This window comes from Cyanistes caeruleus, chromosome 2, assembly GCF_971803275.1.
Source record: "Cyanistes caeruleus chromosome 2, bCyaCae1.hap1.1, whole genome shotgun sequence".
NCBI classification, from domain to species: domain Eukaryota; kingdom Metazoa; phylum Chordata; class Aves; order Passeriformes; family Paridae; genus Cyanistes; species Cyanistes caeruleus.
This window is the reverse complement of record NC_141702.1, coordinates 83,671,749-83,960,106: the sequence shown is the minus strand read 5'-3', so window position 1 is coordinate 83,960,106 and position 288,358 is coordinate 83,671,749. Positions and strand designations below refer to the sequence as shown.

Sequence of the window (288,358 nt, the reverse complement as noted above, 5' to 3'; positions counted from 1 at the left end):
AGAAATTCTATTGTGCATCACTGGTTTCTCTTGGGCTTTGTTACTATTTCCACACCAAGATTTAGTGGAAATTGACAAGAGCATTTGAAAACCACAGAAGTATGTGGCACAGCAATATCTGGAATATTGGTGATTATAGTTCTTCTCTAAGCAAGCATAATGCTAGCTAACAGTAATAGGATACGCTAATAAAAATTCAAATTAAACCCTCCAAGCACCAAGAACTTACTGTTGGTTGATCTACCAACATAGAAATCAGGTTCAAATCATCAGAAAAGGGTATTTTATGAGCTCTCAACTCTGTTTCCCATAAGTCTTTAAGTAAAAGGTTCCTGAAGTCTTGATTAAAAGGTCCACAGTATGAAAGAAAGCCTGTGCAGAGCAATATATCTCCCACAAGTCTAAAAAAAGGAAGAAAAATCATCAGTAAAAGATGATGCACAAAGTCAATTTCTAATGACTTAGACAACCAGCTTCTGAGACACAAGAAGATTTTAAAAAAAGTTAAGTTTCTAGAGCATTTTTGTGGCTAAACTTATGAGTAGTTTTTATGAAAACAGTCTCCACCCTACAAAACAACAAAGCCCCGATGACCACTATACCTTCTTTCCTAAAGGAAACAAGAAAATGGTTTATTTATTAAAAATATGTCCGAAATACAATATTTACCAAGGATACAAGCCTAGTTCTACTGAAATTCACATCAGAAATGCCCAATTTCCCCATAGGAGATTTATAGTAACATGAGTGCTCTACAGAAGCTGAGCTTATGTTAAGGTTTCACTTCCCCAGTGACATCAGAACAAGGTGCAGTATTAGGGAGGCTGCAAAAGAAGCTGTAATACAGGCATGTAACAGCCCTAGTAATAACTCCTTTGGAAGCTAATTCAAAAATCAGAGGTATTGTTCTTAAGTGAAATACTGGCACACAGCACCCATGTATTCTTACTTATGGGAGGAAAATTCAAATTTCAGGCTAGTTAATTTGATTACATTGATATATTAAGATTTCCAGGAAGAAGATTAAGTACCACAATTAAAGCTACAAAATTGTTTACCAACACTTCAGTTTTCACAAGCATTTTCTTTTTTGTTTGCTGTAGTGGATTTGATACCTTTTAATCTGAGATTTAAATTCCTTGCTTTGCTGAGTCCACCTAACTTTCTCTCCACTGAGTCCATCTATAAGAGCAGAGGCTGCTTGCATTTTTCTTTTGCATGTTTCTGCATCATTCTCTAAGTCCTAAAATAAAAAAAAAAGTCTTACTTAATCACAGAACACAAAAATGTGGAGTTATTTTGTACACTTTTCTTCCTCTTATACTTATTATAACTATTTTATTTATTCAAAACTCATTTTTGAGGACACTTAAGGGTGTCTAATATGTTCCTATTCATGGAAAGAAGGGAACAGGAGAGGATATAGGCCTAAATCTCTTACTTTTATACTTAAATCTCAGCCATGTAATTAAAGGTAGCAGGTAAATGTGTGTTTGCAGCAAATCCTAATTACATGACAATACTGTACAAACATTTTGATAAGACTAAACCACTTATATCTCACCATTTTCTCCTTCATTGCTGCATCAAACTTTGCCTGCACTTTATCCAGTTCAGCTTGTTTTTCATCTAACTCTGCCTGAGCCTTATCTTTTTCTGCATTCGCTATTTTCAGGCGTCCTTCTTGTTTTGCCAGGTTAGCCTGCAAAGGAGAAAAACAAATAAAAGTACAATCACATATAAGGTATTAATATAATCCAATTAACTATTTAAGCCTGCTTAGCTGGTAATCCCAAGACAATGATACATCAAAATAATTTTTGCATAAATATCAAAAACATTTAAGCTGAAAAGCATATCACATATATACTGAAGATAACACTTTTTTTTTAGTTCAATAACAATACAGTACCTAAAGTTCTACTATTTATTGTCAACTTTATTCCTTTCAAAAAAAATTACATTTCAAGAAGCTGGTTAAGGAAATAAGGTTTCTGATCTGTAAACATTGCTTAGAAGAAGAATCACTCAATATTCTTGTTTGACTATATGTTTTGACTATATGTAATTTCCTCTTTTGTTAGTGACTTTTGTAGTGACCAGCAGTCACAATGGGAGATTGGTTCTTCATCATCTAACAATATTGTTTTTACCCTCTAGAAAATGATCCTAAAGAAGTGACTTTTCCTTTTGCTCCTAAAATTATAGGAAATTATGGTGAACACAGGAAATTAATAAAATTTTTTAAAAATAATTCAGATGTACTACTGTTGCTCCTGTAAATAACACTTCTACCAGTGACAAAAATGTGAAAAAATTTTGGGATCGCCATGTGCTCACCCTTCTAAAATTTTGGTTTTTAGTGTGCTATATTTAAGGATTAAATACTCTATTTAGAACAAAAAAATCACTGCCTTTGAGTTTCATAAACCTGAAAAAGAACACCCACACTAAAGTAGAAATTTACTCTTAAAAACGTTCCTATTAAATTAAACTAAATTCAATTACTTGGCAAGAAAACACAAAGCAAGAGAGGATGTATTACCTTAAGAGGCAAGACTTCTCTGTTAACACCATAAAATACCACCATGGCTTGTGTCCAAGAGAGGAGTCCTGCCACGTTGCCACACACCTTTTTACCATGTTGCAGTGTATAGTCTTCCATTTCAAAGTAAGGCTGGACTAATTCTACTGTCTCATCATTGATTGTATCCCTAGCAAAGTTCCGCAGGTTGTTCAAGAACGGGCCACTCATAAGCTTTAAAAAACAACGCACAAGTTATTTACACATTTTAGGTTCAAAGTCTTGTTCATATGTGAAGTTGTTAAAAAGCACTCCTAAAATTCTTCTGTAAACAGAGGTTATTCATATTGCTAATATTGTAAGTGTGCTATTCAGTTGTAACTCCTCCCACACACCTTCTATTATTTTGAAGTTTTAACTAATTACACCCCAGTAACTAGATTTGAAAGTTACTGATGTACTTTCCATCTTCCACATTCTTGTGTTGCATTTTAGAAACATTTAAGAAGCATGGTTTAATAAAAAAAAATCTGACCAAAATAAAGACTCAGAAATATATTTGTAACTTAACTAAATGAAAAAAAAAAAAAAAAAGAGCTTAGGCATTTGTAAATATGATGTAAATTCTGAAAACTGAAATAATTTGGTTTAATTTTTTCTAACAAATGTTAAGCATGCTAAAGACAATTCATGGAATAACTCATCTCCTTTTATTGTATCAATAATTATATCAGAAAAATAAAAGCTTTTGATGATTTTTTTAAACTGTAAAAGCCTAAATAAAAAGCAAGAGCACTATTTGTTACCTGCTGCCATCAGGCCATGTGCTAAGAACAGGACAAGGAAACTAAACCTTCTGCTGCAAAAAGTCTCTAAGGAATTCACCAGTTTCTACAAGTTAGACACAGTGTATAGCTATAGTTTATCTTAAAACAGTATGTTTGCCTTTTAATAAAATTCTGTCATTTTGGGTAAACAGCATCTTAAGTTCTCTGATAAGCTAATAGCTATTTCTGACATTTAAAAAACACTGAAAACTCTACTTACTTTTAATGATTCTCCCCATGATGGCTTGCAGCAAGGCTTTTCTGGATCCATAGTAACTTGATCCAGTCTCTTTTGAAATAGGAGCAGACAACAGTCCATGATCCTCATAATGAGGTGAGGAGGTTTTGCGAGTTTTCTAACAGTAGCGATATCCTCTGGTCTGATGGTCTGTTTGAAGAAAGATAGAATAGAACACCACATCAATACTATTATTCTATTTTCCCATTCAATATCTTGATTTTCATGTTCATTTGTAATACTTTTCTCTGAGGTACATTTATATTAAGTATATTAAAAAAAAGTGAGAATCCTGGCCTAATTAATAAATTTCATAGTTTTGTGAAACTTAAGTAATTTCAATGAATATTAGACAATAATATCTTCCCAATATTAAAGACATAATTCAAAAATTAAATTAAGATACAACAGCCTTGACTTGAATTAGCAGTCGAAGTGTTTAAAGAAAACTTTAAAATTGTATAGGACTTAATTAAGAACTACAAGGCTTAATTAAGAGCAGTCAGCTTGATAAAATGGTATTCCAATTTTTAGTAGTCAAGTTTATTCTGAGATGGATTTGGTTATTTTTCTTCAGTTTAAGCTATTATAGGTATGAGATACCATATAAACTTCATTTTCTAATAGCATCACTGGCACTGGCACTTTTCTTAGTTCAACAACCATTATAAAATTTAAAAAATACTTAAAACTTCAAAATTAACATATATCTGTGTCTAAAAATACAAACATACCACTACCTGTCTGGAAGAAATAGTTACAGGTACATTATAGAAATAATTTTCTAAGTCCACACATTTTGTAAGTAAATTTTGTGACTGTTTTTGAAAGTTTCATTTACCTCATTAACTAAGTGTCAGTGTAAGAGCAAACAATACTCCTTTTTTTGCTTTTTTTACTCAAGAACTTCTTTCACGTAAATTCTGATAACTGGAATGGAAGGTGTCATTGGTTTCTGATTTCAGAGGTTTTTACTGTTTAATTGTTCAGAGCAGAATAATGAAATTATGTACCACAATAATACATCCAAATTTCTGAACCATGATTCTGATTGCCCTGAATCCCCTTTGTTTCCTGTTTCTCTTAAAATTAAAAGCATTAGGGTTTTTGGTGAAGGAAGCTATAGATTTTTATTTGTCTTAAAAACAGGTGTAGCAACTTAAGTTTGAATTAAAAACATTCTGTTGGCACAAGAAGTATTCTCTTGAATTCAGAATAACAGATATTCTAAATGCATCTGTAGCTTTTGGAAAGATCTACACCTTCATAATGATTTAGTATTGGGATTGAAGGAAAAAAAATACTATTAAATAGTCCCTATGTATTTTAGGTAAAATATGTGTGTCTTAAGTATTCATGAGAGACATGGCCAGCAACAGTGAGGAGCTGGTTACAGCAGTCAATACCAAGAAGCATCTGTATGTTGGTGGCTCTGGTCTCTCACAGGTGAGACAAATAATTCTATATTAATAAAAATTGAATTTATTCACTTTCAGAGCTTCTTCTGCTTCTTCTAGTGCTGGTTTAGCTGCCTCCAGTTTTTTCTCTGCTTCCTGTTTTTCTATATCAATTGCATCCACAATCTTTTGTGCTTTATCTTTCACACCCTGGACTTCAAGTTTTATTTTAGTTGCAGCTTCAGCACTTTCTTTGACTTCTTCTAGTACCTGGAATTAATATTAAACACATAAAATCTATAAATCAAAATGATGGAACAAATGAGCACAAGACACCAGATAAAACAGTTATGTAACAGCTATTAAATATAAAAATGTAACCCAAACTACAACTAACTATATATGGTATTATACAACTTTTATTGAATATCATCAATTTTTATTGAATAAAAAAATAATTATTAGAAGTTAAATTTCATCCCTGTTACATATTTCTTTCTTACAAGACTAAAGTCCTCAAAGAATGCAGGCAGCCCCTTAGTCATCACCAGCCAAAATTTGCTCTCCAGTGCATATTAAATATTCACCATCAGAACATTATGGTATCTTTCAGAAAACAGATTGCCTATACTGATCAATTCCCTATTATACCTTTCCAGAGAGTCATTTAGGAAACCAGATTTCTAGCAGACCACCAATTTCATGAGCATACAGATACCTTGTTAATGTAAAAGACAAAATCTGAAGCTGGACTGCAATAAACATTTTTCTAAGGAATTTTGAAACAGGAAAGTTCCATTACCATGTTAACTTTTTCTCTGCTAGTAAGTGAACATATAATCCCAAATTTAATAATGTAAATTAAGCCCAGATTAAAAAAAAAAAAAACTATGGAAAAAAATTAAATCTGACGCTTATCTGAGTGGGTAAGAAACGGGAGAAGAACAAGGAAAGCACGCAACTTCTGTTGCAATCTAAAAGTGCCTTACTTTTAGAAGCAAATGCTGACTCAACACACTACAGAGTGAGTGAAACCTCATTTTAGATGAGGCAAATTTTTGCAAAATATGATAAAATTCTGCAACAGCATTTTATCCACTGAATACTCTAGTGCTATTTAACACTCACTTTATCTGCCTTAATAGATGTCACAGCCAGCTCCTTCTCCTTAATAGCCAAGTCCTTAGAGAGTTTAGCAACAGATTCACTGGCTTCCATCAGCTTGGACAGACCTATTAATTTAAAGATAAAATTCAGAAATATAGAAACTTTTTTTCCTCTAGTTAGATTACACAATCTAGGTCCAGATCTCTCATACATTGTACCTTGTGTTCTCATTCAATTTTATATAAAGGAGAGGAAGTGGGTGTAAGCACCATGGTTGTCTTTACTGTTCAGTTTTCATGGATATAAGTAATTTTGCAAGGCACAAAATTATGATAAATAAACTTATTTCTTCAAAGGAAACAACAACAACAACAACAAAGGAACTATGTCAAGTATACGTTGCATCACAAAGTCATGAGACAATCAGAATTTCTGAATGATGCTTTATTGTGTCATTACATGAAGAAATTACCTAAGGATCCATGACTGCCTTCTAAAAGGGAGTCCCTTCAAGAAAAAAAATTGGGAAGAAGCGGAGTCAAAAGTGGACATGAAGACAACAGCAAAATTATGACCTCCAGCTCCTGCATATTGAGTTTACAATTCCTTGTCCCTGGTGACAGAGAGGGTGAAAAAGCACCTATGTGCAGAGGGGCAGTCCCATCATAACTCTTCTGTGTGCTACAGAAACCACCCATAGAGGCCACTCAGCCTTTCATAGAACCATGGAATCACAGATTATGCTGAATTGGAAGGAACCTATAAGGATGATCTAGTCCAATTCCTGGCCCTGCACAGCACACCCCCAAGAATCCCACCATGTGCCTGAGACAATCCAGAAAGAGATGTGCTTGCTCCCTGTGTGGTTATTACATGTGCAATCTTTCTTATGTGCCCATGGGTCCTTTTTTCTCTTCTCTTCTCTCTTGCTCTTAGACTTGAGCACAGATATTTTGGGCATTCCTGAGTTCCTCATTGCATGCTGAAACCTCTCCAGGCTTTTTCTTCATCGCTGAGTCTTTAAATCCTACAAGTTCCCTGGAAGTAATTCCTCTTATTGTCTTCTCTCCCTAAGCATCTGAGTCAGCACACCCTTGCAGCTACACATTTGATGTGCAATATTTCTCTGTGATGCCTCTCCAATTTTTTGCTACCACATTTCAAACAGAAAAACGTTCTCTCACAGCATAGCTCTTGTTCTGACACAGCTGCCTCATGCTTAGGTTACCGCCATTCTACAGAACCACAGAATCATCTAGGTTGGAAGAAACCCTCAATATTATCTAGTTACACCACTAATCCAGCACCTTCAATCCAGAAGCTATAAAAGGGAAAATGGTACCCTTTGCTGCTTTACTTTTCCCTGCTACAAACCTAGAGTGTGAAGAAGATGGACAGAAAGTAGGAATATGCAGATAAAAAGTAATTGAAAAGTTCAATTATAAACAAGAAACCTTTATAGCTGATTGAGGTCCACACATACTTCCAGGAAGAAATATTACAGCAGTACCAACTGTACAAGTGAAACTAATGAGAATATTTTCTAACTGGCATTTGTATTGCCCATAAGCTGAAACACACGGTTTTCTAAGCATCAATGATATGAAGATGCTGCAGTGGAACATATCAATGCACATGTTCACCTACACACAATCATTTTTTTCAGTAGAACATGCAAGGAACTTGTAATAACATGTCAGAGGCTACGAAAATCTACAGATGAAATTTTATTGACAGTGCTGAAGCTGCTTGTGTTACTACTTCTGAATTATTTTGGAAATGAAAAACCTGCAGAAAGAATACCAAAAAAAACCAAAAACAACCCTGATCTCTCAAATCTTCAAGGTTCTCAGACTTTATCCCCTCTCAAAGTAGATTGAGGATAAGTTCTGATTTCAAGACCTGGCAACAGATCCATAGAGCAAAACATACACAATTTGAAAGTATTGAGGATCACTTGCTCCTCTACAGTTCACTCTAATTCAGTAAAGAGTTTATGAATAAAACAGCCACTTTTCTTCATGTGAATGGTACCAGTTCTATTATTAATCACTGTTAAAGTGCCACATTCTTTACCTTAGTATAAAAAATCTTATCATGTAGAATTCTTTATTCCACTGAATTGGTATGCAATATCTTTTCTGATAAAGGCCAGGTTTCCTAAGGTTCTCAGCTGACTTCATAGATTTACAAAAGCATGTTTAGATGCAAACTGGAGAAGACTGAAAACACTAAAAACTGGTGTTCTGAAACCATTAAATACTAATGCCAAAAGTAAAGCCATTTCAAACAGATATCCAAAATATGTCTGAAGAATATTTCAACCATACTTTTCTGTATTTGAGATCTACAGTTATAAAATGACCCCAAGTAACATCTACTTATTCTACAGCAGAAATACAAAATAAATCATGTGTGAAGCACACAGACTGCATCGTGGAATTTCCATAGACACGTCCAGAAGCAAGTTTTTAACTGTTCAGAATTACGTCTCTCTACACCAGTAAATCAGATGCTACCTCTGTTCATTTTCAGGTTCTACTTTATATTACAAATTCTGACTTGCAAATACTCAAGTTTAATATAATGCTGAGCTGAATGGTTAGGCTGGTAGCTCCTTTGAGGTATTTTTACAAGAGAATCATTGTGAGTTTGCAACAGGGGGAGTGTCTGGTTAAAATCCTCATATACTACCACTTTTGGACTGTGATCCCCTATAAGCGATCACTGAAAAAGAAGTCTAATATTAAAAATATAGATCATTTGAGACCATACATGGAATGTATCTGCTTACCAGTTTGCATACGTTCAGCCTGTTCATTAATGCTATCTAATTTCTCAGTGTAAACCTCTTTGTAGCCATTGATGAAAGAAAGGTAGGATTTAGGTGTTACATAAGCTCGTCTTCGATACCTAAACCAAAGTATATTGGCAACATCAACTTCACACATATTTTTGATATATACAGTGATTTAATTACTTCCAAAAAATGGAAAATTATATAACTCAAGTCTTTATTAATTCAAAATCAGATTTCTCCATGATGCAAACCCCTATATTTTAGTTACATTGTTTTTATCTACATTGACAATATTAATGACTGTTGAATAGTGGGAATGAAGATAAAGAATTTGCAACGTAATAGCAATTCTTTTTCATGGCCTGAGGATATAATGGTATAGCAGATTTATTTTTTATTACCCTTAAAATACATTTATTGATACATATAACACAAGTTCAAGAAACAATGTCAGTAGCAATATTTTTGAGATTTATTATTGCATTCATAGAAAATATTACCTTTGGAAATAATTCTCACAGCTTTCTGAAACAATATCATGAAAGAGACCCATGGTTTGTACTATTTCTGTTTTAACTGATGGAGCACAGACCATATTAAATTCTGAAAGAAAATAGTTGGACACAGCTACAAGAGCTTCCCTGGGCCATCGACTGAACCAATCCATGGTGCACCCTGATATCAGACCAGGAAATTTCAAAGAACGTGCACGGAACTTCTCACCAACCTGAAGAGGGAATTAGTGTTTGTTAGCAATATGATTCTTAAGCAAAGGTCAATGAAAGTGTTTAATTAATATAAACAGCTAAATAGTCTATTTTCTTCTTGATAATTTTCTGCTGAGAACACCCTGAAATTTTTTTCCCCCTCAAGTAAAGGTTTGTAAAATTTCTAACATTCAACACTCATGAAATAGGAAGAAAGAAGTTCATTACAAATATATATGGTTTTAATATTTTGAAACATCAAATAATGTATTTTAATTATCAATAAAATATTGTTTTCCATTTAAAAGACATGATTTCACAAAAATACATTCACTGATGTGTATTAGAAAAGAATATGTGAGAGGAAAAAATTTTGTAAGAAATTATTTATTTTTTAAGTATTGTGCTGTTAAGTTCTCATAGCTGTACTATTACTTTTATTATCTTAGCAATTACAACTAGACTTCTGTAATCTTTTTATGCAACTTGAACTTCCTTAAAAATATAAAACTTTTTCTTACACCACATTGGCAAACTTGGTAATGGAAGAAATACAGATATGTAGAAAAACTTACTGGAGAAAAGCAGAGGACAACATGCAAGTTCTTCTTTGCCCGACTTAAAAAGTACTCATAAAGATTGTCAAAGGTAGGAGGATGCCGAGGCAGCTCTTTTTTCATCACAGGTATTAATGCTTGGGTGATTTCATCCAATTCATCCCGAGCAAATAAATTAGAAATCTTTTTATAAAATAAAAATTTGACAATTAATTCATGGATGTCATTATTATAAAATTTATAAATATTTACCTATTTACCCCTGTATCTCTCTCTCTCTCTCTCTCTCTCTCTCTGCATGTACACAGTTTAGACTAAAATCCACAGGTTTAGACTTATGAAACTACATTGAAAACTAAGAAGTCTAACTCTGGAAGAGTATAGGACTTGACTGGTGATTGAATCATCATTTAATAAAAGGCTACTGAAATACTAACCACAGCTCCTTTTATATTCTCCTGGCTTACACTGAAATAAAGAAACTACATGTACTTATGTAAGAGCACTCCCTATTTAAAAACTTGAAATATTTTAATCATTGTTGATACTACAATGTATTACCAAAATAAAGTAGTGAGAACAAACTCTACAGTACCCTGCCTCTAGATCACATTGCCTTTCAGGCTGAGACCCTTACCTCTCCTGAAGACAGCAGATTATTTACATATTCCAAAAATGATTCCTCTTTTATCTCATTATCAGTGAAAATAAAGGTGATACCTTGTCCTTCCTGTCCAGCTGTTCTATACAATACTTTCAAATCTTCTGACAGATTGGTTACATTGTAGGATCTAGGAGAGATAAGGAACATTACATGTTGATTCAAAACAACTCTGAATACTGCTCTTTTTGGATTATAGTATTTTATAAACGACATTGCAAACATACTTTGTAAACACACATTTTTCTGCAGGAATAGCTAACACCTAATAGCTAACAATAGGTCTACCTTTTTCAAATGAAAATAAATCCAGTGTTGTAAACAAACCAGATAAGAGTGTATTGTTTTCAATATTTTTTCAATGGTGACAAAATGAAAATAAAGAAAAAGAAAAAAAAAGGAGAAAAATATGTGGCCAAGTAAAGAAAAAGCAATACCATTAATGTGATTTATATATTTATTGCATTTCTTACCTGGTTAAAGTGATCTGAAATATTTTATAGCCAGCAATGAAGGAGGCTAACTTTGAAAGGCTTTGTTTTCCGGAACCACCAACTCCAACAAGTAAAGCATTTCCATATGCTGTCCGAATAATTCGGGAAACCTGTAGAGGAAATAATAAAGAAAAATATCAGTAATAAACTTAAATATTAGCTAGAAAAATTAAAGATCTAATATGCTTTATACTTAATTTACTATAATACAATGTAAAAATTATTAAAAGGATACTTGCAGAAGATTTTTCTTCCAAAGAGCACTTGTAAATTCTTCAGAAATTTTGAGTGACTAATGAAGAAGCTGCATAGAAGAATATAGGATGGATCATCTACACCTAGTTAATGTGTACATGCAAGGGGACATTTTGACCTCTAGTTTATTTTGAATACATCATCCTGAATGTGTTTAAAAATATTAATAAAAAGCTTTAGCTAGAAAAACATACTACATTCTTAATTTTAGTAGTCTGAAAGACTTAAACTATTCTTTAATGTGTTGGGGATTAGGTGTCCTTCTTTCAGTTCTGGCTCATCTGTGGAATTTTTACCCATTAGTTGTGGGGAAAATCCCTGACTGCTAGTACTTGGTGGGTGCTTGAGAAACAGAGTTCGGCTGGGCACAGCGGGGAAGAGGGGCTGTAGGAAGGGGAGGGTGGGGGCAATTTTCCTGGCTTCTTCCGCTTCAGAGAAGGACACTTGGCTGAGAGCTGTTGCTGCCGAGAGAAGAGAATTCGCCACCACCCAGACGGAGCTGCTTCTTCTCCCTCTCCCCTCTTCATTGGTGGCCTCGCACGCCGGGACGTGTGGCAGTGCCAGCCACCGCCACGGAACTGCTAATTCACTTCATCCATCGGGCCGGGATCTCTGCTCATTCCTGCCGTTCCAGCCGGCTGTTTGTCAGAGACCTGCAGGAGCACCGGGACTGACTGCCCCAGGGGGTTTGTGAAGCAAAATCTCTCCTCCATCCTTTCCCGTCTCGGCCAAGAAGGCTGTCACGGGGTCCCTGTTTCTGTTTTGTTGTTAATGCTGTAGTTATTGTTGTTTGTGTGCCTCATTATACATACTAGTAAAGAACTGTTATTCCTATCCCCAGATCTCTCTCTGAGAGCCCTTGATTTCAAAATTATTCGGGGGGGGGGGTGGTCTACGTTTCCATTCCAAGGGAGGCTCCGGCCCTCCCTAGCAGACACCTTTCTTCCAAAAGACATGATGTAATCTTCTAATCTATCTACTTTCAACACTTATTTTGTGATAGTTTTCTTACCAAGTCTCCAGACTTAAAAGTTAAATTACAAATTTACTATTCTATTGCTTTTTGACACATCTTCTTTGGGTTTATGATACATTAGTGCACTATTACTTTTAAGATTCTGCATTTTATTTTGGTCCACATGTAAATTATGCACAAAATGCAGAAGATTGGCATCTACATCAAGTCTTTGAAATATATTAATTTTTCCTTTTATAAAATTTTAGATTACTAAACTTTTCCCTCTGAGCCTATTCAGATACATTAAAGAAGTCTAAATATGAAATTATGTGGGTGACTAGATTTATTGTCACTTCAGGTAGAAAGGAGTCCTGATGTCACTAATTTCGTATCAAGGATGTTCTGTCTAAACCTTGCCAATAAAAATGGAGTGTCAGAGGCTTTCAAGGTCTTCTGAAATTCATCTAGCATCATGTGAACCATATTTACAAAGAAATTTATTTATTTCTGTTTAAATGCAAAGCAAACAAACATTTACTTTGAGGTCAACTAGAGACGAATAAAACACCTTCTGTTTTTGTTTCACTGCAACTTCTGTGTGCCTTTCAGTAATCAGATCATGCAGCCAAAGCAATTCCTGAGACAACACTACTTAAACCTGAGACATAAACCTCATACTTTGCCGTTATTTCACCCCCAGGAATCAGATTTTGATTTCAGATTAATTATTTTCTTACATATTCCTTTCTGAGTAGGAAAACAAATGATTGTTAGTTGAGACCTACACACTACCATAAACTCTACCCTACACATTGATTCTATTGCAACCCTAATTTGTATTTCCTTTCATGTCTCTCATTCAATCAGATTCAAGTTGTTTTTGTCTCGTCAGGTACAGACACATTTGAAGTGTTCTCTGAATTCTAAATGATTAAAAAATAATTTTATACAGACAATATAAATGACTTTACTTATGGTCTCACCTTTCCCATTGAGGAAAATCTTCATCTGTCTGAATACATAGACGTTTAAACAGATACTTGAATAAGGAACTTATTATAAAACATGCAAACAGGTAAAATGACTGTAGCTCTTTCCTAGTTCTTGAAAATGACCATGCAAAGATGGCAAAGCAGTTTGGGGTTAAGAATAGCTTTTCACAATGTGCTAAGAATAGCTTGTCCAAATAAAGAACACTGTTATAACAAACAAATAAAAAAGTAGCAATAACAAACCTTAATAAGATGTGTCATTGCATCCTTAAAAAACACCAAATCAAGAAACGACCCTCTAATATTTTCATTGTATTGTGACTGATATGCCCGCAACTTGTTACAAAGGAATTCATAGCTTGGAATCTGAAAAAAAAATCAAAATAAATAGATCTGTAACAACACTAGTAGGACACTTCAGAACTTTAAAACTTCCCTGATATTTCAATGCAAATTTCAGTCTTATGTGCTGGCCACGTGTAATGATATTATCTTGCTAATTCACCATAATTATTGTAGCTCTGTTTAAGCAGAAATTTTTTGCTATGATTGGAAGAAAAAAAAGAAGCAAGGAGAACAGGCAAAAATAGACCACATTTATATGTCATTATTAAGTCTTATCAACAAATCAACATATGATTTATTGCATGCTAACCAGGAAAATCTAGATGTATTTTCACACAAAATGTGGTAGCTATTCAACAAAATTTTCTGTATTGTATGAGTTCAGCAATATAAAACACCTAATAATTAAAGAAAAACTTTGGTGCCTAGTATTTGATGTGTAAACTTAAATACCTCCTCATAAATTTTTGGTGCTTGAAGCTCAACATCTTCTGCTTCTTCACCAGTTGCTTCAGGCTCATCCCGTAAAAAATCTACAAAATATGGTTCAGCTTGGAGAACTTCACTTAAATCTGCCTCCACATATTCCTCAATTGTTTTATCAATAGTTTGTTCAAACCAGACTCTATCTTCAGGTGTATTAAACCTGAAAACCATAAATCAGTAAAAATTTAAAAAAATATTTCTAGTTATTCTCTAGAGAGAAAATAGGTATCTAAATACTAAGAAAATAACTAAATCAAAAAAATAACTTGCAACATTTTAAAGAATAATACATATTAGACAATACATACTACACCGTAGTCACAGAAATGGATTAGGCAACATTCACAAAAATCAAGTGCTTCTATACTATAAAGTACAACAGTCAGTGACATGAAATAGAAACCAAAATGATTTTATTTTCCAACTTTCACCAAGAATAAGACAGTGAAGACCATGTAATTTTTCAGTTAAAAAAGGATGAGAAAGGGTGAATGCTTTTCCAAATAACCATGGCTAAGTGAGCCTTATCATCTTTCAGCTTGCAGTAAAACAGCATATTTTATGGTATCATAATACTGCCTATGAAGCTGCAATTGGACAAGGAATAGGGAAAGGAAGGTAGCATGTGCCACTACAACCTGAAACCATTCTCAACCCCTCTTACACAAAAATCCATAATTAGCAGAGAGGAATACACATTTGGGTTGAGGTGACTAATTAAGTCTGGAAACATATACTAGTGACTACATTTCATTGTGTAAAAAACTTCATCTGCTTCCCTTGGCAGATTCAATCTAATTTATATACAGATCAAACCTTTGACTACTCTGCTTATGATTATTGGTAAAACAATGAAGAATGATACTTAGGAGTAACTGGCAAACATAAAAGACAAGAACTACCTCATCCACAGAAAAAGTTAAGTCAAACTGTAAATGCTGAAGTACAGAAAAAAGTAATTTCTGTATATTTACTTATTTTTCTTTTCAATGATACAACTGAGAGGAATGTAGAACAATGTGAAGAAGCCCAGTGCTGCGAGTTTTCAAATAAGACAAGCTAAACTGAAGAACTGTTATAGAAACAGTGTAGATATTCATTACATCACTATTGCTAGAGGTCTTTAGTAATGACATTATAATATTAACCATTAGGAAATTTAAAATCAGCATGGAAACAGGGAATGCATGACTATATTCTCTCTTCCTCTTTCTAAGATATAATGTATATATATGTACATATACATATCCTCTATGCATTTTTAAATTTACCGCAACAAATTAAGAACATATATGAACACATCAATAAATGCCAATAATATTGCTCACAACTTTAAAGGAGAAAATAATACACTGTATGATTCTGTATGATACTTTTGCCTTAGTAGGGAGTATCTTAGCTTTAAATTAAAATTAAATATTTTCCCCTGTCTCATATCAACAGCACTCTGCTGCATATAAAAATGTATAGACATAAATTTTAGCAAATATGTAAGTTTGTATAATATAGTATAGTTCAGACAGCTAGAAATATCAGCACTGCTAATATTTTGTGGTGGATGGGCTTTCTCTGATCATGGAGAAGTAACTACTTAAGTCAGCAGAAAAGTCTGGCCTTTATTTTTATATTCTTGACAGCTGATGGAGAAGATTTACTTTTACATTTCCTGCATGCATTTCCTGAGTTCAGCTTATGTATTTTAGGAGACTAGAGAAAGTGAGCGAGATTATGGTTCATACAGGATATTGAAACTGGGGATAAAAAAAATCTTCAATGGCTCTTAAGTTTGTTAAGGCACCTTCTGAGGAAGAGATGGGCTCTGCCATCTGACTCAGAGCTCTCATGAAAGAAAATGAGGCATTCTAGAAGATACAGGCAGGGATGATAGACAAAACATTTTGACAATGGTATTTTTTTTTTTGTTTGGAATAGTTTCTAACATTTACATGAAACAGAGGGCAGTTGTTTTATCCACCAGTTTTGGCAGTGTGAAATGCATCTCTAAGTTTTATATATCTTGGATTTTTTTCTGTTTCAACTGAATATATGCTGAAGTCCACATATCAGCATATACTTAGGAGGATATCACTTTGTCCATCTTGTATTTTAAAAAACAGAGATGGAACTCCTTATATTTTTTCTATACCTCTTTACACTGACAAGATAATTGAATAACATGATTAAGGTTGACCCTGCTAGAATCATTATGCATTTGTCTCGCCTGCTACCATGCCAAATCATCTTCACCAGACTGCATTTATGTAGTCAGTATCTTAAAATAGATAAATTCCATTTTAAGGTTTGCAGCTATGTTGAATACAGAAAACATTCTGGTCATGGCAGGTCATACCTTATCACTTTTCAATTCAAAATTTTTAGGTGTAACTAGAAGCAAAAGCACTCTAAAATGCCTTCTGCTGTCCATGACAAAATATTTGTCATTCCTTTTACTTTGTGATAGCTTTATAAAATCAATGAAGTGTAAGAAAATAGACATAACTGTTTTAAAGAGTTAATGTTTAAATTTAATACTGTAAGTCTAAAATATTCATAAAAATCATAAATCCTGTTCCTCAGGGCATCAGAGTAAGAAAAAAATTGTATTAATTATAACTTCTTACGGTAGTAGTGGGTATATGTCATGTCTTTAGCAGCAGCTATAGTGCTACATCTAGAATTTCACAAGAAATTGAAACACAATGAACAATAAAATAATACTGGTCTCCAAGATATACAGGTCATAGCTATATCTGTTTTATGAATATTTTGAAAGAGATTTATAGGAAATGGTCCAATTTTTAGTCATAAGCATGAAATCTCATTTTATTTTTCTCTGTGTGGAGAGCAAAGCAATTTTAAATTATCTTATGTGGATAATTTAGGACACCATAAGGTTCTCTTTTCTAAAGTGGAATCAGCTGAGTGCTGATTTCCCAAAGGGGAAAAAAAATGTAGGTTAAATATATAATATGTAGCTATTTTGATGTTTTCCATTCAGTTACTGGGTTAATCTATCAGTACATACCATGATATTTGTTTGAATAATACCCTAATGCAGACTATACGTAAAATAATGTAAAATTTTTCAAATTGGCCTAGTAAGATTTATAATATTTAGAAATTTTACAGATGTATGAACATAAATTAAATAAATGGCTAAACGTACTAAATATAAAATGCTATAGTTATCATACCTGTCTGCAATTACTCTGGTACATTCATGTTTAAAAAGTCTTAAGATAACAGTGCTGGTGTTGCATTCTTCTGCCTTTATAGTTAACATTCCTTGCCAAATTCTAGAAAGGTCTCGAAGGTTGAAAATATAGTGGAATTTAGATGGTGTGGGTAACATCTTTGCCTAAAGAAAAATATTGTTAGCATTCAAGATCAATAATGCCTAGAAAACAATCAATAATAATAAAATCTATAACTATATAATTAATAACTTTATCATTAATAAATACACTAATCACAATTAAGAAATATAATAATTAACGAATAATAATTAATTCATTATTAATAATTTTAAACAAGAACTTTATAATTAAACTCACTTGACAATTAATAATTAATAAATTATCAATATGTAATTAATGTTTGTCATTAATAATTCATGTATAAGACATACAAGTAACAAAAATACTAATTCTCAAACATACTACTGAAGGAAAACTCTTTATAAGAAGACACCAAGAGTGTCAAATTATTTGAAAGCAGGATCTCTCACTAAATGTAGAACACCAAGACTTACATATAATTTTTTCATATGTTGCTCTGGTTTTATACGTTAAAAATTATAATTTGTAAAGAATTTCACTCTTTATTTTGTAGCTATGGAGATCAAAGCTTTGGGTAACATGAATTAACTTATAAGAATGAATGGACTGATATTTCCATTCATCTGTCTTGTATACTGAAAACTTATATTTTTCAGATTTAATCTCAAAAACAATGTAACCCATCCTCTGTTTTTTTAAATCTTTATTTTTCTTTTCCTATTTTTGAGAGCGTGGGGTGTTTGGATTTGTTTTTTTTTTTTTTTTCTGTTTGCGTTTTTCTTATAGATATGATCTTAGGGAATAGTCACCTAAACTAAACTAATAGTCACTCTATTCAGAGATAAAATTTTCCTTGAATTTATACCTTTGTCCGTTGCCACAATATTCTTCCTGTTGAGACCAATTTTTCCACCATATTACATATTTCAGTGTTGAATTCTCTACAGGGATGAAAGTATCCAGTGGCAATAATACCTGAAAATACAAGATGCAATAAACAATTAATCTCAGCTTGTAGGTTATAATAAGGTAGGTCATGAGCAAGACAAATAGGTGTTTATTTAAAACATTACTTGGTAAAACATAATTTAAAATTACAGATGAAATTATTTTTCTCTGTTGTCTATGGCTTTTCTGAACTGGTACAGAAACCTTGGGCAGTAAGTGAGGGGTTGCTACCATATCCTGTATTGACAGTTACCAGAACTGAGAAATTTAGTAACAGAGAGCATTTCAGACAGTTCAGAGGTGGAATGTTAACCTACACAGAAATAGCAGTGCTCACAGTCTTCCAGGAAATGTAATTACTTTCTTAGTATTTGTGTGTCCAAAATAAGAAATACAACCTTTTGAAGAGTTTCATTTCTCCTCCACAGCACTATTTTTGCTGTACCAGAGGTTCAGTTTTTGTACTGGAAGAACTCTGAATTTGCATGATGAAAGTGAGAAAGAAATCATACTTTTATAAATTTTAAGTCCATTACAAAGAGAAATAAATTGTACTAAAGCAAGAGAAAAAAGTACCAAAAATTTTGTCAATGGATGTGTTGGACGGCAATGTACAATTGAATACACAAAACTGTCTTTTTAAACGCTGGGGAATATCGTTACGGCCTCCTCCAGGATGTATCATTGCTGCTATTATTTGTACATCTACAATTGTAAGGAAGTCTCCAGGTTTATCCAAGCTGTACATTCCTCTCATTTCCATCATCTGACGGACAATTTCATTTGTTATCTGCAAATTTACGTAAGTTGTACAAATTAGAAATGTATGCAAGTAAAGAAGAAAAATACACCATGATAACTTCTTTTTGTAACTACTAATCCATAGAGAAATATTGTTACCTTAATATAAAAGCAGATTAAATTGCCTTCCTTAGTCATATAGAATATCTGGGTTTATGAGATTTCAAATGGCAGGAAAATTGTTTCAGAGCTCTACTGCCATATAATATCAAGAAAATGTGCTTGTATTCTTTTGAAATAAACAAAATTAAAGAAATTAACTGGAGAAAAAATTATTTTGTTCCTTATTTTGCTGCTGGAAATTCAGCTACAGATGTTCCAGCTATGCTTTTCAGCTCACTCTTGGGCCTCCTTTGAAGCAAAACAACTTATTATTTTATGCTTCTTTTGGAAAGATTATTCATGCTTCATTCCACTCCACACCCACAGAATTTGCCCCATAGCAAGTGCTCCAAAGATATTAAGCAAGCTTTATATATGTGCTCACATACCCCACCAAAACCAACATGACATGCAGCATGTCACTAATCACAAACCACTATCCAATCAAAAATATTTGAGCCATGTCTTGGGGCCATAATGCAAGACCTAGTGGAGGCCTTGAATTTTTCATATCCTTTATTTCTCTCTCCAAGGTATTGGTCTTTCTTTTGGCAGAACTTTTTAAATTGGTGCTCTCAGATTAATGTCAATCTTGAAATTGATAATATGCTACCTTAGTACAGTGCTAATTTTTGTTTAGTCTTAAAAAAATAAGGAAGTGGAGGCTGTGTAAAATATGGCATCATTATATTACTTGTCTAAAAATCTAGCGGTCTCCTTTTTTGTGTGTGTCAGTGTACCAAAATCATAAAGCATTTCCAATAATTAACAGTTAATTAAAATATTTAAGAAGTCCACTGATTCACACGTGTACATATATAAAAAGCATAACAATTTTCAAATAAGTAGTAAATATTGAAAATGTTTACCTGATCTCCCCATTCATTGATAAATGGCATATTGATATCATCAATAAAAATAGTCATCTTTCTGCCCCCAGGAGGTCCATAAGTACTTCCAACACGTTTGTCCACATAACTCTCTATTGTCCTCTAAAAAGGTAAAGTTAGTTCTCATTTTATATCTAAAGCTAAAGTATTTAAAAGACATTGTTGAATGTCTGCTACAGCACCCAGCCAATGATTCCCTCTTTTTGTTAGTAGTTTCATCCTTAATTGTAGCATTAAGGAACCCATTTCCCAAGGAACACAACTCCTGTCCTGCAACCAACCTCTGGCTATCAGAGGTTTTTAAAAAGTTTCCAAATCTTGAAATTATTATTTCCTTATCAGTATTGTCATTTCCCAAACTAATATCACTTGTTTAATATTTGCAATACAACTGCAGAGTACATGGAGGCAACCTAGATTCCTTTAACTATGATTTATTTCCCAAGTGCCTTGTGAGGGATGTAATGCAAAATTTTAATATTTTGGTTGCAAGAAAGAGGATGCAATAGAAAAGTAAGATGGATATATAACTGAAACTTCTTCGAAGTTCTACAGCTCTACAGTCTTTCTAAAGATACCTCAATAATAACAGAAAAAAAAACCTTACAAGATGGTACCAGATGTTTTCCTTTGATAAGTAATGTTTTCTCCATAAAACACAAATGTCACCCTATATGAATAGCATGTGCTGTCATAAAGATAAAAGTATTAATAGTATTTTTGAAACAGAAAATAGACACATCTTTTGTCCAATGTTTTTGTCCCATTTTTACAACAGGGTATTGATAAATATTTTAAGATACAGGCCTACAGAGAATATGTGGTTAAGGTGAAGAAGAGAAACTGGTAAGTGATTACATAAGTAATCAATGACTTTGTACCATGTCTAATGAATCCAAAATCACACAACCTTTCAAATAGCCTTAGAATGGTGACTCAAAATTAAAAAAAAAAACAAACAAACAAAAAAACCACCCAAACAATCTTGAATATAACTCTTTCAAGTGATTAGAAGCATTTCACCTGGTTTGTTGCTACATCTCTCCATTGGAAACCAGCAGAGTGAGCTATGTCTTGAGCTAACTCGCTGCTAAGGGAGTCCCTCCTCTGAGGTGCTGCAGGACTGCAGCAGAAAAAAGACACACTACGGTTCTCTCACACACCTTCTGTACCAAGATGAGCAAGACGGGAATTTGTTTCCAAGAATGTTCTAAGGACCCACAATATGCTTAGTAAAGGACATTGGGACAGAGATACTGACTGTTCAATAAGCCTTGCATGCCTGAAAGGATGGCTGCCTTGTTCTGTCTCATTTTAATACAAACCATGACCAGAGTTCTTACACATAAGAATACCTGCTGAGAAAAACTCAGCAGACATTCTGTGACACTGGATTTTTACTATTTTCTTACTAACATTTACATTAGGTTCTTTAAAAAGATGCCAGATTTTGGAATATTCTACAAATAGATTTTTCAATCAAGAAATATTCCAAAATTAATTCTTTTTCCTACCAGAGGCTCATCATCATAAATTCATTGCATTGAATTGGTAATAAAGCAAATTTAACTTACAGAATCACATCCTAGCAACTTAGTAATATCAAATCATACCAGCATTATAACAGCATTATTAAACATCCTTTCAGTCACTTGAAAAAACTATATACAGCATATTTTTCTATTTATATGGATTTTTACCAAGTTACATGGGAAAGAGAAATTTCTACAAAGTTGTCATGCTAGAGGTCTTTAAAGATTGAATTTCTGATGCTGTATTTACTCCTGAACTGAAGAAAAATAAAATTACCTAAAGGTTGAAATCTGTTCTTCATTTAACAAAAATATACTATACTAACTATACTATAAAAACTATATTAACACTGTATACTGAAGAATCAGAAAAACCCAATGTATAATCAAAAAGCTAAAAAGAAAATCAAAGGTCTTTAGCAAAAAATAAAAAGAAGATTCTTAGAATTCCATAATGACAAAACCACACAGCAATCATGAATATAGATATCTCTATGTGAGTGGCTATATTTTACTCTGATCTGCAAAAATTATTTTAATAGAATTTTCTGAAATATTGAAGTGACTTAGACAAAAATGGTCCTTTAGAATTGAATTCAAAATCAGAATTAAGTACCCTTTATATACTTAGCAAGGAAATAGTAGGCAAGATTTTTTAAAAACTGTATTTTTACCTGAAACATAAATGGTTCTGTGGCAGATGAAAAGTTTAGACTTTTTGACAAATGCTCTTCTGGGTCATATCTCTTCATATATCCCTTAATCATGACTGTCTTTGCAGTCCCCTGTTCTCCTATGAGCAAAACAGCCTGTAACAGATATTTAAACCACATAAGTAATATCAAAACTTATGTTTATATATGCATAACAGACTTATTTTTGAGAAAATAATAGTTTTTATGTCTATTTTTAAATGCAACATTTTTCGATAGGATTTTCATGTCTTCATATGCACTGAGACCATATGTGGTATTGTGTTTTTCATCCCACACAGATTCTCCAAGAAATTTCTTTGCAAAGGGAAAGGAAGAAACAAGAATATGCTAGATAGAGGCTTTTGTTCCAATTGCCAAACTTCTTCCAGTTTCCGACACATCAGCTGCAAAAGTCTCTTTTAGTAGCTGATCCTAAGAAGACTTCCTGTAAATTCCTTCCTTTATGTTTTAAAGTTTTGTTCATGCACAAAAATAATTACAGAGGATCCATATTAAGAAAATAAAAATAAAACAATATAATGATGCGCCTAGGAAGCAACGACTAGAGACAATGACTGATGATGATGATTGATGAAGAACAATTGTAACATCCAGTTACTTTTAAGTAGTTTTCTATTTAGTTTATATATAAATGAAATATATACTAAAATATGTAATCTTGTACTTACTTTCTTTTGTTTTGCAATTGTGTTTATCAAAAACTGAGTTCTGGTATTATCAACATTAGGAACCAGAATAGATGCATAGTCTGGGACATGATCTGTTGGATAAACAAATTCCTGAACTCTTTTACTCCAGTGCTCCCAGGCACCTGAAATTACCAAAAAAACCCAAATAAGCAAAAAAAACCCAACAAAAAACAAACCAAACCAAAAAAATTCCGATCATGTTCAATACATTCAATATTTCATTAATACAATAATTTAAAAACAAATAGATCTTATGGGTAGAATACTACAAAATATAAAACCCGATAAATTTTCTCAAATCTGCCTAAAATGCACCTAACAAAAGACACACTTAGTCATGATCTAAGTAATTATTCTATAATTATTATTTATTATTATAAATTATTTAATTAATTATAATTAGTAATTATTCCATGAGTAATTAGTGTATAATCCTACTAAATGTAGACATATTTATTAAACTTATATATACTTATCTAAATAAAAACCCCAAAGAATGTTTACCTAGAAACTAATTATCACACTGCTGATGACAAAATTACAGAACATGACAATATGGATTGCATATGTGTACATTGAATCAATGCTGCTGGCAAAAAACCAATTGGATCTGTATATGAGAAAAATCAATTTCTTCAGAAGAGAACATACTCTCTATCATAACAGAAAGGTTTTTGTGACAATGGTTGTGTGTGCTAGTTAAACTAAAAAATTTGTTCTAGAAAATAGCACACTATTCAAAATATCAAGAATCAAAATATCTCACTATTCTTATAATTCTATAATCTTTCAGATTTATGACTGGTTATTAGAAGTGAGTAATAATTATTAAGCAAAATTAAAATCAGATTTTATTCCTTTAACAAAAACTACCAGATGTAAGAAAATTAAACATAAAATAATATTAAGCTAGACTAAACTAGCTTAAGCATAAATTATCTACAAACTGTAGGCTGGCAAAGTTAATAGAAAAGTAATTTGTAAGAAGCAAATTAAAAAGAAATAATAAAACATTAGCAAAGAGCACTCTATCTCTTGTCTCTGACTTCTCACATTCACAGATGTGCTGGTACTACGCTGTCAAAAAACCTTAACTCATAGGGCTGTATAATAAGGACTAAAGCAGAAACAGAGCTATAAAATGACAGTTTAAAAAACAATATTGGTTCTTTTTCTTACCACGATCACTAACATAAAACTCATACATCGTTTGATTGCTGCCACGAGGGATTTTTGGTAAGTCTAATTTATTATCATGAGCTCTAATGAAGGCTTCAAGTTTATCTCGACTGTCCAGCTCCAGAAGGGCACCTAAACTCCACATTATTGCAAAGTTGAACAATTTATGCAGAAGATTTGTAGCTGATACACCACGTTCTTCCTTCAATGGAATCAAGCCCTCCAGAAGATTAATGGACTGAAAATATTTTAAAATATGCATTTAGAAAATATTATATAATATTTTTTAATTTACCTATATATGCATACACATGTGTTATTTATATGTATTCAAAATTTAAATCAATACAGATTACAAAAAATCCAAACAAAAAATTCAGAAGAAGAAACCAAATAAAATTTATTAAAGATAGCTATATAAAACTAAACAAAGTTTCCAAAATTACTTAGGCAATTTGATCATCAATTATCCTTTCAAATTATGCCTACAAAATAAATGTCATATGTGAGCTAGGGTAACAAAACAGATTTTTAAGGGACTTTATAATATTCAGACTAGGAGAAGCCTAACCATTTCTTTCCATTTTTAAGCATGGAAGAATTTTCAGCATCTATCTGATGTATTTATCTCAATTATGGTACAATTCATGTATATATTACATTAACTTCTATTTTTTCAGTTTTAAAAAATAGATTAAATTATTCTATTATGTGATTGCTTCACTCTGTTTCCAAGGAACTGGAGTCCAGATTCTAGAAAAATAGTAACTTGTTATCTACAATTCTGTAGTGTTGATTATAAATTCGCATGTTTGACTGTCTTAGATAACCCCATTTGTACTCCCCTTCTATGCAAGGCAGTGCACAGCATACTGTTTCAAAATACACCTTTTTAACAGTGAAAGAGATTTTCAGTCAGCTCTTGGCATTAGTACTCTTTATGCATCTCATACTTGGAGTGGGAAGTAATATAGTAACACATACTTCTAATACTTGCCCAGCATCTCATTTGCAACAGTGGCCAAAAGTGGAGAAGAGTAAAAGAAAAAAATCTCTCTTGGCTTGTGGTGCTGCTGGGGTACTACTTCCCGTTGGTACCCTCTCTGGCTTGTGACTTTCTGAACAACACATACTTTTTCTGCTTTTATAATTCCATGTGCTTTTTTCCACCCTGAAAGACTGGTCTTGAGCCTACATAAACTTTTATTCTCTATTACAACCTTTGGCAAGATGTCCCATAGGTCTGCTACTCATGGCATTGAACAGTTTGTTTTCTTCCTGTGTGAACTCCTTCACACTTACCTTCACTGAATTTCATTTGCCATTTTATTACCTACTTATTCAGTCTCATAAAGTCTGTCTACAGTTCTTCATGGTTAGTTGTTTTGTCCTTAACACCCTGAATAATCCAGTATTGTCAATAAATGTCTTCACCAAAAACTTTTCCAAATTGTTTATGAACATTTTGAACAGCACTGATCCCAACAAAGGTGCTGCAGGGTGAATGATAACCTCTGTCCTTCCTAAAAGCTGATAATACAGTCATACATTTCCTATCTTTCAATACATTATTTTATCTAGAAATTAAACTCCTATCTTCTGCTATGACTATTTGGCATCCTGGTAAAGAACAATGTCAAACACGTTTGAGCCTTCATGCAGACTGTATCAATCAGATCTCCTTTAGCTACAAGTTTACTGACTTCTCCAATAGACTCATAAAGCAGGATAAATTTAAAGAAAAGACTGGTGTTGAATATCCTAAGGTAAATGGCATTTGTCTACCTAATGAGGTGGGCCAGAGGATGTTAGAAAGTCAGTGGAAATTACAAGGAGAAAAGCAAAGGTGAGATCATATTTATATTAAACCATTATAAAGCTACTATACATGAATAGGCAACTTAAACTGTGAATGCCAACAAATGGCACATAATCAGGTACATGTACATGTTTGGATGAACATCAAAAAGTGAGCTTTGGAACTCAACTACAAGTCTACCAGATGCAACTTTTTTGTTTTGGTTGTAATTTTTGAAAATGCATGGACTAAACAGAAGCAGCAACTCCTGAATTCTACAACTGCTAAAGAGACATAAGACCCAACAAATCAGGAGGCTAATAAGGTACAGGGTTTCTGCACAGAGACCATTTACGGCAAAGCTGGGATTTTAACGTACAAGTAGGGTAAAAATCTCTGGTCACTGGCTCTTAGATAACACAATCAGGGAGGCCTGCTAAGAGTAATTTAATTTGCCACAGATGTAACAGAAATTTACTAGTGATTTTCATTGACACAAAGAAACATTCAATACAGCTTAAATCAAGAAAATATTTCCCTGATCAAGCAGCATAAATAGAGCACTGACTTGCTGACACTTCCTAACAAGTGCTAATCAAAAATAACAGAAACTTTTGATCACAGGAAAAATCTTCTATGAAGAAAAGCTTAGTTAGTCAGAGGTTTCACAAATAAGAAATACAGAAGAAAAACAGTAACTGTCTCAAAAATGTTGTCCATTACACATCATAAAGCGGTTAGTTCATTTGTTTCTGCTTGTGACTTTAATTATAAAAATACTCTAATTGCATTTGACACTGCACAGTTAAGCTCTCCAGCATTTACTGTGGCTATTGATTGGCAGTAAAATACTTCATAGTCTAGAAAATCTGAAACTCACCCTCTAATGAACAGCAAAAAGATATTGGGTGCAAATTCGGTAATCTAACATTAAACTGGAGTGCTATCTAGAACATTATCTTGCCTAGACTCTTTTCAGGGGCACCACTAAATTTTTTATGAGTGTGTCAAAATAAAAGGTAGATTACATTGACAAATGGAAAGTCTGGAAACTTAGAAACTGCAGATGACAACAGTCTCATAAACTAATCAGCTGGAGATATGCAGCAAAGGACTGTGATTCTTGCAAAATCTGCCAAACACATATTTATATTACTTATAAATCACTGATATAGTTTGGACTCCACTCAAGGTAGAATTCCAACTGATAAGAAAGGAGAGGCAAAAATTACTATATTCACCTTGAAAGAGCTGATGGACAGAATTGCACCTATCACATCTGAAGATTAAAAGAAAAATAGAATTTTTCTCCTCTCTCTGCTGACACTGCTAGTAGAGATACAGTGACCCTTACCACAATATTTAGGTATTAAATGAACCAAAATGAATCCACTAGCTTATTAAACATAGACTTCTGGAAATTTACTGAAGCCTGCAAATCCCAATCATTAGAAGTCTAGCCTAGGTATGAAGTAATACAGAGAAGAAAAATTTTCTTTTGTACATCTTCACACTTCCTCTTATATTGGCCAAGAAACTGATTTTGAGCTTTTCTTTGACAGGAGACAATATTTTCAAATTAAATTTTATGGCTATCAAATGTTCTCCTTGTTATTTCTTCATTTTTACTATTGTCAGTCAATTCATACAGACTCATACAGTATCTCTTTTACCTGCATAATGTAGTTACATTCCAGAAGCTCCATTTTGGGGTTAAGGTTTAGTTTCATATACGTATATGCTGGTTCAAAGATTCTGTCATATAAACTTTGCAAAAGTTCAGCTTCTTGAGAAGTACGTTTTTTCAGCCATGCCTGAAGGAAAAATCCACAATAATATACTGTATAAAATGTACAGCAAGGTATAATAAGGAACAGCCAGCAATAATTATCTTACCTGCAATATTGGTCTCCAGCTGAGGACAGAAGAACTGATGAAGACCATACCCATTCGAGAAACTGTTGCTGGAGAGGCATTCTCAATGTTGTGGACCTCAAATAACAGTTTACATGAAGGAGACATAGGAATTCGATCTCCATTTGCAAGAGTGAGGGTCTTGTTATCATCCAAAACTGAATTTAAATTCTCAATCCAGATTGCATCTACAGGACCATCTAAAACCAGAAACACATTTTCACCTGGAAAAATAATCAAAAGAGAAATAGTTAATATCATATTGCTGAAAAAGCAAGAAAATAAGTGTAGAAAAGATTATTTAGAACTTCAATGTCATATAAAAATTTATTTCATTTATTGTAATTTCTGCCATCTATATGGATGTTCATTACTGAACAAATTGCATACTCAGTTGTCACCCTGAGAATCAGACCTTTTGATATTGTTTTCATAATTTCTAGCCACTTTCCCAGGAAAGTAACTATAAACATGTTTTTAAACATTCCATTAAAAATATACCTTTGATAGACATCTCTCATGGCCAGTGTAGTTAAGAAAGTAATAACCTGATTATCAAATCCCTAGTCATTGTCAAAAGCCTATTAATACTGAAGGAGCAAATAAACCTTATTCTTCTTTCATCTCACTTTGAGCTGCATCTATGTGAATTATTTCATGTCTGACAGTGACAGTTAAGGAAATATTTTTGAAACAATTGGTGGCAAATGAGGACACAAATATACCTTTGTAGTGTTGAATATTTGTTACCTTGGCTGGCTATCAGATAGAAATTGTGCTACTCTGTGCTCCCTCAACAGGACAGAGGGAGAGAATACAGTGAAAATGCTTGTGGGTTGAGATAAAGACCAACTGTCATGGGCAAAAAAAACAACTTGGAAAACATTATTTTATTGCAAACACAGATATGGATGATGGGAAGCATCAAGACTGTCGCCTTGAAAATTAAACCTTCATTTTCATAGTTGTAGCTACTTTCTCAGGAAAGTAACTGTAAACATAGAGGTTTATGCATTCCTTCTAAGAAACGTCCTTTGATGGATGTTTCACATGACCAGTGTGCCTGGGAAGGTGGTAACTTCATTATCCAATCCCTGGTCATTGTCAAGAATCTGTAAATACTGGAGTCAGGAAATAAAGCCACGGGTTTTTGTTCCAACACTGAAGGTAGTAGTGTGAATCATTTTGTATCCTTTAGTGACAAAGACAAATACATAGATGACCTTCACCCCACTTCATTTTATTTCTCCAGATTCAACCTCTTTCTTCACAAATCTAACTCTTCCTTCCTCCTCCTCCTGCGCCAACCCTACTCCAGTAGCACAGGGAGGTTGGGGAATTTAGTATTTTATTGCTAAAATGAGGGTTCTTTGAGCAACTAAACAAGAGACATTGAATATTCACAGTTAATGAAACTCTCTGAAGATAATGAAACCTAAGCTCACTCCTTTGTTCTTAAAATTTGTTAATTATTTTTCTTATACTTTGAAATATAAACATAGACGTAAACACCTAAGTTTTGGCAATTAAATTTTAGAATTGTGGCTTCATTTGAAACACAGAAAATTTCTAATAGAGAAAAAAATATGCATTTCGAATGTAAGAAATTCAACTGTCTCTTAAGATAAACACCCTTCTAGGAAGGTTCCTAGAAGAATTCCCTTTCTTTAATATATTTATTTTTTCAGATACAAGTGAAACATTGTGAGAAGGAATTTCAGTATTCCAATCCTAAAATATTGAAATATAAATATGGGAAATCAATGTATTTAAAACCATGACAATAACATTATTATCAAGATAATGCCATTAGAACAAATTAATCTAATTTATGATTTATCAGCTTCCAAGTAACATATCTACACTGTAGAACTGAAGTGGCAAGAAAAATTTTCTTTTTTTTTAATAGTAGTAGATATATTACTGAAATAATAAATCTTTAAACTGGTGTCCTTTTAAGAAGTGTAATCTCATCTCATATGTTCTCTATAGTTTTCCTCAAGAAGAACATTTGTGAATTCAATAGGCTTTTTTCAATACATCATTCAAGATACATTTTTATGTTACCAAATGGAAAGCATTTACATACCCTTTTTGGTTTTCAGTGTTTTCCTCCACAGAGTAGAAAAGATTCCATCTGTCCAGTCATTAGTTGCAGCATCTAGTTTTCCAAACATTTGAGGAGCAGTAATAGCTTTGGGGTTCATGCGCATTTCCTTATGAGGTTGGCCACATTCTGTGAGTGCTTTCATTAATACTGTTATAACCATCGTTTTTCCAGACCCACTAGGTCCAAGTGTCATCAATCCATGACGTACCAGATTAGTTTCATATAACTATTAACAAAATCAAAATAAAAGATTTCAAAATCAAAATCAAAATAAAAATAAATACATACTTTGGAATTTTTCTTGCACTTAGTAATGGTTAAGATGTATTAGACATTCAAGTTATATGCTCAGGATTGAAATGAGCATGAATTTGCTAAATTTTAGTGTTTTGTGGAAGAGTACACAGCTTCAGTTCCTAATCTTTTTAGTGCTAAGCAAGCTTACAGGTTCACAGAACTAAATTTTACCTAAACTTTTTTAAGCAGCTGGAAATAGTTTTGTGAGATTTGAAAAAAGATCTTCTATATTATTCAAAAGGAAAAATTTATAGTAGCAAAACATTAATGCTACAGAAGTATGATTAATTACTACAGTGCTGAAATACCTAATTATTTGAAACAAACATAGGGACTGCACTTTCTTCAGAACTATGTATGGGTCTAGATTCAGGAGAGTTCTCTACTGAATTTTCTATTTGTCTTTTAATACTAGCATTAGGTTTGCTGTGGAAGTGTTGAAACATAAACTTTGAAGAATTTAAGATATTAGAAAAGCTAAAGCCTTAATTAAAATTAATCCTTGCTAAATATAATTAAAATAGAGAGGCCTTAGTATTAGGAGGTAATCATTAGCTAATAACTAATTGTCTGTCAACATTATGTTTGTTCAGTTGGCCTTGTAATAAGAAACTAAGAATCTTGTAAGGAACTTCAAGAACGTAAGACAATTGCAACCCAGAAACTAAATGGAAACATGAAATTAGGAGCCTGGCCAGGGGTTCATTTGTCACTTTGTATTGAAAAGGTAGAAAGGTCAGAAAGAGGAAGAGATATATTCCTTCCTCCCTTTTGTGACCTCTCCCCATAATAAAGACCACTGACTCATTTCAAGGAACAAACTGTGCATGCTTAATTGCTTTTTCTTAATTAGCACAGGAAGTGGGGAGTGGGTGGTAACAGGGTTATGAATATGTATTTGTATTCAATATCTCGGTAAAAAAGAAGTCTGTATTTGCCTGCCTTCAGGGCCATGTGTATTAAGGGGTGACCCTACACAATGGCCCAGTGCTGCCAATAAACGTACACTCTGTAACCCTAATAGTTTAAAGAGTCTTTGTCCGTCTCAAGTTGGATACTGATACTAGATCATATCCATATTTTGATAAATCCATGTCAGTCTGTCTATGCAAGTATGAATGAACTTAATGGCAGAAAACAGTGGTAGTCTTCCTGGCTACCAAAAACTTTTTAGATGAAGCATATACTGTTCTTCCTCTGTAAGCTGAATAAAGGCTTGTATCAGTCCAGGATGAAGATCTATAGGCACGACAGTGCACATCCCTTGCATTGGTCTTCCTTGGTATGGTGTACACATAACCTTTAGTTTTTCGCATATTTGATGTGCAGGTTCTTGGCTAAGACTGTGGTCAAGCCAATAACACATTGTTCTGACTCCTGATTGTGAAGAATGTTTTAGAAAAAAAAAGTTTTACCTGAACAAGCTTAAGATTCCATGGCGGATGGTTAACCAATCCTGCCTCTTCAACCTGATGAGCTACTGCAGCCTGAAGCTCATCATAGGTACTGCTGTCCAACTGCAACCCCGGGAAAAGATCATTGATAAGACTGAGAAACAAAGGCTCATCTTCATCTATCTGAAATTTAAAAAAAAATATTAAATGTTTAAAGGATGGTTATCCAAAGAGCATTTCCGAATCAAAATTAGTCTCTGTTTTAAAATGAACAAGCAGTAATAACATACTTTCTAGATACAGATGCTTACAGACAGCTAACAGGAGAGCTTGCTACAAAAGTAGCATTTTGAAAATGTCATCCATAAGCCATGTTAAAGGGAAATTTAGAATTGAAGGAGGTTTCCCACTTAGTAGACACTGGGGTCTATTTATAAAACTGATTTGGAAACCACTTGTAATACATATTGGAAAGAACATCCTATCTGGAAAGAAATCTTTAAAAGTCTTAAAAGATTTAGTGGATACTCATTATTCAACTTACTATTGGTACAGTGGTCAGTCTGTCCACAAGTCAGGACACTGAAAGTCACATGCAGATGTAAGCCACTATTAATGTATTTGAACCTTTGCATAACTAACGCTCTTTATAAGTCTAATAAACTCTCTATGTTGTTCAATGATAACATGAAAGTTATCATGTTTCAAATTTTAGAGAAAAGAATGTTTGAGATTTTCTGAACTCATAAAAAACCAATGAAATATCTATTGGGCTTGCCTCTACCTGGTGCTAAAATATTAAATTAGATTCTTACCAGTTTAGAAAGATTCATATCTCTTAACCCTCTCATGACAATACTTAGTTCGCCTTCAGTTGGCCTGGCTCTCTTTTGAGCTCCAAGAGTCCTCAGTACTGAAAGGATATTCCTCAGACCAAAGTCATAATGGACCTAGAAAGTGGAAGAAGGCTTATGCATCAGTAACAAGTTCTCTAGATTTATTTCATCCATATAACAAGCCTTACTTACATATTGTATAGTACAGTTGTCCTGCCTGGAAGAGGTAGCTAAAATAGGAATTGTTGCTGATGTTTAGGAATTATTCTGTTCAAAGAAATGAAGAATAATAAAGTTGTTTTCAGGAAGATGTGTATGTGGAATAAGGTTTTTCTTTCCTAATTTAAATTTAATTAATTTCACCATTTATCATGTCATACAGAAAAAAATTTGTATCTCTGAATAGCAGGGTTCTAAAAAACTAATTGTTCCATTCTAGACCATGTCTTTTCAACTAAGGTATCTTAAAGCACAGACTTCAGAGCAAGGCAGTGCTATGGGGACATGATCATCTTAAATCAAACTAAATGTTTCTCCTGTGGTTTCCAGTTTCCAATTTCCAACTATTTACCCTAGGCCTAGATAATTTTTACAGAAAAATTACATCACTAGGATAATTTTTGTCAGGCTGACATGTTTTAGCAGAGAAGCTCATGCACATGGAACTAACTAAAAAGCAACATTTTTAACAAAAAAATGTGCATATACAACAACATATTAATGAATTAATGTAGTAATTTAGTAAGAAATTTTATAGAGGTATTTGTTTAAATTACATTTAAAGTATTTCATTATTTTGTAAAAGGCATGGAAGTGATGTTTCAGAAACAATCTGCATAATCCAAAAAGTAGATTTTACTATGTAAATACAAAGGGAATACATAACATTACCTGCTTAGTGAGCTGCTCCTCACAAAGTTTATAAAGAACAAAGAATTTCTTAGCCAAGACCACATTATCAATAAATCCATAACTTGCAAGTTTAACCCTTATAATTATCTGAAATACAAATATTGTAGAAATTCCATTAGTTTCTCTCGAAGAGAGGTCAGCAAATGAAAATACATCTTTTCCTTTCAGTTCATCAGGAATTATACCTGTCTATCTGGAACCATCATTGCAACAGTTCTAAACTGAATTTTGAGGTTTTCTGGTAGCTCTTGACGCCCAGCATATCCAGGATTCTAAATAAGAAAACATAATGCATCATTATTATTATTAGCAATAGTCCAAATAGCCTCCTTTTTATTGTTCAATAAAAATAAATGCATGTATAAATACTTAGAGCAGTTTGGAGTTAGAAGCCTTGCCTATCAATTATTGTAATTTTAATCTCCCATTAAGTAATCTTGGATTGCCATCTGCCTTGGAATTAAGAAACGTACACTTTAAAATTTCCTGTCCATGAGATTACACGAAACAGTGCTATGAAGCCTCATGAATCTCATGCCAACAAGACAGCATATTCTGAAAGTTATTATTACAGGAGATCGAAGAATGTTTACATATCCACGTAGGTACCCATTAGTCAAGACCTCCGACCCTGAAAAATATCTTTCTTATATCTCTCTCTTTAAGTGAATGCTCTTTTTCTACCCCCTCCCTTCATTATCTTTCTCATTAATACTGTTAAAGTATTAATACTACTAAACTACTAATATGTTAACATTATTAAAACATTTGTGAATTATTAATGCATTACTATTAACATTATTAAAGATATGTTAGTAAAAGTGTATTAGTGTTTCAGTCTTCTCAGTGAGCACAGAAAATTCTGCAAGTTTGGCAAAACTCTTAGTCTGCATGGTGAACAGCAATACAGCAATGAAGGGACATAATAATGAACCCATTCAATAATATTAAAGTCAAAATGAAGGCATGCCATTCATGAACAATCATATAATTTATTTACTGTGCATTTAATCTAATTCTATAGTGACATTATTTTATTAATAAAACCAGTTATTCACTTTGTCACATAACCTCTATGTAGTATAATTTGTCACTTTTTTGAAATTATTACTACACTCACCATAGTTAGGAAAATTCCAAACTCTGGATTTAAATCTACACAGTCTCCATCAGAAAAAATGAACTGCTTTTTTTTTTCTTTTCTTGCTGTTAAAATAATATAGATTTGTTGTGCTGCTACTGACAAGACAGGCAATTCGATTCTATTGAATTCATCAAAACATCCCCAAGATCCAGACTGTGCAAGACCTAAAACAGGGAAAGAAAAAAATGTTATCTCTTGTCTTTCAAGTATATTTGAGTATCTGGACTAAATTACTTTTCCTACAAGTAATTAAGTCATATTAGTTTTATTTATTGCCCTGTGGTCAAGGAAACCCAGAGAAAGAAAAAGAAAAGATAAATCTAGAAGTACTATATTAATAACAAGAATATTTTTTCTACAGGACTATTTTCACAGTTGCCTAATTTCTGATTGGAAAAGTAACATGTATGCAATAGCACCTAAGAGAATTGTTTTTCCTTTCAGAATGTTTTGTAAAAAGCTTCTAACAGCATTTATTCCCAAATGATACTGAAGTACCTGCAAACCATGTTTTACTTGCATGTATACTGAAAGTTTGCTATTAAATTGTGAACAATTTATGCAAGTCATTCAGGGTTTATTTGTGTTGCACAGTTAAGGCTAAATCGCTTTGAAGACAGTCTGTCATTAATTTTGTCACTCAAAGATTTTCTAAAATTTTAATGATTTTCAAATGGGTAATATGTTTATAAACCCATAGCTTTAGCCACTTCTATGTCTCTTGCTACCCAATACATACAATAACATTACTCTGAAAAATGAGCTGACAGAAATCTTGTGAAGTTCAAGTCCCTTATTTAGACCAGAATAACCCCATGCAGTAGTACAAGCTCTGTGCTGACTGGGTTGCAAAACAGTTTTGCAGAAAACGAACTACTGTTCCATTTAACAACTAATTAAGCATGAATCAAAACTATGCTCTCACTGCAGTGGAAGCCAGCTGACTACTGGGTAAGAGCATAGTCTGCAGGGTGAGGCATATCACTGTTCACCTCTACTCTGCACTTGTGAGATATAAGCTGGAGTACCATGCTCACTTTGGGGTTTCCCAGCAGGTGAGAGACACTGATATATTGGCATGAGTGCACCAAGTGGCTGCTGTGATGGTCAGTGGCTGGAGGGAGGACATGACACTGTGGCAGAGGCTGAGAGAACAGCATTTATTGAGCTTGAAGAGAAAGCAAAGGGAAAAACCTATTATTGTTGACAACTAGTTAATAGGAGGGACTGAGAAATTTGATTCAGTCTTGTTTCAGAGGTGCAGAGGAAGAAGAAAAGACAATGGATGTCTGTTTCAATGTGGAAGATTCTAAGCCAGAGGAAGTATAAAAAATGTGATAATGAGAATGAGTAAAACACTTGAGCAGAGGTGTTGCAGAACATCTATCCCTGGAGACCGTCAAAACCTGACATGAATAAGGTACTGAGTAAGCACCCTGCACCTCCTAAATGATATATGGAAATCTCTTCTATCCTACAAGAAGAAATCTTACCTTTGAAAATCCTGCCCAAACCTCTGAAGTCCATTTGATCAGAGCAATTAAAAACTACTACGTATTTTCCCAGAGCCTTTCCCATGTCTTTCGTTGTTTCTGTTTTACCAGTTCCAGCTGGTCCTGCTGGAGCTCCTCCCATGTTCATTCCCAAAGCTTGTGCTAAAGTTATATAGCACCTACAAATATTAACTGATGTTAATCTATTAAATTATATTAAAGATATAAGTCCATATGTATAAAATACAGATAAGTTATACAATAGATTCTACAGCCCCTACTTCTTCATAAAGCAATTCCATGGATTTCAGTGCAAAATGTTCAGAGAGGTAAAAGGCATAAAATATAGTATTTAAACATTACTTATAAAAGAAAAAAACCAAACCAACAAATCAAGCAAACAACAAAAGAAACAAATCCTAGTGTTAACAACCTAAAAAATTAATGCACATTCCATAAAGGTATTTCTCATTAAATTTTCTGGCAACTATAAAGAGCACATTCTGCTGTATCATATTCTTCAGCATCCTAACCTGTATACATTTAATTATGTTATTGTTGACTAAATCCAAGTGTGAAAGAATAAGGATATATGGATGGCCCCTTCCCCTGTTATGGATAAGAAATAGATAAAATTCTAGAAAAAAAGAATCCTAAGCTTTAACCCTGTTTGGTTTTTTTTAAGTTTTAAAAGGTCTGGACTACAGTTTTTCTTACATGTGAGCCTTAGTTATGATTTTCACTCATGGCAAGGTATGGAAGAGTAATGCTAAAGGAATTAAGCTAAGGGGTATCTTCACTGTCAAGTCAACAGAGTTTGGACACATTCTAACTGAAGTATTTCTGGTTTTAATCCATAATTGGACAGAATTTTATAACTAATTGGTTCCTCAGTTTAGTTTGAATCACTGTAATTTGTTACACCAAACTTGCACTGCAGGAACTTTCTTGCTTTCTATACAATAAGAAGTTCTGAAGTGACAGGAAGCGTTAATCTCTGCTGTTCTACTTCAATCAGTTTTGGGGTAGAGTTTAACAATTTTACATCAAAAATACTCAGTTTATGAGGGCAATACAATTCACTGCAGAAATCTACTGAACTTTCCATACTGTCACAATAGCAGTTCTACCTCTTCTGGAGAAATAAAGGTATTTAGAAAGTCATAGAGGCACATATACCACATAGATATCAAAGTAAATGAGTGTAGGTTGGAAGTTGTTTTTCTTTCTTGAGGGGATCTTTCTGCAAGTGAAGTATCTCTTGGTCTTTTATTTTCTCATTTGGTTAAAAGTGACATCTCAAGAAAGGATTGAATGGAGAAAGAATGTGGACAAGGAAGGAAGAAAAGAAATTCCCAAGAGGAAAAAAGAAATATAGTTCTTTGTTAAACCACATTTGAAACAAAATGACCATTTACTTGCCTGGCTACAGAAGAAGGAAGGTGAGTGCATACAGCTTTTACTTAGACTTTCAAAGAAGCCACAGAATCTTCAGAGAATCTCTTATTATAAAATTTGAAATATTTGACCTAATCTTCTCTTCAGTATACTGCTTAACCATATGTTACTATATAACCTTAAAACAGTAATTTTATTATTAAATGTTCTTTTTAAGACTGGGCAGTGATAAAGGAATTAGTAAGTGTACACATTAGTGGGACCCTATTTTACCTTTTCTCAAAGAGCATATTAAGCAAATGTATGAGAATGTTTTCATGAATGATCTAGCCCACACAGGACTTTACTCAGATTTCATCTCTTTAAAGATACATGTTAAATAAACACTATAGATATTAAAAGTACTCCTTATCTATAATTGCATTTCTAACCTGTCTGTAAGAGGTGTTATAACCAGACGATCAGTGCAACCCAGAAATTCATTTTGGTAAATAAAATCAACATCTGTAATTGCTACGATGACGAGGTCATAATCCTCTTTATAGTAGAATCTAGACTGCTTTAACCATTCAAAATCAGTCGGTGTTTTGATGTTCATTTTTACCTTAAAAGAAATAAAGGTATGTGTTATAATTGAGCATCTACACTTATTGCCTTTACCAACTGTGATAAAATGCCTTTTTGTATGTGAATAATGAGTGATTACTCAGATTAAAGTTCCTTTAAAGTAAGTAAACTTAAATACAATAAGCATGACATAACATGCTCAGATGTATGCTAAACTGATATTAAAAAACACCCTGATGCTTAACCCAATCATCCCAACATCTATGTTATCAAAGAAATTTTAAACTGCTTTGGTAGGGCAGTCCACTTTCCAAGTGAGAAATACAAATAGCACTCTGTTACTCATTGTAACAAAGGGCATGATGAGGGAAGGATGTGACTGAGGCAGAGAAGCAAAATGCTGGATAATCTAAAAAGCCTCTGGAAATATGTGAGGGACAGTGTTGAAGAATGCCCTTCCTCACAGAATAAAGGACTGGTAACAATTTAGCACGGTCTCAAAAATTCAAGTAGAATTGCAACTATTGTCAGATTTTAGTAGGTTTTTTGTTTGCTTGTGTTCTGTGTCTCCTTAGGAATGTGCAGCCATGTGCCAACTGAGATTCTGTAGATCCATGAGAAAATGATGTTACAGTTACAACAACCTCAGCACTCAGCTTCTTAAGTTATGCAAGTAAGAGTAGTACAACTGTTTTTCAGAGGAATGAAATACTTCGTTTTGTCTACCAAAATAAAACTTTATAGAGGACAGGGAAAATTTAAAAATTCTAAGAAAAGTGTAAATACTTGGCAAAAATATTTAGTTGATAGAACTAAATAATGTTATTCTAGTTTAAGCAAAACTGCATTTTTTTTACAGTGGTGAGATTATGGACATCTTTCTCTTATATATGCATACACATGTAACTGTAGCCACCACATGTAAGAGTATTATGATAGAAAATGTATTTAGTTGCCAGAAATCAAAATCTATACTTTACCAAATCATCAAAAATATCACGCTGATGCACATGAATGGTAATAAGTGTTTCAAATTTCACTCTCTCAAACTTGGAAAGATCCTGTGTGGTCTGGCCAATCAATGTATTCAGAATATCCAGAAATCTAGCATTGGTTACATCCATGATTTTTTTGTCATCCTTAGCAGTGCGTAGAGCTTCTTCTCCATCACGTGTCCACAGTATTTGAATTCCCAGTAATCCAACCTAAAAGTGTAATACATGAAAAATATACAAAGGAATCACTTGTTGAACCCTAGCTGTTACAGAAGGCTTAGTTATAACAGGAACAATAAATTATGGTGTAGACAGTTCCAAAATATCACTATATCCAACGTGAATCCATTTCACCAGGACACCATGCCTGAATTAATTTGCTCTGCTGCACAACCTGCTGAGAAAGCATTTTAAAATTTTACAAAAATTTGTCTCATAATGAGATATACTCAAGCTAAGGACTAGTGTCAGTTTCCCTTCTACTCTTTTAGAGGATCCAGTAATACATACCTAAAGTGGATCTGGGGGAAGAAGACCTTCTGAAAATTTTCCATTGTCAATTTGTAACTAATTAAAGAACATTAAGATGCTGTGAATTTTCACTGAACATGGAATGGCTTGCCTTCTAACATTCTGTCATGCCTGGAGTACAGCCTAGAGCACATTGAACTACAAATCATTTTGCTTCCAAATAAAGGTCAAGAGTTGTAAGATATTGTACGTAAGTTACTGTCTCAGATTAGTTTTGATTTACAATAATCACAGCCAAAATTTACAGACAAACACTGTGCCCCTTTATTACTTTTATTACTCGCATTTCTATATTCACAAAGCACCAAGCCCTAAAAATTTTACTCAACATCTTTCAACTTTTCTGGCTCCCTATGCCTGTACTGAGCTAATGGTTACAGAATTTGTGCATTAGAAGATATCCTGATGATTTCAAATGGTGAGCAGATCATAGGCAGAGTCTAAAAAAAGATTGATTTTCGAATGACCAATGAGTCAAAGGAAAACAAAAAATAAATAAAATAAATATTCGGATGTGACTATCTCATGCTATCTATAACAGCAGCTACTGAGCCAGGAAAACGTCAGTTTGAAGAAAACATTTTATTTGTCAGTATTTTGCCTAATTTCTTCTCTCTTCTGTAACACAGATTTTCTTTGTAAAAATTCCTTCACCAAACCCTTCCAAAACAAACAACATTTGGAGCATAAGAACTTCACAAGATATGAGAAATGATCTTTGCAGAAGGTAGTAAAACTACATCAAAATGTCTGACATGAAACAAGGCAGTCTTTATTTGTTTAAGGTAGTGAAAATTTTCAAATAAACACTGCTGAGACAATACTCAATTACATCATAAATTCAGCTTTAGGATAATTCTATTAAGTATTCAAATATATTGATTTTTTTAAAAATAGCAACATACTGGACTGCAAAATTTTTACTAAAAGTTACACCCAGCACTGTACCAGTCCGCAATTAACAGATTCAGAATTAATACAGGATGGGAAGCAGCTCATTAATTTTTAATGAAATTTATGAATTATCAGTAAGATGGATGAGTTTCTAGAATCCTTCAACATAGCCTTGTACTAGGACTGTATTATCATAGTGACAAATACACGAACTATGAGGTAAATCCTGTAAATTATGAGACAAATAATCATCATCATAGCTCTTGCAATCTTAATTTAGGAGAGAAATCGATCTGCACATGCAATTTTACTTGCAGTTGAAAGAGATTCAAAATCCATTACAGAAAATAAAAGCTCTATTTTATATTCTCCAAGAGAACTAAAAAAAAATATAAAAAAACAAACCAAAAAAAATGCTGTATACTGGGTCTCAAAATCAAAGTGGTTTAGGATTACCTTCTAGTGACCAAATCCATCCCCTTGCTTCCTCTATGAAAACTTCCTCATACTAGCGATCCCATGTGCTCTTTACCTTCCACCTGCCCTCAGATACAACCCAGACTGCACACCCACGTCCACATCTCGTATTCTTACCTGTGCTGGGAATTGATTAAGAAAATTCAACAACTGATATCCTGGGTCACTAATTTGGTAAAATGCTGCCCTAATTATGCCATGCAATGACTTCTGCTGCATTTGCAATAAAATCTTCAGCCAAATTTCTACTGGTCCTTTTGCAACCACTGGAGTGTCCAACTGTAAAATTAATGAAAGTAAATGTATAAAGTAGAACATATTTATCAACCTTCTGTTCAAGAATATGAGTTACTATATAGTTATTCAATTTCTATTCACAACAGCTACAGATTTTACTTCAATTAATATCCAAACAACTTCTTTAATGAAGACATATTCTAGTCTTGTTAACAACAATCCTTGAAATATTTATCTTTAATTAACAATAATTCATCTTACTACATCTTATATGTTCAATAATAGAATTATTTATCTATTACTGTTTCCGGAAAAAAAATCATATAATTACTGGAATTTTTTCTCCTTCTCTTGATATGACTGCCAGTATGCGATCATAATCCTTTGGGTGAAACTCTACTTCATTTATGTTGTCAGATATGGAAGTCAGATGTGGCTGTAAGGATAATTCAGGAATCATTCAATATAAATATTTAGCATTAGCAAACAGAAAAAAAAAATCTCAAATAAGGTTATCCAGCAAAATTCATCTGAACCTACAGATGAATTTCTGGCCATTTGTAGGTAACAATTACAGAAATTGTTGCATAGAATTTTATCTCTGTCTACTGTATTTTTACAGTTTTCCAAGATGATCTAGCAGAGATCAACTGGCTTATCTCAATCAACCCTCAGTAACAATCCAGACTAACTGGAAGAACTTTGCAACATGCAAAGCAGGAAAGCCTCACAGGGTTCTTTTATTAGTTTAGTTGGGAAAGAAGCCACCAGCAAATCACTTGATCAAACCATGTTCTAGTGTTCTGAATTCTGAATTCAGAAGATTGTTTTGAATTACAGGTAACAAAATTTCACATTCTGTTAAAGAATGGAGAGCAAGAAAAACAATTTTTTTCAATGAAACTTTATAAAAAAAAATTCGCATCCCATTTTATTAGATACTTCTATGTATTCTAATTTTTTTATATAAGTAGAAAAAAATAAGTTCATACCTGGATTGTATGTGAATCACTTGCTTGTCCAAGAATTTCAACAAGTGCAGGATCAGAAATAAAAAAGAATCTTGGAAACAGCAGTCTTTTCTTCTCTAAATATCTTTAAAATTGAACAAGATGGTTTTTAACTATTTTTTTAACTATTAAACTATTCCAGGTTGTATTTTTTTCTATATAGGGGTGTAAGTAAGACTGAAATACAATAAATGTTTCATACAAATTATTTACAATACAGTAAAGCAGTAAAAGTCAATTCATACCCTGTAAGTGATTTCTGACATACTTCCAACTGTTCATGTAAATGAGGAAGAAGTTGCTCCATAGTATCATCTCCAACACAGCAGGCAACTACATTTGCATTTTCATGAGCTCGTTGCATTATTTTTACCCATGATTTGTCAATATTCTGAAAACGCTTTGCTTCCTATATGTAGGAAAACCAAAGTATAATCTGTTGAAAATTATTGCACAGAAAGCTTTTGGTACACAATATTAGGCAAGCATTGTAAAGTTTACCTGGGGTAACTCTTTTGCAATATCTCCTGCTACAAAAACAGCTTCAAGATAGATCCATAGGTTCTGCACAACCAGCCATTCTTCAATTATGTGTGAAGAGTTGCTTAGTTTATAAACCCAGCTCTGAATTTGCTTTTTAAATGCCGTATTGTATCTAAAAGTGGAGAGGAACATAAACTATTTAATTCTAAATAAAGCTATTATAAAATGATGACTTAAAATGATGAAAAAAAAACCCCAAGCCTAGAACAAACTAACTTGTTTCACATAGAACAAGAACAACATTATGGAAAGATTTTAGCAGCTTGTTTACATTCAAATATATTGAGACGAAAGTTGTCTCAATTGAATGTGCATGGAAGTCTTTCTCATAAGGATGTTTTTCATTAGGCCTTGCAATATTTTGTTTCATTAAAAAATATTTAATTCAAATTTACTGCTAATTCAGCTCAATAATAGTATTGTTACTATCGCAGTGTATTTCTGAAAATGCCATACATGAGCAATGCCAAGTACCTATTGGACAGTAGAGAATCCAGAACCATTAAACTGTCCTCCATCAATATCATAATTTCTGCTGATTCAATTCCCTTTAACAGTAACTCTCCTCTTGATTTGAACTGTGCAAAGCTCAGACTTTGGGCTCCCCAGGTTTCAGCTACTTGAGACAGTTTGGCTTCTATGTCCTTTTCCTTCATAGCAGAAATGCATATATCCTGCAAAGAAAGAACCACTTTTTAGACTCTCCAATCTTGTGAAATTAATTTCCTAATACTGCATATCCAGTCATAGAATATTAAAAAATGCAGATATCACACTACAAATGTTACTCACTCAAATTACTTGTATGGATAACTGAAAAAAGCACTTTTGGAAATGGATGAATATGTATTTTCTGTGGTGTCATATTTTGTTATTTCTGTGTAAAAAGATTTTTGGATCACAACTTCTACAAGGCTGAGGAGGGGTAGTGATTAGACTCCTCATCAGATGAACTCTGACTCTTACCACACTTCAGTTTATAGAAATACAGAATCTAAGAATAGTTTAAGTTTGGAAAGGTCAAGTCCAACATTCTATTCAAATCAGAACTTAATTCAAAATTAAGCAGATCACCTTGGAATGCTTCCATATAAATCAGCTATAGATATAATAAGTTTTTGCATATGTATTTACCATAAGAAACATGGAAACCCCACTGAGTTCTCACAAATTATATGGGGTGTTTTTTTTAAGTTGTGTGATTCAAAACAAGCCATAATAATCTGGAAAAAGTCTTAATATTAAATATTATTAAGCATGAAGTCCTCATCTAAAATTTCAGATTTATCTACAAAACTATAAAGCAACCACAGAGGTAAAAAATCAGGTGACCATTACCATTTAAAGTTTCGTCTGAGGATTCTTGCTTCAAAAAAGCTAAGAAAACCATAAAAAATAATGGTAGGAGGATTGTGAAGAGATTATCTAAAAATAAGGGTCTAGAGATTCCAGCTGCTACCTCTATATTTGTTCACATAGATAAGATCTTCTAAATAAAACACCTATTGTTCTAAACCAGTGTGGTCTGATTGAGAGTCAAGGACTTAAATGAAGTAATTATTTTTAAAGAGTAACCATTCTATAAACAATCACATTATTTTTGCTGACAATATAAAATTAACAAGGAGGGGGAAAACCCTACCTCAATATCTTCTTTATTTTTAAGAATTGGTGCTTCCATGATGTTTCGAAGGCAAAAGGTCTCAGATTCTACATCAAATAGATGTCCTGTTGTTTCAGAAATACGATCCCAGTGTCTTTGCTTCATTGCTTTGTCAGACATCATTTCCAGCAAAGAACAACACTCAATAAAATCCTCAATTCTTTTCTTGAGATCTGAAAATGCTTGCCAGTGGTGGAGGCCTTTAGGTAGTCTACGGCACCTGTATTTAAATTAAAGTGATACAGTAGTAAATGCCCTTCCTGTCACAACAGAATTGTTTAAACAAAAGTTTATAAAGTGGATTGTATTAAGGTCAATATTTTCTAGGTCTACTAGCCTACCTGTTTCAGAAAAACTGATACAAATGCCCTACTTAAAAATCATATTATTTAATAGTCTCAAACACTGATATTTTCCCTGTAAATAAAAAAAATAAAAAATACCATAGTTTCCATTAAAACATAGTTATCTCTTGCTTTAAACTCATCAGAAACTCTTTTTTGGAAAAGAAAAAACAAAGAAAAAAATAGTTAATTAAGTTATTTTTCACATATAAAATCCTTGTACAAGTATAATATTTACTTCAGTTTAATACACATGGCATTTATTACTATACCAATTCAGAGACAGACATAAAAGTGAGATAAATATGACTGCCTCCTCCACTTTTGGTTAGTGGTTCTGAAACCATTTACTAATGAGAACTGTATATTTCTAATGTGGAAAAAAGCCTGAGAACAAATAAATATCTGCCACTTTGACCACACTTTCAAAGAGCCAACACACCAAAAACAGAGCAGGTGACCTACCACAGGAATGCCTTGTTGCATATGGTAAAGTATATCCATATCAGGAAAAACAATAAATCCTTGGTTTTGCATCCTTTATCACTTATTTCTCTACCTCCCATTGGTATGATTTCATATTCCCAGTAATCAAGAACAATACAGCATATGGCTTAGAGCTATGTCAGTGCTGGGTGGTTGTCAGTATGTTCATGTTGGTTAGTTCCCTACTTGATGTCAAACTGGATGTTTAACACTTGCCTGCCTTTCTCTGAGGGAGATAGAATTTTGTGCCCCTTATACTTTTGTGCAAAACTTAAAATCAATGGGCTAATCATCTGTGATAGATTTGCATTTAAGAAACAAAGAGAAACACCTAAGGAAGTTTAGGCTGCTGGAGGCTGATGGGAGTTTTTCTCCTGGCCAATAACTGGCCATTTTTGAGAACTGACAGTAGTTTTGACAATTTAAAGTGAGATCAACCTGTGAACACCACCTCAAGACCTAAGCCCGGGAATTTCTTGCTCTTTTTGGTTTCCAGCTTTGAAAAGTTACAGAATTCCAGCTGGCTCCCGTCCCCTGCCCAGGCCATGCAGCCTGGGTTGGGGCTGGGCTGGGCCTGCTGCGGTCCCCGGGCAGGAGATGGGGCCTGCGGGGCTTCTCCCCAGGCCCAGGCTGGGGCTGGGCTCTGATGTGGCTTCTCAGAAAGCTTCCAGGGTGGCTGAAGCTTTTCCCAGGGGGGCCCCAGCTCTAAGTGCTGTGAGCTGAAACCTGGCACCATGAACACCTGTGGCTTGAGCAAGATTTTAACCCTATTACCACCCAGATGAGACTTGCAAATTTAATCCTTTTTCCAGGAAGAAAGCAAGAGAGAGAGTGATCAACAGGTAAAGAGACAACATAAACTATCAAAGACAGTGAAGAAAGAAATTATGCTTCAGATGAAGAGAGAAATAAGGTGATGCTTTAATAAGCTTAAATGTTCTTTGGCTAAAACTATGGAGATAGACAATAGTGTTCTGAAAAATCTCCTTTAATTCATGCAAAAGTATTTTGAGAGGAATAGAGTATTTCAAAGTGTGGATCTAAGCAAATAGTGAAGTAGTTGTGATCCTATAAAATACTGGAATAAAAAAAAAGAAGTGATAGTTGTTGAAGATTTGTGGCCCTTAAGAAGCAAAGAGAAAACTGTTTCCAGAAATGCTCACAGAGACAGATGAAGAGAACTTCTGCCTTTGAATAACTCATCCTTAAAATGACACCCCTTGACTTATGACCCATAACACACCTCAAAGTGGTGTGAAATGAGAGAAGAGAACTGATAACAGAGTTTTCCAGGCAGCTGGCATCAGAGAAATAGAAAACCATGAGAAAATGGTTTTCTTGTGACAAACTCCATAAATTGACAGATTTTCTCTACAAAAACTGATAAAAAGACTATAGCAAAGTTGAAACTGTTTTAACCACCAAGTTTTTTTGTCTCTTTGTTGTCATGTGAACAAAGAGAATAGTTAAGTAGTGGTGAAAAAGACTTTCTAGAAGTTTTGTTTGAATTTCTTATTCTTGTAGTTTTGTTAATAAACTTCATTTATTCCCTTTAAGTTTTAAGCCTGTTGTGCTCTTCTTCTAATCCATATCTCACAGCAAAAAATGAGTAAGTTTCCTAGTGATTTTTTAGCTAATGCTTTAAAACCACAACATCATCCCAGTTGAAGAACTTAGCTTTCACAAATAAAATTTCAGTCCTCCTAACCTTTTGGTTGGTTTACCAACCAAATTTACCAACCAATGAGCTCAGCACTTCAACTGATTGTATGCACTTCAGTTATCAAAGCTACAGGTAAAAGGCTGCTTAACTAGAAGTATGATGTTATTTTATTCCTTCTTGAATAATCTTATTGTTTATGATAAACCTTATTCATGGAGGTTTTGATAAATGTATCAATGGCTTTGCTGAACTCTATCTTAATAAACTAAATCTTAATGCATTTAACAGCTATTCATACCTTAAACATACCTGGTTTGAAAATCCGTAAGTTCAGTACTGATTTTTTCAATATCTATCTCTGTCCAAAGTATGTCATAGTAACCATTGATAGTACTTATTACAGTATCATATAATCCATACAATTTCTGAAGCAAGCTTAACTCCTTCCTGGGAATAAAGAAGCAATTATGCCAATAATTTCAAACAGCTCTCTGGATATCTCATAATTAAATACATGATATATGAAATAATAATACAAAAAATAGAGGGAGACATTTAGAGTATGTTTCTTAATGTAGAAAAGAATACGTCATCAAAAAAGAATCCACAAAAAAGAGCAGATGGTTGGTGCTAAAAGTATTTGGAGGAAGTTTTGCTTCTGTCTAGTTCCCCAAAATCCTCATTAGTCCAAAAGAAACCTAGGTTATATGCCCTAAGCTGGCTCTGCAGTGCAGAGCAGAGCATGGCAGGAAGAAAAAAACTGTCAATTTACTTAGAAACACTTTCTGAATCTGAACTAAACTCTGATCTAAAACCAAACAGTGAGATCCTCCTCTGGTGTGAATAATCATCAAACATTGAAATGGCCGGCACAAAAACTTTAGAATCTGATCATCATTTGTACAGCTGCTTAAAAAATTCAGACCTTCATAAAAGCTGTAGTTAAATTCTTCTTATATCACAATAGAATGACCTTTCCTTACATTTTCTTCTTCACTTTCTACCATATCTTAATATATAAATGCATGTTTTTAATTTATGTCCAGAACAGGGCATATTGCTTCTTTATATCATATTTATACACAGTAAAATCATCTGGTATCATTCTGTTACAATAATAAATATTATTTTTTTAATTAACAAATTAATAAAAACTTTTACAATTTTATTTATTTATCTATTTATTTTTTATTTATTATATTCAAGGCAATGGAAAACTTGCATATTGTAAAATTTCTGTCTTTGGTGTAAGCCTAAGACTTTTTAACATATTTAGTAACATAATGAAGGTAGCCATATTTCCACAATTACCTGACTTTATGCAAAATGTCATACTCTGTGACAGGCAATCCAAACAACCGTTCACCAGATGAGTACGTGATAAACTTTCTCCACAGCTCATCAAAGTTAGCCTGATTAAGTTGTGTTTCATATAGATCAAATGAAAATATAAGTTTATATGTTTTAACTTAAATTTGTCTAAAAATAAATCATTAAACAGTTTCAAAATTTCATTCAGTCTATTAGAAGTATATATAAAATATCTGAAAATATTTTTGATCTAAACAAATATATAGCTTGAAGAAAAACACCAGAGTGCTAAATAACACAATTACTTTTAAAGTGTAACTGCTGTCCAAAGGATATAATCACCATAGAAAAATGGAAAGGAGAATGATTTTCACAATTAGTATCCAAAAGTACAGAGCATTCTCTTGTTAGAGAGAAAATAAGAAACACAAATAATGTTTCAAAATAAAAAACACACCAAATTTAACCAGAATAATTCAATTTTCAGTACATATTAGATGTATTAGAAAGATTAAGCACCTTCTCCTAGTCACACAGTGCTTTTCACAAACTCAGAATTTACTTTATACAATCTATACAATATGTTAGACTCACAAAATTACTATTCAATTTAGTATAAATTATTAGGACCTACTGTTCAATTTACTAAACTTGCAGGAAAAAGAAGAAGGGTTAAAACTAGAGAAAATACTGCTCCTAGACTTATAAATTAAGGTTCATAACAAATAACAAGTTGAAAGACAATTATCTAATAAAAATGTGATCTTTAAAAGATTAGAAGATAGGCTCATGATTGCATGGTAACCTGGCTTCTTTTCAGATATAATCAAGGTGTCATAATTGACTCTTCCCTTTTCTAGTGCTTTTATCACTTCAAGTTAATAATTTCTGCTCACAAAATATGAAGAGAGAAGAAAGGTTACAGATCAATCAATCAATCCTTCCACATTAGGAAAGAATTGCATGAGAGAAATTACAGATAACATAATATTATATGGAACATCGAAATTACAATTTGGTAAACTTGTTATTATAAGCAAGTGCAGATTTAATGAATTAGCTGCAAATTCAGCAGTTTATTTTCTTACCTGAAAGATCTGCAGCCTCTTACTGGCTTCCTGAGGTGGAATGCTTGGAACCATAGGCCCTTCCTTTCAAATAAGCAGTTAACAAAAAAGTAATATTAATTCCCAGAGTGACAGAAGGCCACTCTATATTTACAGATCATTACAGAAGACATATTTTTGTTAGTCAAACTCCAATCAAGTTATGTAGCTTTGTAATTCAATACTTACAATGGTAAATCTAAGAAGAGGTAACTTTTATGGAATTGAAAATTTCTTACCTTAATTAGACTTAATAAGATTAGTCTCTACCTTTTCATACTTCCTTATTTTGCTGAAAATAACAAAACCCAGACAGTGATCCTTTCGAATGCTAATGTGTGTGCAAAGATACCACAACATGTACTACAGTTTCTAAATTAATTTGTATTTTATAATTACTTCATTACAACTTTCATTACAAGTTGTATCACCAGTGCTTCTTTTCTTTCTTTATAGAGTTATGTGCACTACTACTTCTTCACACTGAAAAGTTTGACCTACGGGTGATGACTACCTAACAACTATGGCACCGAACATCAGTAGCTAAGCAGTATAAAATTCTAGCATGCAACTCCTGCAAAGAAAAAACATTGAAATACTGAGTACAAACAAGCCCTCCCTGCCACTACTAAATTCATTTACCGTTTCATATGCTGTTTCAAAGTGTGATACATCCTCCTGAAAAACTGCAACTGCTTCTAGCAAATCACTCTTAAATTTGGGCTGAACTTCAACCAACTCATCTTGAACTGCAATCTGAAATGGAAAATATTAAAATTAATTAATTCTCTAAGGATCAGGAGCAGATATTTGAGTTAGATATAAATCAAAATTATGAATAAAACATCTTAAATTTTTGAACAGAAATTGATTATTTGAAGCTAAATAGGTTTTTTCCCCTTTTATGGTGCTATATGTTCAATTTTTGAGAGGAAAGGTGGAGGAAAAAACCAAACCACCTCAACCAAAACCATAACAAAATCTAGCATTGGCCTTTAAAAGAATGTGTTTCATTACAAGGAGGTGGTGGAACAAGATCCTATTCTCTTTCTTTTCTCTCCCCAAAAAACCTCAAAACTCAATGTAATAGAGTCATCTTCCTCACAAAGGACTTCACCTTCTCTTTAATAAATTTTATTTTCTTTGATCAATATTTTAAGAGAAATAACCAAGAGCTGCACAAAAATATAAAACATACTCTTGAATCCTTTCCTGAGTGATTAACTTGTGGAACAGGATGTAATTTAATTGATTAATTGATATCTGCATATTTCCATCTAGCCACATCAATTACATAAAATACTCAATAAACCTGGAGTTTTTGAGGGATATAAGGCTGTCCTAAATAATAAAGGTAATAAAAGTGGTGGTGTCCAACCACCACTTAGATGTAAGGGCACTGGCAGATGCGCTTCTTAGAAAAATGTAACTTAAGGGTAATAAACTCCCTGATCAGACAAGAATGACAAAAAGACCTGGAAATGAAAGAGCATTTTCTTGCAGGTTTTATACATATATTTAAAAGCTACAATAGTATTTAACTATAAAAGTTACCTTTAAAAATGAAATTAGAAAATGAACATACTAAGAGAAGATACAGACACTACTGCACAACTGATGTCAAGAGTGAGAAATCAGAGAGGATGGACAATTGTTCTCACACCCTCATTTATAACCTGAAGAAACTCGCATATTTTCCACAAACAGAAAGCAACATAATTTTATATACTCACAGCTTGGTTATTTAATTTATTAAAAGCATATCTCATTGAATCAACACCTTCTGATTCCTCTTTCGTAATTTCCACTTTAAATGCATTTAAAATGCTGTAGGCTTCCTAGATGGAAAAAAACAAAAACAAAAAAACCAACAAAAAAACAACCTTAGGAATATATTTTAAGTTCATTTGAGGAAACATAGATCAAATTTGTAAAAAACATTTCAAAGAGCATATGTTCTTATATTTTAGGCATAACTGTTTGTTGTTTTTTTAATAAGGATGAGGAATGAAGAACTAGGGAACAACAGCAAAAACTATTTCTTCAGACATGTCTTGAATAAAAGACTAGGAAAACAAACAGAAACACCATAGATTTAATATCAGAAAATATAAAATTTTATCATGTCAATGGTATTTTATTCCAATTATCTACCTTCTACCTGAGTACAGATTTTGATGGATTTTCCCGAACTCTGAATAACTGTGCATACTAAGTAACACATCTGTAAATATTTTGCCATATCATCTATAAAACCTTTTTTTGCTAAGTTTGCTGAACTGTCAAATATATGCATATGTATCTGTAATGGAACGAATCTTTCTTATAGTTTGTTCTCATTGGAAATTTTTTTTCATATCTTTTGCTTTATGATCCTCCTCCTACACACACTGCATTATTTAATAGTAAGCTAATTTTCATATTTTATTCATCATTTGCTGGACTCACTCCAGTATGCCCATGTCTGTCTCATAATGGGAAGCCCAGCACTGGACATGGCACTCCAGATAAACCTCATATCCCAGAGCAGAGGGCATCATGTCCCTCAACCTGCTGGCAAAACAACTTGTAAAAGGGACTTTTCTGGCTTATGTTCACTTTGGTGTACTTTCAAAAAATAACTTAGTTTTTTTTACTGCAATGCTGATTTTTACCTAGCCTGCACTGGTGTCTAGGGTTACTCATCCCCTGGAGAAAAAAAATGTAAGGGTGACTTGTTAACATGATTAGCCCTACTGACATTGACAGAACTCATTATATTAAGATAAAAGGAAGTAAATATTTGTGAGATATGTAAAATATAAGTAGTTCGGGAAAGATCATTATCTTAAATATTAATCTCAAAGTGGCAGAAGCACAATAATAATAAAAACGTTAATACTTCATTCTTTTTAAGTACCTTTCATTTATTTACAAAGTTTGCATCATTTCCTACACATGAAAAACCTAGCAAGTAGACAGTGCTGAACTCAGTTCCTCTTGCTTGATTTATTTAACACCTATGAGCATGATTATCGTATCCTGAAGACAGACCAATAACATTTAGTAGATGTGAATATTACTTTAAATGTTTAAATTATTGTTCAAGTTCTTCTATTTGGTGTATGGTTAAGACTTTCTAACATACTTGATACACATGTAGGAAGGCGGCTGTATTCTACAGTTCGCCTCTACATAATTTAATCACAGAACTCATTTTTTTCTTACAAACCACTGCATAAATTGCTAAGACAAAACCCACATTCTTACCATAAAACTAGCAGAAGTGACAACAATTACAAAAACTCCTTTCAAATGTCATAAATCAGTTGTCAAAGAAGAAAATCTCACTATACAGCAAAAAATTTCTCCTTCAAAAGGTGGATGAAAATATAAAGCTAATTTCTTCTATAAAGCTGATTGTTTCAGAGAGTGATAGTAAATACCAAGTACTTATAGAGGTTGTTTTAGCTTCTTTCAGCTTCTTTCTTACAGAAAAAACTAAAAGAATGTTGCCATTTTTTGACAGCATACCATGATGTGTGGATCCATGAATATTCTCTGGCTATATTTCAAGGGGTTAGTTGATCAAGATGTTTGTTTACACACACAGAAAATGTAAGAGGATTAAGGCTAATGAAAAGCAAAAGGAAGCATAGTGCTCCCTTGTCTTGTGTTCTCATCTTTTTTCTACAAGTTGTCTCCTAGATTGTTTCTATATTATTATTTGAAAAATATTTTTATCTGTTTTGTATTAATACAGAATCTATCAAATTATCTGATTCATAATATATAATATAAAAACACCAAAACAATACTTTGTTTCCCATTTTCAGCCTAATTCCTTCAAGACAGTGAACTCATTGTTAGAGTTCAAAGTTCCTTTTATCCTGTGACACTATATGTATTATTAATTATAACAATAATATTTTTCCAATATAAAAAATCATCTTACCTCAATAGGTCCCATAGACATATCTATATCTGATCTCTTTTCTTGAATGGCAGATAAAGCTTCCATTGCTAATCTGACATCATCTAAGTCAGACAGAGGTCGAGACAATTTGCTTATGTGTTCATTTATGAATGACACCAGGTCTAGCAATTTTGTTTTATATTCCTCATTTAAATAACGACAGAGGACCATCTTCCAGGAACTTGCTTCAATTGCTAAAGCTTTTTTCAGTGGTCCTGGTTTAAAAAAACAATAAAATAAAATAAAAAATTACTCAATTCATATCTTAACTTTTTTCTTTAAAAAGCCTGCATCATCACATATGGTTCCTTAACAGCAATTAGAAAACAGCAATTCTATTACAGCATTTTAAAAGTTTCAGAACAATTTCAATTATGATTAAATATATTTCTGTTGTTTTACTGTATATTATGGTATCAGTAAAACATATTGGTAAGCTTACCTAGTGGAGCACATAGAGAAGATGAATAAAGAACAAAATGTCTACTTATTAATGTGGCTTTTCAGAGAACAACTTTGATACACAGTAACCAAATGTATAAAAATCAGTGATATTTAGATGCTTTATACCCATTGAGGAAATGGTATCTTGGGATTTCAAAACTGTGACTTGGAATAGCTCACAGCTAAAACTGTAAGGTGGCACACCATGTTATATGCAATTAATATATAAACACAAACCAATAATGAAGACACAGAAGAGTCAAGAATTCAAATTTATTTTCAGAAAAAAATTGGATTTTATTAGGCAGCATTTTTTACTCTGGTAAAAAAAAAAAAAGCCAAATATACTAACAGCATAAAACATTTCTGCTCACAAAACAAATTTTGTAGCAGTTATAGATTCTCCTTTAATAATGTGTCTATTAACATTAAAGAAATTATTTCTGAAGGCCAGGAATTTTTCAAGAAAATTACCACAGCCTGCCAGAAGTTAAAAATCTGTAAATCATGATAAATCAGTTCCCAAACCTAAACTGAGTCAATGAAACTACCCTCTGTCCCAGATCATAAATGACATTTAATACCTTTATTCTGTAACCTAGAGGACTTGGGTCTCTTTGATGCAGTGGTCACAGATGAGGGAGTACTGTGACCATCAACAAAATCCATGTGCTTTTGGATACACTCTTTCTTACTGCTCTTGGTCACACAATAATAAATAGAATTTTCCAGAGTGGTCTCATTAAGAAGAAACTGCACTCAGGAACTGGATGAGGATGTGCAGTCAGCAGTCTGACATTTTTGATTGTTCATTGAAAGAAATAGGGTTAACACACCACCAAGATCCTGAAATTAACTTCAGTCTTCAAAGCAGACAGTTTCTGCTTCTCTGATGTGCAAAACAAATTTTACAGATTATTTCTTAATCTAATCAAATTAATCTGTCAGAAGAAAAGGACTGCTCATTAAAAATGCAGCCACATCAATATTTGCAACAGAACATATTTACCACTTTTTGCTAGATACCAACCAGAGATTTGGTTCAGAGAAGATGTGTTAGCCTTGCAATAATCCGTGAGGTGGACGGGATAAGTGCCATTGGAATCTTTAGCACAAATACCATAGAACAAACAGCTTAATTCAGAACACAATGTTCTGAGAGCTAGAGATACTAAAAATGGGACTGACTAAGTAGCCATGCCTCCTCCTGAAACAAACATTGAAAGTGAAAAACACATTAATGCTGTAAGTGCTAGTCTTTCACCAGTACCAAAGAAGGTGCTTTATGCTTCCAACACTCTTTATAATCATTGGCTGACCTGGTGGCCAGACAGGAGTACCAAGGATAATCAAATCAGTGTCAATACACATTATTAACTCTTTGGAAAGCTTCCATAACAACTTCACAGTCATGACAGAACTTAGTTTCTACATTTACAAGCAGAGAAGGCAAGGAAAATGGAGGCTTTTTTAAAGTCAGATTTCTTAGAAGGATCTGAGTGAGCCCTGGCTGACAGCCAGTGAGATCTCTTCAGTGATTCCTATTCATATTGAAATACATCTAGATATATTTCAATATATATATATTCATATTTACAAGAATAAACCTGGCTCTCATAGTATCCTTCTGGACAAAGAATACAGCTGGATAAACACATCATGTGAGCAGCTGGCTCACAGGTTGGACACAAAGGATTACAGGGAATGAGGTGACATCAGAGTGGGGACCTGGCACTAGAGAAATTCCGCAAGGCTCCATTTTAGAACTCGTGTTCTTCAATGGTTTCATAAATTACTTGGACATAGAACTGGAAGGAATACTAAGGAAGTTCACAAACTAAGTGGAGCTGTTAACTCCTTTGAAGCCAGAGAGGCCCTGCAGAGAGACCTCGATAAATCAAAGGGCTGGGCAATGAGCAACCCTATCTAGTTCAACAAAGTAAAGTGCTTGATTCTGCACCTGGAATGGGGCAACCCTGGATGTACAGACAGACTGGAGAATGAGATGCTGGAAAGCAGTGGCACAGAAAGGAATCTGGGACTTCTGGTTGACAGAAAGTTGAACATGAGTCAGCAGTGCCCTGGCAGTCAGGATGCCCAAACATGTCCTGGGGTACAGCAGGTACAGTATTACCAGCCACACAAGGGTGGGGATTGTCCAGCTCTGTTCTGGGCTCATCTTGAGCCCTGTGTGCAGTTTCGGTCACCACAAAATAGGAAAGATACTAAACTATTAGAGAGCATCCAAAGGAGAGCAATGAGGATAATGAAGAGCCTTGGGTGGAAGCCGAATGAGAAGAAGCCAAGGTCACTTGTTCTGTTCAGCCTGGGGAAGAGAAAGAAGGGAGACCTCATTGCAGTTGCAATTTTGCTTGTGAGGGGAAGAGGAGGGGCAGGCACTGATGTGTTCTTTGCAGTAACCAGTGACAGGACACAGAGGAATGGCTTGAAGTTGTGTCAGGGGAGGGTTAGGGTGGATATTAGAAAAACATTCTTCACGCAGAAGTGGTTGGACACTGGAACAGGCTCCCCAGGGAAGTGGTCACAGCACCAGCCCGACAGAGTTCAAGAAGTATTTGGACATTATTCTCAGGTACTTGGTGTGATTCTTGGGGATGGTGCTGTGCAGGGTCAGGAGTTGGACTCAATGATCCTTGTGGGTCCCTTTCAACTAGGCGTCTTTTGTGATTCTGTGACTATTTTTCTCATTATCTTACTGTACATACTAAGATAAGAAAACGTCATACCTGTGTGCAATTCAATTGGACCAAGAAGAATAACGGGTTTTAAATTTTTCATCTCTTGCTCAAACATATCGTAGTGAGCTATTTCTTCTTTAATTTCAGACAGAGAGGGATCAGTAGCAAAAAATTCCTGTGTGTAGTTTAAAATGTCAAAAAATCAACAAAGGTCCTTTTCCATAATTTTGGTAAAAGTTGTAATTGTTATTCAGTAATTACTGAAAATGTATACAATTATTATATTTGTTTTTAGCCTTCTGTAGTCTTGCTAGCATAGCAAAATGAATGTCAGTAACACTCAACCTTTTTGGGAAATTCCAACCAAATTAAACAGAGGAACAGATAAACAAGACATATTAAGGACCCACTTGTTTTGTGAAAACAAGTGACAAAACAGGTCAAACATGTGCCCACACTTACAGGAAGACTACCTCATAAGCCAAACTATGTGTGAAACAATCACAATAAAATACAATTTCTAAGTAGTGCCCTGAGCAGAACTCAAGGATAGAAATGTTTTGTGATTCTGCTGCATTTCAGAAATATTACTTAAGACCTGTATTGATTATGCTTACACAGCATGGGCAAGTAATAAATACTGAAAGCTTTATCCCACTTCTACTCTTCTGTCCAAGAGTACCTAGACAGCCATATTGGAAAAGGAAGAATGTAGAAATTAAACATGTGTGTATAAAAATTGCCTTATTATTGAAGCTTTCACTCTAGCAGCATCCTATTCCTTTGTAGTAACTAGATCAAGCTAGTAGCATTAATTTGATTAGACTTAAAATTTTAATTAGACTAACAGCAAATTTTCAGCCCTGTTCATGGAATTGGTAGGGTTCTAACCCTCATAAACTCATCTTGAACTCCACCATTTCATGGTCACTGCAGCTAAGACTGCCCTTGAGCTTCACTTTCCCCACCAGCTTCTCATTGGTGAGAGCAAGGTAGACTATGGCGCCTCTTCTCATTGGCTCTTCAATTATTTGGTCAAAGAAGTATCATCAACACATTCCAGGAACATTCTGGATTGCTTATGCCCTGCTGTGTTGTTCCTCCAGCAGATATCAGAGTGGTTGAAGTCCCCCATGAGGATCAGGGTTTGTGAATGTAAGGCTGATCCTGTCTGTCTACAGAAAGTCTCATCTGCTTGGACTTCCTGGTCAGGCAGCCTGTAGCAGATCCCCACAAAAATGTCACCTGTCCCTGCTCTCCTTTTAATTCTGACCTAGTCTTCCCTGCCTAGCCTTCTTAAACAGCCTGTGTCCTTCCATTCCAACACTCCACTCATAGGTGCAATCTCACCATATCCCGGTGATACCAGTAGCCTTGCAGGTGTGTGCATGTTTCTAACTCCTCTTGTTAATCCCCCTTGCTACCTGTGTCTGCACAGACATGCCTCATATCACACTGGGTTGCTTTCTCGTGGCCAAAAATCCATAATTACATGAACAAAATAAAGCAACTACCAGGTTTTCAGTATCTAGAATGGCACAGAAGCAGGAAAAGGCAAACGAAAACACAAATTTACACAGAAGTAAAATGTTATTACTTCTCCTTAGTAGATATAGTATCATTCTTACAGAAAGATAAAAGAATTTCAGCTATAAATTATTTTTCTCCATATTTTTATCCTTGATTTTTCCAAATGTTTTCTGATTTCAAAAGATAGAATTAATGAAGAATAGTCCTGTAAGTGATCATTGTTAGACTGACCTGAAATTTGGTATCTTTATCTTCTGTCCACAGCACCTTATATTTATCAAACTCTTGCAGAACTTCACTAACTCCTTCTTTTAGAGAATTCCCAGCAGAAGAGAGAAGTACAATTATTTTAGTAATAGCTTCATTTTCTGCAACACCTGCATAAAAATTTTTCAGCTTTCTGACAACCATATCATCAGTTCCTTCTGTAAAATAAAATTATATATCAATCAATGAATTGTTGCAAGTCTGATTAGAATTCTCTCCTAAACCTATGCATACCAAATTGAGCTTCAGTAAGGCTGAATATCCTATCCTAACTTCAGCTAAAGTAGCAGCTGCTAGCTCATGCCAGGAACTATACAGCTAGAGCAAATTCAGTCTAAAATGAAGGTTTTCAAATGGAAAGAAAATAGTCTTCTTCATTCACAAATTTAATTTTCTCCATTTTAATTTAAGCAGAATGTCAAAGGCCTCATAGACATTCAATATTTATTTTTTTTTTTAATTCTTATAATTAAAGTTTTTAAATTGTATATACTGCTTAAAGCAGTGTAATCTTCTTGAACTGTTTTATTAATTGCTGATACTATCAGGGTCAATGTATTGACTCTGATATTCTTCAGATTCTTCAGATCTGATATTCTTCAGCTCTAATTCTGTCATAATAATGCCTGAGCATTTTGAAGCAGACTTCAGCAAATGAAGAAGAAAAATCCACCCTTCCCACTGCATATATTGTTTAATAAGGGGGATTAAAGAGAACTCCAAATTCTCTTTTACTCTGAAGACCTCTTCTGGTCTCTGCTTACTGGAAACAGTCTCAGATTCATCCATCCTTACTAGTGTACTCCATAATCTCATTGCCCTATCCTTAACATATGCCCCCAGGTGTTGCTAGTATCTAGTTAAAGGTTATGAAAATGGTAATTTCCTGATTCTGTATTTTTACACAGCAGAGGAAAAGTCTCTGAATGCCTGATGAGGATTGGCTACTGCCACCCTGCTTGAAGCCCATTATAAGAGGTTAGAATCATATAAGACACGTCAGTAGAAGAATAAAATAACTGCTCTGGACTGTCAGAAAAACTTTCCAAGATGTTACAGACTTTTCAAAGGAATGATAACAAAGATGTAACTGGATTGCATACCACTGGGTCAGCCAAACAGCTAAGAAAACCAGATGATAAAAACATATTTAGGCTTTTATGGTAGCTTGCAAAATGTACGGAGAGATGCTTGGAAATAATATTAGGAAATAAAGTATTTGACTAAAATGGATGTAGGTCTGTCTTCAGTCAAATATTTTTCATTCACAGGAAAAAACATTTGAGGTGTTTTATAATCTAATCTAGGAATATATCCCGCAATTAAAATCTTTCCTGAAATCTGGCTTTTTCTGTATCTCAATATTTCAATGAAATTTAGTAGAAAGTCATGGTTTATGGTTTCAGCTATATCATTATGTGTACATTCCACAATAAGTAGGTAAAAAGATTGATCATCAGCTTACTTTGCCTTAAATTAAGTAGAATATTCAGAATCTAGCAATTTTTCAGTTTTTTGCTTCTTGTTTTTTAGAGTTGTAATACTTACATAAGCCTGAAAATCTATTTCTGAAAAATACAGACAATTAAATCAAAATAAACCCTCAAAATCAATGTAAAACAATCCACAGTAGGCTTTTATGATGAAAACTGAGCTTATCCACAAATATTTATATATGGCATAGTTATTAAAGCAAAAAGTAAAGTAAAAAAGTAAAACAAAACCTAAACAAACCACTTACTTTCCCCTTTTTTGGCTTTTTTTCCTTGTGATCCAAAGCCTGAAGAAGGTGCTTGCTGTGTGCTTGGTTCTGTTTTTAAAATAGACTTTTGCAAATGCCGCTGTCCCCACTGAGCAACTCCGCGACTTACTTCCAATGTTAACTGAATCATGCGATTGATGGCGTGCTGTATATCATCTAAACTGGGAAGAATTACCTATTTAAAACATTTGAAAAATTGTTGAAATAAATGCAACTGACTGTCATTTTTGAGACATGAGTTTTACTCCACTCATAGTGAATTGCAGAGCTTACCCCAGAAGAGAAGTTGGAAAATATAACATTAGCAGGTTTTCTGGCTCAGAATTGCTTCTAAAGAGATGAAATATACTGTAGTGACCTACTATCTAATTATGCAGTCATACTGTGGGTGAAATGGCAATCAAGTATATAAGCAGATAGATTTATTGGCTTTTTCCAGCTATTTTATAAACTCCTACTGCATTTTAAACATCATTTTTATAATGACTTTTATATAATGTGTAGGAAAACATTACAAGCCTTGTTTTTTACACTCTAGAATAACAAATCATTAGAAATCATATTCTATGGTGCAACCACTACTTCCCACCCTTCTCAGGCCTTATGTACGAGCAGCTGCATACAAAAAAGCAATGCTCTTGCAAAATCTTACTAGCATTAGCAAAGTGCTAATTTTACCCAGAATTACTTGATTACGGCCCCGGATTAGCCAAGCATTTGAGGGCTGAAAAGAGAAATGTACTTCCTTTGCAGCAGGAAGAGCTCAATGCTTTATGCTTCTATAAATATCAAAAAGGTAAGTATTCTACACTTTGGCAGAACTTACATATTGTGTACACACACACAATGTGAATGTATAACAAAATGATGATATGAACACCTGTTTAACATCAAAAGAAATATCACCTTCGAGCAGAACCCTTTTTTCATTGTAATTTCAATATAAAACCATTAATCTTTATAAAACATTTGAGAAATTTTGTTACTTTCATAAAATAAAAAATACATATGGCTGACACATATTTATCTTACTTTACAAAAGGAAAACAAACTAATGCTTTAGTTCTTTGCAATTGAGCTGCCTTTTTTCCCCCTGTATGTAGATGTCCACAACTCCTTTTTCTGGTTTTGAATCTTCTATTTCTGCTCAGTGTTCCTCATTCTGGTCATCTAACTTCCCATTTAGGTGGCTAAAGCCAAACTGAGCAAAGTTAATGTTCATTACTGAAATTCAACAAAAGAATTTAGATTACACAAATAAGAGTTAAAATATTATAATAATGATAATGATAATGATAATAGTAATGATAATGATAGTAATAATAATAATAGTAATGCAAGATGAAGAACCTATTCCAGTAATGTAACTACTATATGTGAGGAGAACCGTAATCTTTCTGCAAAGAACATGGATGAACAGATTGCAGTGTAATTGCTAAACCACACAAAGTTAAAAAGCAAGGTTCTGCAAACACCACTGAGACACAGACCAGAGCACTAGGACTGTGAGCACATTTCATCAGTGCTCTCAGCACACTGAGGATGTGAGCAAGTGCTCTCCTTTGGAACAGATGCTGGTCCAGTGGAAGCATGCCCACACCCTGCACTTGGGCAAATGCAGGGATAACTACAAGACAGTGTATCTTACCTTACCTATATGACATAAAACTTACCAGGTTGGGAATATCAAGGTGTATTTCTGCTTTTAGAAAAGGAGTGATGTCCTCAGATTTGCTATAAAATAATTTTGACACATTTCATAAACAATTCATCACAAAATCTCCTCTGTTCATCTGAGAAATATAATTTTGAACTAAATTTTCTGACAAAACACACATGGTGAATTTTCACATGAAACTATGTGCTATTTCCAAAACTTGCAGAAGTTTATTGTTTAAAGAATAAAGAAAATAGCTAGAGCTCCACCATTCTGACAAAGGTTAGCTTGGATCCAGCCATTGCTTTCAGAATTTTTTATCCAGATTATTTTCTGATTCAGGATTTTAGTCTCTTGTGTTCAGAATGTTGGGACTCTGCAAGTTCTTTGAACAGGGCATAAGAAGGTCTCACTGACCATTACATGTAACAACCTATCAAGAGCAAAAGTTTTCCCATTACATTTTAGAAAAGTATTCAATAGAATGGAAAAATTTTCAAAGATGACAGGCTAGTGCAAAATGATTAAAATTATCCTACTCAACTTATTAACCTACTCAAAACTAAAATTAACACCTAAAAACAAAGAGAAAAGTATAATTTTAAATGATGTGGTGTGATATAGTGACCAAATAAGAGAGGATTCAACAATATGATACAGTAGATGAAAATGAAGGAAACCATAAAAATTCCTATTGATTTTGCTAAGGATTTCAATACACTTTTTATGAAAAAGTCCTTAAAAAAAGAAAAAAATAATTCAGACTTTAACAAATATTAATGACAAAACATCATGAACTTCATTTGCTTGAAATAAATTCTCTTAAGACAATTCTAAGTAGACTTCTCAATATACACTATATTGTACTGAAACAATTCTGTCTCTGATGTGTATGCCTGTTTGAGCAGAGAAGAATCTATAGAATCTATAGAAATCATAGGAGACTGTCACTAAAGGACACAAAATGATTCACACTACTACCTTCGGTGTTAGAACAAAAAACCCATGACTTTTTATTTCCTGACTCCAGTATTTATAGATTCTTAACAATGACCAGGGACTGGATAATTAAATTACCACCTTACCAAGCACACTGGTCATGCAAAACGTCCATCAAAAAATGCTTCTCAGAAGGAATGTGATAAACAACTTACGTTTACCAGACTCCCATGGGAAAGTAACTAAAACTATGAAAACATTATCAGGTTTAATTTTCAGGGTGACAGGAGACTGATTTTGTATGGATCTTACCATTATCATGAAGAATTCATAAAAAGTGCATACTTGAAGGAACCTTTCATTTGCAACTTACATTGGAACACTCGTTCTTCTTTTAATACGATCCAAAGACAGTCGGGTTGCTTTCTGGAGGCTGATTAGCAGCCGGCGACTGAAATAGGCAAGTAAGTCCTTACAGTTCTGTAATAAATAAACCATACATTATTTAGCATCATATTCCCAGAGAAACCTGAAAATTATTGCAAAAAGCTTTTAAGTCAAACCTAATTGGTTTTGTCAGAAGGAATTTATGCTGTAAGCATAAATGAAACATGAAAAACACAAAGTGAGCAGTTGGGGGTTATAAGTAAGTAAATAAGAAAAAACAGCATGGAAAAGAGAGTACAGTATGTGAGAAAAAAACTTGTCTTATTGAAATCTGTTTGAAATAAGCTCCTTCAGAAAAGCTTTCCATATTAAAAAAAGAGCAAACACAAAACCAAGCCAGAAAACTAAACCATGAATTATTTAAGAATATTGATGTGCATGTACCCATTTTGAATAAGAGACAAATACAGTAAAATCCAACTGGATTAAGAATATGAAAATATGGCTACATTAAATGATCACTATTAGAAAAACAATGTAACATCATAGTATTATTGCATTTGTGCTTGTAAGTTTGAGAGCCTTTGTTCTGTACTTCTACCTTCCTTCTCTGCTGAACATGAAGAGATTGAATAGATTCTTCATGGAAAAAGCACAGAGATAATCTTTATTGATGAAGTTGGAAGAGAAGGATAGAAAGGATGAAAGATCCTGTCCACCTAAGAAGGAAAGCCTGTGTTATGGCTTAGGTACGTTATTGTCTCCAATTTTTATATTTACCACTCGTGTCAAGAATTTGTTTAATAAAGGTGATAATTGGAATAACATGCAATATATTTGTGAAAATTAAAATCCATCTTACAGGCTCTTTTTAGGCAAGCTATTTTATAATTTGTAAATTTCATTTAATACTGTCCATGTGATGTTTTTCTGTAATATAGATATGCAGCTACCAAAACTCAAGGTCCTGTTTACTAATCCAATTGGTCTAAAAATAATTTCCTTATTTTCACAAAATACCTTTTTAAACTCTTCTTCTTTATCATTGCCCTTGCTATCATCACTTTGAGATCCTTCAGCAAGAGTTTTTTCTTTCTCCTTCTCTTTACCTTCAAATGCTATATGTTTTTCTTTTCCTGTAAATTAAAAAAAATAATAATTGTAATTGCATATATATTCTGCCTTAAAGCATATTGTCCCCACATTAGAGGCTAAACAATATTGATTTTTATTTTTTTAATACCTGGATCACCAAAAATTTGTTTTATTTCATGACACTTTTTCACACCAGGAATGTGGTTAAGGTCTAGCCTATAAGCCTTATCCTAACAAACACTGTGCACTACCAATCTGTTACTGAAGATGCATAGACAGACATTAATATACCAGTGAAAATGGCCAAAAAATCAAAATCCATATAAACAATTTAACAAAAGACAGAGAATTATTTTTGTGTCATCATTTTTTTTTTTGCATGCTATTGAACCTTCTGGAGTATTTACCCTGCCTATGCCTCTGTACCTGGAGAAACCTGAACCCAGAAGGAAAAAAATCCTGTGAAAGAAAAGAGCTCCACTCCTGATTAAGCCTCAAAATACTTTTTTCCTTAAAACATTTTTTTTTCTTCCTCCAAATATAAACTATTTCTCTTGTAACAGTATGGGATCTTCTTAAATCTTTGTATGACATCCCAAAGAAGTGGGAACCAGGGATACAAGAGCCAGAAGCTGACTGTACTACTTTAAACTGAGCAGCCAGCAAAGCACATAATTCTGCTGTGACAGGAAAGTTAAAAATGGAGGGACAGTACCAAATAGCTGACAGAGCTGATAAGAGAGGAACATTGGATTTCACTTAGAGATGGGAGGGATGTGAAGTGGTAGAGTTAGGATGAGTGACTGAAAGAAATGGAACTTTATTGCTCTTCCTCTAGATCAAATACTTTGTTAATCTAAAGGACAGCTTTTAACTCTAGGAACACCACAAAAACTGAATTACCTTCATATTTCATGAGGTAATAGTTTAGTTTAATAGTGGTTAAAGAAGGTAGAACTGTGACACAGATGAAATTGTAGTGGGAGGGAAAAGTCTGAAGCAAATTAGCTAGAACTGATCAGTTTTAATAAAAAGTAGCTAAATCAGAACTTTTTATTTAAATAAGCAACATTAACTACCTTGTGATTCTGAGGGCTTAGGAGATGGAAATTCATAATTCTTTTCAAATAGATCTATTAAATCTTGAACAGCATCTTCAATGTGCATGCTTTTTATGTTCAATAACTCAGCACATTCTTTAGTATAAGCCTGTTAAATAAAAATTTCAAGTCTAAGTATCACTGATTATCTTATTGCTGTTTCTCTTCATGGAGATTCAAAACATTTCCCTAAATATTGTATTAATCACACCAAAATGATTTCAATTAAACATATATATTTATTAAAATATACTTGTATATTTATAAAAACTTACGTTATATTATCACTATATTTTTAATGCCTAAAAAAAATCCTTTTTTGAAATATGGGCACTTTTAGGTGCTCAAAAAAAATTCTGAGTATTGAAACGGAGGTCACAGTCTGAATCTGAAATTATCCAAATACTGTTTCCACTGTCCTTAATAATTTTATTTACTTGCACTGATTTGATAATTAATACATTTTTAGCCTATTTTGGAATAAGAAAGCTTTCAGATTTTCAAATATAGTTGTTAGAAAGTATTTTTTGACCTCTCCTTTAAAACAAATTGGGAAAAATAGGGAAGAAGAAAGGCTATATTTGTCTGAGATTCTTCATACACAAAAAATCTCATCTAAGTACAAAGCACTTAAATAACATTATCTATTAAATACTACAGCTTAAGTATCTCAATTACCAAAGAACCAATGTATCTTCATAAAAAATGTTTTAAGCAAAATAATTTAATTATAAATAAAGTTCTGTATTTCCACATAGAGAATTTTTAAATTTTATTTTCATTTACTAAGGCATTTTTTCTAATGTGCCCTAGGATTTAAGTTGAAAAATGTGAAGTGGCACACACCTCATTGTCAGTCAATAGATCCTCTATTTTGATAGGACCATCTACTGGTAAGCTCACTAAAGAAGTATTTGATATTTCTTTTAATATTAAACCAATCCGCACATCACTTATAATATTAACCTAAAAAGAGAAAATCATGTTAATACCACACACTTCTCTTTAAGGCATAATGTATTCTATTTTAGAGAGCTCTAAGAGCTAAAAAAATGTTTTGCAGAAAAATAAATGCAAGAATGTTAAAGAGTAGAAGATATAAGAAAGTGAATAATGACAAGAGTTATAATAACTTAAGGGTTATTTGCAATGGCTAGACTCTCAAAGAATCCTGGCTGGTTTAACTGCAGTTTTAGGCAGACAGGCAGCAACAAAAGTCAGACCCTAGATCATTCTTGTCCTGCAAGATACAGAGTTTCTAGATTAAATAAAACAGAGTAATAGAACAAGATACATCAATATAATTGGATTCTTGTTCATGATCTTACTCATCACAAGTCTAGCAGCAAGGCAAAGGAGGTGTCTACTGCAAATTGCTTGATGGAGTAATTTTCAGTCCTTCTCCTTCTTTTAGTCAACACAGGCATTTTCTGTGTTTTTGATTCTAAATTGCAGCATTTATACTAATAATTGCATTATTAGTATACGGTCAACTACACTGAATTGTTTTTACCATGGCAAACAGAGCATTGATCATAATTATGATTTTCTGCCATATATAAAAAGAACTCGATACACTGACCAGTGACTAACAATCTCTTACCACAGTAGACACAATTTACAATATTCATAGAGGAGATACTAGTCACAGAGTTTAACCATCAAGCCAGAAGGACAATCTGACTGTCAAGGTAAATTCTTGAGAAAAAATCAAGACAATATTGGTCCTCAAGCATGTTAAATCATATAATCACAGCATATCAAATTTAAAGAGTACTTCAAAGATCATCTGGTCCAACCTTTCTTGGAAAAAGTACAGCTAGACAAGATGGCCCAGCACCCTGTCCAGCTGAGTCACAAAATTGTCCTGGGGGGAATCCACCACTTCCAGTGTGATATAATTTCAGTGGTTGACTGTTCTCATTGCAAAAAATTTTCCTCTTGTGTCAAATTGGAATCTCTCCATGAGTTACATAATTACCCCCCATTTTTCCCACATAAACCATTGTAAGATGGGGGTCCTCATCTTCTTTGCAGTGAAATCTTCAAATATTACATCATGATGTTGAGGTCTCCCCTAAGCCTTCTTTACTCAAGGGTGAACAAAACCATTTCTCTCAACTTTTCCTCATTTGTCAGGCTTTCCAGTCCTTTGATCATCACTGTGGCCCTTCCCTGAACCCTCTTCAAATTTCTTTTGTATAGCAGGGACCAAAACTGAATACAGTTCCAGGTTTGACTTCACCAGTACTGAGCAGACGAGGATGGTGATTTGTTATCTCTGCTGGTTAATGCAACCCAGCATCCTGCTGACTTTTCTTTGCTGGAGCAGCACACTCTTCACTCAAACTGAACTTGTTATCCACAAGGATGCCCAGGTCATTTTTCACAGAGCTGTTCCCTGGTCAGGTAGATCTCAGCCTATGCTGCACTCCTGGATTATGTGCATAATATGTGGATTACATAGGTAAAGTGCAAGACCTTACATTTGTCCTGGTTCAGGTCTTCCTGCAGGGTGGCTCTCCACTTTCCCATTTCCCATTTAGCTTGGTGTCATTGGCAAACTTTGTAAGGGTATGCTTGATCCCATCATCCAGATTAAAAAGCATATTCTCCTTCAATATTCTCCTTCATTATTTTATGGGCTGCACAAAGAGGACATTTTCACAACATGCCTGCTATGAATAGAGTTAATGTTCCAAAGCTCTCTACTCAATAGTTTTTACATGGAAGTATCTTTTACGCAGCTGCACTCATGGACAAGCGCTCAAAGACAGGTATTGACTCTGAAAATAAGAGTTAAAGTCCCAGAATCTGAAGACAGGAAGTGGAAATAGATTCTATTTTAAGGACAGAAGCAAAAATCAAACGTGATGGCAATAATAGGAGAGAATCATTAAGTATATCCCTACTCCAAAAAAAGGAACCTATTTTAAAAATTTCTATGGTATGATACAAAAATAAGTACAGATTACGTTTGAATATGAAAAATAGTGTCCTATAAATAATTTCTATAAGCTTTTAATTTTATTTATATAGTGAGCAGCTGGATTACCCTTCTCAAAAGCTGTCTAAAAATGTGCAGAACTTGATCAGCTTCTTGAAAGAAAGTTTCCAGTGTGACAGATGACCAAGACAACATGGTAAGTCCTTGCCTCAACACACCTTCCATCTAAGCATAAAGATATAATTTAATAGGTTTAAAACAAACAAGCAAACAAATAGAACAGAAAATAATTAAAACAAGTGCTATTATTATTAGAATCACTAACATTGCTTATAAAACAGAGTGATGTGCAAGGGAGGATGTAAATTTCCAACAAAAAGGTAAAAGAAATTTATGCAACAGGAAGGAAGGGGAGGGTAGTGCATACTATAGCCTCAGTATTTTTGTTTCTCACACTTCTGTCCAACTTTGTAGTTATATAAAGTTACACAAACTCTACAACCTTTTGGTGTGACTACTTACAACCAAAATGAGGAGAGTTACTTGGAACAGTCACATACATATACTTTTATATGTCTGGCAAAACCAAATGGTTTGTGGTATAGACATTCTGCATCTCCAATAAAACTTTACCTTTAGTGTAGCGTTCTACACCACTAAAGAAACTCAATTTACAAGGTTAATAATTCTCCCTGAGTGAAATTCCATGTTAAAGCCAGAGATTTGTGGAGATAAACAGACCTCAAGGACTGTATTTTTTGTCCTGCTGGTCTTCTATCTCATAGGCACTAAGATTATTTGATTGTAAAACACATTATTTGAGAAATGTATGTGTTGGAGCCTGGAATACAGAGTGTGTGCCCTTGTTTCTGATATTTAGTTACAAGATCCAGAAAAACACTGAATTTCATATAATATGAAATTCATGAGAATGTTTTCATGGTGATACATGAAAACAAATGTTAGATAGAAAAAGCTAAGAGTAAGTGTATAGATTGGAAAGTTTTTTTAATCACTGGGTGAAAAAGTTAGTTTAGAGAAAAGTTACAGTATAAAGGATGCAAAGAACAAATTTTTAGTCTTAAAGGTCTCAGTAAAATCCATTAAGCTCACAACATGCAGAACCATCTAAATATTTCAGTATTATAAATTAGGTTTTTTAAACTTCTTATGAGGTGTACTGAAGTGCATGCAGCAATACCAACCTTTTCCATTTTTGGTGTCAGCAGATTTACAAACATGTTTGGTGTTCCTTTACGCAAATCTTCAAATAACTGGACAAGACTCTGTTGATTATTAGAAAGGGTAGTATCAAGCAGAGTATTTCAAGCATTTCTTTACTCAAGAAAACAATTTGTCATACAATCAACTAATTGAAAAAGATATTGAAAGCCGCACATTGCTTTCAGCATTTCAAGTATAATTGAAAACAATTAGAAATTTACACAGATATTATGTATCTATGAACATCATTCTTGGGATGTAACAAATTTGTATCATGCTATAGAAGAAGGAATGAAAACCATCTTTGTGCAACACTTTCTTAAGGCACAAAGCCAGAAAAAGAATGATCTTTCTCTAGAAATAAATACAGCTTGAGCTTTAGCGACCGTAACTTGCAATACGCTCTTAAAATTGAGTTTCATATGCTTTAGATAAATCAGGTGTGAACTCAATTTTAAAATATCCTCTTGTCTTATGCTATATGCACACACACACACAGAGAAAAGTCTTGTATGATGTGCCTCATCCCCAAGATACAGGCTCCTTGAAATAACACCATAATGGAGACTACAACAAGTATAACAAAAACAACTTCACTTGCAGGTAACCTGCAAAATTCTTCACATTTCTGTGTCTCACCATATATTCCAAACCAGACTAACTCAAATATTTCTTCTCAAAAACTCTAAAAACCTGCATTTTACTGATTTTCAGACTGTGAAAACTTTTTGTGTAGCTTAAATTATTTCATGACCAAGGTATACTTAGTGTGCCATTTGGTATATGAAGTATATATTCTTATATTTAAGTATCTTAGCAGGACTTAGCAGGGCATTTTCAAATGAGATTTTCTATGTCCACCTGTGCATTTTGTAAATTTACCTTAAACTATCTCTTCCCCAGCTTTAATCTTTAGCTATAGAAAAAAAATTCATGTTTAAACACATATCCTTTTAAATTTTTTGAAACAGAGATCACAATACTTTTCAAGTTTACCTCTAACTTCAACTTGTTTGACTTCAATTTATCTTCCATTACTGCTATCTTGACTGCCTGCTCTGGTACTTCCAGACCCAACTTTATCATACATTTCGTCTCCCGCACAATCTCTAGAATTTGGCCATCAAAATTAACTAGGAGCTTCTCAGTTGTAGGATGGCGCACAAATATTGTGGACTGTAAGGCTAATGTAAAGACATTCTGTTATCAGTTTCTAAGACAAAAAATTGTTTAAATTCTACAAATTATTATGAAAACCAGATTTCTAACATTACAATATAGTGATTAAGTATGTAGGGTTACTTGTGAAATATCTTCATGTAGTTTTCAGTTAAAGAAAATACACAACCAACTTCCATCATATTAACTTTCTGCCTTTCTCTTCATAAACTAAACAAGTCTCAGATCCAGTCTTATTTGTGTCATAATTTTTCTCAGCCCAAGTTAAAAAATTATGAAATTAATTCTCTGAGGACCGGGAAACACAATGCTTGAATATCAAACATTTCTAGGCATTAATACTTGTCCTTAGAGGGACTGGGGCAATACAATCTTATGAATTATTATACCAGAAAAAAAACCAAACCAGAAATAATTATTAAATAGTACACATAGAGAATTTAAATACCAAAGTTATCTGTGTCTTAAATTTGTGTCACTAATGTTTACAGTCATCTGTCAAATAGAGTACCAAATCTGCAATCCTCTGCATCAAAACTAAGTTTCAAGGTCAGTAAGGCACTGAGATTATATTACTGAGCCTGCTAATTGGATCATGACTTTAAGGGTAAATTAGGCTTAAAAGAAGTATCTGATTTGATTTAACTTAGTATTCAACAACAATTTAAAGAAGCAAGTACATATTTAATTACTTACGATATTGCAATTGTGACATTTCCTTCATCCACGCGTTATGATAGACTACCTCAAACTCCACCAATACATATGCAAGTTTGTTGTATGATTGAACAACTGCTTTACCTTCTGGACTTGCCAAGATATCTGAATGCTTCTATTTAAACACAGTACATTCAAATTAAAACTAAATCCCAAACCACCCATACCATTCGGATTTTTCTCAGTTTAACTATTGTCTATACATAGTGTAGGTTAATATTACGAATTATACTGACAGAGCTCTTAAAAACTGTTTAAAATATTTATGATTCAATTTAACAGGGCAATAAAGTAATTAAGCACTTATAAGGAGTAAATACTAAACATTTAACATCAGTAAGAGCAATTACTTTAATATACTGTCATAAATATCTGCATTTCACAGTGAAATGGATACTCAGTTCTACTCAAAACTGAATAACTGCAAATTTATTGGAAAAGCTTCCTTTTTTAATGAGGTGATATTTTTTAATCACAATGATATTTATGCCTGTTTTCCTTGGAACAAATGTAGATGAGCATTATTCACCTCTGAGGGAAACAGAAAAGTGAAAAATTCTCTCCGAAGTTAACTAGGCATGAGACCCTGCATGCTTTGTAGGAGAATCACTCAAATGTTTCAAGAATTCTTCAAGGTTATTATCAACTAAAATAGTCTAGTCTGTTCTATTCCAACACTACATCTTGGATCTACAAAAAGGGTTACTGCGGAGCAGTATAAACATACAAAGAAAAATGTTGTGTAGCATATAACAAGTGACGTAATCATAACTAGAAACTTTATGATCACTCTATTGAAGTAAGACAGTTCACTGTTACATAAAACACCTAATTTTTCAGCACATCTTACATTCAACTTACATGGAAATAGCTGATTGGTTCATTTACCCTTCTGAATAGCTGTCTCACCCACAGTATCTTTCCTGCAATAGGTGGCATGTTTCGAGCAAGAGGAGGGTCATCTTTCTGAGTTTGGTAAAGCTACAGTAAGAACAATATCATTAAACATATGTATTAAAACTCTATTTAAATGCTAAACTGTTTTCTCTGGTACCACAATTTCTTCCTTCTCCCAAACAGATTAAATTTGAGTGGAATCACACAACAGTTCATGGAGAGAAAAATGTATTTCTTCCCTGATTTGGTACACTTCAAAGATGTACATATATCAATGCTGGTACCTCTCCTGTCTCCATTATCTCATGCTGTTTCTCCGCTGTGCTTACTTATGACAGAGTCCTGAGTACACACCACCCCAGGGTTGAGCAGCCAGTATTCAGTATCAAGTCTGACACCTGACTTAGAAGCCATATGCTGTGAAAGCAAGCTTTTGTTTAAGGAAGTGGTGTAAGGAGAACCTTTTTGGGGCTTTTCCTCCTTTGCTTAGGTACTGGCCTCAGGAGAGGCCCAAGCTAGATCAACTGAGAGCTTTTTCCTGAAGAGAAACATCAACACTGTTCTTAGACACACATATCTATTAGCTAACATTTCAGGATTTGGACTTAATTATTCTTGTGAGTCCCTTCTAAATCAGGATAATTTAACATTCTATGATATGCACTTTTCTACTAACTTCTAATCAAAATGCATGTAGATATTTCTGGATAAACAGTCCATGCTTTTATCTGTGACCAACATGAGAAAAAATGTCCCCTGCTCAGTGCATGACTGCATTACAGTAAAAAAAAAGGCCTTAAGTTATAATGTACAAAATTTGCATTGACAAAATATTCAATCACTTTAGAACCAGCATTGCAGTAGGAGCAACTTTTTATTAGAAATAACTTGCTTGGCAAAGATAAAAGACAATCTAGCAATATCTAATAAATAGTTACAACTAGTCAGTAGAATCAACACCCTTTTTGACAGAAGAAAGGAGTATTTGTATCCACCCAACTTTAGGCATGCAAACTCAGGCTGTGACAACACAGACTCTGATGACACAACTCTTCACTAACTAGGTCTTCTTAGCCCTATCCTGTCTCCTGCAGTCCCAGCCAAAGAAATCCAAGCAGCTTCACGGTGATCTTGAGAGAAACTGACCTGGATGAAACCCTCTCAGTAAATGTACATATTTTTCTTTTGCCTGGGAAAATACAGCTAAGGGTGGGCTACATGATTTTTTTAAGCAAGCAATGCTGCTGAAAATCTGTTCATCTAGTTAAGCCAGTAATTAGGGGTTCAGGGATTGATTGTTATATACAGTGTGTAGGTAGGGAAAGGACACTGTAAAGAATGGTTCAGAGGAGATTTGCTAGGCTACAGTTTTAAGTCACGGTTCGGAGGAAAATTTTACTAGTAAGTGCAGAGTTTATCACTATTGGCTCCTTGTGTAAACTTCTATCATTGATCTTAGAAAATGTAAGCATCTCAAAAAAATTTTTCAACAGTCTGTTTTCCAGATTCCCTTTATATTCACTGAAGAAAAATGGTCATTTGGAAGGAATTATTTAAATCCTCAGGACACTTTATAAAACTGACCAGATTAACTCACTTTAGAGTAATTCTTCCTTTCTTTCTTTCTTCCTTGACTATAAGGGGAGTTTGGACATCTAATTCTGATGCAGATGTTTATTTTACAGACAAAGTAAAAGTTTACAGTCAAGTGATATGAGCAGTTCCCAGAACTTAATTCTCATTTATACTTCAGTCAGGATGCACTACAAAAATCAGGAAAAATTACTTTATAACAAACATAAATGCAATTCACCTATAATTTACATGTATTTTATGCTGCCACACCATTTGATAATAGCTACTTATCCATTCAAATTAAGTGTGGAAGCCTCATTTAATAAAAAAATCCAAGAGGTGCATGCATTGTACACAGCCAGTAAAGAACATGCTTCTTTAAATTTCATTGAGGAAGGAATAACAGAAAATATTTTGGTTTCTAAAGTAAAATTGTGATGACAGATTTTTCTTCAAGATCAAGAGTGATTTGGCATATTTTATTGCCAATCCACCAAGGCCATTTTCTGTAACAGGAAAACTAAAGTAGGATAAATTGGGAATTGTGAGAAAATTAGTGAAATAGGCAGAATAAATAAAAATTATTCCTATTGAAATGCTTGATCCAATTTTAATTGATGTTTACAACTTACTGAAAGAAAATCAAATACCTTTTTAGTAGTTTCGAGTTCTGCTACATAATGTTGAAGAATACAACTAACTGTACGTGCTGTTTCTTCTTGAAGGCATGGCATATTCAGATTTTGAAACCTGTGTTAAAAATTAGTAGCCAAAATGACATTTCTAAAATAATAACTGTTTTAATTTATTTTGTGCTATATGAACATTACATACAGTGAAATAAGCAAAAAATCTAGGAAATTCTTTTGAATCTAAAAAACTTTTCTGCTTTGAGGAAGTTTAAACATGTTGAAAATTTCTTCCCTGGTGAGTATTTTGGTTGCTGTCACTTAGTAAGTTTAAGGCTTTTCCTTTAGCATCCTTTTGTGTATAAAAATATACTAATGAAATTAAGAAACAGAATATATTGATTCTCATAAGAAAGATAAAATATATATTTTATCATGATTATGTGGTTCAGAATATCAGTAATGAAAAATTCTTAGTCAGGCCCTTTGTTCTAAAATTTGCTGGACTGTTTAAATTGTGCTAATCAGTAATTTCAAGTTACTTTAAAATATTTTAAAACATAGTTGCCAATACCTTTGAAGTAACTGAAGGGAATTCTGTGAAGACAAAATTTTCCGAAAACAGGTACGCATAAAAGTCTGTAGCTGTGTCTAAAGAACACATAATTCAGTGTGGTTTTTCAGATCAGAGAATAGTATTTTAATGATATTTTCTTAACATAGGAGTTTTTGAAATTTTTACTACTTAAAGCACAAAAAGCACCCTTCATCTGGCCACACTTAATATAATTAATAAATAGCTAGTTTCAGTCAAATAATCTCTAAAATGTCATACAATTCTATGAAATAAACTAATTAGTTGCAGCTTTGTTCTGCCCAAAATCTGACTACATTTCTTCAGGCTAATAAATGGCTTCCACATAGATCATTCTCTCAGGTTTCATAATTTTTTGTCATTTTGACTGCAGAGTGAAAATCATCCATGAGCACTGTTTGATATACTTTACACCTTCCTTTGAAAGAAGGAGAAGGAATGGAAAAAGCCTTTCTCCAGACAAACTCCATACATTTTAGAAGAACAATGTAGCCTACGCACAATTCAAAGTCTCACTGACCATCAGTTTGATACATTCTTTCTTGAGTAAGTTATAATAAGTCATAATATTTCTTACCTCTAAACGTTCAACTTCTGACATGAATTTCAGAAAATCCACATCAAATTCTGTTACTTGTGGATCAAGAGTGTCATATGGTTTCTTTTGAAAAATGTGGTAGATATTTTTGAATTTTACTGCCATAAGATCTATACCTTCAACTGGACACAGAGTCAGTGCATTAAAATTCTGTTCTACAGCTATCATCTCCATTATCTGAAATAAAGATATTATATTCATGCTCATAATTAATTCTTTGTTATTTTCTCTATAAAATAAAATCTGGATAAAATAAAAAAATCAACAGCCACTCCTCTAGCTATTCCATTTAGAAATGTGTTGGTTTTGAGTCAAGTATTTTCAATACTTGAAGCATAGTTAATTCAGTTTTCTACATCAGTTCTCATCACAATTCAACACAAAGTAAAATAATCTTTGTTTTTCATAATGATAAAGAGGGTTTTTTAATGTTTTACTGCTAGATCCAATAGGACAATGCGGAAAAGGAGTTGAAACGTGGCATGTACATACTGATAACAAAAAGGTATCTCAAAGAATAAAAGCACATAAAATAATAAAAGAATAAAATATAAAATAATAAAAGAATAAAAGCACACTAAAATCTCAGTATACATAAGATTAGTATTTATACTGAGTGATGAAGAAGTACATCAAAGACTCACAGAATTCCTACCTTGTGATAATTATCATCTTATCCCTTGTCTGACCTTATTCTGTACCAAGAAGGACCTATTACCTTTTCCACTCAAGAATGTTAGCTTAAAATCCTTTTGATGCGTTACCAAGCTAATGTTAAGACCTTATCAAGCAGCAGAATCATCTGAAGAATTGTGTTTAGCAGTAAACATGAGCTTTTAATGTCATTCAAAAAAAGAAAAGTGTGTTATTTTTCACATAATTTTAAACCTCTTAAAATAATGATCTAAGTCTAGATCAATCAGGTTATTTCTCTCCACACTAAAAGAGATAAATTGACAAGTTGAGGAGGCAACTGTGAGATAATAGCATCAAGCACTGGGATGATTTACTCTGTGGAAGTGCCTAAATTCTCTCAATAGAGAGTAACAGACTCCTTTAAAGGATGATTAAGAGAATGTATGTTGGCAAGCACCTACTTTGTAAACACTTTTTTGGAGAGATGCTTCTTCTTTACCAATAATAGCAACAGCCAATATACTCACTTTTTCTAACCTCCTACAAAAAGCTTCAGATTTTCCAAAAATGTACATTTCTGACACTTCCAATGCCTTTTCTCCTAGATTTTCTGAAGTCTCTTGCTTAGCTTCATGGAAGCATCTCTGATATTCTTTCAACAGACATATGCATTCCTAAAAAGAGAAGGAATAAATACCATATTCATTATGCTATGCTTATGAGAGAAGGACTAGAGTACACAAACTGATTGACATTCCAAAGCCATTAGTCACCACTTAATCTAATTTCAGTCAACAGGCAACAACAACTTCAATACAGTGGTTTTCTTTCAGTGTTGGAAGTGTTTGCAACATATGAACAAACATACAGTAGTACAGTACAGTGAATACACCAGAGAGTGGTGGTGAATGGTGTTGCATCCAGTTGGCAGCCAGTCACTAATGGTGTCCCCAGGGATCAGTGCTGGGCCCAGTTCTGTTTAATATCTTCACTGATGATCTGGATGAAGGGACTGAGTCCACCATCAGTCAATTTGCAGATGTGGGTGTCAGTGTTGATCTGCTGGAGGGTAGGAGGGCTCTGCAGAGCGGCCTGGACAGGCTGGATAAATGGGCCAAATCCAACAATTTGATGTTTAAGTGCTGTGTCCTGCACTTCGGCCACAACAACCCCCTGCAGCACTATAGGCAGGGGACAGAGTGGTCAGATAGTGGCCAGGCAGAAAGGGACCTGGGGGTACTGACTGAGCACGAGGGAGCAGTGTGCTCACATGGCCAAGAAGGCAAATGGTATCCTGGCCTCTATCAGCAATAGTGTGGCAAAAAGGTATTCTTCCCCTCTATTCTACGCCTTTTGGGGAAGATAGCAACTCAGTAATTGAGGTCTGGAGAAGGAGAAGGTAGAAATGAAATTAACGTTGGCAACCAGTATTCCCACAACTACACATATTTTGCCATAGCATATTGCATTTGATTAATTTGTTCTTAATAGGTCACAATCAGATGAAGAAGTGGAAGACTATCTTAACACTGACCTTTCATGGTATGCCAAGGAAATCTGGAATGAAAAGAAACTACTGTAACAAAGTCAGGATCTATTCAAATACCAGATTTTCCATGTTAGAGGAAGATGGTACCATATCAGAGCTGTACCCTCCTTGACAGCCTCTCTTCCTCAAAATGGAAAAATGTGGAATATTAATCCCTTGGTTGCACATAAAGCAAAGATGCCAATTCTAAGGTCAGTGACAGACCACACTGATAAAGATGAAGCCATTGTAAGTTCAACAATGGCCATGGGCTAAGAATTAGGAAAACATTCAAAGCATCATGAAATAGAAAAAAAGCCAAGAGGCATGAAGCACTTAATACATATTTGGACTTCCTTATTATAGCAACAGGTAATCAATAGGTTTGACATGTAAATAATAAAACACTGAAATACAAACATTGATTTTTCCAATGACTACTGGAGTCTCCTGATCCCAGACTCGATTCAAGCCAGCATCTGTAATGTATGCTTTACATGTTGTGACCATTTGGTTTGTAACCTAGAGCAGACAAATGAAAAAAGTTTAACAGTAATTTTAAGCTTAATGGTAAATTTGCCTGTTTCACAAAACCTATTAAAATTCTCATATACATGTGTTAATACTATCAGATTGGGAATAAATTTCACTTGTGGAAATAATAGTGGCTAAAACATACATGCAATATATACAACATACACCCTCTAAAAACTCTGAGAACACTCCCAGAAGTATATGTAAATCCCAGGACATATTTTAGGTCTTATAAGTTCAGCAATACACAAACACAGAATGTGTTCAATCAAAATTCAAGAACAAAAGAATTTATTGAATTCCAACTATTCTTCACTTACACTGTTGTCTCTACACTATGCAGTACTTATTTAAAGACTGGCCTTAAAGGATTTTATATCCTAGCAGTACATCTTTACCTTGATTTCCTGTAGCCATAGAAAGGAGAAAACATTCTTCTACTTCTCAACCATAAAAATCCAAAGTTAGTAATGAGAGAGAGAGAGAGAGAGAGAGAGAGAGAGAGAGAGAGGAGTATGTGCAGATATAGAAGATATATCACAGAGGACAACTGAAACAGATCTAAACAGGTAGAAATTTTTTTTGTCTATTAAATTATATGAACAATTAAAAACAATTCTCCTGATGATGTCATTTGGCTTTTGCCTTTTTTTTTTATATGCTCTCTGTATTCTTCACACATGTATTTGTAACTCTGTCACCTATTGTATTGGTAACTAGTTTTCCAGCACTTTTCCATGGCCTTTCCCTAAGCAGAAAGACAAATTTCAGAGCTCCAAGCCCTGGGAGGTACAAGGCCTCATCTTGTTTCTTGCTGGGAACCAAGGCCAAGAACAACTATCCAAGATACATTCTCATGGACAATGTACAACTAGCGCTGACGGAGCGGCTCCAGAGAAGGGGCTTGACCTGGGGAAAAACTGCATCACCACTTGTCCTCCGTATTGGTGCTTTTTATCAATTATGTTCGTTTCCTATAAACTATAAATGTGTACTCATCCCTGCAGGGGTGGGTTTTTGCAGACATCTTTCCATAACTGCCTCTGAGGGCATTAATTAAAGATTCTCTTTTATATTACCTCCTTACTAAAATTATCTCAATTTTCATTTCCAGACTGAGAAAAAGACAACCCTGACATGAGAGTACAGTAAAGCAGGTCTTAAGTATCCCTAACTGAAAAAAAGACTAGAAACTGCCATACCAAAGACAGCCTCAAACTTTAAGAAAATTACTGATGAAGTTGGAGATAGGACCTCCAGTGTCACTTCCGATGATCATTAAATAGAAACAAATAGTAAATAGGGAAGACATTGGATTAAAATACAGATTTTTCCTTTCTATTTCAAGCATAGCTTCATGTAACCATTTTGCTATTAGCCTCTGTAGTGAAATACTCACTCCCTTAGACCATTAAATAATAGACCGCAGCAACAGTCAATATATAAATGTATAAAGACCCATTATATGACGGGTAATAAATATCTAACGTGATATATAGAAAACAGCCACAGCCATGAATAGATACAGATTCAAAAGAGAACATACTTCTTAATGTCCTAGTTCAAATTGAAATGTAACAACATTTTATGCTGAACCCTGCAGTGTAAGGGAACAAAAAATGTGTGTCTGTGTAATGTGAATTTCCCCTGAATGCTTACTGCACGTGTGTGGTTTAGTAATGAAGGATTCCTTTACTATAAAACCATTATGTAAACCATCTTTGCATGCAGTGAACACCTGCATTCTGCAAAAGACATTGGTATAAACACATAGCCAGTCTTAATTTTCTCCTTAAGGAGGTAAAGTTTATGATCTGAAATTCAATTAACTTTTCCAGTATGACTTGCTCCAGAAAACAGAAACCTTTTATCTTTCACACTTTTTTGGAGGAACAGTCTAGTCCAATTGACAGCCATCTGCCATTAGGTCTTCAAGGCTGAGAATAAAAGAGCCTTTATGGATTCTGTGATTTAGGAAACAACTGATTGGATTAATTCTGATCAGGAGATTAATCAAAAATATAAAAAAATTAACAGTGAGGAACCAAGAACAAACAAAGGTCCCTTCAGAAGAGAAGTCTGTAATCCAAGTTTAATCCTCTCATCATCAATAGAGTTCTCTTCCTTTCCCATGCAGAACCCCACTATTTACTATCACTTTTAAACAAATATGCTACTGATTTAAGCAAAATTAATTTTTTTCATGAAAAGTCACACAATTTTTGTTTAATATACTTACCTTTATAAGCAACGATGTAATTCTCTCAGAAGTATTGTAATATTTTGAAACACGGTGAACCATTTGTACAGCCTTTATCAAGTTTGGTATTCCCTGTGTCATTAATACCTCAAAGCAGAGTTTCAAGAAAAAATTTACTTCCTTTTCTAAGTAACAGTATTTCCATTCTATTGACAACTTCTAAATTATATATTTCCCTAAGTCACATGGATCAGTCTTTAAAATGTCATGGCAGAAGTTTTCTTATGAAAAAAGACTAAGCATGCTCAATAAGATTTCAAACATCAACCAACAAGAACAATAAATGGCTAAGTTTGATCATTGACTAAGAAATCAGATTAAAGATGTTACAAGATAAAATAACTGTAATATCTCATTTTGATGAACAAAACTGAACACTGTTTCAAAATGTAAAAGTTGCATTTTTTGGTGCAATAAAAAGCATTTTTCTGACAGCAATTTTCTGGGATGGATGCTTTTGTTTTCCTTCAGGTAAGGCTGCTAATGTACTTTCATTGTGTTCATATAGTGTTTTGTTCAGACGCTTCAGAAAACTCATAAAATAATTGTCACAATGTTAGTTTCATTAACAAATGCCCAATTCTTTTCAGCATTACAGCAAACATCTAAAGCTTTCATACATTTTGTGAAATCGATGTTCATGTTGTTAAAATCATACTGTGGCATTACAAGTACTCAGTAGCTCAAACACTTCCAAAGTATTTTGGTGGGGAAAAAACCCAAACAAAAGCAAAGGAAAAGGTAAAACATTATAATTCATTAACATTATCAGGGACTTGTAGAAGTTGCAACTCAGAACATCAGGAAATTTTTGTAGTAACCCCTCAATGGAGAAGCCAAGCTCCTGTAATTAACTTCGAGTTGTAAACCCAAACTCATACTGTGAATAGACATAGAAAACATTTGCATTTAGCAAGAGTGTGAAATAAATGCTATATAGCATAAAAACAACCATTTAGGTCCATATTGTTCATCACCAACACTACCGCTGAAACAGAATCAGGGGATGCTGAGTCTATAGGTTTTCTTTTTCAATCCTTGATGAAAAAACCCTGAATACTGAACTGTGTAGAAATGTCTCTGACTCAAAGCCTCGAGTTAAATGTTCAGTTTGAATTTTCATACATTTATCTACTTCATCACAAATGTCACTGTGCGATACTGCATACACTAAATGCCATATTTTATGCACACACCAAATATCATCATAAATCCGCATGTATTCCATTCCTTATTCACTAATATATAAAGGAGTTGTTCATACCAGATACTAAATGCAACTCTACACAGAATAAATGTCTGTTTTAAGCAGGATATATTTAACATGGAATTCATTGTTTTTAAGTTGAATATCATAGAAAATCCTACCTAAATTAACTTGATCTCAGGAACATAATTAAACAGAAATTCATATGCATCCAATTATTCAAGACTAAATAAAGAACTCTAACTATCTTGTATTAGTAAAATTATGAACTCTTCAATGGGTTTGCACCCACTAATGTCTGTCTTTGTTTTTAATTCTAAGAATTTTTTCTTCATAACACCTATGAAGGTGGAAATCATTATGGCCTGGTACCTGGCACCCTCTAGTGATACCTTGAAGAGCTGAAGCTAAACAGCTTAGTGACACTGGTTATCATACTTGCCTCTCATACTATTCCATGCAATATGAGCCCTATGTCATATATTATCCAAGACTTTTGGCTTGCCCTTAGTTACAACTTTGTAGTAGGATCCTAAGCTGCCAGAGATTCAAAAGAAATGCAGCACTTCCTGACAGAGGGAAAGATGCATATACGACCAAAATGTGAAGGACTCAAAAACAAAGGAGAATGAGCACTATTTTTCTAGGGTATTTACTCCTTTCACCCTATTCTCCAACAAGCATTAGGAAAATACACCTGTTATAATAATTCATAGTTATTTTACCAAATAACTAATATCTTGAACTAGAACTGAATGGTGTACAACCAATTGTCTAAATTCTGACTAGCAGGTAGTCTATCTGCAAAAAGAAGCAGATAATACTGTATCCTATACTAAAAAAAAAGTGTTTTTCCCACTTAGGACCTCATAAGGTTTCATTATTTTCTATAAAACTAAAATTTTGGTACTTCGGTTACAGTTAAGTGATCATTGACAAATATGGAATTTCCAGGGGAAGACATATTTGGAAATTTTTGTATTATAAAATATGTAGCTGGTTTAATTGCTCTTAAAAATAATACCAGCAGTAGGACTGATGTATTAGACAATCATATGTATTTATGCTTATTTACTAAATACATATTTCAAAATACTACGTTTTATGAAATATATAATAAAATAATGCTTCAATATTTAGCTTGATAAGCTTTTAGAAAAAAATCAAGAAGATTAGAAATAGAAATTAGAAGAAATTACTTTTAAGTAAATATAAGGAAGGAAAAATTTATTTTGCTCTAGGATTTTCTACGTAAATACCTAAACTGTGCATAAAGAATGGTGAAAGGCATACTTACAACATCAGTTGTATAAAGTGGCTGACAAACTTTTTCAAGTGTGCCTAGGTATTTCACATTATCTTTTGATTCATTTGCTGCATCTGTGATTTTGCCATCTAATTCTTGCCATGTCTAGTGGGAAAAGAGTACTGTGAAAAACATCATATGCAGTGAACTGTTTCTTTGACTTGCACTCACTTGCCAGAAGTAAACTTTGGTAAATTTATTTTTAAGAGGCATTGTCAAAGCAGGCAGTAAAAATTAATTTATTGCATTTATTACACATATTATGTATTTTATGCTCATTTTTATTTGTTTTCCTAAAATGTCTTGTTCTTTGTCTGGATACATTCAGCACACCAGCAACATCTCTAAATTTTCCTCTTTTACTTCTCCTTGGTAAACCTCTTTTAGATGAAATAAAAAAACTAAAAACTAAAAAACAACCCAATAACCCTTATAGCAAATGAACAGCATAAAAAATTAAAAAAATAATTACCTTTAGTATTTTAGAGTGTGCAACCTTCAGAACATTAATAACAGCTTTACAGTTTTGTCCTTTGACCTGTTCGATAATAAAGTTCAATTTAGCAGATGTGTATTTCCAGTTCTCCAGTTCCATCAATGGACCTGAATCCTTAGCTTCTCTCCTTAACTGTTTGCTCTCAATCAGAACCTGCAACCCCATTGGGGAAAAAAAAAAAAAAAAAAGGATTAATCGAATGTCTGCTACAGTGAATAGATAAGTCATTATAGAGAACAAATGCTATTGAGGAAACTCACTTAAAAAGGAACAAGCTTGCAGTTAGTGACACATGAAAATGGTTCACATTTGGAAAACATTTCTAAGTCTGAACTGCACTTAATCATATTCTTAAACTGAAATGAAGGCAATTAATTCATACGTTAAACATGCTGTCATACCCTGGGTGAATATCAGCATATACAGGTAAGTCTTTAACCAGAATCTATGGACTGAAATGCATCAAATGTAATTTCATTTGTCTGGAACTTCAAGAATTAGTTCAATAAAAGTATTAGATATCAGTCATAAAATTATCCATTTGTATGTTGACAAATGTTCAGACAGCTCTTTTTACATTTCTTTTACATTTTTATTCTTGTGAGCTAAACACATTAAATATAGTATGCCTTATGAGTAGCGTATGTCCTTGCCTACACAGATTTATATTTTGACGAAGACTTCTGTCTTTTTCATACAAGTCTCAGACACTAATATCTTGGAAAACTGAGACCTTGCCATGCAAGACTTACACAGGTAAAAATATGCCTTGCTGGGCATGATCAAAACCTTTTAAGAGCAGTATATCCCACCACAAGTGTCAGCAGAAACTTAACAGAATGTACAGTTACGTATGCTCTATATGCTTATGTGGCCCTCACCAGTGTTATTAGTCCTGCAACCCTCCATTCTCTTCTTACTATTTGTGTATTAAGTGTTCAGAAACTCTTATTCTTGCTAGACTGTAAATTCCTAGGCATAAGGACTATCAACTTCATTTCTGCATAGAAGCAGAGCATTTTTCTTAATTTGGGTGGAGAAGCAGCTGAAGCCTTTGGCTAACTTCAGGCAAGTCTCACATATAATTTATAAATATCTATATTCATTCTGAATTGATGTGTTAAAACAACAACTTACATGTTCAATTTGTCTACACCATATCATAAGTACTTCCTCTAGCTGGTGAACTGTGTCATAATTGTCAGCAGCTGCAGTTATTTTATCAAAGGTCTGAAGTTCAGAAAAGTTAATGTAATCTATTTTTTTCAACTCAACTGTTCCTTCAATGCATGCTGCAGCACCTGAGAAAAGTGCAATTACAATATAGAACCAATTAATACTTTAAAATAAATTTCCACCAGTCAAAGCAATTTAAACTTGAAAATATACATCTGCAGTCAGTGTTGTTTTGATATAATACCAATTTACTGTGTTCACATAAAGCAGAAACCAAAATACAGAAATCAAAAAAATATGATTTTAAATGCAGTGATAAAAAAGCAATGCATTTCTTAAGAAAATAATCCACCCATGTATATATTATGCAAGTAATTGATAATTTTATTTTTCCATGCAGAATGTGAAAAGTTCCTTATCCGTGCACTATGGCCTTTAAATAGAAATCCTTAAGTAGAATTCCTCTAGTTTGTTTCCTAAATGCAATGCTTACCTCCTAAAAATGAAATGTATTTCTTAATTGTTTCCACAAAATTCTGCTTATCTTTTGTATCCTCTTTGGACTGACCTAAGCTACCCCAATTACTTGTTGCAAGGATAGCAGGGAGAAAAACTTTTTCTATTACATCTTTAACACCACGCAAGACTCCATCAGTGGCATCCAGAACACCAAAGGAAATTTCCTGCAGTGTAGAAATATAATTGTTATCAGATCAGTAACTTACACTAGAAACAGTATTATATGTTCAATTTATTTTCATAAGAGCACTCAAATAAGACAAACAGAACTTTAATTTAAGGAGAAAAAATCATTACAAAGACACCTACAGTGTATCCCTAGGATCGTACTTTCAATAAAAAAGGGAAGTCAGTAATTATTTAATATAGTTTTAAAAAGCTGTCCGCTTATGCTTTTGTTACATCAGTTATTTATCGATCACACAGAGTTTGGAAATTTTGAAATGGTAGAAAAATGTCCTCTCCCATTAATTAGGTACTCATTAATGAATTGCAAGTAGCAAAAAACTCTCAGAATTTCCTTATCTGAAATTATATTAGAAGCAATTATCTGACTAAATATACATCATTGCTAATCAAGTTAAATTTTTGCCTACTCTCCAAAACAAAACTTTACAAGGTCTAACTATTTCTAATATTCCAGTATTTTTAATATCCTTAAAATAAGCAAGTATTAACATACACAAGTGTAACAAACTTCCTACAACATAAATTTCCTTTCCCTACCCCTTCAGCATTTGGAATTAATTGGGAAAACATCTGATGGAAAAGTAATATTTATGACCAACACTGAGGCCCTCGATAAAGACAGACCTTGTATCTTGCTTCTTACAGTGTTTTTTCTCTTTCACCTCCTTAACTCTCAAAAGGAATGGAATATTTTAATATGAAATATAAAGCATGTAAACTAATAATGGATTTTCTGTCTGAAGAATTTGAAATAATACTAATTACAAGATACATATGTAAAACCATTAGTTATCAATAACAATCCATTAAGCACTGTCCAAATACAAAGAATGTAGCGATGGACAATAATGAAGCCCATACTTATGTAAGAATCTGTAAAACAGAAAATCTCATGCCACATAATTAACACAGGGTAAATATGTATATTGTATTTTATTTATCAAAACATGTAAACCAGAAAGTGGTTTTTGTCTCCTGGTATTTGCAATAAAATCTTTACAGTGTTTTCTTGTAGTTTAGAGATTTTGATCACAATTAAAATGTACTTAGTGGCTTTAATCTCTTGAAAAACGTCAAGGAGGATGACAAATTAATGTTAATTTCTTTAACAAGAATCCTGTAAGATATTCACAAGTATTGCTGAAGCAATACGGTTATTTGTTGCTTATTTAAAATGAGAGCAAAGTAGTTACAAGTAACTTTTGTTACATGACAACAGTGAAAAAAATAATGAAACAAGAAGTATCTGCTTTAAAGCTTTTAGTTTTTAAAATTTATGAGAGAGTACCTCATGTATAGTTTTTTCATTTATGGACGTGTCATTCTTATAGCGAATGAAATATAAGCATAGTCCTTCTATCTTGTCTGGTGTCCTCTCCACATAAAATTGCAAAATTTTACTTCCTTTTTCAACACCTGGAATTACCCGACCACACTCTGAAAAGGAATTTCATAGGTATGACTATTTTTAAAAATGAGGGTATTATAAAATGCTTAAAATCAATATAAAGAAATAAAATATAACATAGATTTAATTTCATTAAATTTAACAAAATTTAACATTTAAAATAATTTATTTGCTTCTTTTGTCAGAGAACAAAAACCAGCATAATTTTAACTATAATTAATCACACTATTAGAAAACTACAACAAACGTATAACATGTATCTTACAAACCAATTTGGGTGCACTGTAATGCACTGAAAAGGGAATTTTCTCAGGCCCACAGTTCTGAAACTATTTGCTGATGACTAAGGTACTTCATTTTCATTTATCCTACTAAAAATGATGTCAGGTCTAAGTGAGAAAATAGAGACTACGAGATGGGCCCAGGTCCTCTGTGGATATATTCCTATGCATTTTGATAGCTCAATATGAATCAGTAACAGAATTATATTTGCAGTAATTAGTGAATCATTAGGGATTTCTGCATTCTAATTATCATGCATGTGAAACCTGAAAAATTTAAAATATTTATCATAAATGCAAATTCAAAGACAAGTTTTACAAAAGTGCTTTTGAATGAACTGTGGACAAAACTCACATATGAAAAAGTATTTCAGGATAACACTTTATAGTCTTTCTTCCAGGAATCGCTAAAATTGAGATTTTTTTTTTTTCCTAAACAATTTGACTTGAAGTAAGCATTTAAAACATGAATCTTCAGACCTCAGAGCAAAAGGTTGCAAAATTCTGAACAAGCAAAAGCAGATTTTATTCTGAGAAACCTCAAACAAAATGAACAACAGAATGCACTGTTACATGTGCCTGTATTATTATTGCTAAACATTTACCTATTCCTCGTGGATCTCCTTCTTGATAGAAAATTTTCAATGATTTTCTTCCTCCCTTGTCAAAAAAGGAATCAAAGGCATCAAACTGTTGAATCAAAGAGTGAATACGTGTTACTTAAAATATTTTTATGTGCTTTCAAGACGTGCAAAAGTAATTTGATCATGCTACTGTTTAAAGTTTTGTTGGCATGCAATGTTTATCCTCAAATATTGTGAGAATATAGGAAGTGTCGAACTGAAGGATTCAGCCATGGTAGCAAAATACCCCATTTCCTCCTCATCAAAATAAAAGGTCGGAAATTTAGCAAGCATGTGTGGAGAGGCATCACCTGTTCAAGGACAAAGGATACACTTCTAGTTGTGGTATATTTCTTATGAGCATGTTTTTTTCCCCAAAAAATAAGCAGATATTAAAGCTGAATCAGAACAGTGATGGGAAAATGAGTGACACCCAAGTGGACATAATTTAAAGCCACTCTTGTGAGAAGACAACATTGCATGAAAATAAAAGAAGTAATAGTAAGCCAGCTCTAGAAGTGCATTTCACTTTTGTTAAGAGCACTAGTGAATAACAAGGGTAAACAGAGAAAAATACATTCAAAAACCCACCCCCAAAATAGTGAAAGAAAAAATTATTAAAGTGCTGAAAGCACAGTGAAAGAAAGCAGGAAAAAATTGACTGCTACAAAAAATATTCCAGCTTGTGAGGCAGAGGACAAACTAACTTTGGGGTTTGTATGATTCTACACAGAAGGTGTGAGCTGTCCCCACAGCTAATGATTCTGCAAAGAGCTGCTGTTTCAAGTCCATGTGGTTCTCACACCCAGTGTTTTAGCATATATGCACGCTAAAACACTTTGAAGGGTGAAACCTAACTCATGGATATCTAAGACATACATATATGGGAATTTATTAAATGACAATTTGTTCAGGGACAATGCTGATGAAGTCCCAAAAGCCTAAACTGCTTATAAATAAACTAAAATTGGGAGCACAAAAATTTTTCAGATGGTGCTGGTAACAGCCAAAAAAAACCCCAAGCCAACTCAAACAAAAATAAACAAACAGAAAAACCCAAACCAAATACAAAAAAAAACACTCTCAAGGACCCAAAATTTCTCAATTTCTCAAGTGTTGGGGCTAGTCAAACTTGGTGTAGAACAGCAGTTTCACATAAAATCAGAATGATTTAAAACTATATATCATTTAGCCAATGTATAAAAGGGATAATACTTAGCACACCTCTATGCTGTGTAAGCAGAAAAAAAAACCACAAATGAGGCTAAGTACATTTTATGACATAAAAATATCAATAAACAAACAAAACACAAACAAATTTGGATTAAGGCTAAATTTTGCTTTTAACTGCAGAATTGAAGTTCTAAGAATTGATTTGTTTTATCAAAGGAGACATCTGGCAGTTTAAATGCCAAGTCAAATCTGTCTTAACAGACAAAAATAATATCAATCAGATGTAACAACAGTCAATAACAACAATGCAATCAGAGAAGTCAAGACATATCTTTTCACAACAGCCATACTGAGTTTTGATAATCTACTAAAAGTACAGTATAACTGTTTTCTTCTGTTTGTTTAATCATTTTGAAACATCATGAAAGACAATACTAAACACACAAAAATAATGAAAGCTTTCAGAAGTTCCACAGGTTTGAGATCTATACAGTTTACAAACCCATTTAAACCAATCTTTTAAACATCCAAACATAAATAAAGCATTCAAAACTGAAATTTCTTAGTGGGTCTTTCAAACATTTTCATAGCATTTAAATGGTGCAAGTTTAATCTTTCTTCCTATTACTAACACGCTAATTTTCAAAATGCTCCCATAAGTTAGGCATTTTTGCAGGATCTTCAACATTTCAATGAGAACTTGTCTAACAAACAAAAGAGATCATAATTGGAACATAATAAAGTCAGGCTGAGATCGATTAAACTGTTTAGAACTGGTAGATATGAAAAGAAATCCATTGGTCAAAATAACAGCATTATTTATATTTACCTTGAGGTAAGAAAGATGAAAAAGCCACAATCAAAAATCTCGGGTAAATTTACAAATCTCCTAGGAAACTTAGCTGTAAGATTTAGTCAGGTATCCTTTTTGAATGTGTGCCTTAGAAATCACATTTTCTGGCAGAAACAATCAAAAAGATTGATAATACTTCCTATCCAAGGGGTAATCTGCTACATATTTTAGCTAATAATTTAAATCAACAGGCATACAGAACAGACTCACCGAAGGGACATCCAATATCATTTCTTCTACAGCTTGTAAGTCTAGGCCTACCCTGGCACTGAGAACTTCAAATATATATTTATATGAAGCATTAACTTTTGCTCTTCGATTTTCTCTTGCTTTTTCATATTGAATCTAAAACATTAAACAAGACTTTCAAGCTAAAAATACACAAAGTAATCACAACAATGACCTTCTACTTAACTTGCAACTAATGCTGAAATCTACTGTCTTGTATTTATGGCTGCAAAATGCCCTAATCTTTAAAAAAACCTTAATTTTCAGTGGCTGACAGAAGAACAAACTGGTAAGTATTATTATAAGATGCAAAGTTAAATCTGAGGATATGTCAAGGAAAACCAAACATTAAGAATAGCAGAGTTAGATTTTAAGATTTTAATGTGACATTAACTGGTTTCCGTGTTCACAATCAAAATTTCAGTTTACTAAATTAGTACAGAAAGGTTAAAACATTCATTTAAAATAAAGAATTTAGGGTGGATAAATATTTGCAGGAACTAAGCTGAGTACAGCTTTGCTACAATGTAAATTATTTAGTTAATATCTCCTGCTTCCAACCTCTATTACTTTAAAATTTTAAAATATTACAAACATGGAAAAAAAGACCCATTTTGCACTAGAAATAATTTAGTAAAAGAACAGAGTCTAAACAAAAATAAAACAAATAAATAAAAAATTTAAAATAATAATTAGTATAAACTGAATTTAATAATCTGATGAAAGAACCAGAAACTTATAACCTTTCTTGCTTTGAAACTTTGCACACTTGGAACTCCACTAGGGCGGTAAAACTTAGACAAACTTTGACTTCCAAAAGAACGAGACCCTTGCGAAGAGGAAAGGCTCTCTATTCGTTGAGCAGGTTGAGAAGATCTGGCTACATCTTCTCCAGTGGCTGAACCTTTTTTAGCATTTTTTGGTACTCCTGCCATTCTAAAATCTGAAATTTGAAAAAAGAAGATTAGGTTTATAACAATCCAGACATTTCAAGTCTCCCTTTTCCAGAAGACAGAAGCATCACAAAACTATCTTTCCAGGTGTATAAATGTAATAGTCTCATCAAGTCCTCTTCCAGTTCTTAGAATGACAGACATTTATATGTGTTTTTATGATAGGTTACAAATGTCAAGACAAAGATTGAGGCATTTTTTAAAGACTATTTTTCATACACATGCATTTTGTGGAGTGAATGCCCCTCTATATAAAAAATATGTTTTAAAATATAAATAATTTCAGTGCGTATTGGATTGCTGAGAAGTAGAAATGGTTTCAGATACAAATTACTTACTTAAATTTTAGTTTCTAAAATATATACCCAAATTCAGCAACTGAGCTTACAAAAAAAGGCACATACACAGGAATTGCTAATCTGCTCAGTGTACCATTACAAAAAGGATCAAGACAACTATCAAGAATTCCTTAGCAGTTCATATGAGGCCTAGAGACAGCCTACCACTGCTGTAAAATTGTTATATACTCTCTTAGATACTATCACCTGATTTGGGAAATAAAAAATGAAAGGTGAGGCTGACATAAAAGAACATCTGGTAGTACAACACTAGCTCCTTATTTTTACCTGTGTAAAAGGTGACAAATTTGCAATGCTCTATGGTTTTAGGCATGCAATCACCTGCTAAACATACCACCAAGGAAACCAAGAAACAAATTTAGGAAAACCACAAAAAAAAAATTATGAAATTTAAATTAATTACATTTATTTCTTTTTCTTCATGTTTCTTTGACTAGCCTGGTCATCTACAAAGTTAGCAGTGGTACTTTCTTCCTTGATTATTCCACTCAAGTGGAATAGGTTGGATGCTAATTTCTTTGCCTTTTAACTGGTTCATTTTAGCTAATACTTTCACCTGAAGCACAAGATGAGAGAGGTGGGGTTCTCGCAGCATTCTTTAAAAAAACCCCAAAGATTGCATTGTATCCTGGCATTGTCCTTGGTCCTCCAAAATCTATACTCAACATACCTGGTAGCTCAGGTGAGATTCTTACACTTTTCAAAAACCTGTATGAGCTCCATCTGCCCCCCTCTCCCAGCTGGAATAAAAACCACGTTTTTATGTCAAAAACTCCTTTCCTTCTCACCAGGATGCTCCAAACCTTCTCTACAGGACCTGTTCATTCAGGGAAAATAGGTCTGGCTTCCAGCATGCATCATCTTAGGAGAGCTGAAGGAGAAAAAAAGATAGGGAAGAAGTGGAAGATTCCCGATCACTAAACATTGGGAATACAGCCTTTCGAATTTTCGAAATGACAGAATTTCGGCTCTCTTCTGAAAATTTGAGCTGCCTTAGCCTGCACTTCAGCTTTGGCAGAGAGATGCAGGCGAAGATCCTCACCGACCTGGCTAGAACTGTGTCTCCCCACAGGGTGGGCAGCGTGGCGCGGTCCCCCGACAGCGCAGCGCCCATGGGCACTCACCTCGCCTGGCGGAGCGGGCGGTCTAGCGCCCGCCGTGGGCAGACTCCTCCCGGTTCGGCGGAGAGGCCGGGGCTGGGGCCGGGGCCGGTAACCGGGAGCCCGTAACCGCTGCGGGGCGGGCTCGGGGCGGCGGCTCCAACGCCCGTCCAAGAGCCGCGGGCGCGGGGCTCAGAGCGTCGGGCGGCCCCTCGTACGGCCGGGCAGAATTCGACCCCACAAAATTCGAACCGTCATTCCACCGTAAAGATCTCGTGTATCTGGGAACCTCCTGCCTGGGCGGTTGGCGTGGTTAAATGTGCCTTGAGTTACTTGAGTAACGCAGACTGAGTTTTGTGCTGCGAAAGTGCTTTGCTCTCGATTATAAAACGTGTGGAATTTTAATTCTTTTTTTTCCATACAATGTATTCAATCCTGGTTTTCATTCTGCGTTTTTGAGAGAAATATTATCCTTCATTCTTAGGCCTGAAATTATATTTCTATGCTAAAGGATAGTGTGTAACTCCAGAGGGTGAAGAGAGGACTGAAAGGAGGCCTACCACTGTGCATAAATATCTAAAGGCCAGGGTAGAGGGGTGGGAGGGGAGTGCCAAGAGGATGTTTCTAGGCTCTTCCCTGTGGTGCCAAGCAATAGGATAAGGGATAAAAGGCAGAAAGTGATGGACAGGACGTTCCTCCTGAATATGAAGAAGTTCTTAATGTGAGGGTGACTGAACCCTGGAACAGATTGCCCAGAGATTGTGGAGTGTCCCTCACTGGAGATATTCAAAAACCATCTGGACACAGTCCATGTACTCTGGAATAACACTGTGTGACAGGGAGATTGGAACAGATCCACTGTGGTCCCTTCCAATCTGCCCAGTTCTATGATTCTTTGACAAATGCTACTTGAAATCTTTTCCTAGCACCTGGACGAAAAAGCAAAAATCAACCTCTGTCAATTATAAACCAAGGCTGCCATGAGGATGATAACAAGGCAAGACCAGGATTCCCAAACAGCCCAACACTGCCAGGACTTACAAAAGCAGCACCATTCCAGTAGAGCGGGATTATTAGTAGTGTCTACTCTGGCACTGGTGTGGTACCCTCGGCCTCCCAGTGGCAGCTGGAGGGATGCATCGTCAGCAGTTGACAGGGAAGTCACCGTAGGGGATCCTCACTTTCATGACATGCTTCAGCTAAGTAATGCCATGGTCAGGGAAGCTCCTTCCCTTTGGTCCTTATGTTGTCCTGAACAAGGGCTCATTACCTGTGCAGCATCAGTTCATACACTGAGGCAAGATATTTCTATTTCTTATTCTAGTTTGCTCCAAGTAGAGAGCTGGGTGGTAACACACAAAGTGCTGGCTCCCCAATAATCAAAACTTGTATTTATAAATTCCAGCAAACAAAGGCATCAGCATTCATTGGTTACAAATTACATAACTTTGCTATTAATTAGTGCTCAATCTTGTAATTGCTAGTTATATCTCTCACTTCTAATGATAGTTAGTCCACAGGTGCAATTCTTCCTTCCATTTGAGTCTTGGGTCTGTTTTGAATAGGTGGTCAATGAGTCAGTGATCATGATTGCCAATTGCTGGGATTACCTTTTTCCCACTTACTGCTCAGTTTTACTGACTTCACTCTTGGTGGCTCTCGTCCAGAGAGCCTATTCATTTTTGGATTGCCTTCTTTTTTCCTTAAAACATTAGATAGCCAAGCAGACGACACTCACAGTGTAGTCGCTTAACCATAACTGTGCAGATATAGCTACTCTCTAACAGAAAAACAAAAATTGAAAAGATTGATTCAGAGCTTGAGGGGCTCTCTATGCGTCAGGGATGAACTGGCAGACCTCGATCCGATCCCAGACTTTAGCAGCGCTACTCGAGCATCCTTGCGAGGGAGAGGCCCGGCCGCTGCAGGGGTGGGATGGGGCGGGGCGGGGCGCAGCGCCGACTTCCCGCCTCCTCCTCTCCCTCCTCCTCCTGCTCTCCACCCTTCTCTGCCAACATGGCGGCCCCCGCGGAACTCAGCGGGCTGACGGACGAGGCAGCCTACGACGCCTGCTCGGAGCCGGATGCCAGCACTAAGGTGGGGTGGGTGGGGGTGACGGGCGCGCCCCGGGGCTGGGCTCCTGCTCCTTCCTGGTCCCCTCATGGCGCCTCACAGGGCGGACGTGCGGGGCATGGGGACAGGCATGGAGCCGGCCCAGGTCCCGGCCCGGCAGCGAAGTGTTTCTGGGCACGACTGTCAGGCAGCCCGGCGGGTTTCGGGGTCGTGGCGAGGGGTGGGCGGGCTGGTCGGGTCGAGCCACTCCCTGTGAACCCCTGAACCCCCCGGGGCACACTTGGCCGGGCCCGCGCCTGTCCTGGCTCTGAGCGAGCGCTCCGGGGCGCTTTAGCCAGTCCCTCCCGGGCGGCACAAAAAACCCCGTCAAAACGCCCCAAACTTTTTCACCTTTTCTTAGAAGAACATTGTAATTGTTTTTTTTTCTTCGTTACCCCTGTCAATTATTCTGCTACTTACTTTTTATCCACTCGGTCGTTCACAAGGCTGTTGGTATATAGTTACTCTGGGGCTTGAAGAAAATATCCTTACAGAGTTGCAGGCTGGTTTTGCTGCCAAGATACAGTCAAGCTTGACAGAAGCTCAATACTTGTACCATGAAGTAATAATGAGCTCAGGAATCTAGGACGCTCAATATTGAATATTCATGTGTCTGTTGTGCTTGTGTGTGAAGTTGGCCATGTATGTTACAGCCTCATAAAAGAGTAATAAATGTAAGGATATCCTTTTTTGATAATATTGAATGATGCCACTCATGTGTTTTATTTGTTTTAAATATTACATTACAAATACATTTATTTAATAAATTTGTACTTGTAGAATTAGGACAAAAGGTTTTATTTACACTTAATGTAGTTCCCTTTGTTACTTCTCAACCTGCTAGTTTTACATTCTTTACTAACTGGCACCTTTGTTAATACCCTTAATTCAATTCTGGCTGATGTATAAAGAATAAACCTTTTTTTCCCTCAGGATTTCATGTTTCAGCAGACAATGTTAAGAGTAAAGGATCCTAAGAAGTCATTGGATTTCTATACAAGGGTACTTGGAATGACGTGAGTAGAATTTGTATACCATGTTAAGTTTGGGCTCTTCTCCTGTTCTTCTGAAAATAATTATATTTTTGGATGTAATTATACTAAGTGGTCTAACGACATAAACAATGCTGGCCCATCAGTTGATGCTCAGTTGAGCAATCTGGCAGTAAGCTGCAGATGCCTGAGCTCAAATGAACTAATATTTGCCTTGACTAGAAATTCCTTTTTTTCTTAAATAGGTCATTAATTATCAGTACAACTTGCTTACTTCCTCCTCACTGAGCCTGCAGCTAACTGGTTGCTTACTTTTATGACTCTGCTTATAGTAAGGAGTCATTGTTAAAAATCTTGAAATTAAGTTTTCTGCTAGTTCTCAGAGGTGGCTTATGATTACCTTCAATCACATGAGAACAAGGCAATAAAGGGTGAAAATAAGGTCTAAGCTCAGTCTTTTGGAGGAGGCTTTTTGGAGGCAGATGCTCTGCAGTAGCCAAACACATTTATGCTGTGGCTTTTTGTGCATTCTTGCCATTTGAGTTATTTCAAAACAAAATACTATGTTTTTAAGCATCTTGAGGTGTGTTCAGACTAAAGTAAAATAAATTACTTCCACTGTAGTGAAAATGTGTGAAAATAAAAATTAAATTTCTTGTAAAAAAAGAAATTAGATTATTTTGCATGCCTGCTTGTTCCAGTTAAATGTCCTACATAAAAACATATGTCTCATGTATTTTTAATTGATTTGTCACATCTGAAAGGGATTTTGTCATTATAGCTAGCTATTGAAACTTTCACTGTACTTCATCTAAAGGTATGTTTGCTGTGTTCTCAAACTTTGGTGCCAGTGAGCTCTCCAGAATGAGTAAGATTGAAAGTAGATCTTTTTATTCCTTGGTGAAATTTTAAATTGGTTAGAGATTTTCATGTGAAAACACAGTCAAGTATCAGTGTGAAAACCTGAAGATGCAAGCCTTTGTACTGACTTTTCTATTCAGTTACTGGTAATTTGGTGTCTAAACATTCGATTTTTTTAAAATTTTGTAGGTTTGTAATGTGTTCTGGAGTGTTTTTATTTGATAGTTTAAAATGTAGCTATTTCAAGGTGTGGATTATAGAAAAGCAAAAATTAATGGAAATAATTCTTCCATAGGGGAAGCATCTTGGTTTATTTGCAAGCTACCTGACTACCCTTTTAACTTACTATTTCAAAATAATTGTTGCCATTTAGACTGCTTCAAAAATTTGACTTTCCTACTATGAAGTTCTCACTCTATTTCCTGGGGTATGAAGATAAAAACAATATCCCAAAAGAGAAAGCTGAGAGAACAACTTGGACCTTTTCTAGAAAAGCTACACTTGAACTGACACAGTAAGTGTTTATGTAAAGAGAGATGACACTTAGCTAACAGTGATTAAACAGTATTGGATAAGTGTAAACCCCATTAATTGAATAAAAATTTTAATGATTACTGTGGAGACATCTTCACTGTCATACATCCTTAAAATATATCTGAGATTGTATACTTGGAAAGGTTAATCTTCCTCTTTCAGAGCTGTTTCAAACTGCTAGGTGAACATTTATATGAAGCAGTACTTGCTGTATTTTATATGCATGCCATCTGGGTAAGTAACTTAGGGAAACCCAATGTGGCTAGACCTTTATTTGGCTCCCCAAAGCATCCTAATAATGGGAGCTATTGCTTTTGGAATCTAATCTAAAGGGGTATTAAGTCAAAATACATGCTTCCTGTAAACAGGACAATTTAGTAATGTGACTAATCGTTATAATTGTACAGAAACAATCTCCCAAATGGTGTCTTAGTTAACTCCAGGCCTCGCTACCCTCACTTGTTGTTCCTCAGGGATGGCAGATACACTGACTTGTGCAGCAAAATCTTTCTAATCTCACTGAGACTGGAGTGTTTCTGACACATTCAAATGTAAACCATAAATAATGGTGAAGGAAGGTGAACATGACTGGATTAGCCCCAACACCATCCCTGGAGACCATGACCGGGGAAGATCTTTGTGTTTAATGAATTTCAGCCAACAGCTGAAATTCTCTGGTTTTTTAGGAGAAAGAACTTACCCTCCCCCAAAGAAACTGAACATTTAGTATTTGTTAATTTTAATGCTTTTCTTCAATATGTAATAATTCTTCTTACAGCAACTGGGGCACTGAAAATGATGACAGTCAGTCTTATCACAATGGCAATTCAGATCCCCGAGGATTTGGTAGGTCTTTAGTCTTGTATTTATAGTTTCTAAGCTTTGAAATAAAATGTACTAACTCTTGGAAAGAAGGAAACTTGCCTTTTGCCTTTTATCTCTCTTCTTTCAACATGTATACTGTGAGAGATGATGAAAATAAATGAGCCAATGTGTTTCAGAATTATGAGCCGTAGTTAAACTATTTATCAAGAATCTAATACTTTGGCAAGCAAACACATGCTAATTGTAACAACTGAGTGAAGATTGTGCCTGTGTATTATATTATCATGGTGTTACAACTGATTTAATTTTGGATTTCTGCTGTATAATCCACTAGTTACTGATTTTCAGGTACAAGAGCAATTCTTTTTTTCTGTAGCACTGAGGATATTATTTATGTGGCTTGATTTGATACTCTGAGTGCTTGTAAGGTCGCTGCTGTGAAATAAATTTCACACTCAGTCCAGCCACTTGACATTTAAAGCTCCTGAACTGATTTGTAAACTCAGTCCTTGTGTCGCACTAGTGTCAGTCTCTGCAAAAACAGCATTAACAATAAACTCCATGTGCTATTAAACAGCAAATACAACAAAATCTTGTTATGGAGCTGTGCTTCAAGGAAGAAAGTACCAATATAACAGTTTGATTGAAAATCTTGTTTTTTTTCTAAATAAAGTTCTTGTCTAAACAACATAAGATACTTCAACTCGAACTTTTGTATTTAAAACGCATTATCAAAAGACAGCTCTTTGAAGAAGAGTAATGTTAATACCCAAAACACTCTTGTTTCTGGAATGTTTTCTTAAATATAGTCATAGCTTATGTGAACTACAGTGTGAAATACTAAACAACTTTTTTTCATAGAACCCTCAGCAATGCTTAAAATGCACTTCACTCTTTTTACCTTCTTGCACAGGACACATTGGAATTGCTGTTCCTGATGTCTATAAAACTTGTAAGAGGCTTGAAGAGCTGGGAGTGAAATTTGTGAAGAAACCAGATGATGGTAAGTCTTGATCAGAAATGCAAGTAATTTTTTTTCCTTGGTTTTAATATAACCTGTCTAGGAGATCTTCCTGGAAAGGTGTGTAATGTGTTGCTAGGAATTGCCACTGCTTAGAGGTTTCTAGAACCAGTTACCCCTGCACCCCCTTATAGAATGGGCAAACTAGCAATAGATCCATCCCACTAACAGTAATTCATCAGTCTGCTATGTACCTTCTGTAAGCAGCCTGACCTTCAGTAAAATTCACATTCTCTGTTGATGTCATAGTTTACATGTCATGTATACATGCCTGCCTAGAGTTGTTACAGAATTTACTGTAACATGTATCAAATTCACATGGCACATCTGCATGGTTCTTGTCTTAGGAAAATAAGTCAGAAAACATAATAGATCCCACCCATTTAAACTGAGTCATTCTTGACTTTTCTGGCTATTTTCATGTAAATCCACCTAACACCTACTATACAACCTACTAGTTACTGTATTTTTAACTATTCTGTTCAGCTTTGGTAGGAATAGCCCCATTAGTCTGTATGATAATTGACTTGCATAATGTATAGCACAAATGTCTAGAGAGTATATAAGCAAAGAATGTCTATGCAAAAATATCCCAAAATGCAGAAGTGGTGAGAAGTCTTGCATTTTTCAGTTGGATTCTCTTTCATAAAAAGAAACCTCTCATGAGATTTTTAGGACTGATGCATTCAAAACCAGACATGTAATACTAGTAATTGGAAAGAGATTTTAACTGATTTTCATCTTATTCACTGTGTTCTCAGCTGAAGCAAAATAAGAAATGTAGCTGAAAACTTAACTTGATTCTTTGGTTTAAGAATAGATCTTTTTATTTCTAGCATTTTAGAGTTTCTGAGCTTTTTTTAATTTGCCCATTTGTTAAACCCTAGAGAGGCTTGAAATGAGAGTTGCTGACTTAGAGCTGTGCAGTAGTAGGAATGAAAGTACATAGAAGAACAAGCTTAGATTATAAATGGAGGGAATCACAAAAAAAAACTCCTGAAACAGACAAGGGTCAGGGGCAGAGAAAAAGCTCTTCTTTAAAATTCAGAAACAAAAATCGTGCAGCAAATTCCAAGGAGGAGAAGGAAGCTTTGGGCTTCACATTATTTGCAGAGCAGGCTGGGAGATCATGCATGGGGTTTATTTTCCTACCTTACTGATCAAACATCTGTTTTCTTAGTTGTTTTTGTGACTAGAATGTATTAAGAGCTAGGCTGGTTCTGTTACAGTAAATAACTTAATGGAGTAACAATAACTACAAGTATGTGGTTAACACTTTAAAGATAGCATGTTAAGCTGTGCTATCCTGATCTACTGTTGAAACAAGCTCTTGGGGATCCTGATTTAATGAGTAATATGTTTTCCAACAGTAAAATTTATAACAATCATGTCCTACATTTCTCTGCTTAATGAAGTGATGCAGAAGTGTACTGTAAACCATGTCAGGGTAAAAATGTTAGGGTAAAATTTCAGTGTAGACTCAGGAATGACAGAAGATGAACAGAGCAGAGAAACACAGAATTTTATACCAGCAAAGCTAGTTCAAGAAAATATATCAAAACATCCCTAGAGCACAAAAATATTTTTCTGAATTTTGAGAACGAACACTTACGGGGGCACATGCAAGAAACTTCAGTCAACAAAAGATGGAATTCCGAAGTGACTTTTTAACTACAGCTTTATTGAGAGTAGGATTGACAGTTTTGCATACAAAGACCTTATGATGATTAAAAACTAATCTGGATGTTTCTAGAATTATCCATCTGAATTTGAACTAATTCTAATGCAAAAGGAAAAATATTTTTCAAAGTAGTTGTATTTGACATTTAGAACCACTCATGTTGTCTTAATTTTATCTTTTCTTTTTTTAATTTTTTTTTTCTAATAGGTAAAATGAAAGGACTTGCATTTGTACAAGATCCTGATGGCTACTGGATTGAAATTTTGAATCCTAACCACATGGTGACTCTCACTTAGTTCTACTGAAGTGTATTGTCTAAGAGAGGCCCACTTTCAGATTCCTGGTGAAAATCTGTAACAGTGTTTGTGAAATCTGGTTAATAGAGAAGAATCAGTCACGTTCAGAGTCTCCTCCAAAACTATCCCCTGGGACCTCACTTAGATTCCTCTTTTCTTGTCCTGTGATGCCACTGCAAATTGTTTCCAGTTAGTAATACGCAATCGTTTTCTGGAAGAGCACTTAAACAGATTCTCTTCTTGAACATTCATTATGTTACTATTTCAATGAACAGCGTCAAAAGGTATGTGACCAGAAACTCACTGCATCTCACACTGATTAGATTTAAACTAACAACAACAAATCCTGTGTTACAACTGATGATCATCAACGAGGATGTGAAAAGAAACTTCAGTGTATTTTTTTATGAAGTCAAAAGATCCTGAGGACTTCATGTCCCATGTTCTATACTAGAAAATAAAAATGTCTGGTGTCCTAGTTTAGGGCAAATCAGGAAGGAAAACTCCAAATGGGGATCTCCACAGGGAAATGCCCCTCTCCACCAACGGGTCCGGGAAAAGGGGAAAAAAAAAAAAAAAAAAATTCAGTGGAGAAAAGTGGAAAAAGCTGTTTATTTAACAGAAATTGAGTAATATTAAATAATAAAACCTCTTGCTGTTCGATGGGATGGTAAGTCTAGGAAGAAAAGTCTTTTTTCATGTGGTGCAGCTCGGCTCGCTCAGGTTCTTATCAGTCCCTCCAGTGCTGGAAAAGTGCCGAGGCCCAGGCCCTGGTGGGCCACAGGCGTGAGCTCCCGGGGTTTGGCTGGGTGTTCAGTCCAGAGCAGGCTTGCACAGATCCAAGAAAATTGGAAAAAAACAAAGGTCCAGGGAACTCCTCTGCCTCAGCTAGCTAAAACTAACTAAAAACCAGAGAGAAGCTCTGTCCCGCTGTCTGTCCGTGCTGCAGACAACACAGTCCAGGAGCGGGGTGTGTGGGAGTGATGTTTTCCTTAACACACTGTGCACTTCTTCTTCCCCCTCTCTTGCTTTCAAAGACAGTCTTAAAGGTGCAGGACTTAATATATAACAGAAACCGGACGATTGGGGATACCAGTATCATAAAGTCACCCCAGGACATTCCACCCCTTATCCCCATATCGTCAACTTATTATCAAAATTAATATATATATATATATATTTTAACCCTACAACACATACATTATATACAGACAAGGGCATTTATTCATAATCTTCACCCAACCATCAGATCTCCCTGAGGTACACATTGTGTTGTTCCATCTTTCCTCATTATCCACCATGTGCAACCCGGTCCTTGAGCAAAAACAACTCCACGAATGGGTTTGTCTGTACTTGAAGTAGAATTGATCCAAACTGTCTTTCCTAACAAACCTCTGAGATGTACTGCTGGGACCTTGTCTCCATCTACTTTATGCAGGGGCTCGGATTGGGCTGGGCCTGCTCGATTGGTGGAACCTCGGGTGTTAACTATCCAGGTGGCCTTTGCTAGATGCTGCTCCCAATTTTTGACAGATCCCCCACCCAACGCTTTCAAGGTAGTCTTTAACAGTCCATTGTACCTCTCCACTTTTCCCGCAGCAGGTGCATGGTAAGGGATATGGTACACCCACTCAATGCCATGTTCCCTAGCCCAGCTGTTTATAAGGCTGTTCTTGAAATGAGTCCCATTGTCTGACTTAATCCTCTCAGGGGTACCATGCCTACAAAGGACCTGCTTTTCAAGTCCCAGGATGGTGTTACGGGCTGTAGCATGAGGCACAGGGTAGGTTTCCAACCATCCAGTGGTGGCTTCTACCATTGTGAGCACGTAGCGCTTGCCTTGGCGGGTTTGGGGCAGTGTGATGTAGTCAATCTGCCAGGCTTCCCCATATCTATATTTGGACCAACGCCCACCATACCATAGCGGCTTCAACCGCTTGCCCTGCTTGATCGTGGCACACGTCTCACAGTCATGGATAACTTGGGAAATACTGTCCATGGTTAGGTCCACCCCTCGGTCTCATGCCCACTTATAGGTGGCATCTCTACCCTGATGGCCTGAGGCGTCATGGGCCCATCGAGCTAGGAACAACTCTCCCTTGTGTTGCCAATCTAAGTCTATCTTTGACACCTCTATCTTTGCAGCCTGATCCACCTGCTCATTGTTTAGGTGCTCTTCATTAGCCCTACTCTTGGGGACATGGGCATCTACATGATGGACCTTCACAGACAGTTTCTCTACCCTGGTGGCGATGTCTTTCCACTCATCAGCAGCCCAGATTGGCTTTCCTCTGCGTTGCCAGTCGGCCCTTTTCCACCTTTCCAGCCATCCCCACAGAGCATTGGCTACCATCCATGAATCCGTGTAGAGGTAGAGCTTTGGCCACTTCTCTCTTTCAGCAATGTCCAGGGCTAGTTGAACAGCTTTGAGTTCAGCAAGTTGGCTTGATCCACCTTCTCCTTCAGTGGCCTCTGCGACCTGTCGTGTGGGGCTCCATACGGCTGCTTTCCACTTCCGGTTCATCCCTACGACGCGACAGGAACCATCAGTAAACAGAGCGTAGCGTGTTTCTTCTGCTGGCAGTTGGTTGTACGGTGGAGCTTCTTCAGCCCATGTCACTTGTTCCTGCTCCTCTTCATCAGTGAGACCAAAGTTTTCACCTTCTGGCCAGTTTGTAATTATCTCCAAAATCCCAGGGCAATTCGGGTTTCCAATATGGGCGCGCTGTGTGATGAGGGCGATCCACTTGCTCCATGTAGCGTCAGTGGCGTGGTGGGTAGCAGGAACCTTTCCTTTAAACATCCACCCCAGCACTGGCAGTCGGGGTGCCAGGAGGAGTTGTGCTTCTGTGCCAATCACTTCTGAGGCGGCTTGAACTCCTTCATAGGCGGCTAAAATTTCCTTCTCTGTGGGAGTGTAGTTGGCTTCGGACCCTCTGTAACTTCGGCTCCAGAATCCCAGTGGTCGGCCTCGAGTCTCCTCAGGCACTTTCTGCCAAAGGCTCCAGGACAGACCGTGGCTCCCGGCTGCAGAGTAGAGCACGTTCTTCACATCTGGTTCTGTTCTGACTGGGCCAAGGGCTACTGCATGAGCGATCTCCTGTTTGATCTGAGTAAAGGCTTGTTGTTGTTCAGGGCCCCACTGGAAAGTGTTCTTTTTGCGGGTGACCAGGTAAAGAGGGCTCACAATCTGGCTGTACTCAGGAATGTGCATCCTCCAAAAACCTATGGCACCTAGGAAAGCTTGCGTTTCCTTCTTGCTAGTGGGTGGAGACATTGCTGTGATCTTATTGACGACCTCAGTGGGAATCTAACGCCATCCATCTTGCCACTTTACCCCCAGGAACTGAATTTCACGAGCTGGTCCCTTAACTTTGCTCTTCTTGATGGCAAAACCGGCTTTCAGGAGAACCTGGATGATTTTCTCTCCTTTCTCAAAGACCTCTTCAGCCGTCTTTCCCCAAACAATGATGTCATCAATGTACTGCAGATGTTCTGGAGCCTCACCCTTTTCCAGGGCAGCCTGGATCAGTCCATGGCAAATGGTGGGGCTGTGCTTCCACCCCTGGGGCAGTCGGTTCCAGGTGTACTGCACTCCCCTCCACGTGAAGGCAAACTGAGGCCTGCATTCTGCTGCCAGGGGAATGGAGAAAAATGCATTGGCAATGTCAATTGTGGCATACCACTTTGCTGCCTTGGACTCCAGCTCGTACTGGAGCTCCAACATATCCGGCACAGCAGCGCTCAGAGGTGGAGTCACTTCATTCAATGCACGATAGTCCACAGTCAATCTCCATTCTCCTTCAGATTTACGCACAGGCCAGATGGGGCTGTTGAAGGGTGAGTGAGTTTTGCTGACCACCCCTTGGCTCTCCAGTTCTCGGATCATCTTGTGGATGGGGATCACAGCATCTCGATTTGTCCTATACTGCCGGCGGTGCACCGTCAAGGTGGCAATTGGTACTCGCTGTTCTTCCACCTTCAGGAGTCCTACTACAGATGGGTTCTCTGACAGTCCAGGCAAAGTGTTCAATTGCTTGATGCTCTTTGTCTCTATAGCTGCTATCCCAAATGCCCACCTAAGCCCCTTTGGGTCCTTAAAATACCCGCTTCGGAGGTAGTCTATGCCTAAAATGCAGGGGGCCTCTGGGCCAGTCACAATGGGGTGCTTCTTCCACTCCTTCCCAGTCAGGCTCACATCAGCTTCCACTAAAGTAAAGTCCTGTGATCCCCCTGTCACACCAGCAATAGAAACAGATTCTGCCCCTACATATCTTGATGGGATTAGGGTACACTGTGCACCAGTGTCAACCAAGGCCTCATATTTTCGTGGTTCTGATGTGCCAGGCCAACGAATCCACACAGTCCAAAAGACACGGTTTTCCCTAGCCTCTACCTGGCTAGAGGTAGGGCCCCTCTAAGCTTGGTTATCATCATACTTGTCAGTTTGACTACAGGCTACTGGAGCAGCTTTCTTTTTGGTGGAGTATTCCCCCTGAGTCTTGCTGTCTTTCAGTTCAAGCATCCGTTTTGCCAGAGCAGCAGTAGATTTTCCATCCCATCTTTTCATGTTTTCTCCACTGTCATGTAGGAAAAACCACAGCTCAGCTCGTAGCTTTTTCTCTCTATCTGGGTAACTTCTGCGTTGAGTACCAGGGCTCCTGGTCTGTACTGCTGAGACTGGAAGAAGGTCTTCCCTGAGTTTCTTGAAATTCTCCTCCATTTTGTCGTGGAAGTTTTGCGTATCTGCTCTCACAGCTGCAATTGTTGCCTGCATGGGGCCATGCACGGTATCTGCATATGCTCGAAGCTTCTTCACCATATCCAGCACAGTCTCTTCCCGGTAATCCTGCTTCATTGTTTCTAAAGCAGAAGCGTATTCTTGTGGCCCAAGTCGAACAAGTTTTCGCCACATCACAGATGTGCATGGCACCAAGTCTGGATTTCTAGTACCTAAGTCACTCACAAAGACAATCTCTACTATTGCCATTTCTCTCAAGCACTGAATCCCTTGTTCTATGGTTTTCCAACGAGTTTGCTGTATATAGAGATCGTCTGCACACAGATATCTTTGTGCCACACTTCTTAGGACCCGTTCCCAGAGACTATAAGGGTCAGCCCCCCTCATCATCTCCTGGTCAATAACCGGGTCGTGTGACAGGGATCCCAGATGCCTCGCTTCAGTGCCATCCAGAACTGTAGCCTCACCTGCAGCATCCCACAGACGGACTAACCAACTAATTATAGATTCATCAGGTCGTCGAGTGTAATCTTTTCTCAGGCCACGAAGGTCCTTCAGGGAGAAAGGTTCACCAGTGCCTTCTGATTTTGTGTCAGTTGCTGGTCTTGAGGGTCCTTCCCCCGCATCACCATTATCATCATCTACTGGCCGATCAGTTTTGGTTTTGAATTTCATGCCTCTCGTGGCAGGAGCAACAGACACTGGCTTAGGCTCACTGTCTGGTTTGGCTGCTGGCTTAGGCTCACTGTCTGGTTTGGCTGCTGGCTTAGGCTCACTGTCTGGTTTAGCCTGAGTCACTGGGGTAGCTGCTGATTTATCTGCCTGCCCTACAGTATCTAGCACCGTGCGATAAGCATACGCTAGGGCCCAGCTTATTGCAATGATATTTTTCTTTTTAGAATCATCACAGCAATTCTCTTCCAGATATTTCCCTACTTCATCTGGGTTCTGAATTTGTTCACGTGAAAATTCCCAGGCTGGGGGATCAGAAAATTCCTTCAGAGTTCGGCCAATTCTCTCCCACTCTCTACACCACTCAGGATTTCCCACACCTGAGTCTACTTCTGGGGCAGGGGTCTCGTTGGCTCTTCTGGATATCTCAGCCCTCATCCTATAGAAGCTGCAGACTATATAGAGGAAGCTTAACAGCTGAGCCAGCTGTACTACCAGGAAAGTGGTATCCTTAACACTCTGGGGAAACTGGGTATTCTCAAAGAGGGACATAACAGATTCAAAGGAGAAGAAGGAAAGAAAAGGCTGAAAAGCCTCATCCCCTGGTCTTCCTCTAACAAACTGGGTGCAGTTACCAATAAATTCCCAAAATGTGCTACTAGGACTGGGAGGCAGGGTCGGGCGAAGAAACCATGAGCCAAACATACCTGACAGAAACTTCAGTAGTTCTATAAACTTCCTATAAATCATTATCACCGAGCCCAGCACAATAACCATTCTAATCCGTGCCCCTCTACTGTGAAAGAGGGCAAAGACAGGTATTAAAACCTCAAAAACTTTTAGGGACCAGGTCCACATGAAGGCCTCCACCCCAAGAGACATTATGTATCCAAACAACATGACTACTGACTGCTTTATCCCAATACAGAATAAATACAACCAACAATCAGTACAGGTTTTTCCACTTTCTCTTGCCCCACGTTCGGGCGCCAAAAACTGTATTTGTCCTAGTTTAGGGCAAATCAGGAAGGAAAACTCCAAATGGGGATCTCCACAGAGAAATGCCCCTCCCCACCAATGGGTCCGGGAAAAGGGAAAAAAAAAAAAAAAAAAAAATTCCGTGGAGAAAAGTGGAAAAAGCTGTTTATTTAACAGAAATTGAGTAATATTAAATAATAAAACCTCTTGCTGTTCGATGGGATGGTAAGTCTAGGAAGAAAAGTCTTTTTTCATGTGGTGCAGCTCGGCTCGCTCAGGTTCTTATCAGTCCCTCCAGTGCTGGAAAAGTGCCGAGGCCCAGGCCCCGGTGGGCCACAGGCGTGAGCTCCCGGGGTTTGGCTGGGTGTTCAGTCCAGAGCAGGTTTGCACAGATCCAAGAAAACTGGAAAAAAACAAAGGTCCAGGGAACTCCTCTGCCTCAGCTAGCTAAAACTAACTAAAAACCAGAGAGAAGCTCTGTCCCGCTGTCTGTCCGTGCTGCAGACAACACAGTCCAGGAGCGGGGTGTGTGGGAGTGATGTTTTCCTTAACACACTGTGCACTTCTTCTTCCCCCTCTCTTGCTTTCAAAGACAGTCTTAAAGGTGCAGGACTTAATATATAACATAAACCGGACGATTGGGGATACCAGTATCATAAAGTCACCCCAGGACATCTGGATAATTTTGACTGGAGTAGCAGCATGCTTACAAAAATCATAATCTTTCTTAGATTATTCCAGGCAAAACTCTTTTAAGGAGCAGCCCTCAACAATCTTGCAAAAGGAAATTTTATAGAGGCAATAAATCTGTACAGCAGAAAGAATTCAGTCTTTCAGCTCAGCTTCTGACTGCTGATTGAGAGCCAAGAGAAGAGGTCTCATAGCTGCTAACTCACAGTGACCCTTGTTGCTTTCAGCACTAGAAAGAACTTGCTCATAATTTTTGTTTCAGTAGAAGCCTGGAGCTATATTTAACTTAAATGCCTTATATATTCTGCCTTAGGAAATTAATGAAAAGGAGTATCTGAAGCAACATTTTACTACTACTAGAGATCTAATCTGCCCACATAAAAAAAAGTTATGGTATGTACCTGCAAGCAGCAGGAAAACATGTAGCATTTCCATGTGTTACATAGATTACTTGATTTTATGCAGTTTCTCATGTTGTAAACAGCACAAATGATAAGTTTTTAAATCCCTTTTTTCTTCCAACAAGGAAAGAAAAATCCTCTGCCTTGTCTTACTCTGGTTTGACTAGCACCTAACTTTTTCAGTTATGTGGCTGTCAAATAATGTGTAGTGTAACCAAAGGCTAACAAATAGTGTAATGGCATTGCAGTTCACTTCTCAATAAAGCATTGGTGAAAACTACAAAAAAATTTAAAGCACGATGTCATGTTGCTTTGTTGCTCATTGTTGAATTCTAGATGACTGAAAGACTTGCTGTTTTGCTTTGAGGATTCTGTTTTGGATCATTGTACTCAGAAGTGAAATTTCCAATGGTCCTTTCCTGCAGGCTCTTCATAGACCTCACTGGTACACCTCTCGTCTGTCTCCTGGACAGTCTTGGGAACCCAGTTGCTGGGTGCTGGCCTGTGCCAAAGGGAGCTGGTCACATGAAAACCGGGTGAGGTGTGATTCTATTGAGAGATGGCCAGTTATTCACGAGTCTTCACGGAAGGAAGAGTGAACACCGTTTATTTCTATCTTTAGCACACCTTTTATAGGGTTTTACAGTGTTCGTGGGCTAAGCAAGTTACTATTGGCTAATACACACAGGTTTACATTTTTTCTCCTGTACACAAGAATATTGTTTTACTTTATTCTCTCTCTTGCAGGAAAGTTTCAAGGACTTTAGTCTTTAATATCACGACTTATTCCGGAGGCTGGTTTGTGCAGACAGGCCTTTCATGCCCACCTTCTGTTAAAATATCACCTACAATTCCCCCTTTCTCTTTTTGGAAAAAACAGGCTGTGGATGTGACTCATTCTACATTTTTGCGAAGACAAGATAACATACAACTTAAAAGCATCATTTCAATTAACACTATAAGTAAAATCTGTCTCCCTTCTAGCACAAGAGATTTCAACCATCCAGTGATAGATACTTCAGCTGGCGACCTAACTTCTAATGGGGTCACCATCTTCTTTCAGGGCACGTAACCCATCTTGTAGTTGTTGTAGTTGCTTATGGATGGAAACTGAATGATCAGTAAGATTCAAGCAGCACATGCCTTCAAACTCCTCACAACCATGTCTTTGTGCTAAGAGCAAAAAGTCAATTGCAGCTTGATGTTGTAATACTACATGATGTACACTACTCACATCAGCTGAAAGTTCACTTAACATTGTGGATGTTAAGTTCAATTCTTTCTTAGTCTAACAAGCGAGCCTTTTTAGAGTTGCTAAGCCTTTAGCAGCAGCTGCTCCTGGAATAAAGAAGGAGGCTGCATATATTATATCACAATTCCAAAAGTCTGGGTTTCTAACATCATTACATTGTAATTCATTTAGGCTTCACTTTGACTATTTGATATATTTTTTTTTTATTTTATACTACATTCTACATTCAGCAATTGGTGTAAACTTGGATGGAACAAAGTAAGTTTCCCAAGATAACAGGATCCTCTATGTGGATTAGCAGGAATTCCATTCCATGCTCTATCTCCACAGATTAGGAATATGGAACTAGGTAATTGCTTTGGTAATCATCCTGTGAGAATAAAAAGCTTTACTCTCAGTGTGAGTAACGAGATCAACTATAGGGTTGACTGTAGCCCAGTGTTGCACCACCCCATTGGAGTGGCTCTCTGTCGGTTGTGGATGCTAACTCTGAAACAGAGAGCACAGTGCCTGTGGAAATTGCAGGCTGCATAGATTTCTCAGTCTTGCCTGGGAATTCATAAGGAGGAATTAAAACAATCCTCAGAGATAGAAAGCAGCCTTGCAGGTGCTGTTTGTCTGTTCCTTGTTTTCTTGCAAGAGAAGGTCGAGGGGTGGTGAACTGACCAATGATGGTGATGTGTTAGTTTACTAACCAATAAGAGTTTTCTGTACTTTTCACGTATCAGTCTATAAAAAAGACCTGAGGTCATAAACCGAGAGAAATTTCTCCATTTCAACTCCACAGGAGAGTCTGTGTCTTTCTTTTTGCTGTTCACAATAGAGCGACAGTTGGGGCTCAAACATTATCCATCCACCTGAGGTATTGGTGGAACCTAACAAGTCCAATTCTTCTGGGGGCCCTATGGTAACATTGAGAACTTCGATAATTTTTGCTTGCCAGCAGGCTTCAAGTTGTCTAGATGTGAGACCAATAGTGCGATTGCACTCTTGCAACATTGCTAATCGATTCAGTCAAGTCTCATTACTAACCAAACCTTTAAATGCTTGAGGATCCCATTCAGGGACTCCTATGAAACAGGTGTGAAAAGGATCTCCAGGTGTGGCTAGGCTCAAACACATTGATTTTTGGCCTGTCAAGTGTGCTAGAGTGATCCATATGTTCTGTCGCTTTTGGATGTTAGCTAGCAGACAGTTAGGACTACACAGCACAATTACCATAAGCAGTTTGTTCCATGCAAATGACCACCATGATTGCAGAATCACAGCTAAGGCTTTAACGTTAAAGGAACTTCCAAATATGCTTACATTAACTCTTGAAGGGGGAATACTTATACTTTATACTAATATAAGAATTACTACACAGGCTAAACTATTTATCTTAAACTATTATCTAACTACTTTTCACACACGTGCTCTGGTCTTCATGCAATCTAAGCGTGAAAGCAATTTGCTGAAAGGGTAAACACAAAACTACAATTTATTTTATATACAGTTAGATGGAGTTTCTACACTCTTTTGATCTTCCATAAAATTCTTACAAACAATGATTTAATGCAATTCAGTCTTGGAACGTCCACTGGTCCTGTGATGTCAGCTGGCAGCTGACTGACTGAAGGCATCGATGTTTAGGTTGTTCTTCAGATCCTTCTAAATCTTAAAACAGAGAGTAACTGAAAAAAAATTGGTAGAGACACAACATCATAATAAGAATATTAAATTTCTGTTGGTAAACTGTGTAGTTTTCAGACACAACTGTGTCCTGACAGGTCCACTTCTGATCTTATTTGGAGTATCAAGGTTGTGTGGTGACTTCTCTGTTCACTGGATCTCATTTGTTCAGAGGCAGACAGTCTGGTCAGATGAACAGGTGACCTTTTTGAACCTGCCAACAAAACACAGACACTTCTTCCCCTGAAGTTAATGAATTACACTAATCAAATGTTTTTAGGGCATCAATTCCCCACATTTAAAAAAAAAATAAAAATGAGATGTATTTCTGTCATACACATCAACATTATCATGAAACTATATACACAATGAATAAAAACCTATAGCAGTTAAAAATCAATCAAATAATAAACACTATTAATAACACATATATATATATGTGTATATATATGTGTGTGTGTATCATATGTGTGTATATATATACATATATACATATGTATATATATATATATACATATATATGTATATAGATATATAGATATATATAAAAAATATATAAAACTACTATTAACCAGTAAAACACTGCAGCAGCATCCCATAGTTGCAAACAAACAGAAAACAAAAAAAAATCAGTGAAGGATTGGATAACCGCCTCTGGAAATGATTCTCCAAGCCCACTTCAAAATTGATCCAGCTGTCGTATTAATAGGGTCAAATTGCTAAGTCAAAAAATGACTCAAAATCTGATTTGGTGCAAAAACATCTGAATCTGTTGGCAAACATTCTGTCTAGGTAAAGTCAAGGCTTGGCCAGGGCCTTAAGGCTTTAAACTGGAAAGATGCCTTTTAACTCATTTTCAAAACAAGGTTCTCAATAGTAGCAGCTATGAAATGCTTGCAGCACAGCAAACTTAAAATACATTTGTACAAAGAAAATTATCAGAAGCCTTAGATAGCAGACCAGTTAAACCATTCAGCAGTTGGTTTAATCTGAAGCCTCTCCCCTGGCAGCTGACACTCAGCAATGATACATTTTCTTGGAATTCTGAAAACACTGAAAAATAATAAAGCTATGAAAAACAAAAACTGCAGAGATTGCAACAACCAATAGAACTCTCAGTGAAATCAAGGGTGTCACAGACTGCATTCACTTCTATCCACATGCAGGTTCATCAGTGTTCTATCACAGCTGTTTTAGTTGTAGTCATCTTCATCTCTCTAGGAAAATAACTATACTTTGCAGTTTAAACAAGTGCCTCTAATAAAACATAAAACAATTTAAATTAAACAATATTTAAACCTAATAAAAATTAATTATGACAAAAGGAAATAACAAAACCTCAAAAGAATATCCAAGTTATAAAACTTAACTTAAAAACACTCAAGCCTAAAAATAATGAAACTTGACTTTTCTTAATTCTATTAACACTTAATGTATATTAGATAAAAACATAACTTAATCTTATTCTGTTATTACAAAAGGGCAACTAAAAGTTTGATATATACCTTTTAAACACAATATAACAATAACATGGATTCACTATAAAGATTATAAAAATGTAACAAATACATCACAATTCTATGTCATTTGTCTTTAAAATAACTCACAATAATTGCAAATGCTGTTAAAAATACTTAATCATAACAGGAATTTGCCTAGTGTATGTTTAAATTGGTTAGGATTTTAAAGTGTAGTTTTTTCTAGAGAAAAACCACAAGACAGGATTTGGCAAGTTGCCATTCAGCTTCTGTAGCACTTTTCAGAAACATCAAGTCCAATTTTTTAACTAAAATCCAAAATCCAAATTAGTATATGTGCTGTTATATATGTTTTATATAACAAAAAGACTCACATTGAAATTACCTTATTAAAATTGTGGAAAAAACAAGCAAATTGGTAATATATGCTTTAACTTAACTTTGTCTTGTATAATAAAGTTCTCTTAGCTATTTATTTTTTAAACCATAAATCTCTTTTGTAGATAACATTAATTGGAAGGTCGTTTTCTTAGTAGCTGTAAATGATACAATATTTTAACATTAGGTTTTAACACTAATTATTGCAAGGTAACTTCTGTTAGTATTCACTTTAAACACTTCTTTAAAAAAAGTGGCTTTTTGAACTTTCAAGGAATCACAGTAATTTCTCTAGTAAAACTCTAAAAACTGCAACTGCAGAAACTCATAATTACTTAAAACACAAAATTAACTCTAAAAGGGTATATAAAAACATTTAAAAAAACCCCAATGAATCATGACTTTTTCACAAACTGGGTACTATCCCAGTGCTTTTTCTTAGAGAGGGAGAAGGGGGAGTTAACTGCCCACTTTGCTGCTGCTCTCTGCTGCTATCTTCACATCCCCCACATACTCTCTCAGAGAGGAAAAATGGAGAGAAAGAAAAAAAAAACTCACAAAGTTAACTTTAATATATGTAGTTCTTTCTCTCAATCTCTCTCATTGTTCGCAGATAGAGGAAAAAGGGCACGATTTTACAAAAACAGGTGATGTTACACAAAAAGCCTCTCAGGGCCAGGTGGTAAAAATGGTGACCATTGCAGCTTATCAACTCTTAATTACAGTGATGAATTTTGAACTAGATACCATATAGTTCACTATTTTTTGTCTATTTTGTCTCTCTTTGAAGCTGTCTGAGCCACCTGTTTCTGCTCAAGTGCTTCTGTAATTGTTCAGCGTGGCCTTGGAGTTTTTTCTGCACTGCCTCTACCCTGGGGGTGCCTTTATTCTCTGCGCACACCTCAGTGCTTTCCCCCATCGATGTGGCAGGAGGTGACTGCTGTGGCAAGTCCGTCTTGGGCTGAGCCATGGCTTCTAAAGCGGTGGCTGCGACCCTGGACTCAGACTTCATATCTTTTAAGGTAGCCAACACAATTTTCCATATCAAACTGAGCGCTACTGCGACTTTACTCTTTTCCGTGATTGCTGTGTCCCATATCAAAGCCCTTATATCCGTCCATTTTTCAACTGCTTGCAGTGGGGGCACCGTTAAGCACCCATGATTTTCAGCCCATACAACGAGCTTTCCCAGGTCCTTTTCCTTGACTGCTTCGCCTCATTTAACAATAATGCTAAGAAGCAGTTTTCTAGCTGCCACAAACTCCACATCCATTTTTTGTGCGGCCACTGGGGGGAGGGGTGCGACCCCTCACTTACTCCTCAACCTTTGGACTCCCCCAACGACCCGACGCCTTTTTCACCGCATTCAGATTGTCTATCCAGTACCGATCCGAGGTAGCGTCTATCTGCACTCAGATCACTCCACCAACCTCGGTCCAAGGCCTTGTCCCACAGTACGTGGACCCGTTGAAGCCCCCCTGCCCGCAGGGTCCCGTTCGAGAGCCAGATATTGAGAGACGGCCAGCTATTCATGAGTCTTCACAGAAGTAAGAGTGAACACCGTTTATTTCTATCTTTAGCACACCTTTTATAGGGTTTTACAGGGTCTGCGGGCTAAGCAAGTTACTATTGGCTAATACACACAGGTTTACATTTTTCTCCTGTACACAAAAATATTGTTTTGCTTTATTCTCTCTCTTGCAGGAAGGTTCCAAGGACTTTAGTCTTTAATATCACGACTTATTCCAGAGGCTGGTTTGTGCAGACAGGCCTTTCACGCTCACCTTCTGTTAAAATATTATCTACATGACTCCAGCTCCTCCTGCTGTGTGCTGGATTCAAATGGTTGAAGGTACCTGGATGAGCCACTGTGTGAGCGGAAAAGCCTCACTATGAAAAGCCAGTGTCTACAAAGGAGACAAAGGAGTCTTGCATCGTTATTTGAATAAAGGGAGAGAGTTCACTGGGGCTGTGAACTGTCTTCAGTTTTCTCTCAAGGTTTCAGAGGGTGCAGCCTCCTTTTATAAACTCCTGGCCACATGTTGCCCTCTTTCTTTCCCCGTTGGCTGTGGTACTAGGAAGGTACAGCCTTCCCTAACTGCCTACCACATTTTTCCTCCTTAAACATGTCATTTTCCCCTAAGTTCAGAAACTTAGGCTTGTGCATGCCCATTTTTCTGTTTCAGGAGTCAAACTGGGCTCTGTAACAAACCTGTGGCTTGAAGTTGGTAGAGACATTCAGGAGTATTTCAAAGACATTAACACCCATACCCTCACCTGTGGAATTGTTCAGAAAGACATTAGCACACATCTTTCCTATTACGTAGTCCAGTGGATAACTATGCAAGTATGAGCGGGCTATGCTGAAGCTTCTCTGCTTAGTAATCAAAATTTACTCTAAGCATGTTGGCTAATCTTGTAGTGACCCTTGGTTTAGAATGTGCGTGACAAAATGGATACATGATAGATTATGAGGTAATAAAGAGGGAAGTGTTGCTATATTTTATGTATTAGTAAAGGCCTGTATGCACAAACCAGCCTTTGAAATAAGTCGTGATATTAAGGGCTGAAATCCTTGAAACTTGCCTGCAGAAGAGAGAGTAAAGCAAAACAATATCCTTGTGTACAAGGATAAGAATGTAAACCTGTGTGTGTTAGCCAATAGTAACTTGCTCTGCCCGCAGACCCTGTAGAACCCTATAAAAGGTGTGTTAATAATAGAAATAAACGGCATTCACAATTACTTCTGTGAAGACTGGTGAACAGCTTGGGGGTCTTTCAACATCTGGCGCTCCAACCAGAGACACCCCTGCGGGCAGAGGGGCTTTGGAGTCAGCGGAGTGGATCTGGGCATTAGACGTCCCGGGCTTGGATCGGCACCGGATAGGCAGCCTGAGCCTGAAACGCTGAGCGGTAGGACGTGGAAAGTCAGGCTGCTGGGGGGGGCCCAGGAAGGCAAGGGCGTGGTAGAAGGGTCGCAACCTTCCCCCTTGCGGGTGGCCGCTAGCATGGATGTGGAATTTGCAGCGGCAGATAAACTGCTTCTCTGCATCCTCGTTAAACGAGGCGAAGCAGCCCAGGAAAAGGACCTGGATATGCTCATTATAGGGGCTAATTGTCATGGGCATTTGCAGTGCTCACACTGCTTTTTTCGGTGCAAGAACGGACTGATATATCGGCTCTGATATGGGAAATGGCAATTACGGAAAAGAGCAAGGACACTGTGTCTCTCGGTTGAACTTGGCAGATTGCAATTAATACCTTAAAAGACAGAAAAGCGAGATATGCTGAGGCTGTGAGCCCCGTAATTCTACCTGCGTCACAGCGGCAGATGCCTTTACCTCCCACTGCTGGACAAGCACTCCTATCTATGCTGCCCATGGAGAGAGAGCGGGAGAGTCAAAGAGAAGAAAATAAAGAAAAAAAAAAAAAAAAAAAAAAAAAAGTTCCACAGCGAACGCTGAAACAACAAACAGAATCTGTTCAGTTATGGCAGGATGTGATACATCCAGAAATATTTGCTTCATTTTTGGAGTCACTTTTAGCATTACAATCTTATTAAAGTCCCATCTTTACCACCCTGGAAGAAAAGAAGCCAAATTTAGATTGGTTTCCACCCGAAGCAGGGGGACATGGGGGAGCACAGAGGTGGGCTCTGTGAGAACAAAGGCACCCTGGGGGCAGAAGCAGCGCAAGAAAAGTTCCAAGGCCACGCTGATAAACTGCAATGATCGCCGTTGTTAGCACTTGGCCTGAGAGACTTTTCGTGTAAAATCGCCTGCTTTTGTAAAATCGTGCCCTTTTTTCCTCTATCGGCAAACAACAAGAGAGATTGAGAGAAAAAACTGCATTTGTTAAAGTTAACTTTGTGAGGTTTTTCTTTTCCTTTCTCTCCGTTTTCCTCGCTGCAAGAGTATGTAGAGAATGTGAAGGAAGATAAGAGCAGAGCTGCAGCAGCAGCAGGGTGGGCAGCTCACCCCCCTGCTCCCTCTCTAAGAAGAAGCACCCAGATAATACCCAGTTTGTTAAAAAGTCATAATTTATTGGGTTTTCAAAATGTTTTTATATGCCATTGTAGAGTTAATTTTGTGTTTTAAGTAATTATGAGTTTATGCAATTGCAGTTTTTAGGATTTTACTAGAGAAATTACTGTGATTCTATGAACGTTTAAGAAAAAAAAAAAAAAAAGATAGAGAAAAAGTGTTTAAACATGGTGTGATTTACAGCTTCTAGGAAAACCTTCCAATTAATGATACCTACAGAAGAGATTTATGGTTTAAAAAATAATTAGTTAAGAGAACTTTACTGTACAAGACAAAGTTAAGTTAAAGTATATATTATCTATTTGCTTGTTTTTTCCACAATTTTAATAAGGTAACTTTAATGTGAGTCCTTTTGTTATATAAAGCACATATAACCGCATATACACCAATTTGGATTTTGGGTTTTAGTTTAAGAATTGGACTTGATGTTTCTGAAAAAATGTAAATGTAGTACTTTTGAAAAGTGCTACAAAGCTGGATGGCAACTTGCCAAATCCTGTGTTGTTGTGGTTTTTCTCTAGAAAAACTGCACTTTCAAATCCTAACCAATTTAAGCATATACTAGGCAAATTCCTGTTATGAATAAGTACTTTTAGTAACATTTGCAGTTATTGTGGGTTATTCTCAAAGCTAGATGACATAGAATTGTGATATATTTGTTACATTCTTATAATCTTTATAGTGAATTCATGTTACTGTTATATTGTGTTTAAAAAGTATATATCAAACTTTTAGTTGCTTTTTGTACTAACAGAAAGGCTTGAATGTTTTTAAGTTAAGTTTTCTAACTTAGATATTCTTTTAAGGTTAAGTTTGTTATTTCCTTTTATCATATATAATTATTGTTAAGTTTAAATATTGTTTAATTTAAATTGTTTTGTGTTTTATTGGAGACACTTGTTTAAACTGCAAAGTATAGTTATTTTCCTAGAGATATGAAGACAGCCACAACTGAAACAGCAGTGACAGAACACTGGTGAACACCTGCTTGTGGATAGAAGGGAATGCAGTCTGTGACACCCTTGACTTCATCGGGAGTTCTATTGGTTGATGCAATCTCTGCAGTTTTGTTTGTTATAGCTTTCTTATTTTTCAGTGTTTCCAGAATTTTAAGTAAGTATCATTGCTGAGGATCAGCTGCCATAGGAGAGGCTTCAGATTAAACCAACTGCTGCATGGTTTAATTGGTCTGGTACCTAAGGCTTCTGATCATTTGATTTGTACAAATGTATTTTAGCAGTTTGCTGTGCTGTAAGCATCTCATAGCTGCTACTATTGAGAACCTTGTTCTAGAAATATGTTAAGAGGCATCTTTCCAGTTTAAAGCCAGGCCCTGGCCAAGCCTTGACTTTACCTGGAGGGAACGTTTGCCATCAGATCCAGATGTTTTCTGTCCCAAATCATTATTTGAGTCACTTTTTGACTCAGCAATTTGACCCTGTTGATACGACAGCTGGATCAGTTTTGAAGTGGGCTTGGAGAATCATTTCCGGAGGTGATTACCCAATCCTTCACTGATTGTTTTGTTTCTGCTTGCTTGCTAACTATGGGATGCTGGTGCAGTGTTTTAGTAATTAATAGTAGTTTTATATTACATATGTTATTAATAATGTTTATGATTTAATTGATTTTTAACCGGTATAAGTTCTTATTAATTGTGTATATGGTTTTGTGTTGCTGTTGATGTTTATAACAGAAGTACATCTCATTTTATTTTTTTTTAAGAAAACGGGGGAAATGGATGCCCTAAAAACATTTGATTAGTGTAATTCATTAACTTCAAGGAGAGAAGTGCCTGTGTTTTGTTGGCAAGTTCAAAAAGGTCACCTGTCCATCTGACCAGACTGTCTGCCTCTGAACACATGAGATCCAGTGAACAGAGAAGTCATCACACGGCCTTGGTACTCCAGACATGGATCAGAAGTGGACCTGTCAGGACACAGTTGTGTCTGAACACTACACAGACAGTTGCCAACAGAACTTTTATGTCATTACTATGATGTTATGTCTCTACCAATTTTTCAGGTATCCTTTGTTTTAAGATTTAGAAGGATCTGAAGAACAACTTGAACATCAAAACCCTCAGTCACCGATCAGCTGCCAGCTGACATCACGGGAGCAGTGAACGTTCCAGGACTGAATCGTGTTAGAGAAATTCTGTAGAAGATCTAAGAAGTGTAGAGACTCCATTTAACTGTATATAAAGCAAATTGTAGTTGTGTGTTTACCCTTTCAGCAAATTGCTTTCACGCTTAGCCTACATATATACCAAAGCACGTGTGTTAAAAATAGTTCTATAATAGGTTAAGATAAAGAGTTTAGCCTGTGTAGTAATTGTTGTTAGGATAAAGCATAAGTATTCCCCCTTCAAGAGCTAGTGTAAGCATCTTTAAAAGTTCATTTAACGATTGGAGTTTTAGCTGTAAGTTTGCAAATATGGTGTCATTTGCATGGAACAAACTGCTTATAGTAATTGTGTTGTGTATAGTCCCAACCAACTGTCTGCTAACTAACATCCAAAAGAGGCAGAACATGTGGGTCTCTGGCACACTGAACTGGCCAAAAGTCAATGTGTCTAAGCCTAGCCACACCTGGAGATCCTTTCGCACCTGTCTCGTAGGAGTCCCTGAATGGGATCCTCCAGCATTTAAAGATTTAATTAGTAATGAGACTCAACTGAATCGATTGGCAATGTTGCAAGAGTGCAATTGCACTGTTGGCTTCACATTAAGACAACCTGAAGCCTGTTGGCAAGCAAAAAATTACCGAAGTTCTCAATGTTACAACCCTCAGAAGAATTAGATTTGTTAAGTTCCACCAATACCTCAGGTGGATGGATAATGTTTGAACCCTTGACAAAAAGTCATTCTAACAAAGTAATGTAGCCCTGAGCTGCAGTCAGCCCTATAGCTGATCTCGTTACTACCACTGAAAGTAAAGCCTTTGTTTGTGGTGCAGTCTCACAGGACAATTACCAAAGCGATTACCTAGTTCCATCTTCCTAATCTGTGGGGATAGGGCATGGAATGGGATTCCTGCTAGTCCACATGGAAGACCCTGTTATCTTGGGAAACATAACCTTGTTCCACCCAAGCTAACACCAATTGTTGAATATAGCTAGCAAAATGAAGAACATCACAAAGTCAAAGCGAAGCCTGAATGAATTAAAGTTTAGCCACCCTAAAAAGGCTCGCTTGTTGGACTAAGGAAGGATTGAATTTGACATCCACAATGTTAAGTGAGCTTTTAGCCGATGTGAGTAGTGTATGTCATGCAATATTATGAAATCGAGCTGCAATGGACCTTTTGCTCTTGGCACAGGGACGTGGTTGTGGGGAGTTTGAAGGCATGTGCTGCTTGGATCTTACTGATCATTCAGCTTCCATCCATAAGCAACTGCAACAGCTACAGGATGAGTTACATGCCCTGGAGGAAGATAGTGACCCCATTGGAAGTTGGCTCGCCAGCTGGGGCAACACCGGATGGTTGAGGTCTCTTGTGCTAGAAGGGGGACGGACTTTACTTATAATGTTAATTGGGATGACAGTCTAAGTGGTATGTTATCTTATCCAAAGCCTGGTTTGTGCAAAAGGAGAAAGGGGGAATTGCTGCTATATTTTATATATTAGTAAAGGCCTGTATGCACAAACCAGCCTTTGAAATAAGTCGTGATATTAAGGGCTGAAATCCTTGAAACTTGCCTGCAGAAGAGAGAGTAAAGCAAAACAATATCCTTGTGTACAAGGATAAGAATGTAAACCTGTGTGTGTTAGCCAATAGTAACTTGCTCTGCCCGCAGACCCTGTAGAACCCTATAAAAGGTGTGTTAATAATAGAAATAAACGGCATTCACAATTACTTCTGTGAAGACTGGTGAACAGCTCGGGGGTCTTTCAACAGGGAAGTAGTAAAAAAACACTGGCATCTACAAACTAGTTACAGGGGTATAATGAAGTGGGCAATATGTGGCTTTGGGTTGTTTTGAAAAAAAAAAGAAGTTACTGCTTCTTCTCATACTAAGAACTAATTTAAACTAGTATTCACAGATAGGAAATCCAAGAATAAACTACTAAAGAAAAACACTTAATGATAAGTCTTTTAACCTGCAACAATACTTAAGTATTTAGACTTAGAAAAACTTTTGAAATTATTTCATGTTCTCACTGATTACAGGCCATTATTTTTACTTCTTCCACGGAAGGATTCGTTTCTGCTAAATAAAGTATGGAACTAAACAGCGTGTAGTGCTTTGCCTCTCGGAGGGCTTAAATGGAGCTTCCTGCAGCGCAGCAGAAGTACCTCTCTTGGTTACGTAACGACAGGCCCACATTCTCCATTCTCGCTGGGAGACGCTCTCCTGACGCAGGAAAGCAGCACACGCACCGAAGAGCAAAAGCTACGCATGCCGCTGCCAAGGAAACACGGATTTGGAACGCAGCCAAGGAGCAGCGGACAAGGAAGGTTTAAACACTACTGTGACTGCTTCACAGTCCTGGTGGCCCGGCAGCGCCGCTGTACCCCAGCCGCCTGCGCTCCATGGGCGGAGCAGGAAATGGGGCGCAGCTGGTGGCGTTCCCGCGGGCGACGGAACTCACTCCTGCGCCACACACAGGCCGTTGCTCCTCGGTGACGTCAGTGCGCCGCCGGGTGACGTATGGACGGCGGCGGGACGGGGGTGGGGAGGAGGCTTCTGCGGTGGCGGGGCCGGTGAGTCCCGCGGGCATGAGGGGTGCGGCGGCCTCGGCCCAGTGGCCGCCTGGGGTCTCGAGGTGCTGCCGTCGGCGGCTCCCGCCGGGCGCAGGCAGGGCAACGCGGGGCGGGCCGAGGGTGCGCCTCCGTATGGGGAAAGCGCCGGGCCCGTTTGGCGGGGAAGCGATTTCACCTGAAGTGCCTTTTTGTGGAGGCGAGAGAGGGGACGGCCGAACGCCTGGCGCCTCCCGAGCTGGGGGTCGGTGGCGGCCCGGGCTATCCCGGGCTCGACCTTGGGCGCCTTGCCGGCTCCGGCCGCCGTCTGTGGTCCGCGCCAGCCTCCTGCCGCCCCTTCGCCCCTGGCTGGCTTCTCAAGGCCCTGCTGTGGCCATCTAATTCGAATTTTCTTTCTGAAAAAATATAAGTTCAGTGTTTTGAAGCTCTCGCGGTCCTCAAATGTTTTCCCTGATGCTTTGGTGTCGTAGTAGTTTAACCACTCTGCAATTTATGCACTACTGTGATTCATTGAAATTACTCTTAGAAGGCATATTTTCAGACTTTAAAATAAACAATTTGATGTTAACTTTTTAGCAATCTGCCGGTGATCCTGCTTGCCCAGCAGTGCTCTTTGTTCATGTTTTTAAAGTGCAGCACACAAACTTTCTTGAAGTCCTGTGCTAGAATCATTGAAGTTTTTATATGTTTTAGGATTTAATTTGAGCCTGCTCACAAAGCAGATGTATTTGATGTGTCTTCTGTTATAAATATGTAAATCTGGTGCTTGAACTATTCTGTTGAGATATTTACTCAAATTTAACAAAGACCCCAAGAATTTTCATGAATGGCTTTCTCATATATTTTTATAACACAGGCCAAACTGATATCATGCATTACTTATAGGAAAGATACTTCAGATTACATTTTGATCCTCAAAATCCAGGAGACTTTCTTCGTCAAAAGCCTGGATCTGATTTGCAGAAGGATTAAGGTGTGGTTACTTTCTAGTTCGTGAGACTACCTAAAAATTTTTTTTCCTACCTTCTCCTTTGTTCTCTTAAGCATATCCCACAAAGAAAATTAGAGTGACCCTTATGAGTGAATTCATAAATCAAGGTATCATCTATTTAGCAAATTAAATACAGTCTATTTTTCCTCCTGGCAGGTTTGATGGGAAGGTTAACAATAATTTATACTTGCTGAGAGAGACGTGTTATGTTGGTTATGTATTTAAGCAAGTCAAACCTCTATATTTCTCTCTTTCTTAACCCTTCAGTTTTGTTTTGGTTTCCTGTTTGAAAAAAGGTTTGCGCAATAGAAAGGTCTGCAACTGCCTTAAATTTTGTAAAAAAAGCAATCACCAAAACCCAGTCAGAACCCCCAAAACTTTAGCTAAGTAAGAACGCTTGGAAAATTTTGTCAGTGTAGGGAATAAAGCATGTGTGATTCAGTTTGTATAGACCTGGTTAATTAGGACACCCGTGTGGGAAAATAGTGTTTTCAGGGATATTAATGCTGTAGCAGAAATGTTAGGATGGAATTTTTTGTCTTATAGTGAATATGGCAAAATGTTACTGTCTTCTATGATGGTTAAAAATATGAATGGTTAAAATTAAATTTTGATGACTCAAAATAGAAATACTGTTTTTGTGTTCTAATGTTTTTAGAAGTTTACCCATTAAATTGAAGGGTTTTTAAAGACTTTATTTCTGCAAAAAGTTGAATTGAGAAGTACACATCTCTCTCACTTTCATCATAATGCTTTGTGCTCATAGTTTCTGATGGTGTGTGTTTCATGCATTGTTCCAGGAGATGGTCTATTTCTTGCTGTGCAGCTGGATGTTGCTGAATAACGTGTCTATGAGCTTGCTGTTCAATCTGTCTGTTGTTCAGAATGGCGAAGAACCCTAATTTCCCAGAAGTGGGGAATCTGCCTACAGGCTATGCTCACTGTAGGTCTTCAGACAGCTTCAGTGGTGAGTGGACCCAACGTGTTTTCTTGAGATTTTAATGTTTTTGTTGTATGCCATTTTAACCAGGTTAATTTTATAAATGTGTTAATAAATAATCTGCACTAAGTATATTGTTCTTAGTACTTGGCTAAACTTATTCTTTTTCTTTTGTGACAGGAAAGCATCTGATTGGAATGTAAAATTTTAGCAGTACAGTACTTAAGTGATGGGAATGTGTTTGCAGATGAGCAGGGCGTAACTTCCCATATACTTTGAGTCAAAACATTTTTTGGTACTAAATTGCTGTCTAGAATGCTGTGGTTGGGTGGTGTGGGTAGTTTCCATTAATGTTACCATCTGCTTTCCTTCTAATCCTTTCACAAAGGGTGGGTTGGAGATGCAACTTGAAAATTCTCTGAATTTAACTTAACCTGAGCTTTCATTTTCTGTATTTAAATAGTCATAAGGGTTGATTATGTGGTTTCTAATTTTGTCTACAAAGTATCAAAAATTGTTTTGTTTTTTTTTTCTCCATTACAATTTTCACTGGGATTCAACTTTGTTATTGTTATTTAGAAATACAAAGGAGCTACTGCAGCTAGGGTTTTGAGAACTGAAGTATTTACACTTTGAATGTTGAAGTATTTACAGAAAATTTCTGTTTCCTGTAACAGAATATCAGTCTCAAAAGTGAAGAGTTCAGAGTATTAAAGCCTGTGACAAAAGCTTTCTGTCATAGAGTCCCGATGTTCTGAGCGGAAGCAGCAGCTTCTTTTCATATTCTTCTTTCTGTTGTTCTTGTTCTGTTGTTGTCTTTCTTTTCCAATACAGGGGGGATTTAATTCATAAATCATCCAATTAGCTAAAAACGCAATTCTAAAACATTCTTCTTACACCAATCTGGTCTTAATTCTAATGTATGAAAGTCATGTCAGTTCTTACTCAAGCTCTATGCATATATTGTATCTGTTTACGCAAATAATTCTATCTGTTCTATCTAGAAATACAAGCAATGTTCTTACTATGTTCTTGTTATGTCTGGACCTAAGTTAATTTTGTAGAAGTTAACACTAGTGAACTTTAGGGCTTTTTACTAGCTAACACAATCTCTTAAGGCACTGAAGATATATTTCTACTTTCTTAAAACTAACACTCCTACTTCAAGTCTGTGGCTTAATATATTTTAGTTTCTCTGAAGGTTTTAATTCAATCCTTTCATTCTTTTCTCTTTCTAAGGAACTCGGGCTTCTATTTCGTGCATTCCAGCAATTTACTATGCTTATTTTTCTTATATTTTATTTTCAATTTCTATTACTTTTTTTTTTTTTAGTTTCATTTGAAGTTCTTTGTGACTGTGTTTCCACAGTATCTTGATTTTGGGTAAAGTGTTTCCATGTGTTAAAATGCAAGTAATAATTAATCCCAAGTACAACTGTTTTGGGCTTTTTTACATATTTTCTGATAGTATCTTTACAGTATTTTATAGTAGAACCTAAAAGTGTATTTCTGTCATGATTTTGACTTGATTTATGTGTTAGATGTGTGAAAGGTATGGCCTTTTCTTTTTTCTTGTGGTACACTGTGACAGCTATAGCTGTCACTGACCATGACAGACAGTTTAGCTCATTAGGGAATTGAGAAAAACAAGCCCCCAGGTATGAAAGTGATTAGCTGAATTCAAACTCAAACAAGGAGACCCCAGCCAATCCCTATGAATCATGGATGGATACATATCATTGATCAAGTGAGCTAGGCGGTACTAAGATCACAGTCGTGTTTGTAAGTGTGGAAATTTGAAGCCCCTATATAAAGGATTGCCCTTCGATAAAGGTTGGGCATTGCTGCGTGATCTTGGTGTGTTCATGTTGCATTCCTGTCTCTATCATCAGCAGCAGTATGCCACCTTTCTTTAGCACTTGAAAAGTGGCTAGTAACTGCAGCAGGGAAGATGTCTCTGGAGATATGGATGGTCATTATCTGAAACAACCAACCTCTTTTTAAAGAAAAGTAAACTGAAGTGTAATGGTAGAAGCCAATATAATACCTAAATTTGCTTTTGGATGCTCTTACCATTGAGACTATAGAAAATCTCTGTTACCAAAATAAACCAAATCCATAAAAAGCTAAAACCTGTTGTGAATGAAGAAAAACAAAAGAATTGCATAGAAGATAGGACTAATGCATTTATCTGTTTTGTACGTTAGTGGGCAATCACGTAATTTTATGACTGAGAGGTATTAACGAGTTTGTTTTCTCATATATATATATATATATAATATGAGGGAATAAGAAGTCATCAAGAAAACTGAGTGTAAGGAATAAGGAAATTGGATTGTACATGGTAAAGCATTTTCTCTGACAGACTTTGTTATTTATTAAAAGTTACCTTGGTTGTTTATTTTCTCCCAGTTCTGAAGAGCTGACTAGAATCCTGCAAAAACAGTTTTTACTTTTCACTGATTCTAGTACTGATTGGAGAGTTAAGACTAAGCTTAACTGCTCACATTGCTTATTTCTATTTTTTGTGTGTGCATTTTAATTCAGATAAAATTGCTTTCTAATAGTAACATGATGTAAAATAATTCAGTTTTTAATTCCCTTTGTTGGAAACTTTGTTTTAAGTAACAGGGTTGACTAACAAGGTGACAATTCTTTGAAATACTTAGCTAGAATTGTTGGTGCCAGCTGTGTTGAGTCTGGTTGAAAATGAACTTTCATAGAAAACCTCCTGATTTAATTTTTCTTGTAATATATGATTACTTAGATTAGTCACATTTTTGTTATTGTAGTTATGCTTGCTATTCTTAATATTTTTGCCCTGTGTAATACTGCTTGTTTTCTTTGTCCTTTAGGCTACCAGTATCACCATCCCTCCAAGATGAGTAACAGCCACCCTCTTCGTCCGTACACGGCTGTGGGGGAGATCGACCATGTTCACATTCTGTCAGAGCATATTGGTGCTCTAATGAACGGGGAAGAATACAGTGACGTTACCTTTATTGTGGAAAAGAAGCGTTTTCCGGCACACAGAGTGATCCTGGCTGCTAGATGTCATTATTTCAGGTGAAGTAAGGCTTTTTGTCAGGCTCACAGGAAATTTTTATGTAGATGAGATAAACATTGTTTCTCTGTGAACTTTTCAGGGTGTAATCATCTGTCCATTGAGTGTGACCTTTTCTGTGTGAATGTTTCCCAGCACATGAGATCGTTGTGTTCAAATAGAAAAAGATAAATACCATGTCACAGTGTTATTCTTTTGACCTTCATTAAATTGGATTTTGAAGGTAGTTTTACAAATTCAAGAGAAAGAGAACTTGAGAACATGAAAGTACTACTGCAAAGCTGTTTTGATTTCTCAGAGTATAAATGGTGTGTTTCTATGGAATATACGCAGCAGGTTTCATTTTGATGAATTGGAATTGAGCAGAGGATTGGCTGACATAGACTAGAATACATATTTTAAAACTAGGAATAATACTAATCAAACTTTTTTTTTTGTAAGAGCTGGTCATTTTTCAATAGAAATACATTTAACATTTCAGTGAATTTTGTCAGAGGGATAAGCTACTAACTAAGTTAAACTCTCTTCCTTATAGAGCATTATTGTATGGAGGAATGAGAGAATCTCAGCCTGAAGCAGAAATTCCTCTTCAGGACACCACTGCAGAAGCATTTACCATGCTGTTGAAATATATTTACACTGGTCGTGCTACATTACGAGATGAGAAAGAAGAGGTTCTTCTTGACTTCCTAAGCCTAGCACATAAATACGGATTTCCAGAACTAGAGGATTCCACGTCTGAGTATCTTTGCACAATACTTAATGTTCAGAATGTCTGTATGACTTTTGATGTTGCCAGTCTTTATTCTCTTCCCAAATTAACTTTTATGTGCTGTATGTTCATGGATAGAAACGCCCAAGAGGTGCTCTCCAGCGAAGGCTTCCTGTCACTTTCTAAGGTATATCTTTTGTTTGCACTTTTTTCCCCCAGGACTGTTAATTTTAATGGCAATGTGATTTTGTGATGAAATACTAATGGGGGAACCAATTAAAAACTTGTGTTAGCTCATAGTTATCTTATACTTGTGAAACTGTGACAATTGGAAATGGTCAAGACAAGCTGAACTGAAAATTTTGGCAATCTGTTCTGAATTTTTTAGGTATTGACCAGTCAATATAGCTAAATATAGTATGTCTGATGGAGTGTTCTAAAAGATGGCATCAGTCAATCTAATTTTAATTTATCTTACTTCATCTGTTCCTGGTATAATGTAATTTGGCTTCTGAATGCTGCAGAGGGCAAGTCAAATATAGACTTAAATAGGACAGGATATGCTTTGTTCTAAGGATTCCTTGATATAGGCTTCATCAGTGATGGGTGAATTTCTGCTGGGCAAATGGAAGCATTCTGGAGCCTACTGTGATTTATGCTGCTGATTGTCATCATGTTCTGAATTTGCAGAATATGATGGTGTGGTAGGGTGTTTGGGGTTTTTCTTGTGGTTTTTTTTTTTTGTTAGATGCATAAATATTTGTGACTGAGTCAGACTGTTCTATGAAGTTGAAGTTTTGCACTTACTCTCAAGGGGTCTTTGGGCTGGACATAATAGTGAGTGTTTTCAAGTAGTGTTCACATGAAGCAGCAGAACACTTTGAGTGATGCTTTAATTGGGTTTTTTTTAAGTGTTTTTTCTTAGGGGGAAAGATGTGAAGGGTGTATTCCTTGAATGACACTGCAGTAAGTTACTCCTTGTATAAGGAGAAAAAATTTTTTTTTCTCTCTTTCTCTGTCATGTTCAGCTTGTTAAGTCTGAACTCTGAGAGCATATTGTCAATAAAGAAACAAGCAAACATCATGCATCAGGAAGTGCACACTTGAAGGTCTTTGGCATAGCCAGTCTTGGTATATATGAGAGATCTTTCTTTTTTCTAGGCAAGCTCCTGCTAGCTTCTGCTAGCTAAGTGAAAATCAAAAAGCTATTTGATTATTTTAGTTCTCATTTTGCAGTCAGTGGGTTTTATACATGAGTAAGAGCCACTGGAGTTTTTACCTGGTGATTCGTAGTTGGTACCAAAAGACAGAGAAAGATTGTGACAGGACAAAAATCCCAAGTAGTTCGAAATGGTTAAAAGAATTGATTCCAAGCAACACTTTTTTCTCATCAGTGCCTTTATAGCGACTTAAGTTTAAAGGAATATTTTGAAGCATACTACCAAGTCCCCAAATTTCTAGTAATATTCCAAAGCAAATTTGAACTACTGAATGTTATTATATTGATTATATTGATGTCAGTTTCTTCTAGTGATTTTGTTTTATTGCCTATTGTTTTGGTCATGGATTCTGTAATTCTTGCATAACTAGAATAAGCTATAATTTCAGGGAATCACCCCTTTAGAGATTATTTTTAATAGCTATAAGTTAAAATAGCCATTCATTTTTTTTGCCTTATTTAAATTTCCCTTGTTTAAAAAAATAAAATTCAATTTAATTTCTGTTTACTTAGGGGATATATTTTTTGTTCTTATTTCTCTTTTCCAGGCTGCTCTTCTAAGTATAGTACTGAGAGACTCATTTGCAGCTCCTGAAAAGGACATTTTCCAAGCTTTGATGAACTGGTGTAAACATAACCCCAAGGAAAACCATGCTGAAATCATGCAAGCAGTACGTTTGCCACTAATGAGTTTAACAGAACTTCTGAATGTTGTAAGACCTTCTGGGTTGTTGTCACCTGACGCCATCCTAGATGCCATTAAGATTCGTTCTGAGAGTCGGGACATGGACCTCAACTACAGGGGCATGTTAAGTAAGCGTGAAGTTCTTTGTTTCCTTCTCATTTAGTGACTGTGGTTATCTGGAGGATATGGTTAATTTGTGCATTGAGTTTTCTTCTATTACTGTGTGTTATAAAAGGTTTGCGGTATGAAACATCATGTTATGTAACTGTTCATGCCATTTTTATTTCTCGATATTAGACATTTATTTTCTTGCTTTGTATCTCAGATATTGTTCAAACATGAATGTAATACTATTTTCCTAGAGGAAGTGGTAATTGAATTGAAAATTTTTTACAAAATAATTGAAAATAAAAATGAATTGGCTGTGAGATATATGATATGTAAGTGGTTTTATGTTGATAGTGACCTGTTTTCTACTTCATAAACATTTTCGTAATTTTTCCACTACTACTTTCGACTTTTCTCTTACTCTTTACATGCTTGTCTAAATAAGTCTCTGAAGTTGTTATAATGGAAGCCTGTAAAGTGTAAGAAGCCTTGTTTGACTTTTTTTCTGTGATATCTGTTAATTCAACAAGAGTATCAAACACTCAAGCTTTAAAAAGATATTGTTAGCCATCTAATGTATGAATTTGACCCACAGAAAAGAAAAGTTAAATGTTCTTTAAGAGTCTGCACTATATGCTCAGTCATGCATGATGAGCCCTGAAAATTACTGCTATCTTAGAATCGCATATTCTCTTTGTTCTCTCTTAGAAGTTATAGTTATTAATATTTAAACATATGAATTTAATATTAGGATATTGTAGAAGTCTTGTCATGCAAGACATTCTCTTGACACTGGAGTAGGTAAATTTAAATAAGTCAAATGGTCTTTTCTGGCTTTTTTTCCTGGATATTTATCTCCACAATAAAATTCTCATACTCACAGCTTTTTGGAGACTGGAATTTCTTTGTTGTTTTAGTACTCATTCAGGATCTTGGAACTTTTTCTATTTGTGAAAATGTTGATGACCATTTACCACTTCAAATTCTGTTCTTAAGATATCAAATTTTTAATACCATGTTAAAATGCTGTTGTCAATCTGCCTGAAAAGTTTGGGGTAGCTTTTCATCATTTGGTTTTTAAATCATATTTTCTAGGATCTCTCCTCAAACAAGACTGTTAAAAATGTCTTTTGAAGAGGCTAGTTTATAAAAAGTATTGTTCTGTAGTTGAAGTTAGGGATAATTATTCACAGTTAGTTTGAAGGAAGCTGTTCCCAGGACACAGGCTTATGGAAATGAAATGGTGAAATGGTGGCATAAGAAACTTGGTTTTCCATGTGAGTTCAAAGCCCAAATAGTCAGAAGTTTCCCATTTCACTTAAGTTCATTTAGCTTTGCAGGGTACTGGAAGCTTGTATAGTTGACAAAGGAACATAAATGGCTTTACTGCAGTATACACCACTCTGCAAATTCAGCATGCATCTTGAACATTTGATACACATCTTGTACATTTTAAGTTTCTTCCATTTGGGGGAAAATAAAACCCAAACCTAAAGCAAACAACAGTTGACAGATGTGACAGAATTTTGTAAAATTATGAAGGGGACTGAGAATATAGGTGCTACATAATAGTAAATTATCACAGCTTTATTACCATCAAATGTGTAGGAGATACCAAATGAAATTGAAGAAGCTAATTTTTTTTAATGCCTCTTTATCTTCTTTCCTTTTTTCTTTTCTTTTCCCCTAGAGGATGTGTTTGTGGCCAAGAAAGGATACTAGCAATAAATCTTTTGTCTAACCTAATAGAGTTTATATTCAGAACATCTAATATTCAGTAGGAGAGTGTAAAATTTAAGCAATTATTTCCTTTTCTTCTTAGTACCGGGGGAGAACATTGCAACAATGAAGTATGGAGCACAAGTTGTTAAAGGGGAGCTGAAGTCTGCTCTATTGGATGGAGATACTCAGAACTACGACCTGGATCATGGATTCTCTCGACACCCAATCAATGATGACTGCCGGTCTGGAATTGAGATTAAACTAGGTCAGCCCTCAATAATCAACCACATACGAATTCTCCTGTGGGACAGAGACAGTCGGTAGGTGCCAAGGTGACATAAAAAGGCAAAGTAATGCATTTTGTGTGGAGATAATGTAGCAGTGCAAACTGTAAATTAAATACTTTATGGAAATAGCATGATCGTGTTGGAGGTGACAATTGCAAAGCTTATTTGGAAACAACCTGATTTTTAAATGCAATTTTGGTTACTTACACACCAGATCATATTTAGAGATGTTAAACTGCCTCAAAGTATTTAAATATTTTTACATATTTGCATTTCAAACATTTAAAGATATTTTTTGTTCCAATTTTTTCAATATATCAAAACTTTTAAGAAATGGGACACTTTGGCAGCAAGACTGGACCTGATCTTAGAGGTCTTTTGCAGCCTAAGTGATTCTGTGATTCTGTAATTCAGAGGTAATAAAATTTATTCAAAATGTGAATTACCAAGTGACTACAGTAGTTACTAGAAGCCACTTTGTGGTTAGACTGCCAAAATATGAATTGTAATAGATACTGTTGCCCGTTGTTACTGACCTACTTTACATTATTATGGAATATATGAAAATTAAAATTAGGCACATTTGAACAATTGAAAAGCTGCTGAAGTAGAAAAATTGCAAGGTTCTTTTTATCTGACAAATTTAATATATTAATTTTGTAGCTTGCCATGACAAAGATCTTGCAGTTTAGTAGACAGCTCAGCAGGTACTAATAAGCTGTTAAAAACAATAAAACATGCTACTTACACATTTATTGTATACCTTATGATCTTTTTGGTAAAGGATTAATTTTATTTTATTTCTAAACTAACAGTTTAGCATTGCAGAACCAGTTGCATTTTGCTTTTTTAGCTAAGCCATGTTATTCTAGAACAGGGTATATAAAAGTTTTAGTTGGAGTGGGGTTTTTTGTAAATTTAAATAAATTTTTAAATATGAGTTAGTTAACTAATAATTCAAAACCAATTTCATTAATTTTAGCTATTTTACTGTTCTAAGGAAATTCTACTTTAGTTTAACTGAAATTTGATTCCCTTCTATTTCTTTTGTAAAGATCAAAAAGTGGATCCTTGAAGGTATACGGACTGCTTCATATAATATTATACTAGTTGTGACAGAAGACCAACCAAATTTATGAAGCAGTTAGCAACTGACTTTATAAAATCTGAAAAAGTATTAGAGATATGTTAATAATGAGTCCTGTATCAATTTTTAGAGAACTTATATAAAAATGCCCCTCATCTGTAGGGCATAAATTTGCACCTGGTAAAACTCAGGGAAAAATGTTCTTGTTGGGACAGCTTTCTAAAAAGTTACCTGTTGCTTGGTGTCCTGTGCAAGTCATCTGAAATTTGTAGAACAAACTGTTACTGCTGGCAGAATATCTGACAATGTGGATCTCTAGAGATTTTTGTCTTCATAAAATACTGAGGGCAGAATGGTTTAAGATCTAGTTTCTGTGTCATGCTGATTTTTTTTTTTTTTTTTTTTTTAAATCATTCTAGTTTCTGTGGAAAATTTGCTATTGGGCTTTCTTTTGCTTCCCTACTGGTATGGTACTGGTATTAGTACTGTCTAGCTTATGCAAGGCCAGGAGTTGGACTTTGATCACCCTAGGAATTTCCTTCTAATTCAGAATAGTCTGATTCTCTGTTCTACGAATTGTCAAACTTTTTTCCCTTGAGTAACTCAGTTATCTTAGATAAATGGAAACAGAGGCATTTGGCTCATCAGTACAAGATACTGACTTTCTGAAGTGAGTTCAGCAGGACAACAAGATGAAGGCTTGAGCACATGAGAACCTGCTGTTGGTAAGGTGTGCAGGTTTAGAAGGGAGAATTTGTTGGCCTCAATACCTGTTCAGTGGAATATAGAGAATACAGGGACAGAATTCTCTTGGAGCTGTGTGCTGAAAGTGCAAAGAGCAGTGGACACAAGCAAGAAATTAAATTCATATTAAATATTAGGAAAACAATTTATAGTTTATAGGGGCAGTTGAACTTGGGAAGAGTGCCCAGAAAGGTGTGCAGAAATTTGCTAGCTAAGATCTTAAGGAACTTTCTCTGAGATTGACCTTGATTTCTGTAGAGATCTATTTCTTTCTACAGTCTTCGTCTAACAATTGCTGTCCACCAAACTGCATATTTTTCATGGGATATATGAATAATGTCTTCTAAAGAGGTGTTTTAACGCCTGTACAGACATGAGCAGGCTTGTACAGCATGATTGCTTTCTTGTTGAACAATTTTTTAAATTACTCTGTTCATTTCAACTGTTTATGTGAAGCTCTAGTCTATTGGATATTCTTAACAGAACCAAATGGAAACTAACACGTGTCTTACACCTCTAGTTCAGGAGTGTTAACAGCTGACTCTTAGCTGTAAAAGTGCTAAGGACAGTAGCTATTCAACCTACTTCTGCAAATAAGATGCTATCCAGCCTTAAGAAACTGGAAAGGATACTATTGTGTATGATAATGGAACTTTATTTTTGAGGTAATATTTCTTTGCTTGGTATCTTAAGAAACCAAAAAGTAGCATGTTGTATATAGGTTACAAATACATGTTCATTAGTAATGATGGTGTGAGAACCTCTAAATTCACAAGGCACATAGGACTGTCAGTAACTTTTGTATACAAACTGCTCAAACTCTAAAACTTTGGGCCTGGTTTGGTCAAGTACACATATGTTAGTAATAGTAATCTTGCTAAAGCATATTGTATTTGTGTGGGTTGTATTACACATCTGATTGGTGTGAATGTGAAAGCTGGTTATGCAATTGATGTTTAAAGACAGCTTTCCAAGGTAGTAACTATTTATTGTTTTAAGGATTTTTAAACAATATCATTTTAAGTACATACTCTTAAGTCCTCAGGAAAATTGGAAATATTAACAAAAGCATTAATTTTAATAATAAATGCTTTTGTAGAACTCCCTAGGAGCAAATCCTCTTTAGAAATCAATGTGAGAGGATGTTAAGTGCTTACATGGTGATGTTAAACTGCCTGTGAATTTTGCAGACTAGTACCTTAGGAGAAAGAAAATACTCTGAAACATATTCAATGACTTGCAGTTCCGCAAGTGAAATTTCTACTTTATTCTAAGTGTTACAGTCATGGATATAATAGGGAATTAGCTGTGACTTTCAAGTTCTGGTTTGGGTTTGCTTTCTTTTAACAGCAAACTATAAAGTAAACATGACTGATAAGCAGGAGGAAGACACAGACTCTGTTAATGGCTTTTTTATTTTTCATGAGGTAATTTTGGAATGTGTAAGGAGGTAGTGACAGGCTTAATGATGTATCATAAAGAACTGAAAGGGTCAGAAGTGAAAAACAACATCAGTTAAAATGATCATAAAATAAATTTGCTTTTTTCAAGTAAGGAGTTTGAATTTGCATTTTTGATCTAGGAAATCGTTTTTAATTTTTTCTTTATTGATTTGCCAATAGAAATAGTACCATATCACCGGTGGTTTAGTTTCATTCCATGGGGAAGGAATACAAATGATAATTTTATGACAAGAGTCAAATGTCTCCTTTTCATTTTTTGAGGCATAGTAGTCTCATCTAATGACTGTAGATTGTGAGTGTGTGTATGTTTTAAATCATTCTGAAAATACATCTTAACTGTGAGAGTTTCTTTTCAAAGCAAGTTTGAAGGTAGGGATCTTTATAAGAACAGTTTTCTTTTCAACACAACTGAAGATCCAGAAGACAGTGTAAAAATGTCAACTTGTATTCTAACCGGTATTTTTTGACAATCCATAGGTCTTATTCCTACTACATTGAGGTGTCCATGGATGAATTGGACTGGATTCGGGTTATCGATCACTCTAAATACCTCTGTCGGTCCTGGCAGAACCTGTATTTTCCTGCCCGTGTCTGCAGGTTAGTTCATCAGTGTAATATACAGTAGCTAACATTAAAGAATGTTGGCACCAGAATAAGTTGCTGGATTTTGCTACTTCATTATGTATTTCTGAAAATGTATGGTATCTTAACTTCCATCAGCTATGCTAAAAATGTAGTTTATCTTAATTTATAGAGCTTTGTAATAGTTTATCTTATTCTTTTCTGATATTAATGTAGTTGATACAATGCAGGTGTCCGGTTTGAAAATTCTATTTTTTCTGTATCTATGTATCTCCTTCTCCTTTCTTTTCTTTCTTTTTTTTTGAGTCATACACACCTTTTTTGCAGCTGATGCAAGGTTTTTTCCCACTCAGTAGTAAAACTCATTCCTTGACTGCCTAAATGTTTATAATGCACTTACTATAGAGCGTGAAAATATATTTTTAAGTATTATATATTTTCTACTGATGCACTGTTTTAAATAGTTATAAAAGGCAGAAAGAGGAGAGTTAGGACTACAGAGCTTTGAGGAATGCCTCTGATGTTCAGTTCTGGGTGCCACAATATAAGAACGATATTAAACTTTTATAGATGATCTAAAGGAGGGCAATGAAGATGATGAAAGGCCTTGAGAGGAAGCCGAATGACAAGCAGCTAAGGCCTGTTCAGCCTGGAGGAGACTGAGAGGAGACCCCATTGCAGTAACACCTTCTTTGTGAGGGGAAGAGGAGGGGCAGGCACTGATCTCTTCTCTGTGGTACCCAGTGACAGGACCTGAGATGATGACCTGGAGCTGTGTCAGGGGAGGGTGGATATTATGAAGAGGTTCTTCACTCAGAGCGTGGTTGTCACACTATATTAAGAATGGTGAAGTAGTACGACATGACTCTCTTTGCTGCATTGTCCAAGAGAGCAAAGTTTATTATTCTTGATCTTCTTTTATAGACAGGTTCAAGAAAGTCTGAGAGGTGAAACTCTCATTGGTCATTAAAGCAACACATCACCATCATTGGTTAAGTGGAACACCACCCCTTGACTGTTCCTTGCAAGTAAATCCTAAACAACACCTGCAAAGATTGTTGTCCTTTACCAAGGACTGTTTGGATTCTTACTCATGCTTTCTCAGGCCAGAGTGAGAAGTCTGTGTGTCTTAGTTTCACATAGACTCTGTTCCCTGCTTACTTTTTGCATTTAGTATCCGCAGGTCCTTGGGTACTGGAACAGGCTCCTCAGGGAAGTGGTCACAGCACCAATCTGACAGTTTTCAAGAGGCATTTGGACAATACTCTTGGGCGTAAGGTGTCACTCTTAGGGACGGTGCTGTTCAGGGCCAGGACAGGGACCTTGATGATCCTTGTGGGTCCCTTCGACATCAGTGTATTCTGACATTCTGCCACTCTGAGAAAATGGCTAGATGGGTTTAAGTGATGTTAAAATTATGATGTTTTTTTAACTGTAGGTATTGGGAATTCTGCAAGAAGCTGATAATCACATTGAAGCAGTCTTATTCAAAAACTGAATTGAGCTCGTTGATAGGGAGGATACAACCTATATATACCAAAGATGCTGTCATAATTTGGTTTTGTGTCATAGACCCTGAGAGGAAATGACCTGTATTTTAATAATTATTCTGTAGACATAAACTTTTTAATTGGCACAGCAACTCTTGGAATCCCCATGGAGAGAAGTGCTTTCTTTTCCCCAAAGTAATCCTGGCTTTTTCTGTAAATCACTATTCCTCATTATCATATCCACAAAATGGTAGGGAATTTCTTGGAGGTGCAACTTATTTGAAGGGCAAGTGGAAGAGCTAAAGAGAATATCATGTGGCAGCATAAGTTTATGAGCACTGAGTGTTAAGGAGCAGTAACCTTAAAGCAAAATATGAGTTCTCAGCTGAGTCACCATAATAATTAAGGAGAGTTTAGGTAAGGTTGTTCAGTAATCTTAATTTACATCAATGAATTGAAGCCTACATTATAGTAAGAATGCATTTGCTAGTCAAAAATGGCTATTATTTACTGTTCTTTTATGTATTTGTTCCCCTGTCCATAGGAAGACGAGGCTATTTAAAAGGTAATTAGAGCTGTAAAATGGCTGACAAATTTTTGAGGGGTTCCACTTTAAACTTTTTATTTAATTACATTAATATAAATAGGTATTACTTGAAGTTGACTATCCTTTGATCAGGAATTTTGATCAAATTCTCTCTAGAAGAGAGGCTTTGAGCAGGAGAGGCTATGTACATATAGATATTAGTATTAGAAATCTTATCTGTCTTTTAATTAATATTCTGTTCAGAAAGAAGTAAGCAAGGACTACTAAGCCTTTCTTTTGTCTCCAATTTCCATGTTTTGTTATTTTAAGTAGTTCTGTTTACTTAAATGAGTTAGTTATATCTAGTATACTAACATACACAAAAGAGAAATCCTAATATATGTGGAGTTTTCTTGTCACCTAAAAAGATGTGTTCTCCAGTCTTGTGAGCACAGATTTAAAATATGAACTAATATGAGATTGTCAGAATGTATTCTTTCAATATTTGATATTCTGTTTCACAGTCATGTTGTACATGCTTATCAATGGGCAGATAAGTTTTAAGCATTTTATAGGCTCTGTTTTGCTCAATGCTGCTTCTGCTGTAAAGTCTGGCTTTAGTGTCAGAAGTCCCAGTGCCAAAATTTTCCTGTTAGTGGACAACAATACAGAGGAGCGGAAGCATCATATTAATATTCTGTCTAATATTAGTTTTGGCATTTTACTCTTTTTGTCTTATTAATGCAGATAATATTTTTGGAAGCAACCACTTAGGGAAGCATGCTTCAACTTTTAAAAAGTTTTGAATGCATTTTTAGTAGATAGTCATGGATTGAGTGCTTTATCAGAAAGGGCTTCAGACAAGTGGTGGTTTGGGTTTTTTTGCTATTAAAAAAAAAATAAATTATTTTAGCTCAAAGTGCTTTATGAGGTCACTGTGTTAGATGTCATTTTAAGGAGCAAGAAAGATTTGAAGAGTAGAATTATTGGCTGGGATTTTTTTGTTTATGTGCATTTTTCCAGAGTGAGGTAGTAGAACATGCCAGATTCTGCACAGGTTGTTGAAGGACAGCCAGCTGTCTGATACACTAGAGCAATTGTTCAAACATAGATTATAAATAGGATATGAGCCCTGTGACATTAGGCAATGTCAGTTGCCTTTTTGAGTTACATTTTGCATAAATAGTAGTTTTAAAAGGTGAGAGCTGTCAATGTCTGAAGTGATACGTTCATCTAAGTTTTAAGAAGCTACTTAAACATTTCTGTGGACATGAAAATTGATGGAGTGTGTCTTTTATTTGGGTTGGGGTTTTTGTCTTTTTGAAAACCTGTAACCTTCCTCTTAATCAAATCTGTCCATGTTCAATTCTACAATCAATGCCTTTTTTACTGGATGAAAACTCTTTAGAGGGAAGATAGGATGCAGGTTAATGTAATCAGCTTCCTGTGGAAGTTAGGAATAAGTGTCAGGTTCATAGTTATTCTATCTTCCTCTGGTAGCAATGAATGTTAAAACTGCTAAAGGTCTTTGAGCAGGTAATGCTCTTCTCTGTTTTATCCTTTCATGTTGGAAAGGTTACAAAATTTTCTTTAGTGACTTCATCTTTTTACTTTGTCCTCAACCACAATATTTGAATAACTGCATTAAAAGCAAGAAAATGAAAAATTTTGAGGTTTCATAATAAGGCAAATGTAGCCACAAGGTGTCACTACAATAAAAGTTTAAAAGTCCTACTTTCTTACTGTTTACAGTCCTTTGATGAAAGTGTTATTCCTGCTGTGTGCTATTTTTGTGTATTAAACTTCCCAGATTTACAAAATCATTCTGGTTTCCTGTTTATGCTATAGAGGGAACAAGTACAGATTTAGTCGATAAAATCAGATGGAAACTTTCGATTAATTTTCCATCTTTAGTCTGACACTGAATGATTCTGTGTTTTGACTGGGGGCGTACTTCCTGACCAGACCAGTTTATAGTCTGAAATCAGTGCTATTTTGTCAGTAATACCAAAATTCAAAAATGTATTAAAAGAGTAAAGAGATCAGTTTTTGTCTGTATTTGCTATTATTGTCTTAGCTCTTTTTGTGATTATAATAATGTGATTTATTGAAGGGAAGTACTAGTTATTACTGCATAAACATTTAGTCCTAAAGTATGTTTCTATTAAGAGAATGGATAGATGCCTTTAGAATCATGCTGGGAAATTATTTAAGCATATTCTTTTTTCTGTTCTTTAAATCTGCTTTTCTGTTTTCTGTTTTTTAAATCTGAAAAATCTTGAGATTTTCTAATACTGGTGTGTTGAATTAATTATTTTTATTATTATTTTTATTATTTTTATTATTATTAATTATTATTTATTAATTAATAAGGGCTCCATGTTTCCCTTAAAGGACTTGGCTGCTATAGAAACTGTGGCATAAGAATTATTTTTACTTTAGAAGGTGTGTTTGTATTTCAAATTTATATATTGGTGCAGAGAAAATTACTTGCCTTTCCTTATATTAAGCATTGATGTTATTGGGTGGTTTTTTTGTTTAGTGCTTCAACAGTTTCTGCTACTAATGATTACACCATTTGTCATCCTCTGCCTGAGTGATGACAAATTAAATTGTAGACCATGTCTTCTGAACATTGAAAAAATGCAAGAAGAGTAAATTTTTCGGTACTAAGGCAGTCCTGTTCAGAATTTAGAAATGTTAGGAGTTGTGCACAATCATTTTGCATGTAATAATAAATAAGAAGATGTGATTTTCAAGTGTAGGCTAGACACTTGAAACATTTTTCTTTAATTCTAGTCTTAATCAGGCAGCCTCAGATTACTGTGCTTTCTACTGGTGGTGCTGCAGTCATTTTATTTTTCTTTCTCTCTGGGAGAGTCATTGAAATTAGCTACAGATTAAGCAGCAGTGTCTCACTTTCAGCCTTACCAGTAAGTCTCTGACAACATTATCTGATATGGATAGCCATTTAGCAGTTTTCCTGAGATTGGTGGAATCTTAGGTGGATAGTAACTTGGCAGGAGACATTCCAAATACAGTTTGATTTAAGCAGATGTTGAAACAAGGGAGGAGTCAACTCTTGAGGAAGATGCAGTTGAAGCATTGTCCCATATACTTGAAATAAACTCAGGGGAAGGCAGTGTCTGCAGATCTAATTTAACACTGGGAGTGTTTTTTATGCGTTGTTTGCCCTTTCACACTAGGGAATGGCGGTGGTCAGAAAAAGCATGGAGACATCCAAAAGAATCTTTTAAATGTTGTTTTAACTTAAAATGAAGCCTTACTGCATCACTAACCTATCTAGAAAATGTAGATTAAGAGTTGCTGGCAAGAGCCTTCTGTCAGTCTGTAAAGTATGTGAAATTTTTTTCATCAGTAAGTCCTTAGTATCCTTATAAAAGGACTTCTTGCTAAGGGAATTACTAAACTTGGGTAACTGAAGCCATCTTTACCTTAGTTACAGCATCTGAGAACTACAAGTAGTTGCACAGGCAACATGTTGGTCAGTTATTTTGTTTGTACTGTTCTTTGGGAAGCATTGACTCTTGTGTAAATATTTTATTTCTAACTGTACAGATATGCTGCTGTTTGTGAGTTTAGGAAGAAATCCCAACCCTGCTGCATAATTCAAATAGCTTTTCTTTATTTCTGGAAAACTGAAATTTTAAAATCTTTTCCAGAATCCAATATTGTAAACGATACAGTAATGATGTAATGTCCAGAAATAAGTAAAAATTATCTTGATTCGTATTACAGCAGCATAGTAATAAATAATAAAAACAATTTTAAAATGTTACTCCAGACTTTTGAGGCTTTTCACTTCACGTTTTCACATGACATTATTTTAAAAAATCAATTTTCATTGCAGGCAGTTTTCTTTTTTGTTTTTGGGGTGGAGAGTAGAGCTCACTCATCGTTCCTTCTTGTAAGATGTAATCATATTTAGGAGTCTTTATTGGTATGTTTCCAATTCTTTAACTTTGAAATGGGAGGAAATGGTTTCCTATAGTCTCCATTTTAGTTAATATCTGCTGCTTGTTTTTCTTTCTATCAATGTCTAAACATCCTTTTTCCTCTTCCAGTAGGTTTTCATTCTGTTTTTTTTCGTTTTGGTTTGGTTTTTTTTGTGTTCGATTTGTTGTTTTGTTTTTTCTTCTGTTCCTAAGAAAGGTGATAGTCTGAGATTTTTCAAAATAGATTATCTACACAGGATCATGAAAGCTGTTGCCTCATCTGAGTTGGAGTGTTTATTGATTTAAAATATCTTTTTCTTTATTTCAGGTTGTATATATGTTTGATCTTAAGCTTACACTTCTAAATTTAGCTCCAAATGTTCTCCTAGTGATGCAAAAGCTCATTGCATCTCTACAGGAATAATCAATAATAATTTTTATCAAGAACTTTATCAAAGCAGCTTTTTTCTTCTCAGATTCTTTCTCCTGCCTGTCATAGCAATTTCAATTATCCTAACCTAAAGAGCCCAACTTGGCTTTGAGGGAAATTAAAAAAGCCAGTGTGCATTTGAGCTGTCAATGACAACCTGCCAGACAACTTATCATCTGAAAATGAGTATTTGTCTGAAAAAGTGTGTGTAGAGGGTCAATGTATGTTGTATAGAAGTACCTGAGAAATAGGGACAGCCTGCCAATCGAGCTTGTTGGATATGAATTATTAAAAAATGTATATTATTTTCTTTTTGCTTTATGATTTGGAAGAAACAATTAACTTTTTAAGAGACCTAAATTACATATTTCTCATGTTTGACATAATAATAAGTAGGCTTTTTGTAGTGTGGTTAGAATTTCCTTAGTCTGAATTTTGAAGTATTCATTTTGAGTATCTTAAACTTGAAATTTTCTTGAGGTCTATTTTCATCATTTCACCTCATAAATGAGATCTGATGTAGATCAAAATTATCAGTAATTACTCATCTTGACAATGATATGTAAAGATACACCTAAATGCTGAATTATCAAATTGTTGATGAAAATTCTACAGCAAACTTTTTTAAAAGTTAAATTTTAAAGTTAATGTTGCATAAGACGAGTGTGTTTAAAAGGCATCATGAGCACTTTTCTTTAAACTCTCTTCTGTGTTTTCTCTTGCACTCCAAGAGCTAGAATTAACTGAAAACTTGGCATGCATATTTACAGAGACAGGCTTTTCCAAGAGGAAATCATGTTTTTTTGGTAAATTTGTAAGAATTCTGGTTTATTTTAGTTTGTTGATCTGTGATGGCCATCTGTTGAAGTTGTTTGATGCCATTGTGTAAGGCATTTCTCTGTATCCCCATTTCTTAGCACATAATGGGTGCTGTTTGCCCATGTGTATCTGAAACACAGCACCACATTTAAAACTGCACATTATGAATATTGAAATTGTTTACATGAACCAAGTAATCCACTTCTGTGTATTTACTTTTCAGTGTCTAAGTTTATAAAGCCATCTGTCAACCAACATTAGGCCAATCTTAGCTGTGGAATAATTGGGATGATAAAAATTTTACAGTAAAGTGAATTTGTCTGTAATTAAACTTGATTCTTAGGTCACAAACCTCAAGTTATCTTCTGAGTAGCAGAAAGGAAAGTGTATGAGTGAAAAAGCCCTAAAGTAAACTTCTCTTCGGTGTAGTTTTTCTCCTCAAAATAAGCTCATGCAGCTTGTCTTAAAGTTAAGATTCTTGGGCTTGGCCTATATTTGCTCTTTCTCATCTTCATTTCAATTGGGATGATGGGAATGATGGTTCCATTTGATGCAGCTTTCAATAGTTTCTAAAAGCAATATTTGTGCTTTATTCCAAAAGAAGATAGAATACAAGCAGTTGAAAATGAAGAGTCAAAGTGAACAATTTATGTTCTATAGTGAATCAGATTTGTAGAAAATAAGAGATGTAGGTATATAAGTCTCTTCAACTGACAGAAATAAGTGAGTGAAGGAAAGAAAACAATGGAAGAGAGATGTATTACTCAGAAAAAATACAATGTTTGGGAAAAACTCTTGGCAAGTGATAAATGTTTTAAGAGAGGGGTTTTTTTTAAGATAGGTTTAATGATAGGAAAACCATAGGAGATTTATGATTTTTAGGCTGCTACTGTACTGGAAGCAGTTACTATTTGTAATGCCTCCTAAAGGAAAGAAAAAATGTTTTTTCTAAAACACCAGATTGTGCATTTGGGTTTTCATTTTTACCACAAAGCAACTTCAACAGCTTTATACTTTGAAGTTTGTTTCTCATTTTTAAGATTGAGACAAATTTTTCTATACTTCACTGCAGATGTAATAAGTATCTTGGAAATTTTAGATACTGCAAGTAACATCTTTAATGATGAATTAAGTAGTAGTTTCATTACTTTTCTTCATTGTCTTTCTCGTTTGTATTGGGCAATAACAGCTGTGATGGAAGGTGTATTAAATATTGATTTCCAAGTCTGTATTTTGTTCAGCTTAATTTCCCTGTCTCTGTTAATGGCAAATTGCAAAGTTAGCTAATCAACTTGCATTTTCATTAACAGTGCAAGCGCCCTGTTGAGTGAGGTAAGTGGGCACCCTCACCGTGTGTCCAGTCTCTGAACTCAAGAGCAGGAGGTGCTGGTCAGGAAGAGGTTGTGAGCACAGACATCCTGTGTGTTCCACCCTCATACTCCTCTGATCCTGCAAATACGTGTTCACAGACAGCTTGGCTGATCATTTATCTAAGGTCTGTCTGACTGGGGTGCTGTCAACTGCTTGCAGGTTGTAGTTGCAGGCAGCGCTTTCCAAAAGCTCATTAACCACTGCATAAAAAAAAAGTAGTTTTATTCATTTAGACCATTCTTTTGCTACTTTGTTTCTTCTAATTCCAGTATTGTGGGATCTGGTGAATGAAAACATTGCATTCACTTTTTGTGACTCTTACTAAGCCTTTTTAAGTGTCAAGTGTAGATTCTTCAATCCTTACTCTTAGCTTCCATCTATTCAGTTTCTCTTATGATTTTCAGTGATATTGGCTGTACCTTCTCTGACTAGTATGTACTCCTTGAAGTGTGGAGACCAGAACTGTATGTGAGCATTTGAGATTTGGGTGCAACAGGCTGTAACAGAGTGACAGAACAGCACTGTTTTGTTCTCAGTACTCTTCCCAATGATGTGCAGTATTTCAGTGATCCCTGCCTGCCATTTGACTACCCCAAAAAGTTTACTTTCATCTGCAGACTTGGAGGCTTCACTAACAAGAACTTAGGCTTATTAGCTTGCAGGCTACTTAGAAACAAGATAATAGATTTCACTACTTCTGTTCTTGATATTAACAGTACTTTGCAAATGAAAACTTTTTTGGCTTTAATACAGTTATGTAAGTAACTGTGTAAGTCACAGGAGAATTCCAGTTTGGTTCAATACTTAGAAGTAAGTAGGTAGTATTCCTTTGAATTTGATGCATGGTTTGCAAAGATTTATTCCCTTATAAACTTTAGACGCTAAAATCAAATGGAGGGGATGGGTTTTTCTGCTTGGTTGGTTAGTTGGTTTGGTTTCTTTTTTTGGGGTTGTTTACCTTCTGCAAAATTTTTGCTCTAAGCCTATCCAGGGAATTTTCTTAAGTTGTACAATATCTATTTTGGGAGAGAGGATAAAAATACATTATTTTTTTTTTTTTTTTTGGAAGTTCTTGACTAGAACTGTAGTCTTAAAAATTAGTGAGACACTTTGAAGTTAAAATAATTTTTTTCTTTCACATCCTCCTATGAAGACTTGAAAGGGGAACTTTTTAATAGTTTTGCAGTTTATTTTAAAGTTACTTGATTCTTCAGATGTGTAGGATTTGTAGTGGAGTATTTTATACTGTTTTTCAATGTGATCTAAGATTATGTATTCAGTTTCCCATTAACTGATCAGGCACCCTTGCTCTTTATATATACCAAACTTAGGATAATACAGTTTAAAAATAACTTCAGTTAAGAAAGCAGTAGCTGAAAAGAGTAATGTTACTGTTTCTTTTTAGAATAGAAAGCTTTTTAGAATAGAAATTATGGGTTTGTGTGTCACATAATTGGACATTTGAAAAATTTAAGAGTAAATTATGAGTATGTAGTATTGAGGCTTACAATCAATCTTAACTGTGCCTTAGGGTGTTTTTGTATAGCAGTTGTGTTCCCTCAGTGCATATTACTAAGCTTTTTATCTGTAAGATTTTGTTCTAATTTTTATTGAGCTTGGCTCTACAGAATTGTCATTACTTTTATTGTAGTATTGGTAGCAGGACAATTTTTTTTTAAATTTTTTTTTTTACCTTTTCTAATGATATTAATGTTTTTGTGTTTTTTGTTTTTTTTTTCAAGAGAATGCTTGATTTTGACTTAATAGCTAGGAAAGCTAAATCTGTATTAAACACTGTATATATATGCATAGACACTCTTCCCATTCAGATATTACTTAATCCTTTTTTTTTTTAAGTGAAGGATTTAACGTGTATTTAGATAAAAACTGATTTTAAAACTTTGATAGATCAAAATAGGGTGAAGGGCTAGAAGACATTTTTGCTGATGATTCCAGCTTGTAATAAATTATAAAGCATATATAACAGCTGTAAAGAGAGATGACTTCCTGTGTCATATTTCATCTTTTCTTCATAGATAAGTGTGTAAGTGAAAGGGAAATTGTTTCAATATAGGAAATCTGTGTTATTTCTTTGGAGTGAAAATGAATGAAATTGAAATAGTTCACTCTTGGGTGAAACTAGAGATTATAAATGTATTTTGTCCTCTTGGTGTGGATTGACATAATGCAGATTAGTAGTAAGAGAATGTTCCTCGTATCATCAACTGTTGTCAGACATGTTCACGAGTACTGAATTATAGTAAAGTGAAAGGGGTTCACAGTACTCAAAGGTAATTCATACAGAAGAGTGTGCAATCCATCTTTTTAGTAGAAGCTACTGTTCACTGCTAGAAGATTTATTTTTTCAGACTCCCTAATCCTTTTTTATTCTTTGTATTATGGAAACTTTGTAATTGCCTGGGCCTTGTCTGCACCATCTATGCATCACCTGATTTCTACATAGATAGCTCAAGGCTCTTTATCATCCTCTGGCATGTGGGCGTGTGTAGGCACCATCACATCAGGCACCTAAGTGGTTTTTCCCATAGGTATCTGGAAGTGCATATAATAATGTTTGAGGTCAACAGGATACTTTGTTTCTACAACATTTTAACAGAATTTTTGGGATCCTTGAATTAAGGAACAGTTTCTTAAGCTGTAATTCTCAAAAGATTCATGTTAGATACAATATCAGTTTGTGTCTAAAATTAATGTAAAAAGGCATTGAGCAGCTGGGGAGTTGACTGAACATTTTTTTTCTGTCCTCTAAGCTCATTTAGTGCAGATTTCTTTCAAAAGTTATTGCTGAAGAATCTTTCAAATCATAGGCTAGGGAAAATTGCATTAAACAATGTATGGAATGTACACTGTCAGCCCAGGTTGGCGCATTTCCTGTATTAATTGACAAATACTGGACCTAAGTTAAAAATGTGATGTGTGTTTTGGGATGATTCTACAATATATTTGTTATGGAAGGTATGGCATCTGAGAGGAAGTGAAGTAGCCTCTCTTTGTCCCCTGAAGTAATCCTGGCTAGCTCTGTTGAGGCGGGGGGTCAGGAAGTCTCTTCATGACCAAGATAAAAGACCAAAGAGCTGCTTCTCCCTCCGGGATAAAGGAGGATATTTATTCTGGCTGGCTTCCAGGAGAGAGAAGAGGCAGAGGATACATTTCCCAGACTCTTTCAAACCTCGGGAGAGGGGCGGGGAGATATATAACACCAACCAATGGAATAATGTTTCAGAGACAGGGAGGGGAGGGGAAAAACACTTCACAGCTGCAGGGAGGGTTTACACAGAAACTAAGTAACCCCCAGAAATGTGCACTAGCACAAGGAAGTAGAATCACGGAATCATTTAGGTTGAAAAAGACCTCTTAGATGGAGTCCAACCATTAACCCAGCACTGCCAAGTCCACCACCAAACCATATCCGTAAGTGCCACATCCACTCATGTCTTTTGAGTAAGTTCAGGGATGATAACTAACCCACTTTGCAGGACAGCCTGTTTAAAGTACTGTTCTAAATACGTTCTTTAGCAACCTGTTGAGTTTTTGAAGGACTCAATTTATAACTTTTTTTTTGTTGATTAACTGATTTCTAAATGTATCTTCTCTATCTATTCTGTTTGAACTTACTTGACAGTTTTTGTCATTTTGTACTGTGAATGACCTGTGTTAGAGCTGTTAAAAAGCAAACTTACCCAATTTATTTAATAACTACATTTGAAAAAGAATGCAGGGGGAAAAGATATATCTTGGGCACTGAAGAACATCTATTTTCCCATTTTATTTTAAGGTAAGCTCAGCGGTACATTATTTTAAGCTGCCATTTTGGTGAAATTCATAATCTAATCTTTATTATGTAGCTTTATGACTTACATTATATGCAACCGTGATGAAATTTTAAAAGTTTAATGTATTTGTTTTCTAATCCTTTACCTAAAATGGAAATGTTTCAGTATGAAAATGTTACAGCCATTATATCAAATTCTTAAGAACATGTGGGAGGAATGACTATTGATCTAACAGATTTAATAGTTCATATTCAAAATCTATGGAATAGAAGTAATATTTTGAATCTAAGTAACTGCTGAGTATAATACTTCAGGCAGAATTTTGAAAGTAGCTGTGAAACTGGAAAATTACCTTCTTTTCTTTTTCAAGCATAACTGCACTTGAATATTTTTGTTTATTTTAGCTGCTAGTGAATTATGTTGGCATAAGGAGCTAAAATATGTATTATTTCATTCAGGTAAGAATTTGGTTTAGCTATTAAAATTAGAAACTGTGTGCAGTTACCATGGAAATTACTTGAAGTCGTTGTAGTACTTTAAAGAAAAGAGGTCGCCAGTGGAGTCACAAACAATGAATGGAGAGTGCTTTTTCCCTGATAGAAAGGGACTGAGTGTTTTAGTGATCTCTGCAGGTTTTTTCCTATTTCTAGTGCCTTTTTATAGAAGAGAAGAGTTGCTTCTGAGGTCCTCTCAACATCTTTTGGTTTGTTTCCTCAGTTTGCTCCTTTTTCTTCTGACTTCTGGCTTTCAGAATCCATCATTGCTGCTTAAGACATTGGCTAGAAGAAATGTCTTCATAGTACTGTGGAGCTTTCCTACCCACCTAGTCTTTTAAAGGAAAATTTTTATGTTTACCTTGTAGTTAATCTTGATTTATGGGTTAAGAAAGTCATGTACTACTAATATGTCAGTTCTTAGTTATCTATAAGCTCTAGCCCAGTTAATACAGTAGTTTCATGAAAGTTGGCTAAAATACTCTTACCCTGAGTAAGCAAAAGTTCCACTAAGATGGAGTAGACTAATGTGTCTCATCTTAATATGCACAACTTGCAAGAGAAGAAATATATATATAGATCATTATCACTCAAGGGCAAGAGTTAACCTTTTTCTGTAGTTTGTTTTCTTGTGCAGGATGTTTTAGGTGTTCATATGTGGTGCTTTAGAGTAAACTTATTCCATAATATTTACAGGCAAATATTTTAAATATTCTGCTTCCAGAGTTATTAGATCTGGAAGGTGCAATGGGTATAAAATAAAATAGTAAATACCAATATGAAGTGCAAAAATGAAGAATTCTTGTCCAAGTATTCTGAAATATGCTTGTGCTTTTCACAAGGCTTGGAGGTACAGCGGATGTGTGGTCTTAAAGTTGAAAATTTTATTCTTTGTAGAATTGTGGTGACACTTAAGTGCTAGAAGAATTGTCATTCATAGTTACTGTAATATTAGCGCTTTAATGAAGAACACTTTATTCCAGGGTCACTGGAGTAATTTTCGTGGCCTGTTTTCTAGAATACAGTTTCTGACAATTTCCAAAAGAACAAACGGAACAAGTGCTTGTTCTCTGGCATGCTAGAAGATGCATTTCTTTTTGACTTTGCTTTCCTCTTTACACCGCTTTCTGTTGAGCAAGTTAAATGTAGGAGTTCACTTGCGCATTAGCAATGTCTTGATGCTTACATTCCTCCTCTATTGCTTTGGAGATTCTTATAGTTAAAAAAATTGTCAGTTCCTTATTTAATCCTTCAAATTCTTTTCCAGGCAAAGGCTAAGTTGTAAGTGGTTTATTGTGGTTCAGAAAACCAGGTGTTAAGACAGCTGGTTTCTTGGCCTAGTGACTAACACAACTGCCATATACTGTGCTGTCACTGCTTCATCTTCCTTTGGAAGACCTTGTTGCAATGGTTCCTGCTGGTCTGCTTCTGCCCTGAGCTCAAAGTTAGCACTGAGGCAGGGATTTTTGATGCTGACTCTCACTTTCCTCTTGAAGGGGAAAGCATCTGGAGCTCTGCTTAACTTCATATCCTTAAACTGGAAGTTGGCAACTCTACAGTATATGGGAAACTCTGCCAGCCTTTTATGGAAAGAAAAACAATTAGCTAAATTAGATGTAGAGAGGAGATCCAAGAATCAAGCTTAAAACTTCTTTTGCTTTATTCCTCACTTTATAGTGGTAGGAGATACAGAAAGTCATCAGTTTTTTTTTTGTTACTGGGTATCTTCCACTGGTTGTGGATGCTTGAGAGCAGGATGATGTCTAATTTGTGAGTGAAGAATAGTACTTGTTCATGTGCACAAGTAATTAAGTAGGAAAACACATTATTGGATTAAAGATGAATATGCTCTTCACCCATAACACAGTACCCTAGTGACTCTCTGCAGGCCAGTCATCAGTGAAGTGGAAAAGCGCTTATGTAATCAGTCCCTGGAGCAGGCTGAGCCTTTCTTTTGCTGAGCTGCTCTTTTCCTTTTCTCTGCCATTTCTGGTAGGGTTTCTGTATTTTCTTACGTCAATCTATTTTCTTCTGTGTTTTTGATGGTCTTAATTCTCTTCTGAGGTAGTGCCAGATAGTAACAGTTTAAAGCTATCTCACATTTGTGCCTTTCCTTTGTTTTTAGTTTACCCTGCATGGCTTAATTCCTTAAACATATTCTTACTTGTAGACAGATGTAGCCAAGACAGCTGGAACTCATCATTAATTTCGCTCAGTAAAATTGAGACCTGGGTCATAGTGCAGGAAGAAGGGAGGGAAGAATAAGGAATAAAAGTTTCATATTTGATGTGGGAAAGGCCTTAATTCCTCACTGGAATCAGCTAGTTTTATTCTGGCAGCATCTTCCTGTCCTGAACTGGGAAGATACTAAAAAAATTTTGGACAGGTAGGTGAATGCTATGGTCAGCCATGATAGAATGTCTTGTAGATACTATATTATTTTAAGGTAAAATGGATCAAATGGTTTCAACAGAATTAGAAGGAATGTTTTGTTGATTTGAAAATGATGAGATATTTGTGCTAAATGAGATTTGGAATTGTTTCAGTAAATTAAATGACATATATGTGGTAGGTACTCAAGATTATTTTTAAAAGTTTTTTTGAGTATATTTGGATAATACACTTGGATTAATACATAAATGCAGGATAATAAAGTACCTGCCAATGTCACTGATTTATTCTCAGAAGTTTCTGTCAGAAAATCAGCCTTATAGTCACTGTATTTAAAGGGTAACAAATGCTGCACTATTTTTTTCTTGATCTAAATATTGTAGCTCTTAAAATAAAAAAGACCTATTTCATCCTATTTAAAGGCAGCTGGCATTCTCCAGACTTTCTTTAAATGTATAAGTCTGATAGAGAGATTACATAAATTCTTAGGAACTATGTAGCTTGTGTGTTTCAGAAGAGCCTGGGCAGAACACAAGAATAGGAGGATAAACTTTAAAAGTAAAGAAAACCTTTCAAACTGAAGATATGAGGCAAAGGGCAAAATAAGCTTATATATGGATGGTAAGATTAGGAGCAAGTGTCATGTCCAAAATACAGAAGTATGGCCATGCAAGACAAGCCTGGAGAATGCTTAGGAAAGCTGAACAAACATGCAACTTATCATTCAGCCCAGAAAGTATGTTTGTTTCTAATAACTGTTGTTTTAAATCTTTGAAACTGCTTCAAGTAGTCTATAACTGTATCTAAAAATTAATGGACTAAATAATCCCAATGCCTATTCTTCGTCCTTCTATATTTTGGCTATGTTCATCCTATAAAACTCCATTCAGCTTTCAGAATGTATTGACTGCTGTCATTGCCTCTTGGGTGGAATAGCTTCTGGCCCATTACTGGAACCTTACTGAAGTAGTGCTTGAGAAGGGAGTGCCAGTTGGGCTAGGCTAGAGTTATGCCAGGGACAGGCCTAGTACATTAACAGTGTGGGCAGTATATCTGCTTCCATTTTCAGATGACCACACAAACAGTGTAGCCAGAGAATAATCTTGAGACTGAATTCTGTGAGAGGTTTTCTTGTGCTTTTGTGCAGAATAGGGGAGAAGCTTGGAGGAAGCAGGCCTAAAATGGGGGCTATCAGGTCTAGTGAGGGCATAATTTTAGTTTGCTTGACCAGACTTTTATTGAGTGTGAAAGCTCTTTGTACGAGGTTCAACTTGTTAAATAATTTGTAGTGTTAAGGTTGTCATTTTTCTGACGCATCAAAAGCATATCAGTGTAAGCTGTTCTATGACACAACAGATTCTGTGATTAGTAATATCTGCGATAGTGTGATACATCTATAGATATATATTTAATAGATATATAATAGATACATCTGTGAGCTGCACAGAAATTTTTGTTTTCCTTTATGATACAGAGTGAAGTAATAAAATATGTCACTGATAATTTCTTTAGGTTTTGTAGAGTGCATTGCTGTTTTTTATACAGGTCATTAAAAATTCCTTTAGCTGTATCATCCTTTTGAAAATTAGGGAAATAAAACTAAAAAACTAAAAATGTTGGCTAATTTGTTTTTTTTCACAGAACAAACTAAGATATCAGAGTTTTATTTTTAGTTCTTGAAGGATTGGGATGCTGTATATTAAAAAGATTAGATGATCATTAGTTGCTGGATTTTTAATAGGATGTAAGATGCATAAGAAAGTGAAGAAAAACATATATTCAGCAATTTCCAAATCAAATATCACTTTGTTTCTGTGGCATATAGGGAGTAAGAAGTGCAATGTCAGTTACTCTTATATAGAATGTTTATCCTGTGGCTCAAGTTGAGATTTATTATTTTTAAATCTTTTATGTTTTGATCTTTTATGGCATTTTGTTAATACCAAGTTGTCTAGCATCTCTGGACTGATTTTAGGATGATGGAATGAGTGATGAACCTGCAGAGATCGAATACCCTCTCAGGGGGATGCTGAAGCAAAAGACTTCCTACATCTACAGAATGAGAAACCGTGAGGTAGCATATTTCAGTGGTAGGATTAATGTTCAGTTAAATACAAGAGGAAGAGGAGAAATAGTGCAAGGGAGGAGTGAGAAATGAAATGGTATCTTTTTAGAAGTCTACCTTATTGCTGCCTACATTGCTCCTTTGGGATTTTTCTGTTGAGTGCAAGAAAACAGAAGGCTCTTCTTGAAAAACCCAAGATGAAATTACTGCCATATTTTTTTTTTTTTTTTCCCTAGTGTAAAAGCTTTATTTAGTTGGGGAGGGTTTATCTCCAGTGTTTTCCTGGCATGGCTAAGTTCAGTTAATTTCAGATGACAAGCTCCAGGGTTTTCTTCCTCTCCTCCCTCACAGCCCCCACATCCCAATATGTGGAAAGTAAAATTTGTTATTGGTTTGCCTTGGGCTCTGGAGACCTCATTAGGAGCCCAAAAAGGGGTTTCTGTCTCTGCTGTTAGACACTTTTCTGTCATCTGCTAACTGAGGCCATTTGCATTTTCACATGGAAAGGAATAAAAGGTCCAGAGGATGAAAACTTATGTTTATGTTGCTAGTCTTTTGTTAAAAATGGTGGTAAGAGATTTAAAAAATGCCGTTCTTTAGGCTCTAGTGTTATAATAAAATTTGCAATGCAGAAGCAAATCAGCTCTGAGAAAAGAATACAAGCAGGAAATCTCAACTTACTTTTTGTTGTGACAGTTTATATGCAGAATGTCCATTTCCTTGATGTTAAGGAAAGGTGCCAGCAAAGCACTACATTTAGTTACAGTTCTAAGGCATTATGTTAACTTTTCAAATGCTTGTTCCTATGAAGATGCTTTAAGAGCACCTCCTGGAAGAAGAAATTGAGGAGTAAACATACAAGACCTACCATATAAATTCAGTGTATTTTCACAGCAAAAGTAAATCTGCTTTTGAGAAGCTATTTATTCTATCCTTAGAGTAATTTCAAGTTTTAACATGAAATGTACACAGTCAGATCTTTCTTTGACTAAGAAACAAAACTGTGCATTTTATGTATTTAAGCCCATGTAGGGTAGTGAATTCAAATTTAAAGCATTCTTACTGATGTAAAATAAATTAGGAGTTCAAGAAAATGGATTTTCTTATATAAGCAGGGGTTCCCATACTATTTTTCTCTGGTGTTGTATCATAAAGTAATGTGTAGTGAATATGGAATTGATTTTGCCTTTAGTGACGCAGTATTTGATGTGTTTTCAGTTGCTGTATAGAGCACCTATACACACATGTGCACACATGTTTATGTGTATATGCATGAAGACACATAAACCTTTTTAAACAGAATGCTAAGGCTATTTTCAGGAAGATTAAATTAATTTCCTTTATAAATATAATGAATAATGGTTTTAATTGTGCATTGTATGGTGGTGTAATACTCCGTTTATATGGGGAATGCAACATTCAGAATTCAAAATGTTACATTGAAATAAGATCACACACACTTGGAGTATTGAAAATCTAGCTAGCTAGTTATCACATGTAATAATATTTTAAAACAATAATACAAAATGTTTTATGGTAAAAGATTCCTTAAAATTGTTTTTTCTATCAAGAGAGCTATGCATATGAAAACTAGAACTTGTTCGTTAAAACAAAGTGAAAAATTCAGAATAAAGTGCTGATATATTTCTTTTCCTGTTTTCTCAATTCTGGACACAACCACAGTCTCTGTGGTCATGTACTCCTTGAAATTAATTCAAAGATCAAAAATGCTTCAGAAAATCCTTTAATTTAGAATAAGTGTTTGACAACCTGAAATAGGAATATTTTCTGTACAGTTTTAAAAGGCAATAACATGGATTTATATGGTCCTAAGATGCCCTTTTGCTTTTTTTTTTGTTTGTTTTTGTTTTGATGCAGGATCCTCCAGCATTTAGTCTTTACTATGTTCAAAATGAAAGCTAAATGGTATAAACTGGTCTAGCAGATACTAGATAGTGGGAAAAGTTCTTGATGGGAATGCAGTTCGTGTTTTAAACTTCCATGATGACAATGATCAGTGCTTTATCATTTGGTGGAATTAAGGTTTTTTATTAGGTTCCAAGAGTCCTGTAGTTTTTAAGCCTTCAGTATATTTATGGTACAACCCTTAAAGGAGTAAGCTGTACTCCCAAAGCTTTTCTCAGCTATGAGTTCATACAGAGATCCTGCTGTGCTCAGCAGAGTTCTCTGGCATTCTGAACAGCAGGCAGAGACTGGTATGGGCAAAGGCTGGTTTTGTATCTGTGGTGTTTTCCAGAAGTTGTGAAACTTTGATACTAATGTACCAGAAAGGCCTGCTTATTGCCAGTGTAGCTTTTCAGAACAGCAAATATTCACCTTTACCTTAAGTAAATAGATTTAGAAAAACCTAACAGACTCTGGTAGTAAAATTAATCTTCCAAAGAGTGTTCACCGACCCTGTATTCTCAACAGGAGCAGCTTACTTCTGGATAATGTAAAGACCTTGAAATAATTATAATAAGAAGTAGAAGTTAAGAAAAATTCTGGTTTATTGGGAGTTTTTAAGTTTTTTATCGAATCTCTGGGTCATACTTCAGCTGGTAAGATGAATCAGAGGTCAATAATTCTCCTGAGCTTGTATATGTAAATTTTAAGCATGCAAAGAAACTGACCGATCTAAGGGCTTTCCAGTGGGCTGTATATTCCTCCAGCATTAGGTGGCTGCTTGGATGTAAGCATTTTAGCTTGCTTTCTTGAAGCAAGTTCAATATTTAGATGCATAAGTTCTTGTTGCCTTTTGAATCCCTTTGAGTTTGCTTTGATCAGAGCCGCTCAGCTCTTGCTTACAGCAGTTGGAATGCACTGTTTGCTCCTGGCTGGGGAGCCTGTCTAGGGACATGTCACACCAGCCAGTGTATCCCGAGTTCTCTTCTTGAGGGTTTGGACTGAAATGTGGTTAAGTCATTAAAATATTTTAAACTCACTTTATTGTGTAACAGTCTTGTCTAGAAAGCATAATTTTGTATGTGATATTTAATGCTTAAGAATGAGCCATTTAAACAACAAGAAATGAACAATGTGGTAAATTGCAATGGCTCCTAGCCTCTGATTATAATTCTAATACTTTCTAATCTAATCTTTACATTTTGTTCAAAAAAGAAAAAAAGCCCATCTGTCTCCAGGGTTTTAATCTTGCTTTGTCATTTCTTTAATGAAAAACTGTATTGGAAGTTAGAAGCTCATAATATTTATATCTTTAACAATGACTTTTAATACAATCCAACTTCACTTTTAATGCTTCAAAATTGCTATAGGCCATTATTAACAGAATATTTACAATTTTGTCATGAAAAGGGATTAGCCAGTCTTAACTATGCTTGTTCTACTGCTAGAATTAAGTTAGTATTTTATTAATCTGCCAGAAAGATACAATTTCCATGAAAGGCATAAAATGGGAGTTTAGGAACCAGCATGTCCTGAATGATTAAATAATAAGGTACCATTTGTTCCGTTTTGTTCCAAACAGCTGAGTTTCAGATTTATTTTTTTAATGAACGTGGGAATAAGTTGGTCTGCATTTGAAAAGTAATACACAGGGTATTCTCTTCTTAGATCACAAATACTAAAGGAAATCTGCACTTAGCATAAGTATCCCAGTGAAAATTTGCAGTTAGGAGAGGTAGGGAATGAGCTTATTGAAAGACCATTGAATTCCTCTGCACTTCTTGCAGAAACCAACATTGTATCTTTGTTCCCAGGTGATGTATGAGTTAATTTGGGATGACATATGCAAAAATAACATTAATCTTAAAATAACTTATGTTAAAAAATATAACAGAAAATACAATATATGATGCCCTTTTTGTGCAGATTAATGGAGACAGGTGATCTTTATATTTCATTATATGCATTAGGTACAATTTATAATGTACAAAATACAGCTTTGCTACATGTGTGAGTATCCAAATCTTGATTTTAACCTACTGAATCATAGGCCTCTTGGAAATATACTTAGGAAGAAGTATACATACACACTGTAGAAGCTGCTTTCCAGCAGTTAAAAATGATCTGTACTTGAAACCAGAGAACATCAATGGAGAGTTATGAAAATGACTTCTGTTTTGTTGTTCATGGAATATCCTGCATAGATATAAATTAAAAGGCATGATTTAGAGAAAGATGAAATGTTACTAGATTTAGCAATAATGATCTTCATAAAGATTATATTTGGAGTGTTTCCGTGAGAAAAGATGCACGTGAGAGATTGTAGTTTAAAAAAACCCCAAAACACTGCAAAACTAGAAGCACCACAAAAGCAAACAATTTTCCTGAACCCTAAAGAACACAGGTGTGCATTAAATCATGCAAAATAGTGTTACAAAAAATTCTTCAGTCAGAATTGTTCCAATTGACTTGAGCATATTTTGCCACTAGAGGGCGCTGTGCAATAGCGAAAATCTTGCCAGTAAAAAAAAATCTCCAATTGCATCTTTCCTTCTTCATACTGAACAGATAAATTATTGATATTCTTCAAATGGCAAATTAATTTACACTTAACTTTCAGACTTTAACTCTAGAAAATAGTTTGAATGACAGTAATGGTTTCATTGCAAGTTATTTAAATTTCTAAGGTTGTAATTTACTCAGTCATGTAATTCCCTATTTGAATCAAAACAAAATGCTGCTTATGTTGGTTTTAGCATTGATTTAAATGCTTATGTAAAAGAAAAAAAAACCAAAAAACAAACCACCCCAAAAAAACCCAAAAAGAAACCCCAAATAACCCAAACAAACTTCAAAAAAATAAATTTAAAAAAAAGCCAAAAGAGCTGTCCGGGTCTTGCATGGAAAGAAAATTTGAAGGTAAATGTAGTTTTGAAGATTTTATTTTTTAAAACTAGAATTTTCTCCATTTATCTATTCTTTTCTTCCTTCTTCTCAGTTTAATAGTTCTTTATAGTTCCTCCTGTGTTTCTTGTCTAGTAGACTTACAGATAGGATTTGAAGCAAGTGCTGATTCTATGTAGAAGTTGTTTCTAAAAAAATCTTGATTTCGAAGTCATAATTACACCCTTTTAAATCTCTATGAGTCTATAAATTGAGCAGAAGTGAATGTAGTGTTGGTGGAAATAATAACATCAATGTAATTGCCAAACAGGGAACTAAAATGTGGAAGTACTTTAATTCCTGTCTCCCACTGCTGATGTTAAAACCTCAGCATTCAAACCCAGAGGTCTCATCAGGAATTTTTTTGCTCTTTGGTACAGACTCAGCTGATAAAGGTGTACAAAAGTACTTTATTGTGCAGTTTTAAAAGGTTTGAATGTACTGAAATTAGCTGCTGGAAAACTGTAAGAGTCTTTGCTTTTCTTGTTTGGGAATTCAATTGCTGACATTGTATGAGTGCTCAGTTGTACAGTATTTTGTTATCAGGAGTCTATAGCTATAGCAGTTGAAAAAAGTGCTCTCCAACCTCATTAAAATGTTGGTCAAAACCTTTGCATAAGGTCTGTTATTTTGGTTTAATTACTGTCAAAGTTATGACAATCAGGACTCTTTCAAATTCCCCTTTACAGAAGCTCCCTTTAGAGTCTTCACTAATAACCTTTCATCTCAGTGAGAAATATCAGTGATGGTATAGCCACGTGGTCTAATTTTCCAGGCGGTCAGAGCACTTCAACAGGCATTTGTTTTTCTTGTCACATTCAGAAATAATATTTAAGCAAGCTTAAGACAGAGTGAGCAATGAAAGGAAGAGTGAATGTTGCCATATGTCTTCCCAAAAGGAGTGGGTACATGATATAAAACTCAGTACAGCCATTATGCTTATGTGTTGAATGCATTTCTTCCTGAACCATGGGCTTTAATTGTACAATCATCTCTGACAACTGCGAAGTCATTTTAGGGTAAATTTTCATACATAGTAATAGAGGTTGTTTGATAAGAAATACGGTGTTGTCACAGTTTGTCAAATAAGCTGTAAATTGTGGTGTAATGTAGTCTTAACATTTCCTGAAGAGATTTTATATTTTAATCAGACCTGAGATGGCATTGCATGAATAATAAAATTGTATCTTTTGTAAAAAACTGGAGTGTTGCTACTAGATTTTGGCAAAGGATAATTTTCTTAGTTAAACATCTCCTTAGCCATGTTCTGTGTGTGTTTCATTGCTTCAGATCCATTTCTGTTGCAATTTGTCATACACTCACATTTTAACAATTTTAGAAACAAATGCATACTTCTTCTGTTTAAAAAAAAAGGAAAAGCAGAATAAATATGTTTCTGCAGAACAGAGATGTTGTGCATAGGATTCTGATACTTAGATTTTACAAACCTTTAAATAATTATATTAAATTTCCTTAGGATTACATGGGTTTGACTGTATAGGAATGTGTACAAATATCTTGAGTAGCTTAAATAGTGGAAAGCATGTAGCATGCTTGTGATGTTCCATCTAGGTCAGTTGCTCTGCAGCTTGGTATGTCCTGGTGGCCTGAGTAAGGTGGTTTTGAAAACATAGCTGTCTTGTTTTTGATAGCCATGTAATTGCATCTGTTCATCTGTTGATGACCCTTTGCCTTCAGATTTATCAGGAAGATGCCAGGTTATTCTGCTTGAAGTACTGATATGGGAATTGAGTGTTTTGGGTGCAGTTCCATATTTTACTTCAGGTGCCTGGTGAGATTTCAAGTATTTATCAAGTCATTTATCTTTCAGGTACCCATGTACACCAGCTTTACCACAGGGCTTCCGGTCATCCACAGCTTCACCACAGGGCTTCTGGTCATCCCCTGCTTCATAGCAAGGCTGTGAGAAGTGCTCAGAGTTGGTGATGTGAATCATGTCCCCTCACTTAATGTCCTGACATGCTCATTGTTAGAATATTTCTTCTTAGCAGTGAGGAAATATTTGTTTTCTACTTCTTTGAAGCAATTTAGTGGACTAATTGGTTCATAAGATGGTTTAGCTGTATGTACAAGCACAATCTGTAGCAAGATATTAGGAAGGTTGAAAAGGATGGAAGATATTTTTCCTCATTCCTGGGTGAGCGTAGTTGCCTTGCTCCATTGTGCTGGCTCTGCTGTATATCTGACCTCTGCATGAACAGTTTCAATTCCCTGACCCCTGACAAGGTAGTTTTCTACCTCCCAATAAGTTAAGTTGATTGAAGTGAATAAGCTCTGTCTGACAAGCACCAGTAGGGTTGTGAGGTGGAACTCCTTGGCCAGAAATTTAAGAAGTGGGAAGCTTGAAATAATAAAATTGGAAATGGAGTGAGACCTCTTCCTTCAGATGGTAGAGAAGTTGTTGGCCTGATCATCATAATACAGCAGTCTAGCAATTTGACAGTTGTCAGATGATTAGGCTCCTGTATTAATTCTGTCTTCGAATTTCTTTTCCCAAGATGAGGGATAGAGAACTCTTTGCTCTTAAATTTAACAGGTGAAAACCATGAGACTTGGAAAAGCTGAGTGCTTCTACTTTTTCTGCACTAAGTATATTACAGAATTATGTGAAAAGTAGAGTAGCCACAGCTGAAATTTCCTTTTCAAGAACTATACCTAAATTATTTCTTTTGTTAGTATAGTAACATGAAATTACCATTAGTTGTTGAAGCATTTATTTCTCTGGTTTTTTTTCTTTCTGTTTTTTCATTTTTAATTGAAACATGAAATGGCTGTCAATGTGCAAATTTATAAAAAGAAAACATTTTGGATTCTTGTGACCTGAGCGATTGTTAATGAGAGAAGGTGTATTTACTCTGTGTTACTTGGTTCAACCTGAAAGATACTTTCCTTTCTTTGACTCCCTTCCCACATAAGCTTTATTGCTGTGACTAATGCTTTAAATAATAGCTGCCTGACTACTTTTTCATATCAGAGCATTACGGCACTAGAGGATCTCCTTTCTTTTTCCCAGGACTACATATTTTCATGGATGACAGGGAAGAATGGACAGGGGTGAAATGTATTTGAGAATGTATTTTCACAAAAAATTTGGTTTAAAGAACAAACCTCAGAATAAAAATTAACAGTTGGGATGCTGTTAAACTGTATCCTGTAGGGTTTTTAGTCAGTTTGCTGTAGTGATCCTTTGTGGCCTCCTGTCTCAGTTCTAGAAGACAGGTGTCTGCTAGGGAGGGCAGGAGCCTCCCTTGGGATGAAAGAATGTAGACCCCCTCCCTCCGAATTATTATAATTTTGAAATAAAGGGGCTTTCAGGCAGAGATCTGGAGATAGGAATAACAGCTCTTTACTAGTATAACCAGGCAAACAAACAAACAATAACTACAGCAATAACAAGAACACAGAACCAGGGACCCCGGGACAGCTTTCTCGGCTGAGACAGGATGGAGGAGACGCTTTGTTTTCACAGTGCCGGTGCTCCTGCAGGAGCTGGAACAGCAGGGATGAGCTGAGATCCTGGGCTGGTGGATGAGGTGTATCAGCAGCTCCGCGGCGGTGCCTGGCACTGCCACACGTCCTGGCAGGACAGGGGGTGTGAGGCCACCAACAAAGAGGGAAGAAGAAGAAGCCGCAGCTCCGTCTGGGTGATGGCGAAATTCCCTTCTCTCTCCCGCAGCAGCTCCACGACCCAGCAAACGAATGTCTTCCCCCCGAAGCAGAAGAAAGCCAGCCAAAAACTGTCCCCACCCTCCTTTCCTGCCCCTTCCCCCTCCCCCCCCCCCCCCCCCGGGCCCGGCCACTCTGTCCTCTGTCGAGCACCCACTAAATATCCACAGTATCCACAGTTAGGTTGTCTCCACAGCTAATGGGTAAAAATTCCACGGGCAGGCCAGAGCAACAAAACAAAAAAACCCAAAAAAAAACCCAAAAAAGGGACACCTAACCCTCAACACCTCCCTTTCTTTTGCTCTTTTGATGAAACTGTGAGGAATGAGATACTTGACTTCCATGGAGTCTTGTTCTTGCCTTTGCAAAACAACCTGAGTAGCCTGTCTTGGAGTGGGAGATGGGCAATTATGTATCAGGAGGTAACACAAAAATTATATAGTGTTTGGGCGGGCAGTGCTCTACTGATAGAAAATTGTTTTTTCCTGTCAGGACTTAGAGGTCAGTATATGCAACGATGTGTGAACGGCACTTAGATTTTTGACTGTTCTAATCAATATTTTTTAGAGGGTATTTTATTAAGGTTTCTAGCAATTGTTATAACCTGTATTGCTTGGTGGTGTGAACAAATTTATAGTATTTCATTTTTACTTGTCTTAAAATATTTTACCTTCCAAATGTACTTTATGTTTTGTTTTCAGATGAAGGGGCACTTAATACAAATGGTCTTACCACTTACTGTCATTGTTTCATTTTGATTCTTAGTAATTCATATGCCTCATACGGGACCAGAGCAGATATAATGGGTTAAAATATCAGTATGTTAAACATGAAATTCACATTTTTATTTCAGGGTGGTGTTATTTCTATACCTTTATTTTGCAGTTTATAGTCAGCGATATAGATAATGTGTCTTATTGTTAATTGGTTTAATGGATAAGTATTTTGATAATAGATGCCCTCAGAAGCATGTGTATTAATTTAAAATACAAAATAATTTTCAACATAAAGGAAATTTAAAAGTGAAATTAAGAAAATCACCTTTCCAAATCTGAACTGTGTTTGAGCATAAATAAATTAAGAAAGAAAAATCAAAACCAGGGTTTCACTGTCGGACACGAAATGATTTACACTGACTTAGCTCGATGTGTGGTGAAAAAAGAAGAGAAGTTTATTTGTTCTTTCAGTATTTATAGGTTTTCAACAACAATCAGAGATTGGATAGTCAGGTTACCACCTTCCTAACCATGCTGGCTGTGAGAGATGTCCATCAAAAGGCATATCTTTAATGGAATGTATAAACACCTATGTTTATAGTTACTTTCCTGGGAAAATAGCTAAAAATTATGAAAAAAATATGGAAAGGCCTGATTCTCAGGGTGACACCAGAGGCTGCTAATTATGCTGCATTTTTGCTTATAACTAGTATTCCCTTCAGATGTCTTTAAAATTAAAGTAGGGCACTGGTTTGGAAAAGGTTGGGTAGGAGTAGACCCAGCAGGCATCTGACTGAACTACTTTCTCCCTCATCCAGCTGATTTTAAAATAGCACAAGAAATTCTTGAATGTTGGTTTTTCCTGTTGGCAGGAGATATCTGTGAAACTTATTGAATGTCCCTTTCACCTGTACTGCTGATGGGGTGGAGAATGAGTATCTGTTGTTTTTATTTGGTCTTGTGTATGTTGTGGTCATCAGAATGAACAAAAGTGTTACACCATATGATAGACATATTGGCTTTAAAGCTCAGTAGTTATTGTTTAATTTTCTGTGTGAATTTTCTTTGCAAAGTTGCAAATCCAGTAATTGGATATTTGGAAAGGCCAAAATCAAGGTGTTATATATAACCTTACTTGGCCTCCTTAAGTTTATATTTATATTAAAGTTTTGCATTTATTGCCATTTCATGTTGAACTCAGTTTACAATTATGAATGTTAAGTGAAGCAACAGGCTTCAGATGTTGGGAAGCCCTATCTGATGGGTGCTTGGGAAAAGCCTGTACTATCTGAGTGTTTGGACGTCCCAACAGAACTACTTGATGGGTGCTTGAGAAAAGCCTGTACTATCTGAGTGTTTGGGCATCCCATCAGAGCTGCAGTCTGCAGAGGGGCTGTGCTCAGTTCAACAGTACAGCATTGAATCATGCAAATTTCCCCAATTATGTCCTTGACGCTTGTTCATGTTTTTCCCTGTAGTTTCATCCTCAAAATAATGCAATAGATTTTCTTCGAGTCAGTGTTACACTAAGTTTAATTTACCAGACTGATTTCTCAGCTCCAACTGTGTGCGTGCATTATTTGCTGACTTGTATTTTATTCTCCTCTGAGGATCCAGGGAATATACATCACATTTAGACAAATGAATTGCTTTCTTCTTGTGATAAACTTAGTTGACCTAGCAGGTTCAAAATCACACTTCAAGCACCAAATTATCCCTTCTAGCTAGGGCAAAATCCTGCCATTTTTTAGTGTTAAATACATTAGAATCTTAAATGCTTTTTTAAATTGATTACATTTTAAAAATATGTTGACATTAAAACATAATAGAGAGTGTGATATTCACTGAATTTTGTGGGTACAAAATTCAAAAAAGCTTCATGTAATATATCAATAAATTAAATTAATATCAGATATAAAGGAAATTAGTTACTAAGAGGAAATTAAATGCTTCGGGATTCATTAATTTAAAACTATAACTTTAAGATTTTGTTAGTTTATTAAAGTATTTTATTAGACATTTTATTTTATTTATTTTATTTTATGCAGATGCCATCCAAGTTTCTAAACCCTACAAGTGATGTACAATTGCCCCACAAGGCCCTTCTAAATTTACCTTCTATTAATTTATATATTAATATAGGCTTTTAGAGAGATTTTTATGGAATTTATAAAATCTACTAATTTCTTTTTATAATTTTAATTTATTCACTTCTACTTATATAAATGTGACTTTAATGTATTTTCACTGTGAATTTCAAATTGTTGCCCACTGACATTTTAGATGGTCTTGTCAAGTAGAAGCTTTTCAGAAAAGCTATAAATGCTTTTAGGATATAAAGGAGGTTGAATCATACTGGTTCAGTTTTGTGCTGATGTTAGCTTAGCTTTGGTTATGCTACTGGAGTTTTTCTGGCTTTTGAGTCACTCATATTTTCATTTTGGAGTTTTCTGTGACAATTTCTGCACATTAAAACAAGAGCTAAGTCCCTATCTTCTAAGTGATGATATAGAACATTCCTTCCATTTAGCTTAGGTATTTTAGAGCCCAGGTTTCATATATGTGTAGAGACACCCACTCTCCTACTGCTTCTAAAAGGAATAAACATTAATAAATGTAGGAGGAAAAGATGGGACAAACTTGTGCTCGTTGAAAGCCAACCAAACATGAGCCAGCCTGTGCACAGGTGACCAAGAAGGCCAGTCCTGGCTTATATCAGCAATAGAGTGGCCAGCAGGATCAGGGCAGTGGTTGTACCCCTGTACCTGGCACTGGTGCGGCCACATCTTGCATCCTGTGTTTAGTTTTGAGCCCTTTACTACAAGGACATTGAGGTGCTGCAGTGTGTCCAGGGAAGGGAACTGGGGTAAGTCCTTTGAGGAGCAACTGCAGGAGCTGGTGTTGTTTAGCCTGGATAAAAGGAGGCTCTGGGGGGGTCCCTATGGATTCACAGAATAAGCTGATTTGGAAGTGGCCCACAAGAATCATCAAAGTCCAACTCCTGGCCCTGCACTGGACACCCCAAGAGTGACACCATGTGCCTGAGTGTTGCAGTCCGCAACCTCAGGATCTTGTCCAGGGAAGCCGCAGGGTTCTGGGGACCAGCATGGAACACCAACGAGATGGGCTCCTGGTTCATGAAACCATTTATTCAGCATGGGAACAAACTCAGATCCAGAACACAGAGCCCCGAACAGAGGCACAGCAGGGGTTTTTGAGGGACAGAATTCTTGAGGGTCTCCACTCTTGAGGGTGGAGTTCAGGGTCAGGGACCACTAGAAACACACTAAGGGAGAAACCCCCCCAGGGACTCAAACCCAGTCAGAACTCCTGGGCCGTCCTTCACAAGGGGTTTGGGGTGGGACAGTGCTTATCTAAAAGTACCTCTCTGTCTGTTCGAGGCATGTCACAACACCTGAGAGCATTGTCCAAATGCTTACTGAACTCTGTCAGGCTGATGCTATGACCACATCTCTAGGGAGCCTGTTCTAGTGCCCATCCATCCTTTGAGTGAAGAACCTTTTTCTAATATCCACCCTCCCCTGACACAACTTCAGGCCCTTCCCACAGGTCCTGGCACTGGGTACTACAGGGAAGAGATTAGTGCCTGCCCCTCTTCTTCCCTTCATGAGGAAGTTGTAACTGCAATGAAGTCTCTTCTCAGTCTCCTCCAGGCTGAACAGACCAAGACCTTAGCCACTCCTCATACGGTTCACCTCAAGGCCCTTCACCATCTTCACAGCCCTTCTTTGGGTGCTCTATAATATCTTTCTTACATTGCAGTGACCAAAACTGCACACAATATTCAAGGTGAGGCCAGGCAACCAGCGACAGGACAAGAGGACCAAGCCTCAAGTGGTGCTGGGGAGGTTTAGATCGGACATCAAGATGAATTTATTAATGGGAATGGTTGTCCAGCATTGGAACAGACCGCCCAGAGAGGTGGTGGAGTCACCATCCCAGTAGTTTTTGAAGAAACAACTGGACATGGCACTTAGTGCCATGGTCTAGTTGACAAGTTGGTATTTCGTCATAGGTTGGGTTTGAGGATCTCAAAGGTCTTTTCCAGCCTAATTGATTCTGTGAACTCAGAGCTCTGCCCTTGAGAGTACTGCATTAGCTTCTTTCTCAGCATAGAAGCAAATGGTTGAAGCACTTGGATCATGTATCTTAGGAAGTGGGATATTGAGAAGTGGAAACACTTGAGGCTGCATGGAGGAAGGTGAATGAGTAACTCAGTGGGGAGTGGGGAATTGGTGTATACATAGCCACTGGATCATGGAATACAAGGAAAAATTTTAGTTGGATACACTAAGGTGTATAGGCATCAAATGTGCAGGAGTCCTTCATGTAAGGATGCAGAATTTCGAGGATTTTTATGTGCAATGCAGAGATTTAACACTTCTGTTCACCTTTATTTGCAGACCAAAGTGGTACAAGGGATAGCAGAAGTTAGTTTTTCACAGCTGTAGACCAAGTCTGTACACAGTTAGTACAATAAAGATATTCACTGATAATTTGTTATGGCTTAAATGAACTTTCATAAAACATTGCATATTGGAAGAACCATTGTGCATCTGTTGAGTGAGAAGAAACTGCAAATAAAGTGACATAACATTGCTAATACTTGTAGTCTTAATTATGCTCTCAACATGAATGACAGGCAAATATGAGTAGTATATTATAAACAGAAAGTTCCATTATTGCCAAAATTCTGTGAAAGAGAAAAGAGAGGTCCACTGGAAAATTAACAGCGTTTTAAATGACAGGTAGTTATTGCTGTTAAATGTGACAGGGAATGAAAACATTGGTTTTCAGTAACCTAGCCAAATTCCTACAATGGTTATTTGGATTTTTTTTTCTCCTTTATTCTTTTTTCTATTTCTATTTTCTATTTTTTTTTCTATTTTCTATTTCTATTTTCTATTATTTCTATTTTCTTTTTTTGGTAGAAATTTGACCTGTCTACTGTATTGAATATCTTTTTCTGGCACAGATTTTATGTGCTGTACACTGTACCACAGTATACTTTGTGGGATGTGGTATGGTATAATGTGGGTGGTGTAAAAAAGCTCTTGCTCAGGATGCACACACATGGTAATGGCCCGGGGCAGCTGCAGAGTTGAATCAGTGGAAGTGTGAGAGAGTGGTATATACCAGTTAAGGATGGAATAAATGGAATAGCCTTCAGTTGCTTTTGCTTAATCCTACAAATAAATTTTAGTGGCTTGTTTTGGTCTTCAACACTCTGCAATATAAATATACCACCATCAAGCCTTTGTAAAGAAGGTGTTGTTTTCCTGCTCTGTGTATAATCATAGAGTGGTTCAAGTTAGAAGGTATCTCAAAGGTCATCTTGTTCCGACCCCCTGCCATGACAGGGACATCTTCCACTAGACCAGGTTGCTCAGTGCTCCATCCAACCTGGCCTTGAACACCTCCAGGGATGGGTATATTATACTAATTCCCTAAAAAATGTTGGTGGTACAGTTACACTGATTCTGCAGTTTTCCCCTGATACGGATATGTTGGTCAAAGGTGTCATTTGGGTTTGGTTTTATTTTTTTCTGTATAGTGACATGGATATAGAAAAGATTTGTTCTTAAATATTACTGTGCTGGCTAGGCTAAAATCCTACAAAGGCTACTCCTTCAGCCCAAAAGTTTTTTTACTTTTCCTTAAATCTTTGTAATTCCTTAGTTCTTTGTAAAAATTCTACTGTAGCATTTCAAAGAAATCTTTTTCATTTGAAATTATTGTTAACAATGTAAATAATGCTGTAATAAGAATTAACTTTACATTTTGAATAATAGGAGTTAGGTTTATTGTATAGCTGACATTAAAAGACCAGAAATGTAAATATGTATAAAGTAGCATGAGATGTGGTGAATTTGCTATTCGTTTCGTGTATTGCAGACCAGTGCTCCGTATGCTGGAATAACCAATCCAGAAAAATGAAGATAAGCCTGTTTAATCAAGTTTGCCCTTTTTCTTGAGGATAGGTTTAAGGGACTTTTGGTTTTGGACTTTTAATTGACATACTTTGAGAATCAAATGTATTGAATGAAAAATATTCTTTCCATGTGATATTCCTGGTTCAGAAACAATGTGGTGAATAGAGAATTTAATTGAAAACAGACTTTGTATCTGCCTCTTACCCCAGAAGGTATCCATATTAGCTTAATAGAAAGCTGATTTAAATATATTTACCAAGTTAGGCATTCACATTTCACATACAAACTTTGTAGCTATTTTCCTTCTCTGAGTCTGGTAGTAGTGCTGATGTGTTCCTTCAATCATTTTTTTAGCCTTCTTTCTCTGATAGGCCAATGTATTTGAGGCATTGCTGGTTTTGCTAAGTCATTAGTGTCTGAGGTTGTTTTAGCACTGTCTTTTATGTCCTCACCAGAACTGACCCCTAGCTGAGGATGGTATGATAAGGAAAGTGATGTATTCGAGGTGATTGCTGTGGAGCCTGATCTCTGGGAGCTAAAAGAAACATACTGAAAGTAGGAATGATAATATGCCATTGAATGAGTTTGAAAACTGATTTGTTTGGTCTGAAAGTATATTAAATATCCCAAGTGTCTTAATACAGAAGGATAAGTTTGACTGGAAAAGAATTGTCTGCCCCCCTGCTTCTTTTCCTACTGTCTTAGAAAAATAATTATCCTATTTAGAAATTATGGTCTGGAGATGAAGTTCTCTGGCTGAAATCTGTAGACTCAGTTTTCTTTGCTCTGATTTTATTCTTGCAACTATATTATCATTAAGATAGTATAGTAATGGGCAGAATAGATTAATCTTTGAGATAAGCAAAACTTCAACTGGTTATGTGGTTTCTTATCATGTCAAAAACAGAGTTTATGTTACTAACAAAAGGGCAGTATTGTAACTAGTGAAGCAATACTCAATCTGCTGCTGATGTATTTTCTACCACCCTTGAAAGGTGATGGGTGACAGGAGCAGCAGCAAAGTTAGAGAAATATACTCAATAGAGTGGTAAAATTAATGTAACTAATTCTCATTTCGTAGGCTTACAATATTTTTTCAAAAGCAAAATTTGTTGATGTTACTTGAAATTGCAAAGTGTCAAAGCTACAAAGCTACACAAATCTAGTGTTCTTGAAGCTTCTTTTTGTCAAGCAACTTATAGGAAAATGGCTTTCAGGTGTTAATTTGTCATTCAATAATTTTCATTTCCAAATATACTTTACTTGGTGTAATTTGCATGTTTTGATTGAGCAATTAATTGAAAAGGAGCTAGTGCTAACTTTGAGATGAAAGATACTTTTCTGAAAATTGAAAGTGTTTGCCATCTCTTATTCATCTGTTAAACAAAAATATCAACAAAATGGGAAAAACAGCAAATAAGTGACTTTTCAGAGTGGTTTTTATTGGTACAATTTTTGTAATTTTAGCTTTATTTTGGTAGGATTTTCTCCTTTACTAAGGTCAACAATGGTGTCACAGTCACTGAAGCTGTGATGATCAGGGAACTGTTGTAATGTCCAGTCTGCAGTGAATGTCTGAAAGTTTTACTTTAGCCTAGATAGTCATCTACATTTTAACTTGGTTGGATGGGTTTTCAACTGTGATGAAATGCAAGAGCTTATTGTTATTTCACAGAGAAACAGCAAGCCACTGGCAGAAAAAGAAGTTTGTATTAAAAATAGAGGTTGATCTATTAGCAGAATAGTAAGGTAAACATGAAACTATTCTAGTTGAACATGCAGTGAAGAGATTTCCTATAAAAGTAAGTATGATCCCAGGCTGAAAATAAGTATGGAACAGTGTCTTGACTTTTATTTCAGTGTTCTTCTCCATAATGACATAAGAAATGGATCCCATGGATCCTTAGCAGTGGGATACAGCTATTTTCGGTCTTTGAAATTCTACTGCTAAACTTTATTAACAGTTCATCTGAAAGGAATGAACATGAGTCCTTGGAGTTAGAAAACTGTTAATGCAGCTTTACAGTTTGAAGAGTCTTTTATCAAAGGAAAGATGTTACATTTAACAATGTGCAGACTTTATTTTTTTCCAGTGAATTAAAGTATATAAGTACAGAGAAAGATCAGTTCTTGCTTTGGGAGTTTGAATGTATCTTTATCTTAGCTAAAAATTACACCCGGGGAAATGGGAGGGGCAGTAGTAGTATCAGCTAGTTGTTAGTAACCTATAGTTAGTGCCTGGCTTTTAATCCTCTTTTGCTGCAAAGTTCAGCAGAGATATCTCCAAGATGTTTTTAAGAGCTGCTGCAGAGTGGGTTATCGGTTATCTCGGTCCCAGTGCAGACCCACCTTCTTTTCTGCAAACCTGAGTGGAAGCCTCTGTCCTCTGCTTTTCCACTCCTGATGATCAGGAGCATGATCAGCAGGATTCCTGATGATCAGGAATGAGCATTGTCCACTCCTGCTGTGAAGTCTCTTTCCTTTTTTGTTTACAGTCTGAGTACTGGTGCTGTGCTTTTTCCACTATAATAAGCTTGGGTGGGAAATGCTTCAGCAGCCCTGCAGGACTCAGCCTGGAAGTGGTTTGAACAGCCTTTTGTGGATTTAAGTTAAATCTGCATGGAAGTACTGCTCTTCCCACACTGAAGTTTCTTCTGGTCACAATTCCAGAATTGCAGTACTAAGACTGACAATATCTGAAATAATATTTTACAATTTTATTATGGGTTTTTAATTTATTTTAAGATTCGTTTATCACATGAAGAAAAATTGAATGTAAAGTAACTGAGCTTGAAATAGGAAGAGCTGGTAATTAATCTGTCTTGTAACATAAGAATGAGCACTATTCCACATGACTACAGTCATCAAAGGATACTATAATAGGTTTGAAAATCAGGCTTACTAAAGCACGTGGCTTTTTTTTCTGAGGTGTATTATTGGATTTTATATCGCCCCTTGCTATTTCTAAGGCTATTCTTGTCAGAAAATATACCTAAAGGAGGAAACATAACAATGTTTTTGCTTCATACTTACAGATTGAACAAACCTGTTACTTTAGCTGCCCCAGAGGAATTTTAAGTGTATCAAATCAGAGTATAAATTTTGGGGGGTACTAAGGTACGGATTTGTCTGACAGGTTTCTGAGTTTTGCATTAAATAGTACAAGGACACCAACATGAAAAATACTGATATGTTACCAGCACCACAGGTTGATGTTACTGAAGTGTAAAAAACACTGTAAAACATTTTTAAATGGGCAACCACTTACGTAAAGTGGGAATGCTGCTCTCAGGGTTCTGTTGCAAAGCATGTAAGACATTATTATTGACACAGCTGATTTTCTTTCTGCTCCCTTACCCTGAGTCTCCAAATTTTGAAATAATGGTAAAATTAACATGCAGTTACTTGCATGAAACAAACAAATGCAATAGATTCTTCCTCCTTTCTTCCCATTTATATTATAAAACAGTTATTTCAAATAAATAAAAGCTGCATGTCATTTTACCTCAACATTGTTACTTTCTGCATACAGAAGAACAAGACAGAAATAAGTGTCTTGCATTTGTTGTGCCTTCCAGAACACAATTTACATTTTGAAAAATAAATTATTTTTAAAATAGTTCTTATCTCAATTTTGTTATTTATATTTAACCTCCATATATGATTTATATGTGGATTTATATATATTTAACCTCCATTTATGATACAGACTTTGAAATACAGGTTTCTATAGGTTTAGGTAGAAAACAACAGATAATTCTTATGAACACTTAGTAGATCAGCTGTCACAATTCTCCTGATTTCAATCAGCAAATTAAAAAAAAAATAAGGTGGGCTTGTTTTTCAGACCTATAGTCCTATCATGATATGTGTTGAACGGTAGTTTCTGTGCATTTCCAGTAAGATAAGCATTAACCTGCAGAGCTTTTCCTGTTGCGTGGGATCTTCTCAAGATGTCAGAAAACTGTTGGATTCCTCTCTCCCTCCCAGAATTAAGGTGTCATTTTTTATATTTTTTTTAGGAGGGTTGCAGCAAAATAGGACAGTCTCACTTAAGGTCTTTTCTCCTCTTCTGCCTTCCAGTGGAGGTCTCTGAGAAGCCCTCACAGGTGTATTTTTAAGGATACTATTGCATCTGATTAAATGAGTGAATAGAGCTCTTGGCATTATGGATTACATTCTGTCTTAACACAGTGAATATTTTATTTAATTTAAACTGTTTCCAAATGCCTTTTTTTTTTTTTTTAAGAAAAAAGGATGAAGAGGTCATGTCATCATGTTTACTTCTTTCTCTGTATGTTCTTGTTTTGTGCTTCATAGAGAATATTATTTAGTAAGGTGTAATTTTCCTCTTCTATTTTGAAGTTTTTTTACATTGATACTGTAGATGGTTTTATGATATGCAAAAGTTAATTCCAAAATTCCTTTATACCTCTCTACAACGCTGTAAGGAGCAATAGTGATGTTAGGGAAGAAGCAGTACTTGTTCTGTTTTTAATAAAATCTCATGCAAATTGGGAAATATAAATAATAAGCTAAACTCTAAATATCAGCTGTTCTTGAAAATTTACAATATGTATTCTTCCAATTTATTGACAGTAATTCTTGTAATTAACAATCAGTAATTGTAAAACCAGGAAGAAAGTTGTTCTGCTGGTACCTGAAATTTATATTTGAATTCCCATTTTATTTCTCTACAGAAATACAGAACTTGCTTTTTACTCCCCAGAAAACAGCTTTTGAGGTAGTAGTTGTAGCTTGTATCTATTAACTTGGAAGACTTACTGATTTTATGAATTCATAGAAAATATGTAATGAGTAACAAACTTGTTCCTTTCCCATCCTTAAAAGAAGCAAAAAGAGGGAGCTGAGGAACTGTGTCATGCAGCACAATTTCAGTTTCCAGAAAAATATTGGAGCAAGTAATTGAACCAAATTGTTTGTAGGCACTCAAAGATAAAGGAATTACTGTCAGCTAAACCGGATTTGTCAAAAACAGATAGTGAATTTAGTTTCCTTCTGCGGCAGGAAAACAGGGCAGGGATAAGAAATAAATCACTGCTTGTTACATTTTGTCATAAGTAAAGCTTTTGACAGTAAAATGGTATTTCCGTATGCAAGCAAGAGGAACACAGTCTACAGGAAAGTATTGTAAAGTGAATATAAAATTTGACTGGCACCTGTTGAAATCATAGTTTAATAGAAAAATGGAATAGAAAGGAAAATGGAATGATAATGTGAAGCGGGACTCTTATGGGGTCTTTCATACAGTCCACGCTACTCTGTATATTAGGAGTGTATTTTTCTTAAATTTGCAGATAGCATGAAACTGTGAGAGAAGATACAGTTATGGAAAAGGAGAAAATTAGAGTTAAGTGTGATCTTGACAAGGTGGATACACAGTCTGAATGAAATAGAATGCAATTTCCTAAAAACAAGGGAAAAAACGTGTACATGTGTAGGGATGGATATATGATTTAGAGAATACAGGTAAGGAGCACTGAATAGTGCTTCAGCACCAGGAAGTTCTGCAATTTTTAGTGAATTCACTATTCCACTATATCCAGCCAAACTGGATATAGGATTGCACTTGCTGGTGCAAAACATATTATTTTAATATATAGACAGGAGTATAACTTGTAATATGAATCAGCATAATTCACTCAGTTCAGTCATACCTGATTTGCTATTTCTGGACTCTTGAGAGAATTACAATTTTATCATTAGAAAAAAGAAAATTCCACTTCAAAAAGTGTGTGAAGAGTCCAGAAGGGAACACCAAGAACCAGCATAGTCTGACCTACGAGAAAAGTTGGACAAACTTGTGACTGGTTTAGAGAAGAAAGGTCTGAAGGGAGGTATGAAAAACCTCTCAAAAGGTTTAAAATTCATAGAAAACTTGGAGAATGGACACTGACCAAAGAATTTGGGAACCTTTGATTTAGATGGTTTTTTTAAATGCAGTTTTTTTCTGTAGTAATATATAAAATGTCTTATTCTTTTTTCTAGCAGAATTGTAACAATTCTAGTAGAATTGTAACAATTGTAACAAATCTGCTGAAATGTATTTTTACCATTGGAACATTATTTCTGACATATCGGACAATCATACAGCCTTTAAAATTGTTGTTGAACATGCTCATGCTTCTCTTCTGATATATGACTATGTGTTGCTGAATAGTCATAGCAAGGCTAACCATCCAATTTCTGTCAGAGTTAGTTGCCTACTCATGAATGTGCAATTGTGTGTGATCTGATGACAAAGGATAACCCAGCCAGACATGGGGAGCTGAAATCATCATGCGGAGTTCAGGTAGAATCCAGACTGCTAACTTAGGTTGTGTGAATAGCCATTTACATAGTGTACTCTATTGGTAAATTGATTTGCTTCAAAGGAGACTGTTTCTGCATAGCAATATAATCTTACCAGAAATAATGGCCTTTAAGTGTTACACAGGACAACTGCTTCAAAGGTTTCAAAAGGGAAGGGAGGGTAAAAATGGAGGTGAAAAACAGCAGCAGAAAGCAAGCTGATTCTGTGTATCATAGCAGATGAAACATTTAGGAAAAGAATGAGTTAATTTATTTATGCTTGGAAATTCCATATTGCTGTATAGTTAAGAATTGTTATAGTAGTCTGGGGATGCATATGATATAATGGCTAAAACTTTTCCCAACTGAAATTAGGTTATAGTATGACTGGTCACATGTCATGTTTCTATTACAAAGAACACAGGTAAAACACCTGTTTTGTTCTTTATGATATTCTGTGGATTCTTCCAGTTTCTGAGGATTTGTTCAAAATAATAACAATATTTTCACTTGTTAGACAGGAGACATAACTGGGAGAGAAGTGTTTTTTACACTGATTTGCAAATAAAAGGATCACACCTATATTTCTGCAGCCTTCTTAAATTTTTTTTAGCATTCAGTGTGCCATAAAGTGACATACTAATTTGATGTTTCTCTTTTCTGGTTCTTTTAGTAGAAGTAATGCATTATCTTTCATTGGAATTTTCTTTTTCCTTATCAAAGTGGTGCTACTCTTTCTTGATTCACACAATCTGTTTTCTACTGCCTCCTCCCTTTCTTCATTTCTTGTTTTCTCATGCTCTGTTTATTTCTCCTCCTGAGGTGTTTTGTTGGTGTGTTGGTTGTTCTTTTTCAAACATGTTATTCCTTGCTTCTATGTTCTGTGTAGTATCTCTTTGATATTTTTTTCTCCTGAAATCAACTTGATAGCAATATTTCAAACTGATAGTACTGTGAAGTTACAAATCTGTGTTAATGAACAAAGGACAAGGCATATTGTGTGGAGTTTACAATCAGAGAAAGAAAAGAAACAAAAATGAATAACTGACTAGAATAAGAACTAACCAGTCCATATTCTTAAAGATGATTCTTCTTGGAAAGTTGATTGAACAGTTAGTAATTTTGACAAGCAAAGTAAAGGGGGTCTTTTGCAATAGGAAGGGCAAATGAAACATGCAGCTTGACAGTAAAGGGACTGTTAAGAAAAAGTGATGTGAAATGGTTGGAAGTACAAGCAGTGTTCAGATATTTTAAAAGGTGAAGGTAAAAATGATGTGTCAAGCTTCAGGTTTAACATTCACTGTCATTTTTAATTTGTTCAACTAAGGACCATGGAAGTACAGAAGAAAATGAGCTTTAAGCAAGGATTGGGCTGTCTGCACTCTTTATCTCAGCTGTGATCTTTCACTCCATCGAAGTTCTTCACAATAAAGAACACTTAAAATTAGGTGCACCACAAATGCTTGTCTTGGACAAATAGCTAACAGATTTTATTTTGCATTCAAGGTTTAGACTGGAACTATATAGGAATGTAACAATTCAATTTTTCTTTCTCATGGACAGAAGTTTAAAAACGGTATGAGCTTTAAAGGCTCTAGAGATAGATATCTCAAATATCCTTTCTTTGAGTGACCTGTTATAACCATTGCATGTCAGAAGTGATGATTAGAATTTGTGGGTTCTGGGCAGGTTCCTGATCAATTGGTTGCTGGTTAATGAGAGAGAAGAAGCATAAGTGCTGAAGTCCAGCTGACTGTGCAAGAGTACACCTGCCTTTTCTCTTTACCTCATTTTCTCTGTAATGAAGGAACCAATTAGTTTAGAGCAATCAATGCTGACCTGTTAGGATCAGGCAGTGTTCTGGCATTGCCAAGGCAATTAAATTCAGCAGAGCAAGGATTATAAAGGAAAAAATAACAAAGGACTTGAAACTTTGAACTGAGTAAGAACTACATTGATACTTTAAGGTTGTCAGAAAAACACCAATCCAATATAGTTAAAAATAATTAAACCATTGACATGTTCTCTTGTGTGTGAGATTGGGAATGCCAACATCATTGTCCTATGTCCTTTAAATCCTGTTTCTGTGACTGGGCATTTCTGCACAGTGTAGTGTAGGTATCTGGAGAAGGCATTTTGCTTCAAAATTTCATATTGGTAGCTGAAAATTTCCCCCATTGTTCTATATTGTATTCTGCACTATTGAATTCATAGGCTATTTATGCTCATAAAATGATTCATTCCAATTGAGGTAGGTAAAAATAAAGCTCAAATCCTTCGTAAATAATTGTACTTTTCATCAATTGTTAATTTTATAGAATTTGTCATATATATTAAGATTTCAATATTAATTTAAATCTCTTGTTGCCTTCTATTGATGTCCTTAAAAGGAAAATTGTTCTCCGTAAGAGTTTCGGCCTTATCAAGAGAAATATATTTGGCAAGTTGTAATTAACTTACATCAAATGCTAGTTTCCTGTAAATTACAGATTCATTGACTGAATGAGTGCATAATAACTGGCAATATTATTGATGTTAAATAAAATATCAGGATCTCCCTTCTGCACATCTTTCCTGTCTGGAAGAGGCTAAAGTATTGTTTTTATAAGGTTCATCCATTCTGAGTCCAGACTAACATTTTAATATTTCTGTTAAAAAAGTAAAATAAACCAGCCAAAAACCTTCAGGCAAACCAAAAATCTTGAAAAAAATAAACAATAGAAGTATAATATCAAAGCAATAATATCAAAATATGATTTATCTTTCCATCTGATAATCTCATTTTTATTTGATAGATGTATGTTTCAGGGAAGAAAGGGGTAACCTGTACTTCTTTTAACTTATGAGAGATTATGAATATATATAAAATTTCTTTAATCATCAACTGAATGTTATCATTTTAACTGTCATCACATGAGCATCCTTTAGTTCACGTGTGCCCTTGAGCAGCTGAGGTGCACAATCCTGTTATTTCAAGCTTTTGAGGCATTTTTATTGGATCTTTGTAATGGAGTATTACATGAAATTAACTTCTTAATTTGAAATCTGAAGCTTCTGAGCTAATAAGTCATGTCAGTTCTATTTGTTAACTGTGGCTTTGTGCTGACTTCTTTTTAGGCATGTTTATATATAGGTACATGCATGTGTATATACATATAAATAAATAAAAAGTTAATATGATCATGTATTCTGTAATAGGTAGGAGGACTGAAAATTTTTCTGAGGCCACTTTCTGATGTGCTGCTTTTTGAAACACTTATTCCCCCTGCAGTAGTCTCCACCAGTTAGTTTTCATATACAATTGTAGAAACTCTTTTTCTTTATGTTTGATTATGTTGACCACAGAGCAAATGTTCTACTTTAAAACAAAATATCAAATGTGGGGAATTCAGACATCATTGTTACATTGGTACATTTCTGCCCTTGGCGTGGGGAGTGTGCTAATGATGGCTAGTGCTAATGACTTCTGTGCTGAATATATCTTTTTATCATCATCTGATACAGAAAAGTTTTGAGATGGTTTTGGCTTTTTTTGCTAATTGCATGCTCATAGTGCATGGGACAGGTTTAATGTTGATTTTCATGTTGAATTTATTATAGAGTAGGAATGCTGTATCAGTTATCAATAGAGTGAGTTCTGTGTACTGTGGAGAATAGTAATGTTCAACAGATCTGGAACAGACAATTTTAAAAAAAGAAGAGCCAAAGAGTATTTCCTCATTTAATGAGGAAAATTGGTCTTGGCTTATCCTGATCTGGTGCAGAGCTTAACTGTGATTGTAGTCAACACACTAACAATAATGTTTATAAAAACAGAAGAAAATTGGTAGGACAATATTTCAAATAATCTGTCTGTTTTAAAAGGGAACGGATATGTTGCTCATGTATGAACTCACTTTCAAAAATGAGTGGTTTAAACTTTAGGTTTTGTGCCAAAACAGGATTGCTTTTTCCAGGCTTTTTATTTGTATGAAGTGTGGTCTTTAGTCCAGACCTTTCATTAAATACAGGTCTGAAATATCTCTTTTTGGAAAGGGACATCATAGTGTAAAATACGAGTAATACCTCTAAAAATGTATTTTTGGTGATGATTTAATATTTCGGAAGTCATGAAGGTTTAACTTTGAGTTCTAATTTAAATGTGTCTCCGGCCTTTAGCTTTAGTATTTTTGATAATATGAGTGACTTAGAGGCTCAGTTTTTTGGTGTAGAGTAGGCTTCACAGACTTCACCAGTGCAAAACAGACGTGGTACATACCAGTTGTAGTAAGGTGCGCCTATAGTGCTGTTCATTTGCAGTCCACTAAAGCAGTCTTCTTCATTTTATTTATTCATTCTATATGTGCTTTTTAGTTTATGTATGTGCACTATTACTGCTTTGAAACAGAAGCTGTAGGTGCAGAACTAAAAGCACAGGGTTTACTTTTTGGAATACTGACATTCTGCAGTAGTAGTGAATTATTGATAATAAAAATGAGCTTTGAATTCTTACTATTTAATATTGACAATGCACACCTAGCAAGGTATTTTCAAAATTATGCTGTACTTGCTCATTGTTTTAGTTTGTTTTTGTTTTTCACAAAACGTGAATATTTTGAAGTCTGAAACTAAATATGTTAAGAGGTGTCACAGTAAAATCAGATGTCATTTGTATAAGGAAAGATTTTGTTACTTTGCGCTATGAGGTTAAATAATACTTTAAAGCAAGTTCCTTTGAAAAAATATGTTGAAATGCGATAGGTATAGAATAATGTGGAGCTGCCTATTTATTAATTTTCGCTTCATTTCCTCCCTTTTTTTTATTTTTTTGGCCACCCTTCCTACTATCTCTGTTTTTTCCCTAGTTTTTTGGGGTTGTTTTGTTGATTATGGTGGGGGTTTTTTGTGGGTTGTTTTTTTGGTTATGGTTGTTGTTTTGGTTTAGTTTTTTGGTTGGTTTTTTTTTTGTTTAAATATCTCTCCTGAAACACAAGAAGATGTCAAGTTTCATAAATTAGTTGATCTTCTCTTAGCATTATGCATTTTGTTAGATGTTTGTTGCTGAAATTGCTTGTCATGTATAGTCGTACATCTTTATATAGGATCTAGTTGCAATGTTTTCATCAAATAGTTCATGTATGGACTTGATCTTTATATATAGAATGGAACCAGACACTGGGCAAATAATATTTAGTATTCCATCTATAAAAAATTATTAGAGATGAAATTTGTTCATGTCCAGTCACTGTACTTCTCATTTACTCAGTTATAGAAAATTAGCAAATAGAGTAGAATCCCTCAGTATGAGAGAGAACTTGAAATGCAGTTTGATAACACAGAAATCATATTTCTGTAGTGTATATGTATAGCAAAATGAAAGCATGATCCTAACATGAGTTAAGTATCCATGTTTTATCTTTAATATGGCTACCATGGATAATAAAGCAGGTGATTTGTAGGGGGGATGCAGGATTCAACTACTGAGATTCTGAGGGTTATTTGTAAGACCTGTATGTGCTTTAATTTATAATGTAAGGTGTAAATCCAGTGGTACTGTAGCATAAAAGTTACCATTGCTTTGTTTCCTTGTGCTTTGATCACTTTTGCTAAGCATGCATGGTCCTGAACTCCTTTCCCTGATTTCAAATCAGCCTATAAACCACTTTTTTGCTAGCATTTTGCTGGCATCTCTTCCCTGAATTGATGTTTAGAATCTGAAAATTGAAGTATTCAGAGTCAACTGTGTCTATTTAGGTAGAAAAAAATGACCTTCTCTGAGCTGGTACTGTAATGTAACGTAAAGAAAATTATCAGAAAGTTTGAGTTTAGTTTAGGATTGATGCAGTTGACTCATTAGAGGTTGTAGGACATCAAGAAAGCTCTTTGATGACATATGTCATAAATGGTTAGGTTATGTATATTTTGATGTATATTACATAGATCAATACCACAGTTACCTGCTAAATATGTAGGCAATAGGGTTTTTAAACATAATTTTATGATGAAATTACACAGGTTAATTATTGATTTCCTCTTAAATCTGGAGACTGTATTCTAAGCACATCAAGATTAATTTTGAATGTATCAAATACACTATTTTAGGATACATGGCATAGTAGAGAGATAGGGTGCCAAGGTGAAGGAAAGATTGTATGAACAGAGAAGTGGAGAGTAAGAGATCTGAAAATTAAGTGTGAAAAATTGACTTTCAACATAGGTAAGGTAAGGTCAGAGAGGCCAGATGAGGAAGGTCAGATGGGGGAACCTTAGTTCTGAAGTTCAAAGGTTCCATGTCCATGAAGGACAGAAAGAAGTCACAGCCTTGTATTCTCTGCAGATTGCTAGTTAATGAAAATATAGCGATAAATAATGTTGATTGCCTCAATTTCTAAACAGATATTTATGTTATTATACTGAGAATAATAATAATATTATGGAGGAAAAAGGTATGATTAGACTGATAATAGTCACCTGACATCAGTTACAGCTAAGAATAAAACAATATATAACAAAGAGCTGCCTCCTGAAACATGTTTTCACTGCATTCATATATAATAAAAAAAAAGGTAATTAACTTACCTTTAGTTACATATCAAAATAATGCAGTACTGAGTTTAAATTATCAGCTTAATAAAGTGAAGCAGAACATTCAGAAAAGTTGAATTGATTTGTTAATGAAGTTTGTCTGTCGAACTGAGATTCATACAACTGTGTGGTAGATTAATTTAAAAGCTAATCTTCAGCAGAGCACTTTGGTGACTTCTGAGGCAAGAATTGGATTATTTAGAGGAAGAAATCTGCTTGAAGAAGATACAGTACAACCTAATGCCTTTCATTGGCCATTTTTCCAATGTAACATTGTAATGTTGTAATTTGATTTTGAATAGGAGAGAGTTGTGTATGCTCATAGCCACTTTGGGTAGGTGTGGGAAGGCCACATACAAGGTAAAAACAATGGAGAGCTCTCAGATATCCTGAGAGTAGCTGTGGTGAACCAAGCACATAAATAGACCAACTTAGCTGATTCCAACACAAATGTGCAGCTGCTGGTTTCTGATGGACTGTATAATTGTTTGAACCAATATCCTAAATCACTAATTTTATTATCACTATCTTACCTGCTGTGCAGTATAGGGAATACCTTTTAATTATTTTTCTTTTTTTCCTGTTCTTTCTATTCTATTTTTTTTTCTATTATTCTGGATCTTTTTTTCTGACTTTTTTGTTCAAGTATAGTGGTCCATTTCTTCATTGAGGAATCACATTCTAAGTGTTAACTGAGTGAATTCAGCAACAGTCAAAAGTAGAAGTCAAAAAAAACCCATCAAACCGAATATTGGCAACTCTGTCAGTGATAGACATCATGTGTTGCATAGGCAGAATTCTTCTTCCAGCTGCTATTGAGGTGAAACCAGAAGCATGATATAGGCTTATAAGGTGGTGTCAAGGATTTTTGAGCTACATCTGAGTGGTTTTAAACATAGTTCCAAACTTAACAGTGGAGGAAAAAGACATCAAGATTTATCTGATTTGAGGTCTAATACAGTACCCTTTTGAGTAATGAAAATATTTCAGAAACAGCTTTAAGCTTAGAAAAGAAGTACTAGATGTCATCTGGATTGAAAAAGGCAGAGGTTTATGAAGAAGAAATAAGGTGGTTACATCAGCAGATCCTAGGTAGATTATTAAATTATTTAAGAATCCTTTATTTTGCCATAAATTTGCTCTAAGCCTATTAATTTGCAACTTCCAGCATTTTCAGTGCAAGTCTTACACTCAGTGAGTTTGTTACTTTTTGAAACAGTTGATGAAACTGCTTTTTGGCACTTTTTAATAGATAAATAGCCAAATAGATGATGGCTTAATGCCATCATGCCATCAATGTCTTTAAGCAGGCATCCAGATAAAGCTGTCTTTCATTCTCAGATAAGAGATTCTTTGTTCATAGTGAATGAAGTTAATACTCTGGTGTTTTTTTGCATGGCCTTAAAGTTTACTTCACTACAGAAGTAGTTATCCTGCAACTGTTCAATTTTTTTGCACAGGCAAGTAGTGACATTTTCATGTCCTTTCAAAGCTCTGTAGAATCTATTATTAAGTATTTAAAAAGCATTACTAAGAAAGATCAAGGCAGATTTGACGTTGCTACTGATAAAAATATACATTATTGTTGTATTAAACATGGGCTTGTTACCTGTACAGTGCTGATCCACACACTGAGGTGAGGTACTTCTATTTTTTATTCCAATTTGTTCCAAGCAGGGATCTGGATAGCAACCCACAAAATGCTGACTCCCTAGTCATCAAAACTTTACACTTTTTATACATTTCAACAAACAAATGAATCAACATTCATTGGTTAGCAGTTACATAATTTTTGCATTAATTAGTACCCAAGCCCTTATTTGTTAATTATATTCCTCACTTCCCATGTTAATTAGTCCATATGCAGTGTTCTTCCTTCCATTTGAGTCTGGGGTCCATTCTGAGGAGGCAGACGGTGCATCATTGGTTGCAATCTCCCACTGGATTAATATCACCTAGAAGTAACCTATGTGCAGGTCACTCAGTGTTAGGGAAATTTTGGGCAGGTGAGAGCTTTACTTTTTACTACACTCTAAAAGAAATAAAGTTTGGAAGAGAAGCCTTACTTTATTTTTCTTGTTGCCATTTATTCTTTTCTTCCATTGCACCCAAAGTGCATTTTAAGATTTTAAGAGTTATGAAATTAGATTTAAAACAGTTTCATATTTTTAGATGCTTAACCACAGGAAGAGAATTTCTTGAGTGGTTATTGTTCCTTGGTTAAAGAAACAGTTGAAGAGATCTGAATTCAGTAGCTCAGTCAATATATTTCTGTTTTCTGCAGGTCTGCTGACAAGTTTTAGCGGTGTATTTCATAAACATATCAAACATAAGTTATTTTCATTTTGTAGGAGAACCAGAGCTACACTTAAACAAAATAATAATATTTTCTTGGGGCTGTGGCACTCAGTGTACCACTCCAGCTTAATGGTAGTGTTTCAGTGAATAAATATCCATTGTAATCAGTTTAATTGGTGCAATACTGCAGAGTGCTGTTCTGAATTAAGCAGTTCTTACTGCTTATTAAATCAGCAAGAGAAATGTGGCACATGTTGTGTGATACCATGTGGTTCTACTCTACAATTAAAACAAACTACAAAAAAAAGTAAGTGGAGAAAAGAGAAGCAGTGAGAACAAGAAATCATTGCAGTAGTTGTCTGTCTTAAATGCTCTGTCTTTAACCATAATTCAGCTATTCTCACATGAACTTGAGTTTCTGGATGTTTTATTATTTGTGTACATATATTGGAAGTCACTACCCTTCTCCTTTGCCATCTCATTGCTGATGAGCTGTGTAGGAGTGTTTGTACAGGTTAATATAGACCACCTACTTGTAATCCAAATTTGTGATCTTCTTTCACATCATCAGACAATTTGATTTTAAAAGAACCAGACCTATGAAGCTTATGAGATTGAATCTGCTGTGCTGAGCTGTGTTTGATGAATAGTCCCATAAATAATATTTTTTTTTCTTTTATTTTTTAGTGCAGTTCAGAGTTACAGTAGCTAAGAGCTGGGTCTTGCATATGGTGGAAAGTATATGTCGTGGCTGGGGTGGTGGTCAGGTGCCACAACCTTCCTAGAGAAGCGTCTTGGGAAACAGACATCCTGGAAGCACAGGCACATCTGCAGCTGCTTCTGCTGTTTCAGCTCTGAGCCCTGAAAAGGGCTGCTGAGTGAATGCAGCTCTTCAGGTGACATGGGAGGAAAGAGACAGAGCCTTCTTATAGAATTCCTCGGGGTGCTTTATTCAGCTCCTTCTTTGACGGGGTGCAGTGACGAAAAGCTAGGGAGTCAGAGCAAACAGGGGTTTATATCAGCTGGGTTTCCAGGGTAGAGGAAAGGGGAAGAACCAATGAGATACACAGAATTTGCATAGGGTACAGGAAACTTTTAACTAGAGTTTCTCCCTCAGGGGGAGAGTGGCAAGCTGGAGGCCTACGGGCCTTTCCTTCCGGGGAGAGTGGCCACACTGCTGACCGCCTTGTCAGCCACAACTCCTCTTTCTTTATTAATTAAAAAAGCCTCCCCAACAGCCTTCTTAAAGAAGTGTAGAAAACATAATCAACACAATAGCAATAACTAAAAAGAACCAAAAGAATCCACAACACATTATAAGGAAAGAGGCAACCCAGTCTCTCTGTCACAAATGTCAAAAAAAGTTTTCAAAACAATTAGGGTCTTTTTCAGTTTGAAGCCTCCTTAATGTCCTCTTTGAGCAACTGATTGCTCCTGGAGATGGCTGTGGTTTGACAGGTTAAATCAGCAGAGGCCCTCAAAGTAAACATAGGTTGTTAGCTTTCCTATTTTTTTTTTTTCTTTTTTTTTCGGGGGGGAAGAGGAGGGGATATCTCCCTGGTTTTTATTTTTCCCCTCCAGTCTTCATTCCCCATTTCCTTGATAAACAAAAAAGGTTAAGGTATAGGTGCTGTTGGGAAGTTTAGGGAAGAGGGAAAGAGACTGAAGAGTGAAGTGTGGGGGAGGTAAGTATAAGGGAAAATGTGAGTTTAGGGAATAATAGGAGGTAAGCGACTGGGGAAATAACAGGGGGAAGCAGCAATGGCTAGGAGGTGCTTAGCCTGTTGGCTTGCATCTTTAAGATGTTTGTTTTGTCTGTGACCTGGTGACTGGGCAATATAGGCTTTGTAGAAGCCATGTTTTGTGGTGTTTCTGTCTCCAGGCAGCTGATGTTTGATCCTGCTGTTCTGTGGTGGATGTGGAGGGAATCTTGTTATTTTGTTGGAGGCAGTGTTTGTCGGTGCTAGGTGTGGTTTGATGCACTTCCCTGGGAGCCATCTTGGGCCAGATGGAGCAGACACACAGGCATTTCCCTTCCCCAGGTTATCAGTGGGAAAGGCCCTGCTATTTGCTGGGTCTCAGGGTCCTTGTTCAGCACTGGCAGCTTTTCATTGAGCTTAGCTCAGGCTGAATTTGAGAAGTGCCGGAGTACAGGGGGATCGACTCTGAAAATGAGCAGTTTAGGAAATTAATCACATAGAGAGCTTTACAGAGTCTCTCAGTGGGAGGCATGGTCTCTGTCCCTCCTCGCTGCTGGTGAAGGACTGGCTTGATGGTGCCATGGATCCTTTCTACTATTGCCTGTGGTATGTTTCACCCCCCACTGATTGAAAAAGGTGCTTAATTTGTGGGAGGTGTAAGCAGTCCCATTGTCAGTTTTTATTTCTTTGGGGACTCCCAGGGTGGCAAATGCCAGAAGATGCTTGATGGTATGTGCTGCATCTTCTCCCACATGGGCTGAAGCAAGCACTGCTCCTGAAAAGGTATCAACAGATGCGTGAATATATTTTGATATTCGGAAAGATGGGAAGTGGGTTACATCTGTTTGCCAGATTTGGCAACTGTTGAGGCCTCTGGGGTTGACCCCAGTGCCTAGGGATGTCAGTTGATAGGATTGGCAGTTTTGGCAGGTGTCCACAATGGCTCTTGCCTGTTCCCATGGCAAGTGAAACATTCTCATGAGCACTGGGATGTTTGATAAAATGCATGGGACATCTTTGCCTAAGTGAGGATGTCCAGCACATTCGCTCTCCCAGCTGTCGTGGCAAGTGCTCTCCTGTTTCCCTCTGTGATGGCACCAGGGAGGTCGGTGTGTGACTTTACATGCATTATATGAAAGGGATGTTTTCTGTGGGAGATGAATCTGTTTGGAAAGCATCTGGCATAAATTTGGTTTGGAGATTTCCTTTAAAAGTGAGTGCTCTGCCCTCATACCTACACCTGCAACATATGCCTAATCAGTAACTACATTTGTAGGTTCCTGAATTTTCTCAAATGCTCTGATGGTGGCCCCTAATTCTGCAAGCTGTGGCAACCCTTCTACCACCTGGTTGTCAGACTCCTGCGTTCTGAGATCCTTCCAAGTCATTACTGACTCGTAGGAGGGCCCTAAGCCGTCAGTAAAAATGGTCAGAGCCTTGAGGGGTGTTTTGCTTTGGAGGAATTTAGAGACTAAATTAAAAGCTGCATTGAATAATTTATATTTAGGATAATGAATTGAAACATTGCCTGGGTAGCTATCTAGAGAGAACTGAAGACTCTTGTGGAATTGGAGCAAATGCTCCAAATCCCCAGCAGTAGCCAATGGTAGGTGAATGCATGTGAACTCACACCCCGCAAGGGAGCAGAGACGAGCTTGGGCCTTCCTTACGAATTCTACCATTAATTCTTGGGTAGCTGTAATTGTTTTGGTCAGCTGCTGATGGGGGAACACCCACTTGAGGATGATTAGGGGGTCTCTCAAGTGTCCCAATGAAAGATAACACCATGAAACTGGGGGGCCTTACCTAAAATGGCCAGGTTGAAGGGCAGGCTGGGTTCATACCGGTGGGCTTGTCAAGAGGACAGGATCTCCTGGACCTTGATGATGGAACCTTGAGCCTTGGGTGTGAGGGTACACAATGAGCCCAGGTCCTCACTGCCTCAGAGAAGATTGACGAGGAGCGCGAGGTCCTCCATTGTTGTCATCAGCAAGGGATGTACCCAGTTGATGGACCTGCAGAGCTGATGGAGGTTCTGCAGGGTCTTCAGGTCATCTCGGATGGTCAGTTGCTGGGGCATGACAGTTTGCTCACATATCCAAAGTCCGAGGTAGGTCCAGGGCCTGGCTCATTGGATCTTGTCCTCCCAGATGTCAAAGCCTGCTCTTTTAATGGCTTTTACAGTTTTCTTTAAAGTCATATCCAGGTAACAGTCAGTGGGAGCACAGATCAAAATATCGTCCATGTAGTGGAGGATGACTGCCTCAGAGAACAGGTTCCTGATGGGGGACAGAATGTGGGCCATGTACTACTGGCATATTGTAGGCAAATTTCTCATCCCTTGTTGGAGGACCAGCCAACAGTACCATTTTAGAGGGGCCTATCTGTTAGGGGAGGGGACAGAGAATGCAAATCTGGGTATGTCTTGGGGATGGAGTGGGATATTAAAGAAGCAGTCTCTAATATCTATGATGGCATGTTTCCAGTCCTGGGGTAACTTAGAGGGTGAGGCCAAGCTGGGCTGCAGGAGACCCATGCCCTCAATGACCTCATTGATCTTTCTGAGGTTGTAGAGAAGCCTCCACCTGTCTTTGCCAGGCTTTTTTAAAACAAAGGGGAGTTCTAAGAGCTATTAATCTCTACAAGGTGGCCCTTGGAGAGTTGCTCCTCCATGACAGCTTCTAAGGCGCACAATTTCTGGTTGGACAGGGGCCACTGGTTGGCCCACACTGGATAATTTTGTTTCCAGGTGAGTTGAGAAATGTTGGTGTTGTGCACTCTACAGCACCCCCAACTAAAAAGCCCTACTAGGGATTTTTAGGGAGGCCCCCCACTGGGACAGTCCCTGCCCCAAAGGGTAATTGGTGCCCTCACCACAAATGGTCAAATGGTCGCCATTTTTCCTTCAGGACCTTCTACAACAATATTTCTCTTGCTTCTAAATGAAACTGCCACACCTCCAATCCCTGAGATCATGCCTGCCACAGGCTGCAGCTCCCAGTTGGAGTGGGCTATGAGGGTAACATCTGCTCCAGTGTCCAGTATACCTGGGTGGCAGATCTTCTTCCCGCTGTAGAAGAGGCCACAGTCGACAATGGGTTTATTTAAGCCCACAATTTCCATCCACATGGCACTAGGGTTGAGGGGAACCTGTTTCAAAGAGTCAGGTGGCAGTAAAAAGGCCTGTGGAATAGGAGTGTGTTGGGATAGGTAGTATGGAGGGTCCATGCCAGACAGACAAAAATTTCATCCCTGGATGTATTGTCTGCACCTCAGGAATCACATAAATTTGCTCTGGTGAGTTGAGCAGGTCACCAATAATTAAAGGACTGTCCCCTGGTCCATATTTCCCAGTTGGTATCTTGTGAATGCATTCATCTGTAAGGTCAATGGACAGTTTGCTTACCTGCTGGTGCTGGGTTCCCCCATGAACCATTCCATATGTGGCGTCTGCTTCAGATGCGCTGGCAACAGCAGAGCACTCGGGGCTGGTGTCTGGTCTCTCATCTGCTCTGGGAAGGTAGGTATAGCAGGGCGGGACAGCTTCTGGTTTTGTCATGACGCGAGGCTGTTCTGATCTCTGTGGGGAGTTTCCTGGATGCCATGGTGTTGTGGTTTTAAACCACTAACTAAGAAAATTACTTACTTCTTGCTGTGAGATATGGATTAGAATAAGAGCAAAACAGGCATACAACTTAAAAGGGAAAAAAAAGAAAGTTTATTGACAAACCACAATAATAAGAACACCAGAATAAACTTCTAGAAAAACCTTTCCATCCCCTATCCACCCACTATTCTCTTGTTCACATGACAACAGAGACAAAAACTCTGGAACTCTGATGGTTAAAACAGTCCCAATTCTTGCTAGTATGTTCACCAGTCTTTATAGAGAAACAGAAGTTTCTTCCTGTTAATTTATGGAGATTCTCACAAGAAAACTATTTTTGTTATAGTTTTCTATTGCCCTAATGTTAGCTGTCCAGAGCTGCTATTATTAGAGTTCACTCCTCCCATTCTCACATCACTCTGAAGTGTGTATGGGCCATGCGTCTAGAGATAGCATTTTTAAGGATAAGTTATTCAAAGGCAAAAAAAAAAGTCTTCTTCATCTGTTTCTGTGAGCTTCACCAGAAAACAGTTTTCTCATGGCCTCTCAGGGCTTCAGATCTCCCAACAGTTTTCTCATGGCCTCTCAAGGCTTTTAATCTCCCAGTACTTCACTATACTATAATTACTCTTTACTCAAATTTACACTTTGAACACTATTCCTCTCTAGATCCTATATCATGAATTAAAGGAGTTCTTTTCAGGACTTCATTGTCCATCTCCATAGTTTTAACAGGGAGATATTTCAGCTTAATTAAAGCATCTTCTTAATTCTCTACCTTTCCTGAAGCTTCTTTTCTTTCTTGTCACTGGTAGTTTATAAAGTCTCTTTTCATGTTGATCTTTCTCTCTCTCTCTCTCTGGATAAAAAGATTAATCCGCAAGTCTCATCTGGGTAATGAAAGAGTTAAAATCTTGCCCAGGCTTTTGTAGATGGTTCGGAGATCTCTGCCCAACAGGAGCTGGAGCCGTCTGCGATGGGAAGTTCCTCATGGCTGCTCTGGAGCGTGTGGTCACTGCTCCAACCCGCTGCAAGCCCAGGGCTTCTCTCTTTCTTCACTGGGCAGTTTCTAGTAAATGTAGTTACAGCAAAACCTGCAGCCGAGCCAGAGATCGGCTCGGCCCGGCCCGGGCCCGAGGAAAACCTTCCCCAGGCCCCTCCATCTCCCGGCCGGGAGACGGGGCAGGCCCGGCCCCATCCCCGCCCGGCCGCATGGCCTGGGCAGGGACGGGAGGCCTGGAGCTCCGCCACTCTCCACAGCCAGAAAAACAAAGAGAACCCAGAGAGCTCTGCTTTTACATTTTAAGGTAGGGTTCACAAGTTGATCCCACTTTTCAATGGCCTAAACTGCTGTCAATTCCCAGCAATGACCGATAATTGGTCAGGAGAAAAGACTCCAAACACTTCCCAGCAACTCCAACTCCCTTAAAGGTAAAGTAACTCCATGACACATGGGTAAGGCAGGCATGGTTCTGGCCATGGATAGTGCTTGCAGAAGTTAATTGGTGTACTTTGCCAGGGACAGTCCTTAAAGAAATGTCCAGTCTCTCCACAATTAAAATATTTTTGATTGTCCTTGGCTACTGCTGCAAATGCCCCAGTCACCCTGTCTACATTCCCCTTAGTCACAGCCTGCGCCACAGTGTTTTCTGATGACATTTCATTTCATTTTTTCTGTTTTAAAGAAATAAAAATTGGAAACCATTAAAAAATAACAAAGCATTTGTAAATTTACTATTCTTACAGATTATTATGTATGGATTACAAAACATATTATCACATTGTGCAAGTGTTACTTATGTTCCAAAGCATATCAGTGTTAATTTGGTTATAACCTTTGAGAAACATTGGTTGATTGGTTGACATACTGCTTACATGTCATTTCAATGTCAAACATTTGCATGTCCTATGTGTTGTATACCAGTATTTTTAGTCACTTGAATGCCCCAGCATAAAATATCTGCATACACATTCTGACACACGTGTGTGACATGTTGTGTTTTTAACTGCTTCACTATTGGTTGTATTTCCAAGGTGAAAATGTTTGTTACTGTCCAGGCTTTGTAGGTGTTCGATGTATTTTTCCTAGTGGAGCTCAATGATTTTTGTCTTGTGTGTTTTGATTTGTCACTGTTGTTTTCAATATTTGCTGTCGTTCCGATTGGGAACGGCTAGAAAGAACGACACAAACTCTCAAGGGAGTTTCAACACGAGAATTCTCTGGTTTATTACTTCAGGCCTGCTTTTTATAGACTGGTACGTGGAAGGTACAGAAAGGAAACTCCTATTGGTTAACAAAGTGCTACATCACCATCATTGGTCAGGGGGGCCCATCACCCCCCTGGCCTTGTCCTGCAAGAGAAAACAAGACTGCAAAACAACACCTGCAAGGCTGTTTAGTGTCCCTGAGAATTGTTTTAATTCCTTCTCATATTTTTTCCCAGGCTACTTTCTCAGGCAGCTTGAGGAGCCATGCGGCCTGTAATTTGTACAGGCACTGTGGTTTAGATTTAGCATCCATAATTTGCAGCAGGGATTTCCTTTGGTATAAAATAGACTTCATTAGACTTTCCTCTCTAAGTGCAGGAAAACTTGTCTTCTGTCAAAAGATAGATACGGTTTTTGTGTTTGTTCTGGCTTAATTCTTTATTTTATATGTTCATTTATGTCCACTGTTCTCCCACATTATTTAATGCTGGCAGTAGATTTTTCTTCCTTGCTTTTTCTATCTTCCTGCCACAGGTCTGTTGATACAGCTGTGTCAGTCTGAAGGATTATTCATTTTAGGGAGTTGTCAATAAAAGGAGTTTAGATGGTGTTGAATAACACTATGTTTCCTTTTCCACTAAAATACAAACACAATGTCTTTTAATGCCCTTGTGTGTTGTGCTGTGCCTCATGCATCTTTGTGGTTGTGATTGGAATGTGAATGTTAGTGGTTCTAAGCAGTTAGAGGAGGTATAAAGAGTGTAATAATTCTAGCACTGGTGTCTCATACCAAATGCTCCACAAAGGAAAACAAAATGCCAATTTCATGAAAGCACATTTTGTGCATATTAGATTTAGTTCTTTGAGTTTGCTGTTGTTATTCTGGGCTGCTTTGATAGTAATGAAGAGTGGATATCAGTGCAAAATACCTGTGAATTTCCATTCCCTCCCCTTTTTTAGTCCTCTGTCTCAGTATTCTCAAGGGAGTGGAATTTGTGCTTAATATATTATAAAGTTTGTCTGTATCTTACTGCTGTTATTTTAATGAAGGATTAAAATTACTCCTAGAGTATGCATATTTTCATGCTTTGACACATAGGACACATCCTGTTATGATGATGTAGGCAGCTGAGCTTTGGTGTTTGTAGTCCTCCAGGGTACCCACAGCAGAATCAGTGGTGTGATGTGCAGCAGCTGTTATCTGAATCATATGTGTCGGCTTTACAACTGTAAAGAGCAGAAGTAAAACATATGTAGTCACAACAGAGCACCAATATTATAATTTCATGTAAAGGAGAAGAATTGCTTTGGGAAAAATGGGAGATGAATGAGAGATGTTGCCGTGTAGGTGCCTAATTAATCCACCCATTTCATATTTCAGTAGTTTAAAATTCTACCAAGATCCAGTAGAACATGCTTTTTCCCTATAGTCAAAACAATTTTCTTGGTAGTAGGGGGAAAAAACCCACCAGCCAGATTTTTCAGATATTCCTGTTGTGAAAATTTCAGGGTCATGTGTAGCTTGACTCTTTGTGGCTAGAGAAGTCTCTGACATGGATGAAACTCTAAGAGCACTTATATATTACAGCATCCATTATTCTCAAAAAAGGCCAGAAAATAAAAGTAAGGGGCAATATTTTCATGTTGCATTCCTGTTTATCTGCTAGGGAAGTTCATTTAAACCTCACAAATTGATCAAGGTTTTTTCTTTAAAGAATGATTCAGGGATTTTTTCTGTCTTGCAGTCTTATCACTTGATCAGTAAAGTCCATCAACAGTGGAGCTTGTCTAGGCATTGAATTGTGATTCTTTCCGTCTGCAATTACACAAAGATTCATAGATAACTTTGTGTCATATGAACCTGCTTTGTTGCTGACAGGAATTTGAACAAATTCCAATTGCTCTGAACAAACAATCAAGAAATTTCCTCTAATGATGCAATTTTATAACACAAAAAAATCTAAGTAGATTAGCTTTAAATGCTAATTATGAAGCAGTTTCTTGTGTTCCTATTAATCTTGTTACTTTGTTTATTCTCTAAGCTCTTTAATGCAAGGAAGTGTAACTGAAGGATGTCAAAGTACATCTCCATTAGTAACACTCTGTTGGTTTGCCTGGTGCATTTTGTCCAAGCAGCACAATTCAATCAATACATTCATTGCCTGGGAGACAAGAGTCTCTATGGCAAGCCAGCTTCCATGTACACTTCAAAATACTCTAAAATTATTCCTCTGTTCAATTGAATTCTGTGCTTCTGAGGCGGGAGGGAGCAGGATCAGTTACCATTGTCAAATTTTGGACATTACCTGTGTGTTAAGGGTTCAAACTCTGGTTGTGAGTTCATAAAAAGAACATCAGCTGGTTCACACAGGCAGATCTGGGGAAACACCTCCTGTTTGCCTGTCAGCCAAGATTCCTGTGATGTTCTTTGCAGGCACTTGGCACAGCTACAGAGTAAGGGCTAAGTTCTGCTTTACTCTTAAAACACAGGTTCATTTTCTTTATGACTAATAAATATTTTCTCCACTTCTGCAACTTTACTTTTCTGCATAGAATAACTTTCAGGATATTTGCTACTGTGTTGATTGATCTGCGAGTTAATATTAATTAAACAATAGCATATAATTCTTTGTGCCGAGTTATGATTATTAAAATAATTTCTAAATTAAATTTGGAGGTTGAGCATTAACACAGTAAATAGCTATGATGGGTCTTTTATTGTTTTAAAAGAAAATACCAGAAAAGATACTGTATATCTTGTCAAATTGATCTGATAAAGAACACAAACCAAAATGATGCTGTTGGTGAATCACCATTAAGTTAGAAATAAAATTATATTATAATATATTTACATATATTATATGTAAATGAAGGACAGACCAGGGATATTGCTGACAATTCATACACTCTGATAGTTAACTGAAATTAGTTAAATTTGTTCAAAGCTTTCTACAAATGTGGGTAACCCATCTCGTGAACTATTTGGTTTAGGTAATTGGTATTTGGTTTAGGTAATTTTCTGGTTTCATGCTCAGCATTTATTGAGAGGTGTACAGTAGTCCTTTAGATATTTTTCAAAATTTATAGGAAGAATTGTTGGATCTCTTCAGAAAATGCAGAATCAGACTGAATCAAGATTAGTGGTTGTTTATGGAAAGTGAAGCCTCCAGGGTAATGCAGCAGGTGAATAGGTTGCAATGTTTGAGAGCAGCTCTATTTGATTTGCAATTGGAGTATAGAAATGTAAGTTATACCACCAGGAATGAAACCCAGAGTAGCTTTGTTTCATAATATTTGAATGAGGGTTTTTTTCATTATTAATAAAAGATACACCAATAGAGATTGATATCCTGTACATCCAGTGTTAGAATTAGAAAGAGTCTTAATAAAATGGAATTAATTTTTGGCTTTTGAAGAAAAGCCTGACTTCTTTTTTGTGCTTGTCCTAGCTGTATGAAATCTTTTACAGTGCTGAAAATTCGCTGGTAAAAGGATGATTATTATTCTCTTGTTGTTATTACTATTATTGTTGTTATTATTATTTAAAACATCCGGAGCACATATTTGCACTAACAGACCATTTCTGAAACAATAGGTCTCTAATTTTGCTTTTCTTGCAAATTAATCCAGAAACATTTTTAACAGATTTCACATCTCTTTAAAGACTTTTTTTTATTCATAAACTGTACTAGAGCCAGCATCCTGACTAGATGCAAACCTGCTATGAAATTGATATTTTTTTTTACTCCTTTTTATTTTTTTTTTAACAGTTACTCAGTTCTTACGGGTCTGCACATTATAGTCTAACTGAATCAATTTTATTTAAGTGCACAGAAGTTGGTCATGTTTAACTTGTGGTGTTTACCTTTCTTTGCTTCCTTATAGGTATATTCGAATTGTTGGGACCCACAATACAGTGAACAAAGTTTTCCATATTGTGGCATTTGAATGCATGTTCACAAACAAATCCTTTACTCTTGAGAAGGGTCTGATAGGTAAGAGATAAAAACCATTTTTCTTTTTCATGAACTGTTGTAAACACTTGTCTTTTAAAGCTGGCCATTACTGCGCTCTACATCTGTTTCCATACAGAAATCTCTAAATTGATTTAAACAGTGTTGTAAGCATAGAATTAGTTGGCTGGTTCTTACAACTTCTATGAAATTCCAGTACTGTGGGTTAATTAATGATGCTGCAGGAATGCTGAAATTGAAATTAACCACTGCTGACAAACCCACTGGTAGCCGAGTCAGTCAGTGCTGGCAATGTGATTTTTCTTTGCATGTCACAGTATGGTTGCTCATGCCTCCCAGTAGGTTAGCCTGAATTCTCTTACAGGAAAAGACTAAACACAGCTATTTATTGTAGTGATGATGGATTTGGACATTTAGGGCATCTTATACAGCCTGGTTACAGCTGCTGAAAGTAAACTCTCATGTATTGATTTCCTCTCCAAAGAGCCATAGAGATGCTTAGCCATGGCAGAACATACTTACTGGCTATGCTGCTATTATACTCAGAACACCACACTGATGGAGCTCTCAGCTCTGGACAGTTTGTATTACACTGGTTTAAGTAAATTTATGTTACTTAAGGTAGAAATCCCCAACAGTTCAATGGTACTGAATGATGAAATGTGTCACAGAAAGACTTAATATTGATTTTTTTTTTAAATGGTTCAAATGGGTTGGTTTCTGTGCTTTCTTCCGTATAAACTCACAGAAGTCAGATCCTGAAGTTAACTGGGGAGAGAGTATTTAGTAGTTGTCTAGGCAGAATTTCCTACAGTGTATTACTTATGGCATAAAATCAAGAATTTCAGCAAAATTTTCAGAGTTCATGCTGGTTTTAAACATATATTTAAATTTTAAATATGTACCTGTGACAGATGGAAGGGAAAACAGTTTTCAAAATAGGATGCAAAGGAAGATTTTTAATAAGACATAGTCACTTTAAATTTTTTTTTGAGAAAACTATAGTATTTAACCATGAAAAACCAAGACCCAATTCCTCCAGCCTGTTCCCTGTGCATTATACAAAGGCAAATCAAAAGCCTTCCTTTTGTTTTAGGTAGTGTGCAAGTAGCATTGCAATTGCTGTTGACTACAAAATAGAATAAGCAGTAAAGAACTGCTTTAAAAGAAAACATCTCCCTTCAGTAAGCTAGTTAGTAGAGAAACAAAGTAGCTCAGATTTGATAAACCTTTTCAGCTAAATTTCATAGTTAGGACTGCCAGCTATGAATTTTTAGAAACTTCATACAAAATCAGTGTGTACGAATATTTGTTCACATTTTATTTCAGGTGATCAAACTTATTTAGTAAATGCTGAATTTGGGACTTAAGTAATTTTTTTTTGAGTGTTAACGGAAAGATTGTTTGATCATAAGTAGGCAAGACAGAGAATCTGTGCATGTTTGTGTAAGTGAACTTAGAAGTGACCCATCTTTCATAGACTCAATTATTTTTTTCTGGTTGAGTGATCAGTCTGGTGAGACAAACTATTTGATCTATTTTAACATTTCTTAAGTTTCAAGGGTAATCTAGGGAATGGAGACTTTATAAGGTTTTATTAAAAATTCTCCCCTTGTGACAGTGTTTTTGTAGAATCTTATAGGTCAGCAGGGTCTGGGCAGTGTAAGTGAGGGTTTCTGGTGTTAATGTTGCTTGTTAATCGAGGGCAGCTTTGCTGTTGTTCAGTGTGAGTCAGTCAAGCTGTTGTATGCATAACTCATTTGAAGCGATCAGCAATAAGGGAAGAGAGGCCTGTAGGTTTTCACAGCTTTTTATGCTTAAGGGATGTTAGTCAATACAATTGATAGAAAATTAAAAGTAAGAATTTGGGGAGTAGTTAATTGAAAGTAGGATGTGGATAGTCTTCCAACTGTCAGTGAGGCACTAGCAGTTGTATACATGACCCTGCAGAGTTTATGTTGAGAGAAATACAAATGGAAAGATTTGGGGACTATTTGGGGCCTGTCCAGCTGTGAAATGGAGCAGGGGCACCTCTGACTGTTCCATCAGAATTTTTGGCCATTACTCCAGTATTGCATATTCAAAAATATTCTCAACAAGTTAAATACAGCAAAAAGGTATTATATCCATTTAATGCTTTTTTTTCATACCTCTGATGAGTAACATAAGGTGCCATATTGTATGACCCTGAGTTCAAGGACCTCTGTCTAAGGTCCACTTGTGTAAAAACTCAGTATGAATACCAGTGTGTTGGCACAGATTTATTTTATTGCTCTGATGAGGATTTGTAATGTTTGTTTCTGTTTCTGAAGTGACCAGATAGGATTAAAGTGAATTGAAAGCAATTAGGAAAAAATAACAAAATATATGAAAGTGCATTAATCAGAGTAGATTGCTTTTAAGCTTAACTGAGTAGAGAAACTTTCATCGTAAACCCTTGAAAAGCAGTTCATTGGGTTCACTGCTTATCCCATATGGTATTAAATACAGTATTAAATTAGGTTAGAACTAACACAGATGCTGTTTCTATACCCTGTTTAATAAAACACTGAAGTATTGGTTAACCCTTGAAGGCCAAAAGGTCCTTTCAGAAAGACTATGTGACCCCTACTTCTACCAAAACAACACTGAAGATAATATGTGAAAGACTTTGTCCTTTGAAAACTCACTCCAAAGAAATGAGGCCTCTGAGGTATTTGGTTAGAGACCAATTATGTGGAGACTTGAGTAATTATTTATTTATTTTTTGTGAAAGACATTCAACTTGATCAACAAATAATAAAAATGAAGTGCTGTTTTGTGATAACAATATAATGTTGTCTTTTTGTGTACAAGGTTTTAATGAAAAATTCTTAACTTGACATATTACAATTAACATTTAATGTGGAAGATTATTTATATAGTTACTTTGTACAATACTGGATGTGTTATCAACATGACTCAGTGGTAGCTGAGTAGGAGTTTTGAAGGAGAAGTAGCAGAAAATACTCTTTATAGCACTGTCTGGTGTTTAAGTATCGTTTTACAGTTTCCTGTCTTGTGAAATGAGGTGATAGAAAGGAATGTAATCATATGAAATTATTTCCCTAACGCAGATGTTAAGGTTGAAATGTTTTTTTCTTTTTGGCATAGTATTATCTTTAAATGTGTAAGTTAACAATTTTACATATTAAATTCATGATATTAACATAACTCTTTCATTTAACAATCATGAAAATATTCTTTGATCTCACAATCATAGTGCTTGCTTATAATGAACTTCTGCTTATGAAATTTTGAATGGTCTTTAGCCATTAATTTTTAATCTAGAATCCAAAACAAAATAATATTTTCACAAATAAGAGGCATACTCCTTTGGAAGCAGTACCTGGTGTCATGCAATGTATTGTAAAATGTTCTAATCTGCCCAGTGGCAAGAAGTTACAACAGCAGTTAAACGACTGCTTCTGTGCAAGGCCTCTTTAGGTTTCTGGGCATTTTTTTCCCACATTAGTAGAGGAAGAAAATCGTCTTTTCTGCCTCAAATGAAAGAACAAATTATAACCTCAGTCCTTTAATCACTACTCAATGCTGAGGGGCATTATGGGGGCTTGGCCAACCATCTGTCTGATTATGAGCCTGGTGAAGGTCATTGGGAGTGCAATGTGTATTGGTTTTCCATGAAGCCGTGTTGGTCTGAAGTCTCAGTCTATCAGACTGTCCTGTAACTTATACATTACACATGAAAGACATAGCAGTGAATAATGACTGAAGAGCAGAAGATGGATGTAAAACAATGGAATGTCCTTGGTCACCCTCTGGGGAATGCTGTTCAGTAATTAGGAACCATCGTGAACCTTCATTTGTATGCTGTTCAATGCCTTAGGAGAACTTGTTTTAAAAGGGATAAAATGATACAAATAAAAATCAATTTGTCTTTTAATCTGGCAGTTATTTAGGAAAAAAAAAACAACAAACCAAACAAAACTGAATGTGTAACAGGGAGAAACCAGTCATACCAGTTTCCTAGTGTGTGCTTCAGCTTTATAAAAGATTGCTTTCTTTCCACAAGGAAGCAGTGAGAGATGCTGGTTTTTGTCTAGTTTAATGTTGGGTCCACACAAAGCTACCATATTTTGTTTTTTCTCTTGAAAAAGGGTTCACATTTTTCCAAAACAATGGAGGCTTACTCTCCATTGGGTATGTCAGCTTTGCTGTAGCTGTAGCTTTAGGAAGTTGTGAAATGCTGAAGACAATTTAAATACTGAAAGGAAAATTTTCCAATTTCTGCAAGAAAGGACAGCCGTATAGTCAGTTTTGAGAGTGATCTGTTCATATAGTTCCAGGTTTTTGGGTTTTTTTATTCTTTTCTGTCTGTTTCCAGTGCCACAAGAAGGGGTACACACTTCCTAAAACAGCTCATGTTTCTGAAAGCCTTTTGTAGACATAATGTTTAATGAAAGAGCCCTGTAGCAGCCAATTAGTAGGCAATGAAAAGTATGTCTGGTTCTAGTGACTTGAATGGTTTTGTTCTATTTTATTGGATTACAAATCATGAGCTGTAGCAAGTATCAAGTGAAAAATCAGCTTTCTCTGAAGTTTCTCTAATACAATTTCTGATAGTTGGACAAAAACACATATTACTGGGGTTTTCTTTAATAGCTAAATATGGCTTGCAGAAAGCTTTTCATTGGAACAGGTGAAAATACTGTTGATACTTTTGTGAAGCTGATATTTTTGAGCTCTTGATTTCTTTGAATAATTCAATTGAAGATTCAAATTAAATTTAGTAATTTCATCACTAAGTTTCAACTCAAGAAAATAGAGTACGTGGAATGAAGGACAGGGCATGTGGCTATACTTTTAATTAACTAAAAAGTCTGTAGATTTCATATTTTTTCTACCATGTAGCAAATACACAAGGGCTAATTCATATATTGAATAAAGATTAGACTTAACAAATTTTTGGCATGTGGAAAGTGAAAGCAAAATGCCTAATACCCTTTTAATTCTTTAATACAATATGATCAAACTCAAGTAATCCTTGCATCCTTAATTCTCTTTTTTTTTTTTTTAGTCTCAGCTTTCTATTTTCCAAACACCCAGGAAGGAAACTTGTCAGCTTAGTAGATGTTCAAGTAGACAAGGAATGCAATTTTATAGCTAAAATCTGAGCAATTTGAAGCTGAACACTTAACAGATGTAATCATGAGAGGAAAATCACTCCTTCGTACTAACTAAAACAAAATTCGTTTCTTATAGTGCAATTTATTGTTTATAATTTCTTCACAATGGTCGTTTTATGTCTTAAGAGAATTCACTAAAATGAGCAGTTTTGTTACGATGACACATAAGCTGAGAACTTTTGACTATTGCCTAGAGTGCAGTATAAATATATTCAACAGTCCATAATGCTTTAAATTGCTGCTTTCCTATAAAGTAAGACTATGTACTACATATCCTATGCTATCTCCCTGTATGTTTATTTTCATAATTCACTTAAGGTTTATTAATGCCTGGCTTTATGAAACAGTAAAACACCCACTTTTTTCTGTTCCTTCCTGTGTTGCAAAAAGTTATTTGAGGATTTTCTTTCATTTCCACGCCCACCAACATTGTAGTGAAGTCACAGTGGATGGACACAAAGCAAAAACTGACCTGTCCAGAATGAGAGATGAAAGGAGGTAGTCTACACTCAGATATGGAAGCCACTTAGCAGCAGCAGCATGAATATTTTTTTTCAGAGTGCTTCAGGGCAAAAAAAAAATTCTTATGAAAAATCAAGTATGCTAAAAAGAAAAAGGATGAAAAACAAGCGTAAGGAGTGATAAATAAATATGACTGAGGCTACAAAACACTTCTGGTATATTTTTATCTTGGAAGATCTCTAAGGACAGTTGAATAGCAGAGCTGTCTTACCTTTAAATATAGTCAGTATTGATGACCCTTAGGCCATGTCTTGAAAATTGCAATCCTTTATAAAAATACTATTGCTAGAATTAAATATACACCTAGTTCTTCAGTGCTCCATACTGCAGTATAAGACAAGGAGACAAGAAAGTAAGTTTTAATAAATGTTTGATGCTGTTGTCCTCTAACCTCAATCATCCTCTCCATTTGTTTGCTTACAGAATGTGTTTGCTTTGCTAACATATATCTTTTCTGTTCCATAAAAGCAAATCAAACTTTACAGCCCAAAAATGTTGTGTGAACAGTAAGGGGAAAAAAAAAAAGCCACAACAATTTTTGTATTTATAATCTATTCTTTTCTCTAACAGTATTGGTTACTGTAAGAGCTGGATAGCTGGTGAAAAAAAAAAAACAAGAAACAAGAAAACAAGACTTGGTTTTAACAGTTTGTATTTGTAAATAAGTGACCAAGATTGAAACAGAAATTCTAATGGGAATGTGAAAAAGGAAGACAACCAAAACAGTTGAAAATACAGCACAGAGCAGTGTCCCCACAAGATGGTACTTTTAATAAATTTATCAAGTGTATATAAAAGATGAACATTCAGAATAGGGAGTAGCAGACCCCCTGCAGAAAAGGAACAGGATGGCACATTCTGAGCACTACAATTACTCAGTCACTTTCTAATTAGCTATTGTAGGGAAGATGACAGAATTATATTAAAAACACACCAAGACAGTTTCTGTACAGTTTTTAATGAGTTTGACTAATTAGGGTGACGTCTTCTTAGGAGGGTCATGGATTAGTGCAGAAATCTAAATGTGAGAAGAGGGAGCAGGATGATGCTCAGAGGGCACGCAGGGAAAATATTGCATGAACTGAGCTGCACTACATTCAATTAATCACTTATATAGCTCTGAGTATGTCTGGAATATGCCATGGAGCCTCAACATGAGCATTGATATTGACTCTTACTCATTTTCTTTTTCACTAAGATTGCAATAGCTTCCTTTTCCTATTAAAAGAAAAAAAAAAAACCAAAACAAAAAAACAAAAAAAAAACCCCAGCTCTATGTAGAAGATGCTGTGAAGCCTATATAAAATGAATACACAAATATGTTCCCTTACTCCCAGGGAAGAGAGGAAGAAAAGGAAGTTTAAGCAAATTTTAATTAAATGCCAGTACTCCTAGTTTGCATTGTTAATCTTTGCTTTATTCGGATTGTTCCCAGTGAAGTAATTCCAATGTCTAGCACCTGCTTACCCATAAGAATCTGGGAATTGTTGAGTGCCCCTTTTCAGTAATAGAGGAATCAGGAGATGTCTGGAATAGTAAAGTGGTGGTTTTAGTAATTTTTTATGAGCAGACCGATCCTAGTACATTTGATAGCGCAGTAGCTTTTCCAGAACTGCTTGCTATTCCACTGCCTTGGATTACTGCTTGGCAATGAGTTTGCAGTTTTTTTCCCCTGTTTTTTAAGGTGTTTTGGTTGGTTAAGGGCTTTCTTAAGATTATGGTTCTAACACCAGTAACAGAGTGAAATCACAGAATTTGTGGAAAAAAAATTATCTCTTTTTTTGCATGCTGAAGACTCATACAGATAGCTCTGAAGTTTCTCATAGCTATGTTTCAGCCATTTTTGGATGTTGTAGTAGAGGGAAGTTTCATCATGAAAACAGGAAGAAAATATTTCAAAATTTCTGAACTTTTGCTGGACAAGGTATTTTTTCCCAGTTGTGTTAAAAGAGGGTTTTCATATCACCAGTACTGAAATCCATCTGTTAATTTAGTAAGCTATTTGGGAATCAATACTATAAAAACTATCTCTACCACTTGTTCATAGTTCATATTAAGTGAATTAAATTTTCTTCTGTTGAGCATATTTTCTTTTTCTTTTTTTTTACAGTTCTTCTCCAGAAATAAAGACCATTGGCATCTGAAGTGTTTTCTGACTGTATGTCTGTCATCTTTGTGTTTTTTATTCACAGTTCCCACTGAAAATGTTGCAACAATTGCAGACTGTGCCAGTGTGATTGAGGGTGTAAGTCGCAGTCGCAATGCCTTATTGAATGGAGACACAAAAAACTATGATTGGGATTCTGGATACACATGCCACCAGCTTGGGAGTGGAGCTATTGTAGTGCAGCTGGCACAGCCCTACATGATTGGATCAATACGGTAAAAGGATTTATTTTTCTCTAAACTGGGGGCCACAGGGGAATTTTTGCTGAGCATTTATTTTCTTTAGAATGCATGACATCTCGAAATTACATTAATTAGGGGGCTAGTTCACTAGTTGTCATTTGGCTTCTTTACTTCAGTATTACAGGCATGTTAAAAATTAAATATGTTAATTATATGTCAAGATACATGAATGCAATTCCAGAAGATACTGTGTTTAGGTATAAAAGAAGCATAACAGCAGTAACAGTCAAATTATAAGATTAAAGTTATATACGTATTTTAAAATAGAATTTAATTGCTGTCTCACTTATGGTTAGGTAGGTACAGTTACTCTTATCCACTTCATTCTGAAAACAATTTTCTTGAAGAAAATCATCATGTCAAGTCAGCTGGGCTTCCTTTTTGATATACAATTAGTGCTAGTTCTGACTTAAACATGGAGGGTGTAATAAAGGTACAGCAACCTGAATATTGATTTACAAGGCTGGATTAGTCAATTTGGTTTGGAGTTCATTGGGCTGTTTCTACTGTAAATGTGCATATACATATGAAGATCAAAATTTTGGCTGATGTAGAGACTTAGAAAATGGATAGGAGAGTGGAATTTTCCACAGGTGAAAGGAAAAATATTCTTGCCAATTTCAGATTCTCTGACTATTAATGTTTTGTGTGTTTGTTTCATAAAGTCATACATACAAAACCTTACCTTAATGCCATCATGGTCTTTGTAAATTTAGACTATGTAGTCAGGGACTTAATTTGTATGCTCTGTGACAGTGAAATAAAGATTTCTGAAGTTCAGAAGTACCAGTGATCAAAGGCTGAAATCCCAGGTGAGTACAGGCTTGCAGCAAGGACCATGTACATTGTAAGTATTTCTAGGAGCTCAGTGCCTTCCCCCTGTTAAGAGCTGCTAAGTGAGATTTGAAAGCTCTTTTATAACTGCCAGTTTCTGGTCTGTGTGGTTTGGTTTTGGCCTGTGGCATTGCTATGATGATTGTAAAACTTTGAAGAAAAAGTTTGACATCAGACATCCAGGCAAATCCCTAACCCAACAAGAGTAGTGTTCTGTGTGTATGCAAGCTGTAGATGTTATGCATAATGCAAGTCTGGCATTGTTCTCATTGTGTGAAACAAGTTGAGTAAGTGTGGTTGGCAACTTCCCACAGTTATTTGAGTTTGATGTTGTTAATATTCTGTTAAATACTGCATCTCAAGTAGAAAACCAAGCAGTACTTAGACTGAAAATGCAATTCCATCATTTTCATAACACTTTAACCTTAAGTAGCAGTTAAGGCTTTGGCCATATAAAAGAGAAGAGTATACTAAATGAAATGCATAGTTTCTCAGTTTCTTTGTCTTCCTGTATTACTGTTTGCTGTTATCCTTCAATTGATGCATTGTACCATCTTTTCCAGTTAGTGAAAAAAACCTGACTTCCCTGTAATAAATGATATGCTGTTGTTTATTCTTGTGCAGAAGATTTTTAATAAGTTTCTTTATTAAATAGTGTGTTAGGTGAATTAAACTTTTGGTTGCCAAGAAATGATAACTGTGTAATCAGCAAGCATGTAGAGCAAACTAAAAAAAATAACCCAAATGTTACATAATTCAAAACTAATAGGCATTTAGTGATTTATGTGATATTGAATTGTACAGCAGCAGGCTCAGAATCTCATCTTTCTTTGTCAGTTTTCCTGCATGTATAGTACAAACAAGATTAATAGCTTGCTTTACAAAAATAACAATAATAAACATCATAGTCTGGGGTATCTTCTGTCAGAGGATACTACCTGCATTTCCTAGAGACAGAAATGCTAGCAGCATGTTGTTTTTCCATTTTTGTGTACTGCCTAGAAGAACACTTGCTTTGAGTTGCAGCCCTATCTATTGCAGGTCATAGGTAGCAAAGGGAAGCTGCTCCTTGGGGTGGGGAAGTGAAGATTCACTCTGTGTCATCTACAACTTGGCAAGGGTCTGGAACAAGTTCTGTATTTTGCAATGCTGAAGATTGTGACGATGGTCTCTGCAGCATCAGGAGATCTATATTTGGTACAGAAATCAAATAATATGAAAACTTAGATGACAGCAGAAAGTCTTAGTATTTAATCTTAATGGAAGCAAGAAAATTTTTTTTGTTAACAGAATGTCTGCCTCAACTGATGGAACTGTATTCGCTGCCTGTTTTCCTGCTGTTTGCTTGTTTGAAAACTCCCTTGATCTCATGCTGCCACCTAAGAGAAAAAAATTCTAGGAGCATTTGCTTTAGGCTGGCAGTACACCATGACTACAGAATTACATGAATTCTACTACCCTCAGAAATTGAGTCATTATGCCCATGGGTTTGGATTTTACGTGAATAATTAGGAATTAAAGTATGTACCTTTTTGTTCAGAAACACAAATGTGCCATTGAATGTATTTATTTCAGAGAGGTTAAATATATAAACCTTTTAAAAAAGATAGTAGCTTCTTTTAGTCTATAGAAATGGGAATATCATTGGAGAGGGCCTCCAAGACATAGTATGTTACCATGGCAACTAAATTCTGAGTATGAAAAAACCCAGAAGAACTATTGTTACTCAAATATGCCTTAGAAATGCATAGAGTTGAATGTTTCAGGAATATATATTGTATGCTTGCTTTCTGCCAAAGTCATTCCAATGTCTAAGAATCTTAGCACCCTTTAGGTTGGAAGGGACTTGAGGAAGAAGATATCTAGCATCATGTTATTTTTCGGAGGGCCAGTTATGAAAAAAGACCATCCTCATGAAGGCTTTATGCACACAAGTCTTGAAAATTTCCAAGGCAGGAAATTCCACAACTTCTCTGGGTAGCCTTTGGTAACCTGCTCTCAGATATTGACAGGTGCTGTTAGGTTCCTCCCCAACCCTAAGCCTCTCCTTAGTCTTAACAAGCCAGCTTCCCCAGTCTCTTGCAGAGGGTGTGTGCTTCACTCATGAACATTTTGATGATCCTCTGCTAGAATTGCTCAGATGTATCAGTGTTCTATTTGGATCCAAAAAGGGATTCAGTATGCCAGGCATGATCTAACAAGTGTCAAGTACAAAACAATAATCTCTTTCCATTGTTTTGTTGGTTCAGTTCCTGTTACTCCAGCTCCGTATGTTTCTAGCCTGGATTGCTGAGAAGGTGCACAGGCAACTAATGGCATCTGTTCAATTTGACTCAGACCATATTAAACCTTAGTTAATATTGAATACTTTTTCATGTATTTCTATATGAATTTGGACCTCTTGGTTTCTGCCCCAAAATTTACTCAGAAATTTTGAAAGACATCTAATGACAATAAGTACTCAATATTATTTTCCAATAGAGAAAACATGGAAAACGTGGAGATTTCAACCCATCCCTTTCGATTCAAATTATCCTATGATCCTATGGGGTATTTTTTAAAACAATTGTTACTAAATATGGTCTTTTAGTTTATGAAATTTAAAAAAAATATTTAGGAGTTTTATTCTTTTGTTAGTTCTCAGAACAGCTTACAAGACATTTGGAACAGAGTAAATATTAAAGTGTTTTTCCACATAGTTGCCTGTCTGGACACAAAATATTCTCCTTTTAGTCCCTGAAAAGGCCCTTATCAGTGGCAAGAAAAACAGTAGTATTTAATTAGGAACAGAAAGACAGCTGCTGGTGTGTGCAACATAGTAAACATAATTATTTTTTTAATGGCTAAAACGTGAATATTACAGCAGATGCCATTTCACAAGAACTTTATGTTGAATTCTCCCTGCATTTATCTGTAGTAGAAATATAGTACTATTATGCTACAGTCTTTAGCTGATTTTTCCTATAAATTAAGAAAAGAAAAAAAAAATATTTGTTACAGCATATGTGGTAGAGATGGAATTCTATGCCATAGTGGTTTTCCTGTTAGAATAAATAGAAATATTTTTTGTCTTTAGGAAAGTGTATTAACTGCTTATCCAACTTTTATCTTACTGAAAATTTAGTGCTAGTGTGAAAATTACAGCTTTTCATCTTCACAATAATCCTTAAATTAACAAACCGTATCATTGAACTTGAATGTGTTTTCTGTTTGCTTATACCATCATCATATGTATCTCTTATGCTTTCTGATTTTCCATATCACTTCCATTTATGAAGCTTTTATTTCTCTGCTGCTCATTTTATGTGCTTGCCTGACTTGAGAGTAAAATCAGGACTCAGAATGAATGCTCATAGGAACACTTAGAAAATATGCCAAAATTTTGTCTCCTTTGTAGGATCTTTATAGGAAGAAAGACTGTTTTCTTTCAGGGCGACTACTGAAACATAAATATCTGCACAAAATTGAAGGGGTTTGTAGACAACCAGAGGCAAAAATACAGCAACAATTGTATAAAAACATCCTTGCATGTGGAAGGATTTTCTTTCTTTCTCTTTCTCATTCAAGATGTGTCACTACCTCATGTTTTAATTTCTGTCTTTTTGGGCTTATTCAAGTAGTTTATGAAAACTGCACTGTCAGATATTTACCTTTATGTTCTCTGTAGTTACTTACAGTACTCCAAAGCAGGTGCTGTCAGGTGCACAAGTAAAATTGGTATTCTGCTAGCACCTTGAGTATATGTAGTTATACAGCTGTCTGAGCTATACAGTGACAATATTTTATACAGAAATCTAAAAATAAAAAGTAAGCACAGACAACAAAAATTATTTTTAGAAATGCAGAACATTCGATCACAGAGAAACACATGACATTTAGGCACATACTGTGTAAAAAAGTACTGCAGCATTTTTTTTTTTGTAACAGTTAGCCAATATAGTAATTTCCTATGCCTGCAATGTGAAGTTTTATTCATATTTGAAAAGCTTTTATTTTATAAAGTGAGGCATTGTGAACATGTGATGTAAACAACATCATATTAAATGATTCACAGGCTTAGACTCCAGATACTCAAAAAAGAAATATGTTTAAATCTCAGTGTTGCAGGGTGTAAGCTGGATAAATCTTCACTCAATTTTTCTTCCTCAATCCTAAGGGCAAGATACACTAATGAGCTAATTTAGCTTTTTATTTTGATATGGAAAGTCCTAAGAACATGGGGAATTTTGCTATAAACAGATGCATTTCCAATGGGTATAGTTCTGACTTCTTAAGTGGAATATTCTCCTTCCTGTCATTTAATATTCATCTTAGCAAAACATAGCTTTGATAAAAAAGTTCAGCATGGTAATTTGCTTATAATATGTTGCAAAGATTGTTGTGCCTGGCATAAGAAGTGGCCTTTGTGCTCCATGTGCACTGGTCGATATTCTAGCTGTCACCTGAAAGTTTTTCACTGTTTATCCAGAAAGGCATTTCAAGCAGAATAAATTTCAAATAAGTTCTACTGTCAGTCTTCATCCTGAGTCTCTCTTAAAAAGCTACTAGAGAAGAAATAACTTACTATTTTCATTCCAAAGTATCAAAGAAACAGAAATCCACATTTAGCATTTCTGCAAAGTTATTTTGGGAAAGATGCTGCTGACTTCAATTCACTCATTGTTTGGTTTATAATAATTCTAAACCATATGATTTTTAAACGTATTTAAGGAGATTAGGTTGATTTGGGAGAAAGCAATTATATATTTTTGAAAGGAACAAATATGTCCTATTAGCCTTTTGCTTTAAAACCAGGCCAGCTGTGTCTTAATTACAGTATTGTTAGTTGAAGTTACAGTCATCAGTGTGTTTTTGATACTCAAACTCTTGATCATAGCTTTGAAAACATGGATCAAGGAAACAGCAATGAGTTACCATGATGAAAAGGATTCTATTAGAAAGCATAATTAGCTACATTTTGATAGACTTTTTGAAGGAAAACAAATTTATGATTTTTTTTCCCTCTTTTTGTCTCTTTTTGTCATTTAGAAGACTTGTTTTAAATATAAATGTTAAATCAATTCAGGACCTGTTGATTATTAGTAGTTACCAAAAAGAGGGTATTTCATCAGTAAACTTCTTTTTTTAAGTAAATGTACTTCATTCAGTGTCTTTGGAGACCTTTCAGCTGTAGAAAAGCAGAATGAGGATAATCAGATGAAGGAGAGGTGCTGAACTTGGGTGGTTAAATTTTGGGGTGTGGGATTTTTTTTTTCAAGTCTGTCATGATGCCACAGACAACTCTTTATTTTTTACTCAGTCAACTGAAATTTTTAACTTGCAAATAGACAGTATTCATATGTGCTAAAACACTGGTTGAAATTTTTAAAATTTAGCTTCTTAAAGCATATTATTTCTGATAATACTAATGAACTAGATTCAGCATCTAGGGAATTTGTTTTCAATCTGCTTGGCCACTAGACCTAAGTCCACTTTTAACACTGGGATTTCAAAAACTGAAAAGAAAGGGTTGGACTAGGTTGCTTCCCTCTGTACTCGGTTTTGGGAGGCTGAACCTTGAGTACTGTGTCCAGTTCTGGGCCAAATATCTCTGACAACAGGGAGATAAATACATTAGATAAATACAAAAATGCCTACATAAAGTAAAGAAGATACAATTGCCAGATGTCAGTTTTGATAATACTTCAGCTAAATGCCATCCCTGATGCTCTAGGTCTTCCTCTCTTTAACAAAAGTATAGAAATCAAAGGCTATTCAATATGACTTAGTGCCCCTCCTAAAGGGATGCATGCTTGTTAGATCTGTTGTCGTTCTTCACTCTTTTTAGAAACTTGTTTAACAATTTATTGCCTTTTTTCCTCTTCTTCTGATGACCCAGAACTGGGAAGACACATTTCCTTCCTCCCTTCCCTTCCCTTCCCTTCCCTTCCCTTCCCTTCCCTTCCCTTCCCTTCCCTTCCCTTCCCTTCCCTTCCCTTCCCTTCCCTTCCCTTCCCTTCCCTTCCCTTCCCTTCCCTTCCCTTCCCTTCCCTTCCCTTCCCTTCCCTTCCCTTCCCTTCCCTTCCCTTCCCTTCCCTTCCCTTCCCTTCCCTTCCCTTCCCTTCCCTTCCCTTCCCTTCCCTTCCCTTCCCTTCCCTTCCCTTCCCTTCCCTTCCCTTCCCTTCCCCCAATTCCGCCCCTTCCTTCCTTCCTTCCTTCCTTCCTTCCTTCCTTCCTTCCTTCCTTCCTTCCTTCCTTCCTTCCTTCCTTCCTTCCTTCCTTCCTTCCTTCCTTCCTTCCTTCCTTCCTTCCTTCCTTCCTTCCTTCCTTCCTTCCTTCCTTCCTTCCTTCCTTCCTTCCTTCCTTCCTTCCTTCCTTCCTTCCTTCCTTCCTTCCTTCCTTCCTTCCTTCCTTCCTTCCTTCCTTCCTTCCTTCCTTCCTTCCTTCCTTCCTTCCTTCCTTCCTTCCTTCCTTCCTTCCTTCCTTCCTTCCTTCCTTCCTTCCTTCCTTCCGCCACTTCCTTCCTTCCTTCCTTCCTTCCGCCACTTCCTTCCTTCCTTCCTTCCTTCCGCCACTTCCTTCCTTCCTTCCTTCCTTCCGCCACTTCCTTCCGCCACTTCCTTCCGCCACTTCCTTCCGCCACTTCCTTCCGCCACTTCCTTCCTTCCGCCACTTCCTTCCTTCCTTCCGCCACTTCCTTCCGCCACTTCCTTCCGCCACTTCCTTCCTTCCGCCACTTCCTTACTTCCTTCCGCCACTTCCTTCCGCCACTTCCTTCCGCCACTTCCTTCCGCCACTTCCTTCCTTCCTTCCGCCACTTCCTTCCTTCCTTCCGCCACTTCCTTCCTTCCTTCCGCCACTTCCTTCCTTCCTTCCGCCACTTCCTTCCTTCCTTCCGCCACTTCCTTCCTTCCTTCCTTCCTTCCTTCCTTCCTTCCTTCCTTCCTTCCTTCCTTCCTTCCTTCCTTCCTTCCTTCCTTCCTTCCTTCCTTCCTTCCTTCCTTCCTTCCTTCCTTCCTTCCTTCCTTCCTTCCTTCCTTCCTTCCTTCCTTCCTTCCTTCCTTCCTTCCGCCACTTCCTTCCGCCACTTCCTTCCGCCACTTCCTTCCGCCACTTCCTTCCTTCCTTCCGCCACTTCCTTCCGCCACTTCCTTCCGCCACTTCCTTCCGCCACTTCCTTCCTTCCGCCACTTCCTTCCTTCCGCCACTTCCTTCCTTCCGCCACTTCCTTCCTTCCTTCCTTCCGCCCCTTCCTTCCTTCCTTCCTTCCTTCCTTCCTTCCTTCCTTCCTTCCTTCCTTCCTTCCTTCCTTCCTTCCTTCCTTCCTTCCTTCCTTCCTTCCTTCCTTCCTTCCTTCCTTCCTTCCTTCCTTCCGCCACTTCCTTCCGCCACTTCCTTCCGCCACTTCCTTCCGCCACTTCCTTCCGCCACTTCCTTCCGCCACTTCCTTCCGCCACTTCCTTCCTTCCTTCCTTCCGCCACTTCCTTCCTTCCTTCCTTCCGCCACTTCCTTCCGCCACTTCCTTCCGCCACTTCCTTCCGCCACTTCCTTCCTTCTGCCCCTTCCTTCCTTCCTTCCTTCCTTCCTTCCTTCCTTCCTTCCTTCCTTCCTTCCTTCCTTCCTTCCTTCCTTCCTTCCTTCCTTCCTTCCTTCCTTCCTTCCTTCCTTCCTTCCTTCCTTCCTTCCTTCCTTCCTTCCTTCCTTCCTTCCTTCCTTCCTTCCTTCCTTCCTTCCGCCACTTCCTTCCTTCCTTCCTTCCTTCCTTCCGCCACTTCCTTCCTTCCTTCCTTCCTTCCTTCCTTCCTTCCTTCCTTCCTTCCTTCCTTCCTTCCTTCCTTCCTTCCTTCCTTCCTTCCTTCCTTCCTTCCTTCCTTCCTTTCTTCCTTCCTTCCTTCCTTCCTTCCTTCCTTCCTTCCTTCCTTCCTTCCTTCCGCCACTTCCTTCCGCCACTTCCTTCCGCCACTTCCTTCCGCCACTTCCTTCCGCCACTTCCTTCCGCCACTTCCTTCCGCCACTTCCTTCCTTCCTTCCGCCACTTCCTTCCTTCCTTCCTTCCGCCACTTCCTTCCTTCCGCCACTTCCTTCCTTCCTTCCTTCCTTCCTTCCTTCCTTCCTTCCTTCCTTCCTTCCTTCCTTCCTTCCTTCCTTCCTTCCTTCCTTCCTTCCTTCCTTCCTTCCTTCCTTCCTTCCTTCCTTCCTTCCTTCCTTCCTTCCTTCCTTCCTTCCTTCCTTCCTTCCTTCCTTCCTTCCTTCCTTCCGCCACTTCCTTCCTTCCTTCCTTCCTTCCTTCCTTCCGCCACTTCCTTCCTTCCTTCCTTCCTTCCTTCCGCCACTTCCTTCCGCCACTTCCTTCCTTCCTTCCGCCACTTCCTTCCTTCCTTCCGCCACTTCCTTCCTTCCTTCCGCCACTTCCTTCCTTCCGCCACTTCCTTCCTTCCGCCACTTCCTTCCTTCCGCCACTTCCTTCCTTCCTTCCTTCCTTCCGCCACTTCCTTCCTTCCGCCACTTCCTTCCTTCCGCCACTTCCTTCCGCCACTTCCTTCCGCCACTTCCTTCCGCCACTTTCTTCCTTCCTTCCGCCACTTCCTTCCACCACTTCCTTCCTTCCTTCCGCCACTTCCTCCCTTCCGCCACTTCCTCCCTCCCTCCCTCCCTCCCTCCCTCCCTCCCTCCCTCCCTCCCTCCCTCCCTCCCTCCCTCCCTCCCTCCCTCCCTCCCTCCCTCCCTCCCTCCCTCCCTCCCCCCCCCTCCCCTCCCCTCCCTCCCTCCCTTCCCTTCCCTTCCCTTCCCTTCCCTTCCCTTCCCTTCCCTTCCCGCACCTTCCCGCACCTTCCCGCACCTTCCCGCACCTTCCCGCACCTTCCCGCACCTTCCCGCACCTTCCCGCACCTTCCCGCACCTTCCCGCACCTTCCCTTCCCGCACCTTCCCGCACCTTCCCTTCCCGCACCTTCCCTTCCCTTCCCTTCCCTTCCCTTCCCTTCCCTTCCCTTCCCTTCCCTTCCCTTCCCTTCCCTTCCCTTCCCTTCCCTTCCCTTCCCTTCCCTTCCCTTCCCTTCCCTTCCCTTCCCTTCCCTTCCCTTCCCTTCCCTTCCCTTCCCTTCCCTTCCCTTCCCTTCCCTTCCCTTCCCTTCCCTTCCCTTCCCTTCCCTTCCCTTCCCTTCCCTTCCCTTCCCTTCCCTTCCCTTCCCTTCCCTTCCCTTCCCTTCCCTTCCCTTCCCTTCCCTTCCCTTCCCTTCCCTTCCTTCTTCCTTCTCTCCCTCCCAGGCTGCATAATCCTTTTAACCACCTAATTATTTTTTTCTGTCCTCTCCTTAACTGACTTTCTGAAACAGATCTTTACATCATGTCTTCAGAAGGGAATGCCATGTAGCAAATAAATTAAAAATCATTGGATTGATGTAATTGATTAATGTTCATAAGTTGGTTATTGTAAGCCTGTAAGTCTATTACTGGCCTCAGGATAAGAATAGAGACACCATAGTTTGAGATGGCAAAACCCGTAAAGACTTTTTTGACTGTTAGAGGTACATTCCAAAAGAAACAGTTACATTTAGAAAGGATTAAGTGGAGAAAAGAAAGGGCTGAAAATTTTAAAGGTTGCTTTGATGTTTGTTTAACTTACCACTCAACAACTTCTTCATACCTAGGTTGCTACTTTGGGACTGTGATGATCGGAGCTATAGCTACTACATTGAGGTTTCAACAAATCAGCAACAGTGGACCATGGTGGTGGATCGCACAAAAATTTCCTGCAAGTAAGTTTAGTTTTTTCCACTCACTGGCGCAAATTAAGAACTGGGAGCTGAGGTTTTTGGTGGGTTTTGTGTTCACTAGTTGACATAGATACTGTGAAAAGAATGATCATTGCATAACCTGTAGATCAATGCAAGACTTTCAAACTGTGAATTTTAAGAATCAGTTTCTTAAGATTGGTACTGGATCTTCAGACAATCAGTTGTATTCTTCATTCATAAAAAAGTCTGCCTACTATACCCTTGGTTTTGTGATTACTAGCAGTTAAACTGTTTTTCTGGAGGTCCCATGTTTATGGTGATCCCTGATGTCAAAACACCCTGCCTTGAGAAATGTAGTAGGAGAGGGAAGAGAGTATACTTGGTGTCCTAGGGTGACTTTATGATGTTTGTATTGCCAGTTGTCTGTTCTGTTTATACTAGATACTATGTTGTGCACCTTTAATACTAGTTCCAAAAACAAAAGAAGAAAAAAACCCGCACAATTTGTTTTCAAAAGCTACACTCGCTCCTCCACATTCTTCTCCTAGACTGTGTTGTCTGCAGTACAGACAAACAGCAAAAAAAGTTCTCCTTTACTTTTAATTAAATTTTTTATCTAGCTAAAGCAAAAAAATTCCCCAAACTATAGTTTTTTCTTTTTCTTAAAACTGTTCAAATGTACTCTAAACTAAAAACAAAAAAAAACCACCAAAAACTCACACCTAAAACCCACCAAGACTAAGACACTACATTCCAGTGACAAAAAATAATCAAAAACTAAATAAGCCAAGCTACTCATCATAAAAAAAACTTTATAAAATTGCCATCTCTTGAAAACAACAAAAAACTTTATTTTTAATATTATTCATTTTTTAAATGCTTATCAACACTTGGCTTATTAAATAAACAATTTTTCCAAGCCAATTAAAAAAAAAACAAACCACACTTACGTTCTAAAAAAACTCCATTCAAAAGTTTCTTCCCAAATTTACCCTAAACCAAAACAAATACACTTGGTAAAGGATTTTGCTAATCAAATGTTTTTCTCCCTTATCAAATTGCATAAATGTACTGTATGACATCTGAAGAGAGTGGGGAGAGTGATGGTAAGAACCAAACCATAATAGAGCACACAGTTGCAAAAGTTTGACCACACAGTTGCAAAAGTCTCTGTTCAAAAGTAGTGTACCTGACTTAAGCACTGAACAATGCTTTTGAAAAGCACCCTTCCAGAGAAAAAGAGTAATCCTTAAGCAGAGATAAAGAAGAGAGAAAAACTTCCATTTTCATTTGAATACTTGAATCAGGAGAAATCAGGCATTAGTACTCTCCACGTGTATACTCTCTCTTGGCTTTACTGCAGTTTCTACTGATAAAATCCATTCCTCAAGTATGGAAGAATAATTTAGTGCTGAGAGCCTTCTTAAACTATGTGATGATGGTTCTAATTCCTGGCAAAGAATGACCTAGAACACTCGTCATGGTACTGCAAAGACAGTCTGCAAATTTATATATTATGTATCCAGAGGTCAGGCATGCTCAGAATTTAGTGATTGTTGATGGGTTGTGGTTTCCTGATTAACCCCAGGGAAGCTCAGAATTACAAAAATCTTACATCTTTCATTTTCCCTGAGTCAGTTTTTTATAAGGTGTGCTTTCCTTCCTTGGACAAAATTCAAGTCATCAGCTTATATGGGGTCAGCCCCCACCCATCTTGTAGTTGTGCCAACCAAAACAAAATTGATTTTACAAGTTCAGAGGCATTCTGAATATTCAGTTTGTCACATTAAGCAAGAGAGTAACTCAGTCCTTTGCAGCAGCACTGCTGACACACGTTTTTCTAAAGTTTGTGTTTCATCTCTTAACAAACAGTGTGATTTCAAATGCTTTACAATGCACTCTAGATATGTTGGTGAAGGAGAATTTGACACGCCCTTTCAGTGCCTGTAAAGGGCAGGGTATTGATGAGCAGAAAACCTGGGTTCTGCCTGCAGGTCTGGAGAATGACTAAATCTTTATTCGTTCTCAAAGACATCTCAGTGTAATAGATAAAACTCGCCTTTTTGTCTGCCTCCAGCAGTGGGAGCACTAAAAGGCTGAAACCACAAAAGGGAGAGAAAGATATATCATGAATCTTTGTGCACGTCTTCCTTTTACATTTTGATATTGAAAGCCTTGTAACAGTGAAAAGGAGCACTTGCTTAAATATACACTGTTCAGGTGAAATTCCTGGTAGACTGCCCAGTTCTAATATATTTCCACCATGTTCAAACCATGGTTTTTTACTTTTTTTGGTATTTTCAAAGCCTTAGCCTTGAGCAAATAAAGGTACATCCCTGAAGTAAAGATAGCTGCCTTCTTTGGGTATACTTCAAAATCTAGATTCAAAACATAGGTACTCTGGAAGTTCTCAAAAAAATGGCTGCAGGAACAATTTTCATGTGGATTAAAGAATTTCATTTTGCCTAACTTCTTGCTCTGACAGATGAGCAGTCAGCTGGCATAATGCCAGTCTTTATTCTTGAAGTCTACAGACTATAGAGTGTCCTAGCACTGTCTGTAACTATCTGCTTTAAACAGATAAAAAGACCTGGTCACGAAGCTTCCAGAGCTCGCTGGCCATCAACTTTCAGGTGATTTCTTTGCATCTGATAGCATTTTTTTATGTTCAATTTATATCTCTTGCCTTTATGATCAGAAATACAGACTGCGGTTTTTTTCAGTCAAAGAAAGCTAAATATGTTTCATTTTATCTTCAGGTATGATTTGCAGAAATGCTGAGGTTACTTCAGCTCAAAAATTACTTGAATTGTAATGGCAGATTGATAACTAAGTATATGTATCATATAAAAAAATACAAAATAATATCTATAATATCAATATTTTTTCTCTAGTAAATATGTTAAATAAATATATAAAATGCTACATAACTGCCAAATGCTACAAATTTTAGGACTGGTCTTTAAAGAACAGAGAACTGTAATTTCATACGGTGTAATTGCATACAGTAGTGGAACACTAATTTTTTTTACTGAAAAATACTGAAACACGGTATGATTTAAAAAACCATACTCTTAGTGCTTAAAAACAGTTGAATGTAGACTGAGAAGATGTCATCATTCAGTGACTCGTGCTCACTTAAAATTGTTGGGTAAATTTAAATATGGTGGTAGAGACTTTTTAATGAAGACAGAAAAATTAAACCAGTCACTGCCAGGAATATGTGAAGAACTAACTTTTTGGATTAGTTTCTGTAATTAAAAATAAAAAAAGCTCAGATTGAAAACCTGGGGATGGCATGCATGAAAACAAACAACTTGTTTTCACTTTAGATAATTTTAACAGCAACAACAAATAGAGCAGAGTTGGATTTTAACCAGAATTTAGAGGTGGTACAGTTTTTCTGGTTTACTGTCATAGTGTAATGGTAAAGATACTCCTGCTGGATGCAAAGGATTTCTTTTTTATCTGTCTGTCCTTCCTCTTAGCATAACATTCATATTTTCAGTCTGCCTCTGAATGCTTTCTGTTACTGATTTACAGGCTCCCCAAGGAAAAGGATCAAACTGAAGCACTGTGCCTGTGTTTGACTCATCATCAGGTTTAGGCAGACAGTTACAATGCCTACATTTGGTAATTTTCATTAACCAGAGTAGAGCAGACAGGGATAGAAGCAACAGTACCCTCATCTCTTTGTACTCTCTCTGTTTTTGAATGCTGCACTCCTCTCTCACTTGGATGAAACAAATCTTTTGCTAATGTGGTCCAATTTTTCAGGTATTTTTTTATCTCTTCCAAATCCTATTTTTTTTTAATGAATATCTGACATCCCAGCCTGAAATGAACTAACACTGTGTTGGTATAAAAATTGTCTTCACTTAGACTCGTGTCTTTGTTTAAGGAAAATAAGTAGGTATGTCCTTCCATGGGAGTCTTATTGCCTGCTTGACTGCAGGTACCTCTCAGAGGAACAGCCAACTTTTACATGTATTCATGTCAGGCTAAAATATTAATTCTTTCTAAAAAGTATGCTCCAAATTACATCTGTTTCTCTTACAAATACTGGAGATGTGAATGCAGTATAAGTGGTTGATAAAGTCTTGAAATCCTGATGTTACACTTTCTGGCATTAGTTCTGTGTTTAATATATTGCAGGAGACTGAAGAAAAATAACTCACGTGCTTTCTAGTGTAGAAAATCAAAGCAGATGTTGTTAAAACTACATGTAAAAACGTGAGAATTTCAAAGGGACCCACATTTGAAGAGACAGAATACTTCAATGAGAAAATTCTCATTACTAGTAATATTCCATATTAATTTTCCTGTCTTCAGAGAATGTGTGGGTAAGAGTTCTTTCTGTATATAAGACTTCTTTTCCTTCACTCTTTGCTGCCTGGCTTTCTGGCTACCTCTTCTCGCAGTGGAGTTAGACTTTTGTGGAAGTCATTCACCTGCTGCCTTGCAAGTATTCTGTGACATCTCCAAATAAATTTTGCTCAGTTGCTGGCACAAAGGGTAGGATGAACCATCTGCCAAACACAGACCTCGACAGACACCTTTGATAATCAGGAAGTGGCAAAAAAAACCTATGAGAAAAAGAATTAAATTATGTTTAAAGAGAATGTATTGGTTTTGGCAGACTACTGAAGCATGAACTTCCCCTTTAAACTATCTTTAGGTTAGTTTAGGTGCTGCTTTAGGTTGTTCTAATGGCATTTGTAATCTAGTATTTTGTGTAAATTAATAATTCAGTGCTCAAAGGCAAGAAGTGACAGGCTACTCCTAACCTTCTCTCAGTTTTAAAAGGCTGAAGAAAAAACTGGGTGTCTGTTATCTTCACAGGGGAAGCTTGTGTACCTTCCCTAAGTGAGAACCAATTAATGCATACTGGTTGTGTAATTGACAATTTTCACATCCTCTGTGGAGGCTATTTTTTTTTTCTTTTCCACAAAAAGCTCTTTTTCTCTACACAGTATGACAGTAATAAAAACCAGTCATGTTCCCTTCTATTTTTAAAAACATTTATAAGTGGACTTGAGCATGTTAGTGTTGAACAATACAGACTTGCACTTGTTAGGAGAATTTGCTAACAGTCTGAAAGTCAAATGAAAATCAGAAGATACCAAAGGCCAGTAGGAGAACCAGACCTCAGAATTAATGACACTTCTCATAAAATAAACCCTGCAAGGACAAATACTTAAGCAGGCTATTGCAGTGCTCACCAGCTCAGTATCATTCTTCAAAGTTTTCTTCTTTGTAGTTATTGTGAAATGGATCTAATCCCTTGGCAGCAGGCATAGTATGTTCTGTCTAATACTGCGATGGAATTTGAGAGACAGTGAATATTTTTTATAGATGGACAGTTCTAAAGCAGTTTGTACCAACTGTCTGTAATGGCTGGTTGATATTTTCTTGTGGCAGGCATTATTTGATTTCCAGGAGGTTTATAACATTACTGCATTATACATATATTTTTAATTCTTTTTCATTCAGAATGTTCTACTGTTATAAATGTGTAAAAGCTTCCAAACTTAATTTCACGTTTCCATTGCTTATTAAGTTTTTATTGTATAATACCTCTTCTAAATTCTCAATTCTCAGTTCAGTTTCCCTCAGATTTTTTTTCTGTAGTTTATATATAAATCTAATCAATACTTACACATGAAACAACCTTTGAGGTGTGGATGCAAGATTCATTATCAAAATGTATTAACTGTCTTATGATTGATTTTTTTCAGTATAATTTTCAACTTTGAGGTTTTTGCTCTTGTCAAATGTTTCACATTTCTACCTTATGACATATTATGTGCATTCTAAGTTTTCATTCACTACTAGATTTTATTTGATAATAATTCACAGGTAAAGAACACCTAGAGAGATCTAGATCATGTGCTTAACAGTCCTAAACCACTTTCCAGATGTACAGAAAAGTGTTTTCCATGTTGTCTGAGGATTTCAAGTGAGAAAATACTTCTGCTCTAAACAATAATAGTGGCAAGCTCAAGCTGGGATTTTTTCCTTGGTATACTTTTATGAAACCAGGTTAATATCTATCATGATATGATTATTTCTTCTGCTGTGGAGATAATATTTGAAGTGTATGAATGTCTTTCCTCATAACAGCATGTGGTACATTATGTACTTATATTTGTAGCTTCTAATATTTAACCACAAGCACGGCAGTTTTTTTATTCCTGCGCTCATCTAATACCTGCACTTCACTGTATGATCACATTTCTAGAATTCCCTTACGTCAGTTTTCATTCATCATTATTCTCCTTAACTGTTTTATTAAACAGGAACTGTTTTCTTGTATAATAAAATGGCTCAGACGTTTCTCAGCTGTTTCCAGCTGCCTGTATGCCTGCAACACATTTTCTCTGTTGCTTCCCATCAGTTTTGCACGCATCTGTTGTCCTGTCACACCTAGAATGAGAAAACAATATTTTTCCTAATTTCTGTGTATTCCTTAATTTTGTCTCATACCTGAGCTCCCAAGTGGCAGGGTGGAACAGGATAAAAGGAACTGCTATTGTACCTCTGATGTCAAGCAGATTATTTTGACCATATTTTGTCCTATTTCACATGAAGTTAATTTCACAGCAAAAGTCTTCTTGTACCTCTCTTCTTCTGTTGAATGGAGTATATTTCAACTATGGTTCATCCTGTTTATTTCACATGAAGCAAATTTCACAGCAACTCTGTGAAATACAGATGCCTGCTCCAGGGTTGCCGAACTCACATTCATAAAATACAACATGAAATATATTCAAGCAAGATGTCTGGGAAATTGCTACACTGCTAAGCTCAATTTCAAGTCTCACTTCACAAGAATAAACTAAGAGTTCTCATTAGTCTGTTCATTATCCCCGTAATAATGCCTACTAGAACAAGTCAGACAGATTTAAAGTGTCATTTTGTGTAATTATTGAGCTTTTAAGCCCTGCACGATAGAGGCATCAAAGTACATCTTTTTCCCTGTGTTTATATGCTCACATTTTTGAAAGATTCTAATAAGGCAAAAGAAGAAAGACTTCAGCTTTACAGTGCTGTCTTATTAAGCAGAAAGAATTAAGATTTCACAGAGAGAAACCAGAGTTTCCATTTCAGAGCACTAGGAGCCTCTCAGCAGTGTAGAATTTCTGCATCTAACATTTAATTTGCTAGCTTCTGTTTTAGGTGATTCTAGCGTCACTGAAGAACAGTCTGGCTTCTTTACAGTTACATTTCTTAACAGCAATTCAGGATCACAAGGTTTTCAAATTGTTGATTTGTCTTTTCTATTTTTCCACTTCTACCTTCACTTCCTTGTGTTTGCTTTTCAGCCACAAATATACACAGATTTTTTTCAGCAAGCCTTCAACAGAGTAACTGCAAAGTAACTTCAAAGGAGCTGCAACCTGCAGTGTCCTATTCTGCCTTAAATGTTTTTTCCCTGTACTTGTTCATTGCAGCTCTGCATGTACCATATTCATTAAAGTTTTGCCTTGCTCCTTTTTGCCCTGGAGCTGCCATGGTCTTGGCTCCTCTTCATCCATATTGCTGTGAGGAGAGTTGTGAAAAAGTAACTTACATCCATTTGGATGTTAGTTCAGTTCTGCTCAGAGAAAATAAGCAGTACTAAATAATACCCACAATATCACTACCTGTTCCTTTTAGGTATTGGGATTTTCCCCCATGCCAGCAAAGACTTGAATGTCTCTTTGGAGACCAGCAAAAATTGTTAAATTAAAAATAGATATATATATATTGCTATTACCATCTAGAAAAAAATAGTTTAAGAAGAAAAGGCAATTCAGTATGCGTAAAATATTTGTAGTATAGTCTTCTATTCAAAATAAAAAAAACAAACAGTCATTTGCTTTCAATAATCATATTGTGGTAGTACATTGGATTGCCTTCACAGTCATAAATTCTCTCTCTTGAAGATGTCTGTGTGTGGGTGGATATACCCACATGTATGTAGATGTACCCCCACATGCACCCTCTCAGCACCTGTATAAATAAATATTACTACAAAAAAAGTTATCCAAATTGTACACGTCTCCTCTGGAACTGGCCCATTTATCTGCCTGAGATAAGAGAGGAATGCCTAATACCTGAACTGTTGTGGCTGTGTCTCTTTACTTTGAAATTCATTGTTGCTTAAGATTACAAACTAATTAATAAGAGATACCCAAATATTCATGATCTAGAATGTAAGGGGTTTTTTTTGTCTGTAGCCCTTTCTTAGAAGCAAAATCATTAAATAATACAGCAACTGTTGACCTCTTATACTGTCAGGAGGCCAGTCACGTGACATGTCAAATCAATAGATTTGCCCTAATTTGGTTGTTAATTTTCAGGATCTAATTTAATCAAAACTCTGAAAAGTACACATTTGTTTATGCTGGTCAAAACAGGTACGGTCTTTAGGGTTACAAATATTTTGCATTGAGATTCATACAGTATGAAGCTATTGATTTTTCCCAGTAATATTTTTATCAGGAGAGATTATAACCTCTATTATGAAACATAAAGTCAATGAATTATTATGTATTTAGGTTCATCCTTTGACTTTTTTGCACTATGTGACATGTGGTCTATTTTTTTTTAGAATAATGGCTTTATCAGTTTGTTTCATATACTTAGAGATGATGCTTCCATTCTGCTCTTTGCTTTTCTATTACACTCAACTCCCACAGTAAGAATTTTTTATTTCTGAATACCAGTATGTTGTGTCCACAGCCGCGGGATCAGGTCCAGAGAATCTACAGTTACGGGGACATGGGACACCAATGAGACGGGCTTCTGCTCATGAAACGATTTATTCAGCATGGGAACAAACTCAGATCCAGAGACAGAGTCCCGAACAGAGGCAGGGTGATGGGTTTTGAGGGACAGAACTAGGGAGGAGTTCAGGGTCAGGGACCACTAGGAACACAGCAAGGGAGAAACCCCAGGGGCTCAAACCCGATCAGAACACCCTGGGCTGCCACCTCACAAGGCGGCTGGGGTGGGGCAACTCTTCCCAGGCTCACAGGGCCCAGCCCCCAAAGCAGAAGTTCAGAATTCACACTAGCTGGGCTTTACAGCCACGCCTCTCACTTTAACAACGCTTATTTGAAACTAAATCTTTGCCTCCCTGAGGCACCTCACACCAGTACAGAACATCATCATATTACCTAATTTAATTCCATTATTTTTCTTCTATACTTGTAAACTAATTTTTCTTTCTTAATAGATTTCATATATTTCACATATATATAAAATCATTCTAACTTTTTCCTGATACCTTGGTTGCTGTGCAAACAAGATTTTCCTGACTTTGTTTTGTGCTCTTTCATCATGAGTCATGTTTTCTTTTTAAAGTTGTATTTGTGAAATTTTACCCAGTTTTTTGTCTGTAAGTTTTGAAGGCAGAGAATTCCCAACTAAATACTAAAATTCAGTTTAACAGACGCTATTCTGAGGTATTTTCATTTTTTCTCTTCAAAAAGCAACAGAAGAAAACTTGTATTTGTTACTTTTGTCTGTCTTGGTTCACTTCACATGTCTAAAATTACTGCAGTCATGAATTCAGGTTCAGGGTTTTTAGTGGGTGAGTTTCCGTCTGAAGTCACAAGGCTTTCCTTTCCAACATTGAGGTTAATAGATAATTCACTGTGGTAGTAGAAAGGGTAAGTGTTTTCCTCCCTTCCATTACCAAACCTCACTATGCTTGTATTGCTTTTGGGAGGAGGCACATGCTGATTTACTTTTTTCACTTTTATTCTTCTTAGAGGCTGTGGTTCAATTTACTGCATTCCTTGGAGGTTTGACATATCAATTAGATATTATCAACAGTAATAGAAGAGTGGTTGCTGTAAATGTGAAGTTTTTACGAGTGGGTCATGAAATTACACCCAGGGGAATGAAGAGACAGGTGTAATATATAGTGTTAGTGTACACACTACAAAGAAACTGATTAATAGGAAGCATGTTTCTGCCTCATGTCTCTAAAAGAGTTGTTTATATATTTGTATATGTTTATATATTTATATATATATGTTTTTAAAAAACTTTTCCAATGATATGAAAAGTTATATAGTAAACTAGTCATAGTTGTAGATTTATGGGGACAAGAAGTCTTCAAAGTTGGAAGTATCCCATTAATTGTAATCTTGGGTATGTTATTGAATTGGATGGCTTTTCATATCTTTGCTACCAGTGTGAACATCAGGAGCAATAACTATTGTTAATAAGTAAACACAAAACACCCAGTTCAACCTCTGGGATTATGCAGACTTGTCACGTGCAGGTGTGCTCTGATGTACACAAAAGAAAGATGAACTCTCAAGTGATTCCAGTTCACAGCCTTCATTTACTCTCAGCTTCCTCTGCCACTGCCAATCTCCAAGGATCTGTGTGTACATACTACATGCACAGTTCTTACTACAACATAGATATTTGGCTTCTGGCATTCTGCCAGTTCCCAGCAAATTGATAATAATTTAAATTTACGTAAAATTTTAAAATATAAACTGAAATATAAATTTCAGGGAGTACAGAAAGGGGACCTATTGAAACTGAAAAAAAAGTGTAAGCAGGCTAAATTATATAAGCTTATGTAAAAATGCTAGCAGTTGCCTACATTGGTATGTGGAGATATTTGAAAATTGATTGCTGCATTTAGATAAAAAGGTAATTATCACATTCGATTTTCCCATTGTTCAATTTGACTATATTTTAATGTTTTCTTCTTGTAATACTTTTTCTAAAAAAAGTAAAATGTCAGCACTGATGTTTTGAAAGCAGGTGTTACTATACGGAGTCTTTCAAGTGGGAAGTTTTATAAAGATGTCAGAAAGCCAGTGTAGACTTCATGAAGTCTATTTCAGGACAGAATATTTTTCTAGTAGGTCTGTTTTGTCAAGCCCACATTTTGTTTCTACAGCAAATCCTGTGCAATACAATATTTATAGCAGTTTAATAAAGGATTCTCATAGAGGACAGATATTTGGATTGGTGCAAGGGACCAAATCATAGAAATTATCCTATAAATAGCTACAAATTTAGTTCATATGCATTCAGAATTATGAAATCCTTTTGGGAAGTATTTTTACAATAAAAACTTCTGAGGGAAATTTTCCCAAAAGGTGTTAATGCTTATGTTTTTACTTGTCAATATAGAAAGCTATTATGTAGCAAACACTGCAACAGGTGACTTAGTATTTATTATTATTCTCATATTTATTCTAGACTCTTGTAATATTTATATGAATCATTTTTATTACCTCTGTTAGTACTTAAAGTCCTTTTTGGCTGTTTGGTGTTTTTTTGCCAAGATGCATAATTAGGTGAGTTTTGCTCTCCATCTCCAAGACCAACAGATAAAAAGTTGTTACTTCCGGCTTGTACCTTCCTTGCATCTTTAGGAGTCCCATGTTTGATAGGCCACCTTTTGAGAAAGTGCTGTCATGGTTACAGCATGGGATGGAAACTCAGTTTTAGTTAAGGTAGACTAGTGGTAGAATTTATCTTAATTTACTTCAATTTATAAACCAAAACATTTATAACCTTTGATTCCTAACAATATTTTCTTTCTTGTGCTTTGTCTTCCCCCCTCAGTAGCTTGGGAGGCTGGATGGCAAGGGGTTGGCCAAGCCAGCTACTCAATCTGACATTTTTATATGTCTGTTTTTCTGAATTCTTTTGTTAAATTACAGCTGTAACAGGGGAAGGGAGTATTACTTCATTGTTTAGTACTGTTATGGTAGAAAACATGGGTTTTATAGGCAATTTATAAGGTAGCTATAGACCTTTTTTATAGCAAAGAGTATCTGTATAACAATTACTTTTATAGCATTTATGGTGTGTGTGCTTCTGTGTTTATTTTATAGGTATTCCACAAGAGAGGCTAGCATTAACAAAGCAGGGGGTGCAACATCACACAGAGCATACTGTGATACTCCTCCAATCTCAGTAAGCTTGCTTATCTGTGCACACAGTTTTTTTATTTGGCAGCATCACATGCTGGTTACAATCTACCTTTTTCCTATCAGTACAGCCATCAGACTAATATCTAGAAAAAGGATGCAATTTTTCTTTCATTGTCTTGTTACCTACTTTTACAAATTCCATTAAAAAATGCATTGCCACAGTTGAAAAATTTGACATCTAAATAAGCTATGAAGTGTTTCATCATTCACTGTAGAATAAGGCATACGTAGACAAATATTAAAAAGCAAAATGGAGTTTACATTTGCTTCCCAGTCTGCTTTGCTTTTATATTCATGGAGTGAGGAACAGCAAAATGCAAGATATATGCCTTCTTGGAAAATGAGGAGACATGACGTTGTCAGGAAGATTAATCCACAAACAGCAGAGGTTTATGCCAAAAAAGGAGACAGAGGAGTCCTTTTACTTTATTCAAATAAAGGGAGAGGCCATGGGGCATTCCCCTGGGATCTTTCAGACTTTTGGAGGACGAAGCCTCCTTTTTATCCTGATTTCCTGACTGCATTTCACTCTCTTTTTCCCCGTTGACTGAGGTACTTGAGAGGTACATACTTCCCAGAATGTCTGATTCCTAAGATTCCCCTCTAACATATAAACCTCCCTCTTAAGTTTTAATTCTTATGGAATTTATGGTGTTTCCCCATTGTCTCTTTTTATCTTTCAATATCAAATTTCATTTATCAGCAAACATACAGTATTTTTGTAAAGGCAAATATCTTTTTTCCACTCATCATTCAGTGGAATCCTTCCCACTGTTTCTTTTATCTCTCAGTGCTGGTTTATTTACCAGCAGACCCACAGCTTGTTTGTAAAGACAAATCCATCATTCTTCTCAATGTGCACATTGAAAATGTACGTGCTTAGCCTGAAGCAAGCCTTGATATGAATATGATATGGTTATTACAGCTTGATGAATGTTAGTTATGTGTAACAGCTTTCTCTTTTGTCTGACATCTTTGGCCTGAACTGAGTTTCAGCTCTGATCAGTGCTGCTTTGGTAAGCCCAGTGTGGTAGAATTCTGTAGTGCCACTGGCTCATTAGAAAACCTGAAAAAAAAATTGTTGGGGGGTTGGGTTTCTTTCTTTTGTACTTACGGAATTTTTTCCCCCATAAGTTGCTAGGAAGCTAACTATTGAGTACTTATGGGTGCTTAAGAAAAACAGAGGAATGGCCAAACTCAGGAGATGGGGGAGGGCATACTTGGAGATTTGGACAGGAAAAAAAAAAAAAAAAATAAGGGCTGAGCAGCTGCTAGGGCTCTCGCTTTGGGTTTTGGAGGAGGACGGGCAAGGTGTTGCGTACTGTGAAAAGAATTCACTGTCACCGCCGGAGCCCAGTCGTGTACTGCCTCGCCCTTTCTGTGGCACTGCTCCGAGCTTTTGCGGCACTGTAGCCCCGCCACCCTCCTGCCTGCCGAGACCTCCCGTGGTTCCAGCTACAGCTCCACAGCTTCTGATATATCTGATACACCCTGGGATTTTTGCTCATTCCTGCCGGCCCAGCTTGCTGTTTCCGTAAGTCCTGCTGGAACACCGGGATCGACTGCCCCAGTGGGGTTTGTGCAGCAAAGCCTCTCTCCCATCCTTTTCCCCCGTGCTGGCCAAGCGCCAGGAGAATCACCGCACCTGCCCTGTCCCCTGGGAGCACCAGCGCCCCTGCTGGCCCGAAACTGCACTGAGAGGAAAGAGCCTGCAGCCGAGAAGTGTCACTGGGTTGCTGGTTCTGTTAATGCCGTAGTTGTTGTTTGTATTATTATACATACTGGTAAAGAACTGTTATTCCTATCCCCGTATATTTTCCTGAGAGCCAGTTAACTTCAAAATTATAATAATTTGGAGGGGGGTGGTTTACATTTTTTCATTTCAAGGGATGTTTCTGCCTTCCTTAGCAGACACCCGTCTTTCAAACCAAGAGAAATATAAACTTCCACTTCTTTATTAACTTGTTTTTTTCTGGAAGAGAGGGAAATAATGAGGAAGAATCACTATTTATGTTCTTTATGTGTAATACATCTTTAGAAAGATAGCAGGTTTTCTTAGAAATAACTAGGAAAATATTCCAAAATATGCTGAAAAAAACCGATTATATTTTATAGCAGGTGAATTGCTATTTTGGAGCTATAGTTTAAGGAATAGCAAGACATTATTTTAATTCATCTGGACATCAGAATTTCTTGCATTCTTCTTGCAATAGCCTAATAAGGAAAAAGACAAGAAGAAATATTTAAGTGGGGTGGATTCTAGTGGTCTTTTTCCTTCGTATGCATGGAGTATGGTGAAGAGATTGTGAGGTGCACAAAGCCATCGGGTTTTCAGCTGTTGCTGTTGGAGAGGTGAAAATTCTTGGGCCAAGAGTCTGTTTATATGTTTAAACAGAGAAAGTGATTTTCATTGCAAGGAGCTCTGAGAGAGGCAGAGTCAGAGAATAAGAGAGCAAAAGATAATTACCTAAATTATGTTCAGGCTATTATAGAAGACGAATATAGTTAAAATGTAATTAAATATGACAGCCTCACAGGATGCAAGCATGGCTTTGGAATGCTAATCATCAATTACCGTGTCTCCTTAGGGGAGTCAGGCAGAACAAGAGAGTTAGAAGTCATGTGGCTGAGGTGAGATGTAGAGTGTTAAATGCTTGTATGACTGTAACAAGGCTAATTTCTTTTTTAAAATGGAGCTGCTAGCCAAACAACTTGGAGTGCTGCATTTCAGCTTGAGGATCCTGGTATAAATCTGAGTAGGCTGCTAGTCCCAGGTCTTCTCTTCGAGATGGAAACCTCATCTTGATGCAGTGATTATTTCTGTTGTGAAAGCAATGACCAGAAATGCTGCAGACTGAGCCAGCTAATCTAAAACAAATCAACCAGCAAGACAGGTGTCAAAGCATAAAAAATATCAACACTGCCTGAATATTTAATAAAGCTAAGTCCTGAAAAAAATATTTGTTATAGGGCCATTAATAAGGTGTACAGAGACATAAAAAGTCCAAAAGACAGCAATGTCATTTTATGAGAGAAGTAAATTCTGACAGCTTCTTTATGATTGGGTCCTAGGTAAAGACAGTAAAAGTATTCCAGCCATTTGAAAGATTTGTTTGTTTGGCATATGGGGAGTAAAGGTGAAGAAATGCTATCCATAACACAGGACTATCTAATCCCAGACTTAAAATGGAGTGCTTTTGATCTGGTTTAATGCTGCTGTTCCTGCTATAGAGTGACTTACGTGTGAATCAATGTGAGAGCAATGTATAAAGTTTGGAGCAAATTTTTGTAAAGAGCATCAAAAGTAATTTTGAGAATTGAAAGAGAAGTTTGTGTGAGGAAAGTGTAAAGTAAGCACATATGCATGCATGGCAGGACTAGATAAATTACATGATTACAAAACAATTTGCAAAATAGAATTTCTGCAGAGAAACTGAAATTATTAAAATAGTGCCATCAGAGATAACTAGTAGTAAAAAAAGAAGGTTAAAAAAGAAATGTGAGGATTACCTATGATGTCTTTAATTGAGGAATACCACTGAAAAATTGTTATGGCTCTATACATTAATAGAATTCTAAGTGAATTTGTTATATCAGCAAAAAATACAAAAAAGAGGTCAGATACGCCTTGATAATGTTCTGTCAGTAATCTCTTTTCTCATAGGGGTATAGTTCCATGCATAAATTATATCTTTGCTGCGTAATTATATTTATACTGTAGAGGTATTGCCTTGCATATATCGACATTTTCAAATATACTGTTGCTGTCAAATCCATGTGTCTTTCTAGTGAAAATTTTCATTGCTTATTTTAAAAATTATTCTTTCCAAATCCATTTGGCTTGTTTTCTATTTTGTTTTTCTCCTTCTTTCTAAGAAAATAAAATGAGACACCTAATTTTCTCATTATGCAATCAAGTATTAATTCTCTAGTGGCAATATTCTTGATTTTTAATAACTCTTCTACAAATTGTCTGTATTTTTGACTTTCATTTTCCAATGAGAAAGGAATAAAATTTATACATACCTGTTATAAATGAGTAGCCAAATTGATTAACAAAAAAAGAATTTATTAAAACAATACAATTGCGAAAAGCAACCATAAGCAAAAATCAGTTCAGCACTGTGCTGGGCAAACAGCCCCAGTTGAGACAGGGAGGGGCTTTCTAGCACTGCTTTACCATGCTTCACAAACTGCAACAGTCCCAAGGTGCTTTTTATGTTTTCAGGTTTTTTGGGGGTCTCTTGGAATGCACTTCTTGCAGACAAATATTCATGCTATTTTGGGTGTATATGTTGAAATCTGGTTGTGTTTCTTGGAAATACACTTGTGCATACGAATATTCATGAGTTATAATCTTATTGGACAGAGGTTTCTTGGAAATATGCTCCTTGCAGACGCATATGCATGTTGGCCTTGCTGCATATCACTATAATCTCTTCAGAGAAGGTTTCCTGGAAATATGCTAGGATTCTTATCAGACAAGATTAAAACTTTAGCATGAATTTATTTATGCTATGTATTACAATACCGAAATAGTAGATATTCTTAGGACTGAATTTACTGAAAGTGCTATCGTACCCTCAAGATTTAATTTTTTTTTCCATTATATTTTAATATTATTAAAGGAGTAATTATAATCCAATCTTAATAATAGCATTGTAGCAGAAAGTAAGGACTTGCAATGCAGTGGGAAATGAACATAGGAACTGCCTGGAGGAGTTGATCTGGAAGTATGTCATCAAAACAATCTTCAGAGACCTTTTTCTCAATCTCTCGTACTATCTTTTGTGCTCTTGAGCTGAATTCCCAAATAGATGCATCAGCTTCCCTAGTATCACATCATAGGACAGACAGTGGCATTTATTGCCACGCTTGGAAATTCTGCACTGAGCTTTTGCAGTATGTGTCTGATCAGTGCTCAGAAAGTAGAAATAAATACAGATTCACATTCTATTCTATGGCCTCTAATTAACGTTTTTTCTTACCATAGAACATAAATTCTACATTAGTGTGTAGGGAGGCACAGGCTCTTAATACCTGCTTTGAGATTTTAAACTCTCTTATTTAGTGCAGCTTTAAATTTTTCCAAATCACTGGAATCACTTTACATCCTTGTTCTCCTTGTATAAAGTTTGTGTGTGTAAATGTCAAAGCATATGCATAATGCAAACTATGGCAATGCTTTGTTATGAGAAGTAGTGCTATGATTATCTCTTTGTCCCAGCCTCTCATGTTTGGGAATTTGTAGTTCAAGGTAACAAGTTCTGTTTGCCCTTGGAGATTGACTGACTGTACTAGTGTAATGTTAGAAGGGATCTCAAGAAGAATAAATCCCCTGTTTAGGGGGGAAACGTTTAAATCATAACAATCTTTCAGGTCTTGAAACAATCAACAAAATGGTCTGTTCCCATTTTATATTTTATTTAGAGCATAAAGAAACAACCTGAACTTTAAAACAGAGGTATAGCTACATAAGGGATATAAATAAACCATAACATTCGGTAGATAACTGCCTACGTCTGAAGCCTGCCACAGACCATACATTTCTGTTGTCATGAATGACTCTAATTATACCCATTACCTCATGGAGTAAGAGCAGTAAACTACTTGAAATTAAGATTTGATTCAGTTTGTAAACTTCTTTAAACAAATATAACCAGACAGCAGTGATAAAAGTAACAGCCAACTAAATTAAGCCAGAAATGTTATGTTTGTGAAAAAAGGATAAGAGTAAAATCAAATGTTGGACAAATAGTCAGCAACCAAGCTGTTCATACTTCCAGGCTTTGGGGTAGTCTGCTGGTAGTGAGTGGTCTTCTGTTCCAGCTTTTATTTGGTCCCACTTTTCTTGCATGAACACTTCTGACAGTATTCAGAACCCATTCTGGAAAACTATCCAGCTTTTATCCATAGACCTAACTTCATTTTATTTCTGAAGCCTTCTGTGATAGAGTCTAGTTTGGCTGAGAAGTTAAATTCTGGAATTTTTTTTTCATGTTTTATGAATAGAAAATAATTTAAGTTTTAATGTGTTAAGTACTAAACTAGTGGAAAACTGGTGTCCAACTGACATAAATGAAAGGGCCAGGAGACCTTCTGCTCCTATTAATAAGCCTTTATTAGAACTGGGACCAGAGGTGGGGGGCTCGGGCTGCGCGCCACCGCCGCTGCTCCCCGTGGTCAACGTCGAGGAGGAGGATCACGCAGGCCTGTCGTCACCCACTGTCGGCAGGACTGGAGCTTCTGTCCTCGCTGGGATCGCCCGGAGGCTCTGTCTCAGGCTAGAACGTCTGGGGATGTCTTCCCTCTCAAGTCCTGCCCAGGTTATGGTGACCAGCTTGCGGGACTGAGATTGGTGCACCCAGTCTCCCCAGGTCCCCGCTGCCTCCACAGTGTGGTCCTCCAGATGTTTCTCGAGGGTTTGTCCAGAGCTGTCTCCACTCCCAGGTGGTAATATGACTTTAATATGCACCCGTGTGCAAGTCTTTATGGGAATGCGGAAGTTCATCCTGGGCAGCAGCGGCCAAACCACCCGACGGGTTGGGAGGGAGTAAGGAATTGGGGTACAAATGTAAAGATAAAACAAGAACTTCTTGACAATGAACTCTTTTGGGACTTACAGCACCAAAACCCCTTAACAAGAATATATAATTTGAACATCAGGATTTTTATTTATAACACAACTAAAACCTCTAGTTCCTGGTATTGTTTTTATTTGTTGTGTTTTATTGTGAGCACAAAGTTATGGTGTCCTTTTCTTGCTGTGTATTAAGTTGCTTGAGGTGTTGTACTTCACTCAGGTGAGTATGAGTGAGGAACAAAGATTGTGCTGGTCCCAATGTACCTGTAGTGTTCTCAGTCTAGCCTTAAAATTATACACGAGCTCCGGAAGAGTGGTCTGTTTTCCTAATTGCCACTGTGTGAGGATGGGGAAGTGCTCACAACCTGAACTACAAATAATGCTTTGTGACATTTGTAACTTTCTGGAAGGACCATGGCCCACACAAAGAAAGCTTTGCTCCTCTTGCTCTACTGCTCCACTTAGTGTGAAAAGTTGGAGGTTTTAAGTGGTTTGGTTTGGTTTGGGTTTTTTTTTCCTACAGTTGTAATTTTCTTTAACCAAGCTCTGGTGATTCCTTGTGAGAAGTTAATAGGAGGATGCATTTACTTTTATATATCTGACCTTTTGTTTATCTGATACAGTCAATATTAATCAAGGATTTTAGACTTTGATCCAGGCCTTTTTTCTTTGAACATTTTCTTAACTTTCAGCAATAGTATGATTGTTGTCCATGCATACAAATTATAGTGATATAAGGTATGTATGAAATTGCAACAGCAGAATCAAGACACTTAAAAATGAGCAAGCAGTGTTGGAAATTCAGGCAATTAAAAGTGTTTCTCCATTTGCCCTGTTAAGTGATAATAGTACATACTGTCACTTGAATGCATTGTGTATGTTTTATTGCAGGCTTTTGTGGTTGTGTTCGATATTTGTATATCTTTCTGAATTTTCTTTGTAGATCTTGGCAAACAATCACTTTCGATAAACAACCTGCATCTTTCATCAGAATAGTTGGAACTCGCAACACAGCTAATGAGGTAAGGAACTTCTAAGAAACTGTATGTTCTTTCATGAATGTACAGCAGCACAGTTTTTCATATCTTGCAGTGAAATTGATAAAGCTTTCTCAAATGTACATACTTCATCTTTTTGCTCTGGCATTCTAGCAAAACACTTGAACAGTGTTATTATCTGTTCCTCGTTTTGACATTTCCACACTGCCATCAAATACTCCTATTGGGTTTGGTTTTAAATTAATCCTTATTTTAATGAAAAATTAAAATACCAATTTAGTGCACTAGAGAAAGGTGTATGGTCTCTGATATATTTTAGATTTATCACCTGTATATTATCCTTTTAATTAATAAAACATTAAAAAATCTCATTATTCATAAGAAAATATTATTAATTTTCATACCTACTATATCAATTGACTAATAGTAGCCAAACCAAGAGATTTTTTTCATTTATACAGAAAAAAATATTTTATCCTAGCCCATCAAGTGCAATATCATCCCATCTTTGTTTACTTGTGCTTCTCTATTTTGTAATCATTGTGTATTATCTCAGATGAAGTCCAGATTTTACTCTTGACTTCAATATAACTTTTCATAATATGTGAATTTAAGAGTATATGTATGTCTTTGTGAGATTAGGACCTAATGTGATGACATCATGAGGCACCAAAACCCACTGTTTATGTGTATAGACCTACCTGTCTGTATCCTGCACAGGCAGCTCAACACCAAACATGGTACTTTAATGCTTTACACTGAGCTTGGGGTAGCACTATTACATTTGGATTAATTAGAATTTGATAGCTCCAGAAGTGACGTTTTCTGATAGTATTTAGCATTTGGGGCTGCTGGTTCCTAAGCACTGGGAGCATCATTCAGTGGCATTGTCTGTGCCCAGTTGTAGTGCAACTACAAACAAAACTGGCAAACAAAAGCAGCACCACCATATCAACATCTCAGCCAGCTGCTGGAAAGTAGCTGATCAACCAACAGAACTGTGAATACAAATTTTTATCTTGTGTTTCTGAGCAGTGTCTCCCATCATGTGTACAGCCTTAATCACTGAGCCCTTAGAATTAGTGTCAGAAGCTACCTATGGGGTAGTACATGTGTGAAGAAGGCTTCTTCCACAACTGATCAGTATTGACAGTCTTGTTTCCTCTCGTGCCAGTGTTTGTAAATTCCTATCTCTTTCATAAAAAAGAACGAGGTGCATTGCATAAACTTAGCAAACCAGGAAACATTGCTTTCAATTTTGAATTCTTAAAGGTAGCTTAAAGCCTTGGAGGGCAATGACCTTTTAGCCATAATTCTAATTTCAAATTGGTTACTATTTCCAAGGAATTTAATATCCTGTGTAATTACTTATATAGAGCACTGCACAACTATAGTGAAGATGAGTATGGACAGAGATGAATACAGCTATTCATGTAGTGTCTCAGTTGAATTATAAACACATGCTATTCTCCTTTGTCTTTTCCTCTTTTGTCTGTAAAATCTGCATCCAACACTAATTTGCTTTTTATTTTTTTAATTATTTCTTCTAACACCTGTAGAGGAGGAACATCTTTGGTGTGCACGTATTACTAAATTACTTTTATATTATATAAATTAATTTTATATTATATAAATTAAACAGAGGGTCTGTGACATCTTGTCATAGATTTTAATTTTCCGAAGAAAGCAGCAAGATATTTTTCATATTTGCAATTTAAATAGTAACAGTGTAACCAAAGTCTTGGTTTGTTCTATAGTCTTGATAGTCTCTTCAGCAAGAATACAAGCAGTATCCAGAATTACTTGCCCACAGCTGGTTGTACAGTATGTCAAACCATTTTCATTTTAAATAAAATATACAGAATATTCAGCAGCATATTCTTATCAAGGAGTGTTACTGTAATAGGTGCAAAATACTCCTTACTTGTTCTACCAACACATACCTTTGAACTTTGAAACACAATCTGTGCATCCCAAAGGGAGGAGTTATTTTTGGAATTTAAAAGAAAAGCCATCAAATGTCTCCATTTTGTGAATTTTCTAATCTTTAAACTCATCTTTTCCTAACCATATTTTCCAAGTTTTGAAAGACATGATGTTCACAAATTTTTTTACCTGGAGTTGGAATAGTTTTTGGTATATTAGAACATGATGGAAGTATCACTTTCTGTTTTCTTGAGCTTACAGACATCCTAATTTTGTAGAGAAAATAATTATTTTTCCTTGTCATCATTCATTTGTCAGACAGGTCACCAGACACTTTATGTAAGTTTTCTCTTGTTACTCTTCTCCAGTATTACTGACCTGGAAAGGACACCTTGTTGCTGATGTGAGAGCTTTATCTTACAAATTACTGGGCCAGTGTATTTGTACTTGGCCCTCCTACTTTGTGTGTCCAACCTCTCTTAAAATATCTGTGAGAATTAGAACATGATGTGGCTCACAGGATGATCCTGATTTGTCATCTTTTTCTTTTGAGAGAAGCACATGAAAGATTGTATGTTTTAGTGATACTGTGGAAATGCTTAATTCTGATATTGGATGAAGCAGCTGGGCTCAACTTCTCTCGGGCTTAGGCTTCTCTCACACACTGTATTCTTTATATGCTGAGGTGGCAGAGTAATAGAGAATAATGTTCCAAATTCACAGGCTTGTCAATGTGCTACATGTTTTGACCATTAAGAATTTAATATGAAACAATCAGTGAAATTTAAAGTTCCGATTTAAGAATTGTGTACTTCTGACTTTGTAGACTAGTATTAGCTAAATTTCAAGGCTATCCACACTATGCTTAAAAAAGCTGTATCGATATGTAAAGTGAGGTTTTAAATGAGAAACATTATTATGGTGGGATACAGTATAAATACAGAAACTTCTGGATTAGAGACCTCCATCACATTCTGTGCTTCCTTTCAAGGAAAGCAGCATCTTACAGAGGTGCACTATGAGAGAATGTTCATTTCTGCAAGGCATTATCCTGAAAAGTGCAGCTGGAAAAATTGCAATAGCTTCTTATTACAAATAAGGTGTTACTTTAAAAACATGGAAGTGATATGAGTACAAAAGGGACTTCTCTAGAAGTGTAGATAAATACAAAAATTGGCTTCTTCAGAATTGTTGTAGATGGAGAGAATACATGCCAGTATGGGAATTAGTCCAGCTTTAGGGAAAAACAGAAGAAATGCACAGGAAAACCATTCTGTGCATGTGTCTACACGTGGGTGGTGGTGCAGATTTGTAATCTGTTCATATGTGTATATGTAAAGGCATAGCAATACATTTTTATGTGAGCATGTGTATAAATAGAAATAGAAGCACATATTGTAAAGTATTTGCATGGAAAAGTTGCACTGAGGGGCACAAGAAAATACAATATGGATTAAAAAAAACCAAGCACTGACTGAGGATTTTTTTTTATTCATTTTATGTATGCTGTCACAATTTGAATTAGCTAGCAACATCCTCAGAAAAGACCTGGGGCTACTGCAGACATGTCAGTGCAGATGTCTGCTCAATGTTCACTTGAGCAGGGATGGTCAAAAAGAATAATAGGATTTTTAGGTTGTATTGAAGAAAAGATAAAAAACATTGTATTCTGTAGTCTTGTATGAATATGTGTATTATTATTAATAATAATAAATATAGTAATAAATATAATAATATAATAATAATGATAATGATGATGATAATGATGATGATAATAATAATAATAATAATAATAATAATAATAATAATAATAATAGCAGCAATAATGTGTAGTATATCTATGTCTTGTGTATATTTGATTTTGCCAATATTGATTTGAAAGGGTCTGGGAAAGTGCAGTGAAGATTATAAGAGATTACCTTTGTTTGTGAGAAGAGCTTTAAAGACATGACTAATAGAAGATATCATAAAAGTATACGAAGTTAAGACAGTACATTTAAAATTCAGGATTTAATATTCATCAAGCTTTTACTTTTAAACTACAATGCATGGGAAAATAGCTCATTTAAAGCAATGTAAGAAAATATTTATGTTTAGTATGTGGCAATGTTGTGCAATTCATAACGAAATCATTTGGAAAGAGGTTTTGTAACAATTTTAAAGAGTTCCTCCCCCTTCTCCTCCCAGGCTCTTCAAGAACAAGTAGAAGTAAATAAATTAGAAAATAAATGGGAAAAAATGCTTAAGCACACAGTCCTCTTAATCTGTGAGACAATCACCTGTACACTGGTCCCAGGTATTGTTTGAATCCCCAGAAAATTATCACTATTTCAAATGGAATATTTCACCTGATGAAGCAGCAGCCACCTTGGACACTCTGAATGCCTTTCTACATACTCCAGGACATGTCTGGAGAGCTGCCATTGTTATTACAGCAGAGGGCAATCTTAAAATAGAATCATGTTGGTAATGATTTAAATTTCATTTCTAGGGTGCATGAACATTCAGCCTCTTCAGGAAGTGATTAGATCATAAAATATGTTTAAGCCAATTAATATAATTGTTGTTATTATCCAATAGCATGTAGTAGGTATTTCTGCTAGCTGGTGAAGAAAAAAAAAAATTAAAAATCCCTATCTGCTTTGAAACCATCTTTCTGATTTTTTGTGCCATATGTAAAGGTTGGTATAATTTAAAAGCCTTCTCTTGCTCCAGTGTTGTCCCTGTCTAATGTTTGTTGCCCATACGTAAATGTTTTTGACCTCATGGTGAAACATTCTCTTTTGACTTTGTTACTGATCTGGCCTGCAGACTTCCATATAGACTTCCATGTAGACTTCATCTTACTTTGATCATGCTTTTGCAAATTGTTTTGCTTTATATTCATTTTTTGTTCTCTCCAGGTGTTTCACTGTGTACATTTTGAGTGCCCAGCACAAAACAGTACCCACAAGGACGAGAGTAGTAAGGAAGTAGCAGCAACAGAGGTGGAGACTGGTGGACAGTAGCTTGTTTCTTTTCCTGTTGGAGGTGCAAGCACCTGGTTCCCTGCATTCCCCTCCTGGATCCACCTCACATCCTGATGTTCATCAACGATAAAGTAGGTTGAAAGGGAGCTTTTGCAGCCCCACTGACATTCTGCAAAATTATTCAGAACCTTCTTGTGCTGGCACCTTTTCTTTCTTTGTGAATGAAGGGGACCATGTCTGAAAGTTTTAAGTACTGAAATGCAAAAGGCTTATTCCCAAGGACATGAAGAGACTATTTCACTCTTACTTGATATGTTCAAATCAGGATGGTCTCCAAGGGGGGAGAAAATAGGTCTTCAATCTTCATCAAGTACCCCACTAACACCCTACCTCTAATCTAACCAAGGCAAGGGAAAAAGGAAGGAAATAAAAGGCAGAGCTACAAATCTAAAATTATTCAAGCAGAATGGAAAACATACAAAATAAGTATTTGTTCCCTGGGGGCTTTTATTAGCAAAAAAAAAAAGTTTATGGAACACAACAGTCCAAAATATATTTTATTTTTTAGGTGATTCTCCATTCATATTACCTTGTAACTAGTAATCTGTTTTCTAAATCATTTTGATTCTGTATTCCACTTAATTTCTTATTTTTGGCTATAGAAAATGTTGTACAGTAGATTAAGGAAGTATCAGACATGTTTACCTGCTGAGATGCAAATTCTCTCATTCATCAATGGGATGACAAGAAAAGTGTTCATGATATCAACAAACTAATTAATGTATCTGTATTAATATTGACCTTAGTTGACTTTTCAGAGTATAAAATTGTAATTTCCTACATTCAAAAGGAAGTTTCTAAATCAAACACCTGTCTTGCAGAAAATTGTATTTTTTCACTCTTGGAGATGATTATTTAAATTTTGTCTGCCTAAGACAACTTGCAACAGAACATCAAAAATGTTCAGTTTAGAAAAGTGAAACTCCATCTGGTCACTGACAAACAGTAGTTCAAATTCCAAAAGAAGAATTCACAGATAATTTACATTTTTCCAATAAGAGTTGTTTTACAATCCGGAGCTAAAAATTCAAAGACTGTCTATGCATTATCATTTCTCATGATCTTCATAAAATGTGATGCTTCTTCACCACATTGTAAAAGATCTGGTTCTTAATTTACAGTCACATAATTTGTTATCCATCTGTAATGTCTGGATTACACTGCCTGCTACTTCACTTATTCTATTTTCACACTGATGATGATGTAGTCTTTTACTCTCCAGATCTACATGACTTTTAGGAAGAACTCCATGTCAGTCTTTCAGTATGGAATAAAGAGATATTGTATTAAGACAAATGCTGATGTAATTGGCAAAATTGATTAGGATGCTTCTTACTCCTCACAAAGTATATTATATTGGAAATGTCAGCAAACCAGTTTTATGAACTTGGAATTTCCTGTGGTGATAAATAACCTTGTCAGAAGAAAACAAAGCTAGTGCAGGATAAGTACGGTTTTCCTTTACATAACCACAATGACAAAATGAGTTATATCAACATAGCAAATTGTATGTTAATTTATCACACTACTTAATTTGAAATAATTTTCCTGTTGGATACTGGTTGTGCTAAACCCAAGAAGAAATATAATCAGTGGTAGCAATGAATCAGAGGATATTTAAAATAAGAGAAGCATCCCTTTTCTTTAAAATGAAATTGATTAGGCTTTATCGATAATATTATAGTTTTTTTCATTGCCAAATTAGTTTTGTTCTGACATTTGCATACAGTTCCCTCCCTTCCCACTGCCATATTCTGACTTGTGAATGTCTGTTGGTGAAGATGGTTGCCCACTGTTCTGTATAAAGGTTGTAATTCATGTGCCACAGCTGCCTTAGACAGTGCAGAGTTCTAAGGCACGATTCTGCTTGTGCCAGCCACTTCCCCCTAGTCTGCTGGGCTGATTACCTTATGGCTTAACAGCCTTTGGAACATGGAAAAATTAAGACCATCTATTGAGGACACCACTGTAATGGTTATGTATAAGTCAAAAAAGCTGTATTTTTTTTCCCTTTAAAAGCAGGAAAACTTCTTCAGTTGCAATCCATGCTGGAACTGCTGAGATGCCTAGAGCATATCTTGCTTTTGGTAGATAAGTCCTTGCATGGCAGTGGTGGTATTTCTTTGCAGTTCCATCAAACAAGTCTGCTTTTCTCAAACTGTGGGTAAGCAAAGGGCATAACTTCCTAGCTGTTACTATTTAGTAGCCACCCTTGTAGAGAATGTAAAAAAAACTAAAATAAAAAAGGTTGTGCCATCTGTTCTGAGCCTAGGCTCTCAGAGAAAGAATGGAATTTTTCCATCTCTAATCTTTGATGTGCACCATTAATTTTTATGATACAAGTAAGTCCTGTAGACTATAACCTATCAAACATCTCTTTGATCTTGTCTCATAACTCACTGTGGAACAGAAATGTCTCTTTATTTCCCATGATATTCACTCTCTCCCAAAAATCTGGATGAACATATCTGAGATTCCCAAAGCAAAAACTCTTGAGGTTCTACAGAGCCTTCAGTTTCCCACCCCCATAAAACAATATAAAGAAAAACCAACTTTGCATTGTCCCTTCATGCAATTTTTTGTATTGAACTTCTCAGTCACAATGGCCTTCTCAGAGTCTTTATTTTATTTAGAGTTGCTCTGAGAACCTGTCATCAAGGTCAGTCCAGTGAGCTTCCAGGCTTTTAAGGCAAGGCCTGCCACAAGCCCTTTTCACTTTCAACCTTTACCCTCTTTATTTAAAGATACAATGTTTACAGAGAGCTGAACTCCACTGGGCCTTCCAATATTGCCCACCAACAAACACCCCTAATACCTGTATTGCCTAGAAGAGGTCTCTTGTCTTAAACATTGTGTCAGCAATGTATTAGTGACAAAGGAGGATACAACGCAGAACTGATTTGTGGTTTTGTGTGCATATTCTCATTCTTTCTAATTATTGTCAGTATTTATTGACTCCCAAGTTTAGATGAAACTTCCTCTGAAGTTTTGTGGAGTTTTTCTTCCCTTTTCTTTTTTATCTTGGCTTTTTCTTTCAGTGAAAGTAAGTTGTACTGTTATGGTGTAGAATCAAGGTTTATCAAAGTGATGAAATGCTGTAATTATTCAGAACTGTGTAATCAGTCTTATCCTATTTAGAAAAAGGTTATTGCAGAACTGACCAGGTACTCGTTGCTTTCTTATCAGAAACTAAAAAATAGATCTGTTGTTTGAGTTTTGAATAATGGAAATATCTGTACTGACAATATTGAGCCATTGATTCTATTTGGTACTTCAGTATCTTTAAATTCCCCAGGTCTCCTTTTCTCAATTTTACTTCCATAGGTTGAATTCAGGCTGAGACTTAACTCATATGGAGCTCAACAAAGTTATTTCTAAAATATTTTTATTTATTTACTTTTTCCAAATGAAAATAAAAGGGATTTTTATTCACAGAAGGTATTATCTGAGGAAATACATTTTTGAAGTGAGCAAACATTGTGCAGCTTACAATTTTTCAAGATACTTTTCAAGCCATTTCCAATCAGCTTTAAAACGAGTTTAAATGGCTGTTAAATGGAATCACAATGAGAGAAGGTGTAATGCAAGTCTTATGTAATAAAAGACAATACAGAGGAGAAATCACTAATTTTGTTAGAATAAGAACTCTTCATTGCAGTTTCCTTCCTTCAGAGCTCCATTTATTTCTTCTTTTCTCCATGAAAATCAGTTTTTCTTATTCATTATGACTATTTATGTAAGAGCTCAGTGCTTTTCAGCATTGCTGAAAAATTCAGTTTAATGTATCTTCATCTTTACTAATGACATCAGAGAATTTTCAGTACCTGACTTGATGAGAGTTGGTTTCCATGAAAGAAAGCAAAAGAAGTCTGTAATTGTTTCAGTCTAATTAAATTTTCAGTACAAAAATTAGATGACAAAATTAATGCCTTTCTTGTCTGATTGTTGTGTCATCATAGTTCTGGTTATAAAGTGATGCCTACTCAGAGATGCTTAATAAAGTATTAGAACTTTGATTTCATAAGCTATAGATTGCATATCTCTATGAAAATACTAATTAGTTTATATTTTGACAGGGGTTAGTCTACTGTCAAATAAACGAATGTATTGGTTATTTTGTTGTTGTGGCTAGATTAGTAAGCAAATGATAGAGGCAGTAAGAGTTAATATATCCAAGAAAAAACAATTAGGCTTGTGCATCATCGTATTCAGTTGCCAGAGGACTAAACTATGCTTCAAAAATAATTATTGATCACAGAGGATGCTTGAGGCCTGGGTTCCATCCCCATTTCTCAGTTAATGGTTCTATTTAGGTTAGAATCATTAGTTCTCTCTGAACTGATTGTTGTTGTCAGTTGTACTAGTTAACTCATATATATGTGGAAGCTCCACAAATGTTTGTTCAGGATACAGAAGCTAAAGGTCCTGAGTCAAGTTTTAGGACTGCTTAAATACTCATATAGATATACATATATTTATATATATATATGTGTGTGTGTGTATACATATACATATAAGTAAATATATACGTGTGTATATATATATATGTATATATATATATATACACACGTATATATATCTGTGTATGTGTGTATATATGTGCATTAAATCGACGTAGTAGGTAATTATTTAGCTTACATTTAGAATATGTTCTAAAGCTCCAAAATTTAAAAAAAAAAATAAATCTGTGCAGGCAGATGTGAAATGCTGCTGTTGTGGTATGGCAGGATGCTGGTTGCTTTTGAAGTGCAAATGTCTAAGAAAGGTACAGGCAGACCAGTCCAAAGTTTTTGTTCAGTTGTTAAATATTGGCAATTTGGCTGTAGTGAGGTGTACACAATATAGAGCAAGTTAAATGCTCATCTCAAACATGGGTGCAGTCTGAGGAACACAGATATTCCTCCTAGCTACCTTGTCTGCCGTGGCTTGTAGTATTTACAGAGAAAACCTTCATTGGACTTCTGTTACCTGCTGAAAAAAACCCCTGCAGTCTTTTTGGCCCTTGTCAAGCTTTTATTTCAAAGCTTTGGATGAGTTAATGACAAAGTGTGGAATCTGGGTCTGTGTTTGAATGTTTACATGAAAAGGTTTAAAATCACTCTGCAACTTTCTTTAGATTAAGAAAGCCCAATTAAAAAGTGCAGCGTAGTATGAGGAAACTACAGGTATCTGTCATATGCCCATGTACTGACTGCCTGTGCAACCACATACCCATCTTATCATGCTGCATGTGTTTAATTACTCCAATATGTCCAGGTGGTGGAAGTAAAGAATGAGCTCCATATACTCATTATCCATTTTCACACAGCCAGTCATTAGATAAGTACTTCTTATACTGTTTCTTGCAGGCCTAATACAATAATAGTAAGTCAGTGTTCTAAAAAAATCATAATAGATTCCTTACATGAACGTAATGGAATTGAAGTTCCAATTACTAAATATTCGAATGAGTGGTAGCATCACCCTGCACAGGTGTACATATGCCATCTCATTGTCTCTTACTACTTTAGGCCCTGGGCTATCACAGAGGAGGAGAGCTGCACTATTGGTACAAGGAACTCTTATTCATCCTTTTTGTACTTATCATCATGGCACATCTATTCTCTTCGTGCAGCTGCTCAATTAAAACAAGTTTCTCATCATTTTCAGAATTGTCCTTTGACTCCTGGAATCTGCCAGATGCATATTAACCACTTCAGTTAATTATATTAAGTGGTCTGAAAAATTTACAAAATTAACATAGGATGGTCTTTAACACCAAATTCTTTGTGTCTAAAAAGTACCAGTTAAGTCCTGAAATACCAAGTTGCAAAAAGAGTAGTTTGGGGGAAAGAAAGACTGGTATGGAATTACGTGGTTGCATCTATGCATGTGTAGCAATGGAAATGTATTTGTTAAGCAAATTGAGTGACTGTTTGCAAAGATGTGTTTCTATACAGCCTATTTTTTGTTAAAAAATGGAATTTTGTTAAGGAATCTATCATTCATCTGAGTGCTAAAAGAGAACATAGGAAGTGAGGCTTTAGTAGTTTTTATGGCAAGAGCAACACAAAGATAAAATTCTTCCAGTCTGAGCTAGTTCTGTTTGGCCCCAATCTTTCCAGCTCTTCCTTTTTCCTACATGCTTTCCCCAACCTGCTTGTTACTCCTTTTCTTTTCCTCCCTACATAGCATCATATTGCTGTTGCTGGGGTGTTCCCTATAATTTTCCTCTGTATTATGATGTATTAAGGAATTATTAAATTTTTTTTTTTTATTTTTTACCTCTATATCTTGTGTTGACTAAAATATCATCATCCCCTTTAATTCACATCAGATTCTAAAGATAACTACCACTAGGCTGTCAAATGCTAGTGAGCAACATTTGAATTTGGCTTTCTATGGATGTGTGAAATACTAGTCCTTTTGAACCTTATACTTCCATGATCTGATTACAGTCTGTTACCCTTAAGAGGAAAATAAGTAAGAAATTTATTGTTGACTTAGGAAGTAGGTCAGGTTTTACACTGGCTTACATAACTTAAGTTTAAATATAAATTTGAAGTATTTCTTTCTCACCGTGGTACACCAAATGTATGCTCAACTTGCTAGTTGTCCATTGTCTAAGGCATTAATTGTACATAAGTGTTCTTTCCTAAGTAAACTGCATCATCAAGAGTGAGCCTTGAAAGAATTCGTAACTTTTCAGTGTCCCTGTGTGAAGGTATTTCAGCTGTCCAGGGATCTGAACATCACACTGACCACATGGACTCATTTTGTGAAGTACAGCATTACTTCACAATTTGGACCCCCTGTCTATTAACCTTATCCAGTCTCTTGTAAAATGTTCTTTCATTTTTGCTTTTCTCAATTTCACTACTGTCTTTGGTTTTCTTTTTTAAGTGAGTGTTAATGTTCAGAGCCAGGCTAAATAGAAGTTTAGCTTTTAGTGAACTTTTCCACTTATTCTCTGTTAGTGGCTCCTCTTTCTTGACAGACAGTAATTTAAATCCACTTTACACTATGTTACCATCCCTTTCTCTGCAGCAATTATAATTGTATCTTGAAATTTTTGTGTATTAAATCCCTTTCCTTCTTTCTCATAGAGTGGTTCTAAACTACCTCAGACTTTGTTGTGAACAGGTAAAAGTTTCGGCTAGAGTTTTTAGCCTTTATCGTAATCTTTGAATGTTCTTTATGTATATGTGTATGTAGCAAAACCAGCCTGCCAGATCCTGACTGCATTTTCAGGAATACTGTCCCAAGCGAGACATGTAATTGGGATGAATTCACAGCCACACCGGCTGTTCAGGCTCTCGCTGATACCTCTATCAAGAAAAGCTTTTCAGGAGGGCAACTTCTGGTATGGAAAGTGCTTCGGCTTTCTCTTTGAAGGGACATGATGATGCCTGCACTAGATGACTTCCACCTCTCCATTATCATGACAAGCATTATAAAACTGCATCATCAGGCCTCCATCCCTGGCTCCAGGATACATGCTGTTGCACTGGACTGTGTTCATCATATGAGAACAAACCCCACATGATGGTGTGTTCTCATGACCTTGGTGTCATTTTATACTGCAGCAGATGTGCATTACCAACCCTTTGGGCTATAATTAGGTTTCAGGTAAAAATGGTGGTTGCAGATTGTGCTGCAATTGGTAACTTTGGGAATTGTCTGGTTTCATAAGTTATCCATTGAACAACCCGACAAACCTTTTTAGTGTTAATTTTCTTTTCACCAGCAGACATGTATATCATCAAACAAGCATTTTTTTGTAACATGGAATTTTTTATGAGCATCCAGAAAAAGAAGCATCCCAATTATTTTCTTAGTAGCAATGTGTGTATTTGTAATGAAAGTTTTAGAATTATTAAACTGCTGAAAGCTATTTTGTGCATGCTCTGGAATTGTGTGAACAATTTGTATTAATAGCTGATAAGCAGAGAGCTGTGGCAAACAAGGAAGGCTGGCTGTGGATTTTGCAGTTTCAAAGAGCAGCAGAGTGCCAGAATGGATGCAGGACCAGACTGCTCAAAGCAAATCATAAAGTGAAACTGTTGTGCTTTGTATTTATTTCTTTGGGGATTCTTCTTCAAAGTATTTAACTTGACAGGAAAATATAGAGTATATTTAAAATAGTAACAATTAGAAATACACCTTTTCAAGAATGAGAGAGGTGTGATTTGAAAAATAAAGTGATCTTTTGTGCTTAACTGCTTGTCTGTAGTTTTCTTAACATAATGTTAGAACCTGTCTGATCCTGCTTACATATTGCATGTGTGAATAGAAGACTTTGGGCAGACCTGTACTGATTTCTCATCACAGCAAGGAAGTTAATAACCTCATCATTGATATATTAACTCATAACGACACAGTCTTAATATCAGCATAGAAAATGGTGGTGATTTTCACTGTGACTTCGAGGTCACTGGGCATCCTCAAAGCTACTGCAAATGTTTGGACCAACAGATGCCGGGTGTTTCTACCAGGATGTGCTGCTACACTCTCTGGATGAAGTGTATGAATGGGTATTTCAATATATTTCACAAAAAAAGTGGACAAATGTTGCTATATATTAGGAACGGTGAGAAGCACAACACTGACTCCCTTAGCTGCATTGTCCAAGAGAGCAAAGTTTATTATTCTTGATCTTCTTTTATAGACAGGTTTGAGAAGGTCCAAGAGGTAAAACTCTTATTGGTCATCACACATCACCATCATTGGTTAAGTGGAGCACCACTCCTTGACTGTTTCCTAAACAACACCTACGAAGATTGTTGTCCTTTACCAAGGATTTGTTTGGATTCTTTCTCATGCTTTCCCAGGTCAGAGTGAGAAGCCTGTGTGTCTTAGTTTCACACAGGCACTGTTCCCTTCTTGCTTTTTGCATTTAGCATCCACATCTCCCCTCTTTTCTTTTAGGGCAGAAAGGCAGTGTTTTTAGTCTCCTGCCAGGCCCTTGCAGGAAAGAAAACAAACACAGCATCAGAGGTTCCTTTAGTAACTTCTTGATTACCAAATGGAACCTTAATTGGACACTGACTTAGAATGGTCAGGGAGATTCTCTGGCACATTCTATTGAATATTTCTTGCATTACCATTAAGTCTTGTTGTTTATTCTTGCAAGGAGTCAGTTAAACCTGGTAAACTGGAGTGATTCTGAATGTGTACAAAAATTTTCAATAATCAGATTCATCTTTGTAGGTATCAATAGCTTTTCTTGTTTTTCTGAGCCATCAGAGAGTGGTCTTTCCACTGGCATCCAGCTATTTTTGGTTTCAATGGCAAATTAGTTGGTTTTGGGGTTTTTTTGGTTTTTTGGGTTTTTTGGTTTGTTTTTTTTGTGTGTGTGTGTGTGTATTTGCAGTTATACTTTTTTTTGCACAAGTGTGAAAATACCAGAGTGAGCTGCATGGGCTTTGCAGCTTGTATGTTTTAGAGAGACTCATTTCAGGATCGGGCCATTGATCACTCAATTGCTAATGATACCTGTAGGATGATAATTTGAATTGAAAACATTAATATCAATGAGAGAATTTGCTTGATGAACTTGATTCCCAAAGATCTACATGATTCCAGTTACCACAAAAACCACAGCTCTTTGTAACTACAAACCAAAGGCATGTGAGATATTACATGAGGTACAATTATATCTTTTTTGAAAATTAATAATTTTTAGCTTAGTGTCCAAATAAATGAAACTCAGGGAAAAGTTCATCACCTGAAGACATTGATCTTGAGCATCATGAGATGTCTTGAACATTGAAACGTCTTCTTTCACTCTTCGAAGGTGAAGGAGTTTTGATGTGACTTCTTTGACCTGCTGATAATAAAACACAGGCATACTTTAAATTTAATAAATTAATTAAACTTTACTGTTGTTAGTCAATCAAAATGTAGATTTGATAATATTTCAAATTTCTAATACAAATATACTTTGTTCAAATTTATCATCCCCTTTATTTTTTATTTTTTTTTCTTCTTCTCTCTGCATAGAAACTGCAAGCAGAGATATCTGGGTTTGTTGGTGATTCAGAAAGAGCTAAAGTCATGGCCAGTGCCCGCCCTGACTGGAAAAGAGTGTCTTACATGACATGATTTTAAAACAAGATTTCTAATAATCATGGTGTAAAAACCAAATGAATCTTTAAACTGTAACTTATCAACAATATCTTGTCAGTAGATCCACATTCTGTAATTAATATATCAATACTTTTTCATTCGTTGCCCCCAGAGGAAGGGGGGTGAAGGCAAACTGCAGTTCCCTAGGCGGAGCCGCCCCATGGGAGTGGGGAACCTGCGCCCATCCCCCACCACGCTGTGTTAATCTTACAGCATCGGCTGCTTGCCGCATGGCGGGAGGAGTGGGGGGAAGGGGAGTTTGGACCAAGAAACCAAGCCGCTACTTTTCAACCCCCGCCTGGCCGCCACCCTGGGCCCCCCCGACACCAGAGCAAGGGGGGAAGGGGGGGTCTCTGCCCGCGGCCGCAGGGAGCACACGGCTAATCGTTAAAATATAGGAAAGGTTAAAGGCATAAAACATTCAGAAAGCAAACTTTTTCACCACAAAACTCATGGGGTGGGACCATGGGGTGAATTTGTTACAGCGTCTTTTGTCTGATTTACTCACAGCTTTGTGACCACGGTGTTCTGTTTAAAAGCAGCATCACCAGAGTTGGTCTTGTGTTTTCAGAAGTCCAGACGGGCTGGAAGCACTGAGGCGCGGTAGATGCCGGACGGGCTGGCACATGGCAGGGGCGCTCTGCTGCTGTTCCTTCTGGTGCCGCTGCTGCCTCTGCCGCCACTCTCGCATTACCATGCCCAGATGGCCACAGCTGTAACTCTTTCAAAGCCTTCTGATACAGTGAGTCTCTTATGGTGTTTACACCCAATTCAGAGAAAGGACGAGTCATTCCTCTGAGGAACTTTGGTTTCCTTTTGCAGGAATACCTTTATCCCGACAGCCCGCAAATGCAATATGCAAACGCAGTGGCTTATCCCGGGAGTCAAGCTCTAGCTTTGCCAAGATTGCCGTTCAGGCCTGCTCACTGGCTGGCCCTCTTTCCGGGGTCACTCAGACCTGTAGCTTTCCAGGAGCTCATGGGGAAAAACTCCTTTCAAAGGAGGAGGATGGGGATTCTAATGTCTTTAAACTCATGGCTGCAGCGAACGTCAAGGGGTCACCAGATGGCTTTCAGCTTGTGGCTGCAACGGACATCACATTGGGGTCACCAGATGTCGCACTATATTAGGAACTGTGAGAAGAACAACGCTGACTCCCTTAGCTGCATTGTCCAAGAGAGCAAAGTTTATTGTTCTTGATCTTCTTTTATAGACAGGTTTGAGAAGGTCCAAGAGGTAAACTCTCATTGGTCATTAAAGCAACACATCACCATCACTGGTTAAGTGGAACACCACTCCTTGACTGTTTCCTAAACAGCACCTGCAGAGATTGTTGTCCTTTACCAAGGATTGTTTGGATTCTTTCTTATGCTTTCTCAGGCCAGACTGAGAAGCCTGTGTGTCTTAGTTTCACACAGGCTCTGTTCCCTTCTTGCTTTTTGCATTTAGCATCCACAGACAAATATTCTGAGACTTGGGATTCTGTTTCCTAAAACCAAACCAAAAAAGGCTTGATTTTTCAGAGGTTTGTAGCTGATAAATCCCTTTGTGTCCATCAGGCTACCATGAAAGGCAGGAACATTGAATGTTTGATTCATGAATACTAGAGCTTAATTTCCTGGCTTATCAGCTTCACATATCAAAGAGAATTTTTGTAAGCCTTTCCCACTTTCAGAACTTCATGCCCTAAAGCAGTGACTGTTTTCCAGTCTCTCTCTGTAACTATGCTACGTTCCTCTACCATGTAATCTTCTAAACATTTTTATGTTGTGCTATTTCCTTCATAAAAGTACATAACCTTTGTTACCTAGCAAGCAGAGATGTGAAACTCAAGAAAAAATGGTACTAAGTTGTAAGATCAAGCTGAGGTACCACAGCAAACCATACAATGCCATAATGTAATTCAGTCTAATTTCTTTTGTGCCTTGATTAGTCATGCAATAGTAAATATGTTTGACAGTTATTGGATTTTGAGAATAAAAAAAAATTTAAGTGTCAGATCCTCCTGTTCATTTTAAGAAGCAGAAGTGTAGATTCTGAAGCATAAGCTGCTACTCAGCTCAGTTATGACGCTGCCCCTGCCGCGGCTCTCTTCGCCCTGGCTAGCTCTTGCTCCCTAGCCGCTGGCAGCGCCGGGAGTGGGGAACGGTCTGGGAGCTCGTTGTCCCGGACCGAACCTTCAGAGCCTGTAAGCCGCCAAGCTCTGCGGTCTCAGGTGCGTCGTGGGTGCCCGATGAAGGCAAGGAGGAGGCTCAGAGTCCCAGGTTCTCTCCAGAAACCAGGTTTTATTCCAGGGTCAGGAGCAGCGGATGGGGGAAGGACTGGAAAGGTCAAGGGTAGGACGGTCTGAGCAAGGAGCGCCTCTGTGCGCTCCAATTTAAGGTGGGGAGGGTACAAACACAGGAACCAATCAGGGCATCTCAGGGGAGGAGTTGGGGGGAGGGTTTACAATGTTGGGGACCAATAGGAATAACACGTGGGAGGGGCGGCAGTCACAATGCCAATGGGGCTTCGAGTGAGGGATAAATGACAGGGAAGGAGCTAGAACAAGAGGTGGGGTTTACATAGATTGATGGGGTTCAGGGGCAGGAACAGGGTGACGGACAAGGAAGGTTCAGGAAAAAGGGGAGGGGTTTACAAAACTGACAAGTGGGTAAAACCATTACAACTCATGGGGGGAACAACATTAAGAACAAACCATTTAAATTAATAATCAGAACAAAATGAACAGGCGGCAACACAGTTACTAAATTTTGACATGTGGAAACACTGAGGCGAGGAAACCTTACTTTTGAAATTATATGTGCATAATAAGGTACAGTCTGAAAGTAAGCCAGAAAGTGATATAATCCAGTCTATGAGAAGAAGCTTATGCTGGAGCCATCTGCATTCCCCTGCCATGTGTCCAAGTTAAAAAGAGTGTCATTGATTTTTACTGTCTTGACAAATCAGAGGCCTCTTGAGTCCTTAGCAAAATTTTCATTGCAGCTCTCAGCAAAATTTTGATTGTGTTCAAGATAATGCAGTTTGTAGTGACTTCTGGATATATTAGACTAGAAGAAAAAACACACAAAAAAAAGCATAGACAGTAGGAAAAGAGGTAGGATGAGAACAAAGTTAAGAAGAAATATTCTTTCTCCTTGCCCTAGTAAGGGTCCAGTTTATCTTTGTGCTTAGGTAAAATTATTAGCAAGGAGGGCTCATGAAGAGAGTACAGACTGAAGTGGAAATACAGCTGCCTTTCCAAGCAGTAGTGGAGTGCAGTCAGCGCTGTCAGTGCTATAGCCTGAGGATTTATTTCAAAGTTGTTTCTTATTCTAAGAGATGGGCTCACTTGTTAATGAGAAGTGGTAATTGAAACACCAATGATACATCATTTTAGTAAGAATGCAAAGACCAGATACAGATCAAATCACAATCATTTTATCTTTACAATACAAAGCAAAATGCACATAAACAGGACATTTTTGTTGCTTATTAATTTCGTATTTTACCCTTGATTAACTGCTGCTTAAATATCCTTGTAGGCTGTATTAATTAAATTAAAACTCCAGGGAAAGTAGACAATGGTTGTCTTATATCACTGTTGGACACAGAATGATTTACACGGACACAGCTCAAGGTGTGGTGAAAGAAGAAGAAAGTTTATTTGTTCTTTCAGTATTTATAGGTTTTCGACCACAACCAGGGATTGGATAGTCAGGTTACCACCTTCCCAACTGCACTGGCCATGAGAGACATCCATCAAAAGGTATATCTTTAATGGAATGTATAAACACCTATGTTTATAGTTACTTTCCTGGGAAAGTGGCTAGAAATTGTGAAAACAATATTGAAAGGCCTGATTCTCAGGGCAACAGCCTTATAGCTCAAGGCAAAAAGAAATAATTGTGTAAAATCTTATTTGAGTCTTATATTTCCATGCTTTGCCGTTGTCTTTCCCTTTTTCTCATCCAATAATATGCTGACCTTCTGAAGCTGGAAAAGTGTGTGGGTTTTGCCTCAAAAGCAAGAACTGAGGTATAGAGATAAAAGCATATCCCACTTAATAGGAGTCTTGTTGCAGCTGAGTCATTAGGAAGTGCCTGGTCTATGCAGTGCCATCTTTAGTCTTGTTTATGAAAGACTGTTCTTAGTTGTCTTCTTTATAAGGTGGTAAACATTAACTTGAAGGTTGATGTTTAAATTTTTCAGTATTTTTCCTTGAAGACTGCATGACTCAGGAAGAGACTGAAATATTCACAAATATTAAAACACCACCCACCCTCCCCAGCAAAAACTCTGATTGCACAGAAGCCCTTCTGGTTTGCAGAGAGGGCACAGGCTGGTTCTTGATGTGTTTGTTCACAGAAACTCATCTGTAGCTCTGTTTGATCAAACACCTCCATGTTTTTAAGATGTGAATGTTCACAGCATGTGTAAGGGAGATAGTGATATTCTTAACACTGAAATACCACCATCTCTGGAATAAAATCAAGTTGGCAAGAAGGAAGTGTTTTTTTAATATTAAAGGTGTATTTGGTTTTCTATCATCTGAACTTTTTTTTGTGAGGGGACATTCTACATTCTATGACAACTGAGTTTCTTTTTGGAAACCTAAATATACTCATTAGATCGCTGGTATTGACCTCTTCAAGGCACTGAATGTATTTTTGAGTTAATTATCTCCTCTACAAAAGCCATCCTGAGTGTTCCCATTGTGTGTCCATTGACGAGAAAATGAAGACAACCCACCCTTCTGTGCACTGTGCAATAGCTTTTACATTTTCACATCTGCGAGGTTGTGTGTGTGTGTTTTTACCTGAGACTTGCTTGTCAGTCCCCAGTTTCAGTCATAGTCCTTCACTCGCACTTGTGGTGTGGTTTTTAGAAGACACAAGCTGCTGCTGGGCACCTGCATGTGCTGTATGTAGATGATGAACCTTCCCCAACCACTGAAGACAGCTATTGAATAGCCAAGGGCTTTGGTCATCCTCAGAATCACAGACTCAATTAGATTGGAAAAGACCTGTGCAATCATTGTATCCAATTTTTGACTGAACACCACCTTGTTAAATAGATGATACCATTTCCAGTCATTTCTTGAACATCTTCAGGCATGATGACTCCATCACCTCTCTGGGTTGTCCATTCCAATGTTGAATCAGCCTTTCTGTGGAGAAATTCCCCCTGATGTCTAACTTGAACTTCCCCTGGTGCAGTCTGAGGTCATGTCCTCTTGTCCTGGCACTGGTTGCCAGGGAGAAGATGCTGATCCCCGCCTGGAGCAATAAGGTCTCCCCTGAGCCTCCTGTTCTGCAAGCTAAAATCCTCACTGAGGTGTAACTGCTCTCCAGTGCATCCTCCCTGATCTACTCTTAGCTACTGCCTTGTGCCTCAGGTACTCTCTGTACTTTGATCTACTCCCTGGAGCTCATGTGTGGGCAAGAGCAGAGACTGAGACACAGCTGTGCTTATTTAATACAAAGACCTCTTTGCCTTGTAGGTGATGCATGATCACACATATTTCTGCACACCTGATGTATGCAAATGGCCACCAGCAAATCAGCTGTGCTCATGCACACGCTTTGTTAATGAAAGATCCCAAATTCGATACAAAGAATTTATGAGCTTTGACAATATGTGCTGTTGTATCTCTAGGTAGTAAGCTTTGTCACAGGTTCCAGGATTGCTGCCTAAAAACCATGTGAAAGTGATTCCAGCAACAATTACTCCTAATTGCCCTTGCCTTGGAGATGCATGAGGCCAAGTCTGAGCTCTGTTCAGATGTATTTGCTTTTTGATAAATAGCCATTTTGCAGCTTGATTTAATGGTTTCATTAGGTGCATGTACAAAGACACCATGCATAAACAAATGTATTTGCACATATTGATGAAGGGTGTGGTAAGAGTATTAGAAATTTGCTTAAGGCACAGCTGAGGCTGCCTGGTACAGTTCTATAAGTGCATTCTATTTACAAGGCAAATTACTAGCAATCCATCATTGCAATGTGTTAAACTGATTCTGCTAAAAGGTCTTGCTTTCCAGCAGTCCAATGAAATGAATGCTTATGATGTGTATTTTAAGAAAGGAGAATGTGGTAGAAATAGATCTATTTCTGTCAGGTGTGTTCTTTATGGTGAATGCTCTGTGCTAAACCTTGCATAAATATCCTTGTTGTTTTAATTCAGATGTGACATTACCACATTTTGTTATCAGCTGCTGGTGAAAATATTTTTGTGCCAAGGTGCTGACATAGTATGATTTTATTGCTACTTACACTACTCGGACTTCAGTGTCACGTAATGGAGGTGATGCTTTATTTTATAGATGTATTTCTAAACTAAAGTTTCACTATTAATAAACAAATAGGCATTTATTGATATAAATGGAACATATGTCACAATGATCCTTTAGCCATGTTCTAAACTATATAGTGTTAGTAGAAGTTTACTGCCAATATATAAACTTATAGTTCTATTTTGATTTATCTGGTTATTAATGGTAATACCAGATGGAAATGGCTAGCTTTGTGAATGGAACAAGGAAAGGATTGTCTGTGGTTTTGATGCTGTCATAGTACTGTCCTGGTTAAAACTTAGTAGGGGAATAAAGAAGCACAGCTTTGCAATTGAAGCTGTTAGAAGAAATGTTGTTTTCTGCACAGACACTGGAGATAACAGTACAGATGTTCAAATATTCCCAGTCAACAGCTTTCCAGTTGATGTGTAACTCTTTTTCCATATGTTTAATGGTCCTGCTTTCTTGTCCTGCTCCCAGCAGCTTTCATCCTTCTGTAACTCCAGTGTGGAGGGCCAGTGATAGTTCTGTTCTCCAGCTCTCAAGTTCAACCTACAGAAAGAGGAATAAAGCATATAATTACTACACAGACATTTTCTTTGTCCATGTTCTCATATAGGCTTGGTACAAATGTTTATTTAAATAGTGGGAAATGCCAGTGATCAGAAGCATTACTCCCAGCTGCAGATGTGGGATAGTATTTGGGCAGAGAACACTGAAAACAGGGTTAGTACTTTAAAAGCCTTGAAAACTAACGTGGGAAAAATTTGGCACAGTTGTGATTTAGTGTTAGCTGCTGATTAGGACAGCCAGCAAGTCCAGTATTCTTACTTTTCTGGAACTAAGAGCAGTAGTATAAGCATTTGTATGTTATCCTGCATATTTCATGAAATCTGAATTCCCCATTAAATTGACCTTTCTTTTTGTTTCAAACTAGACTAGGCCCCATGACTTACAGCAAGAAATCCTGTAATTTTCTAGCATTTTCCAGATTCAGGCTTGAATGATGGTGTGTTTAAGAAGTACTGTTGAAGTCAGAGGCACAAAGAATGTGCCCTTATCTCTGATACATGACTCTGACATCCAAGAAAACATTTAATTTCATATCACACCCTGAAAACAACTATTAAAGTTAAATAGAAAAGCTAAAAGTGTAAATGTGTAGATTAGAAAGTTTTCTTAAGTCACTGGGTGAATAAGTTAAAGTTTGGAGTTTAAATTAGTTTAGAGAACAGAAGACAAGATGGAGGATTTAGGGTGTTGTCTCTTGTCCTTCTTCTTTCTTCTTCATCTTCTTCTTCTAGAGATTTTTGGATAATAGTAGGTGACAGGATAGAGAATGCTGCAGTGCATCACTCAGGTGTTGGGTCATTGGGTCACTAAGAAAAATAATTTACTTGGCATTTGTTAATTTGGTGTCCTAGTTTAGGGCAAATTTGGGAGGAAAACTCCACATGGGGGTTTCCCCAGGAAAAAAAAATTCAAATGACCCCTCCCCTCAACTGGTCCAGGAAAAAAATAATTTCCTTGGAGAAAAGTGGAAAAAGCTGTTTATTTAACAGAAATTGAATAATATTAAACAATAAAACTTCTCACTGTTCAATGGAATGGCAAATCTAGGAAGAAAAGTCCTTTTCATGTGGTGTAGCTCGGCTTGCTCAGGTTCTTATCAGTCCCTCCAGCACTGGAAAGTGCCGAGGCCCAGGCCCCAATGGGCCACAGGTGTGAGCTCCTGGGGTTTGGCTGGGTGTTTTTCAGTCCAAAGCACGTTTGCACAGATCCGGGAAAAAAAAGGGAAAGTTAAAAAAAGGTCCAGGGAACTCCTCTGCCTCAGCTAGCTAAAACTAACTAAAAGCCAGAGAGAAGCTCTGTCCCACTGTCTATCCATGCTGCAGACACCACAGTCCAGCAGCGGGATGTGTGGGAGTGATGTTTTCTTTCAGCACAAATTGCGCACTTCTTCTTCCCCTCCCTTCACTCTCAGAGCCAGTCTTAAAGGTGCAGAACTTATATATATAACATAAACCAGATGATTTGGGATACCAGTATCATAAAGTCACCCCAGGACATTGGGTAAATAGACATATAAAAGACCTTGAAGAAGATCTTTGTTAGCCGTTTTGCACCTTTCTATCTTAGTGCACGTAGCTCCTTGTACCTTGTATGCATTTAATGCAGATAAAAGAAGAATAAACAACCAAATCTGAACAAGAGAAAACTGCCTCTCTCTAATCAGTCTCAGTCCAAGGGGGAAAAGAACCCAACCACGAATGTCCTATTAAGACAAAGTTCCACTGTCCCTTGCACTGGCACACAGCTGTTTGGGTGATGGCCCAGTGTGTGGGGGTTCTAGTACATGACCAGAGTGAATAAAACGTCTGCTCAAAGAGGATGTTGTTTTCCCTTCATTGTTAATGCTGGCAGGCTCAGAAACACAAGTCACAAGTTTACTGATACTCCAGGGCATTTTCTTTCTTGTTTTCCAAGTGTTAACTCTGAACTGCTCCCAGTGGTAGCTGTTTAGGGAAATGACTGTCCCAATAACTTAAATGCTATGATTTCTAAGCTTAACTTTTACACATTTCAGATATTCTCTCAGTGGGATAAGAAAAAAGGAAGCCAGCTTATTATTCCTCTTCAGAAAATAATCCTTTAGCCAGATTTTTGTATATGAAGCATGAAAGGGCCTGGCAGTTCACTTTAGGCTATCGTATGATTCACAGTCAAGGAGATGCTTTGGTAAATATTGCAAGGATTTTTTTCTCTCTGACAGATAGGAGCTGATGAAACTTGAATATTCAGTGCCACAACCGCCAATTGACCTACAGGTAAGGCTGTAACAGTAACAGTTGCACCTGTAACAGTTTCTAAGGTCAAGAGATGACAAAATAATTTAGATCATCTACTCTCCAAGCCTGTGAAATTCTGATGATACAATTGAAAATAACCTGAACTTTGAAGATGGCAGGTACCTATATTAAGTGTATTAAGTATGATATCTAATTGTCTCCACTGATTGCAGTAGTGGGCAGGCCAAATCAACCATGGTGTTGGGCAAGACGTAGATTTATATGCCTTCTGCTAAGACACCACAGAGAATGCTCATGGTTGCCTGAAGCAGTCCTGTATCAAATGTAGTGGTTGACTTCTATTTCATTAAGATGCCTCTGTAATATCTACATCCAAATGAAAAAGTTTTCAACTTGATTACAAGTTTGTATCAAGGTAACTGTGGTACAGTCTCTGTCCCCTAGTATCTCTTGCAGCTCCCTGGTGACGTAAGATCACAATTTTGGTAGTCATCTAACTGATGAAAATATTCTCTGCTAGGTACTGTGCGAAAGTGTTATTTCAAATGTAGTTTAGAAGTCTTGGTTGGCACATATTCTGGCAAGGAAGATAACTAACATATTCTGTTCCCTTGAAAATACTCTAGAAACTATTAGGTAACAGGTATTTTGTAGATTGTTCTTCTGAGAATGTGAAGTAGCAAGTTTCTTTAACATTTTCCTCTTGAGAGAAAATAAAATTGCCCATTGTTTTTTGAGTGATTTTAATCTTAAGGTTGATGGGCAGATCACAACCTTGTTTTTCTCTAGATTAATGGGTATCCTTACCTATCTTTCTCCCCATTGTTTTTCCTTTTCCCTCCACCATCAGAGCCAAACTACTAAAACATAGCAGATGCTGACAAACAGAAAGAACCCCTTCTGCTCTTAATTTATCAAGAAAGTGCTAAAAATTTAGCTTTCTTGTTCATTTTGACAAGCTGACAGTACAATATATCATCACTAGATGGGTGACAATGCTAATCCTGCAGCAGGTTCTCCAGTGAGATTTTTATTGTAAAAATTGACATATATTGTATCAAGGCAATCAAAATACGTTTAGGAAAACAGCAATTTGCTACTTTGTGTAGTTAATTTGTGCAGTTAAGTATTTCTCTGGGTCTTTATCATTGTTGAGACAGAGTTTCTGCTAATCTCAACAGCCTTAAAACGTGGGCTCTAGTAAAGCTGGCAGGTCTTTCATGTCAGTCCCCACTTCTGAAGCTGTTTCGATGTTGACAGATAGGAAGTAGACAGATGTTTGCTTAATGGTTCTTTCCCTGGGGGCTCCTGTCAGAGCTCTTGGCAGGAAAAATGGGGAATTACTTGGAAATTGCTAACTCACTTTCCCAAAGTGATAGACCAGTACATTACAAAACAAATTTGACCAGTCTGTGAATGTATAAACTGCGACCAGAAAGGGAGGGAAGCTATTCCTAGCATAGATGCTGTTGCACATCCCCTGTGTTAATCACATACATGATTAGAGTGATCCTGGACAGAAGACAGGGAACAATTCCTGAGAAAACCTGCAGGGTAGTGGGGAGAGAAAAAATAAGTTTAATTTTTGTTTAAAGTGCATTTTCAGAAACTGTGGTAATCAGCATGGTATAAGATCAGGTAAAGAGAAATTCTAATTATGTCCTCACGTGATGACTTTTTGTCCTGCAATGTGAGGTTGGATTACCTTTTTTCTTCATGGTTCCCATAGTGGTGGGCAGAGGACCAGGCTGCAGGTGGAGGGATCTGAGATGCCTGTACCCCTGTGTACAATCAGATTTTGAAAGTGTCAGATGGCAATATATTACATTGCATATTTTGCTCCATGAATTATGTGCTATGCCCATATGTTGAGATGCTTTTAACTCATGCGCAGACTTTAATTTCATTTTTTCCCCCGGTGGGTTTTATCTGTGACCTGTGCAAGAAACAGGCTAGCCTGAGGAGAATATCTAAGCCTTGCTGATGCCTGCCATATGGTGACTTATCCTGAGATATATTTTTTCTTGATTTCTCTGATATATTCAACATCACAATCCCCATATGGTTATTGCTTCTGTGTATTCCAGTGGGAGTTTATCTTTTGCTTTTCAAAGATTTGCCACAGAGACTATCCTTAGTGGAACAGCACTGTGTGCCTGGCTCATCTAATCATCCTCCCTAGTTAGGGATGCATCAGGGACTCTGTATTAAATTGGGAAAGGCTTTTTAAGTCGAATATCTGAATACTGAAAGCTATACAAACACTGAAGAGCAAACAGAAAACATCAAATATATGAGTGTTTGGTCAGCTTTGACTTCCTACTGCCTACAGCTGACTATGACTTGTTTGTCATGGCAAAGCTTGAGGAAATGCAGTAAAGAGATATCCCCTCCTCCTTAAGTGACCAGAAATATTTTCTTCTATTACAGAAAAATTCAAAACATGCAACATGCTCAAGGATCTTTGCTGAACTATTACAGTAATGTAGGACTGCATTGTAGTTCCACCCATGCATTATCAAAATACAAGAGTATCTTGTTGATACTGGCAAGTCAAATCTATCTAGGTGCTCAGTAGGTTTTTAATGAAAAATTAAACCCCTGTTGTTCATCATAAAACACTTTTCCTGCTGTTTCACCTTACTCTGAAGACTATGACTTTTCATATCATCATACTGGGGGCATGTCCATGGTAGTGGGTAGTGATTCCAGGAAAGAACAAGTGCATTGACCTGCTTACGACTCACCTTGTAGAGGGCAGCATGAGTCAGTGAAGTCAGTAAACCATCCTAAAAAATGCTGAAACAGAGTCCAAAGAAAGGCAGACTCAGTAGGATTTTTCAGGATACAAGCAACATGCTGCTCCTCCTCAATGGTTTCCAGCTGGAACCACAGTGGAAAAATAAACCCAGACCAAAGGAAATGCTGCTTTTTCCAGTTCCCAGTAGACATATCAGTGCACAGCATAGTATGATTTATTCGATTACATGTTTGTCATTCAGACATCTGTTAGATTTTTATATCATTAGCCATAGTAATAAAGGAGTTTCATATAGTGTCTTATTACAATGGTACCAGATGCTGGAAAGCAGCACTGTGAAAGATGTCACTGTGATTTTGAGAGGTACAGTGCATGCATATCATCAAGATTAATTAATGGTTAACAAACAACATTAGTGTGAAAATTTTATTAACCTAACTGCCTTTGTTTTCAAAATAAAAAATATGTAAACAATTATAATATTTTATCCTTCAACCCCCAAGTCCACTCTTCTTCCTTTCTCCCTCCCCTTGTTAGTCAAAATCAGGCAGATGGTGTGTACTGAAAGGCTGTAAATCAAGAGAGATATGGTCTAAGGTCTGTGGCATATGTAGTATTTGTAGGTTATTTCCTATACTCTAGTAGTACTTCACACCTTTAAAGGATCAAGTATATAGAAGCATTAAGATGACAAAAATAGGAATAGTAGAGTAATACAAACAATTTTTTAAAAAAACTCCAGGGTATTTTTCTGAGATTAATGAACTGGTCATAGATATTGATTGCACAGCTACTTCCACCATGTAAGTCTCGACAGACTGGAAGACTCTTCACCCACTTTTCTATACTGGTAGGGTTACATATGTATGAATCTATACATGTGTATGTACAAAAAAATGCAGATGCACAGAGACACATGGACACAGCCACAAGAACTTTCTTTGATCCAGCTCCCCAAGTCTCTCAGCTAACTGGCAAATACATATCAAAGCTCCAATAAGGTAGCTGAACCACATAAATACCATGTCTTACATTTATCCACGGTTTCTACTCTTCTGATTCTGCCTCACACAAGTCACAGTGTTTGGCAGTGTTCCAACATGGTTTGAACTGCTATAAATCTTGGAGGAGTTCTGTAGTGAAGTAAGTGCTGTGTGTTAAACACTCAATCAGAGTTTTAACAAAGAAGGTGCAATATCAGCTGCTTTCCTGAATTGCTTGTATTTATGGGGTTGTTCATCAGTGATAGATAAGGTAATTTTGTGCTGCTGTTATCATTGCCTAGAGATCAAGAACACAATGATTTTTCAGAAATTCTTTCTGCTTTTTTTCCTGTCCCATGTCACCTGGAAAATGAACTCTGCTAAGAACAATCAACAGAGTGGCACAGCCAGTGCAGACTCTGGGCATATTCAAGATGTTGCAGTCTGCAACCTCAGGATCTCGTCCAGGGAAGCAGCAGGATTCTGGGGACCAGCATGAAACACCAATAAGACGGGCTGCTGGTTCATGAAACCATTTATTCAGCATGGGAACAAACTCAGGTCCAGAACAGAGAGCCCCGAACAGAGGCACAGCAGGGGTTTTTGAGGGACAGAACCCCCGAGGGTCTCCACCTTTGAGGGTCGAGTTCAGGGTCAGGGACCAGTAGAAACACACCAAGGGAGAACCTCCCAGGGACTCAAACCCAATCAGAACTCCTGGGCCGCCCTTCACAAGGGGTTTGGGGTGGGACAGTGTCAACTCTTTGTCTCCCCTGAGGCCGCTGCCACATCAAGAGATACTTCTGATCTCAAAATTGCACGAATATCTGGTTTACTCCATTAATTGCCAATTAAACTGTTGCTGAGTTGTTGTCTGGCTGGGTACAGGTACTGTAGCCATAAGCACCACCCACACTTAGGTAGTTAAGATGGGCATGTTAAGTTAAGATTGTAACACTAAACTCTGTGACTGAATCAATATGAGTTCCTATAATGTAGAAGTACAGGAAAAGTTTGGTATGTAAAGGTCCCGTGCAAAAGCAGAAGGAAGTATCAGTGTCCCAGCAGTAGCAAAATTAGGCGTCTGAGAAACAACTTGAAGGCAAACTCTTCCCCAAAGAGCTGGTATTTTCACAAGAAAAAGGGATCTTTAAATAAGCAAGAAACACTGTAAAAACATTCCTAAGCTAATGACTTTAGTGATGTCTGTGGTGAAACCAGCTCCTCATCAATTAGCTGGGTGGGGAGATTTGTTTTATATGAGTGACAGGAGGTCTGTGAAACTAAAATGTTTTAAGAACATTATGAGTATAGCCTTTGTTCCCATTTTGCCCACATGCAATCTTCCATTCCGAAGCTAACAAAAAATCCTTTGTATGAGAAACAAAAACTGGTGTAGATGTGCAATAATGGAGGTCCATTCAATTTAGAATCACTGCTATGTTACGTTTTCTTCTTTTTAATGTGTTTTTAAGGTCACCTCAGTGTATTCTAAAGATTTCTATGTTGCATAATATGGGATTTCTGTCTCAAAGGACTTAAAATTTAATTTCAAATACAAAATGATAGGTAACTTTGCAAAAATATAGACGGGTCTGTGGCAAAATGACGCTGCTGTTTGCTGCACTGGAGCTCTGGGCTAGTTCTACTGTGCCACTCCAGCATGGGCAGGTGCCAGGAGTGGGGAACTGCAGGGGAAAAGTGACCCCACTGCAGAACCTTCAGAGCGCTGGTTCACTTTGAGCTCTGCTAATTCAGGCATTGCCGGTAGTGGTAGAAAGACGGAGGAGACTCTTTTGGTTGAAGTTCCCAGGAACAGGTTTATGGAGGACAGGGGAGGAACACAAGGGTCTGGGCTGTAAGAGTTCAGGACCAAAGAGAGCCCTGAGCACCTCTGTGAAGGAGGTTTTATCTCAGGGGAGGGTACAGTCCAGAGTCCAATGGGGGATACAAGGAAGGCAGGAATATAACATAACAACTAATAAAGTGTTGAGAGGGGGGATGATAGACATGGAAGGGTCTGGAAGAAGAGGTGGAGTTTACAGTGATGGATAGGGGGTAGGGGCAGGGCTAAGGTGATTGATAGGGAACATTCAGGAAAACTAGGAGGGGTTTATATAACGGATAACTGGAACATACTAATGTAATCAATGGGGGAAACCAGGAACATACCAATACACTTTTTAACAACTTCAACAAAATTAAATAAACATACTACAACAGCAAACACTTCAGACAGTGCATTCAAATTTCTTGCACCTGAAAGGAGATGTGAGGTGAAAGTGAGAAAAGAAAGTGAGGTGCAAGTCAGTCTCTTTGCCCAAATAACAAGTGATAAGAAGAGAGGAAATTGTCTCAAGTTGCTCTATGGGACGTTTAGATTAGACATCAGGGAAAATTCCTTCACCAAAAGGGTTGTCAAGCATTGGAACAGGCTGCTCAAGGAAGTGGTGGAGTCACCCTCCCTGGAGGTATTTAAAAGATGTGTAGATGTGGCACTCAGGGACATGGCTTAGTGGTGGACACAGCAGTGCTGGGTTAATGGTGGGAGTCAATGATCTCAGAGGTCCCTTCCAACCTAAATGGTTCTATGATTCTACATGAAAACAAGTTGATTTATTATACCCAGAGAGTGGATTATGGACTTAAAAGGACTTTTCCAAATGTCTATTTTATGAAAATAGAAACCACAGCATAGTGCTGTAGAGGACAGATTTTATTTTCATCATAGTTTTATATTTAGAGAAAGCTGCTAGTATATTCTGTCCCAGGAGGCCTTTCCTCAAATCTTGCTGCAAGTGTCCTACTACATAACAAATTTAACTTGGGATGTCAGGATTTTTTTTTCATTCATACCTTGAGGCAAAAAAGGTTGTAACAGCTGTCTTTCATATTTCACCATGGTACATCTGTGTTTCAATTACTGTTTTGTCTAAATTTCCCTTTAGCAGGATTTAGATTACCAAAACAAGATTTAAGTATTCACTGTCCAAAATGTTCAGCCGAATGTGTTTCTACAAAATAGCACAACTAAATTCAGTCTGGGACATCAGACTTACAATTTAGGTGGGCAGGAAGGAACATCTATGTTAAGGGAAAAAATCTGTGAGAGAGAGAGGAAAAAGCAATATGTGAAACAGGATATCTTAAATGAATAAATCCTAAGCTCTGCACGTTTTTGTCTCTTCCTTTCTGGTTCTTGCTATTGCTCTTTTAGGCAATCACTTTATGGCATGTCTTTGGTGCAAGTGTCCCTTTGGCCCTAGTATGTCAGGAAAGTGGCTATCCTGCAATATAACCAGCAATGATCAATGACAGTGACAAACTGTTATACTGTGAATGAAGTTGGTAAAACATAACCAATAAACTTCACTGAAAGGCTGAGAGGGCTGACAGTCACTAAATTCAGAGGGGCCTTGGACTTTGTGAGAATCTTTTTGCTTGACATGTTCTAATTAATGATTAAAGGAAAAGAGGAGGCTCAGCACATGAAGCAGAGTGGGAGGAAATTGCTAGCATGATTAACAGCTGGTGAAAACATGGATTTTAAATAATTGCACTGTTCTCCATGTTCATGGCCTCTTTTTAATCATTCTATACAGTTCTTTTGATGACATAAAGAGAACAGGCTAACTAACTCACTGGCTAGCCTGAGATCTGTAAGAATCCATCTTGTGGCCTCTGATCAAGAGAAAGCACTTTTCTAATGATTGTAGCAGGGAAGGAGCAAACAAGAATCACTCACTGTCATGTCAGGTCAGGGATTTACAATCCATGGCTATAGGGCAGTTTAAATTTTCTGCAGGATACAAGCTCAAAAATGGTAAATCTGAGCTTCATTTTAATAAGTTCAAGAGTGAAACACAAAACACACTTGCTCTTCTGACTACGAACAGGTCCCTGCAGGCATGTAGAGGATCTTGTACAACTGTAATTTGAATGCAGATGGAAAGTTACAGGCTTTCATTTTTCTGATGTAAATTTATTTTCCAAAACATAGTTTTTATTTTAAACACCCCTCCTGAAATGCCCTTTTTGGTGAATCTTGTCACATACCTCTGCATTCAAATGGGTTTCTTAGTCTGTCAGATGCTACAGACAGGGCAGTGATTTGTCTATGGACTTTATTCATTCTCCTGTGATTATTAATCAGCTAACAAGCATCTCAAAACTTCCTATCAGCCTCAGCAAACCATGACATTTACTTCACCTCTGAAGTGAAACTTTTGAATAAACATGTATCCTCAAAGCTTGTCCAGGAATTTAGGACAGTACTGGAAAATGACATGCAGAAAGAGGAGACAGTGCAGAGAATTGTCAAATTGAAACATAACACTCAAAACCCCATGCTATGTTCAGATATTAAGGCTAAGACTTTTCTACTGTAAATATGGAAGCCTTTTAAAGGTGGAAGGCTCTTCATTCAAAGCATGGCAAGAGAAAAACCTTGCAAGACTGTGGGGAGCAGGCATTTGTGCTCCACAGCAGAGAGAAGCTGGAAAGAAAATGAGCAGTTAGAAGAGTGGAAAGTAAGGAAAATAGGAGGAAAAAAAAGAGATGTAGAGGACTAGAACAAATAAAAAAGGCAGTGCAGATCCTTAAGAAAAATATGGAAGAGGTGTTAAAAAAGAAAACAGCCAATGGAATTTTCCATTAAGAAAACAGTCATTTCCTGGTTCTTTAAAAAAATGTAACCTCAATAATCAAAGTTACTCAGCATCTCAATTTTTGTATCTCAGCCAAAATAAAGAGAAAAATTAGAAGCTGTGACAAAAATCAGGTACAGGAAGCCAAAAATCTGAAAGAAGCTTAGTTATGGAGAAACTGAAATGAAATGAAATGAAATGTGCAAATATGCATTCAATTAAATCAGCTTGAAGGAAATCACACACACCAATGGTGCAAAAATGACAGCCAGGGACTTGGGCATAGAGCTAGAAGTAGAGAAATGTGTAGAGAAAAGCTAGTGCAAACAGTTATTTACTCTTATTTCCCTCCAAAGCATTTTTCTTCTTGAACATTAAATGTCCAAAGCATATCAGATTTATTACAAACTACAGTTAATTAATTTAGCACCCCTGCTAGAGAAACCAGTCCATTTTCCTCTGTGTCAGGTGGCCTCTCCAGTAGCATACTCAGCCTTTGCATGCTGTCTGGCCATTCCCTAGACTCTTGGAAATGTAAGACAGGTGCTACTATAGCTTGAATTTGTTGATCTTATCTGTGTGTAAATAAGTAAAACATCAGAGGCAACAAATGAGCCAAGAATGAAGCTATGCTTGATAAAGTTGTACCTAGGCATCTTTAGAATCTCTTGCAAAATGTATTCAGCTGTCGTGGTTTTAAAGCATTAGCTAAAAAGTCACTAGAAAACTTACTCATTTCTTGCTGTGAGATATGGATTAGAAGAAGAGTAAAACAGGCTTAAAACTTAAAAGGATTAAAGAAAGTTTATTAACAAAACTACAATAAGAAACCAGAATAAAACCTCCAGAAACTGTTTTTCTCTACCACACAACCATTTCCTTGTTTACATGCCAACATAGAGACAAAAAACCCTGGTGGTTAAAATAGTTCCAACTCCGCTATAGTCTTTTCATCAGTCTTTGTAGAGAAAAAGAAGTTCTCTTCTGCTAATCTATGAAGTTTTTTTACAAGAAAATAATTTTCTCATGGTTTTCTATTTCTCTGATGCCAGCTGCCCGGAAACTGTCATCAGTTATTTCCTCTCATTTCACACCACTCTGAGGTGTATTCTTGGGCCATGAAGTCAAGGGGTGTCATTTTAAGGATGAGTTATTCAAAAGCAAAAGTTCTGTTCATCTGTCTCTGTGAGCATCTCAGAAGTTTTCTCTTTGCCTCTTAAGGGCCACAAAGTTTCAACAACTATTACTTCTCTTTTTCTGTTCCAGCATCCCATAGGATCACAACTACTTCACCATTTACTTAAATCCACACTCTATTCCCCTCAAAGTACTCTTTCATGAATTAAAGGAATTTTTCCAGAACATTATTGTCTACCTCCATAGCTTTAACAAAAAAATATTTCAGCTTATTAAGGCATATCCTTATTTCTCTCCCCATCCGAAGCTTAATTATTTTCTTCACTGTCTTTGATAGCTTATGTTGTCTCTTTACCTGTTGATCACTCTCTTCCTCTCTCTCTCTGAAAAAAAAAAAAGGATTAATCTGCAAGTCTCATCTGGGTAATGAAAGGGTTAAAATCTTGCCCAGGTTTTGTAGATGTCTCTGTGTTCTCTGCCAGAGCAGCAGCTGGAGCTGTCTGCGATAGAAGATTTTTCATGGCTGCTCTGGAAAGTGTAATCACTGTCCCAGCCTGATGCAGGTCAATGGCTTTCTCTCTCCTTATTCGGCAGTTTCTGGTGAAACTCAGCAGCGGCAAAAACTGCAGCCGAACCAGGGACCGGCCTGGCCTGGCCCAGCCAGAGCCTGGGGGAAGGCCCCATCTCCCGGCTGGGATCCGCGGCAGGCCCAGCCCAGCCCCAGCTGGGCCGCATGGCCTGGGCAGAGGACAGGGGGTCAGCTGGAGCTCTGTTACCTTTCACAGCCAGAAAACAAAGAGACAAAGAAATTCCTGGGCTTAGGTCTTAAGGTGGTGTTCACAGGTTGATCTCACTTTTCTATGGTCAAAACTACTGTCAGTTCTCAGAAATGGGGCCAGTTATTGGCCAGGAGAAAAACTCCCAAAACCCTCCAGTAGCCTAAACTTCTTTAGTTGTTTCTCTTTGTTTCTTAAATGCTGATCCATCACATCAGCTAAGAATAGAAATGTGGATTCTGAGCTGCTACAGTTGCAGTGTTTGGCAAATTGCAAATCTCAGCCATGTTTGTTCTTCCCATACACATAAATACTATTGGATAAGAGATGGGGAAAAGATCCTATAGTAGAATCTTCCTTGTCAAAGGTAATGGGTGAAACAGTGAGATGAGAAGCCTATACATGTGCTATACAGGGCACACCTGAGACCACAATAAAATGAACACAATGTCTGTGTCCAGTGCAGGGTTGAATTCAGTTGATCCTGGTATCTGGCTGTATCAGAGCTAGGCTGGCTTTTGCTGTCACACTAGCATTCCCTATTCTTCCAGAGAGGCTTCACTACTGGAGCACAGTGCTAGTCTGGATCTGGGTCTGCAGCTGCACTGTGGTTTGAACAAACAAGCCCTGGAACCAGGAGCACAGAGCTTCAGTGCACAGGCAGTGTTTCTGCACAGCATAAACTCAGATCCAGCTTGCACAGGGTTGCTGTGCACAGCTGTACTCGGTGTCACTGCTTGTGGCTCTGGAGGTTGTTCCTGTACACTATTCCTGACTGCCTACCTGGTCTTGCCAGTGTGGCACAGGCACTGAGGGACTTTGAATCTAAGTGGGGGCCCCATGCAACACAGATCAGCTCTGTGATTTCCAAGCCTCTCAGTGGTGTGTCATTGTTCTCCACCTAAGCAATAATATGAATTGTATCAGAGCCACCTTTCCCTGCAGTCATACCAGAGATAAACCACAATATGAATAATCCAACCCCAGAAAATAGTTAGGTGACTGCCATGGTATTAGTTTCTGCAAATTACAGCTCTGCAAGGCTAGGATGAGTGTGGAGGTGCAGAAGAAGAATGACTGCAAAGATGTCTTGAACTGAACATGGAAAAGTGCTTGTCTTCTACACTGTCATGATAAATCAGATACTTGACTATGAGTACTCTCAGGGGAAAAGTAGGATGAGTTTCTTAAATCAGCTGAAATGTATATGCAGGAGAGGCAGCTAAATGAAAAATCCCTCAAAGTGAATCCCGGGTACTCAAATATTTAGAGAGAACCAAAGCAGGTTTAATCTGCCTCCTGGATATAGTCACTTCCCTGGGAGAACATGGAAAACTGTGGGGGATAGCAGTAATCTGAAACATTCCCCTTCTTCGCTAAGAAGGGAAAAGGGAAAATTCCATTTAAATGAATACGTAGCCAACCACTAAAATCAGCTCTCTTTGTGGTTCTAAAGCATTTGAAGGAGAGCTGTATTTTCACTGTGACAGAATTAATAGATTATCCCAATTCCCTAATGGGAAAAGGATAGCCAAACAACAGCATCCCTGCCTCCCCCCGAATTACTTATTTCTTTTTTTTTATCCCTTTGACATCCTGAAGAAAGGACACAAAGGTTTTTGTGCAATTGAGCAAGAGGAAGACAGTGTTTTTAATAGAAGTGACTAATGTATACCCTGGGAATAATGTGAATTTATGCCAAAGGAATTTTATACCTTCCTCTGACTTATCTGGTGGTGGAACCGTGTGTGACCAAGACCATTAAGCACACTGTTCTGGAGTTCTGTGAGAATGGGGCATGAACCTTAATTAACCAGTCTGCTTTAAGGCAGCAGTGCCACATTTCTAAGATGTCTTCCTAAAGCAATACTCAATGAGACATAACCTCTCACTGTTTACTCATATTTGAAAATGAAAACACTGGCTTCAGCTTATCTCACTGGCTTTCTGAGTCTGAATTAGCAATTATAAACTGTGATAAGTTTTCTGGAGGGCTGACAGAGCATAGTATTGTTATAAATCCATATTGTGATATTGGCTTTCACAAGTATTAGGATGAATATTATATGTTACATGCTTTTTGGCTATGTCTGTACTTTTTCTCTTGCTAGCAAGTTTTAAACATACAAGAATTCCAAACATTAGAGCTATGCCCCTCTGCACAAAGCAAGATAACCCCAGAGGGCAATATAGTGGGGCCCAAGCTGTTATCAGCAGAAGGACGAGAAAGCCCAGACTGACCGCTTGCAGACAAAGGAAATCTATCCCAAATAAAATGATGATCAGAAGAAATAAAAATCTATGGAGCATGCTCTAAAAAGGCGGAACCAGGGAGTGACCTTGCAAAATACTCCTTAGAAAAGTTTGAATATGCATTAAACTCTCATAGCAGGAGGAGATAAAAAGGATAGTCCAAAGATATCAGGTGTGTTCCTGGCAATGTGCCAGGGCACCCGGTCTTTTTAACCTTTTGCTTTATTTTCTTTGTCACCTAATTGTTTTTTTTGTTTATATTAAACTTTTTTTATAATTTACTAAGAGAGTGAACCTCATTTTTCACAGTATTATATCAGCTTTCTGCTGTCTTAAACACTAGGTTTGTGTAAGTTGGTGTATGTATATTCTGTTGGCTTGTTTGGGGAGACAAAAGGGAGAAGTCAGATACAGATTCAGAAATTCTTTATTACCATATAAAGAAGGGTAAAGGCATGTTGATTCTTTTGACACATTCTTCTGGTTCCCATGTGCTAACACTGCTGAAGCTAGAATTTTGATTGATATCTCTGTGCCAGTACTTCCTTTCCATGAAGAATCAATTGTTCTACTTAACATGAAGCAATTACCAATATGAGCTCAACATTTTGTGTTTGTGGATAAGGATTCAGAATGAATGTTAATAGAAAAGCTCTGGTTAAAAGTCCCCAGCTTCAGTGATACCCATTTCCTTTCTTATGTTCATGGCAACAAAAAGATGACTCAGGAACTGATAGAAAAATATGATTATTCCTTGCAAAAGCCAAGTATATCTGAGGGCTGGCAGGATTGTACCAGAGATACTAGTTGCAAGATTCCTACCAATCAGTATCTACTTCATCTTGCTGACAAGGCTTTTTGGAGCCTTCAGATTTTCTGGGGAGGTCAGATAAATGTTATTTTCCTAGTCTGTGTGATGGTGATGTAATGAATATAGTTATCAATAAAAATTCGTAAAGACCTAAATAAATATATCTGTAGTTATAATAACATGAGAGAATATAAAATATAGTGTAGCCAAAGATTCCTCCCTAGGTCCAGCCACAAACATCCATTTTAGAGATAACAATTCTAGCTGGCACCGGGATAACGATCCTAGCTGGCCCCCATCAACCTAAACGAATAAGCAGGACACGGGCCATCAGGCTGGACAAAGAGAAAAGCCCAGCCGAGATATTCTTTGGCTCCAACACCAGAGCCAACCACTCCGTCCTGATGGCCCAAACCAGGATGAAATCAAGGAACACCCAAGACCTTTTTACATATGAGGAGACTCTGCCCCACTGTCTATTGATTCAGTTCGCCGGTTCCAGGAAATCCATTCAACTGACTATCAAGACGCTTTGTTAAACAGTGACTGCTCGGAGTTTTGGCCTCAGGGCACAAAACCCCTATAAAAACCCTGGACATTCTACCCTCCGTGTGGGTTTGGGTAAATCTGTACCTCTGGGTATAGACCCCTGTCCACCCAGCGCTGCGCTGATCTATTTTATTGTGGTTTTTTCTCCCGTTTGTGATTGAAATTGTTTTATAATAAATCGCTGTCTATATTAATCATATTTTGCCATTGCATTTATAAAAGTGATGAAGGGAGTCACTAATCATCCCTCCTGGGTAGCCAAGTGCCTTCACAGCAAGGTTCTGTGCACTGGGATCATGGTCAGGATGAAGCAAGTTTCAAATCATCAAGGTTAAGAAGTATAGTAATGTTATAAATGCAAAGGCAATTTCGGGTTATATAAAAGAGAAAATTTATTATCAATCAATAATAAATTCGAACAACGAGAAAAAACCACAATAAAATAAGCAGCGCAGCGCTGGGTGGACAGGGTCTATACGCAAGGTATAGGTGCTCCCAAATCCACACTTGTGAGCCTTTTGGCCTGGGTTTTTATAGGAAGTTTGTGTCCCGAGGCCAAATTCCAAGCAGGCACCCTTTGCTAAGAGGTTCTTAATTGTTCGAAGAATAGATTTCCTGGCACCGGAGAATAGGGTCAATAGACGTTGGGCAGAGGCTCCTCATATGTAAAGAGGTCCAGGATGTCTTTTTGATATCATTTTGGTCCGGGCCATTAGGGTGGAGTGGTGGCACCCATCCTGGAGCCGATGGCTATCTCAGCTGTCTCCTCTTCCTTTGTCTAGTTTTTCCATTTCTCCAACACAGGTGGGCAGGGCGGAGGTGCTCAGGCTCGGCGATATCTCGTCCGGGCCTGTTCTTTTGTTTGTTCGATGGCCCGTGTCCTGTTCATTCTTTCGGGGCTGATGTGCCTGCTTGCGATTGTTATCTGGGTACTTGGCTGCAATCTGTTGCCTCTCGGAGGAGAATCCCGACCAGATCCGGAGAAGGACTTATTCCCATTATATGTTATATTTTTTATGACATCGCAATCACATATATATTTTAATTATATCTTTACGAATTTTTACTCATAGATTAATTTATTACAGTAAGCAATAGGCTAATCACGTTTTTTTAATAGGAAAATCATGTTGTACCCAATCCCATAGCAGTTGTCTCTCCAGCCTGCCTGGAAGCTTCAGCTCCTTATGAAAGCTCTGAAAGAATAAATCATGACTGCCGTCTAATGTGATAGTGACACTGATGTAGGTGTAGATGGACTAGGCTGTCCATCTGAAGCTTCTCTGATTTATACATATTGCCCTTTCCCCCAAATCCCACTCAAGCCCCTTTCTCAGAGTGAAACAAAATCATATTCCAAACTCTTAGAGCAGACAGGCCTCATAGTTGGCCACTTTAGGCCACCAGCTGGAGAGTGTTTCTTGCATGTGTCATGAAGTTACTTTACCTTTAAGGGAGTTGGAGTTGCTGGGAACTGCCTGGAGTCTTTTCTCCTGACCAATTATCGGTCATTGCTGAGAATTAACAGCAGTTTAGGCCATTGAAAAGTAAGATCAACTTGCGAACCCTACCTTAAAGTGTAAAAGCAGAGCTCTCTGGGTTCTCTTTGATTCCTGGCTTGAAGGGTGGCAGAGCTCCAGGCCTCCCGTCCCTGCCCAGGCCATGCGGCCGGGCGGGGACGGGAGCCGGGCCTGCCCCGTCTCCCGGCCTGGAGATGGGGGGGGGCCTGTGAAAAGTTTTCCTTGGGCCTGGGCCGGGCCGAGCCGATCTCTGGCTCGGCTGCAGGTTTTGCTGTAACTAATTCACTAGAAACTGCCGAGTGAAGAAAGAGAGAGGCCCTGGACTTGCAGAGGGCTGGAGCAGCGACTACACTCTCCAGAGCAGCTATGAAGAACTTTCTATCGCAGACGGCTCCAGCTCCTGTTCGGCAGAGATCACCGAACCATCTACAAAAAGCCTGGGCAAGATTTTAACTCTTTCATTACCCAGATGAGACTTGCGGATTAATCTTTTTATCCAGAGAGAGAGAGAGAGAGAGAGAGAGATCAACATGAAAAGAGACTTTATAAACTACCAGTGACAGGAAAGAAAAGAAGCTTCAGGAAAGGTAGAGAATTAAGAAGATGCTTTAATTAAGCTGAAATATCTTTCTGTTAAAACTATGGAGATGGACAATGAAGTCCTGAAAAGAACTCCTTTAATTCATGATACAAGATCTAGAGAGGAATAAAGTGTTCAAAGTGTAAATTTGAGTAAAAAGTAGAGTAATTATGGTATAGTGAAGTGCTAGGAGATTTAAAGCCTTGAGAGGCAATGAGAAAACTGTTGGGAGATTTGAAGCCTTGAGAGGCAATGAGAAAACTGTTTTCTGGTGAAGCTCACAGAAACAGATGAAGAAGACTTTTTTTGCCTTTGAATAACTTATCCTTAAAAATGCTATCTCTAGACTCATAGCCCATACACACTTCAGAGTGATGTGAAAATGAGAAGAGTGAACTCTAATAACAGCAGCTCTGGGCAGCTAACATTAGGGCAATAGAAAACTATAACAAAAATAGTTTTCTTGTGAGAAACTCCATAAATTAACAGGAAGAAACTTTTGTTTCTCTATAAAGACTAGTAAAAAGCTGTAGCAAGAATTAGGACTGTTTTAACCATCAAAGTTCCAAAGTTTTTGTCTCTGTTGTCATGTGAACAAGGGAATAGTGAGTAGATAGGGGATGAAAAAGTTTTTCATGGAAGTTTATTCTGGTGTTCTTATTATTGTAGTTTGTCAATAAAATTTCTTTTTTTTTCCTTTTAAGTTTTATGCCTGTTTTGCTCTTGTTCTAATCCATATCTCACAGCTAGAAATAAGTAATTTTCTTAGTTATTAGTTTAAAACCATGACAGCATGTCAGTCCCTGATACTGACATTATTCAGTCTCATAGAAAATACTTCACAAGTTGCTCTGGGTTTTAATAAGCCACATTTAAGCAATTCACCAGCATCAAAATCCCTGTTATTATTTCAGCTGTGCCTCTGAGGTAAGGTAGGTGGTAAACAGATCCAGTTGGACAGTGGATTTGACTGCAAAAAGTGTGCTTGTTCTTTGGAAATTTTATAGAGTGCTTGTTTGACTTGCCCTTTAGAAAAGCTTTGTTCTATTAGAGCTTCCTCTTTCCTGCCCACAGCTTCATGTTGTCTACTGGAAGCAGCTGACAATGGCATCACGTTCAGTTTTTCCATAAAGAAAATGCTTGATGTTCTGCTTGTCCTTTATGTTTATCTGCAGCCTGCACCCTTACAAATGGTTTTCTGTGGGTACAGAGAAGAGCAACAGAGAGCCCAGCCTGCTGCTGTTGATCTACCTGAACTATCTGCAACAAATTATTTACCCACTGAGTTTGAATCTTGTTTCTTAATAAAGAACAGTTTCTCACCTAGAGCTACTACTCACTGAGTATTTTGTGCAAAGAGATTTTAACAGAGGAACTGTACTTATAGCCATCACTGTATGGCACTGTAATATTTGCAATCTAAATTTATATTGATATGGGCTTATCCCTGAGGTCACATAGCTGTTGGAAAATAGCTCACATCTAATATATTAATCTCTCAAAAACTAATCATTAGTCAATAATATGAGCATGATTTAACTATTCATTCTAAATGCAGAATACTCTTTGCTCTTCAGATGTGTAAGTTACATCAAAACAGCCACATTCACTGTCAGCTGCCATCTGTCAGGTTGTTTTGTAATGTGGAGTTTTGAAAACAATTCTTTTTCTACACTTGTCTTTTAAAAAGCTGTTCTGTAGTGAGAGATGAGAGACATTAATCTAAATCCTTGTTAATAGATCTTGCATGGTAGAAAGACCTTTGTGAGTGGCTACACCCCAACATCGCTCATCAGAGATTAAGACAGTCTTTCTCTGCCAGCTTCTTCATTAATGCTGATACCAACATGGTAGGAAGGCTCAAGGTAGTGGCATTTCCAAAGCTGTTTTCCTAGCATGACAGTACTGCCTTAAAAAAAATACTTTGTTAAAAAAAAATTATTGTTATGTATATAATGCTCTTCCTTGAGGGAAAGATGTTGAAAGCAGCTACAGGTTTTGCTATCTGATCTCTAATTAGAGTGAATTCTTGGAAAAGAAAGGCTTCCAACTGATACTCAGACAGAGATTTCTGAAAGATGGGACTGCTTATCAATAGACACTCCAATTTTTCTGCTGTTGTGAAGTATTTTGAATGTTTTTGGAACATTTGAAAAAAATTCTGTTCTTATTCTCTATTTAGCACAGTTGCATTCATAAGCCTCTGCATAGTATTAATTATAATTATCAAATTAAACAATACTGTACTATGTAGCCACAAAATGTTTGGGAGATGATTCTCTTCCTTAACAGATAAATCCCAGCAAGAAACAGGATGAGTAAAGCACAGTAAAGCTTGCTCTTCGCCTAATAACTACAGGGTGAAAGTGTTCCCAGAAATCCTTAAAGATGGGAGTCCAGGAATAATCTTAATTTGAGGTGCTTTGTGACTAGATTCATAATGATATCACAGTAAAGATTTAGCTGCTTTAAAGGGAAATTTTATTGAGTTTCACTTGTGCATTTACCTACAGGAATCTTGACAAATGGTATCTTTCTTCTCCCTCACCCTGCTGTTCACTTGCACCTTCTGTGGTGGGATGAGTTGGCATTAGGGGCTGGTTTATCAGATGGAGTTTCCACTGAGCCAGTAAAACCACACCCACTACAAACTTTTTCAGGAGACAGCAGTGGTCTGCTCTTCAGAAATATCTGTATTTGAAAAATGAATGAGTTAGAGATAAAAGAGAGTGTGTTAACTCTTCCAAGTAAATTATTTAAACTTGCAACCTGTTTTCTATCTTTTCCATATGAATAACTAATGTACCACAGGCCCTTTTGCATCTTCATGGTAAAAAAAAAAAATCATCTTTTTACAGCTTTATTTCTCTTGTGGGCTTTCCACAGCCAGTATCAGTATTTTGGCTATCAATACTCAGGCCTGTCTCCCTCATCCCTCTCCCCAAAGGGGACAATTCAATTAATGAACATCTAAGTATGAACAAAACAGAGCAGGCCCAGTATTCTCCAGAAAACTGTGTGCTACTGAGAAAGAAAAGCTGAGTCAAAAATAATGTTCTTAACATTTGCAAAGAATTAAATGAGGATTTTTTTTTCCATCTCCCATGTGGATCTTGCACTGGCCCTTACACTGGCGCTTGCTAAAAATCATGGCAAAACTATTCACCCTGGCTGCACAAACTGGGCTTTTATTTTAAAATTGATGCAATACCTGAATAAAATCACCCTGATTTTCAGCAATGCTGAGCAAATGCTCCTCAGATTAATTTCACTGGTAGTTAAGAAATATCAGCACCTCTGAAAATCAGTGCTTAAATTTACAGCTCCTCTATTTGAAAATACCTCCCTGACCCTCCATCTATATAAATGGAAAACTGTGAAGCCAAGGGCACATGGTCATCTGGGCAGTTAATAATGTTCCTTGCTATATAACAAATCAATGAAACTCTTGGGAATGATGGCATCAACTTGGATTTAACAGTTTCATGACAGCATCACTTTTCCAAAAAATATTGGACACACAGCATTAGGGAAAGGTGAGTATTGCCCTTTGCATCTTGGAGGAAGGGAAAAAAAGAAGAGGGGACAATTCCTGATTTCCCTGAACTGGCTTCAGTCATTCCTGAGCAACATAACAGATTTTTAGTGACCTGAAATGGCTGACTCATTCTAGGACAGTCACACAGAGCTCATTATTGCAAGTAGGAACTGATTCTCCTTTCCCTTGTGACCTGCAATTAGCATCTGACTCCTATGTGAAGCATTAATTTTTCTAGCCCTGGAAGTGCCTGTGCATGCACTTGGAGTCTTAATGCATCTGCCCTCATCAGTGGTAGCTTTCTCTTCCACATCCCCTGTGCTGGGTGGCTGTATGGAAGCAAAGCTGTAGTGTTTGTTCTTTTACAGGACTGCTCTCCTGGGCATTCCCACATCTTTATGGCCCCATGTTTTAGGGCCTTCTGCTTCCCCTTATTATTTATTTATTGCATTTAGCTGCTTATTTGGCTGACAGTGCACTTTCTGTCCTTGTATACCTTGTCCCCTCCAATGTTCCACATATATTTTGGAGACAATTTTATTAAAAAATAAAAACAGGTGAGTTAAGTAACAGTTTGTGGAGACAAGACCTCAAAGGAAGAGTTACCTGAGTTACAGTATGACCTTCACACTGCAATAGAAGGTGAGGAAATATTTTGTTTTGTTTCTTTTATTGCAGAATATCCCAAGTAAATGCTGCCTAACTGCTGGGCAAGGGAAGATTGAAAGGAGAGCAACCTACAAACTTCTTAATGCCTTTTGATACCCACATTATGCTGGCTGATATCCACCAGACAGAAGGGATGATATTGTGACCTAATGCAATCATGTATTTAAGTGTTTACTATTTTTTTCTTGGATCCTTAGCAAAATACAGCTAAAATAACCGATTTGGGCATTTTGGATGCCAGGTGTAATTTTGCATTAAAAACTGCTGGGAAAAGTTCTTTTCTCTGTAGAGATGGATCATCTACTATGGCCATCTATTTCTTTCCTTAGTATCAATAATGTGAAGCATGTATTGAGCATTGCTTTGTGAGAAACCCTTTGATATCTTTGTTAAACAGTGTCCTTTGCTATAGGTTTATCTCTAACAACAAATCTGGTGTGTTTTGTACGGACAGAATAAGAGATAAAAACAACTTACTGTATTGAAAGAGACCATTCAAATCGGAAAGGAGAATGCTTGTTACAGGAAAGGTGATTTATCTGTCCCGGGGAGAGGCACCTTGCTCTGATCAGATACCCGGTGAGAGGCACAGGGCTGCACTCCTCGCCCCGAGCCTCCTAAGGCGTTGGGATTCCCCTGAGAGGCGCCAGGGCCATCCCTGGGCTTCACAGCCGGGCTCGGAGCCGCCCCACGCTGCACTTCAGCATCGCCCCCCGTTTTTCTCGTCTCCTCCTCCAGGGCCCGCTCTTCTTCCAGCGGCTGCACCCCAAGCATTTCCCTCGTGTCCGGCCGCGGCCACTCGGAGGGGCTACCCGTGTCCGTGCCCAGCACCTCCGGGCCCCTCCCTCAGCCAGCCCTGGACGGGGAAAGCTGCGCCGGGGCTGCACCCGCGGAGGGGCCGCGATAGCAACGCTGGTGCTGCCCCGGCAGAGGGAGCCGGAGACCGCCAAGCCGAGGAGGCGGAGCCATGGCGCCTCGGGCAGGGTGTTTCTCCCTTTGGGTAGGCTTGGCTTTCCCTCGGCCTGCCAGGGCCTCCCGCGCCGGCGGCAAACCAGGGGTCAAGCCACAGGGGTGTTAAATGTGCCGGTGCGGCTGCCTCCGGGGCCGTGTATCCCTGTGAGGGTAAGGGGCTGCTCGGAATGCCGGAGGTGTCCGCCGCCCGCTCCGCTAGGAGTGATCAATCAGGCTGCTCTACAGCTGTACCTTACAATCTGTAATTAGTATAATTTGATTTGACAGTAATTCCATCCTTGCTATGTTTATTTACAAGAGGTGCCCTGTTATTCGTTCTGTTTCTGTCTATTGTTTTCCTGTATTTTCCAATCGTGGTTCCATGATTTCCTATGCAGTTCTTGGGGGTCTTCTCCCAGGGTGTCAGTTGCTCTGTTGTGCCATGCCCCAGGAGGGTTTGGGTCTGTACAGGAGCTGCTCGTCCCTGCCTCGGTAAAACCACTATAGTCTTACCTGAAATCTCTTATTTCATTATACTATTACAATGAAAGATGCTTTCGGCCTTCCCATCAATTTAGTTTTGTACCTTCCCTCCCCCCCACGCCCCACGTTTTTCCTTTTAAAAACAATGTATTGTATTTACCTTCAGATGCTTGTTTAGTTCAAGGAAAACAGGTAAGTACAGCTTTATTATATCAGTTTCTAGGAGCTAGATACAGGAAACAATCCAGCACAATGAAGTATACAGCACTTTAAATGCCAAAATGTTTTTTACTCACTTTTTCTTGGAGCTGAATCTGAAACCTGTATCAAATCCCACTTGTTCTTCTTGAATGGCCTGTAGGAAAAGCTGCATGTATCAACATAACTTCCAGAACAGCATTTCAAAGATGCTTTGAAATTACTTCCATAACAGTGATCCACAAGATACATCTAACTAGTAGGAAATTGCAGGTGGAAGGGTTCATCATCCATCATGCCGCTTTTTAGAGCTCAAGTGTTTAATTAGGAAACAACTGGGATATTAACTGGAATTCTTTACTGAGCAGATATGCCTACAAAGAGAAGAGAGCTTTTATTTCTTCCTTAATGCATCCTAATTATAGGAGATTATATGAAGGTATCATCTTAATATACAACAACTTGTCAGAGCAACTGTGCAGCAAGTGAGAGATTGTTCTCTTTGGAACCTCACAACTTTCAAAGTCGCATCTCTCTCTACTCCCAGAAATACTCTAGGCCTGCAGTTTACTGGGAGAGAGGCACAATACTTGTTACCTTGTTATCATCCAGAAAAAAAGACCTGAGAAAGTTTGGATCTCACATGATCCAAACTTTCAGTTACCTGGATGTCCAGAGCTCTGATCCCTGCCTCAGACAACACCTAGTTATTTTACCAGTTAATAGTCCCTGGAGTAATGCTCAAAACTGAATGCTGCCTTCTCTCAGGTGCATATTTTAAGTCCTCAGGTGCTCTTTAAAAGCAGATCATTGCCATCAACAGGCGAGAGCTGAGTGAAAGCTGTGGATTAGTAATTTGGGATCTTGATCCCTTATGCCTAGAACCCAATTAGGTGGCTTTGTTTTCCTCTTAAAAAAATAATCAAAGAAATACTGATCTGATCCTCTTTTTCAAGATTTCTTGTAAATATGGATATTTCTGCATACATCTGAATGGTAAGATGATTTTTATTTTTTTTTCAGTGATACAAATGGCTGCTTTGGAAATAGTAAGTTCACTTAAAAATCATGTTTTAATGTCGAAATCATGCTAGTGATGTGAGCATGTGAGCACAATGAAAATTTTAGGATGGAGATTTTAAAACTAATGAAAAAATTATGTAAGCGTACACATTTACCAGATATAGAGACAAAAGTTACTAAAAGAACTTCTAAAGCTAGATTTGCATATATTAACTTTGTAATTGTATGCACAACAGGCAATTACACAAGTGTTAATAAAATAATAGTAATAATGGTTTGTACCAGGTAATTGAAATTTATGAAGCAGTTTTGGTGTCTCTAATAAAGCTGAGATGTCTTCAAGTAGAACTAATGAGTATGATGGAAGTGACTAGCACAAATAAACTTGATTAATGTTGCATTTGTCAAGCAAAGATAGTAAAATATTTTTAAGGTGTCTGAATATTAGTATCCTGATTATATAAATGGGAACCTGAGGTAGGAGTGCAAGTCAGACTTCAATTTGCTTTGCAGCTTAAGTCATAAATAGTTTTCCATCTAAACACCCTTTTCTCCTACTCAATAAAGCCCTGGCTGCTCTTTACAAAAACCATGTAAAGTGCTGGTATGCTTCAGCATTACATTCATGCCTGGGGCATGTTCCCCAAACCTGTGTTGTGTTTAGATACTTGATTTCTTTTCTTATGTTTGCACCATGTTAACTATACCTGTTTGTTACTCTTGAGTTCAAGTGTGTATCCATTATTCTGAAGGAGTAGCCTGATAGCTTTGGGATCAGGGTGTCTCTGTCTATGCCTTCAAAGAACAAAAAAAGAAAATCTCTGAATGTGAAAATGGTTTGGTTTGGGCATAGCCCACTTTTAAAAATACTGGCTATGTGCTTAGGGTTTACATCAATGTTACTTTCTTTATCTTCCATATCCTAGAATGTATTTAGCACTTGATAGCCAGTGCTCTTTAACTCCAAAACAATTCTGTGTGATTTGCAAGTCAGATAAATACCATCCAAATAGAATGGTCCTTCCTTTATGTGTTTTGTGGGGGTTTCACCTGGACAGAAGACCTTTACGCTGGGAAGGGTTTGCTTTTCTTTATGTTCTTGCTTCATTGCAATGTCCATCTCCTAAGAAGTACATTTACTGTAGGATAGGATGAGACAGTAGAAAATGGATTCTTTCAGCTCTCTCGCTGATTACATTACTTTTTTTTGCTGCAAAAAGTTACTGGGTTGCAATGGTATGGATTATTGGTGGTTTGGGAGGATCCAATTAGGAGGAAAAGGGGCAAACTCCAGAAAGAAGGTAGTGAAAGAGGTGCCAAGCGAGTCAAATTGCTGTTGAGATGTGGTGCTGGGAGCTCTGCTATCAGCAGTAAGGACTGCTGGGGGTACAAAGGTCATGAGTCAAAGTAACGTGTATTGGTAGAATTACATATCAGTATTTTGAGAACCAGATAGATGGAATTAGGTTCTATATTTCCCTCCTCTCCCGTTCCTTCCTTGCCTCCAGCTGAGCTGCTAATGGAAATACTGGGGGGAAGGGAAATGGGAAGCAGCAGAAGGATGTTTATTGCTGCTTGGTAGGAATGTAAATTAAGTAACTAATGATGTGCATTGAATAAGTGTGTTTTATTTTTTTTAATTAGCACAGATTGCTACTCACAGCCTGCCTCTGCCCTTCAGCCACACATAAACATGTAAATTTGACCGTTTGCTAGGAAAGCATCACCAAACTGAGTCTTATTTTTGAGCATCTTCCCCTTCTAAAGGAACCAGAAGTTTCTCCAGTCAGGACTAAAATGACAGATCTCCACCAACACTTGTCATGTTTATGACAACAGCACAGTGTGGGAATAATGGGTCTGGTTGTGAAAGCTCTGGGAACCATTCTTCTTTTTGAAAGTAAGAATGTGACATTTTGGAAAATCCATGACAGAAAATGGAATTGTGGTGCTCCTCCACACCCTTTTTTGGAGGAGGGGAGGGGGGGTGGAATTCTGAAATGTCTCTAGGTGTGGGGATGACTGATCTTCATCTCCTCCAAATGAGTTCCTCAGACCAGGAGAGACAGTCTATAGTAAAGGTGCCAGAAAGCTTCACAGATGTAACTTTCTTTAAACTGCATTTCTGGATGGAATTTGAGCTGATTCAAAGTGGAAATGTTCTACATTCTCCTCTAGCAAGAGGAGGTAAGAGGAGAGATTCAGTGTTATTTATTACTGGGCATACTGTATTTGGCAAATGACAGAAAAATGAAGAAAAAGGGTAATGGCCCTAGGTGAGATCAGCTCAGGTCTCTGGTGCTGAAGAACTAAGAGAATAATTGGACTGACACAGGCAGCAAAAATGAGTGATGCTTCATGTCATGCCAGTTGACCTTGGAGTTTAACATAGGACGTTGCCAATTTAACCTAGGAATGAGGAAGAGTGGTTCAGCTCTTTCTGAAAACCAAAGAGACTATCAAAGAACTTTCCATAAATATAGAGCAGCAGTCTGCATTGTACATGGATATAATGCCTATTTCAGCTGCTTTAGGTTTGGTATGGAAAGTGTTGTGACCCAGTCCCAGAGTGCAGCCTTGTCTCTGAGTGTCACACAGCCCTTTACAGCTCAGCTTTCTGATAGCTGCAGGTTCACTCTTATTGTGTAGGATTCTGTTCTTCTCTTGCTAAATAATCCAGTTTGTTTCCACCCTAACTTCACTGGCCACGCTTGAGTCATCCTTGCTGATGTGTAGAGGAAACTGGGGCAGAATCTTAAGACTGGGAGCTGTCTGCTGAAAGCTGCTTTGCTCCATTTGGTACAAAAAATTGCAAAATACAGTACAAAGCCTTGTCTGTGGTCTGCAATGTCTGTCTTCAGGAAATAATAAAGAAGACAGGTGATTGCTTTAAGGCAAAGCTGCAAAAACATTTTCCTTGATTTTTGGTTGGTTTGCGTTAGTGGTTGTTGTTTTTAAAATCTTTCCCTCCACTTCCTTTTTTTATCTTTCCACTCTTGTTTTGCCCTTATGCATGAGCTGACCCTGAAATCTAGGGATTGTCTGCTAGGGTGGTAAATCCAGCTCCTTCCCAAGCCACTCTCTTAATTCTCACTGTCTCTCTGAGGATCACTGAAGCAGAAAGGTGTAAAGAGAAGTACTAGTGGGAAGATGTGAACAGAGGAAGGAATTGCAGTAACAAAGATGCTTTGGCACAAATAGTTATGATCTTTTCCTGCTTGGTTCATTTCTTCCTAAACACCCAGGTCCCTGAACTGTGTATTCTCTGGACAGCATGTCACTTAATTATTCTTCACTGGATGGAAAAAACTATAATTCCAGTAAATTAAAAATAGAGCTGCAAATGGGCTTGGTTTGATCTCTGTGGTGTCTGAGGCAAAGAAATAAGATTAATTCCTGCAATTAGATGTTAGTTGATGTCTGAGCATGCCTGTTCCTAGAAACAGCAAGACCACATACAGCATAACCAGCACCATTATAACAGCATTGCCTTCCCTCTGCGCTCAACAAGTGCAGAATGGGAGGAGGGCAGAATTCACATCTAAATAGGGGGATGCTGTGAAATGAGCAGAAATACGTTATGAGGGAGAGGGAGTGCAGCCACCTCAGATGGTTGTGAACTCGTGGTTAAATGCACAGGGTATTACAGGAGAACTATGGCTTTGTTTGCTAAACCTACATGTGCTTTATTTTTATTTGCTGGTCAAGTCTGCTTGAGAGTCACATCAAAAGAAACTACAAAGGTTTATTACAAAGTGATGAAATATGTAATAAAGAAAATAAGGAAAAGAAAAAAAAAAAAGAAACCCAGGCATTTTCTTTGGCCTTTGGAAAACAATATACTAACAATTTTGATTAAATGGAATAAGAGGTCATTGAATCTGCTCTTTTACCTACTGTGTGTAACAGCTTCAGCTACATCCATTTCAATAATGAAATTCTGTTCCTATGCTGCCTGTGCCTTAGATATATAAAACACCATGCCACTGTATATATTTCATTTTGTTTCCATTTTACAATACAGTAAAAATCTTTTTTACAACTAGACTAGATGCTAACCTTGGATACTGAAGTGCTGAATAGAATAATAAATCCTGTGCAACACTAGCTTGACTTTCATTTAAGAGTCTGGAAAAGGTTTATAAATATCAAATAATCTTTCCAGCATGTCCATTACAACTGGACAATATTACCACTGCTCTGCAGCTAATATTATTTTGTATCATTGCATCTAAGGGCCCCAATCAGACTCAAGACTGTACTCTGTAATGAAAAGTTAAGCCCTATCCCAAAGACCTTTGAACAATTATTAAAAAATAGAGGGATAGAGGCCAGAATAATGCAGGATAACAGCAGAAGGAGGAAAAAAATATTGCAACTTGGGGCATGACCAGTGTTGGAACAGCATGATCCATCCAACCATTGTCATATATCTTGTGGGCAATGCACTGACGATGAGACCTGAAGAATTTTCTCAGTGACACTGTAAATTTTACTGTGTGGCTACTTTCGTGTTTAAAGGGCAGCACAGGAGGAGCCTGAGGCACACTTGACTTGATGAGCAGTTAAGTTTGCCTCAACATTAGGACAAAAATCTGCAGAGTAGAGGTAACTGAACGGTGAAGGAGTAAAGGCTGTTGCATTATGTGAATCAGTAAAGTAAATGGAACCAGTAGGCTGAGGAAAAGAGGAAAATAGTGTCCAGCCCCTTGCCCTAACAGGGGTGACAAATGGAATGTGGATAGACCTCACTGTCCCAACACCTTGTGACAATCTCAGCTTTGTATTTCTGTTTCTAGACATGCTTAATGAGTGAGGAGTTTGCAGCAGCAAAAGGAAAGCACAAAGACTGTACCAGCATATCCAGAATATTATATTGTACAGCCTGGTCACCTGTGGCCAAACCAATTAAACCACAAAAAGTGCAGAGCAAATGCTTCTATTGATTTTACAACTACAGAAGCAGTTTTAGGGAGCAGAATCTGACACATTGAAGCTGTACAGTGATTCTGTCACACAGGATTACCCTTTCATTCTTTGTGTGTAGTCTATCAAGTGGGGCTTTCATTAGTGTTTTGGGGGAAGAAAGAGCTTCCTTCTTGGATTTTCTCCTAGCCCAGTGCCAGTTAAGACCTGGGCTGCAGGGACAGTGCTTAGCTCAGAGCACCCCCTACATGGGCAGTTAAGGAGGGGTGTGAAGTGCATCTAAGCCTAATAATGCTAAATAAATAGCATTATTTATTGCTAAGATGATAAAAAATATGCTGAATGTCTCTCAATTTACAGCTCCTCTATTGCAACAAAACAGCAGAGCTAACAGGGGCTTTATACTTTCCATCTTTGGTCTCTCAAGATGCAGAGTCTGATGAGCATGTACAGAAGTTGTTCCTTTTACCCTGTGATGTGTTCTCCCACTTCAGAGAAGCTCATGCCCAGTTCTTACCAAGGGCAGAGATCACACCTCTGACTGCTTCTAGCTGTTGAGTACAGAAAACACCTGAGAGAGGAAAGTGTTTGTCACTGCTGTGTGTAGTTGCTGTTGGACTGGACCGCTCCTTGTTTAGTTTCACCCTGTAACCCCACCTCTATTTTTCTCATGTGTTTTCTGATCACCTGTCTGTTCATGGGAAAGCTGAATCAGAATTCACGTCATAGTCCAAATCTAGACAGCAGTCTGCTTTCTTTGAGTAGATTTTTGAGTTTCAGCAGTTCAGAGAGGTCCATGTCATCCCTGATGTAAGAGTATAGACGTGCAGAAAACTGTACCCTTGAAAGGATAACTGTCTGTAGACTAGATGTACCTGTGTCAACAGCAAACCAAGAGAACCCTCAGAGCCCTCACACTGCTTCTGCCAACCAGACTGTGGGATCCCAGGTGCTTCTTAGATACACCGATTCTCCCATCTCCACATTACTCAGGACTCCCGCAGGCTTTCTTCATGCCACAACTGCAGCTCACACTTCCACAGTGCCGGGGACAGGCCATTAGCTGAGGTTTCTTAGCCAGGGCCCCTTTGCTATTCCACACCGTTCTTGCAGGCAAACTTTGCTGCTGAGATCTGCCTTGGTGCCTGCAGCCAGTGAGCTGGGCACAACATGAACCTGCTGAAATCTTTTTGCAGGTGTTTGCACTGTTCTTCTTCATTGTCAGTGGACTGGGATGGCTGCTGTGTCAAAGGGTTGGGGTTCCTGAATCCTAGGCAGTGAATCTCTGCCTCTGTTGTGTAAAATGTATGTGCTTGAGAAACTCTTGAGAAGTCTGTGCTCCTTGCATTCTGCCATGTTATCCCTGGCTTTAATATAGAATCCCAAGGACTTCGTGGTCTAGGGAGGTGTCTTCTAACCCAAGGATATTGGACCATGATGTAAACATGAGGCTGTGCCTTGAATATTTCAAGTCAGGTTGACTTTGAAATACTAGCTGTTGAATCCTTCCCATCCTGACCAGTGACCTTCCAGAAAGCTATTTGATCTGTCTGGGACTTGCACAGGTGAAGGAAAAGAGGGATGATACTTTGGATGACTGCCCTTTAATATCAGTAAATATGGTATTCCTTTTGTGTGTCTTGTTTTCCCATTCTAGTACACATCTCCTTGTTGGGCTACAATATCTGTGTCCCATTCTAATGCTGTGGGATTTCACAGCTGTTTTAGTGCCAGACTGTTGTCATGAGCAGTGTGATATCTTGCAGCTGGTCTCTTTGAAGATGTCACTGGAGTTGAGGATCCAGCTCAAAAGCAATCAGTCAAGCTGGAAAAAAGGCACTGCACAGATCAGAATAGCATTTTGATTGGCATGATGACTGTCTGCCACAGGCTGTGATTCTGCTAACTTTTGTAAGATAATGCAGGTTCAAATCGGGTCAGTTCTCAGGTGGGAGAATGCTGAGAGAAAAGCCTGTGCTGCAAGGAGTGTAGTTCTTTGATGGAGGAGCTAACATTCCTATCTCTTCAAGGGCAGACAGCACTTTGCTGTGATAGCAGGGGATGTTGTCCTTCTGGAAGTGCCATCATTCATGCACTACCTGAAAATTGCATCTGGTTTATGCTGCACTTAACTTCCCAAGGCAGTGAGAATCTTACTCTGCAAGGTCTGTTCAAATTTCCATGTAACCAACTTCAGTGCTGCCTCCCTAAATCTACATTCCTATGATAGCAAATGTTTGAGGTACTGTGTGTGAAGGCCTGTGTTTGCAAGAGGAGAATGCATGTGAAGAATTACTGAAGTGCTGGTGATAGATGGTAACTTAATACAAGATTTTAAGCTAGAACCATGTAGAAGTGGTTTTACTTTGCATTTGCAATGGGTTAAAGGCACGCCATGGCCTTGGCTGCTGCTGCTCAATGGACAAGCTCTGATCCACTGTATGCCACAGTAACTCAATCACTTACAGCTTCTTTCAGGATGGAGACAGCAATCTCATTTGAAAATGGTCAGGTTTTTTCATGCCAAAGAAATGTGCAGTGTTGCCAGTGTGCTCAGAAAGATAGTGATGAATCTCTCTTTAATCCACACTTTGATGTTTTTCCTGTGTGAAAAGGACTGGGCTTTATTTATGTCTGTGTAGGAAACTCAGCAGGAAAATAGTGCTCTTCATATTAGAGATTTTCTTTTTTGAAAGAACAAATTGTTTGTGATTTGGGCTCTTTGCAATTGAGGCTACATCTAGCAGTAAAATTTCAGTAGTAGAGTGAATGTCTGGATTTTTCTAGTGTAAAGGATAATTAGATGTTCTGATGCCTTCTATCATCTGCAAATGACAGATCTCTGGTGCATGTGGCATTCTAAATGCCACATGGAGCATTTCACTGCTCTGATCAGGATTTGTTTGGCACCAAGGCTTTGCATGGGATTTCTAATACTTCTTTGTTGCATTTAGACTTTGGCTTGACTGCAGAAACTCCTAGCGAATACTTCTGATGATATATTAGCATTTTTGCTGCCTTTTAAAATCTAAGATGAAAAAGAATGTAATGAGTCACCTAATCTGAGTAGTACCTGCTCTCCCTTTCTTAAATATAAGATGAACTACTCTTTTATCCTTTTGCCACTAATTGAATTGATTTTCCCTTTATGCTGCTGAAGTTAAGATGCTACTATGCTCTTGCATCAAGGAGGAAAAACAAGGTAGGTAAGCTTAGCTGCTACTCAGAGATAGGTACTAATTACACTGATTTCTCACCTGCATCTTAAATGACATAACTGTTTGAGAGAGAGGGCAGGGCCCAAGATTAACCATTGTAACCAAACTTGAGTTTGAATGGAAAACCTTCTGGCTAATTTTTTTGCCTGCTGGGTTCCTGTTTTACAAAGCCATTAAATGATTCCAAATGAGAAAAAAGAGCCTAGCCATCATATGCCATCTCAGCTG

The 288,358-nt window shown here is 36.7% G+C and overlaps 3 protein-coding genes and 2 long non-coding RNA genes across 33 annotated transcripts in view; 2 read left to right on the top strand and 3 right to left on the bottom strand.

Annotated features, from left to right (window-relative positions):
• DNAH8 (dynein axonemal heavy chain 8) overlaps positions 1–95,257 on the bottom strand; it is a 126,586-nt gene extending 31,329 nt beyond the window's left edge. For 2 of the 7 annotated variants that reach the window (XR_015283599.1, XM_023924402.2), the window contains exons 1-74: positions 92,656–92,768; positions 92,320–92,402; positions 90,963–91,162; positions 90,202–90,336; positions 87,948–88,032; positions 86,942–87,090; positions 85,439–85,628; positions 84,907–85,070; positions 83,746–83,922; positions 83,265–83,378; positions 80,740–80,847; positions 78,387–78,488; positions 76,966–77,112; positions 75,782–75,979; positions 75,184–75,260; positions 74,631–74,730; positions 72,370–72,489; positions 71,488–71,623; positions 70,609–70,796; positions 69,594–69,674; positions 68,497–68,613; positions 66,288–66,407; positions 65,421–65,550; positions 64,267–64,382; positions 63,233–63,339; positions 61,937–61,997; positions 60,243–60,438; positions 58,466–58,659; positions 56,753–56,879; positions 53,541–53,776; positions 51,340–51,444; positions 50,249–50,362; positions 49,589–49,651; positions 48,501–48,601; positions 47,499–47,636; positions 44,676–44,916; positions 43,508–43,707; positions 42,992–43,145; positions 42,736–42,899; positions 42,473–42,575; positions 41,812–41,916; positions 41,361–41,522; positions 39,327–39,551; positions 38,211–38,383; positions 36,382–36,560; positions 34,865–35,052; positions 33,930–34,016; positions 33,724–33,831; positions 32,812–32,946; positions 32,018–32,179; positions 30,285–30,531; positions 28,178–28,419; positions 27,955–28,095; positions 24,484–24,721; positions 23,284–23,426; positions 22,574–22,708; positions 20,347–20,469; positions 19,151–19,364; positions 18,492–18,601; positions 17,543–17,706; positions 14,316–14,508; positions 13,761–13,883; positions 11,292–11,422; positions 10,795–10,948; positions 10,176–10,340; positions 9,394–9,620; positions 8,888–9,006; positions 6,115–6,218; positions 5,080–5,256; positions 3,572–3,739; positions 2,546–2,758; positions 1,565–1,702; positions 1,116–1,243; positions 230–401 (exon numbers count right to left, since the gene is read on the bottom strand). Coding sequence is in view for 6 of the 7 variants with exons in the window: in XM_023924402.2 (XP_023780170.2) it covers positions 230–401; positions 1,116–1,243; positions 1,565–1,702; positions 2,546–2,758; positions 3,572–3,739; positions 5,080–5,256; positions 6,115–6,218; positions 8,888–9,006; positions 9,394–9,620; positions 10,176–10,340; positions 10,795–10,948; positions 11,292–11,422; positions 13,761–13,883; positions 14,316–14,508; positions 17,543–17,706; positions 18,492–18,601; positions 19,151–19,364; positions 20,347–20,469; positions 22,574–22,708; positions 23,284–23,426; positions 24,484–24,721; positions 27,955–28,095; positions 28,178–28,419; positions 30,285–30,531; positions 32,018–32,179; positions 32,812–32,946; positions 33,724–33,831; positions 33,930–34,016; positions 34,865–35,052; positions 36,382–36,560; positions 38,211–38,383; positions 39,327–39,551; positions 41,361–41,522; positions 41,812–41,916; positions 42,473–42,575; positions 42,736–42,899; positions 42,992–43,145; positions 43,508–43,707; positions 44,676–44,916; positions 47,499–47,636; positions 48,501–48,601; positions 49,589–49,651; positions 50,249–50,362; positions 51,340–51,444; positions 53,541–53,776; positions 56,753–56,879; positions 58,466–58,659; positions 60,243–60,438; positions 61,937–61,997; positions 63,233–63,339; positions 64,267–64,382; positions 65,421–65,550; positions 66,288–66,407; positions 68,497–68,613; positions 69,594–69,674; positions 70,609–70,796; positions 71,488–71,623; positions 72,370–72,489; positions 74,631–74,730; positions 75,184–75,260; positions 75,782–75,979; positions 76,966–77,112; positions 78,387–78,488; positions 80,740–80,847; positions 83,265–83,378; positions 83,746–83,922; positions 84,907–85,070; positions 85,439–85,628; positions 86,942–87,090; positions 87,948–88,032; positions 90,202–90,336; positions 90,963–91,162; positions 92,320–92,356 (10,788 nt within the window). In the remaining variant the exon portion in view is untranslated. Of the gene's footprint in view, positions 1–229; positions 402–1,115; positions 1,244–1,564; positions 1,703–2,545; positions 2,759–3,571; positions 3,740–5,079; positions 5,257–6,114; positions 6,219–8,887; positions 9,007–9,393; positions 9,621–10,175; positions 10,341–10,794; positions 10,949–11,291; positions 11,423–13,760; positions 13,884–14,315; positions 14,509–17,542; positions 17,707–18,491; positions 18,602–19,150; positions 19,365–20,346; positions 20,470–22,573; positions 22,709–23,283; positions 23,427–24,483; positions 24,722–27,954; positions 28,096–28,177; positions 28,420–30,284; positions 30,532–32,017; positions 32,180–32,811; positions 32,947–33,723; positions 33,832–33,929; positions 34,017–34,864; positions 35,053–36,381; positions 36,561–38,210; positions 38,384–39,326; positions 39,552–41,360; positions 41,523–41,811; positions 41,917–42,472; positions 42,576–42,735; positions 42,900–42,991; positions 43,146–43,507; positions 43,708–44,675; positions 44,917–47,498; positions 47,637–48,500; positions 48,602–49,588; positions 49,652–50,248; positions 50,363–51,339; positions 51,445–53,540; positions 53,777–56,752; positions 56,880–58,465; positions 58,660–60,242; positions 60,439–61,936; positions 61,998–63,232; positions 63,340–64,266; positions 64,383–65,420; positions 65,551–66,287; positions 66,408–67,927; positions 68,087–68,496; positions 68,614–69,593; positions 69,675–70,608; positions 70,797–71,487; positions 71,624–72,369; positions 72,490–74,630; positions 74,731–75,183; positions 75,261–75,781; positions 75,980–76,965; positions 77,113–78,386; positions 78,489–80,739; positions 80,848–83,264; positions 83,379–83,745; positions 83,923–84,906; positions 85,071–85,438; positions 85,629–86,941; positions 87,091–87,947; positions 88,033–90,201; positions 90,337–90,962; positions 91,163–91,934; positions 92,088–92,201; positions 92,272–92,319; positions 92,403–92,655; positions 92,769–95,163 lie in introns of those variants that run through there. The other 5 variants (XM_086878342.1, XM_086878340.1, XM_023924403.2 and 2 more) reach the window with 5 other exon arrangements.
• Positions 94,606–101,621, top strand: GLO1 (glyoxalase I). Of its 2 annotated transcripts, none has more exons than XM_023924408.2 (6): positions 94,606–94,728; positions 95,677–95,759; positions 96,970–97,110; positions 97,909–97,976; positions 98,869–98,958; positions 100,865–101,621. In XM_023924408.2, the coding sequence occupies exons 1-6, from the start codon at positions 94,648–94,650 to the stop codon at positions 100,951–100,953; spliced, it is 552 nt and encodes a 183-aa protein (XP_023780176.1). In that variant the 5' UTR covers positions 94,606–94,647; the 3' UTR covers positions 100,954–101,621. The 2 variants fall into 2 exon arrangements, with proteins under 2 accessions (XP_023780176.1, XP_023780177.1); XM_023924409.2 differs by lacking the exon at positions 94,606–94,728 and adding an exon at positions 94,784–95,417.
• Positions 101,622–121,577: 19,956 nt separating this feature from the next.
• BTBD9 (BTB domain containing 9) lies at positions 121,578–282,226 on the top strand. 22 transcript variants are annotated; one of them, XR_015283602.1, is made up of 15 exons: positions 121,835–121,964; positions 122,847–122,934; positions 123,753–123,919; positions 126,748–126,958; positions 127,492–127,855; positions 129,436–129,700; positions 131,503–131,722; positions 135,461–135,580; positions 194,681–194,790; positions 202,649–202,838; positions 213,329–213,436; positions 232,902–232,980; positions 237,786–237,982; positions 257,072–257,126; positions 277,341–277,604. XR_015283602.1 is itself a non-coding variant. In XM_086878351.1 (13 exons), the coding sequence occupies exons 3-13, from the start codon at positions 123,838–123,840 to the stop codon at positions 237,888–237,890; spliced, it is 1,854 nt and encodes a 617-aa protein (XP_086734477.1). In that variant the 5' UTR covers positions 121,806–121,964; positions 122,847–122,934; positions 123,753–123,837; the 3' UTR covers positions 237,891–241,935. The 22 variants fall into 22 exon arrangements, 17 of the variants coding, with proteins under 17 accessions (XP_086734476.1, XP_023780179.1, XP_086734469.1 ...); XR_015283603.1 differs by lacking the exons at positions 121,835–121,964; positions 277,341–277,604 and adding exons at positions 121,967–122,084; positions 274,199–274,450 and having other exon boundaries at positions 122,818–122,934; XR_015283601.1 differs by lacking the exons at positions 122,847–122,934; positions 277,341–277,604 and adding an exon at positions 279,987–282,226 and having other exon boundaries at positions 121,795–121,964.
• On the bottom strand, positions 183,940–188,350 carry LOC147654975 (uncharacterized). Its single transcript, XR_015283611.1, has 3 exons — positions 188,028–188,350; positions 186,787–187,259; positions 183,940–184,268 (listed from the first exon to the last, which is right to left on the bottom strand). It is a non-coding gene; the product is annotated as an uncharacterized LOC147654975 (long non-coding RNA).
• Positions 250,284–272,686, bottom strand: LOC147654974 (uncharacterized). Its single transcript, XR_015283610.1, has 3 exons — positions 272,596–272,686; positions 258,814–258,889; positions 250,284–254,850 (listed from the first exon to the last, which is right to left on the bottom strand). It is a non-coding gene; the product is annotated as an uncharacterized LOC147654974 (long non-coding RNA).
• Positions 282,227–288,358: the final 6,132 nt, after the last annotated feature.

What these genes read in the sequence shown, in the direction of transcription:
- GLO1 (XM_023924408.2), top strand. Translation starts at nt 94,648, where the DNA reads ATGGCGGCCCCCGCGGAACTCAGCGGGCTGACGGACGAGGCAGCCTAC. An exon ending in ACAAGGGTACTTGGAATGAC is followed by an intron (nt 95,760 to 96,969) that starts GTGAGTAGAATT and finishes GTTGCCATTTAG; the next exon opens with ACTGCTTCAAAAATTTGACT. An exon ending in GCTACACTTGAACTGACACA is followed by an intron (nt 97,111 to 97,908) that starts GTAAGTGTTTAT and finishes TTCTTCTTACAG; the next exon opens with CAACTGGGGCACTGAAAATG.
- BTBD9 (XM_086878350.1), top strand. Translation starts at nt 123,838, where the DNA reads ATGGCGAAGAACCCTAATTTCCCAGAAGTGGGGAATCTGCCTACAGGC. An exon ending in GCTAGATGTCATTATTTCAG is followed by an intron (nt 126,959 to 127,491) that starts GTGAAGTAAGGC and finishes TCTTCCTTATAG; the next exon opens with AGCATTATTGTATGGAGGAA. An exon ending in CAACTACAGGGGCATGTTAA is followed by an intron (nt 129,701 to 131,502) that starts GTAAGCGTGAAG and finishes TTTTCTTCTTAG; the next exon opens with TACCGGGGGAGAACATTGCA.